Here is a 251919-nt window from a genome sequence, read left to right as displayed (position 1 = left end):
TTAGGCTGGGGGAACTATTCAGGGGCCTGTACAAAGTTGCATACTTACTTAGTTACAGAGTTAGGTGTGGGGAACTACGCGGGGGCCTGTATCAAGTTATGTACTTACTAACTTACAGAGTTAGGCTCTGGGAACTACGCGGGGGCCTGTATCAAGTTGCCTACTTACTTAGTTACAGAGTTAGGCAGAGAGAACTACTCGGGGGCCTGTATCAAGTTGTGTACATACTTAGTTACAGAGTTAGGCTGAAACGGCTGGGGGAACTATGCAGGGACCTGTATCAAGTTGCGTACTTAATAAGTTACAGAGTTGGGCTGGGGAAACTGTGCGGGGCCATGTATCAAGTCGCGTACTTTCTTAGTTACAGAGTTAGGCTGGGGAGATACGCGGGGGCCTCTATAAAGTTGCGTACTTACTTAGTTACAGTGTTAGGCAGAGAGAACTATGCGGGGGGCTGTATGAAGTTGCATACTTACTTAGTTATAGAGTTAGGTTGGGGGAACTACGCGGGGCCTGTATCATGTTGCGTACTTACTTAGTTACAGAGTTAGGCAGGGGGAACTACGCGGGGCCTGTATCATGTTGCGTACTTACTTAGTTACAGAGTTAGGCTGGGGGAACTACGCGGGGGCCTGTATCAAGTTGCATACTCACATAGTTACAGAGTTGGCCTGGAGGAACTACACGGGGGCCTGTATCAAGTTGCGTACTTACTTAGTTACAGAGTTAGGCAGGGGGAACTACGCGGGGGCCTGTATCAAGTTGCGTACTTACTTAGTTACAGAGTTAGGCTGAGGGAACTATGCAGGGGCCTGTACAAAGTTGCATACTTACTTAGTTACAGAGTTAGGTTGGGGGAACTACGCAGGGGCCTGTATCAAGTTATGTACTTACTAAGTTACAGAGTGAGGCTCTGGGAACTACGCGGGGGCCTGTATCAAGTTGCGTACTTACTTAGTTACAGAGTTAGGCAGAGAGAACTACGCAAGGGGGCCTGTATCAAGTTGTGTACATACCTAGTTACAGAGTTAGGCTGGGGGAACTATGCAGGGGCCTGTACAAGGTTCTGTACTTACTTAGTTACAGAGTTAGGTTGGGGGAACTACGCGTGGGCCTGTATCAAGTTTTCTCTTTAATCAGTTACAGAGTTAGGTTGGGGGAACTACGCGGGGGCCTGTATCAAGTTGCCTACTTACTTAGTTACAGAGTTAGGCAGAGAGAACTACTCGGGGGCCTGTATCAAGTTGTGTACATACTTAGTTACAGAGTTAGGCTGAAACGGCTGGGGGAACTATGCAGGGGCCTGTATCAAGTTGCGTACTTAATAAGTTACAGAGTTGGGCTGGGGAAACTATGCGGGGCCATGTATCAAGTCGCGTACTTTCTTAGTTACAGAGTTAGGCTGGGGAGATACGCGGGGGCCTGTATAAAGTTGCGTACTTACTTAGTTACAGTGTTAGGCAGAGAGAACTATGCGGGGGGCTGTATGAAGTTGCATACTTACTTAGTTATAGAGTTAGGTTGGGGGAACTACGCGGGGCCTGTATCATGTTGCGTACTTACTTAGTTACAGAGTTAGGCAGGGGGAACTACGCGGGGCCTGTATCATGTTGCGTACTTACTTAGTAACAGAGTTAGGCTGGGGGAACTACGCGGGGACCTGTATCAAGTTGCAAACTCACATAGTTACAGAGTTGGCCTGGAGGAACTACACGGGGCCTGTATCAAGTTGCGTACTTACTTAGTTACAGAGTTAGGCAGGGGGAACTACGCGGGGGCCTGTATCAAGTTGCGTACTTACTTAGTTACAGAGTTAGGCTGAGGGAACTATGCAGGGGCCTGTACAAAGTTGCATACTTACTTAGTTACAGAGTTAGGTTGGGGGAACTACGCGGGGGCCTGTATCAAGTTATGTACTTACTAAGTTACAGAGTGAGGCTCTGGGAACTACGCGGGGGCCTGTATCAAGTTGCGTACTTACTTAGTTACAGAGTTAGGCAGAGAGAACTACGCAAGGGGGCCTGTATCAAGTTGTGTACATACCTAGTTACAGAGTTAGGCTGGGGGAACTATGCAGGGGCCTGTACAAGGTTCCGTACTTACTTAGTTACAGAGTTAGGTTGGGGGAACTACGCGTGGGCCTGTATCAAGTTTTCTCTTTAATCAGTTACAGAGTTAGGTTGGGGGAACTACGCGGGGGCCTGTATCAAGTTGCGTACTTACTTAGTTGCAGAGTTAGGCTGGAGACGGCTTTTGGAACTGCACAGGGGCCTGTATCAAGTTGCGTGCTTACTTAGTTACAGAGTTAGGCAGAGAGAACTATGCGGGGGGGGGGGGGGGCTGTACGAAGTTGCATACTTACTTAGTTATAGAGTTAGGTTGGGGGAACTACGCGGGGCTGTATCAAGTTGCGTACCTACTTAGTTACAGAGTTTGGCAGGGGGAACTACGCAGGGGCCTGTATCAAGTTGCATACTTACTTAGTTACAGAGTTAGGCTGGGGGAACTATGCAGGGGCCTGTACAAAGTTGTGTACTTACTTAGTTACAGAGTTAGGCAGGGGGAACTACGCGGGGGCCTGTATCAAGTTGCGTACTTACTTAGTTACAGAGTTAGGCATGGGGAACTACGCGGGGGCCTGTATCAAGTTGCGTACTTACTTAGTTACAGAGTTAGGCTGGGGGAACTATTCAGGGGCCTGTACAAAGTTGCATACTTACTTAGTTACATAGTTAGGCTCTGGGAACTACGCGGGGGCCTGTATCAAGTTGCCTACTTACTTAGTTACAGAGTTGGGCTTGGGAAACTACGCGGGGCCATGTATCAAGTTGCGTACTTACTTAGTTACAGAGTTAGGCTGGGGGAACTATGCGGGGGGCTGTACTAAGTTGCATACTTAGTGATAGAGTTAGGCAGGGGGAACTACGCGGGGACCTGTATCAAGTTGCGTACTCACATAGTTACAGAGTTGGCCTGGCGGAACTACGCAGGGGCCTGTATCAAGTTGCGTACTTACTTAGTTACAGAGTTAGGCTGAGGGAACTATGCAGGGGCCTGTACAAAGTTGCATACTTACTTAGTTACAGAGTTAGGTTGGGGGAACTACGCGGGGGCCTGTATCAAGTTATGTACTTACTAAGTTACAGAGTGAGGCTCTGGGAACTACGCGGGGGCCTGTATCAAGTTGCGTACTTACTTAGTTACAGAGTTAGGCAGAGAGAACTACGCAAGGGGGCCTGTATCAAGTTGCATACTTACTTAGTTATAGAGTTAGGCAGGGGTAACTACGCGGGGACCTGTATCAAGTTGTGTACTCACATAGTTACAGAGTTGGCCTGGCAGAACTACGCGGGGGCCTGTATCAAGTCTCGTACTTACTTAGTTACAGAGTTAGGCTGGTTGAACTATGCAGGGGCCGGTACAAAGTTGCATACTTACTTAGTTACAGAGTTAGGTTGGGGGAACTACGCGGGGGCCTGTATGAAGTTATGTGCTTACTAAGTTACAGAATGAGGCTCTTGGAACTACGCGGGGGCCTGTATCAAGTTGCGTACTTACTTAGTTAGTTACAGAGTTAGGCAGAGAGAACTACGCAAGGGGGCCTGCATCAAGTTGTGTACATACCTAGTTACAGAGTTAGGCTGGGGGAACTATGCAGGGGCCTGTACAAGGTTCCGTACTTACTTAGTTACAGAGTTAGGTTGGGGGAACTACGCGGGGGCCTGTATCAAGTTGCGTACTTACTTAGTTACAGAGTTAGGCTGCAGACAGCTTTTGGAACTGCACAGGGGCATGTATCAAGTTCCGTACTTACTTAGTTACAGAGTTAGGCAGAGAGAACTATGCGGGGGGGGGGGGGGCTGTACGAAGTTGCGTACTTACTTAGTTACAGAGTTAGGTTGGGGGAACTACGCGGGGGCCTGTATCAAGTTCCGTACTTACTTAGTTACAGAATTAGGCAGAGAGAACTATACGGGGGGGGGGGGCTGTACAAAGTTGCATACTTAATTAGTTTTAGAGTTAGGTTGGGGGAACTACGCGGGGCCTGTAACAAGTTGCGTACCTACTTAGTTACAGAGTTTTGCAGGGGGAACTACGCAGGGGCTTGTATCAAGTTGCATACTTACTTAGTTACAGAGTTAGGCTGGGGGAACTATGCAGGGGCCTGTAAAAAGTTCTGTACTTACTTAGTTACAGAGTGAGGGAGGGGGAACTACGCGGGGGCCTGTATCAAGTTGCGTACTTACTTAGTTACAGAGTTAGGCATGGGGAACTACGCGGGGGCCTGAATCAAGTTGCGTACTTACTTAGTTACAGAGTTAGGCAGAGAGAACTATGCCGGGGGCTGTACGAAGTTGCATACTTACTTAGTTATAGAGTTAGGCAGGGGAACTACGGGGGGACCTGTATCAAGTTGCGTACTCACATAGTTACAGAGTTGGCCTGGCGGAACTACGCGGGGGCCTGTATCAAGTTGCGTACTTACTTAGTTACAGAGTTAGGCTGGGGGGAACTATGCAGGGGCCTGTACAAAGTTGCATACTTACTTAGTTACAGAGTTAGGTTGGGGGAACTACGCGGGGGCCTGTATCAAGTTATGTACTTACTAAGTTACAGAGTTAGGCTCTGGGAACTACGCGGGGGCCTGTATCAAGTTGCGTACTTACTTAGTTACAGAGTTAGGCAGAGAGAACTACGCGGGGGCCTGTATCAAATTGTGTACATACTTAGTTACAGAGTTAGGCTGGTGACGGCTGGGGGAACTATGTAGGGGCATGTTTGAAGTTGTGTTACTCACATAGTTACAGAGTTGGCCTGGCGGAACTACATGGGGGCCTGTATCAAGTTGCGTACTTACTTAGTTACAGAGTTAGGCAGGGGGAACTATGCAGGGTCCTATAAAAAGTTGCATACTTACTTAGTTAGGTCGGGGAAACTACACGGGGGCCTGTATCAAGTTATGTACTTACTAAGTTACAGAGTTAGGCTCTGGGAACTACGCGGGGGCCTGTATCAAGTTGCGTACTTACTAAGTTAGAGAGTTAGGCAGGGGGAACTACGCGGGGACCTGTATCAAGTTGCGTACTCACATAGTTACAGAGTTGGCCTGCCAGAACTACGCGGGGGCCTGTATCAAGTTGCGTACTTACTTAGTTACAGAATTAGGCTGGTTGAACTATGCAGGGGCCTGTACAAAGTTGCATACTTACTTAGTTACAGAGTTAGGTTGGGGGAACTACGCGGGGGCCTGTATGAAGTTATGTGCTTACTAAGTTACAGAATGAGGCTCTGGGAATTACGCGGGGACCTGTATCAAGTTGCGTACTTACTTAGTTAGTTACAGAGTTAGGCAGAGAGAACTACGCAAGGGGGCCTGCATCAAGTTGTGTACATACCTAGTTACAGAGTTAGGCTGGGGGAACTATGCAGGGGCCTGTACAAGGTTCCGTACTTACTTAGTTACAGAGTTAGGTTGGGGGAACTACGTGGGGGCCTGTATCAAGTTTTTTACTTAATTAGTTACAGAGTTAGGTTGGGGGAACTACGCGGGGGCCTGTATCAAGTTGCGTACTTACTTAGTTACAGAGTTAGGCTGGAGACAGCTTTTGGAACTGCACAGGGGCATGTATCAAGTTGCGTACTTACTTAGTTACAGAGTTAGGCAGAGAGAACTATGGGGGGGGGGCTGTACGAAGTTGCATACTTACTTAGTTACAGAGTCAGGTTGGGGGAACTAAGCGGGGGTCTGTATCAAGTTCCGTACTTACTTAGTTACAGAATAAGGCAGAGAGAACTATGCGGGGGGGGGGGGGGGGGGCTGTACAAAGTTGCATACTTAATTAGTTTTAGAGTTAGGTTGGGGGAACTACGCGGGGCCTGTAACAAGTTGCGTACCTACTTAGTTACAGAGTTTGGCAGGGGGAACTACGCAGGGGCTTGTATCAAGTTGCATAGTTACTTAGTTACAGAGTTAGGCTGGGGGAACTATGCAGGGGCCTGTAAAAAGTTCTGTACTTACTTAGTTACAGAGTGAGGGAGGGGGAACTACGCGGGGGCCTGTATCAAGTTGCGTACTTACTTAGTTACAGAGTTAGGCATGGGGAACTACGCGGGGGCCTGTATCAAGTTGCGTACTTACTTAGTTACAGAGTTAGGCAGAGAGAACTATGCCGGGGGCTGTACGAAGTTGCATACTTACTTAGTTATAGAGTTAGGCAGGGGAACTACGGGGGGACCTGTATCAAGTTGCGTACTCACATAGTTACAGAGTTGGCCTGGCGGAACTACGCGGGGGCCTGTATCAAGTTGCGTACTTACTTAGTTACAGAGTTAGGCTGGGGGAACTATGCAGGGGCCTGTACAAAGTTGCATACTTACTTAGTTACAGAGTTAGGTTGGGGGAACTACGCGGGGGCCTGTATCAAGTTATGTACTTACTAAGTTACAGAGTTAGGCTCTGGGAACTACGCGGGGGCCTGTATCAAGTTGCGTACTTACTTAGTTACAGAGTTAGGCAGAGAGAACTACGCGGGGGCCTGTATCAAATTGTGTACATACTTAGTTACAGAGTTAGGCTGGTGACGGCTGGGGGAACTATGTAGGGGCATGTTTGAAGTTGTGTTACTCACATAGTTACAGAGTTGGCCTGGCGGAACTACACGGGGGCCTGTATCAAGTTGCGTACTTATTTAGTTACAGAGTTAGGCAGGGGGAACTATGCAGGGTCCTGTACAAAGTTGCATACTTACTTAGTTACAGAGTTAGGTCGGGGAAACTACACGGGGGCCTGTATCAAGTTATGTACTTACTAAGTTACAGAGTTAGGCTCTGGGAACTACGCGGGGGCCTGTATCAAGTTGCGTACTTACTTAGTTAGAGAGTTAGGCAGGGGGAACTACGCGGGGACCTGTATCAAGTTGCGTACGCACATAGTTACAGAGTTGGCCTGCCGGAACTACGCGGGGGCCTGTATCAAGTTGCGTACTTACTTAGTTACAGAATTAGGCTGGGGGAACTATGCAGGGGCCTGTACAAAGTTGCATACTTACTTAGTTACAGAGTTAGGTTGGGGAAACTACGCGGGGGCCTGTATCAAGTTATGTACTTACTAAGTTACAGAGTTAGGCTCCGGCAACTACGCGGGGGCCTGTATCAAGTTGCGTACTTACTTAGTAACAGAGTTAGGCAGAGAGAACTACGCGGGGGCCTGTATCAAGTTGTGTACATACTTAGTTACAGAGTTAGGCTGGAGACGGCTGAGGGAACTATGTAGGGGCATATTTCGAGTTGCGTACTTACTTAGTTACAGAGTTTGCCTGGGGGAACTATGCAGGGGCCTGTATCAAGTTTTGTACTTAATTAGTTACAGAGTTAGGCTGGGGAAAGTACGCGGGGCCATGTATCAAGTTGCGTACTTACTTAGTTACAGAGTTAGGCTGGGGGAACTACGCGGGGGCCTGTATAAAGTTGAGTACTTACTTAGTTACAGAGTTAGGCAGAGAGAACTATGCAGGGGGCTGTAAGAAGTTGCATAGTTACTTAGTTATAGAGTTAGGTTGGGGGAACTACGCGGGGCCTGTATCATGTTGCGTACTTACTTAGTTACAGATTTAGGCAGGGGGAACTACGCGGGGACCTGTATCAAGTTGCATACTCACATAGTTACAGAGTTGGCCTGGAGGAACTACACGGGGGCCTGTATCAAGTTGCGTACTTACACAGTTACAGAGTTGGCCTGGAGGAACTACACGGGGGCCCTTATCAAGTTGCGTACTTACTTAGTTACAGAGTTAGGCGTGGGGAACTACGCGGGGGCCTGTATCAATTTGTGTACTTACTTAGTTACAGAGTTAGGCAGGGGGAACTATGCGAGGACCTGTATGAAGTTATGTGCTTACTAAGTTACAGAATGAGGCTCTTGGAACTACGCGGGGGCCTGTATCAAGTTGCGTACTTACTTAGTTAGTTACAGAGTTAGGCAGAGAGAACTACGCAAGGGGGCCTGCATCAAGTTGTGTACATACCTAGTTACAGAGTTAGGCTGGGGGAACTATGCAGGGGCCTGTACAAGGTTCCGTACTTACTTAGTTACAGAGTTAGGTTGGGGGAACTACGCGGGGGCCTGTATCAAGTTGCGTACTTACTTAGTTACAGAGTTAGGTTGGGGGAACTACGCGGGGGCCTGTATGAAGTTATGTGCTTACTAAGTTACAGAATGAGGCTCTTGGAACTACGCGGGGGCCTGTATCAAGTTGCGTACTTACTTAGTTAGTTACAGAGTTAGGCAGAGAGAACTACGCAAGGGGGCCTGCATCAAGTTGTGTACATACCTAGTTACAGAGTTAGGCTGGGGGAACTATGCAGGGGCCTGTACAAGGTTCCGTACTTACTTAGTTACAGAGTTAGGTTGGGGGAACTACGCGGGGGCCTGTATCAAGTTGCGTACTTACTTAGTTACAGAGTTAGGCTGCAGACAGCTTTTGGAACTGCACAGGGGCATGTATCAAGTTCCGTACTTACTTAGTTACAGAATTAGGCAGAGAGAACTATGCGGGGGGGGGGGGGGGGCTGTACAAAGTTGCATACTTAATTAGTTTAGAGTTAGGTTGGTGGAACTTCGCGGGGCCTGTAACAAGTTGCGTACCTACTTAGTTACAGAGTTTTGCAGGGGGAACTACGCAGGGGCTTGTATCAAGTTGCATACTTACTTAGTTACAGAGTTAGGCTGGGGGAACTATGCAGGGGCCTGTAAAAAGTTCTGTACTTACTTAGTTACAGAGTGAGGGAGGGGGAACTACGCGGGGGCCTGTATCAAGTTGCGTACTTACTTAGTTACAGAGTTAGGCATGGGGAACTACGCGGGGGCCTGAATCAAGTTGCGTACTTACTTAGTTACAGAGTTAGGCTGGTGACGGCTGGGGGAACTATGTAGGGGCATGTTTGAAGTTGTGTTACTCACATAGTTACAGAGTTGGCCTGGCGGAACTACATGGGGGCCTGTATCAAGTTGCGTACTTACTTAGTTACAGAGTTAGGCAGGGGGAACTATGCAGGGTCCTATAAAAAGTTGCATACTTACTTAGTTAGGTCGGGGAAACTACACGGGGGCCTGTATCAATTTATGTACTTACTAAGTTACAGAGTTAGGCTCTGGGAACTACGCGGGGGCCTGTATCAAGTTGCGTACTTACTAAGTTAGAGAGTTAGGCAGGGGGAACTACGCGGGGACCTGTATCAAGTTGCGTACTCACATAGTTACAGAGTTGGCCTGCCGGAACTACGCGGGGGCCTGTATCAAGTTGCGTACTTACTTAGTTACAGAATTAGGCTGGTTGAACTATGCAGGGGCCTGTACAAAGTTGCATACTTACTTAGTTACAGAGTTAGGTTGGGGGAACTACGCGGGGGCCTGTATGAAGTTATGTGCTTACTAAGTTACAGAATGAGGCTCTGGGAACTACGCGGGGGCCTGTATCAAGTTGCGTACTTACTTAGTTAGTTACAGAGTTAGGCTAGAGAGAACTACGCAAGGGGGCCTGCATCAAGTTGCGTACTTACTTAGTTACAGAGTTAGGCTGGGGGAACTATGCGGGGGCCTGTATCAAGTTCCGTACTTACTTAGTTACAGAGTTAGGTTGGGGGAACTACGTGGGGGCCTGTATCAAGTTTTGTACTTAATTAGTTACAGAGTTAGGCTGGGGGAACTATGCGGGGGCCTGTACAAAGTTGCATACTTACTCAGTAACAGAGTTAGGTTGGGGGAACTACGCGGGGGCCTGTATCAAGTTATGTACTTACTAAGTTACAGAGTTAGGCTCTGGGAACTACGCGGGGGCCTGTATCAAGTTGCGTACTTACTTAGTTACAGAGTTAGGCAGAGAGAACTACGCGGGGGCCTGTATCAAGTTGTGTACATACTTAGTTACAGAGTTAGGCTGGAGACGGCTGGGGGAACTATGTAGGGGCATGTATCAAGTTGCGTACTTACTTAGTTACAGAGTTAGGCTGGGGGAACTGTGCAGGGGCCTGTACAAAGTTGCATACTTACTTAGTTACAGAGTTAGGCTGGGGGAACTATGAAGGGGCCTGTATCAAGTTTTGTACTTAATTAGTCACAGAGTTAGGCTGGGGAAACTACGCGGGGCCATGTATCAAGTTGCGTACTTACTTAGTTACAGAGTTAGGCAGAGAGAACTACGCGGGGGCCTGTATCAAGTTGTGTACATACTTAGTTACAGAATTAGGCTGGAGACGGCTGGGGGAACTATGTAGGGGCATGTATCAAGTTGCGTACTTACTTAGTTACAGAGTTAGGCTGGGGGAACTGTGCAGGGGCCTGTACAAAGTTGCATACTTATTTAGTTACAGAGTTAGGCTGGGGGAACTATGCAGGGGCCTGTATCAAGTTTTGTACTTAATTAGTCACAGAGTTAGGCTGGGGAAACTACGCGGGGCCATGTATCAAGTTGCGTACTTACTTAGTTACAGAGTTAGGCAGAGAGAACTACGCGGGGGCCTGTATCAAGTTGTGTACATACTTAGTTACAGAATTAGGCTGGAGACGGCTGGGGGAACTATGTAGGGGCATGTATCAAGTTGCGTACTTACTTAGTTACAGAGTTAGGCTGGGGGAACTATGCAGGGGCCTGTACAAAGTTGCGTACTTACTTACGTACTTATATATATATGCATATATATATATATATATATATATATATATATATATATATATATATATATATATATATCCCCTTTTGATCAATATTATTTTGCATAAGCGTTTGTAATTTAAAAAATATTGTCAAGTACTGGTCAAGTCAATTCAAATATATATATATATATATATATATATATATATATATATATATATATATATATATATATATATATATATGTATGTATGTATGTATGTATGTATGTATGTATTTGAATTGACTTGACCAGTACTGGACAAAATATATTGATCAAAAGGGGGGAGATTTTACTGCGCATTTATAGACTTTGAAAAGGCCTTCTACAGAATGCACAGAACTGCTATGTTCTACAAATTGGGTAAAGCGGGTCTTAGAGGTAAAATGTTTAGGGCTTTGATGGCATTTTATGGTCAAGTAAAATCTTGTGTGCTCGTCAATGACAGTTAAACTGATTTCTTAAATAGTCCGTAAAGAGTTAGACAGGGATGTATACTGTCACCTTTTTGTTTTCCTTTTACATTGGTGACTTGTATGAAGAGTTTAAGAAAGATGCATGGGTAGGTGAGTGTTCTTTGGGTTTAATTGAAATTTTCTATATCCCCTTTGCTGATGATTTGGTTGTAATAGCAGAAAGTGCCATCAAACTGCAGAGACTTCTAAAGCAACTTGAGTTGTATTGTAGAAAATATAAGACGAAAGTCAAACTGGACAAAACAAGTATAGTGGTCTTCAGAAACGGTGGACAGCTACGTAATTACGAAAAGTGGTTCTATAGGGGAAAACGGACGTCAGTTGTTCGTATCATATTTTAAATATCTAGGCGTTGTGTTTTCTTGCAGTGGTTTATGGAGTAAAGCCCAAGAGAGCTTGACAGATCAAGCCTCGAAAGCTATTTTCTTGCTCTGTATTAACATCAATTACTTTAGGTTGTGAAATTTGGGGACACATTTAAGGTCGAAATATTGAAACTGTTCATGTAAAATTTTGTAAGAGATTAATTAGACAAGGAAGACATGTCATAGATGCAGCTGCTTGAGGAGAACTTGGGAGATCAGCAGTCACATCGATAAGACTGTCCAGAATAGTCAAATATTGGCTGAGGTTTTTAACAGAGTATTCTGATAGGCATATTTACCACGCATATAATGTCCAATACGTAATCGCAGAACATGGTAAAACCTGCTGGACGACAAGTCTTAAAGAGATTCTTTTCACGGATGCTTATGCCGAGTGTCGGTTCAATCAGGGAGTACTTAAGCATTTTTTTACTTGAGCCAATTCCTAATTTGTATATTTGATGAACTTTCCTAATTAGGGATATATACGTGGCTTAACTTGATCAACAATATTGCACGTCATTTAGTATTTCACTTCAGGCAATCACTAATTTGCATATTTAATGAACTTCCTTATTAGGGATATATGTCTGGATTGACTTGACCAAAGTTGACAAAACTTGCAATGAACATTAAAGGTACTAAATTAAAAGATTATTGAAAGTCATTTAGCATTTTTTACTTCAGGTAATTACTAATTTACATATTTACAAACTTTCCTAATTAGGGAAATATATCTGGATTGACTTGATCAAAATTGTTGGAACTTGTTCTATACATTAAAAGAAATTATTATGACCAAAAGTCGGTTTAGATATTTTAGAACACCTAATTACTGTATGCATATTCCAACGGACTTTCCTAATTAGAGATAAATATCTGGATTGGCTTAACAAAAGTTGACACAACGTGCTCTGTCCTCGCTGTTTGCTAGCCACATGCTTTTTCACAATAGCAAAACCTCCACTCTCTATCTGCCCACTCTACTTTGTTCGAGTTACCGTCCACTGATGATAAAAAATACCTGCCTTGTATGTTGATCCGGGAAAAGAAATAACCCCCACCCGCGCGGTGAAGATCGAATGTTGTTACTTTCTTAGAAGACATCTTATTGGCTGCCCTTCCTTTGGTATGATATTAGATAGAAATATTGGAACACATTGTGAAGACTTGTTGATCACATTTCTCAAATCATTAGAGCAATGGTTATTCGGTGATAGTGACAGTCACTCGTGACGCAGACACTGTCACTGAAATCACGTACTAGCCTACTTTAATGCTTCAAAATATCCTGGCAATAACCCAATGCCCTGACAGATGCTTTAGATTTGAGGAAAGCAGATTGAAGTTCTTTTCTTATTAAGGTAGAACGCGCCTCGGGGACAGATATTCGGACTCTGAAACTTTTCCAATTCTTTTCCGCTCTACCACTTTTCGGGACTCATTTTAAAGCTCTTGGTGTGAGAAAACTTTTCACCATCTTAGGTTTTCGAAAATCGGAAATTTTATTTTTTCCCATAGAGTTAGCAGGGATGACGAACATTTTGAATTTCAAATATCGGGAAATCTCAGGTAATTTGTCTCTCTTGTACCAAATATTACAGGCGACCCCTGTTTTTATTTTTGATTTGGTGTGAGAATGGTCGAAAGCTTCATTGAGGAAAGTTTGAGTAAAAGTTTAAGTCTTTCACTTTCGAGGTGCATACTACCTTAACAGAGATTTCACCGACATGTTCCATACAGACAACATCTGCCTTGCTGTTCACGCATAGTCACCATACTCAATAACACATTAAAGAGATACACATTCATTAAATTATTTTTGATTTGCTTTTTAATAACACTTTTGACAACTGAAATTCATACATCATAAAATCGGATTACTTATCAGGGAATTTTTTAACATTTAAAAGCAATCATTTATGGCTGGTTTCTGAACAAATGAACATGAATAGCTACAAGTTTATTTTAAGTGAACACAAACGGACATTACATTGAAGTGTCTAATTGGCTGTAACTGATGATGCATTTCCATGATTTTGCTTCTCTTTGCAAAATACAATTTTCTGCTATACTCTCTAAATAACGTTAAAATGCCTAGAGTCCAACTCGTCTATCCCCTAGGCGCATTCTACCTTAAAATTGATCAACAGTTACAGTCATTATCCCTTTTAAGTGATACAGTTTGTTCATGTTCATATCCAAGAGGTAATTAACAACTGTGCAAGATTGTTTTTAAACATTGCAATATGGCGCAGAATGCCTACAAAGATTGAATTATGAGATACAGCAGTGCGATAATAGCACACTGCAGTTTTAAATGAAATAACGCAGTCCTGGAATGTCCCAGCGGGTTCTACCATCATTGTGATATACAGTAAAACCTGTCTAAAACCAAACTCAAAAGGGACTGAGAAAACTGTTTGGTTTACAGAGGTGTCTGGTTGAGAGGTTCCTCAAACGTGGTATTCTATGTGAAAGGGACTGAAGAAGGTGTTCAGTATAGACAGGTTTCCAGATTAGACAGTATTCAGTTTAGACAGGTTTCACTATATTGACATAACGAGATACGAGTTTACCGTTTTGCAACTCAATGATGAATTAATACAATGCAATGCAATGCAATGCAATGCAATGCAAAAGCTCATTCTACGCCATATTATGTTTTGATATAGTTTGCTATTTCTGTGCAATTGTATATTTTTCGTAGAAGCTCCAATATTATATATGTGGACGGAATATATCATCAGACCACTAATCTCAACACTGACACTCAGTAGCTGCATTCTATTGCTTTAGATTCGCATGTGAAACATAAAGTATTATCATGTCACAAAGAATATAAAATTGGTTCAAACAATTTTTCTGTACAGTTGTATAAGAAAACGTCATGATTAACATTTCACATTAAAATAGAATGTAATTGATAAAACTGAGACGCTACATACTTCGACATCACTCAAATCATATCTGCGTAAACAAAATACACAATTACTTTACAACGTCCAAAGCTAGGGATGCGTTGAACTTTGATGCCGGAACTCTTAAACAGGTAAATATTTAACTTAGAAAAGGTTTGTATCACCATACTTTGGAAATATTTTCAGGTTAATTGACGCAATAATTCACTTTGCGAAATGTAGCAGTTTTTGTATGTATGTTGAACAGTCTTTCTTTACTAGTGTAACTATCATAGAAGTTCCAAAAATAATATACTTTATTTGTGGACGGATTAAGTTATTAGAATACTAATATTAAACTGAATACATACAGCACTTAAAATGAACACATCGTATCTCCGCTATAAAAGAGAGTATAGGCCTAGAGTAATTTCTTGTCACGAAGATTTTAACATAAGTTCAAAATATTTGTCCTCACAGTCTTGTCTTAAAAGCTAATGTTCAAAAGTATAAATTTGTATAAAAGGTGATCATCAGCATTTCATTTAAAATAAACTGTAAGCGACAAAAAACATTTAATTTTACATCACCCAAATCACATCTATTGTGCAAAACAATTTTTTTCATACTTTACAATGTACAAAGTCAGTTGGTATTTCTTTGTACAGTAATTTTAGTTTGATGCCAGCGCTCAGTATTTCAAAAACAAATATTCAATTGAAAAAAATGTCTTGGATAATCATCTGTTGAAAATACATGGAAGTTCGTTGACACTAACTCACTGTCTGTAATTTATGTCCCACCTTTATATTATATCTCTAACACTTTTAATATATGTTCTACCTATTGCACCACAAGTCTAACTACTGTAGAAGTTTCTATAAATATATTTGTGGACGGATTATGCTATCAGAATACTAATATGAAACTGAAAACATACAGATGTAGATAACATTGCAATAAGAGAAAGTGAAAACCGTATCTGCGTGCTATTGCTTTAGATCGGTATGGTAAACAGTGTAAAAAGCGTTTTCATGTCACAGAGAATTTCACATTGCATCAAAATATAATTCTCTGTACGGTCTCATCTTTAAAAGCTGATGTATACGTGTACAAAGGTGTAAAGTTGTATGAGAAGAGATTGTATAATCAATTCAATGTATCATTTAAAATAGACTGTAAGAGCCAAAAGAAGCCACATGTTTTTACGTCACTCCAATCATATTATGGTAAGCAAAACTATCTCCAGGACTTTACGATGTAAAAAGTCATTATTTCTTTGTACAGTAATATTAGTTTGATTTCAGGGCTATTTCAAAACAAACATTCAATTGAAATAATGTCTTGAATAAGCAGCTGTTGGAAATGCATGAAAGTTCATTGACACACTAACTCATTGTCCGAAATTTATGCCCCACCTTTATGTTATATCTCTAACACTTTTAATAAATGTTCTGCATATTACATAACCAGTCTAACTACCATAGAAGTTTCTATAGTTTCTATGAATATATTTGTGGGCGGAGCATTTAGTAGCAGTTTTGATGTTAGTCAGAGTGTGTTGCAAAAGGTCCAAAAGAGCCTTGTAGAGAGTGTGCTTACTCTTAACATTACACTGTGGTATGGTGTGTCAGCAATGGAAATAAACTCACACGTGTCGTAAACATGGCAGGAATAATAATTGGCAAGAAACAAAATCAACTCTGTGATCTGTATAAAATCGCCATTCGAAGAAAACTCAATGCAATTGTAAGTGATACTTGTCACCCTTTAAGTTTACATTTCCAGAAGATGCCATCTGGACGGCGATGCATAGTACCAGTAATTCGAAATAACCTTTTTAAAAAATTGTTTGTTCCAAGTGCAATAACTATACTCAATAAAGACCTTTGTCCGTGGGAGAGAGATCTCATTGCTCTTAAGAAACTTTGTATATTTTTATATTTTAACACTGAATGTTGTGATGTGTAATGTGTTTTTGGTGAAGCAAAAAGGTAATTTTCCAGTAATGGACAATAAAGTTATTCTCGTCTATTCTATTGTTTTATCAGCATAATGTAAAACTGAAAACACAAAGATGTAGATGACATTACAATCAGAGAAAGCGACACACCGTATCTGCGTGCTATTGCTTTAGATCCGTATGGTAAACAGTGTAAAGAGCGTTTTCATGTCACAAAGAATTTAACATTGGAACAAAATATTTGTCTGTACGGTCTCGTCTCTAAAAGCTGGTTTATACATGTACAAAGGTGTAAAGTTGTATAAGAAGACTGTATAATCAATATATCATTTAAAATAGATTGTAAGCGACAAAAGCAACAACAACATACTTTTACATCACTCTAATCATATGTTGGTAAGCAAAACTACACAATTCTTCGGTACTTCACAATGAAAAAAATTAGTCACATTGACATTTTACATCAATGTTTGATACCAGAACAATACTGGACGATGAAGCGTCAGAAATATATGGAAGTTCATTGCTACTATTACTCAATGTACGAAATTTATGCCTCATTCATTGAGAGTATCTCTAACACTGTTTTACATTAATTCTTTGCTTTGATCACTACCGTAGAAGATCGTATAATATATTGTGGACGGATTTCTTATCCTAGTTATAAAATGATACTAAATATTTAAAGACGTACATAAAAATGCAATCAGTGAAATGAACATACCATATCGGCATGTTATTGTCTTATATTAGATTTTAATACAAGGTACACTGAGCATTTACATGTCACACAGAATTAAACATCAGTTCGAATAATATTTCTACACAGTCTCGCCTTTAAGATTTAGTGGACAAAGGTGTAAAGTCGTTAAAGAAGACTCTGTCATAATGTATATTACACATTCAATCACGCTTTATATACAATGTCAGAGTCAAGACAATCTACGTACTTCTACATGACTCCAATCATATCGTGGGTTTACAGTAGTTATGGCCGTGGTATAGTCCACAAGTCTTGCGAGATTTTGTACTCTCGCATTTTGCGAGACTTGCGGAATATACTACAGTCATAACTGCGTACTTTACAACATACAATTTATTTACTTATTTTTTCTTTTGCACGGGGATAAGTGTGATGACTATAGTCTATCAAAAAGAAGGTTATTTTTGTTGAAGAAAATGCGTTACATAATCAACTGATGAAAATAGATGCAATTCCAAAGATATGTAAATAACTCTGTATGTATGCCTATTATTGTTGTATATTCCTATCACTACTGTTATAGATGTTCTGCACTATTTATTTACTTGTTTAACTACGATAGAAATTCCCGTAATCTGTTTGTGGACGGATATCATCGGAATGCTAATGTAAAACTGAATACATGCAGATGATCATAAAAATGCGGTAAGAGAAATTGTTACAAGCATCATCATGCTATTGCTTTGCATGTGAAACAGTGGACAGAGTATTTTCATGTCACACATAATCTTACATTAATTCAAACAATTTTTCATTACAGCCTCGTCTTTAGGAGCTGATGTGGACTAGTATAGTTGTAGTAGAATATTTCATCATGAACAATATTCAGAATTTATGCATGAATGCAAGCTACACGCTTCAACATCACTGCAATGATATCTTGTTCAACAAACCACACAGAATTATTGGGTACTTAAAATGAACCTGCTAAATGACAAAGTTTGGATAACAAGGCAAATATATACTTCTAGTGAAGCGAGATAAAATATTCGTAGACAAGGCAGTCATATACTTCTAGTCACCATATGAAAAGACATCAAAAATATGAAGTGATCATAAAACGATCATTCAAGTATTCACACTGCCCAGTGCTGTTTGCAGATACTGCTCTAATATTAGTGACACATCTTTTAATGATGAGCAGAAAGCAAATCACGTTTTATCCAATAGAATATTTAGGATTTGAAGCAAAATTGCAATCAGAGATTGGCATGACTTAAATGTTACCTAAAATGTTACCTAAAATTGAATGTTAATATCCCATGCTGCTCTGAAAATGATATCGGCGATGTAGAATCGATGATGTTCTGCACAGATATTGCCTACAAGGTGCATTCAAAATCTTCAGTTTCCTAAAACTGCAGTGTCGTATCATTGACTTCAAACGTTTCTCAACACGCACCAAATGTTGCACAATTTGTCTAAGCAAGAGCAACGTCGCCTAGTTTTACCCAATATTTAAATAATTGAAGTTCAATAAGGCCCTTAAGGAAATAATGTCAGATTTTTACTCATACCAGGATGAAAACATTTCTGTGTTCCCCCTGAGTACATCCCTCGAGATCAAATATGTTACACAAAGTAGATCAATGATGACTAATGTTGCCCTGCATATATCGAATCAACAATATTTCATGACGTTGTCCAAGAACCGTCGAACCGGCGACGCCGTCTCTAGCCCAATATAAAAATTGAAACAATGATGTATGTTATTGCTAATAATGCACAATCAACGATGTTACATGTTGCCAACAAACAGGAGAAATGACATCTGGTTTTGCTTCAACCTTGTGTAATCACTTGTATTAGCTTTTCCGGACAGGTGTAACTGATGCCCCATAATAACCAATTACCGTATCTAGACTATACACTAAATGGACGGGTTAGTCAGCATGTAAGTTTTGCCTCATTTTCAAAGCCTGATTGTGATATTGAACTCCTTTCTGGCCTTCGCCCAGTGCTTCATAAACACCTCCGATGCTATCAAGTGTGTCGGCAATTTTTGCATGATCATCACCATAATATTCCTGTTTCATCTGAAGCCCTTTTTCATAATAAGATAGTGACTCTCCGTAATTTCCGAGTGCTCTAAAGATGGCTCCCAAGTTTGTCAGTCTACAGGCAATGTCTAGCCTGACAGCATTCTTACCGTGAATATTAAAGAGCATATTTAAACTTTCTGTGAAATACTTCTTAGCTTTCTTCAATTCCCCCATTGCATGGTAAGCACAACCGAGACTGTTTAAGGAGGCAGCGATGTCAGAGTGTGGCTTGTCTTCGCCGTGTAACTGTCTTCTCATTTGTAAGGATTTCTCATGTTGTTCAACAGCCATCTTGTATTCGCCAAGTGAAGAATATCGATGACCGATATTATCCAGTAGTGCTGCAATATCCACATTGATGGCGTTCTCTCCATGTACTTTCTGAAGGAGTTCTAACGACTCCAACTGGTACTTAAATGCCAGTTCATGGTTCTTGACATCACTGCAACAATTTGCAAGATTATTCAAAACATTTGCAATATCATCGTGTGCAGTATTTTGGCCATGGGCTGTTTTGTACATGTTCAACGCTTTTCTGTAATAGTCCATTGCCTTTGAGTATTCTCGCATGCTGTGATACACCTTCGCCATGTTGAACAAACATTGAGCAGTATCTTGAGAAGGACTATCACGACCATGAAACATTTCATATAGATTGAGAGCTTGTTGGTGAAATTCTATGGCTTTTTGGTAATGTCCAGTTTGGTTGTACAGGCTACCGATGCGAGAAAGTGTATTGGTGACTTCGGCATTTGCCAACTCTGCCTGGTGCACGTCCTTTAACATTGTTAATACTTCTTCATATACTATAATCGCCTGTTTGCGATCTTTCAATGCTAAATAGATTCTTCCCAGTCCCCGAAGTGACGATATTGTATTTGGATGGCTCTTACCACCGTACACCTCCTTTCTCATTCTGACAGACTTGTCGTAATATTCCAAGGCTTCTTTGTACCTCTTTAACTTTTCAAGTGCATGGGCCATGTTAAACAAGGAAAATGCCAGGGTGCTGTTAACTGAATCTTCACCATGTATTTTCTTTCGCATCTCATATGCATCAGTAAAGAACTTGAGGGACTCCTGGTATTGTTCTAAAGAAAAATGTGCCAGGCCAATCATGTTCAGGAGACTTGCAATATGTTCGGAAGGTTGGTCAGCTCCCTCTGTCTCCATTTGCAGTGCCTCAGATAACGTTTCGATAGCTTGAGAAAACCGTTTCATCCTATAATGAATGTTACCAAGATTGTAAAGGGTTGTGCTTCTGTTAAGACCATCGTTTTCATTGTTTCTGGTGATCTTAAGTGCTTCCTGGTAATACTTGACTGCATTGTCATGGTCTGACAGTGATTCATATGCATTACCAAGGTTATGAAGAGTTACGGCAATGTCAACATGACCATGGGCCATGTCCATGAGTTTCAACGCTTCATGGTGAACTTCTATGGCTTTCTGATGATATCCTGTTTGATTATATAGGCTACCGATGAGAGAAAGTGTTTTGATGACTTCAGGATGTGCTGACTCCGCCTGGTGCACGTCCTTTAACATTGTTAATACTTCTTCATATACTATAATCGCCTGTTTGCGATCTTTCAATACCAAATAGATTCTTCCCAGTCCCCGAAGTGACGATATTGTATTTGGATGGCTCTTACCACCATACAACTCCTTTCTCATTCTGACAGACTTGTCGTAATATTCCAAGGCTTCTTTGTATTTCTTTAACTCTTCAAATGCATGGGCCATGTTATGCAAGAAAAATGCCAGGGTGTTGTTGACTGAATCTTCACCATGTACATTTTTTTGCATCTCATATGCATCAGTAAAGAACTTGAGGGACTCCTGGTATTGTTCTAGAGAAAAATGTGCCAGGCCAATCATGTTCAGGAGACTTGCAATATGTTCAGAAGGTTGGTCAGCTCCCTCTGTCTCCATTTGCAGTGCCTCAGATAACGTTTCGATAGCTTGAGAAAACCGTTTCATCTGATAGTGAATGTTACCGAGATTGTAAAGGGTTGTGCATCTGTTAAAGCCATCGTTTTCATTGTTTCTAGTGATCTTAAGTGCTTCCTGGTAATACTTAACTGCATTTTCATGGTCTGACAGTGATTCATATGCATTACCAAGGTTATGAAGAGTTAAGGCAATGTCTTCATGACCATGAACCATGTTCTTCAGTTTCAAAGCTTCGTGGTGAAATTGTATGGCTTTCTGGTGATGTCCGATTTCGCTGTATAGATTACCGATGAGAGAAAGTGCTTTGACGACTTCGGCATGTGCCAACTCTGCCTGTTGCACGTCCTTTAACATTGTTAATACTTCTTCATATACTATAATCGCCTGTTTGCGATCTTTCAATGCCAAATAGATTCTTCCCAGTCCCCGAAGTGACGATATTGTATTTGGATGGCTCTTACCACCATACAACTCCTTTCTCATTCTGACAGACTTTTCGTAATATTCAGTGGCTTCTTTGTACCTCTTTAACTTTTCAAGTGCATGGGCCATGTTATACAAGCAGGATGCTAGGGTCGTGTTGACTGAATCTTCACCATGTACATTCTTTTGCATCTCATATGCATCAGTAAAGAACTTGAGGGACTCCTGGTATTGTTCTAGAGAAAAATGTGCCAGGCCAATCATGTTCAGGAGACCTGCAATATGTTCGGAAGGTTGGTCGGCTCCCCTTTTCTCCATTTGCAGTGCCTCAGATAACGTTTCAATAGCTTGAGAAAACCGTTTCATCTCATAGTGAATGTTACCGAGATTGTAAAGGGTTGTGCTTCTGTTAAGACCATCGTTTTCTTTGTGTCTAGTGATCTTCAGTGCTTCCTGGTAATACTTAACTGCATTGTCATGGTCTGACAGTGATTCATACGCGTTGCCAAGATTGTGAAGTGTTATTACAATGCCTTCGTCGGTAGAATCGTGATCGAGATTATTTCTTTCTATGTCTAGTGACTCCAGATAATACTTAATCGCATTTTCATAGTCTGTCTTCTTTGTATACTCAACTCCTAAGTTGTTCAACACAGTTGCCGTATTCAACTTTCTGTCACGAGAATTTGACAATTTACCCTCAACTTTGACTGCCTCTTTAAAGTTTTTGATAGCTCCATCGTGGTCTTCCATGGACCTATAGGAATTTGCAATTTTTGTAAGCAGTGCTGCCTTTTCAATGTTCTTCTTCTGTCTTCCACAGTGGATCTGACTATGGACTGATAAAGCTTGCTCGTAATATCTAGATGCCAGACTGTAATCTCCTTGTACAGACTGCAAATCACCAAAATCTTCAAGTGACTGAATTATGTCTGGATGTACTTGATCGAAGGCCTTTCTTCTGATGGCAAGTGCCTCTGAGTAGCATTCTTCTGCCTTTTTATAGGCACCAACGGCTTTATGAGCTTTTCCTAACTTTACGAGAGTATTTGCAATTTTAGGGTGAGCAGAGTTTAAGTTGAACACAATTTTTTCGATTTTCAAAGCTTCTTCATGGTTCATTATAGCTTCATTGTACTTCTCCATCGCATAGTAACGACAACCTAGGTTGTTATAAGAAACTGCGGTTGATGCATGAGCAACGCCCTTTCCATAGACTTTATTTTTAATTTCTAATGCCTGTTTGAGGCAAGTGACAGCTTTGTCATTATCACCGTTACTACTATAAGCTAGTGCAAGATTATTGAAAGCGGAAGCAAGGTAAGGGTTAGGTTTATCGCCATAGATATGTTTTCTCATCTCAAGGCACTCTTTGTTGTAGTCAATGGCTAATCTACCATTACCTTGTAATTCGTAAGCTCTACCAAGGTTGTGTAGTGATTGTGCGATATCAGGATGGTGCTCACGGTCGGCGTGAACATGTTTCCTGATCTCCAAGGCTTTCAAATGATGGCTTACAGCTTCATCGTGCTTACCAATGGCTGCAAACGTCAGCCCAAGTTTTTCGTAGGACTCTGCAAGATCCAAATGCAGAGTTTTGCCCCGGTAGATTTCTTGCCTCATTTCAAAGGCCTTTTGGTGGAAGCGTAAGGCTGTTTGAAACTTATCAAGAGAATGGTAAGCAGTGCCAATTTTATCTAAAGTGGTAGCAATGTCAGGATGGACAGCATCTTCACCATGGATAGCTATCAAATCTCTGAGGGATTTCTTGTGAAATTTGAGTGATGTTTTTAAATGTTCAACATTCTGCCCTACCGTTTCTGGTTCTGGTTCAGACTCGATTGCCGTGTTTTGTTTTTCATGCTCCTGCAAATCATTTCCAAGTTCCATCTGCTGACACATGCTTGTAAGTGCCACTTGGCCATCATTATTACGAAGTAAATTGCATTCGTTAGAGTGTTCTTGATGTATGATGGTTGATGGAACATTGCTATCATTACTTACTGAAGCGCCATCATTGGCGTTTTCTTGATTTTGTGTTTCTCCACTTGAAACCTTTACCTTAGATAGTTAATGAAAAAAAAATGTTTGAGGAATTTGTCAACCAATGTGGAAGATGGATCTGAAACCTTAGCAAAAATGCTCTTGTTGCTGCAGAATACTTTGAAGGTAGATCTTAGTGCTTCTAAGTGAACGCTGAATGAGTCGTACTTTGTTATATTAAGCTTATGGAAAGAAAAGAAATAAACGAAACTGAACAACTGACTTCGTTACTTGTCAGCAGTACTCTATAACATATCATATATACAATCTGCATTACAGCCTTCTACATCACACTATGAACATTGTGCACGAACTGCTTGAACATCCCACACCAAAATATGCATACCTGTGTCGTTGTGTACGAAGCATTGGTAACTACAATGGTGTTACTTCTACTACACGATACGCCCATTATTGATCCTATGACAAACAAACAAATAAAACGAGAACGAATGACAAGAAACCCAAGTAGAACTGAAAAGAACACAGAAAATCATTCGTTACCCACTGTATTAACTGTAAATGATATTTCAACGACAAAATTAATGGATGACAGAATGACGTGTATGTTACTTATTGAATAGAGCCTCCGGAACGATCATAGTATTCTTGACACATAACGGCGCAATTGAAGAGTGTTTCGAGACAAAAAAAACCCCCAGATGTTCAACTTGTGTATTCGTAAATTTTTGCTTCTGATACTAAATAAATCAAATTCATGGATAAATGGGAATGAACAAGGGAACGATTTTACAGGAGACACGAAAATGAAAGAAGGTTCAATGTGCGGTAACAACAATTTTATGGAATTTAACCGCTATGATATTTTTGTACACTTTTCATGGGTTACAAGTCAGGGTTTAAGGTCACGTGTGATGCACTTTTCACGATTGCGCATTGAAACACTCGAGTCACGGGTACTCAGTTCAACCTAAAAATGGTTAACATAGGGCAGTGTTTGAAATGAAAGACGAAAAGCAATGCAACCTGCATAACCAGGCACTTCTTGCTCTTAATAGCCGCATTAAAAAGCTTCTGAAAGTCAAATGGTGACCCCAAAACAAAAATACAGGTATAGAGATAAACAAATTGAATTTAAATCAGGAAAGGCTATACTTTTTCTATGAACAAGTAAAACGCAAGCGAAAGTGTAGCTCTCATTTGTACAGCTAAGGGACTTGACAGAAATTAGAGGGAGGTGGGGCTGTTGTTTTTTGGAGTGGTTCACTATTTTTTGTGCAAGCAATTTTAACGGTCATGAAATTTCACGCATGCCTTTAGATTAGGGTCACCAATTGTTTTGCAACTATCATAACTATAAGAAGGCAAGATGTGCCCACTACAGTGCTTCACCAAAACTTATCAAATCATAATACATTGGAATCTATAGGGCAAACTATTGACAATTTTCTCTGACAAAACAAGCTATAACAGTATATTTATTTATGTTTGATAATTTATGTAAATGTACTTTGCCCTATTCCCTGAATAACTAGAATATTTAATGTCTGCATTGGTAAATTTATTGGTAAATTTATTTTCGTAAAATTTCTTTCCATTTCGATGTTTCATAGGTAAATTAGTTATCGCAACAATGCATCGGATGTGAAATATCTTTAGGAAAATCATTTGATGTTATACTTCAAGCTTACACTTATTAACTACTGTCGTATGGAACAATTAACAAGTAATAATACATTTTAAATTATTGTAACAAACATTCATGCGGCTCGATAAGTCTTTAAGAAGTGCAGAGCTGTAGTAAAAGTTATATAATTCGCGACAGCATGGACTGGTTTTTCAAGATGATTCCTTACCTTGTAATGACGCAGATTCTTGATATGCTTTTAATGAAACTTAAATCCTACACATGCGGCTTCTTTGTTAAATAGTGTTTCATTACTTATCTAATTTATGGATAAATGACACCGAACAAGGGAAACAGTTTCACGGGACACCAAAATGACCCAAGGTTCAATGAGTCACAACACCAATATTATGAAATTTACCGCAATGATATTTTAGTACACTTTTTACGGTTTACAAGTCAGGCTATTCAGGTTGCGTGTGATGAACTTTTCACGACTGTGTATTTAAACACTCGAGTCACGGGTACTAAGTTCAACCTGAAATGGTTAACATAGGTCAGTGTTTGAGATCAAAGACGAAAATCAGTGCAAAATGCATAACTAGGCACTTCCAAATCATAATAGCCCTATAAAATGCGTGAGAATGACACATATTGACCTCAAAACAATAAAAGACAGGTATAGAGATAAACAAATTGAATTGAAATCACTAAAGGCACTACTTTTCTACAAACAGGTTAAAACGAAAGTGAAAGAACAGCTCGAATTTGTACACCTAAATACCTAGAATAATTTATGTCTGCATTGCTAGCATCACTTTTGTAAGATTTATTTTCATTTCGATGTTTCATAGATAAATTAGTTATTGCAACAATGAATCGAATTTAAAATATCTTTAGGAAAATCATTTGATATTATACTTCAAGGTTACACAGCATGGACTTGTTTTTGAAGATGATTCCTTATCTGGCTATGACACAAATCCCTGATATCCTTTCAATAAAACGTCAATCCTACACATGCGACTTTTTTGTTAAAATAGTGTTTCATAAATATGTAAGGTTTGAAATTCATTAATATAACCACCTGATGATATCTTTGTCGATGCTCATTCTCCATAGCAAACGACATTGTATGGTAGAACATGAACAGACTGTTGTGTTAATGTTTGATTTTGTGAATGCTTTTTTCAGTAATGATATGTCTTACCTATATCACGACACGTTATCATGATGAATGTCTGGATTAATGAAGTATGTGAACTAGTATGGACTCACATGTCTCTCAATGTAAATTGATAGAACTTACAAAAACATAAAAAACTGGATATACTTACTTTTTGCAGTGTAAGAGGAAGTCAAACAATGGGAACATTAATGGCGATATTGATCTGAAAACTGGTCAAATATTAACATACCTATGCAAAGACGCCCTCAGGCACCTGATTATGTTTGTGCATGCATGTCACTGAATGCTTTCAGCTGATACGAGGGAGTGGACTGGAGGAAACTGAATTACGCCTGTCATTTAAAACATTAATCTCCCATAAATTTTATGCATATTCCACAATCTGATTCTTTTTTTCAAAGCTTTCGACAATTGAAAATTTAAGACATTGAAAGTGGGTTCACACAGCGATCGTAATGTTCGGATATGAATTACTGGACATATATTCAACTATTCAATGCCTAATTTTGAACATTTGTAATATAAAATGTTGGAAGTTAACACTGATAAATTAAATTCAACTATACCATTGCCATTTAAAAATTACACACGCTCAAAAGTGCTAAAACAGTCATTCACAGCTTCGCGCAGATGATCACATGGTAGATGTATATGAATAAGAATACCCAACTGTCTGTTTATATTTTATTATATGTTCTTTGAATTTTCAGTGATTTAAAAGTAAGATTAAAGTGATCTCCGTTGTATAGTGAATGTAAACAGTCACTCAATGCATGCATTCAATATAACGAGTAAACCTACTACTTGGCAAAGTGACCCGCATACATGGCGTGAAATACTTTCTGCAATGTCAAATTCAGTATCACCAACACTATGAATGCACTCTGGTTGCACTCTTACATTCACTAATAACCTGCCTGTATGACTTTCTTTCGTTAGAGTATATTGTGCCAGCTTCTGAAGTGCCTCTGCCCTCTGTTATACAGTAAATTCCTATGTGTACGGATTACAATTATGGGGAAGCTTGAATGGTAGGAAATGCATGTTTCAATCTAGTACAGACTGCCTTTTTTGTTAGAGTAATTGTTAAAAGGCCCAATTAGACACTGAGCGAAATTTATATCCCTCCTCTATAGTAATGTATCCCGTATACTGTTTTCCAGATATCATTCACAATCTCTTTAACTATACAGTATCTGCCGTTTCTACAATCTGTTTGTGGATGGAATATGTCGTCTCTGCGCTACTATGAGACAGATTGCACACAGTTGTAAATACATGAAGTCTTGTCCGAGAAATTTTCACTCAGTCCGCATGCCAATGTATGGATGTAATTTGACATATGAAAGCATTTCAACTCACCGTTACAAAAGTTTCAATTATTTTTTTAGCAAAATGAAATTCGGGTATATTATAATAACACATGTACACTGATCAAATTTCTTATATGTACTTCGTAAAAGCACAAGTTTAGTACAAAAAAACTTTTGTACTGCTTGTACAAGTGAGCGGTATAGATTTAGTGTCACTATATGATAAGACATCACGAATATGGACAATCTATTTCTAGGCTATCAAAGAACAAAACATCTAAGTATGTCTCACTTTCTAAGACTCTTTTGCACAGACTGCTCAAACATCTTTGACGCTCACATGTACCTTTTAAGAAGCTGAAAATAAGCCCAGTTTCCATGCAATAGAATTCGTAGGATTCGAGGCGACAGCAAAATAATGCTGCTTATTTTTCAGAGAACGATTTGACTTAAGCGATTTCTTATTATTTATGTTCTGGTATTGCAGTCATTTCAAACAATTAAGTTCTAACATCTCTAGAAAAGTAAAAGTGAATTTCTATTAAAATATTCTAGGTATGAATTTCCATATTTATGGATCAAGAAGTTTGAGAATTTCACCTCATTTTTTCATGTTTTCTGACAATACCCTTTTGTTTAGCAATTGTACAATGCAATTCTTTGTATGTTGCTTAAAAATGCTCTGAAAACTTCAAATGAGAGGTCTTTTTGTCACATCTACATAAATATATGTACAGCTTTGCAGCTTTAAGTAGAAAGTTTAATAATGCAGTCATCATGGGTCTCCCAAAATAATTAAACGTTAATTGAAGCTTAATGTTGATATTCCATGCCGCCCATCAAATGGAATCGATGATGACCGTTATTGTCCAGAAGAAGCGCAATCGGTGATGCCCACAGAGCGTATTCAGTATTGTTCAAAGTGTCCTAAAACTGCAGAGTCGAATCAATAGGCCAAACACGGAATTCGAATCGACCACGGTACAAACAAAGCCATGTACGCAAACGCGTAGACGTACGTGTATTTCCATACGCTTTAGTACACATGTGGGTTTGTCTGTACCGGCATCACGTGATTATTTGGGCGTACTGAGTCTGTAGAACGCATCGCGTCCTTTTTATTCCGGAGTAGAACCATTACGTCAAGTGTTTCTGACTATACATAAAGTCAGTTTTATACCATGTTGGATTCCAGGTAAGAACAATACTTTGTATTGGGATCAGTATCGGTCATTATTGCCCCATTGTCATTCGGCCCAATGATGTCAATCAACGATGACCCGTGTTTTCTCAAGTAAAACCAGATATGAATTGAAAATGCTAACGTGTTTCAGTATATATTGCTGTTGTCTGTGAGCTTAAACTTTTCCCACATATTTGTAAATTCATTGAAAGTGTTATGATCAACATCATGAACAATATTCATCACAGATTAATTCCATAGGTCATTAAGTATAGAAATATGTAATTAGTTGAAATAGAAATTCTAATTTTCTTTTACTGCTGTCATTGTATCAGCGTTTTGTATAGCAAGTGTTATAGCCTTTATTCATGTCCTTCAACCTATATATGACAAACTGTGAAACCTCGTAACATGTACAAATGGTAAATTAGCTGTAAAGAAAATGCAAAATATCTTTCACTTATACAACATAGTTGTCTCATCAATACACACAGTAAGTTTCATAAACTATTTTAGAGTCCTACCAATCTTATATCCCTAATTGGGAAAGTCAATTAAATATGCAAATTAGTAACTTGTTAATGTAAAAATGCCAAACAGCTTACATTAATGTTTTAAATATTTTATCATATTTCTTCAATGTTACATAGCAGGTTTTATAGGGTTTGATGAAGTCAATCACGATATATCCCTCATTAGAAATATTCGTTAAATATACAAATCAGTAATAAGATGTTTTATATAATCTAAACTGACTTTTGGTAATATTATGTCATAGTATATACACAGCAAGTTTCGTCAACTTTTGTCAAGTCAACCCAGATACACAACCCTAATTAGGAAAGCTCATTAAATACGCAAATTAGTAATTAGCTAAAATAAAACATGTTAAATGACTTCAATAATGTTATGTCATAGTATCTTCAAGGTACAGAGCACGTTGTGTCAACTTTCGTTAAGCCAATCCAGATATTTATCTCTAATTAGGAAAGTCCATTGGAATATGCATACAGTAATTAGATGTTCTAAAATATCTAAACCTACTTTTGGTCATAATAATTTCTTCAATGTATAGAGCAATTTCCAACAATTTTGATCAAGTCAATCCAGATATATTTCCCTAATTAGGAAAGTTTGTAAATATGCGAATTAGAATTACCTGAAGTAAAAACGCTAAGCGACTTTCAGTAATCTTTTAATTTAGTATCTTTAATGTTGATTGCAAGTTTTGTCAACTTCGGTCAAGTCAATCCAGATATATATCCCTAATAAAGAAAGTTTATTAAATATACAAATTAGTGATTGCCTGAAGTGAAATACTAAATGACTTTTAATATTGTTGTCTGATCAAGTTAATCCACTTATATATCCCTAATTAGGAAAGTTAATAAAATATGCAAATTAGGAATTGGCTCAAGTAAAAAAATGCTTAAGTACTCCCTGGTTGAACCAACACTCAGCAAAAGCATACGAGAAAAGAATATCTTTAAAGGTAGGGGACTCGATCCCAGGGATCGAGTTTGTTCTAGTCTGTAAGAGGATTATGAAGGTGTCATAGCCTTTTGTTTTCCATTGAAATTGTAATCTACAAAGTAAATTTCCTGGCAAGACAGTCTCACGCCTGACCCATGCCTTTAAGACTTGTCGCCCAGCAGGTTTTACCATGTTCTGCCATTACGTATTGTACATTATATGCGTGGTAAATATACCTATCAGAATTCTCTTTTAAAAACCTCAGCCAATATTTGACCATTCTGGGCAGTCTTATCGATCTGAGTGTTGATCTTCCAAGTTTTCCTCTAGCAGCTGCATCTATGATATGTCTTCTTTGTCTAACAAAATTTTACATGAACAGTTTCAATAATCCTACCATCAATGTGTCCCCAACTTTCACAACAATAACTCAAAATAGGGAGAATCTTTGTGTCAAAAAGTTTAAAACATTTATCAATAGCTTCGTCTCTAAAGTAATTGATGTTAGTACAGAGCAAGAAAAGACCTTTCGAGGTTTGATCGATCTGTCAAGACCTCTTGTGCTTTACTCCATAAACCACAGCAAGAAAACACAACACCTAGATATTTAAAATATGATACGTACAACTGACGTCCGTTTTCCCCTATAGAACCACTTTTCGTAATTACGTAGCGGTCCACCATTTCTGAAAACCACATACTGGTTTTGCCCAGCTTGACTTTTTCTACAATACAATTCAAGTTGGTTAAGAAGTCTCTGCAGTTTGATGGCACTTTCTGCTAGTAAAACCAAATCATCAGCAAAGAGGATATAGAAAATTTCAATTAACTCAACGAACACTCACCTACCCATGCATCTTTCTTAAACTCTTCATACAAGTCACCAATGTAAAAGGAAAGCAAAAAGGTGACAGTATACATCAATGTCTAACTCTTTACAGACAATTTAAGAAATCTGTTAAACTATCATTGACGAGCACACAAGATTTTACTTGAACATAAATTGCCATCAAAACCCTAAACATTTTACCTCTAATACCTGCTTTACCCACTTTGTAGAACACAGCAGTTCTGTACACTCTGTCGAAGGCCTTTTCAAAGTCTATAAATGCGCAGTAAAATCTCCCCTTTTTGACCAATATAGTTTTTGTAAAAGCCTTTGTAATATAAAAATATTGTCCACATCTGGTCAAGTCAATTCAAACATACATATTCCTAATCAAGAAAGTTTATTAAATATGCAAATTTGGAGTTGGCTAAAGTGAAAATGCTTAATGACTGTCAGTAATGTTAAAGGGATACAGTCCTTGGAACTGCGCTAAAAAGTCGTATGGGACCCATACGACCAATGAAACACTGTATCCAAGGCACGATGGTGATTGATGAAAGTTAAAACATGTCTGTCATAATATACATCTTGTAATTTAAATATTGCAGCTATGATGATGAGGTGCATCTAGATATCGTGCACAGAATACGTTGTTTGTAAACAAGAAACTCGCACTGGCGATTTCCCTTTAAATCATAATATCTTAAATCTACATACCAAGTTTCGTCAATTTTGATCGTGTCAAATCAGATAGATCCCAATAAGGAAAATTCATCAAATATGTAGATTATAGTAGTTAACTTTTTTGTTACCCTTTATGTCTTGCGTGGCGAATAAGACCCTGTGTGATCGCAAATCTCATCCAATTCTGTGCAGCCGTTCTCAATGTATGTCTGAGTTTTTTTTCTAAAATCACTAATTATGCAAATTAGCACAAAATATGCAAGCCAAACCAACCAAAATCTAATCAGTTCTTGCCGTTCTCAAACAAAATCTATGGACAAGATTTGATTCTGATCAAATAAGCCCTATACTTGAGATATCAGGCCAACAGGCGGACAGGCATCGCTGCGATATTAGCTCACGTGTGTGAACACGTGAGCTAATCAACGATGCCTGGTGTTGAATCACAACTATAAGGTGTTTTTGATAGGTTTAATTGATGCCCGACAATAACAAATTATAGTATGCAGCCCATATACCAAATGGACGGGTTAATCAGCATGTAGGTTTTGTCTCATTTTCAAAGCCTGATTGTGATATTGAACTCCTTTCTGGCCTTCGCCCAGTGCTTCATAAACACCTCCGATGCTATCCAGTGTGTCGGCAATTTCTGCATGATCATCACTATAATATTCCTGTTTCATCTGAAGCCCTTTTTCATAATAAGACAGTGCTTCTCCATAATTTCCGAGTGCTTTAAAGCTGGCTCCCAAGTTTGTCAGTCTACAGGCAATGTCTAGCCTCACGGCATTCTTACCGTGTATATCAAACAGCATATTTAAACTTTCTGAGAAATACTTCTTAGCTTTCTTGAATTCCCCCATTGCATGGTAAGCACAACCGAGACTGTCTAAGGAGGCAGCGATGTCAGAGTGTGATTTGTCTTCGCCGTGTAACTGTCTTCTCATTTGTAAGGATTTATCATGTTGTTCAACAGCCATCTTGTATTCGCCAAGTGAAGAGTATCGATGACCGATATTATCCAGTAGTGATGCAATGTCCCCATTGGTGGCGTTCTCTCCATGTACTTTCTGGAGCAGTTCTAATGACTCCAACTGGTATTTAAGAGCCAGTTCATGATTCTTGACATCACCGCAACAATTTGCAAGATTATTCAAAACAACTGCAATGTCACCGTATGCAGTATTTTGGCCATTGACTGTTTTGTACATGACCAACGCTCTTCTGTAATAATCCATTGCCTTTAAATACCCACGCATACAATGATAAACCTTCGCTATATTGAACAGACATTGCGCAGTGCCTTGAGAAGGGCTATCACGGCCATGAACATTTTCATTCAGTTTCAGAGCTTCTTGGTGAAATTCTATGGCTTTCTGGTGATGTCCAGTTTGGTTGTACAAGTTACCGATGAGAGAAAGTTTTGTGATGACTTCAGGATGTGTTAAGTCCTGGTGAATACTTCTCAGCATTGTTAATATTTCTTCGTTAACTGTAATTGCTTGTTTATGATCATTCAAAGCCATATGGATTCTTCCTAATCCCTTCAGAGGTATGATTATATTTGGATAGCTTTTCTCACCATACAGTTCCTTTCTCATTCTAACAGACTTGCCGTAATATTCAGCAGCATCTTTGTATCGCCTCAACTCTTCAAATGCATGGGCCAGGTTATTCAATGAAGTTGCCAAATCTGAGTTGACCGCATCTTCACCGTATATTTTCTTTTGCATCTCATATTCATCAGTAAAGAACTTTAGGGATTCCTGATATTGTTCTAAATAAAAATGTGCCCGACCAATCTTATTAAGGATACTTGCAATATTATCAGAAGGTGAGCTAGTTTGTTTCTCGGCCACTTTCAATGCGTCGGACAGAATGTCAATCGCTTGAGAAAACCTTTCCATCTGGTAATGTATGTTACCAAGGTTAAAAAGGGTAACACCTTTGTCAAAAGCATTGTTATTAGCGTCTCTGCATAACTTCAGTACCTCTTGGTAATACTTTACTGCATTGTCGTAATCCGATAGTGATTCATACGCGTTGCCAAGATTGTGAAGTGTTATGACGATGCTTTCGTCGGTGGAATCGTGACCCCGACTATTTCTTTCAACGTCCAGTGACTCCAGATAAAACTTAATCGCATTTTTATAGTCTGTCTTCTTTGTATACTCAATTCCTAAGTTGTTCAACAAAGTTGCCGTGTTCAATTTTCTGTCACCAGAATCTGACAATTTCCTGTCTACTGTGAGTGCTTCTTCAAAGTTTTTGATAGCCCTATCGTGGTCTTCCATGGACCTATACGCATTGGCAATTTTTGTGAGCAGCGCCACCTTTTCAGCATTGTCACTGTCTGTGATATTATAGATCTTACCATGAACTGACAAAGCTTGCTCGTAATATCCAACAGCTAACTTGTGATCACCTTGTATAGAGAGCAAATCACCAAAACCACTCAGTGATGACATTATCTCTGGGTGCGTTTTATCATAAGCCTTCCTTCTGATAGTAAGAGCCATTAAGAGATATTCCTCTGCCTTTTTATAGTCACCAAGATGTCTGTGAGCCATCCCTAAGTTGACTAAAGTAGTTGCAATGGTAGGGTGAGTGGAATTAAGGCGAAACACTATCTTTTCGATTTTTAAAGCTTCTTCATGGTTCACTATAGCTTCTTTGTACTTCTCCAACGCATGGTAACTACAGCCAAGGTTGCTATAGGAAACGGCGGTTGATGCGTGAGCGACGCTCTTTCCGTAGACTTTCTTTCGTATCTCTATGGCCTGTCTGTGGCATTCGACAGCGTTGTCATGGTCACCGTTACAGTCGTAAGCCAGTCCAAGATTATTAAAAGAGGAAGCAATATATGGATTTGGCTTATCTCCATAGATACGTTTTCTCATCTCAAGACACTGTTTGTTGTAGTCAATGGCTAGTCTACCATTACCTTGTAATTCGTAAGCTCTGCCAAGATGGTGAAGTGAGACTGCGATATCGGGGTGGCGCTCGCGGTCGGCGTGAACATGTTTCCTAATCTCCAGGGCTTTCAAATGGTGGCTTACAGCTTCATCGTGCTTACCAATGGCGACAAACGTCAGCCCAAGATTTTCATAGGACTCTGCAAGATCTAGATGCGATGCTCTCTCTCCGTAGATTTCTTGTCGCATCTTAAAAGCCTTTTGATGAAAGCGCAAAGCAATTTGAAACTTACCAAGGGAATGATAAGAACTTCCAAGGTTATCCAGAGTGGTAGCGATATCAGAGTGCACAGCATCTTCACCATGCTTGGCTTTCAGATCTATCAGGGATTTCTCGTGAAATTGAATCGATATTTCCACATCTTCAACACTTTGTGCTTCTGTTTCTGGCTCGAAAGTGAGGCATGTTCCTCCCTCTTCACATCCCTGCACATAATCGCCATGTTTCATTTGCTGGTGAAGACTGGTGGATGCCACTTTGCTTTCATTAAGTTTTGAATAACTAAAATTGGAGTTTTCTTGATTTTGCGTTTCTCCGCGGGAAACCTTCGCCTGAGATGATTGAAAAGGAGAAGATTTAATAGAGATAGTCAAAGAAAAAAAACGTATGATATAAATATGACATCTCATCACTAACCGATGTGCTGGTTTTGCCGAATATTTCAGTTTATCTGTATGAATACAACTGACAGCCGAATATTTTGTGTCATTTTTTTGGTCAAAATCAAAAGAAATGCAAATAAATAATTAGTTACAGACTTTGCTATACCCTCCGTCATCACATCGTAGATAATAGTATGAACACACGCAATATTATATATATATATATATATATATATATATATATATATATATATATATATATATATATATATATATATATATATATATATATATATATATATGAGATCAGTGGTTTGGTGTCAATTCAGGCAATGTACAGTGCTCGATGCGTTTCCGCAGGGCATAGGCATGTCTAGACGTGGAACTTGTCCTATACAATATATATATATATTATATATATATATATATATACAATATTGAACACACGCAATAAATATATGAATATATTATTATTATCATTATTATTATTATCATACTTTATTATACTTTATTTCAAGAAGATAGTCTGAGTTACAAAAAATAATTGTAATTTACATCAGAGCCCTCACACAGACCATTATACAAATAGAGAACAAACTATTATAATGCAAGAGAATAAATATAATCACTGAAAAAACAGTGAGTACTTATTGATACAATCCCGAAACATATTTTCAAATAACGCATATGACAATGGAAACACTAATTAATCCAGAGAAGAACCTTCATTCATATATTTGTCGTGGAGAAAATTACATAACTGAGCTTTAAACTGTGGCAAACCCTCAATGTTTCTTATAGAAAGAGGAATATCATATTCCAAATGGTAGTTGCACGATAGATAAAAGATCTTTGTTCAGTACCTGTCTTGAATGAACCAATCACAGATTTTCAGCGGGTGGCCGCTAATCAAAACAGCGCCCTCACATGGGCATTTTGAATACCAATGAACGCCCCTTTGACCATATTGGACATATTTAGATTACAGGTGACTGTATACCTTTAAGGACTTTGAAAGTTTGTGCAGCCATAAAATAATCAATACAAAGGTCAATCGGTAGCCATTTAAGACGTGAAAAATAACTTTTTGTTGACACTGTGATATCAACTCCAAGTATGACCCTACCGGCCCTTTTTTGAAGTTTATAAATTCTTTGCAGATTCATCTTTGTAGTATTGCCCCATACAATGCAGCAATAATCAATTACAGACAGAAAAATAGCATTATAGACTATTAAATGGACTTTTACAGGTGTTAAAGGACGCAGCTTACGCAAAATACCTACTCCTATGGACAGTTTCTTGCATAGATTATCGTTATGAGAATCGCAACTTAAAACACTGTCAATCTCAATGCCCAAAAGACTGTGATTAAAAACATTTACAATGAAAACAACACACACACACACACACACACACATACACACACACACACACACACACACACACACACACACACACACACATATATATATAATATATATATATATATATATATATATATATATATATATATATATACATATATATATATACTCTGTTCCCAAGTTCAGAGGTTGCCATTATATATATATATATATATATATATATATATATATATATATATATATATATATATATATATATAATATATATATGTATGTATGTATGTATGTATGTATGTATGTATGTATGTATGTACAAAATCTACATCACAGTCTACTGTATCACACTACTACCACAACCCACGCTAACGCACACATACTGCCAGAAAGTTATTTATCCAACTGTGCATACCTGTGTTGCTCTGTGAGACGTGTCGGCAACGACAACGGTGACACTCTTACTGCACGATACGCCCATTTTTCATCCTATCGAAAAGAAACAGATCAAGAACAACAATTTAAATGTTTGACCAACAAATATTTAAAATACTCTTTTCTGGCTGTATTAAGGGACCGTTCAGATTTTACGGCCGGGGGGGGGGGCGGCAAAATCTTGTCGCCGGTGTTCAAAAAATATAGACCCCCTGCGTTTTTCGTGAAAAAAGATGACCCCCCCTTTGTAAGACAAACAAAATTGATGACCCCCCCTCGGCTGAAAAATAACCAAAACCCATATGTCAAATTAACCCGCACGGTTTGGATTTGAACTCCGGTACGTGGCTCACTTTATTCATGTAGCAGAGATACCAGTGCACAAACTTCTCAGCCACATCCATGCAAACGTCTGTTAATTAGGACGACTGTAAGGCAATTTTTAACTTTATTTCCATAGACAACTTATGTCCATGGACATTGTATGAAGTAAACTTTATTTGGAGTGGTTCACTAAAGGCAGCCATCCGGTTAAGAGGGTCATGGGCCATTACATAAAGTCAACTTTATTGTAGTGGGCCGAAGGTGGCCCGCCGGTAAAGAGGGTCGATCATGGCCGTTGCACGAAATAAACCTAATTTGAGTGGGCCGCCAAAGGCGTCTGCCCGTTAAGAGGGTCATGAGTAATACATAAAGTCAATTTATTGTTGTGGCATAAAGTGAACTTTATTGTAGGTATTATGTTTTTTGAGAATGTGGTGACCCCCCCTTTCCTACCAGTGAAAAAGGGATGACCCCCTTCGCGGATTCCAAAATTACGATGAACCCCCCCCCCTTGATTTTGCCCCCCCCCCGGCTGTAAAAACTGAACGGTCCCTAAGCATGAAAAATTCCACACTTCTGGACTGGAAATGTTTTGTTACTTTCTACAGTGAACATTTTTTGAGATTTAAACGGTTTCCAAAATATGTAAAACCAGTTACAATAGCTAACAAAGGTGTACGTAACCTTCAGATTATAAAACTTGTGACGCTCGGAAAATTTGTACCTGTAATTACATTTTTACTCGTCGTGGTCAATAATCTTGCAGATGCCAAAAAACACCTTGTATTAAATGTTTTTTCGAAAAAATTAAAAAGGGCATAATTTCTTTCTTGCTCATGTAGCAAGAGTTTCCTCGAGTTATCAACAGGTATAATGAAAGGCTTTTAATACTGAGGTACTTCCCGGCTGAAACGTAAAACAAAACAAACACGAAAAAGATAGAAAAGCGGGAAACAGACGATTAAGTAAAATGTTTAAAGTCTAAACGTCTGGTGAATTGTCAAATGGATATAACAGCCATGATCTTTCTATATGTTAATATTTAGAAATTAGACAAAGTAGCTCTATTCGTCACTTCCTCTCTTTACAGGCTACTCAAACGTTGGCCTCCGCACTTGTTCTGTCTCGTTTAGATTATTGCAATTGTCTCCTTTCTGGTTGCCCTAAACAGCTTATAGACAAGTTGCAAAGAGTGGAAAATGCTGCCGCTCGTCTCGTCCCCTGCATTATGGAACAAACTTTCTTATGACCTTCGCCACTCCAGCTCCACCCTTTCTTTCCGCCGTTCCCTCAAGACTTTTCTCTTTAAACAGTAGTTCAACCTTTTTCGTTTGCTAGTCTCCAGTCCCGGTGATTCAACATTTCCTCTGATATTGTATTTTATCATTAATGCGCCTAGAGCTCTGTTCAGAGATTAGGTGCATTACAAATGTACTTTGTTGTTATTATTATTATTATTAGTAGTAGTAGTATTATTAATATGAGTAACAAATAATTTCTGTAATTAGGTGGCGCGGTTGCGAGGTGAAGCAGTGTTCACGACTGCTATTGAGGATCCTGGACTTGTAATGGGCTTGGCAATATATACGTAGCTAGGCGTTTGAACTCAAACACTGTAATTATTTATATCTTCAGTGGCAGACACGTCCTGGTCACGATATCTTAGACAAAAGCGCCCTTGAGAAATCAACTGGTGATCTAAAAATAAAACATGTGCGTGCAAACAATATTAAGATGATCGGACCGTCGGCAACCGAGATCAACAATTTACATCCGGGATCAACCGGGTTTTTCTACTAGATGCGGAAAGAGGAGAATAAAATAAAAATACCCAAATTTCATTTCGGGGCAATTAATTTGCATATAATTTGACTATTTTACTGCAATGAAAGACATAATTCAAGAGCTAGCATGTGTGCTTTATGTCTTGGCTAGCGAAGTAGAAAAAGGTCGTTCTGCTTCGTTGAATGAAATCGAAATATGGTGATTTAACGACAGGAAATTGTCTAAATTTGTTGAATGTCAGGTTCACGCTTTAGTCAACAGGTTCTCCATTTGTGCAAATATTTTATTCCATGAGTAAGCTGAAGCAAAATTAATGACGACAGAAAAATCGGCAAAATGATCGGTCAGTAAATAGAGTACACCCCGCAACAATGTGTGCATGTTATCTAACAGAATAGTTCCTGGTCTGTTTCTGACACAAAAACTTTGATCAGGTCTTCCATTCATGCCATCATGCGAAAGTTGCTGTGGAATGCCTTTGAGCAGTTTTAGGTAAAAGATTATTGTTTTAACAATCCGAAATTAGGTATGTTTGTTGGCGTCTACTCTCCATAGCAACCGGCATGTATTATGGGATAGTAACAAATCGTTTCCTGTTGACTTGTACGACCAAATGCAACTTCAAGGGTGGTACGTGTAAATATGTAATATCTCGATCAGTTTCTGGGTGCATGTAATATTGCAATAAGCGAATGAATACTTACTTGTATGCACACACATCTTTTACACGCGCGTTGATAAAATTGCAAGAAAAGGGAAAATGGAAGACCAATACTTACTATTACGTGGTAGCTTCAGCGAATCAGATAACAATGATTTATTAACTTTAAATCAAGTTGTCCATTCAGGTTAAAGGTCGACAGACGTTGAGACACCCTCTACGTTACTGTTTTTGTGTTCTCTTGTTAGTTTATTGTACACATGGTAACAACTGCTTCAGGCATGGGAATCTTTCAGCTGCTATCTGTGCTATGCAAGGAGTTGAAGAGACGAAACAGTCTCACTCATCAAACGTAACTTACCGCCCCCGATCCCATTTTCTATTTTAATCCCATTCCATAATACGTTCCCATTCAAATTCTATTCATTGTTCATTAGCTTCGTTGCCACCAAACAAAAGTTTTGTGACATAATTGTGTCTTTGATGTAAATCGATTACAAATCTTTAGCTTGGATTACTTGACCGATATTTAAATACCTGTAATGCCAGATATTTAAATCAAACTTTAATAAACATCATGGATAAATTAAATTGACCTCAAAAAATATGGCTTGATTTCTATGGTGCATGCTCAAGATTTTCGTGAACAGCGCAGCCAGCGGTATAAATGGGGCAGGGGACCAGACTACAGTCATGTGCATTCTGAAATTATCTTAGACAAAACAAAACGTAGCGAACAGCCGAAGAAGCCCTAAAGAAGCCTAAAAATGCCTGTCTTTATTTCAAAGTTGTGGGCATCTGAAATTTTTACGAAGGCTGTTATACATTCCATTAAACACGATTGGAACTAATTTGGGATAATTGGATCTTCAAATTTTTCGAATTTCTCAAAAGTGTTAGGTGCCCTATAGCTGAATGTTGCGACATTACAAATTACTCATAAAACAAGTTTGTAACTCAAAAAGAAAAGAAGATGAGGTTATATTTGCAGATTAAATCGACATTACCTTACCATCCAATTATCCCGAATTAGTTCCAATCGTGTTATTAGAATATGGTGCGATTATTTTCTCCAAAGACAGCTTTTAAAGTGTCTGTTTTTTTCCAACATGACAATTTTTATTATCTTAATTTTTATTATCTCTCGATCATTTTATTTCTATTCTATTCCACAAAATATTCAGCAAGATGAGTAATATAAATCATTTTTTTCAGTTTTTAAGCTTATACCTCCACGAGAATATGTATATTTCTTATTTTGATTCTGATTCGATACGTTGAAGAACCAGGTAACTGGTATATCATCAATGGAGGAATTATTTTCATATTCTGACTTACGAAAATACTGGTAATGAAAATGTGCATCATAACCTCTCAGTGGTACTTCTTGAAACTTTCAGAGTGGAGAGAAAATTGAAGAGAATAAAGTAGCGCCATCTTGAGTCTACTTCTGGCAAGCAAAAAGGCGGTATCAGTTCAAAGTTCACTCAAACACACACAACACATGTCACATACACACACTCAGAAGATCGATTGTAGTAACGTGTCATAGCAAAGAAGGGTTCCTCATTGTATACAGACGGACCCTGCAGCGCCTATGATTCACACATATCATGGATCAAGGTAAGGTGGATAGCGATAGTTAATTTTTTTTCCAAAAAAACGTGAAAAGGCAGTACAAGATCATCACAAGTTTTGTCCTTTCGTCTTTTAAATGGTTTCTTTGATCTTCAAACCATGGAGCTGAACGAACTTCTACGTTTCAGTGGAGCAAGGACTGTGATAGTGTACATCCTGTTTTGCTAAAGCCTGTGCTGCGTCAACAGTCGCTATAGTGCACATGCAGTGGTTCGATACACGACGAAGGCCTCTGCATACAGCGCGCCAGCGCGGCGGCCTTGGTCATGTATCGAACCCCAACAAGCGACTGTGCCGAGGACTATGCCTACGTCAGCAATGACAATGTGTCAGATGAGGCAGTGCCAGCGGTGCCAGCACCCGTCGAAAACTTATTTATGTCAGCTCACAACAATCAACAGTCGCTATCTACGCCGGAAATGTGGAGACGGACATAAAAAAGCGACAGTGAAGTATCCACTGACAGTCACCGATGCTATCGCAGAAATACAGTCCAAAATGATATTGAAGATGACCAAAAAAGTTGGAACTGATAGTGGGCAACTCATACGAGTAAACGAAATAAAGAACCCTTAATATAGCATGACATCCAAGTGACATCCCACTTGTAAGTTGTCACCACTCAGCCCTGTAATCAGTGCTTATCGACATTGACATGCAATACAGTGTTCAACTACAGTATAGATAAGAAGAACCTGACCAAGTTATGTAGAACAACTTTTAATCATCAACAGTAGCTCTATCAATGGTTTATGGAGTTGCCTATTTGGTCATTTTCCTGAGCCTATTTTTGGTGGGGGTACCTGTTTAGAGAAATGGTAGGTTTGTGTGGCCACATGAACAAACCAATTCCCCCCCCCCCCACCTCAATTTGGACCTAAAAGCTTGTCATGTTAGGGGCCGTGGATTGGGTTCCCAGACACTTCGCACCAAAACCACTTCGCACCATACCATCTCGTCCCATACCATTTCGCACCAAAACCACTTCGCACCAAATCAACCTCGTGCCAAAACCACTTCGCCCCAAAAGTCACGTCGCCCAAAACCATTTCGCCACAAAACAATGCCACTTTGCCCCAAACTTACCGCCAACCGGTAAAGCTGAAAATAACCAACTATATACTGCCATCGAAGTTTTCATTACCTTTTCCTATCATCCCAGGACTGAAATCTTGAAATTGTACACAATTCGAGAAAATGACATTGTGCAATTCTGCGCAAGGCACCTAAGTTGTAGCATTGAGTAGTTTGCATGTTCCTTTTTTCTAATTCTACCGTTTATAGTTTCATGCAATAATAAATGGGTAGTGGTGGCCAAAATGTCCTGACACATTAATGCTTCCAAGTTGCAGGTAAAACAATGTTAGGATACGTCGTCGCATCATTATTTTAGGACGATTTGATGGTAGTATACTTTTGGCGAAGAGGTTTTAGTAAGAGGTGGTACTTTGGGCAAAGTGGCATTGGACGAGGTAGTACTTGGGACGAGGTGGTTTTGGTATGAAATGGTTTTGGGACAAAGTTGTGCGGGGCGAACTGGTTTTTGTGCAAAGTGTCCGGACCCCGTGGATAATTATGGTGTGTAAAATGGTCTATCCAAAATGATTGTTACGTTATTTTACTCGTGCACTGACTCACATGTATGTCAAAAGAATGCTGGTGTTGTAGCGCTGGTGCTGTACTGGCCTGGTACATGCCAAACTATGTAGCCATACTTTGTGATACAGACAAATGTGTAGCAAGATGTTGCAATAGGAAAACATGTCGTGTGATTTTTGCACACTGTAATCGAAATGCAGCCAAACCACCTCCCCCCCCCCCAACACAGAAGTTGTGTTTACCGTATGCATATTTTAATTATCCACGGCCCCTTAAGACCCTATGTTAGACGTCCATGAGGCTTGACCGAGGTCAAAGGTCATATCGTTGAAATATGCAAATAGTTCTTGAGCAAAAAGTGAGCACTTGCTGGGCTTTGGCGAAAACAAAGCCAACTGCAAGTCCATTGCTGCTGGCCAAAACATGATTTGTTGAAAACGTTTATGGAAAAAGCAAAATTTTGGTGAAAGAACATATATTTGACTTCAACTTAATGTAGCTGGATTAAATCATACCCCATTTCAGACCCTGGTTACAGTGAAATTTATATCCCCCATTTTAGACCACATTGTTGATAAACGTGTCTCAGAGCTGGAGAGCAAAGGGCGGCATGTATGTACATACTGGCAAAGATGCAGTTGTGTGGCAGATGTTTATTGTTGAACATTTTAATTGAACCACGTGGCAGAAAAGACCACCAAATAACATATACAGGGATGTGGTGCAGTAGAACCATTAGGGGCTATCCCGAAACCAAGTCTGCAAAGCAGAGATTTGAAAATTTTGTGGAAATACAAAATAAAGATTATCAAGAAATATATTCAGTGAAATTCAGACATTTTCATATGACTCTCAATGATACCATGTTCAATGTTAACCTGATATTTTGCTTGGCGCTGTCACATCATATCATTATTTGCATATTTATTTTCTTACAAATATTTAATCCAGCAACATCTGTTCCAGTCATTAGTCTAGATAAAATCATCAGCCGAATACAGATATGCTGTCAGATTCTGTGCATAACAGATAAATTGGAGAAAAATTTGGTTTTACTATGTTATAGATAAATTTGTTTTTTCCCGTTGCAGACAAGATAAATGAGCTTATTCGGGTCAGCCAGGAAGCTAAAGAGAAGGCATATTGTCCGTACAGTAAATTTAGAGTTGGTTGTGCCTTGATAACAGAGGATGGATCTGTGTTCACAGGTGAGATGACGATAAGCTCAATAATTTATTTTGTTCATGAAAATTATTAAATTATGAAATATGAAAAACATTTCTTGTTTCATAAATTGTCAGAAGGACAAAGTCTCTATCTCATCAAATTACAATGTTTATTTTTGTTTCAAATTAGAAATTATATTGTTATGCTCACTGAAATATGTTCAATGGTCGGTCATTAAAAAGTTCTACATGCACCTTGCAAAGTTACATACTCACATATTAATATGCTGTTGACATAATTTCTGGTTTGTACTGTAAATTATGTCATCAAATTTTATCCTTATATTTACAATCAAGGAGGAAGTAGAAATCTTATGATTTATTAGGTTTTAAACGTAGCATGTTGCAATGTGAAGAACAACATGAACAGTTTTCATGGAAAAAACAAAAATATCCAAAATAATTTTAAAAGATACTGATATCAACTTTGTTTTGCCAAATGTCCATTTACTACAGTTAATGAATGACTCCTGACCTTGTAAAGCAAAAATTTATTTGACAAGAGTTCTAAGTACATTGAATTTTCTGAGCATTGAAAGTAACCATTTTATTGTGAAGATTTAAAAGAGTGAATAATTTGTCAAAGCACCCACAGCAAGTCTGATCCAAAGATGACAATCTTATGAATATCACATGATTAGAATGTCACATGATTTATCACAAGACATCTGACATTTTTGATAACAGGGCTCTTACTGTGTATCTGTGAAGCAGTATATTATGAATACCAATTGCACAGTTTACAGTTCTCATGTTTTCCTAACTCTTATGTATGAAGCAAAAAAATGAAATCACCTGGTCTACAATTCAATTGTACTTGCTCTTGCTACTTGCATTATCTTAGGATGTAACGTAGAAAATGTTTCCTATGGCTTGTCTATTTGTGCTGAAAGGACTGCCATCGTCAAGGCGATATCAGAAGGCCATCACAATATCAAGGCACTTGCCATTTCCAGGTAATCATTTTAGTTTGCATGTTTGTTTGTTTGTTGTTTCTAAATGAACTCTGAACTGCACTGAAAGCTGTGTCAAAGTTGTAAGTGAAGGGCTTGGACTTTGCAATTTGTGAGACCATGATGTAACTTGTGTCCCTTTGTAAGTTTATTAGTCAAAATGGTCCTCTCATGATTGGCTGATGATTACATGGGTGTTGCTCATTAATATTCATTTGCCCAATTATAGCACAAGTTAATTCTCAGGCTTGTTTTTTTGTCACTGTAATTTCGGCGATCATGAGACGACCATTTTGACTGATTTACTTTCAAAGGGACACCAGTGACGTCATGATTTCTGCAGGAGGCCATTCTCATTGAAATGACCAGTTTTGCACACTGTAGCTTTAAAGGTCTGGTGAAACACCCATGTTGCAAAATCACAAAATACCGTTGATGGTCTATAGAACAGTTATATCTTTCATTGTTTAGCGCGCAATTATTAAATATGGCAAAAGAAAAAATGCAATGTTGGCGTGTCCCCAAACCTTCTCCAGTCAACTTTTTTTGACTTTCCAAGTTTGCCCGACGTCGTACCTTATAACATTGATAACGGGAAGTAAGTATTTCATAGCTTCGTAAGCTGCCCATAGGGAGTAAGCCTAACTTCTAGGGTTTCGACTTGCCTAATTAGTATCATACTCTGTTCACGCTAACGCTCGCAACACTTGCAAAATGGGATGAATGAATAATTGAATGCGGTGAAAATTCTATCAAAATGATTCTCCATGCTTGCAAATATATATTTTGTCATGAAGTTTGATTTTGATAGCCAAAGCTACAAGTTTTGCTAATTGATCGAAGCGGCTAGCCGTCAGGCGGCAGAAAATCGCTGCCTAAAAGCAGGATGATCGCCGGGTGAAATATGGACAGATCACTTCTCGTACCCTCTTTCATAGACAATAAGGCAATAATCTTTTCTAAAATTGAAAGGAAAACATGACAAACGCGATGAATGGTGCAAATAGGTAACATACTCTATTCTCGCTAAGTTACTTCCTGGTTTATTGCTTAAGGTGAAGCACTACGAATTACGTCAAAATTAAGTTGTGGTGTCATTTTCTTGAAACTTTGCACAAATATTCTTTGAAGTTATGCAAGTGCAAAAATGAAATAAAAAACGGGGGTCACCATGCTCGTTTCCATGGAAACGGACGTTAAAATGGCGTCGTTAGAAATAAATAAAAATGATATAGTTCACTTAAACGAAAAAAAGCAATTATAAAACGCTTAACAAATGAGTTAATTTTAATAAATACCAAGGATTAAGATCCATATCTATCGAATGTATAGTTTTCATGATGTATGTAAAGAAATTTTAACATAAGTTTAGATTACAAAATGACGATATCGAAATTATATCACTACATAATTTTCGAACTTTCTTCCTGTCGCTTTGAATGGTGTCATTTTGACCAAACTTGGCGAATAAAATCCTGACATAATACCATTTAGTTTACACTTTTAATAAAAGGGTGTCACCACGCTACTTTTTACAATATCTCCAGGTGAATGGGTAATATGCGCCGTGTAAATGGGAGAGAAATGTTAATTTTGCGCTCATATTGTATAAAAACCAGCTTCTTAGGGGGTCAAAATATGACAAGGTGGAAGGTCACATGTATTTCTTAGAGACTGGGTCAAAAAATCAGGTAAAAGCGCAATTTCAACAATGACAGGTGATGTTAAATACATGCGCTATAAAATAATCAATTTGCGGCAGGCTGGAGTTAAATCTGCGCAGAAACGTTCTAAAGCGTGTGCGCGTCCGAATTCGTCGCCCTTTACCTTAACTTCTGGCTCAATCGAGGTCTCATTCTTGTCGTCTGTATATCCAATCATGAGATGTACAATCTATGTATTGTATTCTGTGATTTGTTCATTCACATCCCTGACATGTATCAGCTGCTCTGATTCGCTAAAATTTTGAACGCTGTCAATTGCCATAGCCTTTCACAAAGGTGTCGTGAAATTCATACCGTCGTCGATCTGGATTTTACAAAGAATAATTACCAGCACTAAATAAGTTTTTTGGTTGGAAAAAGCAATCGAATCACAGAGAAGTACGTTTGGTTGTTTTATCTCATTTCTAGTCGTGAACTTGCACCTAAACGTAGTCTGTCTAGGAGAGCAGACAAGTCGATACTGATTGCCAATGCTATTCTTATGCATGTGTGCATCATATACATTGCCAAAGTCATTACTGATACTGGTTTATGTGAAGGAGCAAAACCGACCTTCATTGCCCCCACAAGTTGTAGACCCAAAATGTACTGAAAAAGTTCGACAGTGCAAATATCTGTCCCCAAAGCCCATTTTACCTTACAGCAGTAACGTCAGCAAGAATTTTAACTCTCTAATTTTGAATGATGTCTTTTTCCATTTTGTTTCACTTTCAGTGACATGAAAAATCAATTTATCACACCATGTGGCATGTGTAGACAGTTCATATTTGAGGTGAGTGCCATTTCTCATTTTCTGTCCGTGATGTGTCCAGACCATTTGTTCAGTCTCATCACACTGCAAATGTGACTACCAGTTATATGTACTTTGTGGCATTTTTTCTATTTTGTGCCCAATGGTGCAGTATCTGTGGTATCAAAGTGTTTGTGTCTCTGGCAATATTCTATCTTGATGCTATGTCAAAAGTACTCAAACCAAGTTTGATATGTTACACCGCCAATTCTGACTTAGATCTGTGAATTTGCAATTTTTTTTCTTACATTAAGAGCTTTTAAATGAGCCCCCGTAAGTGGTAGATCAGAAAAGAATTGTAGAACTTTAAAATTATTTTGATATGGTATCCTCAAGGTGCATTCTGTTTCAATGATGGTGTCTCCTTGATTACTATATTTTACCAATTTTGTGAACTTTTCTGTAAGTTTTTTCATTATTTTGGACCAGATTGATATCAAATTTCACTGCTACAGTTTTTTACCAAAATTTTGGCAAAAATCAGAAAAAAATTTACTGTGGTATATTTTATAAAGGTGACAAAAATAGACTTTGGCGCTTAACAAGAGTTATCTCTTTGTCTCAAGATTTTACATGCAAGATACAGCTGACTGAAGGGTAATTCAAAAGCCATTGATCCAATAAGTCTGGAAATCTCCCATAGATGCACAGTTGTAGAGCAAATACAGTCAGCATTTATTTGCTCACCCATGTGTATCAGCCCGTACCATACAGAGCCAGTACCTTCAGCATTTGATGATATTTTGCAATATCATGAAATGCCTTCTACTTAGCTTGTCAATACAGCAGCTGTATATGTAAAGTCCCCCATTATTAAATTCTACTCTTGGACTAGCGGTCACTTGCCAACAATAACAATGCAGTCTGCACATGTACAGGTTGAGTTGACAAGCTGAATATTAAGTATCACAACATGCTTTGGGGAGTAGAACTTACATGAAAACTCTGGTTGAATTTGAGGAAAAAAAAGCAAAAAATATTGTCAAAAGTTACAGCTTTAGGCCCTGTAAAATCCATTGACATGTTGTGTACTGTAAACTACCAGTACTTTAAACCAGTTTTAACATTTGTGTGTATCACAAATCAAGTGAATCATGGATATTTTGTATCTTGTGAATGGAATTTTTGCCCTCCTTTTAAAAGGTATCAATACTCATCTGTGTCTTGTAGTGTCTTATATTTATTGATTTAGTTCTAGAGCAACATTTTACCAAATTTTATGAATTTTTCAGCAATTTTTTGGATAATTTTGGACCAAATGGACATTGCATGTCATTGCCTAGTTTTCAATGAAACTTTGGCAAATATCTGGGAAAAAAAATTGACTGGGTTATATTTTACAAAGGCGACAAAAATTGACTTTTTTGCAATCAAATGGTTAATGATGCAATGGTGAAGTCTTTGGAGCTCACAATCTACAATTGTTTGCAAGTATATATTAATTTGAAAACAATGTGTCTTTTCTATTTCAATAGTTTGGTAAACATATCAGTATATATCAGACAAAACCCGATATGTCGTATGAAATGGAAACATCAAGTCAGCTCCTTTGGAAAGGATTTGGACCCTCTGATCTTGCTTCAGAAAGAATATCGCAAAATGGGTCATGAGTTTATTTTGATTTTGTCTTGATGGAACAAGGAAGAATGTGGAGAGACCACTAGGCTATTGAAGAGGGTGAGAAAATGGAAATTGATTAAAGGAATTCTGTTACCCCCATTTCTAACAGTAATCAGATTTTCACTGAGATGGACTTGCATAAGCAAGTGCGCCACTGATCCTGTATAGAACTAGCGGTGCTGATGTTTTGAGAGCAAACACAACTGACATGCCTGTTTTACCATATATGGATTTTATGCAAATTTGATTGAGTTTTACCATATATGGATTTATGCAAATTTGCATGAGTTTTACTGTATATGGTTTTATGCAAATTTGCTTAAGTTTTTAGCAGCGATGTCTGTCTGTCTGTCTGTCTGTCTGTCTGTCTGTCCGTCTGTCCGTCTGTCTGTCTGTGTACTCAATATCTCAAAAACGGCTCATCAGATCAGAATCAAATCTGATACATAGATTCAGTTTGCAAATGGCAAGAACTGAATAGTTTTTGGTGGATGTGGCTTGCTTACTTTTTGCTCATTTGCATAATTAATGATTTTAGAAAAAACTGATATATATTGACAACGACTGCACACAATTTGATGAGATTCGCTACAAATGTTGATCACACAAAGATATATCAGCTTTGAAAGATATTAAGGGGTGACGTGAAAGATAATTACTAATTTGCATGTTTAATGAAATTTCCTAATTAGGAGTATATATCTGAATTTATTCGATCAAACTTGACGAAACTTGGTATGCATATTGAAGATACTATGATTTAACCTTATTGAAAGTCATTAAGCATTTTTACTTCATCCAAATCCTAATTTGCATATTTAATGAATTTTTGAAATTAAGGATATAGATATATATTTGAAGTTACATGACCAAAATGATGAAACTTGCTATGTACATTAAAGATACTGTGATAGAACATTATTAAATGTCATTCAGCAATTTTACATCAGGCAATTCCTAATTTGCATATTTTATGAACTTTTCTAATTAGGGGTATTTATCTGAATTGACGAGACCAAAGTTGATGAAACTGGCTATGTACATTAAAGATACTATGATAGAACATTATTGAAAGTCACTAAGCATTTGAACTTTAGCCAATTCCTTATTTGCATATTCAATGAACTTTCATAATCAGGGATATTTATCTGTATTGACCGGACCAAAGTTGACAAAACTTGCTATGTACATTGAAGATGCTACGATACGACATTATTGAAAGTCATTAAGCATTTTTACTTCATCTATCTCCTAATTTGCATATTTAATTAATTTTTTGAATTAGGGATATATATTTGAATTCACATGACCAAAATTGATGAAACTTGCTATGTACATTAAAGATACTATTATGTAGGCTAACATTATTGACAGGCATTAAGCATTTTTGCTTCAGCCAATTCCTAATGTGTGCATTTAAGTAACTTTCCTAATTAGGGATATATATTTGGATTTATTTGATCAAAGTTGGCATAACATGCTATGTACATTGATGATTATACCAGGTTATACCAATATTGAAAGTCATTTCGCACTTAAGTTTTCATGTCAGCTAATTTATAGTTTGCATATCTAATGAGCTTTCACAGTTTAGAATATATAGTTTGAAGGACTTGACCAAAGGCAATTACACTTGCTATATAAAGTGGTGATGCAATGAATTTTTATTTCAGCTAATTACATATTTTAATACTTAATGACCTATAGAGTTAATCTGTGGTGATATTGTTTATTATGTTGATCATAATACTTTCCAATGAAGTTGTAAACATGTGGCAAAGGTTCAAATTTACACATAACTGCAATATATAATGAAACACGTGAGCATTTACAGTTCATATCTGGTATCATATATGGTTTTATGCAAATTTGCATGAGTTTATGGACTTATTGAAGTTTGCAGTAATTTAGTAGCTTTCAAAATAAAGTTGAAAAGAAAGTGAACGAGTTAGATTTTCGAGAAAATTTACATCCATGCTCTGTCTGCTTTCTGAAAACAAAAGCTGTAGAGGTTAAAATATATTCTTACATGTTGTCATTTTTATCACCACTTCATTGCGTAGTCCACAATGGTAGGGTATGTCATACTTAATGATTATTAACCAAATTCCTACACATCGGAACATTATCTGAAATTCTTGCATGATCATAGACTTTTTTGAAAATTTTAGGAGTTTTGGCAGAAGTGTCAATAAATCACTAATCAGTGACCATGTAATTCCACAAGATGAAAAGGTGCTTTTTGAAACAAAGTTTAAGCATTATTTTGAATTAATTCAATTTATATCAGAAAATATTTATCTAACACGGGAAATAAAGTATTGTAAACTGCTGTTGTTTTTTTCTCAGGGCATTCTACCTCGGGTATGCTTTTTATTCGGTTTGGCACAAAAAATTTCCCAATTTGAACAACAAACCAATTCGTCATTTGGGCATTCTCGGAATATATGATAAAATGGCCACTTTTGATGGACAGAATTGTCCCTGAGGCTGTCATTCACCCATTTCAAGTGATGTATTCATTGATTTGATAATGTTGTGGATATGTGATTGTGGATGTACAAGTATGACTGCTTCATGAACTCTGCAGCGTGTGGAGGGGTCACAGTTAGAAAAATTGTAACAACTTAGCTTGCTTATCAAACCACTCGTTTTTAGCTCCCATAGCCATATGTATATATGGCAATGGAAGCTATTCTTATAGGCTAGGGAAATGTCTGTATGTATGTATGTCTGTATGTCTATATGTCTGTATGTCTGTGTGTCTGTATGTCTGTATGTCTGTATGTCTGTCCGTCAACATCAAAAACTCCAAAACCGCTGCACATTTCATCTTGATATTTGATGTGTACATGGATGATGGGCTGTAGATGAGATTTTTGTCAATTGAAGTTGTCATTGCCAAAAATATGCAAATTAGTGCCAAAAAAGGCGTTTTTGGTAAAAAATCTTCTTCTTCATAACCCCTGGTCAGACAGCTTTAATATTTGGTATACAGATCCCTAGGGATAACCCAACTTGGATTTGTTCAAATTGTGATGAAATATGCAAATCTGTATTTTTCAGGAATTTTTTGTCATTTTTGGTCAAAAATTTATTTCATCAAAACCGCTCGTCTGACAGCTTTGATATTTGGTATACAGGTTCCTACAGATAAACTTAATGTGATATATAGAATATATGATGAAATCTGCAATTTTGTATTTTTGGTGCAATTTTTGCCGTTTTTGGTCAAAAAATGTGTTACTCAAAAACTACTTGTCTGATGCCTTTGATATTTGGTATACAGGTTCCTAGGGGTTCTCTTAGTGTGATATAGTGAAATTTGATGAAATCTTCAATTTTTGTATTTTTGAGTCAATTTTTGCCATTTTTGGTCAAAATATTTGTTTCTCAAAAGTTAGTCATGTGATAGCTTTGATATTTGGTATACATTTTTATACATAATTATGATGAAATCATCAATTTTGTATTTTTGCAGCTAATTTTGCCATTTTAGGCCAGGCCATCCTGCAATGAGCTATCAAAGATCTCAACCTTCATCATCAATACATGTCACGAAAGGTTGCTCTCTACATAACGCAGCAGAGCTCTGTCGACTATTGGGTCGCTTGCTTTTTTCAAAACCGCTGGTCAGACAGCTTTAATATTTGGCTAACAGGTCCCTAGGATGACCTTAGTGAGATGATTTCATACAGTCAGGAAATACTTAATTTTGTATCCATGTCTATAGTAGCTTCAGGGACATTGGCCCTATGTTCAAGATAATGCGGTGATTCAGTAAGCATTTGAAATGGTAAACTGTATTTGGTGTTGAAATGCGGTAAAAAATAATGAGAAAACATAGCTTAGGTGATTTCAGCAGGTTTGGTTTCCAACAAATATATTCAAGTTTTTTTCAATGTTAAAGAGTGATGGAGGGGGGGGGGAATCCTGGCAGATTTTGAAAAAAATCCAAACAAATGTCAATAAAAAAATCAGCCACAGAAGGTTTGTCAAAAAGAAAAGGTGGGATAGTGGGAAAAAAGAATGTACAATGTATCGGATAAAAAAGATAATGTTCCTCATCAATCTTCCAGACAACCCCCTTTTATCAAATGGTACACCCCTGATGTATATTTGTGTGCAATTAACCATGCAGTGTATTTTAGTTTAAGATGTCAATCAAGTTAGGTAAGGATTTGAAAGGAATAGTCAAGTTCACCACAGTTAAATTTCTTAACTTTATCTCTTGTGTCATCATCCTTGTGTAATTGGTTAAGTTTGTATGTTGCTCCAGATGTGGATGTACCAGCTGTTCTGGAAGAAAACAATGTTTACTTTTCCCTGTAGGGTTTCTGAGTTGATGATTATATGTTGAAATCTCTCCATGTATCTGGTGTATGGGCAAAGTGTAAAACTGGTTGCATGTATGTATTTCAGTCTATGTCAAATATTGTAAATGAAAAATCATGAACAGTTTGCTGTGTGCTTGTAAAAGATAACATGTTTGTCAATACATATTAAAACTGCCTTGCAGTTTGATTGTCTTAAAAACTATCACAGAAGTAGAAAACGAAAAGAAACTAATCAAATTGCTGTAACATATTCACCCTCAGTGTCTGTAGGCCTATACTTAACTATTTTATCATTACATTCAGCTTTTTGTTATATCTTTATCACTCTTCATGGGCCAAGGCACACTTGGGGTCAATGTCATCACTCTGTGCCAGTCTGTGAATGTCAGTCTGTATGTATGTGTATGTCCATGTTTCATACAATTGTTGGTTTGTTTTGATAACTGTATGGGAGCGAACAGTGATTATTGTCACTATTTTTTGAGATTGGGGATTTGGCCGAGTGGTTCTGTCTGTGGCTTCTCTGCTAGGTGACTGGCTGCCGTATGTTGTGAGTTCAAACCTGATTGAAAACTTACCGTATTGTATACGCGTCACTTTACAGTATATATACATATCAGAATAATGCCTCTGCATGTTTTCATTGAAGGTCTCATGCTCAAATCTTATAATATAGGAGAGTAATAAATACTTTTCTTAATGTTTTTACTGGAGGCGTTGACAAATTAATGCATGTGTGCTTTGTTATGCAAAACCTTTGCATTATTTTGAATTACACGTACATGTACATGTAAATGATATGTTGACTTGACACAGTACTCAGAACTTTGCGTGTTATCCACACTCTAAATCCCAGCACTTCCAAATACTCTGTGTGCCGGTATTTTCCAATACTCTGTGTACCAGCACAGAATGTTACAAGTAATAAATTGAAAACTGCTATGCACAATATAAATTAATGAAAACACAGAATCATTATTGTAATTGTTTAAATAAACAAAATTTATCTTGTTTGTCAACTGAATACTTTTTCGATAAGCTCTTGGCTGGTTTAAGAATAGTATCATCCACAGAGTAAGGGAAGAGGGGGAGATCAAAGGTAGATAATGCTAGAAAGCAGTGTGACACATCAGAAGCCACCAGTCTAAGTTTCACAACATTGCAAAAGTGACTTATCAACAGGAACTGATCAACTTTGCTTTCTCAAACATATTTTTGTCCACAAGAATTATCATTTGTCTCTACCATGGGCTTTCCATGGTATTATGCTATGAAACACAGTCATGTTTCTTCATTGTGTAAATGTTTTTTCCGTGGTCATTCTATACCTGGGCATGTGGTAGTATGGTCGTTTTTTCACCACACTTCCTATTATTGTTCTTTTGAGTTATTCTGCCACGTGTTTTCATCAAGACCCAAAGTTCAAACTTGACAAAATGAAAGCATTAACACAGTCACTCTATCAACATGATGGCACCATATTTTTTTAATAGTATTTATAAAGGAAATGGCTGTCACTTTGAATTCAAAAGACCATTTTGCAGCATATTAGCCACTGATGTGTAGTCATTGTATAGATATTTTCCTTGTTAAGATTTATGAATTTTAATTTAACATTGTAACATACGCATGTGGTTAATACATTTGTGTGGTTTATAGCAATTTTATTGATATTTTAGTTGCTAATTTTGAATATCAACTTTAATTTTTGGAGATTGCAAGATATGGTTGGTTTTGTTCCGCCCATTTTGATGCCATTGTGATACACTGCAATGATAAAATCTCTGAACATGCAAAACAAAAGTACGGTATATGACTTTAAACACAGGTTCTCTCTCATGAATAAGTACACTATTTTGTACTTCTAATGTGTAAATTCAAGGTTCACATCAGTTCAAAGTGCAAGTATAGTTGAAGGTTCAAGTCAGTTGAAAGTTCAGGTCAGTTCAAAGTTCAAGGCAGTTTAAAGTTCAAGGCAGTTGAAAGGTCAAGTCAGTTCAAACTGCTAGTCAGTTCAAAGTTCAACAGTCCGGGTCAGCTCCAAAATTTGAGACTCATTATGATAATGTATTCCGGCATTCAGCCAATCATCGACCAGATTACATCATTAATAAAGTACAGGTCACGCTGGGTTACAAATTACCCACCAAGTGTGATCGGCAGTTTTGGGCCGCTTATTAAGCCCCTGTCTTGTGAATTTCGACGAATTTCGACAGTCAACATAATCCACGTGTTCTGCAGAAGGTCATGTCCAACAAGGAGTCCGATTAGTGAACAAATATTCGAAATATTGACGATTCATTTCTACCCCCAGTTTATCGATTTCGCTCAAGTACCGAGAATCATTTTGTGGATGTTCGTCATCTCTATTAGAAATACTGTTATAAAGGTTATTTGTGTAGGTACGCGTATAACATTTGCAAGAAAGAAGAGCAATGTCAGAGCTTTAAACGATACCTGTTTTGTAGTTGTCAAACGCAGATTAAAAATGGTACGCGATTTTGAAAATGTGTTGACAGAGTGGCCACACAACTGTTCCCCATACGGTAGAATTTGTATCGCTGCCATCTCCGATACAAATGGGGTATTCTGAACGATCTGTGTAGGTACACGATTTATATTTCGCAGGACTTCAAGCCAGAGTCTAGGAATCACAGCGATATATGGGGTTTGGTTGTCTTAGCCAGAATAAAACTGGTACGCGATTTTGAAATTGTGTTTTGACAGAGTGGCCACACAACTGTTCGACATTATGATAGAATACGGCGCGGGAGTTCGACACAGTATGGCGTACGTAACGAAGGACGCATGTGGAGGTTGCCAGGAAATACAATTTTTACTGATGGCGCGCTGGCCGCTGATTGGCTAATGAGAGGGGGGAAATATTATGGTATAGCGTCTCCAATTTTGGAGCTGACCCGGACTGTTCAAGTCAGCATTTCTTGAACCAAAGCCCACTTTTGACAAAGTCCAACATGTAAGGCCAGGGTAATTAAATTCGTTGCTTTTTGCAGTCAATTAAAATTTTGAAAGGTGAATGGGTAGGTGAAGTGGTTCAAAAACATACACAGAAAATTTTACAAATGCAAGTTTCTTATTTCAGTGATTGTTTCCGTGTAAAATGAATGCCCATTCAAGAATTAACGCAAGAACTCTTTGATTACACTACTGTGTGACAAGCATGCAGGTGTTTTAAGTACATTTTACAAATTTGTAAGCAAAGAATTTCAGGCAGAAAAGATCCAGGGTATTTTTTTAATGAAAACCTCCGAAGACCTACTTAAGTGGGGAAGCAAAATGCATTATTGAATTATTAAGTATTCGGCAGTACAAAGTTCTGCTATGTTTATGGACCATGGAATGTTTATTAAAGTCCTATTATTAGTAAAAAAAACCTGTAAATATTTTCCTTTAAAGTGAAAAATGTAAATTATCCTCAAAATCAAGCATTACATAATAATGTTTTTTCCTAAACAGTTGAAAGAATGGGGCATTGGAAATGTTTAAACTCATGTTGAGGGAGCTGATAAGGCCAATAAACTAACTGTTTCTTGTCCTTGATTTGTTGCAAATGTGGTAAAATTTTTCCCCTGTTTGTCTTTGTACTTTAGTGTGATATAACTGCAATACTTATTTTACAGACTGCACCTTCACCTTCTCTTGAATCTTAGTATTCTTTGAGTGTAAAAAGACAGCTTTTCACATGACGTGGTCTGTGTGTTTGTATTTCTTATGATTACAAGGAGACCACTATATATAGTCAAATTAAGTCTTATTATTGTATTTGAGTCTATCGGTATTTGTGTAGGTAGGAAAACTACGGTTGGGATTTTTTGAACACACCAAATAAGGAAAACAAAACATGACACAAAGGTTTCAAGGAGATGTATTCTAATTATCTTCCTAAAACACCTAACACATATCCTTCTTTTGCAGAATGTACCTGTAACTTTTGTTGGATATGTTTCTACTTTCTCAATTATCTGGTGTTTTTCTTTGTAAATATACAAATAGTACTGTGATTGTAAGAAGTATTATTAGTGTGATTGATGCAGTCATTTATGTACATGTACCAAGTACTCAAGTGTGCCTTTATCAGATAATTTTAAAGAGTAAAAACTTTTCACTGTTGACTGTTCAGTCAAACAGTGAGAGGGCATTACCTTCAACATATCGAGAAGTATGTGGATCTAAAAACTTTAAAGTTGATCTTATCTTCTTTTCAATGTTTTTTTTTTCTTTGGGAGAAGATGTACAGGATTCCAACTATTTGTCCATTTTGTTTTGAACTGATTGTGAAATATGAATAACTTTTTATTTACGGGCCAGCAACTGTAACTTTTGATGAATTTTAGCTCACATTTGGTTTCTACGATTTTTGTTTCGTTTTCAATTTCAAGTTCTTGTTCTACCCCCAAAAATATGTGGAAACACTGTTAGCTTGTCAACTCAACATGTGTATACATGTGAAATACACTGTTATTGTTGACATTTGTATTTTAGTTTTGACAAATATTCACTTGTCAATAATAACAATGCAGTCGAGCTGTACAGGCTGAGTTGACAAAATGAATACTTTGCATCTCAACTTACTTTGGGGAGTAGAACAAGATATAATGATCAATATTACAAACAAAAGTAGTGCAGTGAAAAAATCAAAAAGTTACATTTAATGTCCCTTTATTGGATGTTTTACTCAAATCAGATGCAGAGATTGGTCTGTCTTTGTCACTGTTTTTCTGCAGTCCTCATCTGTACATCAGATTTTAATCAGATTGTGTCTTACCAATTGTGCTATAATCTTTATTACTGAAATGGAATGGAGTGTTGCAGGCAAACATGTTATTTTTCAAAACAATGAAGTACTTTCTTAAAATCAACCATGACTGCCAACAATGTCTGTGTGTTATTATCAAAATAAAATTTTGCTTTACTGTGGAAAGAAATTTTCATTTCATCAAAGGTGCTGTAAGTTCATCAACATGTTTGTAGTGACTCCAACAAAGTATATTTTGTTAATTTTTTTGGAGGTGTACATGTTTCAATATACTGAACAACTGTAATATATTACCTAAGAAATATAAAAGAGAGGTTCTTTGTCCCAAATCTTAAGTTGATGAGTGTGTTTCATATAAATGGCATTATTATAAGTTTTAAGAAACGGTTTACAAGAGTCTAAATAAAGATATTTTGGGTGTAACTCAGTGTTTGTATATCAATGGACATTAATGGAGTGGTAACTGTGTGTGTCCACACTGATTGATTTCACCAATCAACATTATCCTAGGGGTTCTGGTTGCTTAACAAATCCATTAAAGGGCCCCCAAGAATACCTTGTTTTTGTCAGGAAAATTGGCCGTGAGGTCTTCAGTGCATCAAAACCTATATTTGTGAGATCTCGATGCTGCTACCACAATGGAAGCTGTGATGGCACTCTGACAAAGCTTACACTGGTGTCAGTTACCCAGACTGCTTTGCTTGGGTCTCATCCTACCACCCCTACACACTCTGAGAAAATTCCATTCACAAATCTCTGAGCAAGATGGAGTGATATGGACAAGAGTGATGCATCCTGGGAGCAACTGATCTATGATGCAATTATTATGTTTTGAGACAAAGTCATTGAATGTATGGCGTCAAGGTTATGTAAAAGTCAAAATCCCTCCTTAGGAATGACTAAGAAGTACAACTTTTATGTCCCAGAGCAGTTTATGGACAAGTACAATAAACTGATCCAGGATATAAAAGTCATAGTTTACACTCATTACTGAGGAATGGATTTGAAAGCCACTGCAACACAACCTTGAACATGTTGAAACTATATTTTCCGTGACTGACTTCATCAGCTGTTCCAGGATGCATTGCTCCTGTCTCTATTGCACCATCTTCAGAAATTTTTGACTGGGATTTCCTCAGGCCATATGAGAGCCCCGCAGAGCAGTCTTGGTAACCAAGACTAAGCTTACTCCACTATTGTTGTTCTAATCTGGTTCCCTGACCCATTTCTACTGCTGGCCGCGCTGCTACTGAAAATAGGGTCAGGTATGGGCCAATACATCAGTCAGAATTTTGACAGCGTATTAGTGAGTACAGTCACCTGACAGGATGATATGATCAGCACATCTGTACAGTGGCAATTAAGCTTGGAAATTAGATGACGAAACAGCGAACCTTGAAGTTATTTGCACGGCTTCACTTGAAAATCTCTGACTCTATTCTCTATGATGGTATTTAGTGGTGAAATGATCAGTGGTTATAGTCTATGATTTTTTTTCAGACTCGACCCGGTGACCATGGTGACCTTTGGCATGTATGGCAATGACTCAAAAATAAATGATTTTTAGCTCACATTTGGTGTACCAATGTGAGGTTATCGTATTAGCTGAATCAGTCATTTGCATCTGATTTGCATGTCTGTATGTCTGTATATTTGTGGGTATGTGCGGATGTATGTCCGTCACACACAAAGGCTCCCATACCGCCAAAGCTACCATCTCAGTATTTGGTGTACAGGTAGATGCAGGGGTTGAGATGTGAATTTGTTCAAATGAACACATCAGTGTCAAAAATGTGCAAATGAGGTAAGAAAAAGTGAAATCCTGCAAATGTGCAGGAGGCAAGGCAGTGAGAAACAGGCAAACTCCGCTGATCTTGACTTATTTCCTGTCATTGTTTGAGAACTGTTACATATTAACAGACCAGCTGAAACCATAGACAGTAGATGGGGGAAGACCATTTATACTAAACTAAGAGGGGCTTGTTTCTGCTATGCATGTTGCTAAAGTTGACCTCCAGTACCTAAAGTTAGACCTTAATTACTTTTGTCATTCTTGTTTTTCTGGTTTAAAATAAATATTTCTTGTTGTTTTTCTGGTTGTACTGTGCAGAAATCATTGCCATAACATCAACGTAGAATTTTCCTCCACTGAACAGATAGAAACAACATTTATTGTTGATCATTGGTAACCCATACTGGTATATACCAATTCTGATCAAATTTGAGCGACACCCTATAATTGCGGTATTTTTGAGTTTTTCATTCAATATTGACAGGATGCTTGGTTTGGAAAACTGTGGAGGTAAAAATTACTCCACATGCATACAAAATCTAAATTTGAAGGTAGCTCCAAGTTGGAAATAAATTCAACACAATCACTGCACTCATACTATCGACCAATGATAGCCATGCTTATAGGCCATACCTGACCCTATTGACCAATGATAGCCATGCTTATAGGCCATACCTGACCCTATTGACCAATGATAGCCATGCTTATAGGCCATACCTGACCCTATTTTTGTTAGCAGTGCAGCCAGCATTAAAAATGGGTCAGGGAACGGGACTAATGGTGTTCTAACAGTCTGGTTCCCTGACCCATTTTTACCGCTGGCCGCGCTGGTAACGAAAATAGTGTCAGGTATGGGCTAATGTTTCAGTCAAAATTTTGCCTGCATATTAATGAGCACAGTCACCTGACAGGATGATATGATCAGCACATCTGGACAGTGGCAAGCGTAGATGACGAAACATTGAACATTGAAGTTATTTGCACAGCTTCACTTTTAAGTCTCCAACTCTGTTCTATGATGGTATTTAGTGGTGAAATGACAGTTATCATCTGGGATTTTTTTCTCAGACGTGACCATGGTGACATTTGGCATGTATGGCAAGGACTCAAAAATAAATGATTTAAGCTTATCGTTTTTCATTCAATTTCAATATTTGCATAGGATGCTTGGTTTGCGAAACTGAGGTAAAATTACTCCATGGGCATACAAAATCTAAATTCGAAGATAGCTCCAAGTTGGAAATAAATCATGCAAACACTGCACTCGTACTATTGACCAATGATAGCCATGCTTACAATAGCCCGTACCTGACCCTATTTTCGTTAGCAGTGCAGCCAGCAGTAGAAGTGGGTCAGGGACTAGTTCAAACAAGCCTTACACCACTGGTGGCGCTCTAACAAGGCTTGCACCACTGCTGACACCACTGCCATAACTTGCAAACCATATCTCAGCGAAAAAGACATATAAGGATGTGATAATTCAACCAATTGTGCTTGTATCCCAAATCAAAGAAAAATGCAACAGAACATTTTCAGGTGTGTGTGTGTGTGTGTGTGTGTGTATATATATATATATATATATATATATATATATATATATACCAGTATATATGTGTGTGTGTATGTATGTGTGTATATATGTATATATATATATATATATATATATATATATATATATATATATATACACACACACACACAAAAATAGTTAAACAGTTTAAATGCACTGGATGGAAATAAATACAGCAATGATGTAAAGTAACGTCATGCAAGTGCAAGCAATAGATCATTATGGGTTCTCTATGATTGTGTCATATGAATGATGAAGATATGACATCAGCAGGATTAGTTAATAACAATTAATATACAGCAAAGAAATAACATCATCAAAATATCCTAGGTGTTCATCAGTTATTTACCAAGGCGACTGTTTCAGGGATTGGAAAACAATACAGTCAACTGCCTTGGCTCCCCAAGCAGTACTGATCAGGTACCACCACACCCTAAGTTACCCGGAGTCTGATGTTATATATGTCTTTTGGTGTTACATTGAATTTTTCAAAAAGTTGAGGATGTCTTGACATAGCTTTATGAAACTGTCTGATGATTTTATGTTGTTGTCCTCCTTGAGACAACATCCTGTTGTACAGGCTGGCAACTTTTGGAAGAAAATCTTCTATTAGAAGTGTTGCGCGAGCAATGCGAAGATATTCTGACAATACAGTGCCATAAAAAATATACAAAGGGATGTTACTTTCGCGATCTGGCATTCGCACTATAGAAAACTTGAAATCATCGTGCTCGTCAAAGAGTTTATAGACGAATATTCCATCTACTATAGATATGTCAAATTTGAGAAATGTAGCATGTTGTCCATTATGCTCACACTTCAACGTGAGCTCTCTCTCTCTCTCTCTCTCTCTCTCTCTCTCTCTCTATATATATATATATATACATATGTATATATATACAATTTGGTTAAAATTGTGGACCTATGTTTTCTGAGATAAAAGCATCTCATCATGATATGTAGCTGAAATATTCTTGCACCATGGTGGTAGTTTTAGGGTCTGTGAGACTGACAACATAAAGTTAGATTCCAGACCTGACTATCAGAATTGTCTGAGTAATTGGTGGAATAGCAATGCCATTTCTGAACCAAGGTATCTATCAGTCATCAGAACATAAATACTAAAGGGACAAAGGGTTAAGAAATGGGACCCTCACATATTGATGATTAAGGTTATATCATGAAAGAGTGAGTTGTCTGATATATCTGTGATCTCAGAGATTCTGCCTATGAATAGATCAACAGACCATTGAAAACTATTGACCTTATGCTATATACTATATACTATATGCAGTATGTTACAACCCAAGATCAGTGCAGCAAAATTTGTTATTAACAGATCAGAGTAGCCTGTGATAGTACCGTAATACATGTATACATTAATTCGCTGGCACGGCAGATTTCTTTGTTTTTTACAGGTCTTTCTATGTATGCCCTGAGATATGTTATTAACTGGTTCAGCACTGTGGCCAGCTTTGCTTGTAAGGGTCTATTGAATTCATAGCGGTATAAAGTATTCATATGTATCTTCCACCATCCAGGCCCATTCTGAAAACAACTTGAAAACATGTCTAAATAAGGAAGTCATCTCAGTATATGCAAAACAATATTGCAAATAACTTAGGAATCCTCCTGTCATTCTCCAGATAAGTAGTAATTGTCTAACATTTCTGGTGTTGTTCCACACTGTCTATACTGTTGCAATGTTTACAGACATTCCTGATTGTAATTCTCCGCAGGAACATCAATCATGAAGGCTACTTTCAACCCTGAAATGAAGCACTGCCAAATATGGAAGTCATCTTATATCAGAATTTAATCAAAATGTTGCAAAATGCTTTAGCAACTCCTCTCATTATTCTCCATATGAAGAAGTGCTGATATGTTCAATGTTGTTACACATTGTCTGAATTGTTGCACTGCCTGTAGCTGGTTCTAATTGTTCTGGCTCTCTGCAGGAACATCATGAGTGTTACTTTCAAGCCTGCAACAAGATCTGCCAAATATGGAAGTTGTCTTACATCAGAATATAAAAACATTGTTGCAAAATAATGCAGCAATCCTCTTGTCATTTGCCATATAAGGAAGTACCCACAAAGCACAGCCAAATATGGCCGTCATTTCATATCAGAAAATAAGAACATTGTTGCAAAATGATATAGCAATCCTCTTGTTATTCTCCAAATAGGGAAGTGTCTAATATTTTCAGTGTTGTTACACATTGTCTAAATTGTTGCAATGTCCATGGTTGATTCTGGTTGTAGCTTTCTGCAGGGACATGACTGCTACTTCCAATGCTGAAACAAAAAACAAAGTAAGCTATATCTCTAAAATTTATTTCTCAATAGGAAACAAATATTAGACAAAGGTAAAACTGATGAAATTCAACTTTGTACGTCAGGTTTCACGAATATCACATATACAGTACATTCAGCTTGCCTTGAACTTCCATTTTGCTGTCTCCCCATCATTTCATTTAACTCAGAAGATTTTGCAACTAATGCTGAATATGTGATACCACTACTTGCTAGTATGTGGTTTTGTAGTTCAAGATAACGCTGGTGTGGTTTTGTAGTTCAAGATAACGCTGGTGTGGTTTTGTAGTTCAAGATAACGCTGGTGTGGTTTTGTAGTTCAAGATAACGCTGGTGTTGCTTTCTAACATACTTAGTAATTCAATGTGCTATCTCACATCATTAGTAGTTATTGGTATTTTTCAAGTCTTGCTAAATTCTAACATTGCTCACAGAGTCATGTCTACACTACGGTACATATTAGTTCTAGCAGGAGTATGTGACCTTTACTGACCTGATTGACACCGGGTCATTGAGCGTGAGTAGAATATCCGTTTCATATTCTGGTAGCCTGTACAATGCTACATAGATGTTGATGGTGTTTTGTGCCTGCAACAGTCAAACATATTGGTAAATATTCACAAATATTATGAAAACAGTACAAAATGTTTGTATGGGAAAAAGAGAAAGAACGTAACCCATTACTTTTAGGTAGCACAGAGAAAATTATAAGTACTGAAGAACATTGAATTTTACCTGTTCATTGAATTTTGCAACTAGTTGCTTTCCACTAAGAAACCAGGCACTTTTACATCTGTAAGTAAATAAAAATAAGTTTAAACTTGAAAAAAGTTTATTTGAAGTTTTAAATTCCAGAAAAAAATTTACCTTACACTATCCATAAAATGACTGTTTCCTTCCTTTGAATTCAATAATTGACATAAGTTTTTCTGATTGAAACAATATTTGTATCGCTTCATTATCTAACAAACTGTCTACAATCTCAAATAATTAATGCTCACCTGTTCTTAACTATGCAATCTTTTGGAACTGCTGCTCAATGTATTGAAAAACTGTCTTAATCTGTAGCTGTTGATTATACGACTAAAAGTTCCATGATTAAACAAGAACGGAGCATCTTTATCCACAGGATGATGATTTTAAGATAAATTTTTCAAATTATCATACAAAGTGATTATGAGACTGGCCACAGGAATAGTTGCAGACTTCTCTAGCTTATTGATTGTTTACACATCTTCAAATGGCTGAAACTCAGTAAATATGGCTTCACTGATGCATGGCCATACCGTAATATCGAATACTTACTGCTTCATCGCAATCTGTTCTTTTGGAATCTGTTCAGAGACTTCCACTTGTGATGAAGTTGAGTTGTTACTTTCAGAAATGTCTTCAAAATGATAGCTTGTGGATGGAGAAAATAAGACCTACAGTAAGTACTTGAATGTGATCATGATTTTGTGGTCGAAATTCTGCTACGAGATAGACTTGGTTCAAGTCTATGATTTTTGAATGTGTGAGTGGGGTGAATGCGATGATTTGTGTTCTGTTTTCATATGAAACGTGTGAGTACGGTGACACGCAATACAACTAACTCATTTCTGCGCAGACTCAAAGGTAATTTGTTTGATCGCTAGGAAAACCTGACTGTGGCTGCCAAAATTCAAATAGGCTTGTATGAAGTAGAAGAGACACAAGAGAAACTGTTGCAAAATAATCGCAATCATACCAATCCATAATCCAATAACACTAGGTCAAAATTTGTAAGACAATAGTTGTAAACATAGACACAAAACAGCACAGAACAGACAGTAAATAGACGGTACACAAACAAAGTCATATTCATGAAAGAAAGATATATGGACCTCTGGCCAGAAGACCAAGAAGTGATGTCAGGTGTTTCGAAAATAGTAAGCGCATCCTGCCCCACATGTGGCACCCGCCATATATCAATCTGTAAGTCAGATAGGTAGTGGTCACTAACTAAGGCCCATGTCACCGATGCCATCAGTGATCATTTGTCGAAGAGAGATATTGTATTTATCAACCAGCTTGCGATACCTGCCAAAAAAGCGTTTGAATGTAGAGACAAGTCTTGCTCTGGTGTAACCTTGATTTAACAGTTTGAAAGAGAGATGGCCATGTCTCTCTACAAAATCACCATATGAACTGCATGCTCTTGCATATCGAATAAGCTGGGAAATGTATACCCCATAAGCAGGTGAGAGTGGAATATTACTGATGAGGTGTGGAAAATTAATTATACTAAAGTTGAAATCATCTCTCTTGTCATATAGCCTAGTAGAAAGGTGACCATTAGAGTCAAATTCAAGTAAAATGTCCAGATATGAAGCAGAAGAGGCCGTTTCTGTAGTCTCTTTAATCTCCAATTCTGGAGGATAAATCATAGCGAGATATTTACTGAATTCAGAGTTATTCAATGAAATAACATCGCCTATGTATCCAAATGTAAGGTTGAAAGTACGAGCTACAGAGACCTTTTTCTGCTTGATAAGGTTCTGGATAAATTCTGCCTCGTATGAGAACAGAAATAAGTCGGCAAGTAAGGGAGCACAGTTAGTGCCCATGGGAATTCCTATACACTGTTGGAAAATGTGTCCTCCAAATTCAACAAATATGTTGTCAATGAGGAAATCAAGCATACTGATAATGTCTTTCTCGGTATAAAACAAGTTACTTATTTTCTAAAAATTCACTGACTTGACCCAAGTCTAGCTATGAGTTATATTTGCAAAGTTGCCTGTTATATATCAGGTGCACTTTCAGTCAAATGATGACTATGCGGCCCGCAACATTATCATCAAGTTACCATTGAAAGCATGACTTTTGATACACAAAGCATGGAATTAAACATTTTGTGATAGCCACAGCAAGTTATTACAACTAGTATATTCTTATCACCAGCAATTCACCATGATCGCTCTTTCCACACAAGTATAAAAATCAACCTTTCACATTTTTCTTGGTTTGTGGTAGTCTTTTGATTTTTGATTTTGAAAGACGGACATCATCGGGGATGGTAAATTCTTATTCAGAGTACTTACAGCCAGAATGAAGAAAATATTGATAATGCCATATGACCAAAGCCTTTGAACTCCTGGAATGTTTCATAGGGCATAGGAGTCAATGACTATCCATAAAAAGTAATCTTGAGTTGTTCTCTCCTATATACACAAGTCAGATACTATAATGTACGACAACAGTGCACTTGGTCTTCAGCCTATAGCCACAGGGATTTACAATTAATAATAAAAAGAGTGTGTTACCTTGGTGCATTTTGGTCTTCAATATCCTGATATTCCATGATTTCAATGATAATACTCTGATCCGTTGATGGATGTGTAAAAACTTCCTGATTGTCTGGAATCTCCCTCACTGAACTGAAATGATATACCATGACGTCAAACGGTAAAATGTGGTTTTGTAAGGAGCAAACTATTTCTTGTTTTGTGGTGTGATTGGCATTACTGATGACATTCGATTATGTTCAGGCACGAACTACCTTAAAATAGATTTTGTAAGTTTTGTAAGTCTTCAGAGGAGGTTGACTTTCACGATTTTATGAAACATCCTAAACACTGTAATGATAGAAAAGTTAGAACTTCTCTCATCAATGAAGTTGCATTTAACATTTCATAGTTTAAGTGAAAGTTTTTGTACATTGTAAGGTAAGATGCCAAATTGTCCCTCATGAAATATATTATAAGCACTATGTCTCCCTAGCAGTAGCAGTCCAAGACACTGACGACAATGTTTTATGCAATGTTTTGTTCTTGCTCTCCCTGACAGGGCTGTATGTTACTGGCTAAACCTCCGAACACATACTGCCAAGATTATTTAGTAAGTGTCAGTGTTAGAAACGTGTTGTGTATGGCCTACCTAACGTCATTTGCTCCTTGTGGAAGGGCGATCGTCATTGCTCCCCCGAATAAGGGAAAATCTGCCAATGCCATTATTTTCTTTGATCAGCGTTCGTTGAATCGTCAAAGACTTTTCAAATCTCACGACCACGTTGACAGCAACCCCGACCATAGACTCTTGAGACCAAACGTTGCAGACGACTTTTGACAGTGTATTTTCACAGTCATGCCGGCTTCTCAGAGACGGGATATATTCGCATTTGTGGTGTTTCATGCAATGGAGTCGCCCAGCTTCGGCTGTTTATATAACTGCAAGAGTTGCAAACGTCTGCAAAACGTTAAAAAGGGAAAATCAGGTAAAATCTGGTTACATCCAGTATTTGGTCACTGTCGAGCTCGATCAGCAGAAGCAATGCTGTTGCGGACATCATGTCAAAGGTCGTAGCCTCATTTTGGGGATGAAGAAGGAGACTTTGTCATTCTTAGGTAGGGGTTAGTAGACTTGCTTTGAGGGATTTGTCGAAAATGCTCAAGGAAATTTTACATCTGAAATTGTTTACATTATATCACGAATTATGAGAGTATATCCGAATCTACAACATAACGTACGATAAAGTATTGCTATGCCTCTGTGGCAACAAAAAATTTAAAAAAGCTAGAGAAATGGACTTCGATTAAAGAATGGTAGAGTCCTGGAAACCCTGCAGGATTTCTGAAGTATATTTCAGTGGTGTGTAAACAATTACCAAGTTACTGGCTTTTCTGGCTTTGTGGTGAGATTTAAGACTTAAAATGCCGAAGAAGAAAAAGAAGTCTAAATCCAAGAGATCAACTGCGTCTGATACGCCACGGGGACCGACTGATCCAATCCCAGCGTTGCCGCCTGGCCCGCCAAGACCAACTCACCATGAGTCGGTAGGTTGAACCAAGCGTGAATTTCAAGTTATTTGCAATCATGGTTACGTAGCCAACCGTTTTATACATTTAGTCGAGACCAAACCGGAACGCTTGTACTTTCAAGTATAGATTTTCTAGTAAACTATTTTGACAATGTTTATGTCTAAACTTGCTACAAGTTACTACAAAGGTGACATTTTGTAACTATGTAAGAAATGTTTACTTTGTAAACGGAACTGAATTCCACGCAGTGTATTACTATCACATTTCCCTACAAATCACCAGAAACAAACAGAACCGCATTCCAGTAACAGCGTAGAATTGTTTGGTTCATCGGAGTCTGTACTGAGCTGAGTAACATGATAGAGATATGTATTAGGTGTAACCCAAGTCAAACATACTGTTACACACCTGTGTAGCCAATTAAATATTCATTTAATGTACATTGTCAATATTGGGCCATGAAATTGCAACAATGTAGCAGTTTTCTGGAAGTTAGTTTGTTTAGCAACCTTCTATTGTAAAAATCACACCAGTAGTGCATGCTGATCAATAGCACTCCTTGTTAATGGCATCTGTTTGTAAATGTTTACATTTGAAAAAGGGAAAAAATATATGTACGTATGTTGCAGCATGGACATACCACAGTCTATGATCAAAGTGACTTCTGAATGACTGTAAGTGATAAATAATATCGACTGTCTTTTCAAATTAATTGTCTGTTATGGGAGTATTTTGTAATAAAAAGGTGGCGTTGAATTTCCTTGATTTCATCATGATTTCACTTATATGGCTTCATGAGTTAATTTTACATGAATGTCTAGTGAAAGGCTGTCTAAATTTGAGCAGTTTTGCACAATACAAAAGTTGAAGTGGATGAAAAGGACTACGTTTGGATGAAGATATCAGTCATTTGAAAGAGTCTTGACATATACTTCGAGCAAAATATAACTGTATATTCCACACTGAAAACAATAATTCTGTACTTCCAACTTATCAGATTTATATATTTGTGGCGTTGTTGACTGCATATTGTAGATCCGTGCAATTTTGCACAATACAAAAGTGGAAGTGAATGAAAAAGACTACCTAGGGATGAAGATATCAAGCAAAGTACTGGATCAATTAACGCCTCAAGAAATACGAGATTTAAAAGCAGTGTATGATGCATTCAGCAATAGGAAAGGGTAAGAACACAATGGACCATTTTCTTGATTATGTGAAACTTTTGTCAAATCTTGTGTTCATATGGCACAGTCAGATATTTTCTCACTGGACAAACAGCACAACATTTACAATATTGCAGATTGCAAAACTCTATTACTCTATAGGAATTTTACTTCCATTATACAATTTGCTGATGTTACAAAAGCTAGCCCTTTTCAAATTGCCAGCAACTGACTGGTCCAATGCAAATTTAAGCCTTGTATGGTTTTGTTATGAGTGGAAAACAGCCAATTATGATTTGTAGAGCTGCTGAAAAAATGTTGAATTTGTTGATATTGAGTAAATTAAAAACATAATGCATATGATTTGATTTTGTCTTGATTCAATTCAACCATTCCATAGTATAATTATTATTTGACGAACATGTACAGGGATATGTACTCGCATGAAAAGTGTGGTGTAATACAATAAAAATTCCAAAACAAAGCAGTAAGCCTGCTTCAGTTTTTATACCTACGTAATAAATCCAATTGGCTAAATTTTGGCAAATTTGTTCAATCTTACCCTATTATCTCCAAATTTTTGCACAACTTTGTTGTCTGACTTTTTTAAAGGTACGGCTTAGAGGGGCATATTTCTATTGTTCTTTGTGTGTACCTATTAGTTCATACCTTGCAAGCCTTACTGCCACCTTATTTTAACTGTCATTGGTCACTTTATTAAAGGGACAAAGTCACCCATTTTTCATGCATTTTGTTTGATACGAGATACTACTCATATTGTTTGACATGTTGAAAGATAACGAATGAATGGGTGACCATGCATATATTCGACCCCAGTTTTAGACATGATACACGAAACAGTAGTGAAAATGAATTAATGGTCATGACCTTTCATTTTCGTGATTATTTCATTTAATTTGTCCAAAACTGGGGTCAAATATATGCATGGTCACCCATTCATTCAGTATCTTTAAACCTGTCGAATAATATGAGTAGTATCTCGTATTAAACAAATTCATGAAAAATGGGTGACTTTATCCCTTTAATATCCTGCAGGGAAGCAATGAGGCTTTGTTTTAATCGAATTTTAAATTAGGTGAAATTGTAGCCTAGAATCCTATTCCGTCCGCTTGCCTCCGTACGGAGGTATGGAGGCAAGCGGACGGAATAGGTTTCTAGGCTAGTGAAATTGTTGCTCCTCAAGGAAGTTCCTCAAGGAAGATTTAATCCCCTCAAGGAAGTTCCTTTTTGAAAAAGATCCAGATTGTGAATTTCACTGTAGAAGGAGGTTGAGGAGTCACTGTGTATGGAAAATGGCAATTTCTTTTATGTGCCATTGTTTGATGGTAATTTCATGGTCAATTTAATAATGACAGCTTTCAGTTAATCACCCTTTTATAGCAATGTAGATTTATGAGCTAGTGAAAAGAAATAACATCTCAAATATATTACTGAATTTTCTTGATTGGCGCTGTGAAGAATACTTAGAGAATATGTATACTTTTCCAACGATCCCTTTTGAGGAACATAGTATACTAATTTATCAAAAAATTGTTGAAAATGAGTAGATTTGCAAAATTGCAACATGAGTCAAGAAAATACAATAAAAGCAAGAAACATCTGTTGTAAATTAGTGTTACCATGGTTTCTAATCCACATGAAAATACAAGAATGTACCAGCTGTATACATTGATTCTATCTGACATTTTGCATGTTTTAAACACATGAAATTGAACTATTTTGCCCCAATGGTCCCTAATACTATCATATTATTTCCAGTTTTCAACATTGAAATTTTACACAGTTTTCATCAATTTACATCGTGATAAATGTCTGTATCCAATTTTCTGTTGTATTTTCTGTAGTTTGTGAAAAATTAACTGCCAGCAAATTGCTGTTTGCTATTATTAATTCAAGTGAAATGAATGTTATACACAGAAATGTTATAACATGGTTTTAATTTAATAGGAAATGTTTTGTATCTTCTAAAAGAATATACAAGGTGTTACACTTGCAGATCATTCATATATTTAATTGATAGCATTTTTAAACCTTAGTCAAAAATATGTATCGAACTAATATTTTCCAACCCAAATAATTAGTTTTCTACACATTTGTACTAAAAAATCATCCTGGCTTATCAATGTAAAAAAAATTGATACTCTACATATTGAGCTTATTTGGTATTAAACCCTATGAGTGCCAAAGTCAATTTTGTTGCCTTTATAAAATATATCCAAGTCAATTTTTTTTAGACAAAATTTTGATAAAAAACTTCAGCAAATGATGTGATATCGTTTTGGTCCAAAATTGTCAAAATATTACAGAAAAATTCATAAAAATTGGTAAAATGTTGAACTAAAATTTTGGAGGGAAAAAATTACAGCACTCAAAGGGTTAAACTGCTATAACAAAAAATAACACATTGCAAAAAGGAAAAAAAAACACAGCTTGTCTGTATTACACAAAGTCAATGATAAGTTTATGTTATCAAGTGACCATATAGAGTTTATATCATCCTGGCCAATTTTCCTCAAATGAGAACCAACTTGTTATCCTTTAAAAGCTTTGAAAATATATATCCCAAAATAATTCCACCAAGTATCTCTTTATAGCTAAACATTATTTGATGAATATAATCACTGTTACTTTTTTTATTCTTCAGCAAAATTGATGTGGACTCACTGAGACGAGCGATGAGAGCATTAGGTTTTAAAATTACAAAGCAGGAAGCTAGAGAAATGATCCATGACGTAGATTTAGAAAGATCTGGGTGAGTATTCAAATTTCATCACGATTATTTCAGGAATATTTTATTTATTATTATTTTCAATAACCTATGCTCAATACCTGTGAAATGTTCACAAATATTATATGTTCACGGACAAATGTGTTTAAAGAATGTATTTGGCATGTTGCATTCAAAGAAAAATGTGTTTAAAAAATAAATTTTGCATGTTGGAATAAATGATAAGTGTGTCTAAAGAATATATTTGGCATGTTGTAATTTGAGATAATTGTGAAATTGGGCCAGGACTGCCTCACTGTACACTCTGAGTGCCAGTAATGGAAAGATAATTGAATAGTTACAAGATATCCTATTGCTGTGACAAGTGAAACTGGTATAGGTATCAGATTTATTTCTCAGTGCGTTTTGATGACTAGTTATTACAAATTCACATTAACCATTCATATTAACTTATCTACAAATTGTCGTAATTTAATTGTTTGTCTTTTGCAACAGATATGTAGACTTCAATGAATTTTTAGAATTTGTGATACAAAGGCAAGGCTCAGCAAGGGACATCCATGATGAAATAAGACAAGGTTTCCATATGTTTGATTATGGTAAGTATGTTGTAAAGATTCTGATAGCTGTTATGTGAGGTTTCTCTCTTGAAGTCACAGGAAATTACAATTGAAGTGGCACTGGTTTGTTACTGAGTATAGGATGGCACCCAAGCCAGAAAACAAATTCTGACTGATTACGTCTCTGCAGCATGTGTTTGACATTCCTTGACCTGTAATTTTTTTAGTTTCATTTGTAGAATTGATGCTATCTACATTGGTACCAATAATTTTGCTTCGTCATTTGTCACAAATTTCCATATGATGTTTGTTTTTCCATTTTCATCATTGAAATGTGATGTCATTAGAATCAGCTCTTTACTGAAATTGTTGTGTGATACTGCAGGATAAATATCATGGTATTATCCCGTTGTTATGGACTCTAACCTCTCCTCCCAGGGACTAATGATAGAATTTGGTTTTCACAAAAATAGATCGACATCTTTGCTGAACAATCAGGAAAAGTCTTAAATTCTCAATAATCATTTTGTGAAACTTTAGACTGTTAAATGAGTTATTTGATGTACAAAAACTGTACTCTTTAATCTATTCGCGGTAATTCTTGTAACTCAGAGCTATTTTTGCATTCGGTAGAATATTTCGGCTGAATCACTCAGCCTTCATCAGCTGTTGTGTCATTGTGAATAGTACGATGACGTAACCGGTCTGCTGACCGCAGGAGGGCATTGTAAACTGCTGGAATTTCCATCCGAATGCAAAAATAGCTCTGAGTTACAAGAATTACCGCGAATAGAATATGATTCCAGAGCAAGGAAACAATATTTTTAGTTGTACTCTTTAATGTTATAAGTAAGATTCTATGATTTGACCTTCAGGTTAGAATGTTGTGTGAATCAGTGAATCACTTCAGAATTAATATCCCGGTATCTATATTTGGAATATTGTTACAATATATGATCCATGTATCATCTATAGTTTCTTGGTCTACTCTCAAAAGCATGCTGAAATACCCAGTATTTTGCTTGACAGCCCATATTTGTGTGATGGATTTTGTTATGTTGAAAAATAAATTCAGTAATTCAGTGAAGAACAGAAACACGCTGGTTGCATATCACTCAGGCTATATGAGCCAAATAATGGGTATTTCAGCTTGCGTTCAGAAGACCAAGAAACTGGAGCTGATGCTTGGAGAAAAAGACTGTAACATGTTTCAAAATTTGCCATGTCCTTTAGCTCATAAATTGTCTGAAGAAGTAATACAGGGTTCTTGCATAGGCTGCGGTATGGTCTTTTGGTATGACTTGGAAAGTATTACTAGTACCTGGTCAGGTAATGAACTTGAAATAGAAAGTATCAAACTTTTGCTCAAACGTTCTCTAGGAAACTTTCAACCATTCTCTTTTGTAATCAAGAATGAAAATCAGGGTCATCGTGCACTTTTTTGGATTAGAGAAACAAATCACCTTAAATTTAACAATATTTGAAAGTCAAAATGGCCGCCATATGTTGATTTTCACAACAATTTTACAGTACAGGCTTCAAAATCAGTGCATGTAAGTAGCAGATCAGACACACATCATAAAACTTGGAGGGTGCATTTGGGTGTACCGTTCTCGCCAGGAGAGAGAACATCCGACGAGGACGAGCTGTTCTTGTTCTTGATGATCAAACGACATAGCCTTGGTTTGGCAGAACTTGGTACAAATGTGATTATAGTCACAGCGACAGGCAGCTGTCATGAAGGAGACCCTGTTTCTCTAGTGGTAGCGCTATATTTCAATCATCGTTCATACATAAGCTTTACCTGAATATTACGTTGAAGACGTTCGTTGTATTTGTACAACTGTTTACTCTCAAAAATTTTCGACAACACTCCAAAAACGAAAAAGATCACATGTGTGGAAAGATCAAACTTGTAATAATAATTCACCTATCCCGACTTATATCCTGAGACGTTTTTTGTACAATATCAACATAGCACTAACATTTTCATTTTCGCGTGACTGGTTTCCGCCACCTTGTTCTCATCTGCTTCCGGATCAGACCAGGGTTGTGTTCTCTGTTCTTGGAACGAAGATCTTCTATTTCCAGAAATGTAGCGAAGAGCATCCAGCATGCTAGGCATTTCCGAGCACCATTCTTGTGTTCAGAACAGTGCGCCCAAACGCACACCCGGAGAGTCTAAAAACTGTCGCCAGGGCACCTTCTACCTCAAAGTACACAACGCAATGGTTGATTTGTTGACTTATGTTGTTTTTGTTTCCTCGTAGACAACACAGGAGGTATCACACTGGAAAATTTAAAACTTGCTTGCAAGGAAGCTGGAGTGAAGTTATCAGAACAAGAACTGAAAGGAATGATTGAAGAAGCAGATGTGGACGGTGATAACATTGTCAGTGAAGAAGAATTTATCAATATTATGCTGAAAACAAATCTCTTTTAGTGATATTGTATTTTTTAGGTTTTATCACCGAACACTACAACAAATTACAAATTTTGATGCAAACAGTCTATATTTTACGATTCACCTGTATTCAGATCTTGTGAAAACTATATAAAACCAACAGTGCTTTTTTGAGACGTTGACATTTTTAGTAGCCACTGAATTTCAAGTTCTAAAGATGGACTGTTTGTGAGTGGTCGCCTTTTTATCTGAGCTGGGAATACAGATGAGTTCTAAACACAGTGAGTATACTGCCAGGGACAGTGTTGTAGTGAGCGCCTTGCTTCTGAGAGCTCCCCAGGGTGGTGTCACTGTGACAACCACCTTTTGAACGTGTCTGGTCAAAATTGTGAATGGTCATGATTTGAAAACTAATTTTGCGTGATCTGCTGGTAATTTTAGTGTCAAATATTGACTGTTAGCATCAAAATGTGTGATAATGTTGCAAACAGATGACACGACTGAACATCAGATTTTGGTGGTAAAGAAAACTTTCATTCAAAAACTCATCTTTCGTATTGTTTTCAATTAGACAGGCCAACAGACTTGAGAATATTCATAAAAATTAATTTTGTACTTTGTACAGATTTGTAAATATTTTCAAAAGATATTTTTGAACGTTTTCAAGTACATGTATATAAAATATTTTGAAGTGTTTTTATAGTCTGAAGAATAAAAACATTCAAAGAAGTACATTTTTGTCTCATGATTTTTCCAACCCTCCAAATTATCATTTTCATAATAAAAAATTATATTACAGTGTACACATTTGATATTATCTATGAGATTTATTAACTTCTAGTGATGAATATTTGTAATTTGATGAAGAATGCAAATTATACTATTGTTTGCTTAATTTTTGTTTCATTTGGAGGATATGTGAAACGCACAAAATGTTACACTAAAATGTTCAGATACAGAACTATTTGTGATATTGAATAACATGGCATGCCCCCTTTTCATTGTGGTATCTATGTGTTTTATTTGTTGTACACAGCCTAGGAAAAGATCCATAGAACTAGGCTGTAATCTGTATTTGAATAATTGCTATGGAACCACCAGATGGTGCTGGCAGTTCTGTGGGAAGCAGTCCAGTGATTGCCCACCAACATCATTCATGCAAAACTGCCTAAATATGCAAATACTGCAGATCAATTTGTTCAATACGGGATCCTTTTGGGTGGTCTTGGGTCTGCTGTTTAAGCCTTTGATTTCTGACTTGCTGATGACCCATGACACTGTGCACAGATGACATCTACAGAGAGTTCTACATGTCAAGCTTTGAAACACTCTCTTGGTACTAGCTTTATAGCTATGCAATGGCAGGAAGTTTTACATTAAGACATTTTCAATATTTTGTTTATGTTGAGGTAATTTTTTTTAAAACTATTATTTATTAGCTACAATAGTGGAAATTATTACTTCCTCCAAATTGACATCTGATGGCTACCTGATGATTTCAATGTGAAATGTACAATGATATTTGTAATTGACATCTCAGGACTCCCAAAAAGTTACTCACAATTACTCACAATTGTGAGTAGTAATGTACCGTTTTTGAAAATTACTGGCACCTTTGTATTATGTCATCATTCATGTATTGGAGAGTAGACAAATGAGTGAAATATTTTTGGGAGTTAAAAAAATTGTAATCAGTGAATGTTACATATTGCTTTATTTACAGCGATACTACAGACAAAATATGATCGGACGATCACACACAGGTACAGATGGTTGGACCATTAGAATAATGAAACTTTTTTATTAAAATATTGACAAGTTGGTATAGAAAGCAAGTTTTTTCCCTAAAATTCCACTTTTTTCTGTTGCTAGCCGTGTGAACATTTTTGCCAATCATGAAGGATAGGAAATTTTTCAGCAACTTTTACACAGAGGAATAATCTATTTTTGACCAAGAACTTGCAAGACATTGTGGTTGATCCCTCAATGAAAGTCTCAATGTACAGAGGTAGAATTACCAGGCACGGACATCATGAAATTCACCAAAAAATACAATATCACAAATAAATTCATGAACCAGCAGTTTTTTTATTCCAAGGTAATAAATCTTCCATATGAGAAAGTCAACCAATAATTACAACAATAATCATCAAAACCTCCAAATAATCTTATAAAATATTATTTTAGAATTGTACTTTCATTGAAATTTCCCATCATGCAGCATTCACAACAATTTCATCTTGATTTTGAGAATACCCTCATAGCAAATCAACATGGCAAAAGACATTCTTGTGTATACTGTTAGAGACCATAAAAAATTAACAGATTGTATGGCAAAATGATTAATTAATCATTGATTGCATAACAATAGAGATTTAGAAAGCCCAAGCCTTATTAAACCTTTCTGTTCAAGAATTGTACCATACACCATCTGAATAAAGTTTGCATTGAACATGCACATATTACAATTCTAGCTATTCTCTAAAAGGACATGCTATTTCTGAAGGAAAGACTACTACATTTTTTCTGGGAAGAAGTGATTTCTAGCGGCAAGACTGCACGGCTAAACATTTAACATGCATACAACATTTATTGAATCAAAATATGGAATGATTAATAAACTAACAGAGACACCTGACTGATGCTGTCCATTGCATAGACAAACTACATAGTTCAAAGGTCATACCATTTCAACGTCTTTTTAAGGATATCAAAAAATCGCATGCAGGAATTGAAAATTATTGACATTTTTATTTTTTACAATATTTGGATAGCCCATGCAAAATTTTGCAGTCACTATGACAACCCAGTAAATATAGTAAAGATAAGTTTGCAGTTTAAAGGTCAACATCTGCGGCCAAAACTATTAAATTATTACTGATTTGATTATTTACATGTGGATATTTGAAGATACTGCACTTCCATTACTATGGAACATGAGTGTACGTATCATTTACTACCATATGTTATGTTTCTATACCGGTATTAACCCTATGCACCCTGCCCCCCTGGTACCCTATGACATCATGCGGACATTTATGTCCGAGCCGGGTTCACAGGGTTAACACTCAAAATGACACTAGCACAATTACAATCTGAAAGAATCTCTTCATAGAGAAATACAATAAAATTCTGTTGAAATCGGCAACTGTTCGAAATGATGTATGTATGAAAAGTTCTGAGTTGTTTTCTTGACCGTCAAAACAGAAATTAAGTTGCCAATTGGTAACTTCCTTCTATTTATCTGGAAATACATAAATCCTTAACTTATCTTTTAAAATGATTTGTGAGAAGGTACTTGCAGTTTGTGATGGATACCAACTCAATAAATACAACTAGTCAGCTTTTGAATTGTAAAATCTTGGTAGCTGTACAGTAATACCTGATCACGTGGAATTACTCATGAATGATTAAGTCTTTTCAAAATATTTCTGTAAAATAAAGTTTTCTTTGAAAATGTTTTCCATGTTTTAAACTTGCACTTTAGAAGGCTTGCACAATTGAAGCCTACACAAATATGTTGACGACTTTTTATAACGTTCATCTTTGAATTATGTATAAGCATGTGAAGTATATCAGTGGAGCAAAGAAATATATACAAACAGTTCAATGTCACCATAGAGACAGATGCTATCTGTCATCATTCTGATATGTATCCAAAGCAAGATACATGTTGTCATAGTGCTGAACAAGACACAACATAACTGGGTACAGCTGTGATTAATATCTCTGGCACTAAAGCAATATTTACATTTTGAATTCATGAACTTCATTACTTTACCTTTTGAGGTAAAAGTTAAAACGTGGAATGTTAGGCAAGCAGAGTCCTTTTCAGTCTGGTTCCCTGACCCATTTCCCCGGTAGAGGGCGTGGGGGAAATATAGGGTCAGGTACCGGGTAGCCATCTTGAACAGAATTTTGTTCAAGATGGGGGAGGTTAGTCACCTGACAGAACATGCTACAACAAATATGGCTGCTACCATGAAAATTCGACTAGATCAGAATTATGTTCGAACACTGGTATCCGAACCAAAAACATTGGCACACGAGACGGGAAACATAAACTGAAAGGATTAATCCAGAAGTAGGGGGAAATAGAGGTGATTGAAGGCTGGCTGTGATATCGCAGCAGTACTTGTTGCGTGTATCGAACACGCTAGGGTCATTGAGGTCATCGCTGACTGTGGCGTGACACTGTGGCTGACCCTATGACCCGAGCACGTTCGATACACGCCACAAGTACTGCTGCGATATCACAGCTAATTGAAAGCAAACTTTGTTGGAACTGTGAACGACGATTGATTTCGATGGATAGAATGGTGTCCGAATTTCGTGAAAAATGCCAGGCATCATGTTGACGTTCTAAAAGTATCAAGAGGTGTGCTAAATCACAGTGGCTAAATCATGGAGGTAAAAAGTCTTTCTTTCTACCTCCACGGCTTTGTGGTACAAACAAGAAGTTGGTGTCAAGTGAGCCTGAAAGTGCGAAACCCAAGAAACATGAGAAAAAGTTACAAGTGTTACTTTCATCCAATCACAGCTTGTTTTATTTTAACCTAATAGCGTCCATGTTTACATTAGCCGGTACCTGACCCTATATTTCCCCACGCCCTCTACCGGGGAAATGGGTCAGGGAACCAGACTAAGTCCTTTTAAATTGATCACTATGGAAACAGAACATAAGCTTTTCCTTCAATGGTTCAATGTGGTATTTTTATGACATACAGCAACCCTACAACTGTTAGGGAAGTCATTGGGCAAACAATTATCTGCCTAAATTTAGCTTGTGTTTTTACAAACTTGATATGTCTCTATGTCTTGGCACATATCAATTGAGAATAGGGCTTATTTGTCATGACATCATAATTCCACCATAATATGCAAACATAAACATTTTGTTAGAAATTCTTCTGGAAATCGCTCTTGTGGGAATGGGAGAATTGGTGCTTTGTCACTATGTTGCCATCAGCATTATGATTCAATGATACAACTTTGTTACTTTGTAACAATCAGTGTTATAATTCAAATGATACAAAACTTTGTTACAACCAGTGTTATGATTCAAATGATCAACTTTGTTACTTTGTTACAATCAGTGTTATGATTCAAATGATAAAATTTTGTTACTTTGTTACAATCAGTGTTATGATTCAAATGATAAAACTTTGTTACTTTTTTACCAGCAGTGTTATGATTAAAATGATACAAGTCACATCAAAAGCCTAACTACAAGTTGAAGTTACTGTAGCAAACAGAGTACACATACCCAAAATTTGTCCCATTCTGTTGACAACAGCAAATGTTGCATGCACAATGCTATATAAGTAACAAACTTACTATTGAAATCAACAACAATGACAGGACAATGTATCTTAATTCTTTCAGCACAATGGTTTGACCCAAACCATTTGTTATCAGAGGTGACTGTGGATCTGTAGGATGTTGGGGTGAATTTGGTATATTTATAATAAAAAAAAGGCCAGTTTATACTGAGACTATAACCTAAAATTCATTTGTCTTCAAACCAGAGTGCAAAATGAACATTCAAACCTTCTTGAAAGTTACTATAATCCATCAAAAATATTAAAAACTTTTTGGAAAGGCAGGATTGCTTTTTATGTAAGATTAATGATCACATGTTTTCACAATACTTTCTCAACACAATGAATTAGTGTAGTTACAATCAACACACAAAATCAACAGGCAGATGGTGCCATGCAAATGGTTTGTTCCGAAATAATGACTGTCAGAAAATTGCCCCTGAGATATAACAGTGTATCAGTATCTGTTGTTTTCAAAGTAACCGCCACACAGTACATTAATCAAACACCTTGGCTACATACAAGCATCACAAAAAATTATTTTTAAAAGTACTCTTCCACTTAGAATTCAACTTAAGAATTGGTATTAATTCACAAGAAATGATTCGTTAATTTTGTTTGGAAGTTTCAAACATACTGTACTCTCAGACAATATGTATCTGACATTTTACAACTTTGACAAATGATTAAAACTATCTGTTCATAAATGAAATAAATCGGAAGGTGAAAACCTGCTCTAAATGCTTTGCCATTCTTTCAGGAGGTATAAAAAATACATTGTATGAATGTATTTTATGTTAAATGCATTCATACGCAAATGATGCATCTTTGTACTGACCTTTGACCTCAAAGGGTCATGCAACAATATATCTCATGTTCAAAGATAAAGTAGGTTAATGTGTAATTCTGTCACATTTTGCTTAATGCGTGTCAGGTCTGAGACTCAAACTGTGCACAGTCAATATTCATAACTTACAGCTATATTCAAAACTAACATTCATATTTCACATGGGGAAATGTTGAAATAAAAATACTGATTGAACAAAACTTCTGAAAATGGGCCATAGACATCAATTAAAAGTCAACCTCTGTACAGTTGATTATGGAAGCTTGATAGCAAAAGCCATGGTTACACAGAAATCACTGAGATGAAACAGTTGGTCATCAAGATGTGTACATCACCACGGTGACAACTAGCTAACCTGGTGCCGAACTATCAGCCATGTTGACCATCAGCCACCATGTGCTAGCTATCAGCCATGTTAAGCCAGTTACCATGGTGCCAGCAACCAAACATGTTAATTGCCACTTACCATGGTGATGACAGGCAACCAACCATGTTGACCATTAGCCAACATGGTGCTAGCCATCAGCAATGTTGACAGCCAGTCACCATGGTGCTAGCAACCAACCATGTTGACAGCCACTCACCGTAGTGCTAGCAACCAACCATGTTGACAGCCAGCCACCATGGTGCTAGCAACCAACCATGTTGACAGCCAGCCACCATGGTGCTGGCAACCAACCATGTTGACAGCCAGCCACCATGGTGCTGGCAACCATGTTGATGGTCAGCAACCATGTTGATGGTCAGCAACCATGATGTTAGCTACTGACAATGAAGACATCAGCGACCATGGTATATTATGAAATCAAATGTACAAATAAAATAGCTTGTAAGAATTACAAAACTTAATATTCTACATTGGTAAAAGATGGTCATCTCTTTCATCTTCTTCGTCCATATCTGCAAGCTGATCATCACCAATGCCTTTGTATGTTTTTGGCTGACCCTTTGGTGTGTTCCTAAACACAAAATCGGTACCATCCTGTGGTGGAGTGAATAGAACACCAATGATTACTGCCAAAAGGATTGTGATAAAGTTTAGTAACTCATTTTTTTCATCAATCTTTACACTACTCAATTGAAGGTAGTCCTTTGCAAACTTATATCAAAACAGACTGATTAATTTGATAATACTTTTTAAGAAAAATCAACAACGAACATCTTGTACATAGTAAATGTCAAAAGACCTAATGAAAGAAAAAGTTTTCACAAACTGTGACTTATAATGTAACATAATTCAATTGATGGAATTTGACCTCTGATCTTGTGATTGAAGAAAATTGACATCCTTCTTTGATTTTTAATAATCCTATTGGTAGAATTAGACCTCCGATCTTGTAATTGAAGGATAGCAACGTTTTACGTTTGATTTTCAATAGAAAAAGGGCGCCCCAAACCTTTTGCAAGCTAAAATGGTGATTGCAATAAAGTAATGACAATGGACTTCACAATGCCATCTACCTAGATAGAAGTGAGATATACTTACAGCGACTAAATTACCAAATTCTCTCCAGAAAGTAATGTTTGGAAATTGTTCCATTCCCTTGGCTCCTAAGACACACCGCTGGTAAAGAACACCACCTAATATATATACAGCAACTAGGACGAAAAATCTGTAAAAACAAAACAAATCAATTATATGAATCATTTGGGCTGAACCACAATAAGGAATGTGTTCATGTGCCATTTAACCCTCTGAGTGTCAAAGTCAATTTTGGTCACCTTTATAAAACATACCCTTGTCAAATTTTTCAAGTTTTTGCCAAAATTTTATTAAAATACTGTAGCCAATAAAATGTGATGTTCATTTGGTCCATAATTATCAAATAAATTTCACAAAAGTTCATAAAAATTGGCAAAATTTGCATTTAAATTTTGGTGGGAAAAATTACAGTACTCAAAGGGTTGAGGGGGATAACAGCACAACCTGGAGGCAGTCCACTAGACAAATTTGGAAAAAGAAAATTAATTTATTTGAATAGGATACAAGGCTTAGTAAATCCTTTGTCTTCATCACATACATTAGTTTGATGATTTATCAGTCAAATTTGAACACCTGGTAAAGTACCATTTTGAATTGAACTAATTTAGAGGCACTCATGGCAAATGAAAGATACAGAGGTGTGGCATATAACACCATTAATTTCGTCTGACTGTCAGGTAAGTTTGCAGACTTGTCATTTCAGCTAAGCTACAGCTTGAAGGCAATCTCCTGGTACAAAGATCAAGGCATGGTGGCAGCCCCTAGGTTCAAAGGTCAAGGTGTCACGACATCATTGTCCCTGGACAATTTACATACTGGTAATACCAGTATACACAAATGGAAATTATAACTTTGCATTTTTCATTTTGCAAAGCAGAAAATGTTGTTTCAAATAGTTTTTCACCACTACTATTTTACAGAATTTATATAGAAATCCAGAAATATTTACCAGCACTTTATATAACAGCATGTTGTAGAAAGACTGAAATAATTTTTTGCAAAAATAAGGTTACAGAATTACAGAATACATACAGTGCTTGAGACCACTTATTCTTAGAAACAAGATTTGCCAAAAAGTCAATTGGAAAGTGATGATTTCAAAGTTTTGACAATTTAAAAAAGAGAAATGAATGATACTTACATAATGCAGATTACTGATCCTACACTGAGACCGGAACTAGAAGTCTCACAGACTACTGAACTTCCAACTTCAAATAAATAATAACATTCAGATGTCTTGTTGTTATTTTCTGCTATTATAGTTGCACTTCCCTGAAATGAGAAAATTCATGTCAGTAACTACCAGTACATGCTATCAGACCTTGACATGTCTATAGTGTTTGTTGAGGTATCATGACAGCTAACCCTTGACATCTTAAACACAGGTATTTTCCACCTGCCAGTTGGAGCTAGGTTACAAAATAGGGCTAGCATAAGTGCACAGAGGGTGTACAAGTGTGTCAAGGGGTGACTATTGTACAACCAGATTTTGAATGTCATCAGATGTTTCTTGTGTCATACACATGTTATCTGTGAAATGCATGTGTAGTTTATTCTATTATATTCCCAGCATTCCTACTAGTCCACAGCATCCACTGTATTGCTGAAATCAAGAGATTAAAGTTTTGTTTCATGTTGATTTTCATAGTATTGGAGAGTGGAGTGAGCAGCTACTAGATATTATTTTGTAGTTCATACACACCGGTAGTCCCAATACACATTTCCAAGATAACACCAATAATGCCAACAGTGGTGTGCTGTGTGTGCTCTGATTTGGCGTAACCCACTGTGGTTGTAATGCAACTTAATCCAGTGGTACTGCAATATTGTCTTGTGGTATTGCAATATTACCTGGTGGTACTGAAACACTATCTAGTGGTATTACAACATTATCTGATGGTATTGCAACATTGTATAGTGGTAGTGCAACACTGTCTAGAGGTATCACAACATTACCTAGTGGTACTGAAGCATTTCTATTGGTATTGGAACATTGTCTAGTGGTACTGCAACATAGAGATAACACAGGGATGGTGGCCATTTTGAATTTCAAATAAATATTGAGTATAAAATTGTTTCTCTAGTACATAACTTTGCATGGTGACCAAAGAGTTTTATTTTTGATTTTATTTTATTTTGATTTTGAAAGAGAATGGTTTAAAGTTTGCTGGAGGAAAGTTTGTACAAAAGTTGAAGTCTTTCATTTTCAAACACAAACTACATGTACCTCAACATTATTTGTATTTGTTTACCAGAACAAATACCTGAATGTTGAAAATAGAATCAAAACTTATAGATATTGTCTTAAATGCTTTTGTGAATTGACTTCTGCCATTTAATACGTCTAAAAAGATATTATCTGGTGTTTACAACAAATTTACATTAATAGCCACCTTGTTTATCACAGCATAAAACACTGTCATATCTACAGTGACATTTAAGTTCGGATAAACTGAAGGACATTTGGAAATCTGAGCAGACCTATTGACAATATCTATCATGAAAATGACTTTGCATTTGCCATGACAATAGATGATACTTACACTTTAACTGTTTAGATCACACTTTGGAAATGCCATGACTACAGATGATACTTACAATTTAACTGTTTAGATCACACTTTGGAAATGCCATGACTACAGATGATACTTACAATTAAATTCTTTGGATCACAGACTAACATTATGACTGCTTTCCTCTTTTCCTTGTTACAGTGACTGGCATATTCCTTGCCGTCCCGATATGTCAGTAGAAGCCAATCAGCTGAAACACAGATGAGACATTCATTTCCTTTGAGAGAGTGACTTCCTTTCATTTTACATTCCTGTATTTCCTGTATAAGACTGAAATCTAATAGCGTATTCAAAATCTGACACAAATAGGGCTGTTTGTGGTTGCTGGTTTGTTACTGAATATAGCTACATGTGCCTGACATTGGACACTGCTGCTAGAAATTCAGACAAATTTTGTCAATGTCGCATGTATGGCTGTTGTTGTAGCTTGTAGTCTGAGCAGATAATATTCTTTTCAAGTGTTCAGGTTAATATTGGCAGTTGCTATAAAATTACTTTCATCATTCTTACACATGTAATGTCCAAAAACGAAATCTAAATTTGTGGATAAAGATTTATTTTTGCATATTAACAAGAGAACAATGATGTCATTTGCAAACAGCCATATTGTGATTAACTCTTTGAGTGCTGTATTTTTTCCCATCAAAATTTTAGTGCAACATTTTACCAATTTTTATGAACTTTTCTGTAATTTTTTTGATAATTTTGGAGCAAATGAACTCAACATTTCATTGGCTACAGTTTTTATCAAAATTTTGGCAAAAATCTGACAAAAATTGATTGAGTTATATTTTCTAAGGGCGACAAAAATTGACTTTGGTGCTCAAAGGGTTAATTAAAGTCTGTTTGAACACGTTGTGAGTGATGGTAACAAAACACACTATATTAGTAAATGACTTTTAACTTTATAACACTCTTAAGTGACAATGGATTATAACTGTGACAATTTCAGTTCCCTTCTTTTACCACCATGGATTAGACCTAACTTCTTATTGTTAACGGTGAGTGTAGTTGACCTGTTCACAGGGAATCAAGAATGGACAGGCTAAGTCAGGCTTTGATCACTTCACCACCTTTCACTTCAGTGCACTTTTTATCAAAAACCTCAGAGATGCTGAGATGGTTTATTTCTATATACCGGTATCATCACAGTATATTGAAGCTCTGGCGTGAAGCGTGAAATAGGAATTTTTCTCCAGCCATAGTGTGTTCACTGCCTGAATTGTCACTTAACCTGTATAAAATATACTACACCATATAACCTTTCAATTCCCAAGCAAAGTAATAATACACTTCAGCAATAAACCATACCTAGCGACATTATACCACGAGATTTTGACAAGTTCATGACATATATGCATGAGTGATAGTGAGTATGGCATGAACTGGTCAAAACCTAGCAGTATGCCCATTGCTGAGATGGTTTATTTCTATATACCGGTATCATCACAGTATATTGAAGCTCTGGCATGAAGCGTGAAATAGGAATTTTTCTCCAGCTGAGACCTTGTGCCTGTTCTGTGCTATAGCGTAAACATGGCAGTTATTTTCACGTCTCAACCAATCAGATCACTTTATTTGCACCATCGATATACTGGTTTGATATAAGTAGGGATCTTACTGGGTAATTACAGATAATAATTTTTGTATAAAGAATGCCAATGCATCAATTGTATGAACAAAGTGTAACCAAGCTGTTCAGGAGATTGGTATAGATGGAGAAACATAGTTTTGTAAATTGAAAAACTGAGTACCTTCATTTTGATCGGAGTGCAATTGTTGTGGCAAACCAATCTTACATACAAATTGCTGTATTTTAAGTCCGCAATGATGACCAGCAAAGCTCACAGTGTCTGTGGACCTTGTTGCTCTGCACACTATGGCGAGTGCACTAACCCTTTGAGTGCCAAATCCATTTTTGTCGTCTTTATGTTACTTACTCCTGTTAATTTTTTTCTCAGATTTTTCCAAAAATTTTGTAAATAAATTGTAGCAAATGAAATAAGATGTCAATATGGTCCAAAATTATCAAAAAATTGCAGAAAAATTCATAAAAATAGTGTCAATGACACTGTCCTCCCATTTTACAGAGATACTAAGTACTAGTACACACATGACATTGCATTCTTACAGGTTGACTAAGAAAATTCCATTGCAAGTCCCAATTAATCTTATACCCCGGCAATATGAAATGCTCCATCTCATAATGACTTTTACACATCTGACAGAAAACAACCCTAGGATCAAGACTATCATGTTTTACAGCAATCCAACAAATACTTTGGGAGAAAATGATTTTTTGACAAAAAATGGGAAAAATTACCCCAAAAATACAAATATGAAAATTTCACCACAATTTGAACAAATCTGACAAAGGCCAACCCTAGGATCATACATACAAGTTTTCGAGGCAATTGGATTAGCGCTTTCAGAAAAGAAGATTTTTTGACAAAAAACAGGAAAATCGCCCGAAAAATACAACTTTGGAAAATTTCACCACAATTAGAAGAAATGTAACTTAAGTCACTATAAAGAGCCTGCATACCAAGTTCCAACCAAATCTGACCAGTGGTTACAGGGTTTTAGCAATTTGCAGGATTTTTCCTTTTTTCCCCTTCATTTGTATATTTTGGACTTTGACATGTTTATTTCAACAAATTCACATTTCCACCCTGGGTGAACCTGTCCACAAATACTAAGATGGTAGCTGCTGCGATTTAGGAGTTTTAATGTGGATGGACATACATCCGCACATGCTAACTAACATACATACATACATACATACATACATACAGACATACAGACAGACATGCATACATTTATTTTTACAGCTTTCAACCTCCAACAGCCGACCAACTTGTCAATATCAGCTTGTTCAACTTGATACTGCTGCTTATAACAATATAAACAAGATTAATTACATTCTAAAACAAGACTTGCTTATCAAGATTTATGTCATAAAAAACAGCATATCTGTCAGGTTATAAAGAATCTTCAGCTGGTTATCTTCATCAGTATTTTCATCCTATTAACCAAGCACATTTTAACTTTCAAATTAACATTGCAAGTAAGTTCTGTTGAATAAGTTGGGCCTGTAGGTACTCAGAGAAAGCACACAGAAGAGACAAATGTTTGCAACTTAAAAAGTTCAAGGTCATCAAAAGCATTATAAGGAATCATGTAACACTTTCATTGCATTATTTACACAGATTGTATAACTGCTATAAATAGCACATGAGGAATCTTACAGCCCGGCTTTACCATAAAAACCCTATCACTTTACCACTCTTTTAATTGACCACTCTATTTTCTCCCTCAAAAAGAAATTTTTTTTATCCTTACCAAGTCAACCATAAATGGAAATTGGAACTTTCTCTATCTCTATTTATTTGACCAACCTATCATGACAAACTATTATGAGCAATTTCTTTTAGATAACATACAGAACACAATATATGACGGTTCAGAATATGTCAAAGTTGGGATTCAGGAAAGTTGCCTTTACATGTTTTAATCCTCCAAGATGGTAAGCATTTCACTATGAATTGTCAAAATAGTTGAACTTTCTAATAATAATTCACTAAAATTATTTTGGCTTTGTTGATTTCCTAATTAATTTAATTATTTAAAATCATATTATTTATTTTTTTCTGGTGTGAATTGATAGGGTTTATACAGTACAAGAGTTACATACAATGTATAGTCAAATTCAGTTAAAACATCAATTACCATCTAACATTGCATCATTCATATAAATAGCACCTCAGCCTGGAACAGCACAATCATAATCTGCTCATTCACACAGGCAGTACTTGACTTTGAATGAATGACCTACTACATTTCACCTGTGTACCAAATTTGAAAGCATGACAAAAAGTACCACAAAATTTGCAAATTTCAGCTTGAGTTCACAGAGTCATCTTCAGGTCACTCCTAGGAACCTGCACACCCAATTAGAAAGTAATGGCATACAGTTTCAAAGAAGATTTTTTAACCAAAAATGGCAAAAATTGCCAAAAATACAAATATGCAAATTTGCCATATTTTGATGCATTCTATTTTGAGTTATCACAAATCACCTGCACGCCAAATTTTTAAACAATCCAACCATTGGTTTAAGAGAAAAACATTTTTTACTAAAATGGCAAAAAAAGAAAGAAAAATATTCATTAAAAATAGAAAGCATCAAATATTGACATCAAATCTATATGTTTAAATGAGTTGGGCCTAAGGTACCTAAAACCCAAATATGACAATGATCAGATGAGTAGTTCCTGAGTTATTGATTTTTGACCATTTTCGCTATTTTTTCTACCTCATTTGCATATCTATGAGACTAAAAAGTTCATTTTAACAACGGCACATCTACACCATATATGGCATCACTACACCAAAAATCAGCTTAATACGTGCAGCAGTTTCGGAGTTTTTGCGTTGGACGGACAGACATCCATACATACATACATACATACATATACATACATACATACATACATACATACATACAGACAGACATCTCACATACAGACTTTTTCCAACCATATAACCTCCCAATTGCCATATATGTATGGCAAATGGGAGGTAAAAATTGGTAAAATGTTGCACATAAAATTTTGGTGGGAAAAATTACAGCTCTCAAAGGGTTAACTGTATGCAAGTCTGAGTTTAGAAACTGTACAGCCAACAGAAACTGCTTGTCTATGAGTGTCAATAGGGGAATATTTTGGTAATTGTTAGATATCAGCAAACCATGAAATAAAACAGTAATCTAACAACTATGATGATGACAATGACTATGATGATGATAATGATGACAATGTATATTATTATAGCTACAACTAATATCATTACTATGCCACTGCACACAAGCAACCACAATACTGTAACAATAATTTGAACTTGATCTTGGTTTTAGTTTGTTTCACCTCTGTATGAACCAATCTTACTTACTCCCTTCCTGTATATGTGTGCTGGTGATCAGTCCCACGTTGACAAGTGACGGTGATGAACTTTTAAGGTCTGACTGCATCACTCCAACATCATCAGTGTCTCCGACACCTGTACAGATTCCGATGTCATATTTGTAGGAATAATCTTTCCCAGAATCTGATACTGATATTCTGTTGAGAGTTTTCAAATGGTAAGAAAATTATTCTGGTTACACTATAGTCTTCCAATAATGGTTTCCTAATTCAATGTATTTTCTTACACGTGGTGTGATATTTAGCATCTTTTAAATATGCAAATCAAATGAGAATGGCTCTTCATTTCGGAGGGTTGACTCTTCAAAGAAGGTTAAATCATTCAGCAGATATCAAATCATCTGATAAGGGTCAAATCATTGTACAAGGGTCAAAAATCATTGCACGGCGGTCAAATTTTATGGGGGTCAAATCATTGTTATCAGAACAGTCATGTCATCTGAGAAGGGTCCATCATCTGAATAGAGTCAAATCACTGCATGAACGTCAAATCATTGCAGAAGGGTCAAATCATTGCAGAACAGTCTCATCATGTGAGACGAGTCAATCATGTGAGTAAGGTCAAATAACCACCATAGGACTTAAAATAACCTTAATATGGTCAAATACCATTGTAAGAACAAGCCATCTAAGAATGATTGCTGTGAAAAAAATTTTGGTAACAATTATTATACTAAAAATAAATTTGAATATTTTCATGGAAATGGCCAGTAACAGCATATAGATTCAAGAAATCTATTATTGAGTTAGTATACGGTAGGTTACTTTGTTGACTGTCCATGCAATGATTTCTGTCAGAAATAGTGTTGATTGCGATTTCAGGTTTGTTACTAAACATAGCTACACATGTGCGACATTGGACAACGCTGCATAAAATTCCAACAAATTTTTTTATTGTATGTGCAGCTATTGTTGCAACTTGTACTCTGAGCCATAAATTCATATGAATAAGTGTGACTTTTAGTGGCCATTGTAACACTAGCAGGTTTTATTTTCGTCGTTTATGCGGAAAATGCAGACAAATATTTATTTATACATATTAATGAGAGTAAGAATGACGTCATTTGCAATCAGTGCTATTAACACGTTCTTTCTATAGAAAGTGAGTCAACTGCAACTGCTATCTGTAAAATAGGAATTCATTCAATGTAAACCATGTATGAACTTTGTTTACAACCACCTTTGTAAACAAATGTTTGTGATTTTGGAACTTAGACACAACCCTGAGCATGCTCTGTGAAAGCAAAGGTCAAGATATGATCATTTTTTCCCTTTTGTGTGATTTCGTTGCTATTGTTGAGTAAAAGTTGTATAGTGTCAGTACAGATAAGACTAAGGCAATTATTAATATTCAGAATGTTGCATTAAAGTTGCAAAGAGCATTTTGTAACAAGGGAAACAGTAATAACAAAATGATGAAAATCTTCTTGTTATATTAAGTATGTAAACGGCAGTAGTGTTGACACTTATTACATTAGACACCCTCATACTGGTTGGAGATGTCCACATTCTGTAAGCCATAATAATAATGAGTTGAGGTGTGGGCAGATATCATGTGATTGTGAAGTTGTTTATACCAGGCATGGCATTGGAAATGGAACATAACTGCTGGAGACTAGCAATGGAACACATTAAACATTCTGTCAGTCTGTTTTCAAAACGCAGCTAAATTTTGAGCCCACTGCAGCATGTCATTGTCAGGCCATTCATACTCCATTCAAAGGATTAACTTATTGACCTGAGTCACAAGTAAGTGTGTTGTACATCATGGAGTGCTTCTGCTTGCATGATAGTACTGAGGAAGCTGTGATATTGCAGCGGTGCTGTAGCGTGCTTGTATCGATTGCACTCGGGTCAAGGAACTTCCCAGAGAACTGCTGCGAGCCACCCCATAAACGTTTTTGGTAGTTTACTACAACACCGATCGGCATCTCTGATTTCGCTTGCAAAATAATGAAATAGGTTAATCTTTGAATTAATCAACCTGTACCTCATTTATCATTGACTAAGACTCGTCTCCTACTTCTGCTAAATATCTTGAGTGTGACAACATGTATTTTTGACTGTTTTTCTGTGAGACGTTGACGGTTCTGCTCAAATTTGAACTTTTGACCACCGACGTATTCACTATACATTTTACACAAGAGGACAACAGTTGCAGAGTCCATCGATGGCCCAGGTCAACAGCTCACAGGAAAGTGGTTGAAAACATATTCTTATTGTCGAGGTAGCTAGCAGGAGTAGAGAATGGGTCATAAATAGATAAAGTGGATACAAGTTGATTTATTCAAAGACTAATACATTTCATTATTTTTCCAGCTATTAAAATCAGCGACACTGATTGGTGTCATAGTAAACTACCGAAATAGTCTATGGGGTGCTCACAGCGGTTCTGTGGTGATGACCCTTGACCCAAGTGCAATCGATACACGCATGCCACAGCACCGCTGCGATATCACACCCAGCACAGAGTGTGTGTGAAGAATGTTTGGCTGCTGGTGATGCTGCCTCTCTACTCGATGAGTGAGGTGGCGTAACCACGGCCAAACACTCATGACATACGTGTAGGAATACCTGTATGGGATCTGGGTACATGATTGTATAGACGCTTTGTACCCCTGGAAGTTTATTTGTCTTGGCAAATATTCCATCGTTACACATTTGAAAATGGAGGTAGCAGAAACCTCCAGGTTTGACATACACAACCAGTTTCTGTCAAATCAGACAATTACTTAGTATACAGTGTTTGCAGAGGGTCTTCGCCTTGGGTGATAAAAAAGACCCCTGTACTACAGTAAGAACAGGACTATCTGTACCACTCAGACTGGCCCCTCCCCTAAAAAGCCGGTGTATATACACGTGGGCCAATGGACTGCATTTACACGACACAGGAAGAGATGCATGCCAACTGACAGCGTTTCTAATTTCCGTTATTGACGGGAAAATCAAGACCTATGTAAACACTGGAAGAAATAAGCCAGTTACTGAAGCAACTTAAAAGTATACATAGCATCAATAATTCGTAAAAATGCGTATATACCACCAGGTACTACACCACAAATCGTATATGTACATCAATTCCATGTACGGGGCCCAGACACTTCGCACCAAAACCACTTCGCCCCACGCCACCTCGTACCAAAACCACTTCGCACCAAAACCACCTCGTCCCAAGCACCACTTCGTCCCATGACACTTCGCCCCAAAGACCACCTCGTCCCAAAACCACTTCGTCCCAAATACCACCTCGTCCCAAAACCACTTCGTCCCAAATACCACCTCGTCCCAAAACCACTTCGCCCCAAATACCGATTCCCGGCGTTATACGGCCTCTAACGCCGGGAACACACCAGACCTGTACGTAGGGCTACACTTCGCCCCAATTTACCACCCGTTCCCAAACACTTCTCCCAAGTATAGGTTAGCCGTGGTGCTGATCAGTCAGTTACGTCTATAGCTTTGTGTTAAATACCAGTCAAGATTCATTTTCGCAGAGTTCTTTCGTGCGTGCGTAACCTTCTGACATCCGTAGACACAGACAGAGCACAACTTATACTGGCTTTGTATTTGTATGAGAAGGTAACTTGGGCAATAAAACATGTATCAAGGATCAGAAAGCCTCTTCTAGTATCTATATAATTTTGAATTGTATGACTTTATAGCCTATACCTTTTCATTGTCATTCTTCGCATTTCCGTTACGTACTATTCACGCGCATGAACTGACTCTGAAAATGTTTATGCTTAATTTATATGACATTAGAACGAACGAGACAAGATAAAGATCAGAAATAAGCTTAATCCGACATCGTAGAATGTGATCATGGCAGCGTGTTTTATCTGGGGCATCTGACTCTGAACAGACGAACAAACAAACATCGTCCGCCAGCACGGCTCATTAGCAGTAGTCTCCCACTTCCTGATTTCAGGAAGCATCCGGCTGCCTGAACAGCACGACTTGGCAAGCGAAGGTGACAAACAAATGACACAACTAAAATGATATTCTGCATACTATACCGGGTCATGAAATTTGTGACATGGGTCTATGACAGACTTAAAATATATTTTTCCAAAGAAATGTCGGATGAACAATAATATAACAGAATAAATGTAATATGAAGAAGTCGGATGGCATCTTCTCTGAATCAACTGATATCAGGAAACCAAGCAGTTATAGTATGCATGCTCATAAAAACGTAATTAGTCGACATCTGGCTTATTGAAAATATAATATTTATGGGGTAATGGCAGATAAAAAATTAAATGTTCATGCTTGAGGAAAATATGCCGGAATCGACGATAGTTAGATCGGGAGAACGAACTCAGAAACTAGCACAGTCCTTCCACAACTAGTTTCGATTATTCAGAGGTTATATTTCTGTCTTTGTGTAATATCAAAGCTGAAAAACATGCCCGCAATTTGTCGAGGTCAGAAGACGATAATTTCGAACTGGAAAAATATCGGCTACTCAGAATACAAAAAGAAATGTATACGTAGACATCGTCGATGTTAATCGGTAGAGATTGCAAGCTTATTATCTTTCTACACCACGAAAAGGCTTCCAGGAATCTGAATATCCGACGTTATAAACTTTCGCATCTTATGCACTTATGAGCTTTCATCAACCCTCGCTTTCTCTAATTTTTTCAATCTCTTATTTTGTATCTACTGTTCATATTTGATACGCTCGTTACTGTTTGTCATGGACAATAACATTTAACTAGCTGTAAAAGACTGAAAGAGTCGCTTCTTCTTTCATCATGCCGATAATGATTTCATTTGTTCTCGTGGCAAGCTTCTATGTAAGATCATGGAGGTAGTAGAGTCTCTACTACCTCCATGGTAAGATGTAATGAATAATGGAGATAAAACAGTAATGAAAACTAAGGCTTATCCTCGGAATGCAACAAGAATTAACAATTTTTGTTGCTGACACCCTAAAGAGACGATTCTTTGATGTACAGTTATAGTGTCCCGTTTCTTCTAAAGGATTCGAGTTCTCTTCCGGGTCCTATCTTAAATGTCCCCGTGTTTTTATTTTGTTCGTCGTGATATTTCTCCAACATACGATTAATCAAAATGACCCAATCGATTTTGTAGTTGAATTGGTATATCTCTTGGGAGAGGCGAAAGTGCACCTACCGACCCGATGGCGGTGATTAAAAGACGGGCTGCCGAGTGGACTCACGAGTAACACTATTAATGAGACCCCAGTCCTATGTGAATAAGCTATTGGTTGTACTTGTCAAACCCGGTATTCTTATGAGAGAAACCACAATTAACCACAATTAATCAATAGAAAAAAGTAGCCATGAACAAACCGATAATGTGACATCATTAACACCTATAGTATTTACTGGTAACACAGACGCATGTCACTGATCTATCTATTCTAAGTTTTCTGAAGCATAGAGGTAGAAACCAATAACTGGCTCCTCACAGTAAACATGGATGTACAAAAAGAACCTCGGCATGAAGCACGACCGTATATGCACACAATCCTACGGAAACAAATTATCGACTTCCCGCAAATAGAGCCCAACTTGAAATTACGATAATATAAATGGCGAGGCCATCAGCACTTAGGGCAAATATTTTTTTAGAGTTCACACCTTTAACCTCCTAATAAAGAAAAAAAATCAGACTCCGTGGCCAGATACTTTGTAAGTGAGAGTTTTTTTAGAACCAGGGGACTATGTACGAATCGCTTCAAAAGAATAGTCATAATTTGATCGGATATGCCTCGATTTCCTTTTGTTCTGTCAGGGGCATTCAACACAAGTAATTTCACAAAGTTGAAAGTTTATATATGAATTTTGCTACTATTTCGATGTACACAAAATTGTGAGTGTTAAAGGTGTTTCCTGATCGCAGCAACCGTGCTACAACTGGAAAGTCCAGCGTATGTAGACGAAAAGAACAATGCATGTGTGAAAGGGCTAATCGAGCTGTCCTGTATCCTTTTCCTTTTTACATCAATGCTCGATAAACGAAGTAATTAGTTTGTCACCTTTGTATCATAGATAGATTTTTCCATGTTTTCCCATCAATGATTTTGAAACTCGTTTATGCTAGTTTCGACGGCCTTTGGAGTTGAAGAGGAAAACGACAAATATATTGTAAATATGCAAATAGTGGAGGAAAACGAATGTTTTACTAGATTTTCATTCCACGTAGAAAGAATATGTATTGTGTACAGGTATGTGTGAATTTGTGTTACGTGAATAACTTAAATAAAGGGACAGTCCTCAATCCCTGGTTCTCTTAAGCTGATTAGTCATTGTTGACATTTGTAGTTTCCATGAATGATATTCTATCAATATCGTCAATAGACTTGTAGATGAAGCTGATAAAATGAGCGGCCGTTTTGTATAAAATCATTATTTCCTCTGTTTGAGAGTTTACATTCACATGACCTGGCGATAAATTAGAAGAGGTCATTCACAGAGAGCTCGGTAGTGCTTGGTTTACGCACAGTCCCGCGGTGGGGGAACTGTGGCTTAAGAGGACGTAGAGAACGTATCCGTAATCCTATATTTATTGATAGTTCATAAAGGCCAGAAACTGCAATAAGTTGCATGAGGATCTGAGACACATACAACGCCATATGCAAAGAAACTTTGACGAAAGTATACAGCTCAGTCACCTGGGCAAAAATACTTAAATTGTTTTATTTCGTGCAAAACAACATTTCGTACGAAGTATTTTGTTTTGCATAAGGTGATTAGTCCAGAAAATTACAACTGACTGTGTAATTTTAGTCATGAGTACCCCATAACGGAAACCGTTCATTGAATTGATCAATACTTTAGTAGGCTGTAACATGGTTTGAAAATTGAGAGATTGTGTTCCGCTCCACTATCGATGTTTGGTCTTCAACTTCACTTTCATATTCAACACTGTTCTTTGTTTTACTTATTTATGTCTCTAACTTCGACAACTGTTAACAAAAGACAACAGCGCAAGCATCATCCAAATGGAAATATATGGCAAAACTGCCGATAAAAAGTGATGGTTTAAAGGTACCGAATGACAATGTATCATGCATGATTGATGTATAAAGGTCGGGTACAATAATCTCAATGATCATCATCTTCCGTACGGACGGGTCGTTAGTTCGATCACACTCCCACAGACTGATTTCGGGGAGCATCAAGCTGCATGGACAAGAGATCTTGGCAAGCGAAGATGAATGATAAAGGGAAATAAAGCCATCTGCGTCGCCGCCTGTGACAACAAGCGTGGGTTTCGCTTCTTTTGCGGCACACCCCTCTCCCCATCCCACCAAACCCAGTGCTGGAACGAGAAAATGCAATCTCCCGGAGACACGACCATAGAAAAGACGACCTTTCAGTGTAATGGATCTAACTTGCTTTTGTTTGCACCTCTTTTTAATACTGTTTGCGTCGCCATTCCCTGACAACTTGGATTGCAATATTCTTCAAAAGATGAAGTCATGTTTTATTAACGAAACAGTTCAGTGTATATACATAAATAGTGTATGCCTTGTATGTTCAATAAGCCATTATGCATCAATTACCAGCGATTAGCGATGTGTTGATGCACTTATCATGCGTTCATCACCAACAATGGGTTACGTGTTGATGCGCTTATCAAACATACTGTAAATTACACCTTACGTGGGGCTAATCGTCATAATCAATGACACTTTCTCGCACAAACATAATCTACTTGGCTGTGTACATACTACTACGATTTGCGTTGCCATTAACAGACAATCTGGCTTAAAATATTCTTCAAGACGATCATATGTTCAGTTCATGAAACAGTTCAGTGCAATACTGTTTTAACCGTGCGTTCGGTAAGCCAGTGTGCATCCATCACCAATAAAGCGATGTGTTGATGGACTTATCATGCAATCATCGCCAACAATGGGTTACGTGTTGATGCGCTTATCAAACATACTGTAAATTACACCTTACGTGGGGGCTAATCGTCATAATCAATGACACTTTCTCGCAAATACATAATGATTATGACATCAAGTGATTTCGCGCCTACAACTGCTCATCGTACACTGTTATGCTATGCTGTTTAAGTGTGCCGTTTTTTACCATGTATTATAGCGTATGAAATTCACCAAAAGTTTCCTCTTCACCGCCCATGATGTTTAATGAGGTTATGGATCCTTTACCCCCGATGTATTTTAGGAGGTCCATGATTCGGGGTATCTATAATGTAAAAGCGCTTCTAAGTTTTCAACTTCAACAAACTTTACCAGAACCGTGGAACCAAAATACTTCTTACATGTTTTCGTTTGAACTTGTAAGTTTTTTTGCAAGTAATACAGAATAAAGTAAGCTTACGACTCTTCCTGCTGAAAAAAAGTTAAGCATCAAGGGAGTTAGTGATGTTACCTAAACCACAATTGAAACTAATTTTGGGACAATCGGATTCTGAAGTAACGTCTGTTTTATCTGCAAACTAAGCTCACCTGCTTTTCATTTTAAGTTGAACACTTGTTTTGTGCGTAATATGTAATATTGTTACATGCGGCCGTTGGCCACCTAACATATTTGTGAAATTTTAAAAATATGAAGATCCAATTACCCCAAATTAGTTCCAATCGTGTTCTGAGTAACTAACTTCTATGCACACGATTCGTTGTAATAAAATAAAGCGCACCTCTCGTCTTTACGTTACACTATTTTATGTACATTTATTTTACAAACTTTACCAAATGACGAAATTGGTATCGTAAATTCACGGAATTGCTTCGTACCAAGTCCATTAATAGATGCTAGTAGATGTTTTGCAGGTTTCTTGCATCTTTGATTTTAATTGAATGATAGCGAAAGCGAATGACATTGATTGGTCCTTCTTCATGATGACGCTTGACAAAATTGATCGACACTTGCCCAAAAGATCTTTGATCGCTGATTCGTCGGTCTCTGGCCTTATGCATGGGAGTATCACGTGAGTAGCCCTATAAGTTTCACTGAAAAAACTTTGAAAGTACCACTGTGAATGACTTGTCGACGACTTCACACTACGAGTATCTCTACAATGAATACGAGAAATAAGCAGTACAGAAGAGTGGTAACTCCACAGTTTCCTTGTGGAAAATGCCATCAAGACGTCACACCAAGACAGCAGGCCATAGAATGTGACGTATGCAAACGATGGCAACATCTTAGGTGCACTAAAGGTTAGTAAACCTATTTCCGAGTGAATTTTTCCGCATTGTCACCAAGTACCTTTTCTTGTCAGCATTATCGACACACAATAATCTAACCTAATCTTTTCCCGTAGGAATCACATCGGCACTTTACAAACAGGCTGTTCGACAAGGAGGAAAGTTTGAATTCGTTTGTACACCTTGCGTACCGATTGTTGTGACTGGAGCGACTACCAGAAGAAATTCAGCATTGGAGACGACAGCTTTCTGCCCGGAGGCAGTGCCTTCCGTACCAGAGGTGAGTGTCTCTAAGGCATCCATAGCTTACTTCGTAAGACGTCACTATGATATTGCATTGGGATTTCAGTACAACCATATTTCTCACGAATAGTTTTTGATTTGTGCGGCCGGCCTTGACTATGCCGTGAGAAATTTCGGATTAAAAATTCGGCGTGTTTTTTCAAAAAGTCCACATCGCATTCAAGGAATATCGGATATCAACGTGAAAACAAGTTACATTTGCATCGGCTCGATGCAAACCAATGTGGTATTTCTAGTATGCGCACTCAGTAGCAGTCTCAATCACCGGATAAAGAGAAGAGACTTTGAGCAAAAAGTGATTAAGGGATTAAGTCACGTTGAAACAAAGGGTTTAATTTGCGTGGATTTACACGTAATGTGATCATAGATAGTTTTTGTTACCGTTGTTTACCATCAGTCAGATTCGCAATCATTTGGTCCGAAAATGAGTATCTTTTTTGAGTGGATTGAAAAATGCAGAGGAACCCAATATCGATATGCTTTTAAAGGCCAAAAAAAAATATATGTGCTGTTCCGATTACCCGACCTAAATCAATTTTATCCCCCCGACCCTTGACTTTTTAGAGTTTTGTAAACCCGGAAGTAAAAATAATGATATGAAAAAACGTGAAACGCATGAAACCAATTTTAGTTCGATTTTGATACTTTTTGAACTACTTCAATAAAATACTGTTGAAACGATACCACGCGCAAATTTCCGTACGCTGATTTTACATATGAAAGCCTATCAGCCAGTTGAGTTACGTTCACAAAAGTTCATTGCCCCAGCTAGCCCGATAAGGTTTGTGTCACATCGTCTCTGTCCGATTGAGAAAAGGAGACAAACTGAAGGTTTTGTGCATCATATGAATGTCCATAACACTTTGAAAATAATTCTGATAGCAAAATTGACACGAAAAATTGGACTTTACTGTCACAGAAACCGGTTAAGTGCAGACTGCACAAGCATTGAAGCAAGCTGTGCAGTGCAGTGGGGTCATTCAATGGGCCCGGTTTTTGAATTCAGTGTATAGACACCGACTCATTTTTCGGAGCAAATACACCCTAAAATTAACTGTCGGTAACAACCAACCTTTCTGTTTGTTATTTTCCCCATTCTAAAATGACTGAAAAAAATCAACTGGTGCAAATCTGACATCGAGAAATACTCGACTCTGCATTCAATTCAAAACAAGGGATCTGACCCTCTAAGTTGTTTATTTTAGCTCTAATGAGTCTGCGCACAAAACTACAAGACCAGCTAGGTCACTAGAAAAATACAGCTCACTGGTTTGCAAAGGATGTTGATCCAAACTTACAGTAGTGAGGGATGATATACGCACAGTAAAATCGTGACAAACAAGCATATTATTTTTTCAGAAGCTACAAAACATTCTTTTAAACTACAATAGATTTTTTTCTTGGTTTGTGTAGTGCAGACAGTTCAGTAAAAATAAAAAAATCCCTTGAAGGTACAGTGGGAATGGCTGGCTGTTAATTTTAATGTTTGAATGTACATTAAGCCCTATGAAAGCAAACTTACAGAATACGTGCAAACAAACATACAGAATATTTAAGCATTAGGGAATATGCTACAATTTTAGGGATATTAAAGCTTATGAATATTAATGAGCCATCCGCCACTCTTGGAAGCCCTATACATTCACAACAGTGATACCCAAATTTGTTGACTTTTGAAAAAATCTTACAGAGGATGGTGTTTGGAGCCAGCACCTTGGATTGTGTAAGCAAGTGATTTATGGCTTGAAGTGTGTATATCACAAGTGACATCACTGCAACATTAAAACTTACATATAAGATGTCATTGAATGTTTCAGTTAAATCACCCCCAAAATTTTAAAATCCCCCTCAACAATTCCAGGAGAGGGGACCAATCCCCCCTGGTATTGTATCCTAGATGAAACACTGCATTGATGACTGTAAATATCGTGTTGTGTCAGTTCTTACAAGTCAGACTTACCTGTGGGTAAACAGTTCTCTTTCCTGTCAAAGAATTGTAATTCAGCCATATCAATTTCTGTGGCAGTCTAATAAACCACACACTTCAATTCTACTGATGAATATTTTATTTTAATAAATTGGTATTCAATTTGAGTGCATTTTATGAGGAAATTGTTCACTGGTAGTTTGTTTGAACGCGTACAAAATGCACATTGAGAAATATAAAAAATGAAAAAAAGAAAATTACCTACCTACCTACCCTATTTTTGAAAACCATGTAATCGGAACAGCACAATTTTTTTTTGGCCTTACCAGCAGATCTTTTAAAACTATTTTGCTGTGGTTTTCAAATTACTTTGTGTCATCATGGCGTCATATTCATTTATTCCGGTACGTACGGACTACTCAGTACAACAATGAAGACATGCTAGGGGAAAGACTTTAAATCATGGACGTACGAGATAGTTTTTGAAAAGCAGTATCGTGAAATAATACAGATAGCATTTGATACAAATTACTGCCTTTAGGCTGCGTTCAAAAATAACGGTTGGGGAGGGGGTGGAGGTATCGCGATTGAAGTCTTTTTTTCACACCCTTTCAAGATACCTGAAACAATTTTCAAGCCCCTCCGTCAATATAGTCAAAATTTTCAACCCCCCCCCCCAATTGTCATGTAGCCGCATGTTTATTAGGGATGCACGCAGAGAGAAAAATAAACATGTATTGGGGCAGTTCTGCTCGCAGATGTCCAACACTACCTGTTATTAGCAGTTTGTAGAGCCATATTCATGGGCAAGTTGGTCAATTGATTCACTTTTAAACACATCAGTGGACTCTTTTATTTATCAGCCAAAGCCAACTTGAGTTAATCCTTGCAACTTGATCAGGCCAGGCTAATTGCAACTGCTGAAGAGCACACAAAATGACGATCATGACAGAGTATGCAAATTGTGAATTTCTGGCCACGGTAGATGTTTTACAAAATTTTACAAAGTTTTTCAAATTCGGCACTACTGGAAGATTCAAATTTTCAATCACACTAATTTGGTAAAATTAAAATAATTCCATTTATAATGATAATATGCCGGCGTTTGTCAACAAACTGAAAAGTGTGTGTTCCAGCATACTGTTGAGAGACAGCAAGAAGCTGTATTTGATATACTGCATAGAAAATTGAAAAAATTATCAACAGTTGCAGTTTCGTTGAAATGTTTAATTTGCCCAATAGACCGACACTAAGAGACTGGGGATGGAAATAACAAGATGATTATTGCTGTTATAACAAGTAATTCACAAGAAATATTGTGCATGTCCTGTAGGACATAGCTCCATCTCCTATTGCTGAAAGTTCTCAAGAGTTGACAAAATACTGACAAAATATGCAAGTATGTGTGTTTGCTATAGCTGTGGTCTGATGTGCATAGTACTTTGAAGGTGTTCTTACCTGAACTAATAATATCATGTTAACGTTGGCAAAATGAAGGTTTAGTATTTGGTGTGAAAAAATACATGGTTTTTTGAAAGTAGGCTATGGTTCTATGAGTGCTAGTCCAATAGTTAAATTTTGTAGGTTTTCTACTTAGAAATGAACAGTATTGCAAAATATACCTTTACAACCTGCAAGAACAGTCTTGGACACATAAAAACATACAATTTGACACAAAATTAACTTAAATTGATAATGAATTTTTTCATTTTACGCCTTAAAATATATGCATTTACTTATAGAAGACGTATTGGAAAAGGGCCACCGAACAACTGTCATATTGGATGAATAAATTCACAAAATATGTCTTTTAAACCTGCCAGAACAGTCTCAGGCTTATTTTTATTATACGACACATACGACACATATTTGACACAAATATACATGTACATATATTTTATTTTCAAGCAAACATGACAAAAATATGATGAACCGAGACTAAGTCTAGATAAATACATGCAAGGATGACACAGAAAACCTGTTCTTTTCTTTTTAGGTCCAGTTACAGAAATTGTTTTCATAATGATAACCAGAATCAGCCATCCTCTGAACCATCAAATGATGTATCATAGCATAATATCACTGTAATAGGACATTACATTTGTGAACTAAACAAGGCCATATTCATCATTTTCAGGAGGGGTTTCCAATTGGTGATCCAATTGCCGAGTCTTCTCATTTGTCAAATCAGCCATCCTCTGAACCATCAAATGATGTATCCATGGCATCAGTAGAGAGCAGAGCTGAGATATCTTCACAGGTTCACATGTCACAAGATGTCAGCAGAGACTGCAGTATTGAACAGGTTGAAGAGGTCCAGGAGGACTCTTTACAAGATGCAACTGTCACCTCAACAGGCTCGGATTCCAGTTCCACCAGTTCCACCAGCAGCGACATTCAGTACAAGATTATCGAAGGTTCAACCGTAAGGCGTAGGATGAAGTTAGTAGATTCAAGAGGGTACACCTACACTGTAAAGAGAAACACAAGGAAAGGCACCCAGTGGCAGTAAGTAAATAATATCTTCCTGTGATGATGGTTAAAATAGTGGTACAGCATGGCAAACCTTTTGTGTATACATTGGGTAACTTGGGGTAGGATATTTTCAATTAGAAACTATGAGAAGATAATATGTAAAGTCTTTCAAATTTTTCTTCACCACCTGACTTGCTACAGTTGAGGCCATTATTCTTGGGTGTGGCAAGTTGGTAATTACCTACCAATTTAGCTAGCCATATTGCAATATACCAAGGGAACTAACTAAGTCAAACTCTGTTTTCCTATCTGGAGCGGCAAGATGAGATATAAACAAACACAGCGGGTAACAAATTCTACAGCCAACAATGGTCATCTGATACCGGGATGAACCATAATGTACTGCACTGTCAGCTTTATGTTTCAGTAATTTAGCGGTAGAGTTGACTTTTCAGATCCTCAGATTCAGATCCTCAGATCTCAGACCTCAGATCCTCAGATCTCAGACCTCAGATCCTATAACTTCAGACGCAGATTTGGAATTAAAATTTCACAATTTTAAAAGTTTGATGTAATATACTGATAAATAAAATATAATTTAGATTTGAAAAGGCTTTAGAAATTATTTTATTTCTATATTGAATCTTGAACTTAAAAACTTCGATCTCAGAATCAGAACGTCATCAGTCGAAGACAGGGTGCGCAATGATTCCACTTGTTATGTCATCACGTGAACGTTCCCTCATAGAGATAAACCCCGGAGATAAACACACCCGCGATCGAACGATCAAGACCGCGATGATCATGTAATGCTGGCTATCGACAGTCCGTATTTTACCATCGTTCGTAATATTGATGGCGAGGGAATATAACTAATCCATGTTGGAGGCCAGTTACCCCGGGCTAAATCAGAATTCAGGGGTCGGAAGAAGCAAATTAGCTAATCTGTAATTGTAGACCCATGTTCGTTGAAACTTGTTGAGCGAAAACGTTTACGTAGACTTGTTTTTTTTTCATAACTGCCTTGTACATGTCATATTCAAATTATTAAATTTAATATTGCAATCATACTGTTAATACGGGTATTGTAAAAGGCTTGTAAATTCGAATCTGCATCTGAAGTTATAGGATCTGAAATCTGAGATCTGAGGATCTGAATCTGAGGATCTGAATCTGAGGATCTGAAAAGTCAACTCTACCGTAATTTAGCTGGTGTTAAGAAGATTATGAGGTTCTCTCTGGCAGACATCACCATTTCGCACTGTTGAACTCTCATTTGGGAGGAATAAATTCCGTTTCTTGAACTTAAGCGACATAGTGAATTGAGAGGACAAATCTGAATTCTCTCTACATTTTTGAATGTCTGAAAAGGCCTACCTTTATTTTTGTTTACAGCTGTCCAAAACGGAACAAGCAGGTTACTGCCTTGCCAGTGTTTTTCAGAGTGGGGATTCATACAAACGTGGTGTACATGATCATTTGCACCCCCCTGAACCAGGTCAAGATTTGGTGGCAACTATTGTATCACGCATTAAGGATAAGGCAGTCAACAACCTGTTCGATCCTGCAGGAGAAATTGTTGAAGACATTCTGCAGAATCAAATAAGTGTTGATCAACCTGCACCAACTCTCCCAAGCATTGATGCACTCACTCGTTGTGCAAACAGAGCACGGCAGAAAATGGTGCCAGATGAACCAAGAGATCTACTAGACTTTGAACTTGATGAAAGTTTTCTTCCAGAAGGTAAATTTGCTGTTCTTTCTTTACTGTCAATATTACATCAATAAATATTTGATCATAGATCTGAAGATTCACAGCTGATGTTTCTCTGAGAGCATGTTCATTTGCATAGAACCCCCTGTCTACTTGATTTGTCTTGATCTTTCTAGCCAGCCATATTTTATTACTTAGAGTGACTTGAACAATAGCAAATATATATTAGTTACAACTTGAGGTACTACTTGCTTTTATTTTTATTTCTCTCGACAGGATTTCTGTACAAAGAAGTAATGAGGCGGCGAGCTGGCAAAAAACATTTCATTTTTGCCACAAGTGAACAACTGCAGTATCTTGCTAAAGGGAAACGGTGGTACATAGATGGTACATTTAAACTTGTTCGGGCACCGTTTACTCAACTGCTAAGTATCCACTGTTTTCTGAAGAAGGATGGTGTCACTAAACAGGTAAGCTAAGTCTACATTAAAAAGGATAATATTTAATTAATATTGAATTTTTCAATCAGTGCAAATCATACCAATGAATAACACAGAACAGGGAAGAAATATAATCTTTCATAAGTTTTCTTAGGTTATCAAATGAAAGTGCTACGTTTCATTTACATTTTGTGCTTGCTATATTCTAGTAAAGTACATCCATATCAGTTCTAACGACACATAAAATGCAAAGATTTTTTTAAAGATCCAAAAATGCACAAATGTTAGGAGTTTTAAGGGGGAGAGATGATGAAATATTTTCTCTTCAGCCACTCTACTCCTACTGCGATTGGTACTGGAAATTGGACAATTGATCAGCAAATAACCCAGCTCAGGGGTACCTAGAAAGTGTAGCTTTTGAATGAAAACAATAGCTTTGACACCGTGCAGCATAGCTTGGGTAGGGAAACGATAGTTGGTGGAATGGAATGCGTAAGTTTGGTCATCTAAAACGATAGCTTTGAACATATTTTGATGTTAAGGGCATAAAACAAGATGGCTCACAGCAAAAGCAGTGGTAGCGGTAGTAAATATTTTACCCGTTTTCGACAAAAAGTCAGCAAGTTGAGTTGTGTAAGATCCTGCGTTCAGTGAGTTTCAGGTTCGATTACACTTTTGTAAAGTTTCTGCCCCCATTTTACAAAACTTGCAGAGAAATCTCCATTCCCGTTTGCGAACTGAACAGGCTATTAGGACGTCTTATTCTAGTACATGTAAATGGATTGTGTATGTGATAGTGTATAAAAAATTGCTCGTGCAGACATTGAAGGTAGAGAAGATAACTATTCATCTTATCTGAAGCTAACTTTGAAATCTTGGTAAGTCTTAACTCTGGAAAACAGGCACTGCCAACACTAACGACTACGTCTTTACACTATCATATACATTATCTTCCCTGTACATGTATTAGAATAGGACGTCCTGATAGCCTGTTCACTTCGAAAACGGGAATGGTGATTTCTCTGCAAGTTTTGTAAAATGGGCGCAGAAACTTTACAGAAGTGTAATCGAACCTGAACCTCACTGAACGCGGCATCTTACACAACAGAATTTGGTGTTTTGTTGAGAAAACGGGTAAAATACTTACCGCCGCTGCCACTGCTTTTGCTGTCAGCCATCTTGTTTTACACCTTCAACATCAAAATATGTTCAAAGCTATCGTTTTAGATGACCAAACTTACCGATTCCATTCCAGCAACTATCGTTTCCCTAGCCAAGCTATCCGGCACGGTGTCAAAATAATCGCAATCATACCAATCCATAATCCAATAACACTAGGTCAGAATTTGTAAGACAATAGTTGTAAACATAGACACAAAACAGCACAGAACAGACAGTAAATAGACGGTACACAAAGTCAAATTCATGAAAGAAAGATATATGGACCTGGCCAAAAGACCGAGAAGTGCTGGTTTTTGTGTCCAATTTCCAGTCAGCAGTGCTGTAATCATGCTTTTCCCCTAAAGCTCCAAATGAGCCCCTACAAGTGGTAGGCTGAAGAGATACTGTAAAAAGTGTTCCTGAGATGCTTTGTACTTTCAATATACATACATACATTGATCGTCATTTGTTAACTGACCTTAAGACAAATATTGTAGTCATCAATAACTCATAACATATTTGTATCCTTTGACTTGTAACAGGTTCCTCTTTGCTTTGCTATTATGTCTGGCAAAAGCAAGGCAGACTACAGGGCGGTTTTCAGAGCTGTGTTGTCTCTCCTCCCTCCAAACATAGAGATGGTGGAGTCCCTGGTCGACTTCGAGGCAGCAATATGGATAGCACTCAAGGAAGTTTTCCCAAGAGTGATCGTCAAAGGCTGTGCTTTCCACTGGAAGCAGGCTGTGTGGAGACACATCCAACATGCAGGCCTGCAAAGGAGTTACATGGAGAAGGATGAAGTTTTCAAACTTCTCAGGAGGCTGATGGCCCTACCGTGTCTTCCAAAGGAGTGCATTGCGGAAACGTTCATGAAATTAAAGCAGAAAGCAGATACAGATAAACTCAAGGAGGTATGTATATCAACAACTATTGTGTACTTATACTGAATGTGCTGAAGAATCATTATTCTGAGATGACTTCTTTCCCATATGCCTTTAGAGCCCCAATAGCTGCTAATTTTATGCATTATTTTCATGATTTTACTTTAAAACTAAAGTTGGTTCGTGTAAATGTGCTTACTGAAGGACATGTGTAGAAGTATCACTGCTCATTGATTTGGACCATGCCTACACATTTTAATAAGATGTTGAATAAAGGGTTGCTGCACTCATGAATGGTGCCCAACCCCAAATTTTAATTTCTCTGTCATATGATTAGTTTTTGAAAATGGTGGAAACTCTAAAATGATGTTAAAACGCATGAATGTGTTTGCTACTTTCAACACTTCTGGCAGTTTAACCATGACTGCTGTAATTTTTCCCACCAAGATATTAGTGAACACTTTATTGATTTTGACAGATTTTTCTGCAGTTCTTACAAATTTTGGACTGAATGGACAGCATTTTTCACAAGTTTTTAGTCAACATCTTAGGAAAAGTCTGACAAATGTTTGGATCTGAAAAAAAAATTTCTTGGTTGTATTTTATAAAGATGACTGTGGCACTCAAAAGGCTAATTAAATGGAGTATATTAAATTTCACAGGGGAGTAAAGAATAAATTCTTACCGTTAATATTGAGTCAATATCATAGTGTGCTTTCTCACAATGACATAAATTCAAAAGATATGTTGTTCTGGTATGTATATTGTGAAGTGGTTCAGGGAATTTTTCCTGGAGTAGCCAGAGTGGTATGGTTTTCAATTGACAAATGGTTCTAATCATTCTTCTTCAACAGGTGTTCAACTACGTCCAGAACCAATGGATAGATTCTACAATAATGCCGCCCTCTACATGGTCATGCTACCAGCAATCCATTCGTACCAACAATGATGTAGAGGGTTGGCATTCACGACTTAACAAACGTGGCAGAAAAGGAAACCTTGGCCTCTACGTGTTAGTCAACCTTCTTCACCGTGAAGCCATGTTTGTCCGGCTGCAAACCCGCTTGGTTTCCGAGAGGAAATTGCGAAAACACCAGAAGACGCTGTACAAGAATGTTCATGGCCGCCTCTTTACCTTGTGGGAGCAATTTCAAAGCAAGGAGATAAGTGCCGACAGACTCCTGAGGGCATCGGCTACATTGTATGGCAATGCACCACAGATTCTTCAAGAGTAACTGCGAAATGAACCTGACAATCTCAAAAAGTGTAACAAATCAAGAACTCAGGAACTACTTCTCTGATCATATTTGGTTTTTTAGGTATTTTAGGCCAAATTCATTTAACCGTATTGTTTTGATGTCAATATTATAAATGAAACTTTTCTCAATTGCTCTGTTGTTTTAGTAGAAAATCTTTGTCTTTGAAACCAATGGTCGGATTGCTTTAAAATTTGATATGTGGCTTTGTTGTGATTCCCAAATAGGATTCATTGAAATAACAGTTAAATTTGTGCAATTTGTGCCATTTTTGGTCAAACAAATCTTCTTTGCAACTGTGTATGCCTTTAATTTCAAATTGGGTTCGTAGAGTGACCTGAAATCACTTGAAGAATGAAATTTGCATATGCTTTAGTACTTTTTGCCATGCAAAGTGAAATGTAGTAGGTAAAGTGAAAGTGAAATGTAGTAGGTCATTCATCCGACTCAAGTACTGTCTATTTGAAATGAATCTTTTCTCAATTGCTCTGTTGTTATAGTAAAGAAATCTTAGTCTTTGAAACCAATGGTATGACTGCTTTAAAATTTGATATGTGGCTTTGTTGTGATTCATAAAATAGCATTCATTGAAATAACAGTGAAATTTAGATATTTGTATTTTTTGGACAATTTTGAGGTCAAAAAATCTTCTTCAAAATTGTATGCCCATACTTTCAAATTGGATTCCTTGAGTGACCTTAAGTGTCTTGGTGAATGAAATTTGCATATGCTTTGGTACTCTTTGCCATGCTTTCAATACACACGTTTAAAATATAGTAGGTTATCCATCAAAATTCAAGTACTGCCTGTGTGAATGGTTTTGTTATGAGACATGTATGACAGTGCTGTTCCAGGCTGAGTTGTTATATATAGGAATGATGCAATTCTAGAAATGATATTTTAACCGAATTTGACTTACATTGTACATTGTATGGGAGCAGTGTGTCATTGACACTATTTTCAACAATAAAAAGTTTTTACCTAACATGTGCTTTATGAGTTTTTTGCATGGGTGAACATGATTTTCCGAACATTTTGGATGACTTGATGACATGAATTTGATTTTAAAACTGTCTACTGTGAACGTTTCAAGGTGTTGTTTGGGACTCACCCCTTTAAAGGGACAAAGTCGCCCATTTGTTCATGAATTTTGTTTGATACGAGATACATGAAACCATGGCGAAAATGAATTAATGGTCATGACAATTAATTCATTTTCGCCATTGTTTCATTTAACTTGTCTAAAATCAGGGTCAAATATATGCATCAAATATCAGTATCTTTCAACATGTGAGACAATGAGTAGTATCTCGTATCAAACAAAATTCATGAAAAATAGGCGACTTTGTCCCTCTAAGTTAAAGCGGGAAGTTACAGGATCATGGGCACACAGTAGGCAAATACTGATGACACATATCAGAGTTTTTGAATTCTGGTAGCATCACTTTAACCACAAGATAAATTTGAACAATCACTTTCCTGAAAGATGAACAGAGATGTCAAATGGTACAGGGAATGGTACAGTATCTATATTTTCAACAGCCTTCAAATGTACAGTATTATGTTAAAATACCACATATGGAATGTGTTGTGTTTCATTAATTTTAACCATCTTGACCTGATTGTGAAATATGGACTTCGACAAGTCCCCAGCTTTTAGTTTCCGGTCAGCCAGATGCAACAACTTATGAAGAATCTGAAGATTTACAATTTTGCCAAATGAATGAGGGAAATATGGGAATAAAAAGGGCGATTGGACATTAAATGTAGAGATGTTTGTGACAAGTAGCTTATGAAATTTGCTGAAACTAACATTGACATCTATTAAATCAACTGCAACTTTATTTTGTTACTGAGACAAAATACCATTTAGTGTTCTCCCAAGAGGGTTTAAGAGTACCAAGCCATACATCCTTTAATTTTAGTTGATATCTTATCAACCAACCCAATAACCTATCCGTTATCTTATGAAACTCTACCACCATTTGGTACGCAAGCTATAGAGTTTTGAGCAAACGGATTATATGTTATCTCATTATTTAAAGCAAGACGTTACCAGTATTGCAAATTTTCAACACAATCTTGTCATTGTGTCACTCAGTTTTGTCACAATCACATCACCATTGTGCCAGCATGCTCTTGCCAGGCAGAAACAGAAATTTTTGCTTATTTTTCACATTTTACATTGATACAAATGCATGATGGGACAAAATACCCCGGGAGGAAAGTTTCACAAGAATGTTGTTGGGGCATGTCATAGACACTTGAATCAAGAATCTAAGAGTTGTCATAGTACTCACCAACTTACATTTTTAACAAAGTGAGAAGGAAGTATCGGAAATTATCAATAAGCCACCGCAATTTCCTGTAAACAAGGAATGAATTGAGAATTCTTAATTTGAATTAAGTTACCGGTAATGAAATTGCTGAAAACAGTGAAAAGATAGCAATGAAGATTGACAAAATCATAAAGTACACATAATAGACATTTTCCCAGTTACCATAAATTGCATTGTTTCTGCTGTACAGCAGATTGTTATACATGAATGACACAAATTTGCAATACCAGCCACCAAACCATTGACAAAGATAAGAGGTATGGTATACCTTACCAGTGCTTACAGGCAAGCCTTGCCACTTCGATGCCTGGTATGCATGTTTTTTTACACACACTAAACATTTTCATATCATTAACAGGAAGGAACCTAATGACTGGATTGTTTGTAATAGTGTGCCTGACTTTAATTTGGATGTGTGTGAGTCAATAGGCATCTGGTCGTAAAGACATTAATTTGCACCCAAGACTGGTGATAGTAATCTGTCTCAAGGCTTACATGTCAGATATATTTCCCTGTCAGTTTTCTGTTGTTTATCCTGTACAAACAATCTAGTCATTAGGTTCCTTCCTGTTAATGATATGAAAACGTTTGGTGTGTGTAAAAAAACATGCATACCAGGCATCGAAGTGGCAAGGCTTGCCTGTAAGCGCTGTAACAACAAAACTTGTCTATACAATGACCTTCAGTTGAGACACATATTAAAACAAACCTAATTAAGAAAAACCGGAAAATTATAACCTTTAGACTCTATACTTCGCATTTGGCCTTTGTCCACACTTAATCCAATTGCATCCATTTCGTTTTGTATGAAAAGCACTCCCTTCGCCTTGTGTTAAAAGGTCACAAATTGTGAAATGTTTGTACATGTTCAAAATGTCACTTATTTGTAAGATTTATTGTACCTATGTATTGAGAATGGTATCTTACTGCACTTCCCCATAGTACGACCCTAGTAAAATGAGTGTGATTCCTCACAGAACATTTTTTTTTACAAACCAGCCGTGGAAGACATTGATAGGGAAAACGGTGGAAGAAAATATGTTTGACTTTCACTAAATTTAGGTGAATAAAATAATAGACACATCTCAGAGGCTAATGACGCTAAAATTCGCTCGACTCACCCTCTGAGGGCGGTATTATTGTCAGAGGTGAAGCAGGCTAGGGCTGTGAGAGTGTATGTCTCGCCGTGCCTAATCGACTCTATAATACATGATACACACAAGACAGTGAAACAGAAAATACAGACTACTATACATTAAACGCAAAACAACCAATATATGAACGATGTCTGGAGTTGCTTTACCTTTATTTACTAGCTGTGGATGTATACTGTACATACCTAAATCAGATGTGATGCTGGGTTTACGATGCAATATTGACTTCGGGTAGTGGGCTGGACCACGGTCCCTCCGTGGCTGGACATCGGCTGAACGCGCGCTCGAACTTAGCATATGCCCGAGATCATAAGACGGCAGATATGGTAAGAAAGTAATGCCTGAGAAGTAGCTGTGTGTCCTCTCGGTGTGTGTTCGCTAAACCACGGTCCCTCCTTTTGTGCATGTGGAGGGACCGTGGCTAAACCCAGATATCAACGCAACACAACGCGTCGGTTTCTCAAATATGGCCGCCACTCGATTTAATAGGGGAAAATATTCGTGAGCATTAGTTGGCTATATTTATGCAGCTCTACAGGTTGGTGCCCAGCGGTAGAGTAAGGAAAGCAGTGAATCGTAATTTGGATGAAATGGTATAAGGGACGAAGTGATTTTTTTGGGGCGAAGTGACTCTTGGGACGAGGTGGTTTTGGGGCGAAGTGACTCTTGGGACGAGGTGGTTTTGGGGCGAAGTGACTCTTGGGACGAAATGGTTTTGGTACGAGGTGGTTTTGGTGCGAAGTGGTTTTGGTGCGAAGTGGTATGGGACGAGGTGGAGAGGTGCGAACTGGTTTTGGTGCGAAGTGCTAGCAGGAGTAGAGAATGGGTCATAAATAGATAAAGTGGATACAAGTTGATTTATTCAAAGACTAATACATTTCATTATTTTTCCAGCTATTAAAATCAGCGACACTGATTGGTGTCATAGTAAACTACCGAAATAGTCTATGGGGTGCTCACAGCGGTTCTGTGGTGATGACCCTTGACCCAAGTGCAATCGATACACGCATGCCACAGCACCGCTGCGATATCACACCCAGCACAGAGTGTGTGTGAAGAATGTTTGGCTGCTGGTGATGCTGCCTCTCTACTCGATGAGTGAGGTGGCGTAACCCATGGCCAAACACTTATGACATACGTGTAGGAATACCTGTATGGGATCTGGGTACATGATTGTATAGACGCTTTGTACCCCTGGAAGTTTATTTGTCTTGGCAAATATTCCATCGTTACACATTTGAAAATGGAGGTAGCAGAAACCTCCATGGTTTGACATACACAACCAGTTTCTGTCAAATCAGACAATTACTTATTATACAGTGTTTGCAGAGGGTCTTCGCCTTGGGTGATAAAAAAGACCCCTGTACTACAGTAAGAACAGGACTATCTGTACCACTCAGACTGGCCCCTCCCCTAAAAAGCCGGTGTATATACACGTGGGCCAATGGACTGCATTTACACGACACAGGAAGAGAATGCATGCCAACTGACAGCGTTTCTAATTTCCGTTATTGACGGGAAAATCAAGACCTATGTAAACACTGGAAGAATAAGCCAGTTACTGAAGCAACTTAAAAGTATACATAGCATCAATAATTCGTAAAATGCGTTTATACCACCAGGTACATACACCACAAATCGTATGTACATCAATTCCATGTACTCACTTTTTCCCTTTGATGGGGTCCAGTATCGAAAGATATTTTAGTTCGGAATCTCCAACCTTACAATCAGCCTCCACTGAACAAAATAAACAGAAAACACAAAACAAAAGTAGAAGTGTTATGTCTGTGTTCATCTTCGATAAGATTTACAACGCAGAACTTCTTTCAATGAAGGTACCGATCGATGTACTTTGTGGCAGAGGAGCACCAGCGTCAACATGCGAACAGGAAGTGACATAAGGAACTTGTGAAGAGCACGTGACTGGAGTGTTCCATTGCGCAATAGGGCAAGTTGACCTACCGTTGCGCGCTGGAAGCGCTATATTCGTGACTGCGAAAGTAAAAACGTGCTGAGACGAGGAAACAAGTAGCTCTGATTGAGGGCGCTGTTCAAATTTGCAGAACTCTTTTTTTTTTCCCGATCGAATTTTAGTAAATATTACTAACATTATTATTCTCCGAACAGCTGCAGGTAAAGACGTGTTTTATGCAATGTTTAGTTCTGTTCTTGCTATACTGCACTTTCCGAAGTGTGTTGTTATGCAATAAAGTGATAAAAGTGATAAAGTAAAAAGGTCGCAAGAATCTGGGAGGGAGATAAAAAGACATCAGTAAATTGTAAAAATATTAGCCCTGCGTACGATGCTGTGTGTTCCGCTACAGCTAATAGCCCCGCTCACCTGTGTTCCGCTACAGCTAATACCCCGCTCACCACTGGTGAGCGGGGCTATTAGCTGTATAGCGGAACACACAGCATCGTACGCAGGGCTATAAAAATATCAGCTTTTGCTTAGCAAGCAGCATCACTTAACTGGCTTCCAAGCAATTCAAAATAACGTCAAAAAAGAATATTGTTACATGTAAAAAGTCTCGAGATGTTCACCTGACCATTGTCTGTATAGCTATGGACCGTCTTTGCCATCTTGGCTGGACACACTGAGTAGGCGATTCAGTTGCCGTTTGCCCAAAGATATAACCACAAAATATATCGTTTCAAACACAGACATTAATATGTAATGAACAACACGAACAAGGCCACCGAATAAAGTTTACACAAAGTTATTCGTAGCTTTGATGTTTCGCAGCATTTCAAAAGAAAAAGTCTACGTGTATTCTTTAAATACTTTCTACCCCTAAAGGTGGATGCTATGTGTTAATATCTGTTTACTTTCACAAATCTGAAACTTAACCATAATAGCAGTTTTCTTTTTGAAAAAAAAACGTGTGAATTTATAACGGTGTAAAATAGTTACAGCTCATTTTTCATCTCTGTTAAGCATATTCGATTTGCATTTATTTACTGGTTGCGGAAAGAACAGATATACAGCATGAAGATTGCCAATATGTAGAGGTAGTAGACAGCCCTGCGTACCGTGCTGTGTGTTCCCGGCGTTATACGGCCTCCACCACAGAGGCCATATAACACCGGGAACACACAGCACGGTACGCAGGGCTAGGGTAGCAGCAGATTGCACTCAGCCGTTCGAGCCCTCAGCTTGAATCATGTTGAAGTGCGCCATCTAGTGGCAAAAAATAATGTTTTTAAAATGAAGGGGAGTAATGGCGGATATTATCAATCACAGCATGGGAGAGTCTCCTAACAAAGATTCGCTTTCCTCAGGTAGGACTGTTTTTTTCACTCTTTCCTTGACACTGTTTATTTATGATCGAAACAGCTCACTCATCACTGTTTTAGATTTTAACAAAGTCCATCCGTTCGGAAATTCTGTCGATAAACTCGTCAACGTCTGTGATCGCAAGAACGTTATTCAAGCTCAGTACCTGGTAATCCGATTCAACGCTTTACGGGGACTCCGAGTATTGCACGTACAGCGTATTCTATTCACTGTGTGTACAGTCGTATGTGCGCTGTGTCTAGACGTTACAGAGTTGCTCTTGTCTGTGCGAGGCGCAAACAAGTTGTCTACTCGAAGACCACCCCGATGATGTTTTTGGCCTTTTCCCCTATAACAGTACAATTACAAATTTGTTCAGAATTCCACCCCATACAGTCGGTTGTCGCCTTTGGGAAGCAGGCACGACGACAAAAAGCCCATAATCTATTATTTTTTGCGTTTTCTTATTGTCACTTTATTTACTCTTGGCTGACAAGTAACATTAATCCCTGTGGCTTCATCACAACGTTCCTGCCTGTATGTCCCGAAGGGATAGGTGTCAATGCGACCCCCGCCTTCCGATTTGTACAACGGGATTTTAACCCAAGCCCATGGGGACATCGTCGACGAGTGATGTGTGACTCCTTCTGGTCAATTATTTACCCCGGCGCTCCCAACGGATAACTACAAAAAGGCACACATAGATAATGATTAAGGGCATGTAAACTAAAGAAAAGGAGAATATATAGAATAGGACTGTGACGGGCTCTCAATACTGGTTTCACTTAAAGGTGCCCTATGTTTACTTTATGTGGGAACAAAAATCACTTTTCAGTACCACGTCCGTTCGAGTTGATATGAACCACCGTGTATGGACGTATATTAGGGCGCGGGGCGGAAACTATCGCGTCGTATTTTGAGACGTTGCGTACATGTACATGTAACTACCAAATGCAAAGCGGATCTTTGGTTCAATGCATTTTTCACCGGATAAATTAGGGCGATTTTGAAGACGTTGAAAAATAATTTCACTGCCGTATTTCATCTACGTATGTTATGGATTCGGAAATTTAAAAAAAGCTACCGGTAAAGATGAATACTACCGACAAATTTCTTAGGTGTCGTCTGGTGACTCATGGCGATCCAAAGCTGTATAGAGTGTACACTTTCAGTGACAGGACGGTGAATATTTCCTACTTAACTGTGATAGTATTTGTACAATAAATAACTTCCCATGATTGCATAATCAGTTCCATTTTTTCTGTCTTCTCACATGTCACCTTGATATTCTGTTTATGTTTTTGTTGTTTTCTTATCATGATAGTATTAGAGTGTATGGGTGATAGCAATGAATGTATATATTCCAACTTGTCAAAGGAATGTACTCCCGTGAGATATGAACACAGGAGATGAACCTTTCTCTATGCATCATAATGATGCGTGCGCCGTCATCGCATCATGTACTGCATATCAATTTATGCTAGCATCTGCAGCTACTAGGATGGACAGTAACATGTACTTAAAATAAAAACCTAAACATGTTTTGAAAAAGAAATTCACATCAGCAGCTACTGTAAAGCAATGAAGAATTAATTTGGAGTGATAAACTCATTTGTACAATATTCAGAGAACTGAACATGTTTGACGAATCACATCAGTAGCTGCTGTGAAGAAATAAAAACATGGTTTGATGTTTAACGGTTAACCTCGGCACGTGTTCACAGTGTGCACACCATATCACAGTTAGCCTTGTGTAACCTCTTGGGAGATGTATTGACATAAGATGCATATCTATAGCCTAGAGTAACACTCTCACAACCAATATGACGTCAGGAATATTTCTTAGTGGAAATGACGTCATTTTGGTGGAGTGATAGTTCTATAAATAGCAATGTAAAGTATCTATGAGTCATTTATTCTGTCTAGAAGATGTATGAAGTATTTTGCATGATGTAGTACACTGGATGATGTCATGGGTCACTTCACTTAAAAAGTGAATAATTTTTTTTCTGCAATAAGGCAGCGCCATGATATTTTAACTTACAGGATTCTAAAATATTTGGTACTGCTGAACAAATTTACATGTAATTTATTGTAAAGATATGTTCACTGTGGTTGTGTATACAATTGGATTCTTAAATGTAAGCAGCTGGCTACATTTAAATATGCATTTTGAGTTGTAATGGTAAAATTCAAGATTTTTTTGAAGATCTTTATTTTAGTCATGCTCAGTTTTACTCAACACATTAAGCTCTTCTGTATATTGTAGATTTCAAAGCAGAGATTTCAGGTCTTCCATTGTGACACTGATAAAGTACAGTGAAACCTGTCTATTAAGGACACCTTTGGGAATGGAAAAAGTGTCCTTAATATAGAGGTGTCCTTAATAGACAGGTGAAATTCTATTCAAAGTGTGAATTTTAGTTTGATAAATCTGTCCTTAATGAAGAGGCAGCTGATTAGAGAGGCGTTCTTAAGTACAGGTTACACTGTAGACTTGCAGAGATCATGAGACGGCATGGTAACATCTGAGTCTTGGCTGGTTTCTGTCGTTGAGATTGTCTTAAAAAGAATTTCTGTGTTTTAATTATGGGGACAATACTGTCTGGATGAGGAATTCAAATATTCACTAGATCCTGTAAACATGACCTTTATATGAGATCTGTGTCATTTCACAACTGTTATCATGGAGAGTGCCCATTGAACCCTGTCACCCCCATTTCCTGTACATGGATCCACCCAGGCTGTCTAAAACAAAGAAATCATACCATGGTCTGGTAGTGAAAGGTTTAAAGGTGTTCACCCCCAATTCCCTGTAAACAGGTCCACACTCACCATTGATAACAATGGGATTGGGCTAAACATGGTGTTGAAAGGTTTAAAGGTGTAATGTGGAGTCCAAATACCGTGTTAAAAAATGTCTGAGACTAGCACAGCAAGTAACATACATGGAAGTCAGGCAGAAAGAGAAAACCTCTGATTTAGCAGTGAAAGTCTGTATCTTTTACTTTAATACAAGAAAAATATTTATATGGTATATTTGAACTTGAATGATCGGCTGTGGAAAAGTAAGAATATCAGATACTAGCCAAGTCATTTTCTATCTAATGCTCAGTTCCCTAAATAACTGTATTCATTTATGCAGAGTGTATAAATGAGCTTGTTTCAGTACGCAAATTAATCTATAATAAGTCACTATCAATGGAGAATTTTCATTGGCTTAAAATTGAGCATTGTGTAGATAAGTGTATTTTTTGTCAACAGTATTATGAATATGACGTTGCTGTGTTTGTGCGTTTTACTAAATAAATAAACACATTTTTCATTGTTTTGTTGCAATATATAAAGTTGAAGTGCAGTCAATGAAACACAGGTTAATAATTAGGAATTTAGATGATCATATTAAAACTAATGTATATCTTTACACTTGAAATATCACCAGTTTACATTCTTGTCAAAATGTAGTCTAACAGGACATGATGCTACTGTTCAAATAAACAGTCAACAAATGAACATTTACTGTTCTGTTTCTTGCATAATATTGCTACAGTCAACAAACGAACATTTCCTTTTTTCTGGCACAATATCACAACATTTTGTTTCATCAATGGCCAGACTTCGTCTTTGTTTGATCCAAGTTGTTACAGAAATTGATGATGTCAGTCTTCTGCGTGGTGTTTTTATATCACGCAAATTGATGATGTCACTGATGCACACACAAGCACCAGACATTTGGGACCTCCATGCAAGATAACAAGCAAGCCCTGAAGCAAATCACAAATAGCAAGTTACTGGATAATTGAGAGAGCAGGGTGAATAAGAAACGTCGTTGTGCTGTGTTTTTCCTTCTCTGCAGCAATTAACACAGACGACATAACAGTGACTACTGGAATTTATGTGATTGCATCATAGGAAACAAATTCAGTATCCACGGATATAGTCTTGTATAACCAGACTCTGCACCTCAGTAAATGTACAATGTACCTAGCTTGAAGTCAAAATAGTTTAGAATCCTTCCTTCATATCTCTACAAAAAACAAAACAACTAAACACAAATATTCTGAAATTTTGACACCATTATATGTACAATCTTGCATCTGAAAACTCAAATGATCTCTTTTTTTTAATAACAAGAAAATTTGTCCAAAGATTCAAATTTTTCCAGTGAGCTATCTTTAATAAGTCTTCTCTGTAACTGTTACAGGTTTTGCATGCCCAAAGCAAATTGTTAACTGATGAGAACAAGGTATTTAACCCTCAGGTCAATTGTACTGTATTTTCCAGAACTGTGAAAGGAAGGGTACCAGTAACTATGGAAAACTCTGTTTGTAATGGAACAGGGATGGCTTGAGTAATAACCACCCAGTGGTTTATTATGAAATCAATTGTCAGGCCATGATAAAGAATTCATATGTTAATAGAAGCCCAACTGACCCCATATTTTATACTCTTGACTGTAAACACTTTTTGCTTTAATTTTTTATTCTTTATGTGAATTTTTTACGTGAATTCACATTTTGATTAAAATTAATAAAAAATTATAAGATTTATAGTATGGATATATGTTGGAGAAAACATTTTTTTATGCTGGCCACAAGGAGCAAATGACATGAAATAAAAGTCAAGATATGTAAACGGAGGTCATTATAGCAGATATTAAGAAAATCTTAGTAGGGTACACTGATAGTGTAATTCCTTCATATAAAGTTTCACTGCCATACCAATCAATAGTTACAAGCACTAACATTGGTTCCATAGCTTTGGAAGGTATATACTATGAAATGAGTTTGATTTTGTAATTTATTAATTATATGATCATTTGATTGTCCCGTTAGTGTTGAATGAAATCAATTATTTGTATGCAATACCATCCTAGTGGCTGCCAAGAGTATTATCATTCTATTGTCCAGTTAGTGTTGAAGTGTTGAATGAAAGCAATTATTTGTATGCAATACCATCCTAGTGGCTGCCAAGAGTATTATCATTCTATTGTCCAGTTAGTGTTGAAGTGTTGAATGAAATTATATATTTGTACATAATATGGTCACATGACTATCAAGGTTTACTCAATGATTCTACCTGAATAAAATGTAATTTGTAAATTTATATTTTTCCACACTAATGTATTCCGTTCTCAATAGATGTTCTGATTCTAGTCAATTGTTTAATGCAAACATGCAACGCCATATTTACTAGCAGAAATATTATATGTAGGTACTTTGCAGTTGTAAGATAGCAAAGCAGAAATACAAGGAACTAGGCAGCTGTAAGGTTGCAAAGCAGATATACTGGGTACTAGGCAGTTGTAAGATAGCTGTGTACCAGTCAGTTGTAGGATTGAAATGCAGAAATACTGGGTCCTAGTCAGTTGTAAAATGGCAATGCAGAAATACAGTACTGTGTACTTGGTAGTTCAAAGTTGTAAAGATAGCAACATTGGAATACTAGGTACCAGTCAGTTGTAAGTAAGATAGCAATGCAGAAATACTGGGTCCTAGTCAGTTGTAAAATGGCAATGCAGAAATACAGTACTGTGTACTTGGTAGTTCAAAGTTGTAAAGATAGCAACATTGGAATACTAGGTACTAAGAAATTGTAAGTAAGATAGCAGTGCAGAAATACTGAGTACTAGGCAGTTATAAGATACATGTCATGCTGCTATGGAATGGTAACTTAACTTTCTGAGTTTCTGCTGTGTTTACGGTATGTTCACCTTTTGGATGGACCATTCGATATTGTAAGAAGGGGTTTCCTTGAGAGTTTTGAAGCAAGAGGATTCCTAAGTAGTGGAGATCAATGAAAAAACCTTTGGGCTTGACAAAAAAAAAAGATTCCATAATTCACTGAGTTAAAAAAATGTCCAGTAGAAAAAAATGCCACCCCACCAGTCTACCTGATCACCCCCAAGATATCAAGTGGTCCATTCCTTTCTAATTTTAGATCTGAAAACCTATCAGGATAGTGTGGCTAGATAAGCTAAGCTGTGAGAATCCTCACAATGACTTGATCCAGGAAATTAAAGCAACCCTTTCCATCTCTAATCATGGACTGCTGGAAAATTGTGCGGAAATTGACTGAGTTTTGTAGGTCACTTTTGTCGTAGATAAATTTAATCCAATGCCAATATACCACACAAACGATGTCGTTCCCCAATGAAATTACAGTAGACTGTCTTCTTTGATTTTGAACTTGACATACCAATGACTAAAAATAGATAGTTCTCTTCATTTATTAAGAGACACTGTGATTTGAAGAAACCAAATTACTGCAGTGTACAACAGGCATATAGTCAGTAGAAGGAAAAATTTAATTTTCCTTTTCATGAAATTGAAACAAAGGTAGATGTGATGAACTTTGTCCAGTGCTGGTAATTGTGACAATTTTGTTAAGGATTGGAGCCAGATAAATGCAGTGTACGTGTAATTTTATGATACAGAAATGGTGCTCTTTGTTTGACTACACATTGCATCCTGAGTTTGATGTTGGGAGTGTGCCATCTTGGATGTACAAAGGTCATATCATAATTATATGGGTTAAGATGACATCCTGGAAATGCATTGACATTACCACAGGCATGCCATGTTGACTGGTCAGATTGTCGTCTGCAAGTTGACAGTGACCTTTGACCTAATTTGCAGACAGCAGGCCTGACAACAGAATCATGGTCATTCGGGTATTAAATTGACTTCGCCAAATTTTGGATCGAGCAGTACCTCCAAATTATGATGCACAGCCTATGTTGATAAATTCTGCAATGCACAATATTTCCTGACATTCTTTGGTGAACTTTGTGTCAAGAATTTGACTTAAAATAAAGTTGATCATCAAATAGATATGTTTTAAAACAATGCGTAATTATATTATTCTGAAAATTTGGTGTAGCTGTTTGATTTGGCCATTGAACAAAAAATCCATGATAGTTGAGATTGTACCGCTGAGATTTCTCTTAAGTTCTATATAGAAAAGTAGGCTTTAGTAAAGAGTAAATATGTGATTTTGAATTCTATGGTTTTCACAGATTTTGCGACGAATATTAAAAAAAGATATTACATGAAGAAAACTGAGCAATCAGAAGCTAATCTCTATATTGTGTTTTTATAAAATTGGTACAAATGACATTTATTATTACAGTTATGAGTGTCAGTTAGCATATATTGATATACAATAATACATACAATATTTTATTACCCAGAAAAGTTACATACAATTTCAAAGACAGCAACAAGTTTGAATAAGTATATATTGATATCGTGCTGAGTTCAAAAATATGAACTTTCTTGAGGTCAGATAAACATTGTCTATCCGGTATGTTACAATTGTATCAGGGAGAACCATATCATTTACATAAAACAATGCCCTAGTTTACAGTTCAAGCCAAGGAGGAAACATGTGTCCGGTTACTCCGGTGACTCACGTAACCTGACCCAGCCTACATCATACCCCTGACCCTAAACTTTCTTTGTAGATTTTCATACATGGCAAGCAAATTTGTTACGTTTTCTGATAGTCACTTTAAGTATTGAATATAAGAGAGATTTCCCAACTAGCAAACACTGTTGAAATCCATCTTATGAGAAAAATAAATTCTTTCATATCAGCTTTGCCGTTAGTGTGTTGAATTTTTATCTGTTACTTTTAAAATTGAGGAAATGGATCTAGTTTTTTTTCCACAAAATATTCAGAGAATGTAAAACTTGTGAATATGTGAGAAGTGCAAAGTCCAAATGTTAGTCGCGCCAGCGTCTTACTGACTACGCATGCGCTTATTCATAATATACTATGCGAGTAACCGGAAGTGTACCCTTCTTTCTCATGATGGGCGCCGCCATGTTTTTTTTTTTTGAGTACTCGTAAATAAACAAATACGAAACAAATTACCATGATATAACATGCCTTTTATAAAATATACCTCTTTTATTAGCCAGTAAATGTTATTATACACCTTGTCGCTGATACAAAGTATCGTTGATATAGATAAACGGAGAAAACTGTCGTGCATATGAACGGGGGCATATGCAAAGAATGCTGGGATTGAATTATAGAAGAGCGCCCCCTGTGTCAATAATTAGATTCAAAATTGCAAGTTTTTAGACGGAACGCTATAGTTTTCAGCTTGCAAGTGGAAGGTGGGTAGTGCGGTTACCATTGCAATGATAATTATTGCATAATACGTCCCTTGTTTAACGCCATAGGCTGTTATCATTGTGAAAATTGCCAATTTTGTCCAAAATTTTTACACGCTACAGAAAATCTATACCTGCCCTGCTGCAGGGTTTGACGTCGTGTAAGTACGTGAACTGCTTTCATCAGAGGGAAACTGGGCATAGTTGTCATATAAACGTTTATGAAGTAACAATTACAGTTTATCATGAATCAATACAAATAACATTGCCAATCTTAACCCCTGGCACGACACCAAGGGCTGAGCCCTATATAATGTTAGAAATGTTATGTCTCCATTTACCAAAAAACAGAACGATATGAAACTCAGATTAATTGCAGAGATTGACTCTTTTATAAAGTATTTACACCAAATACATTGAACAGACACTGTTTGGCGTATAACAAGATTTGTTTATAACAAGATGTATTATTTCAATAATTTTACAATTAGGCCAGGAAGAAAAAATAAATTGTTCATCGGAATCGCCGCTTCTACTTTGGCATATTTGGAAATTTTTTTTTTGATCGCGGCAAATTCTTACTTCCGCATTACAAATATGTTTAGTACTGCCGCTGGTGGCGCCCTACACTTTGTCGGGTTTTCGCGGGCACAGGATTTTTAATGAGACTTCCTACGTGTTTGTACGGACTTAGTTGACCGCCAACACGTTGTTGTGATGTCTGAATTTGGCGAATCACGACGCAAAGTGGGTCGATTTGGTTAGGTTAGTACATGTCACATCATGAGTATTAATTTGATCGCCAACATTCGACGTGATGGCCAACAGTTAGTTCTAAAGACGCTATTCAGTGTTTGTCCTGATATTACGTTCGGCGATTTGTTCAACAAGATCGTGACAGCAGATGGACGGTGCATCCGATTGAATGAAAATTGCATCGAAAGTATAAAAAATTACGGCAATGACAAAACACATGGTTGCGTCGATGTTAAAGTACGATCTGAATGATGACTATATAACTTCACTCCGATCACAGTACAGTGTTGTTAGACCATTGTGTAAACTGTGTAGAGACAGTGCAGACAGTGGTAAAGAGGTCAAAACATGGGGCCAAAGTAAAATGAAAAAACTCAGATGCTAGGTCCCACCAGGACAATATTAAAGGACAATACTGAATTGTTGGATTTCAGTGATTTGCTGTACATTTCAGTTTTATTCTGAGAGAATGTTGAAATATTCAGAATATGTTGTGCAAACACTAACTGTGAATGTAATGGCCTATGTTATTGTTGGGAAATATAGTCTTGAATTCAGTTACCAGTATCAGTGTTTCTTGTCTGAGATATTTCTGGTAAAAAGGGAAACAATTATCTTGCCTTGTCTGCATCTGTGCAAAAATGCCAGAGAACCGCGTTTACCTTCGGCCTAAAAAAAAAAATTTCGCTCGCCGCTCCTGGAACTTGGTCCAAAAAATCCGATGAACAAGATTTTTTTTTTCTCTGGCCTTATATAAATTTACAAATATACATTAGTTGTAAATTACAAATAAATAAATAAATAAATAAATAAATAAATAAATAAATGAATGAATAACTAGTAAGTGAAGTCATGTCCCTAACACAAGATGGATGGGAATAACTTTGTAGAATTTATATCTACCTATACACAAGTGTGGGTAAATAACACTGTTGTTTTGTGTTTATTTACATTAGGCACATCAAAGGGGTAAAGTTAGCCATAGCAGTAGTGCATATACAAATGTAACATTCACAGAGTTAGAAATGTGGGAAGTAGAAGACAAGAATTTACGTTGTCTGACTTTATGTTGACCTAAAATAAAAGGGCAGAGTTTGAAATGAGTTCTGTATAATGGCTGCCGTGCAATGGTTTGTGGTGCCCTGCCACAAGGCACAAAGGTGGAACCAATGTATTACTGTAACTTTTGAGTTTGTCAGAGGTGTTAACTTTTTACTTCTTGTTTTTGATATTTACGTAACACTATCAACCATGTTTTGATAATTTTATGTTCCACTTCAAAGGAAATCCTGCAGTGAATTTAAATATCTTGGTCAGTGTTCAGTTATAAAGGAATAAAAAAATTGCATAAAGTCTTCGATGTGTGTCTCATAATTAAACTGAAAAATTAAATAATTTTCTTGACTGAAACATTCTGAATAATACTCCAAAATGGTTAAGCTCTTTTGATATTACTGATTGTAACCAATTTGAGCTGATGACTGTAGATGACCTTGGCAGTGAAAATGACTTGATATTGGATGTATAATATGTATTACAAGTAAACTGTATTATCTTTTTCTCAAAACCAATCTAAATACTACATGTGTGTTAAAATCTCTTGACTGAAACACCCAGAAATAAAAGTCACTCTGTTTTTATACCTCAAAGCCATTCTCCTCAATGAAAGTTTAGAAGTACAATGATCCGATGGTGAAATCATTATTCGTATATCCTCCTTTAACAAAAATTTAATGATAAATTGATGAGATAGTTTATGGAACTTTAAACAGCAAACTGATTTTTAATTTCAATGCAAAATCTTAACAATGATTTAGCATCATCCCTATGTATGATGCCTGTTGTGTAAGAGTAGCATGTATAGGAATATAATATATTATAGTTAACCCGCGCCCCTCTTAAGGTAATGTACATGTACATGTACATCTTGAAAGTGAAGACTGAAAATTTTGCTCAAACTTTCCTCAAGAAAACTCTCAAATGTTCGTTTTCAACATCAAGAATAAAAACAATGTCACCATGCAAATTTTGATACAGGAGAAACAAATTATCTTTAATTTACCAATTTTTGAAATTAAAAATGGCTTCATCCTATGTCAACTCTATTTCAAAAATCAAATTTTCAATTTTCAGAAAAATAAGAAGGTTAAAGTGATAGTTACTCCAAGAGCTTTCCAATGAGCCCCCACAAGTGGTAGAGCGGAAAAGAATTGTAAAAATTTGAGAGTCCAAATATCTGTCCCCGAGGCGTATTTTACCTCGATGCAATAGGTTTAGGTTGGTTTGTGCACTCATTATAATCCATGGGCTGTAGCATACAGTTTCTTTCTCATTTTTCTAACCTGAAGGAGCGTGACAGAGGGGGCAATATATCTCCATAGGACTGTTGTTATGCCAACTAGAAGCGTGAAAGTGGCTACTTAAATGGTCAATATTTTACCATTGCACAATGACCAGACTTAACCTATTATTGTACCTTATCTTGTCCAGCAGAATTAAAATCTCAAAGTGACTTTAAGAGGCAGCCACTTACGACCTACCAAGCCATAAAATCTTGGAATAAACATTGTATAAATCTTGTACCAGAAACCCATCACAGTGTCAGGCCTGTTTGTTATTGACCATTGGCACAGTAACTATTGCTGTAAGAATTTTTTGCAAATGTTTTTCAACTAGATTTTTGCCAGTCTAGTGTTCACCGCTTTGTAGAAGTTCTCTGATTTGTATTCTGATTGTTTTTCTGTTTTGTTCTGACATGTTAGGTACAGTTGAACTTTTCTACCACAGGACCGCACCAGTCTGATAAATTTTGGACCATTTCACACATGAGTTCACTTTGCGTAATTCTTCCCAGGAGCAAGACAGACCTGCTCTTTTACAGTCTCCCATTTATCAATGTGTATCAATGTGTATCGCCACTAATGTTTTATGCCTTCACAGAGCCGTGGCAATTCAATACCTCAGCTGAGGAGTTTTGTAACATTGACCTTTGACCTCAACAGCATAAATCAAGGGATGCATTGATATTTCAGCTCTTATGGGCAGATCTTGACTGTTTCATGACTTTTTAAGTGTACCACTGCAAAGATTTTTCTTTGAGAACTGATACTGTAACATGGTCTTCAAATATTTTCATGTATTTTTACAAAATCAACATCTTGGAGGTGATGTTTGTGTGGCATGGGGCCATGGCATCAGAATTCCACTCACAATAGTACTTGCAGGGTTTCAAGTGCCCTTAACTGGAGAACCATTGGTGGTATTTCAGTCAGAGTATTTCAAAACTCTCATTCTTTTGATGTAAAAGTGCATTTCAATACAATACAGTGTAATTGATTTCATGTCTTGGTTTTTAAGCTGCACCAACTTTTTTTTTATCACAAACACAAAATCACCAGATATTAATCATCTTTATTACACTAGCATTTCAACCTCAACATATTAAACAGTAACTTAAAGTGCTCAAATGATGAACTTTTATCAAATTTATTTTGGAAGTTGAAGTCTCTGACTTTTAATTCATAGTTGACCTTCGATCCAAATGAGATAATTGACTTAGATGAACTCAAAATAATACAAGGAAAAATTCACAATTCATATTTGCCCTTAAACTAGTTCCCTTAAAGATAGAATATTTGGTATACGGCATGTGCTCAGTGAGTTTAAGTGAGTCGGGAGGTCAAAATGATTAGATATTGCACAAATAGTGACAAGCTTTAAAAGATTACAGGATGGTTGCCATGACATTTACACACACATGTCACTACATGTGTCCATGGAAAGTGTATACATTGCATAAATCCAAGTAATATTGACTTCCGGGCCAACATGAAATTGATACTGACCCTCCCTAATACAGGTATTATCGGCATATATGACCTTCTGTGCAAGCCAGATGTGTACTTATTGACCTCAACATATCCTGTGATTGGCACTTTACTTCAGTACATAACACTTAGCCAGCATGCTGATAATATATCGTGTATTGTATGTTATATTGGCTTATATAGTGCATATGTACCTGTATATAAATGGTTTTTAGAATATGTCAGTTCTGTGCATTGTGGGAATATAGTACCCCGGAACATGCATAACATGTTGACAAAGGGGTTATTAGAGTAAAAGTTGTTGAACTGTCTGGAAATGAACAAGGTGTATAGTCTGTTTGCTTAGTAAAAGAGCCTATCAAACAGGAACTGAAAAGGTCATCCGAGGACACGCCACCACCCTACATTTATACCATTGTCATTGATTAACCAAAGTGACAGGAAGAGTCTAGTTAGTCACAATTCAGGACGATAATTACAACTCAAGTTTACACAATCTCTCTGTTGGATTATGGTGTTGTTCTTTAGAAATTGAGCGACATCATGAACAGTTCGAGCGTCGCCGGAACGTTTAGCAGGTGTGGTGTTGAAGGTAAGCCGTTGTACAAATGTTGGAATGGAGGTTTTTTCATGTCTACATGCTCTGGTATGCGTCCATACTGTTGATGTGTGTGTATGTGTGTGTGAAGCTTAAAAGCATGAGATACCAGTGAGTACCTATCCAGTACAATGTACGGCCATTGCAGATATCATTCATGAATTAATTCTAGTACCTTGCCAGTATATACATGTGTTGCTGTTGCTAAAAATTGTTTCACACTTAGCTTTTTATTTGACTACCGGAACAAGTAAATCAATAGTTCATTACACCTTCATGTAAAAAGTGCTTTTAAGATGACCTTTGACCTCGAGCTTGCCGTCCGAAAAAAACGTGCAAACCGGAGTGCCATACATAGACACCTGTTTCCTGTTCATGTGCAGAGGCATGGATGCATGAATCTTGAACATTTTAAAGTTGAACTTTACACAGTGATGTTTTGGGTCAACTTAACTCATAGCCTAGGATACTGATCTTTCCAAACCATGCAAATGGTGCCCAAAGCTACTTGGCCAGATGATCCTCACTTTTTAATAAAGTTAGTTTAATAACCAAGGCAAATTGTTATCATTTTGAGCATGACCCCTTACACAAGACATTTGCTCTGCTCAATATACTAAAACAGAATGTGGCTTGCACATAACTTACACACAAATACCTCAAGTATGTTGAGAGCAATGTTCACGTAAGGATATATCCCTGCATGTGTCAAGACTTTGTGGGCATTTGCGAACTACATGACACAGGGAAATTACATTGACATGTATGTATAAATTTTCATATTTTCATATGAATTTTGTTTCTAGAGATAGCTTTTATTTGCTCCTGTAATACAAAACAACACATGAGCCATGAATTTACCAGTAGTAGCTGAATGATGTTTATTGCTCGTAATAAATAATTATCATCATGCCAATTGGCAGTTAACGACTTTGATTGGGCATATATTAGTTAACATCAGCAGATATTGGTAGTTACTGACTTCATTTGCAGATATTGGTAGTTATTGGCTTTCATTGGCAAATATTATTTAACCCTTTGGGTGCTGTAATTTTCCCCACCAAAATTTGAGTGCAACATTTTACCAATTTTTATGAATTTTTCTGTTATTTCTTTGATCATTTTGAACCAAATGGTCATTACATTTTATTGGCTACAGTTTCTTATCAAAATTTTGGCAAAAATCTTTAAAAAATTGACTGGGATGTAATTTTTAGCCCTTTTCCTGCCAAGTCCATATTTCACCACCAGGTCAAGATGGTTAAAATTAATGAAACACAGCGTATTCCTATTTTAACATAATACTGTACATTTGATGGCTGTTAAAAACATAATACTGTAAAGTTGATTTTTTTTGGACCAAAGATGCTATAACATACCAAGCCAAGTGGGTGAAAATACGTCATGTTTTGGTTCAGTACTGCTTTTTACTGACTTGGCTGATGGGGAAGTGATACAGTTATTACTGTCTTGCAGGAAAAGGGTTACAGTAAAAGGCAACAAAAATTTACTTTGGCGCTCAAAGGGTTAACATTGGCAGATATTGGTAGTTTTTGACTTCATTGGCAGATATTGGTAGTTATTGACTTTATTGGCAGATATTGGTAGTTATTGACTTCATTAGCAGATATTGGTAGTTATTGACTTCATTGGCAGATATTGGTAGTTATTGACTTCATTGGAATGATATTGGTTGTTATTGACTTCCATCAATAGTTATTGACTTTCATTGGTAGTAATTTGCTTTCTATGGCATATATTGGCCTGCATTGGTAGTTATGGGCAAACCTTTCCTGTGAATATTGGTAAATCTTTCTAAACAGAGAAGGGCAACGAAATTTGATTCTGTATAGATTGATCATGAAAATCAAAAAGTTAAGCAGAGAATGGAAAAAAGAGCAGTTGACAGAAGGTGAAATGATATTGTTGAATAAGTCAAGAGATCTATCTTTGTGAGATTGTAGCATGAATTCAAATGACATCAGGTAGACTGTAAGACCAGTCTCACTGACTGTGCATTGATACTGGTCAGCAGGAAGTGAATTCACCCATTCTTAGGGACTGTCTCAGATTGTCGCATAAATTCAAAAAGCGAAATTCATTCATTTAGGGGGTAGGGGGTTTGACCTCCATTCAATTAGTGTACAACATGTTCGCACTTTTATTTTGTGATCATGAGTTCTTTGTGTATAAACATAAAAAACTGCACACTCGCGCCAGCAAATTATTCATAAAAATTCTTTAATGAAAAATGGACCTAAGATGATAGATAAAATGGTAATATTGCAAAGCCCGCATTGGATGTGAATTACTTCAAATTTAGATGATAATTCTTTGACTCCGGAAGGGTTATAGCTCACAACTGCTAGGTCAGATCTAGTCAAGCGTATACGCAATATTTAATCAACTGGCATTCTGAACTACCTACAGAACACATCAAGCTGTATTTAACCCTTTGAGTGCCAAAGTCAATTTTTGTTGCATTTATACTATACAACGCCAACAATGTCTTTCAGATCTTGACAATTTTTTTCTCAGATTCTTCCCAAAATTTTTGTCAAAAAGTGTAGCCCATAAAAATTTATGTCCATTTGGTCCAAAATCATGGAAAAATTACAGAAAAATTCATAAAAATTGATGAAATGTTGCCCTGATATTTTTTTGGGAAAATTACAGTGCTCAAAGGGTGGATATGATGTGTCACCCATTCAGTATTAGCAATGATATTTTTTAAATGTCAAAAGTTACCAGTACTAGGTTTTGTTACAAAGAACCTGATTTTCGTGCATGTTTTGGGCTTTCATGGACAGATGCAAAACACATGTAACAAAATTCAACTTTGTAAAATGTTGGGGCTTTTTCTGCAGTTACTCATGATGAGGTTGTCTCTGTTTTGACTTGTTGATCAAATGAACTTGAAACTCCACCATCCAGAATAGTAAGTGTTGACATATTTTTGTGTACACAGTTCTTATGGTTGAAAAGTATTTCAGATCTATCCATGCATGCATAATCAGTCAAGGATAGTCAAGAAGTTTCATCCTTGTGAAAATCAGTAAGTCAGTCAATGAAGTCTGGCAGACATCCAGCTGTTAGGAGCATGGCCCATTAATTGATAGCTGATACAGACAGTTGAAATAGCATCGGGTATTCATTTCATAGTGTATTCAGTTACTTTTAAATGCCACCGCACATAGTAATTTATCACAGAATCTATGAAACAGCATAAAGATTTGTTTACAATTTTGCGCCTGGAGTGTGCTACCCCTATGTTACTTTGAATGTAGAATTTTCATTTTATGAAGCCATATACAAGTACGATATGTTAGAAAATGTAAACACGTAGACCTTGAAAATTGTGTTTTGATGAATTCAAATTGTAGCTGCCTGTGTATGGCTGTTGCACTGTGTACACGTTAGATTCCAGTTCTTTCAAGCGTAACACAACATCATCTGGATTTGATTTTTGGAATCAGCTTCTGTCGGATCTGCTGTCCTGAATGGGTCAAGCTCGGTCAAAAGATAACACACAAGTGACATTCGTTTTGAGATGCAATCCAATATGGTGGCCATCAGGTTGCTGTGTAGGTGTGTTATAAGGATCTTTTCTATGGGCAAAGCAGGCTAGTTCTAAGTCCAAGAAATGCTTACCAATGTCATTGAAGTTTGAGACAGGGATGAGACACATTATTTGGATTCATTTGGACATCAATCATATATATTCAACCATGGGTATGGTCACAAGTATGTCACATTTAACATCCATACCCAATACTTACATGTATGTTGAGAAAATTTGCCAACACAACAACATGGGATGAATGGTAGGGTAATATGACTTTGTACCTACAATATTCTATGACTTATGATATTATGAAGGGTGATATAATTCAATATGGCTGCTAGACGGTCACTTACCGGTACATGTAAGCCACTTTTCAGACATCCCTTGACTCAGAATTGTTAGATTCAGAAAGAGCCAACGAAGGTTACTTTTCGTTGCTCAGTAATTTTCCTCATTGACATTGTGATTAGTAGGGGATAGCAATCGATCATTGACTACAAGTTTTCTAGTGACTGATGGGTGATTAATTATGGCAGGATATTGATTTGCTTAAATGGAGGAGGTGGGGGGGAGGGGGGGGAGTCGATGGATTAACACTCCAAGGGTGTATGGGATTCACACAACCAATGTAAACACTGTATCTAAGGTATTGTGGTGATTGATGATACTTATGTTTGTCACAATGTACATCGTAAAATTGATATGTTGCAGCTATATTGATGTGGTGCTTCTGGATATCGTGCATAAAATACATAGTTTGTTAACAAGAAAGGAGGGGAAGGCACAGTTTCGAAGGAGGGGAAGGCACAGTTTCGAAGACCCCCTCCTTTTAAACTGATTTCAGGCTTTCAACAAGGACATGCAGAAAACACAGACTACCTTAGCCTGATATTGTCATGAAATTGAACTGCTTAAAAGAAATTCAAAAGTTCATCTTGTTTGAAAACCTCAATAACTGCGTTAATCCAAGTGATTCAAAATGAGCTACTGTATGATTTGTCATTGAAAATTACTAATCCGCACCATGTTGGTGGCTTTGTACGGATGTTTCGTTGTGGTGATAATGTATATCCACGTGTCTGTTTACATTCAAATTTCAGTATTTCAGTTCAACTCTGTAAGTGAACTGTAATTTTCTTTGAATTTGACATTGATCTGTCTGATTTGAAATCCTTCTATGTGTAATTATACCCTGAGTTCCTTAATAACTGCAGTGCCTCAGAGAGCCATCTGACCCTTGTTTAATTAACCATGAAGGTCATGTGTGCTTTGTGAGGTCAAATTTTGATAGTTCGCTTACAAATGTCCTTCAGGTTTACCTCGCTTCAAAGGCACACCTGGAGTCGTCCATTCACAAAGTGTTTGTAGATCACAAGTGTTTGGATGTCTCTCAATCAGGGTGTTTCACGTTCAAGGGTGACTTTTAGCAGAAAATTGCAGTATCAATGATTTCTGAATGCAAAAAGTCTTGCCCCTCTATTCAAGGGGATCTGTAAACTTGAAATTCTATTGAACACTGATTCCTCAATGCCTCCAGTGTTGTCTTTAACCCTTTTCCTGCCGAGCGCCCCTGTCCGTTATCCTGCCAAGTCGGTCAAAACCGGCCCCCTTTTCCGTGTCTACAGAAGATAGGCTCTCCTGCACGCTTTCCTGCCAGGCATTTGGCGGGAAAATACCGCATTTTCGGGGTACGATTACCGACCATATACGTGTTAGACTTCAAAAATTTTTGCATGCCCGTATAGAGGGGCAACCGCTGATGAGGTTGTGTCCAGAAAATGACGAGGTCACGGGCGTTGTTTGCCCCGGGGGACGTGCACTTTTATGCCCTTTTCTAGCTTACTTTCGCGGAAGTAAAGCTCGTTCGCCGGCACGCACGGCCACACCGGGGAAACGTCACCTCTCTCGTGGGTTAGTAGAAGACCCAGGGGTTAGTGCTATGGGTGCGGGAGCACCCTCAAACCTGTCCTGTTTCCCCTGGGTTGTGTCACTTGGCCACGTACTTTGAACGACTTGGAAGAGTCGCACATTGCAGTCTGCTTTGACGTAGTGTCAACGACATAGTTCCGCCATTGAAGGAAGGCGTGTACGTAGTTTGGCCAGTTCAGTGAACACTTAGCTCGTTAGTGTTACCGTTTCCTAACACGTTAGTTGTGCAGTTGTTACTAAGGTGCAGTTTTGTACCACCTTAGCTCTGGACAGTGCAACTGCTCTATGCACTAACCCCAACGACAGATGGTTGGTACAACGTCTACGTCGCACGAGCACAGCCTCCGTTGGGCTGTGCCCCTCCCACGTGATACAACGCACGTTCATCCATTACTATAGCGTCCTTACGGATCTGCCAAAAACGAAAGTGGGGGTAAAACACAAACAAACGAAAATATGCGATCCATAGATAGTATTTTATTCGGGAATAATTTACATTATGCCGAACAATAAATCTCGGAGTCTGTCTCGACGTCCGAGTGCATGGTCCGTGTTTCAAAAATTACAATCGGGGTGGCAGATCCGTGTTTCAAAAATTATAATAAGGGGAATTGTACAAAAAATCCGTCTAAACAAACAAAACAAACGAAAATATGCGATCCATAGATAGTATTTTATTCGGGAATAATTTACATTATGCCGAATAATAAATCTCAGAGTCTGTCTCGACGTCCGAGTGCATGGTCCGTGTTACAAAGATTACAATCGGGGGATTGTACAAAATAATCCGTGTTTCAATTTACAATCAGCGGGATCGTAAAGCACAAACAAACGGCACAACCGTGCTCAAAATGTGATCATGGTCCGTGTTCAGAATACAGTCAAGCCACTGTTAGGCGAAGCTGTCCCCTGTCCGTTATTTACGTCGGGTTCTCTTGCTGATGGGTGTCGTCGGGCTGTGTGAGTAGAGGTCTGCACGCCAATGCTCCTCTTACCTCGTAGCATCATGCGATGATGAAAAGCCGCAAAACACTCGCCCTCGTGAAGATGAACCCCGCACAGACTACATCCTTTGGACGTCTCAGACAGTCGTCCGCTCGCAGTGGTCTTACCCTCTCTGCTACATACTTTACAGCATTTCTGCCGCCCCTCCAAACGGCTGACAACGTGCATCGGCTGATTTTGTGGATTGATGTACGAGGCAAGAGAAACAGTGGCCTCGACCTCTCTCACACTGGGCTGCGATCGCCCACAATAACCGCCAATGAGTTGTTTCCCGACACGCAGATGAAACATCTTATGGGTCAGCTTACTATCAGGGTGTACATGCTTGAAGCATATATATGCATTTACCAGGGCAACATCAATCAGGTAACATGCCAGATATGTCCACCATCTGTGGTTCTTGCGCCCAGTGTGAAAGTACTTGCGCTTCTGGTTGGCTCGGTCGACGCCTCCCATGTACCGGCGATAATTATACAGCGACAGAGGCACTTGTCGCCGCTCGTCTCCCTCCCCCACTGGCACGCACTCCAAGGGTGGATAGACCGTATTCAAGATCAGCACCTGAGCGTTACTATCCTGATAAGCAGTGATGTTAAGACGAGAGTCCGTTCTGGTCGTGGCTTTCATATCCCCAACAGACAGAGGAAGGCGCTTCCTCTTACCCGGCGGAATTAATTGAGGGGGCATGGTGCGACGATTACGGCGGGTGAAACACCCGACCATGTAGATCCCGGTCTCCATCAGCTCTAGCAGTAAACGACCGTGCTAAACAGGCTATCACAGAATAGGCTGTGATTATATCCACAGAATGGCTGGACCAGCTCCATCGTAATTCTTTTCACCACACCTCGCTCCTGCCGTCTCCCATCAGTCCGATCCCGATATTTCACACCTAGGTACGGTGCAAAGTTAGCTATGTATGCAGTGGTGGAGTCGCACAGCTGCCATATCTTGAAACCGTCTCGATCAGGCTTATGCGGTAATCTCTGCTTAAATTTAGAACGGCCCTTAAATCGCACCATGCCCTCGTCGATGGAGATCTCTCTACCCATCTTATAATTATTTACGCACCGGTCAACTATGGGCTCCATCCATGGATTGATTTTATACAGGGGATCCTCCTGACACCGACGTCAGCGGCGTGCCTCATCAGGATCACGACGTGGATCGTTCTCTGGGTCTGCCAGATGAAAGTATCGCATAAGCTGCTGAAAGCGACTGCGGGTATCACAGTAGAAATACCCTGGTTTCTCAGAAAGGATCGCTAGACCAATAATCCTCTACTGATGATTTACGGTCGATACCCATACAGACTAAGACGCCAATGAACGCCTGCACCTCTCGGTAGTCAGCGTTACGCCAGTATTTATCTATTTTCCTAGCGATATGTCGCTGGTGGAATTTGGCGTATTTATTAGTCTCGTCCTTGGCCAATCTGATCAGTGTAGCTGGAATAAACTTAAAAAAGTAATCGAGCTCACGGGCGTGGCTGGGCAAGGTGAAAGTCGGTCCTCTCTCATGGTCAAAATCGGTCTCCTCTAATATATTAGCATCGGTAGTCTCCGACATACGCCAGACAGGAGGTGTGTCGTCCTCCGCCAACACAGCAGCAACGTCATCATCGTCGTCAGAGCTTGCCTCACCTACGTACTGCCTGTCATAAAAGTCATCGTCCTCTGCCGCATCCTCGTCAACCTCCGAGTCGGACTCAGCGGTGATATCACCGTCGTCTGGGCGTCTGGCCTGAACTCGCCCGTAGCGGCATCAAGGATCATATCTGGCTCAAAATCAGGTGGGCTATCCTGATAACGAACCCTCCGCACTATCTTTTTCGGCGGGGACATCGCAGCACACGAAACTATGGCAGGAGCGGGCTCGGCAGCCTCTGCTGATGACGAGGACTCAAGCTCTTTCGCACTGGGCACAGGAACCTCTCCTGACGCAGGATGAGGGCTCATAGTAGCAACAGGTGGTGTCTCTCCCGGAGCAGCCGGGGGAGAACCAATGGCATCAGCCGTCTCATTACTCACTGTCTCACTAGCAGCAGCAGACGTAGTCTGTGCAGGTGAAGTATCTCCCACAAGAGCAGATGTAGTCTCTGCAGGTGAAGTAGTCTCTCCCGGAGCAGCCGGGTGAGAACCACTGGCAACCGGTGACCCGTCATCATCCTCATCGGCAGAACGATCGGTCTTACGTTTACGCTTACCACTGGGTTTTTCAGCCGGAGATGGCTTCGCCTTACGGGAGCGTTTCTTGCCCGACTTCTTAGAACGTTTACTAGGGACATCACAACGATCGCTACCACTACCGCCCGGAGACTCTGCATCTTTGAGCTTCAGTCGTCTGCTCGCCTTCAGAAAACTTTTGCGGTCCGTCAAGCTCATGTCTGGAACAGTGTCGACAGACTAGCAGGTCCCTCCCTTTTAAAGCCACAGGGAAACAAAGCCCTGGACATGATTGGACGCAGGGGTGTTAATATATGCATCCACCTGTTATTATAATGGACCTACGGCAATCAGTCCACCAACCGGCGCTGACATTCCTACCCGTCATGTAAATTGCCTGTCCGCACCATTTGATATGCTAATAATACTCATTTGCGATGCAAATCAATCGAGCACTTAGCATAACATAGTCAATGTCATTAGCATCTCAACTTGACATTCCGTCCAGCTGGGTACGTGGCATGCGCACCTGCCACCCAAGGACGTTGCCCAAGCCCATGTTTAGTACGGGTGGGAAACCCGTATCTTTAACCTCATGTCCCTTCTAAGTACGCCTGCGCAGGGCGTATTGTCATCCAAGTCGGTGACAAGCCAACCCGACAGATTGCCCATTAAGCAGTAATGGACTGGCCGTCTCGTTCTTGTACGGCAACGAACAGTGCTTCAGCGGCTTGTTTAGGTCATAACCGTCGCCTGCCGAGCGGCTTACCCAACTAAGGCGGTCAAAGATGAAGGATGCCAAATTGTCAACGGCTGTCTCGGCCTCGTCCGTTGGGCAAACATGGCTCCTTCAAATAACGTGGCCAGCACGTCTACGTCATCAGCGGTGATGACGACCCGTCATTGACGCCGAGTGCGTAAAACTCGGAATATACCGACAGGTACCTCTACCTGAGTCGGTCATACTACGGTATAAACCAACACAGGTCTGCCAACTCCCGTTAGACTCGGCCGTTAGCCGAACTTCACAGGGACAACATAGGCGTAACAAGTCGGTGAACAACGGTTCACGCACCTAACCGCAGCCGCCAAGTCGGTGAACAATGGTATCAAATTTTGAGGCCATGTTCCTGAATGGCAAGGCTGAGGCGGTGTGTTTCGTTGCACGGCTTGAACGTCTAGAGCCAAGTGCAGCCGACAACGTCCGACATCTGAGTGGGTAGTCTTTTCGAGAAGGTAACAAGTCGGTTAAAAGCGGTGGTTACCCTTCACAAATGTCGCTCAAGTCCGTTCGGATCAGTTCCATGTCAGGGACTAATCAAGCCGAGTCCGTCAAATCCGTCCGCACTTCCCGTCAATCAGGACCAAGTCCGTGATTTTCGTCTCGCACCATTGGCAAAAAATTGCACCGCCAGCTGAGGCGGTCTTAGGCGGTTGCCTTCGAGAAAGCCGAGTCCGTCAAATCCGTCCGCACTTCCCGTCAATCAGGACCAAGTCCGTGATTTTCGTCTCGCACCATTGGCAAAAAATTGCACCGCCAGCTGAGGCGGTCTTAGGCGGTTGCCTTACAGATTAGCGTTGCCGAGACGGTCAATTTCGGCCGCAATCTATGTAGTGCCTCAGAGCCAAGTTACCCCAAACTCCGCTAGAATACGTCAACGTGCTAACCTGCCAAGTACGCTACTCGTCCCCAAAAAAAAATCAGTCCCCCACCGGGGTGGGGGACTGGCTGGGTAGCTTCCGCACCTTTCCCTGTCCTTGGACTCTCTGTGAACCCATTTCGAGAGCAAACGCCGTTCCTTGCCCAAAACCTGTCCTCGAACGACCCCTAGCGCGAGCAAGGGTTTGCTACACGTAGTTCCGTCGACTAGGCAGGAAAGGGGGTACCAAAAAGTAGCCCGATTTCCACCGCCTTGGCAGGATAACGGCCGTGGCTGCTCAGATTCTAGCTACACCGAATTTCAAGCGGATTTTCACCGACTTGGCAGGAAAAGGGTTAAGCAAGGGGGTCTCTAACTTAAATTGAGGTAGATGTGATCCCTCGATACCTGTGAATTGCCATTCTTTAAAATGGTCTGTGAACTAAGAATTGTGGTGTCAGCAAGCCCACAATACTCACAGCATTGATCCCACAGAGTAAATGCAAATATACTGGCATATATACATGTACTAATCTCAGTGGCTGAGCAGATATACACGTATTGAATGGATGCTTGTCCTGGACTTTTGACCTACCTTACTCCCAGTTTTCCTGGGTTTCCTGTAGTCTCAGTGTGCCAGTTTGCTATATATTCTGTACAAGGGCATGACAACGCACTCGTACACTGAACTCAATGGCACATTCACTTATCCTCATAAATACTTCTAATGTTCCTGCACTTTTGACCTGTGGTTGGCTGTGTGTATCAAAAAGTCCATCTGTTGAAAGATACATCCAAAACATTTGTGTTTCATATTGTATGATACTAATAAGCAACATCCCGTCATAAAGAATTGTAAACTTTCTTGCTTTAAGAAAATGATAATGGTGGAAAACATCATGGTAATGACAATGAATACAAATTCTGTTCTGGCCATCCTTGTTTCAGTCAAATTTAAGGAATATTGTAATAAATGGAACAATATGTAAATTGTAGAAGTATCGTACAAAAATTAACTGTGGATTTGACTGCTGAGCTTTGTTGCCATATTTGTGAATTGTTTTGTGAGTCGTTTTCATCAGAACGTTGATACTGTGGCAGAAGACAATGTTCTTCAGATCATATGGAGAGTTTTGATATCTTGTGATAATGAATGCAAAATTGAATTTCAACCAGAATGTTCATTTAAGCTGATAAAGTTTGCCTTTTTTTGATATCCTGTCTGACATCATGACTCAATTATTTTAACTTTATTTTCCCTTACTCTTATTATTAATGTGAACTTCGTAAGAACACATTTTGTATTGCAATTACTTGATTTTTATTTCGTTACATTTTGTCTTTTTATTTAAGTATCACATATCGTAGAAATACCTTGTTGATCACATTTGCTATTTTGCCCTCTTAATGCTTTCCATTTAATTGAATGGCCCATTATTATCCAAGAATCTGTCTAATTTATTCATCTATGTTGGCAAGAAAAGGGATTTTAATAAGTCCTCAAAAGGTAGTTGGTAATAATTATCATCCACTTAGCCAGCCCTCCACCCATAATTGCCAGCTTAGATGGCCCTAATTGAAGCAAATCTTGTCACCTGATCACAGTGTATCCATGAAAAATATGATGTGGTTTGTTACAAGTCAGGATTATACAGCATTTCATGTGATTGTGGATACATCATTAGCAGAAATGCTACACTGATGTGATACTGTGTTGCAATTATGGCTACAGTGTAACAATGTAGATATGACCTTTGATATAGGACCATGTGAATGAGCCTTGTAACGTCTTTGTGATGGTTTTCAAATCATTGCAATGGAGCAGTTAGTATCGGAAGGTAAGCTCTACATATCATCAAGAAATCTCACTATGTGTTCACAATGGCAAAATATTGACTTCAAAGCATGCAACTTCACCTTTGAACTGACTGCTGATCCTCTATATGAAACGTACGTGTGAAGCTCTAAATACTGTATTCAATACAGGTAATTTGTATGAGTGTTTGATATATCCACGGCAAGAATTCAGATTTATTAATTTTTAAAAATGATGTCCCAAACATATTGAAATTTCGAACGAGGTATAAGATGAGCTTTACTGTATCAGTGACTTTGTAACCTAAATATAAACACAGTGTAGGTACATGTACATTGTAGCATTCAGTGAATAAACCTGTTATTGTCACACCAATGAAAAAAGAGCTTATGAAAAGAGACAGTGTAGTTCAAATTTATCGAACAGTATAGTTCTAATTTGTATGTAAGATATATTGTGTTTGCAATATAAGCCTAGCATGATGTAACAATACTAACATGATATCTGGACAAAGAAATATTGATTTGCTAGGATGGAGGTGTATTACTGTGTTTCTAAAGAATGGCTGACCTTCAAAATCTAGCTGTGGTCTGAACACATATTCTAATCATTACCATTCCCATTCATTGTGGCTATAATAAGTTTGGTTCAGTCTCTGCAATGAAGAGAAACTATGGCTTGGTAGACACAATGCAAGCATTGTCAACAAGCTTTATGAGATACCTGGTATACCGTATAGTCGCTAAAGTTTCAAATTGGACATGAATTAAATCAATGGATATATCAGTACTGCTTAACCCTTTGAGTGCTGTAATTTTCCCATCAAAATTTTAGTGCAACATTTTACCAATTATTATGAATTTTTCTGTAATTGTTTTGATAATATTGGAGCTAATGGACATCATGCTTTGTTGGCTACAGTTTTTATCAAAATTTTGGCACAAATCTGAAAAAAATTGATGGGAGTATATTTTATAAAGTTGACAAAAATTGACTTTGGCGCTCAAAGGCTTAATTATAGTGTCTGACTCAAAATATATGACAGTTTGGAATAAACGTATCAAGTCATAGAATTTCAGGAATCTAACATGTCCATGTAGTATAAAAAATCGTAATATTTAGACGTTCACTTATAATTGCACAATTCAACTCCACTACACTCGTGTACATGTGTGTTACATGCACATGTTGTGGATTACGGCAGGTTCTCTTCTGATTGAGACTCACTTCTGTCATATATTTGATACAAGACTATAAATATTCTAATGGCTGTCTTTCCTTCTCAAATCCTGAAATTTTCCATCCTGGTTACAATTCTATGTTCTGTCAATAGTGTCATTGGATAATATGATAAATCAAGTATGTATATTCATTCAGTTTAATATCTTCATGATGTATAAAGATACACATGGTATTAATCTTAGAAAACAAATATTTCTCTGCGCAGTAGTCATTTTGGAGAAGACAGACATCATGTTCTCTCCCTTCTCCTGGTCTAACCCTGTGAGTGCCAAAGTCAATTTTGTCACCTTTGTTGTTTGTAAAGTAAAAAGCCAAACATCCAAACAAGTTTCTGCGTATTTTTTTGAAAATTACGATAAAAAACTGAAGCCAATAAGAAATCATCATTCAGTCCAAAAATTTTTTAAAAATTACAGCAAAAATGCATAAAAATTTGCAAAATGTTTCACTAAATCTTTGGAGGGAAAAAATGTAGCACTCAAAGGATTAATTATTTCATACTCAGACCAACAAGAAATGTGCTGGGTCTGAATTTAATATTCCTGTCAATTTAGAACATACAAGGCCTTGTTTTGTTACACCACAACCTGTCAAATTATTTCAATACAGTGCTATGATAATCACAATATTTGTGCTGTCAGAATTTTCTCACAACTTGCATTGTTTTGTTATCACCTATCGTTTATTATGCTATCATTTATTGAGCACAGAAACTACTATCAATTTGATAAGCATAATCATATTATATTCCTTCTCTGTGAAGGATTTTCATCTCTGTAAGTTGGTGACCTACTTGGTCAATTCATCGAGATACATAATACAATCTATTCTGTTTGAACTCCTTGTAGATTGTTTTCTATTCTTAAAGAATAAATAGATCACATGCATAAATAATTCATTATGTAAATGTAGATGTTAAGAATTGAACTCGTTAGTTTTATTCAGAAAACATTGAATTAGAAATTGATCTGAAATTATGAAGTCAATAAGTAGTTACATTTTTCCTTAAATCAAATGGTATGATTTTAGTCCATCATTTATCATCAAACCACCAGTTTCAGTATGTACTAATAACAACCCTTTGATCATTAATGTGAAATTTCAACAATTCATGCTTGGAAATTGATTGTGTATAGGATAGCATAACATTTGCTTTTAATATTTCATTCATGGTTCACCAAGTACTGTACTATTTGACTCAAACCTAGATCACGTTTTGTAGTTGTTTTTTGTAGTTGTTTTAAATGATGAAATAAAGACATACATTTTGTACAGTACCTTCATAGCAAATTTGTCTAATGATGTGTAGATGATCAAATGATGAAAGGCCTTCACATTGAATAATCCAATGAAAGATTCATTGATATCCAAATAGTCAACTGAAGATATACCTTGATATTCAAATGGTCAAATGAAATGTCAATGACTGTGACATTTTTACTGTTGTGTGAAGATAAGAATGGACAGTGAAATTGATCTAAATGTTATCACACTTGTGTAATTGGTTTGTGAAGTTGTTTCAAAACTTTCCTTAGAAGTTGCACTGACTTGTTATAATTGCGGTGAAAATCACAGAACTTTTATGGACCCCTAATAAACACACACCATGGGAGTACACTTTGCGGTGCACTTCACATATGCAGAATCATATTACATTCCTTACCGCCACCCTGAGTGTCACAGCCAAGTCAGTGTCTAGTTGTCATTAGACTCTTGTTGTCTTCGCACTGTACGAAGTTCTTTGTGCAAAAGAAATCATGATCCACGGGAAAAGAGGTGTACATACGCCAGAAGCAGTACGTGAGAAAGTTCTCGAAATGTACGTGGATGGAAAGTCATTTCGACAGATATCAGCGGTGACCGGCATTGGCAAGTCATCAGCGTAAGACATGCTGTGTAAGTCATCCTCAGAAATGAAGACGGGCACTATCCGTGTTTGGGAATAGTACAAGAACTCGACTTTGAACATATACTCGGCCATGGCCACTACTGAAATACAAGTGTGTGTACACTTGTAGGAAACATTTATCCCACACATAGACACTAATCAGTTCCTACAGGCGACAGGTTTTATTGCTTTACTTCAGCAATTACAGCTGAAGCCTGCTGTGAAACAACACTATCATCCGTCTGTTCTTTGCCTCAAGTTAATTACAAGTATTGATACTGCAGCAAGTTTTGGAGAAACTTTACAAACCAATTACACAAGTGTGATAACATTTGGATCAATTTCACTGTCCATTCTTATCTTCACACGACCATAATGATCAAATGTCAACAAACCTTGATATTCAAATGGTCAAATGAAATCTCATGGCATGTGACGTTTTAAATGATTCAATGACAACAAACACTGATATTCAAATGGTCAAATGAAATCTCATGGCATGTGACGTTTTAAATGATCCAATGACAACAAACCTTGATATTCAAGTGTTGGAATGAAATCATTTTAAATGTGACTTATTAAATGATCCAATGACAACCAAACTTGATGTCCAAGTGATCCAAGGAGCTGTTTATTGATATTCAAATGAAGCAGCTGAGATATTTATCGATATTCAAATAAGGTTTCCTTAAAACTCTGAAGTCATTCAGTATGTGTGATACCTATTTTACTCATTGAAATATTAGATGTAGAATTACAAATGGATTTTTGTAACTTGGCATTCTAAATTATACATTCATCATAATGGTAATTGTGCATTATCCTTCATTTTATAAAGCTGTGTCATTTAGTTGTATTGAATATCATAATAAAATGATTTAGATTAATGCAATAATACAGCAATTGATTCATTTATGATTTAATAATTCAGCTACATGGTAAATGTTCCATCTAAACTAAAATTACACAGTATTTTACCTTTGTTGTTTAGGCAAAACTCATGCAAATTATGCAAATTACATCAGATGTAAATGATCTCGTCACATGCTTCAGCAGGACCAGAGTCTACCAATATGGAAAAAGACAGCCGTTATTTGCATTTATTTATTGCCTTTATTATTGCATTTATTAATTGCTGGTACCCTCAGTGTTATTTATAGTAAATGCCTTTTATCATTTTCATGGTAAATTTGAAGGACTATGATTACAGGGGTGGATGCACTGTGATTTCATTTGTAAATCATTATTTTAAATTGTTATATCAGAATTCAGTCCCAAGAATTGGCAACAAATTCAGATTATTGTTTTCGAGATACGTGTATTATTGTGTCACAGAGTAAATTTGATATGCAGGAGTTGGTTACAACCTTAGAAATTTTGAACATCATAGATGTAGATTTGATGAAGGAATGCTGTAACCTGTATTAATTATTGTTTTCAGAGACAGAGAAATACTCTTTTATATGAATACATTATTTATTTTATGAAATACAAATTAAAGCTTGCAAAAATTAATAAGAAATGAAATCTTATTATTTCAAGTTCAGGTTTTGATGTAGCACATGACATATGTATGAATATGATGTCACATGTGTTAGAGTACTTGCCATGGAGTCATTCGCCATATTGACTTTTTTTGTCAGGTTGGCCTAATTGACATATTCTGACATTTATTTATAACATCACTGGCATTGATGTACCTGCTGTTTTGAGATAACCTGAATAAACAGTCATTTCCATCGCAGTGTTCACTGAGATGTACCCGTATCTCTGTAATGTAGGTCACAGAGATCTACTGGACACAGTGACATTGGGAAAAATTTGATGGCATCATTAGATGACATGGCTTCTTAGGACAGGATTTTTTAGGACAGAGACTCTGGAGGATTCTTAAGATCTTGATTTCAATCGTCATCAAAATAGAAAAAATGTCTGCGTAAAACTTGTCTATCAGTTTTCATTGTTAAGTTTTGGTGTTTCATCCTCATTGTACACAATGATTGTTTCAGATCACAGCTACTGGTATAGACTGTCATACAGTGAATATTTTGAAGTTGATCCACATTGTACATGGTTTTAGATCAAAGCTATAGACTGTTATGCAGTGAATATTTTGAAGTTGATCCACAATGTACATAGTTTCAGATCATAGCTATAGACTGTCATACAGTGAATATTTTGAAGTTGATCCACATTGTACATGGTTTAATTTAGATCAAAGCTATAGACTGTTATGCAGTGAAGTTTTGGAGTTTGGTCCACATAGTATGTAGTGATGGTTTCAGATAATACTGACAGCTATAAACTGTCATACAGTGGATATTTTGAAGTTGATCCACATTGTACGTAGTTTCAGATCATAGCTATAGCCTGCCATACAGTGAAGTTTTGGAGTTTGGTCCACAATATGTAGTGATGGTTTCAGATAACAGCTAAACTGTCATACCGGTACAGTGAATTTTTGGAGTTGGTCCACATAATACGAAGTGATGGTTTCAGATAACAGCTACATGTAGTCTGTCATACGGTATCTAGGTCATCAGTTCAGTTCTTTTACAAGTCAGCTGTTCTCAATATTACTCTTGGGTGATAGATAGGACTCACAACCTATCAACAAATATCAGTTAAGAGTTTCATTCTACATTCAGAGTTTGCGCTGTTTACATAAAGCTGTAGTTCCTTGTAAACCTGGCAAAAAGCAGTATTTATAAGTGTAGAAACCCACAATTTTAAACCACTACAGATTTAGCCACTTCCATTATATTAAAGAGTTACCCACAAAGTGTTTTCCCACCTGTTTTCATTCCCACATATTGTTATCATGGTAATGATATAGTTACTGAGGGCAGTGACAGATCTGACCCCTGACCCCTGAGGTTTGCCAATGACATGAACACATAATCTATGGTTTCATAAAGCATTTCGATAGGGTTGTGATCTTTCCTGTTCCATGGATATGATATTCTCAATGATCTGTTTTCTGAGAAAACTTACTTCATTTTGCCAGATAAATCTGAAATACTGTGCAGTTGACTGTATGTGATATTGTACCATTCTTCTACGGAAGGTTTTGTTCACTAATTCTTCTCCTTTCATTGTAAGATTAACGAAACTGTCTTTACCGTTTACAATGACTGAAAGGCAATTTGAAAATTTGCGAAATTTGAAATTTGAAAAATGGTCAGATTTGTATTGAGTTGGCAGCTTTGAAAAAGGGAAGGTCAGGTTACCGTAAAGATACTTTCTTTTTATTTGGATACACAATAGTGAATCTGAGACACTGAAGGGAATTATTTAGCATTTTGCTATTGTCTTTGTAAATGTTTATGGGACAAGTTCTGATACTAGTATTACCCAAAACAGTTGTATCTTACAGTGTACATGAATGTATGGTGTGCTTGCTGCAACCATAGGTGGATTCGGTAAAATGACAGAAAATAAGACTGTGCATCTAATCAAAAATATCTCGCATTTGCATCATTTGATAAATTTTACACGTTATTTTGATCAAATATAGGTTTCTACCAGAAATATTTGATTATTCCAACCACCTGTTATTTGTCACAAGCAACGGAAAAATTTCTCCTCAACTTTTTTAAAGTGGCACTCCCATTTGGTTACATTTTTAAAACACATTTTTTAAATGCCAACGGTCGATATTTGACGTGGCGACTGCGCGCGGATCGCGAGATATCGATAAAAACATGTCATTTCCCGAGCGTATTTTTCGCATCCCGAAGTTTTATGATCGTTTCTGATTATGACCCGAAGTCCCCCGAAGGTTTGTTGTTGTGCTGATTGACGATATTCTAGGGAGTCCATAATAAGTTCGAACGACGCAATTAATTTACCTCCCACTGCGAAGACTTTATATAAAGCATTATGCCTTTACCTCAGGTATGTTTTTTTAAAACTTCTTTTTAGTTTTTGTCGTTTTCATCATTCTCAATCAGTTTTTATTATATTTTTAACCAATACCACATAGATATGTTTTTACATGTAAAATATTAGCCGCCTCTGATGACTAAGCTTACATTTTGTCGTCTGCCACACAGTTACGTGTGGCCAGGTGTGGTTCGATACATAGCGGCTGCCGCGTGGTATGCATCTATGCATACCGCGCGGCGGCCGCTCAACCGCATGTAACTGTGCTAGTCACCTATGCGAATTCTGTTGGAAATAGCAAACTTTGTTTTCCGTTTATTCGCAAAGTCAGTAAGACTCTGCTTTCTCCCACGGGGCATGACCGATCACCCACGCGAGCAGTACTGTGGCGTACAACAGCGTCAGCGTAGACTCGTACTCCATAGCTTAGTTGACAGTGGCCCCAGTGCCGAAAGTTCGATGTTCGGAAGCTGAATTTAGGCGGGCCACCGGAATTCAAACTTTTACTTTTTTGAGGACATGTTTTTATCGATATCTCGCGATTCGCTCGCAGTCGCCACGTCAAATATCGACCATTGGCATTAAAAAATTGTGTTTTAAAGATGTTACCAAGTGGGAGTGCCTCTTTAAGGTACCTATTAAAATGATATATTGCATTAAATAGCAATACAATAGGATCTGATGCTTTAAAATTGAATTTTTTCTCTTCATAAAGTTTCACTTTTAATTTTGCATGCATTTTCCTCTGAAAATGTTTAAATTTAGTTCCAATAATGTGATAAATTTGATAGATATTTCAGTTACATTTTCCAGTATAAAGTGAGCGGGAATCCCCTTGGTCCCTAACCGTCATTACAACATGGTCCCTAGACAGTGTAGAATCCATTGTCACAGATCAGCTGATTATGTGAATCTAAACAGCTGCAATTGTCATTGTCCTTTGTTTACAAAAACAAAAAGCGTCATAAAAAATCTATTAATCCCACTTGAAATAAAGGACAATACAATAGTGGGACAGCCATTGCCAACAAAGTGTGTCTAATTTGACAATTGAAAAAAGGCCCAGACAGGGAGGTATTGTATTGTTTGGTACTGTGCTCAACATAGAATATCTAAGATGGGATTAATAAAGACATTTCAATGAGAGAGCTTCTCTTCCTGTTTTGCATTTCACAGTCAGCTTTCCAAGGAAATTCCCGATGAGTCAAAACATAAAAATGTTAATTCTGCATAGTAAAACTTACATCAGGCATTCAATATTGATTTGTTTTCAAATTTCTGGTACCTTACTCAATTTACCGATCAACATGAATTGTACTGTGTCTGTATGTTTACTGAAATGTAGAGCTCAAAGCAACTGTAATATACCGGTACTTTAGTTACCATAGCGAAAAGAAAATTGTTGGAAATAGGTGTTTATCACTACACTGTGTGTAACCTACTGGTATCTGTGTCATAGCTAGGTCCAGAATAGCAAAATGAGTGTCCTTATAACATGGCTTTAAAAGTTATGATAGTTTAATATGAGCCTTTTGAAACTTTTCTATTCTAGACTGTGCTTTCTGAGACCAAAAGAAACAGTGAAAAAACTGTAGGTTCACGTTTTGAAAATGCTGAAAAAATCTTGGGCTATTTGAAATGTATATTTGTTTACTTGTAATTACCCTGATAGACAGATGTACAAAAGACGATGTCATTTGTCAACATTATTATCATTTTATTCACATGATTTAAGAGCATGGGAACTTCACTTTCCAAGGCCATTCTGTTGTCAGGTTTTGAATTAGACACAGTTACGTCAGATATGCAAGTCAACAAGCCTTATTATTTCCATTCTTCCATGCATTCCATTGCTTTGTTGATGATAGTACCATACATGTACCAGGAATCTCAATAAGACCAAATTGCATATGTCCACATGGAGCTATGTAGCTGATAAAAAACATGTATGAAATTTAGCAAATGTAGATAACCGGTATATGGACAAACTGTATACATATATTCATTGTATACTTGTAGTGTTATAAGCACATGTACATGTATACTAAAGTACAGAAGATGAACATTTGTATTCATAATGGTATTTAATCATTATGAATATAATATGAACTGTAATCGTAAAAAAATACAGTAATACACATGTGGTATGTATGCCATCCTTCAAATTTCAGTTTAATATCTTACCAGGGATTGCATTAACCAGAAATAACAGTGTTTCACTTCCTGCTCTACCAATAGAGGGACCCAAACCTTTCACAAAGCATGTCTTTACTGTATCTGTCACATGAATACACAGTACCAATTTTGAATTTTCTCTCAGACATTCTATATCACCAGACAATATATGCTCAGTGTTAGAGTCTCCAGAGACCTTTTGCTGTTTTTTGCACTAATAGTAACAAAAATGTGAACCAGGTTGATCACAGCTTGTAGAGAAACATGCACATTATGAATCTTAAACAGTATTTGACCTGACACCAAAGTACATACAGTGTACAGTTCATAGATGTTGTGATCAATCAGGATAGAACTGTGGTTGCTGACAGTGTGCGCAGTATTGAAGGGGAAATATCGTATTTATCATATCATATCTATTATGTTTAATCATAGTCTTATAAGAATTCATCATTTCTTTACCCATGTGTGACTATCAACATTTTCTATCACAAATAAAGTTGTGGTCCTGCAAAATAAAACCTAGGGAGATTTTTGAAAATTTCTTTCATATAATTTAAATTTCTATTTGTGTAAGTTTTTAAGTAAATTAAGAGAATCATTTTGAGCTCTGCAATTTTTTTAATTTTAAAACAAAATAAATGTTTTGAGGAATAAACATTCACTGGTTGCGACCTTTAACCCCTTGGTTATGTCTAGTATTATGCATGCTGTGTATGTTACTCCGTACACATGCTAAGAATATTGATGCTGAGAATGTTGATCTAAAAGTTACTATAAGACAGTCATGGTATGTTGTACCTTTCAGTGAGAAAGCATAAAAAGAACGAAGTTCCCCGGTAATATTTCTTTATTGCAGCGTTTCAGATGGTAATGCTGGTATTGTACTGTCCAAATCATGAAACCTTTGTATGGTAATAAAATTTCCTTAGAACTGATGAAGTTGTCCAATTGAAAAAAAGCAAATGAAATATGACACCCGGTCGTTTTATTGTTTGGAAGTGTGCTGCAAAGATGTTGTCTTTTTTCACCCTGCGCAAAGGTCAAAAGTTGAACATGGAGAATATGGAGATAGATTACCTATGGCATAGTTTGGACATAGTTTCACATGCTTTAGATTATTTTTGTCGTTGTGAGACCAGAATGAAGAAATAGTCTCTTGGTATTTAGGTTATACCTATCAACACCATGGTTTGGCCCAAACCCAATGTTATCAAGGGTGATTTTGGACTATTCACAAGGAATTAGGGGTAATCAAGTTTTACATACCGTTTATTTCCTTATTCCTTTTGTATTATCGGAACATGTACCATTATTTACAATGAAACAATCATATGCAGCATGTTTTTTTATCCTTTTCCTCTGATTCTACTGATCAGCATTTTAGAATTAGATGTGTACATACAAATATCTGTTCCAAAATATTAAAAATGCTGAAAAAGCAAAAATTTGTAAATGTGTACAACAAAAATATCAGAGTCCTTTCCTTATATTAATTTGTTAACTATTTTCAATAAGAATTGTTTTTTGCTTCATAATCGTTTCCCCAAGAAGAGCTGTTTTTATTTTACAGTTACAATAAATTGTGAGTTTTCCATATCAGTAAAGTGCTGAACACTAATGATTGACATACCGGTATCATAATAACATATATACCGGTATATGTGTATGATGCTTAGATAATTTTCCTGATAATTTTCATCTTTTCTCGTTGGTGAAGTATTTGTTGTAGCGATTCAAATTATTTAATCCAACCTGAACTACTGGTATGTACGGTACAGTAATTTACTGATCAAAACTTTGTGAATATTATAAGTAGAACCAGGTCCTTGTGAAATTGACAATGAGTGCCTTAAATAATAAAAGTAGTACATTACTACTAATGTAGGTGCTCAGTTTCAGAATAATGCGTAGGCAGAACCACATGATGACCCGTGATTATGACGGTTAGTAAAGCTACTGTATGTGATAGCCAGTGGAACAATATAATGACTTGTAAAAACCTCATGACAGTTTCAAAACCATATGATGGTTTGTGACAACCATGTGATGGTTAGCAGAGCCACATGATAGCAGGAAAAAGACACGATAGATAGGAGAACCATGTGTTGGCTTGTGAAAACCATTTGTTGAAGAGATTTTTGAAGATAGGTAAATGGTTTGTTAGTTGACAGACATAACAAAATGGAACTACGGTGCAATTTCTCTTGTATTCTAAATTTATTGTTAGATTGATATACCGCAGAGAACCCCTGTCAAATTTACCTTTAACGCTGCCCTTTAATAAAACCACTTGCGCAATGATGGCTTGAAAAACCACATGATGAGTAACAGCCACTAGAAATCCTGGCATTGACCAGAAGAACCAAATGGTGGCTTTCAGCCAAATGTTGGGTTAAAAAATTATGTTATAGAACTACGATGACTGTATTTGCCAGTAATGTCTAGCTCAACCATTCTATGACCTGCAAAACTAATGATAATGTGTGTAGAATATGCAAATATCTACTTTCCCTGAAAAAATTAATTATTTCCCTTAAGTCTAAAAGTGAAGACTTTTCAGAAACATGTTAATAATAAAAAAAAAAAAAGAAAAAAAAGAAACATGTTAATTGATCAAGTCAAAAACTTATTTAAAGACAGAATGTTTTGTTATGTACAAGTGATTTTATTTAATATTAATGGGAAACTTTTATTATGTTTTATTAATTTATTTTTTAAATTTTATGATAATAATGTACTCCTCTTGGTCATTATTTAGGAAAACCAACTTTGCACGACATAATGTACGAGGCAAAGCTAAGTACAATATGGAATGCAAAGTTTGCATGAGTCCATTATGGGTTGGGAGGGGGTACATTATAACAATTATTTTATAGTTTTGGCAATGCCAGTGAATTTGTATATGTAGGAAACATCTTGGGCTGCAGTGCAATGCTTGATAATCACATATATTACGGTATCAGTAATGATCAGGGGGATGACGTCACAAAATTCACTGGTATTGACAAAGCTATAGTATAATTCTCAATAAGTTTATTGAAATGCAATGACCATCGTCAACACAGTGCAATGAGCAAAACATTCAGTTTTATTGACGAATAGATTCAAGTTCTGACTTAAATTCAGCTGTAAACTTGTAAACAATAACACCGGACATCACATCTACACAGGTTTTGTTGACAAGTTTTCCACCACTTTATTTTGATTTTGGAAGTGGAACAAGAAAATGAATTCTACAGACAGCACAAAAACACTGCTAAACATCATGAGGTACATGGGTAGAACCTATGGAGCTTTAACCCTTTGAGAGCTGTAATTTTTCCCACTAAAATTTCAGTGTAACATTTTACGAAGTGTTGTGAATTTTTCTGTAAGTTTTTGATAATTTTGGACCGAATGGACACCACCTTTCAATGGCTAAAATTTTTGACCAAAATTTTGGGAAAAATCTTAGAAAAATTGTCTAAATCTCAAAAAAGTTGCTGGCTGTGTTACATTCTATAAAGGTAACAAAAGTTGACTTTGGCATTCAAAGGGTTACTATAATGGACGAAGTTATTCAATTGCATGGTGACAAAAACAGATTATGCTTTGGGATATAAGGGTATGTAAGACAAAGTCTAGATAGAGATACATACGGTACATTGTACAATACGGTATATTGCAAGCAGCCATAACTGTAGTTGATACGTACTTATATACAAGAAGTTTTAATGGACAGTGACTTATCCTGAAGACGTGAAAGTTTAGCTGTGTCATATTAGAGTTCATTGCACTGTTAACATCATAATATCAATTTTAATAATTCATTGGGTGATGAGAAATCTTGTTAACAAAGTCTTTTTGTCAGCAGGAACAATAAATCCTATTCATGTACTGGTACTCTGTATACGATGCAAGTGTCATCACAGACTGCACTGTATTGTATTATCACTCATAAATCCTATTCATGTACTGGTACTCTGTGTACGATGCAAGTGTCATCACAGACTGGACTGTATTGTATTATCACTCATAAATCCTATTCATGTACTGGTACTCTGTATACGATGCAAGTGTCATCACAGACTGCACTGTATTGTATTATCACTCATAAATCAATCAATAATTATGTAGTTCATTGATTGGGTATTTTTGTTCCGTTTTGACAAAGGAACAAAAAATCCATGGCAAATGAAAAGAAGAACCAATATGGAAAACTTTGGCAGCAAGCCAAAGAGCTTTTAAATTGTGTTATTTATTTATCGATGTTGCCCTAGAGAAAAATATTTGAGTCCAACTAAATGTCATTTGGTCATGTCAAAGCTTACGGTGCAGTAGTTCAGTGTTTATTAGCTGGGAGTGGCACTGCCCGGTTCATCAATCCGCAGCTTTGTTATGAAATCTCTGATACATGTAACACTGTACAGTGTCTTCACAATTCCATATTAAGTATGTCCTGGTGTGTTTTCACTCTAAGCTAACCATTGTTGATCGATACGGTGTGAAATGTAATTGATAATAAAGTTTTAGATCAAGGCCTTTCCTTGTCAATGGGATGCGGGGATCTACGTATACTAGTGGGACAACGCTGAAATACTTGGATATTCCTGAAAGGATAATGCCGTCTTTTCCAGCCATGATGGTCTTACATCTTCAGTGTCAACAATTGTTTTACTGTAAATAGAATTCGCCTCACGGACAGATATTCACACTCAATTTTCTACAATTCTTTTCTGATCTGCCACTGGTGGAGGCTCACTTTAAAGCTCTTGGAGAAAGAAAAACTTTCGTCTTAGTTTTTCGAAATCCAAAATTTTATTTTTACCGTATAGATTTAACTCAGAATGGTAGCCATTTTGAATTTCAAATACCACAAAATGTTGAGTAATTTGCCTAGCTAGTTCCAAACTTTGCACGATGACCCCTGATTTTTGTAAGAGAATGGTTGAAAGTTTCATTTGGGAAAGTTTGGAGTTTGAGCAAAAGTCTAAGTCTTTCGCTTTCGAGGTGCATACTACCTTAAAAGACATTTTCTAGACAAGCTACCAGTATATTACTATGAATTCCTTAAAAAGACAATCCATAAAAGTGACTATTTTTATAATATATGTAATATTTTTTACACAGACAATAAATGGACTTTCGAGTTATAATCTTCTTTCAAAACTTTACAAAATTAAACTACGGTAAAAGGCGTGTGAGGTAACCCTATCATCGGGACTTCAATATTTCAGTATTTGGCAAAGAGTTATTTTGTTTGAAAAGGGCCGTTTCCTGTCTTGCACCCTTAAAACGTAGGAATGTTTTGAATTTTCCTGTCATGGACGTCACAAAACCAATAGTGTATAACACAAGCTTATATACAGTAAAGAATCACGTTCGACAAATTGCGGTGTGTGGCTGCAAGGAATTTCATTCAGCGTGCCAGACCTGTTGTCCTGGTGCACGTAAATTAGATGCATTTGTCAAATCTTAGAAATTTTTGCACAGTGTACATTACCAAGTCATTCAATTTGTGAAGTGCTGGTAAGAACTTTCACAGATTTGGAAGTTCAGTTCCACTATTCTGTTTCAGTGAATTGAAAAATGCTTACTTCATTTTTTGGGTCAGACTTTGATTTGTATGTGATGCATTCCGACAGTTTCAAATTCAACAGTGTTGTCAGATGGTCTTTCATGTGAATTGTCTGCTACCATGCCCCTGTTAAAGCCTTAGTATTGACACCTCAAGTAACTCAAATACCACAGAAATCTATCTGCTAGATTCCAGCTAGTTGATCTGTTTCTGCATTCACTTAAAAATGTCCCTTCTTTGACATTTTGACACTGGCTATTAATGCAGTATGTCTTGTACGGGGGGAAGGGTATATGAACCTTGCTATGGAGTTGCAAATGTTTTGGAACACTCGGTTGTAAAATTCCAAACATTCTACAAATACAATACTGATAATACGAAGCATGCCTTGTAAACACAGTGTGTTGATACTGGCTATTCTGTCGTTGAATCCAACCAAACCACATTGTTAGGGATCTGATATACGGTATTCTATTTTGCAGTTCTCTGTCAGAGATCTCCTTACTCGTTGCAGCTGCCTCTCACGACCACAGGCAACCTTTGACCCCAGGCTTTGACCACATCTAAGCTCAATGCGTCTAACGGACAGAATTTGTACAATTTCGCTGAGGGCGAATATTTTAATGATGATGGCAGATCAATGGGCATGAAAATTGCATGTTTACATTTTAGCGGTTGTTGATAAAGGTTATTTCAAGGTGAACTCTTGTAGTCTCCTGATAACAATATGCTGTTATGTCGAGTTAGAATACATGAATAATTGCTCAATTTGAGGGCATGTGTGTCTTGTCTTCATTGTGTTTGTGCAAGGACCCTGGAATAGACAATTAGGGTCTATAGTCTGTCTGATTACTTGCAAATTGTAGGTGATGTTTTTGTAACATAATATGCCATACAGTGCATGGGTTTGAAAATGGACGGTAGCTACAATGTTAACCCTTTGAGCGCCAAAGTCAATTTTTGTCATAGAAACATGATAATCCTGCTCTGAGCTGCATAAAATATAGCCCAGGCAATTTTTTTCAAATTTTTCCCAAAATCTTGATTAAAAAATGTAGCCAATGAAATGTGATATCATCCAAAATTATCTAAAAATTACAGAAAAATTAATAAAATTAGTAAAATGTTGCGCTTAAATTTGGTGGGAAAAATTTACAGCATTCAGAGAGTTAATACAGAATGATGTTATTTCTCCCAACCTTGTGTTTCTCATCCTCTTTTTATTCTGATTTTTCAGTTTTCATAGTGAAAATAGGTCTTACAGACAGTAGCTACCACCAGTATCCATGGTTTCAACACATCTTGTATCAGATTAGTTCCAACATGTATGTTGTGAGTACTGAGTAGTGTTTGTGTAGCAAAGCCAATAGCCAACCCTCCCAATATACAAACAGGGCTAGTATGGCAACTTTTTGTGTCTGTTAATATGTTCATGCTCCTTTTTGGATTCTACTCATGAAGAATTCACTTTTCATTCTATCAAATCATTTAAAAGTAGTCTGTGTGTCCTGTCAGTTAGCATTGAAGTGAGTTATGCACCTCAAAATTGAAAGACTTAAAACTTTTGCTCAGTCTTTCCTCAATGAAACTTTTAACCATTCTCTAACCAAATCAACAACAACAAACTTTGGTATCTGAGAAACAACTACTTAACATTTACTGATATAAAATTTAACCCTTTTCCTGCCAGACAGTAATAACTGTATCACTTCCCCATCAAGTCAGTAAAAAGCGTTATTGAGCAAAAACATGACGTATTTTCACCCACTTGGCTTGGTATGTTATAGCATCTTTTGTCCAAAAAAAATCAACTTTACAGTATTATGTTTTCAACAGCCTTCAAATGTACAGTATTACGTTAAAATACACCATATGGAATATGTTGTGTATCATTAATTTTAACCATCTTGACCTGGTGGTGAAATATGGACTTGGCAGGAAAAGGGCTAAATTCAACACATCCTCCATCTTTGTGTGAACTCTTAAGTGGAAAGATAAATTCTTTGATTTTCAAAAAACTAAGACGGTGAAAATTTTTAATCCAAGAGCTTTAAAATGGGAAAGAAATACACTTGCTGATTAAGAAAAACAGGGAAAAAAAATGACACTAATTATACATCTATAGTGCATGTACCTCACAGCATTCACCTATCGACACTTCAATTTAGACGTATACGCGTACATAGAATGAAAATCAGGGTAGATTGTGAAATTGCCCATACAAAATACATATATTTTTACTCATAGAGGGCATGATGAGGGATGTACACAGTACAATATGTTGTAATTTGCTCATCTTAGAAGGAAATATAAAAGAGGAAAAGAAAATAGAGAGAAACAAAAGCAAGGGAATGAGTCATCCAGGAATAATTTGAAAATAAACAAATCTCCAGTAGAAGTACCGGTGTTCTGTCTTATCGGTAGACCGACCTTCCGTTCATCGACAAAACAGAAATAATCTGACCTGAGAAACAGGTTTTGCTATATTTAGCCTGTAACTGTATATGCTAACAGAGCTTAGAGCGCTGTGAAAAGTTACAGAAGGTTGTGAAATATTATATGTAACAATCAAAATGTTCAACAGATGACTTCAGAGTCACATTTTGGTTCCATTGTTTTCTGTTTTTGAAGTGTTTTGACTTCAATTTCTGCATAAGTGGGCATTATTATTATTTTCCATGAAAATATTGACAGTTCCATTACTATTGATTGCAGCCTTGGAATTATTGTTTGTTTATTTTCATAGATTTATGTTTGATAAGGTGTCTTTACTTTGTCATATATATCTCTATGGAAAAATTTCAAGAAAACAATCATGACCAGATACTTGTTATCAAACTGTATAGCATATAAAAGTTTGCATGTACTGTTTATGTTGAATCTGAAGAATACAAAACACCAAATGGAATACTAACAGCTCAGAATGGTTTGATTTTATGAGAGTTCATAGAGAAAACCAAAGCAAAATGCATGTGTGTGGAGTATAGCATGTACTGCCATTTGAAGGCAAGGAGAATTGTAGAAAATAATCGTGATTTGAATAATAGACCTGCCAGCGTCTTTGCTGTCTTGCCCTTTACCCTTTCAAATTGTTGTTTTTCACATACCTACTTGCAAGGATGTCCGGCTGATTTGAAACCCTTGAACTTTCATTTGTTGTGTCTTCAAATGTAAACATGTTTTTCATAACAATTTCCAATTCCCATCCCAGAGAAGCAAAACAAGCTAAATTGTTCGCTGAATGTGATGTGAATTTTCTGTTGTAAGTGAAAACCACTTTGCCATAATACCCTATCATTAACATGTAAAATAGTCACCTTTGTGTCTCATATTACATTCTTTCTTCCATTGATGACCATTTCATGCGTACGATGTTATTAATCCTCCGAAAAATACCTGTACCAAATCAGGTAAAATGTTTACATCATTTTCGCAAATGTCCAGTTTCCTTTCTCCTGCCACAAATAATTATTCATAAATGATCATTTGCTGATTATTGATGTGCTTTTCAGAAGGCATGGTTGAAATTTTTCATTCTCGTTTCATGACAAATACCGTACAGTAATCAATGGCTCCATTCATAAAGGTCAAGCGTCTTTTGTACAGGTGACATGCATGTGTTGTGACCTTCAAGTTCAACACGTTCCTCTCAGAGTTGTGCCTGTAGAGGGCGCTGCTCACCCTCCACAACAGAGACTGGCACAGTTCTGGGTCGATAACAGTGTCTTGCAGCTGTAAATATTTTCCCCGTCAGTGAATGTTAGATATTTGTGTTACTCGTTCATATGTAAAGTTCATGTTTGTTACATTTCTCTGACTTTTGTACGGTCGTTGTGTCTCCTGCTCTAGCAAGCCACTGTATATGCATCATAAAAATGGTACACGAATTGATAAAAAGTTTAGACAATGACTCATTACACTACAGAAGTGTTATCAGTCTACTTTGTGTATCGTGAGTATCAGTTCTTTTGGAAGTACTTCATTGATGATAAACAGCTGGTTCACACACAAACAACTCCACAGTATCTTAGAAACAAAGCAAGCGTGGCTCTATATTGTTACACAGAAACAATCACAGTGATAAGTAAATGGTATAAAAATCTGTCTTTTTTGACTTCATAAAGATGAAATATGATTCTAGAAAACAGACACTCTCTAGTACTAGGCTTCACCAAAAAGAATAACAACAACCTCAGTCCTGCACCTGGGAGACTGGATGTGATTCTGTGTTTTGTAATAGCGCCCTCTATGGTGTATAATAAAAGAATTTCTAAAAGCAAACATAGCATACAAAATATACCTTTTTCCCCCATTTACATCGTCAGTGTTACTTGTAACTTACAACATTCATTGCAAAAGGTCTTTATCAGAACATGAAATCTTTAAAAATTTCATCCACCCAAAGAGAATTTTAGGAGATCAGTTTACAGCACTTGGCAGGTCTTTTCACTGTAGAGGGCTGTGGGACTAAATTTTGAACTCTCAAAATTTGACAAAGGCAGTCTTTTTTGTAATATACAAAGCAAAATAACCTTTCATGGTTTCATTTTATGAGAATCAAAAATATATGTTTCAGTTAAAGAAGAAGAGGAAAAGCATCTTGAAATTCAAACATCAATAAAGTTCAGAAGATTATTTTGAGGAATCTTTAAAAATTGGCACAACGATACTAAATACTGATTCTTATTTATGAAAGCAATACCTGACGGTTTCCTTGGACTCTGAGAAAAATTGTAAGACTTTTGGCATGAGGTATCCACTGCCTTAAATTTCAACCTTTACATCTAACGTTCCATTGAAACAGATTACAGCTTGCCACAAGTAAACTCTCCTCTGACCCTTTGCTGTATGAACTAGTTCCTACCTAGCTGTGATATCGCAGCGGTACTTGTGGCATTGGGGTCATCGCTACAGTTCCGCTGCGAGCCAACACATGGGCTTTTTTGGCAGTTTACTACAACACCTATCGGTGTTGTAGATTTAGCTTGCAAAATAATAAAATAAAGCTTGGAATAAATCAAATTGTACCTACTGTATCACTGACTATCTACGACTCATCTTCTACTCCTGCTAACAAACCCGACTGTGACGACATGTATTTTCAACCGTTTTTCGGCTAGCCGTTGATGGGTTCCCACTCGAATTTGAACTTTTGACCTTCAACGTATTCAGTGCGTTGTACGCACGATTGGGCAAACATCGCAGAAACTGACGACGGCTCACGGGAAAATGGTCGAAAATATGTGTTCTTATCATCAAGGTAGTAAGCGTGTGTACAGAATGAGTCTCAGATAGTCAATGATAAAGATGATACAAGTTTATTTACTCAAAGGCTGCTATAGTACATTATTTTGCGAGCTTAATCTACGACACAGGTCGGTGTCGTAGTAAACTTCCAAATAAGCCCATGCATTGGCTCGCAGCAGAACTGTGGCGATGACCCCAATGACCCAAGCGCGTTCGATATACGCCACAAGTACCGCTGCGATATCACAGCTAGTTCCTACCACCCAATTTCCACAAATGTCTTTTGCCCGGAAGAGTTGAACTGAGTTTACCTGTATAATAAGGTTAGTTAGATAAACCAGAAAAAACTTAGCCAGTGTACACTCGTTTGATCCTTAAAATGACCTTTCCTTTTACCGTATACATTACAATACATATACATTTATTATACATTTATTATACATTTAGTGTCTCATTTCATGAATTAAGACATTTTTGAATTTTTTTTAGTGTACAAGGATTCTTGAACTCATTTTTCCCAGACACCATAGACCTTAAAAGGTCTATGCAGACACATACTTTCTGTTGAGGGATTAAGAATGTGTCTCGTCAAAATATTGTATTAGGAATACAGTCAGCTTATATTGTCATTTTTTAGCTCACATTTGGTATACCAATGTGAGGTAATCGTATGAGCTGAATCAGTTCATTTGCATGCCATTTGCATGTCTGTATGTATGTATGTATGTCCGTCCGTCCACGTCAAAAACAGCTAAACCGCAGCACCTACTGTCTTAGTATTTGGTGTACAGGTGCACCTAGGGGTGGAGATGTGAATTTGTTCAAATGAACATGTCAGTGCCAAAAATATGCAAATGAGGGGGGAAAAGGAAAAACCCTGCAAATTGCTAAAACTCTGTAACCGTTGGTCAGATTGGGTTGAAACTTGGTGTGCAGGTTTCTTTAGGCATTCTAAAGTAGGTGTTTAAAATTTGGGATGAAATTTGCATGTTTCTATTTTTAGGGTAATTTTTTCAGTTTTTAGTCAAAAAATGTTTTTCTCTGAAACCACTCATCTGATTGCTTTGAAAGTTGGTATACATGTTCCTCAGGATGACCTCAGTCAAGTGTATACAAATTGAATTGAAATTTTAATATTTGTAATTTTGGGGCAATTTTCCAAATTTTTGGTCAAAACTTTTTTTATTGAAAAATTACTAATCTGATAGCTTTGATATTTGGTATACAGGTCTCTAAGGTTGATCAAAATCAGTTTAATGAATATCGTGAAGATATCTTGAATTTTGTATTTTTGCTGAATTTTTTGGTTACTTTTCTCATTTTAAGTAAAATTTCTTCTTCTCTGAAACCGCTAGCCCAATTGCTCTCAAATTTGGATTGGATGTTTGCAAAGGTGTTACCCTTCTAATTGTTGAAATTACGACAAAATTGGAAATATTACTGTTTTGGGGCAATTTTTGTCATTTTTGGTCAAAAAATCTTAAACAGTATTTTCTTTTTAAAGCCCCTGGACAGACAGCTTTTATATTTGGTGTACAGATGTCCAGAGATGACAATAGTTAGATATGTGGAAATTGTCCTGAAATATACAAATTTGTATTTTAAGACAATTTGTCATTTTGGTCAAGAAAACTTGTTCTCAAAATTACTTGTCTGACAGCTTTGTAATTTGGTACAAAAGTCCTGAGGGATGTTATGAGATAAATTTTCTGCTCTAAGTGTTGGGAAACCCCCAAATTTGTATATTTTAGGTAATTTTCTTTTGTGACCTTAAATGACCTACACCAACCCAGGATATGTTGTGAGAGTTTTGAAGGCTGTAAACATAATTTTGTCATATCTAATATCAATTTATAGTAAAATTTGATCCAGAAAACAAAGCTGAGGTGATTTTTTTCATTTTGGACCAATTTTTGCAACTTTTTTATGTAAGACATACAAGAACTGATGAGAAATTTGGATCCAGGATAATTCCAGATGTTGTAATCACCGCCCACAGTAGAGACATTTCACTATCTGTAACTAACTTAAGTGCTGTTTACATTAGAATGATAACACTCATGGCATTAATTAAAAAATCTCGAAGGTTGTAAATGTACTTCCTGTCATTTGGTCTTATGTAATACCAAGGGATGGAACATTTGATATCGGGAGGGGGTAGGGTCGAGAAGATTGATGATGTAGCATTACTTTTTTACCAGATCCCTTGTGCATTTTTGCCCACTCCCACTTTTTCTTTTAATCAAGCCTTCTCTGTTTTTTTGTTGTTGACATTTGCTTGTATATTTAGGATCGGCTTGTCCCATTGCTATAGAAGTTGATATGCATGTTCCTAAAGATGACCTCCAGTACATGTACCTAAGTTGGAGACCTTATTTGCTTTTGTCATTCTTGTTTTTCGTGGTTTAAATATTTCTCAAATGGACCAATTCAAACCGAATGTGAGCACATAGTGTCCTTGACGGTATTTTTGAAGTAACTCCTGTGTGTGATAATGCCACAATGATAAGATTTATCGATGTCTTTAATAATTTGGATATTACAAACTGCAAATGCAACTGAAAGCTTTAGCTATCACAATAATTTTGTAGTTTGTGATAATTACTATGTTTTTTGTGCACCATGTGAATTTTAATAACCCTTTCATGACCATACTATACTGTAGTACCAATTTTGTTGGAATATGTTTGTTACTCGGTGAACCAACTACCGGTAACAGCTAGCTAGCTGGGCATATGTGTAGGGGAAAGCAGGTAATGTTGTGGGATCGTCATGTACAAAATCACACTATTAGGATTATCATATGCAAAAATAGCAGTATTATGATTTGTATGTGCAAAATCATACCATGTGCTGTGTCAACATAATGCAAACTATGTTTATAAAGATATTCAATCACCATTCAGATTTTTTGTTGTGAAATTTTGTTGTTTAGGAATCTGTCAACTGTCAGCTGAAACATACAAAGAGTCTCTCTGTAAGAACTTTATTTTTACAGTTGTTACGTGCAGAGAAAACGAACAAAAGGGTGAACTCAGCAGTTTCCGTTTAAACAAAATTTATTACGAAAACAAAACTAATTGCTAAGTTAGGGACAGAGTACAAGCTTTAAAAGTGTACAGACTACTTATCTCAGCTGGGACGGCAAAGCTCCAGTCTCAGAGTTGTAACAGTCAGTTGGATGAATGAACAGTCCTTTGGCTTGCAGGCTTGAAGCTGCACAAAGACCACAGTATAAATCCAGCGTTGACAGTGAAGGTCTTGAAAAGTCTTGAGAATGACTACTGCTGGAGTTTAGTAACACACAAGAGACACGATCCCAAAAGTCTGACTGGAAGCTGTGCACGTCCCTTTTATAAAGGCATATAAGAACAATCTAGAACTTTTATTGACATGCTAATTACTGTTCTAAAATTATCTCCCTTACACAACTAATCAACTTTCAGAACATTCCAAACATGACTAATTGAATTCAAGGTTGTGAGGTCATCAAGGGCAGTGACCTTGAGAATGTTCTAGACTAATTGAACTCAGGTCATGATGAGTGTGGGGGAAATGACCTACATAACACACCCCCTCTTCAAAAAAAGAAAATTTTCAAAGAAAAATCTTTCTTTTACAAATGTAATCTTGAAAAAGATTTAAGTACTCAAATTTTTTTACTCTAAAGTAAAATTTCTTGAAAGTGAACAACAATAAACTCTAAATACGAGAGAGACAGTCTGCAATTAAATTGTCTCTGCCTTTGATATGTCTAATATCAAGATTAAACTCCTGTAACATTAAACTCCATCTTAGCAATCTCTGATTTTTGCCTTTAAATTTCTGCAGAAAAACAAGAGGGTTGTGATCAATATAAACCACTATTGGCTGATTTGAAGAAGTAACATAACTTCAAAATGCTGTAAAGCTAATATCAAAGATAAACACTCTTTTTCAATTGTAGAGTAGTTTCTCTGGGATTTGTTAAATTTGCGTGAAAAATAGCAAACAGGATGATCTACCCCATGACTATCCTCTTGCAATAAAACAGCACCAGCAGCCGTATCACTAGCATCCACAGCTAATTTGAATGGCAAAGTGAAATCTGGTGCAGACAACACTGGAGCACTTTGCAGTATGGCTTTAAGTGTATCAAATGCCTGTTGGCATTGCTCTGACCAAACAAACTTTACTTTCTTTTTAAGTAAGTTAGTCAAAGGCTCAGTAATTGTGGAGAAATTTGGACAGAATTTCTGTAGTAACCAGCCATACCGAGAAAGCGCATCAGTTGTCGTTTGCAGTTTGGTATGGGAAAACTTGAAATGGCACTGATTTTGGCATCAACAGGTTTTACCTCACCCTGTCCTACAGTATGTCCGAGGTAAGTCACCCTCGCCCAACCAAACTCAGATTTGCAAGGTTGACAGTCAACATTGCTTTACTCAGTCTCTCAAAGAACTTCCGCATGAGCTTGATGTGTTCCTCCCAGGTGTCACTATACAGGACGACGTCGTCAACGTAGGCTGCACACCCATCTAGCCCGGATATGACGTCGTTGATCATCCGTTGGAACGTTGCCGGAGAGTTCTTCATTCCGAATGGCATCACCTTGTACTGGAACAATCCGTCTGGTGTAACAAAGGCGGATATTTCACGAGCACGATCCGTCAGAGGGACTTGCCAAAATCCCTTCAGTAGGTCAAATTTTGTCACATACTTGGCTTTTCCCACTCGGTCGATGCAGTCATCAATCCTCGGGATTGGGAAAGTGTCTGTCTTTGTTAAAGTGTTGACCTTCCTAAAGTCCGTGCACATACGATAACTGTGGTCTGATTTGGGAACAAGTATACACGGCGAACTCCAGTTACTTTTACTGGGTTCAATAAAGTCATTGTCCAGCAGGTATTTGACTTCTTCTGGAGATATTTCGCTTTGTTGGATTCAGTCTGTATGGATGTTGTTTTACAGGCTTACTGTCCCCAACATCAACGTCGTGATAGATGACGTTTGTCCTCGTTGGAACATCTTGAAATAGGTGTTTATATTCGTGGAGCAGTTCTTTCACCTGTTGTTGTTGTTCTGGCTGGAGGTGTGCCAACTTTGTAGACTCCAGCTTCTCCAGGATTTCTGAGTTCTGAAGCTTGACCGAGCCCAGCTTTGAGTTTAGAGTATTTTCACTTAAGTCAGTTTCAGTATCACTATCTTCATAATGGTTTGAACTGACTGCACTGACAGGCTGAGTTATAGTAGGATTATCCCTATCCAAATATGGCTTAAGCATATTTATGTGACATAGCTGTTTTTGTTTTCGCCTGTCAGGTGTTATTATGATGTAATTTAAATCACTCAATTTCTTATCGATTAGATATGGCCCAAAGTAACGAGCATGGAGTGGTTTGCCAGGAATTGGAAGTAGAACAAGAACTTTTTGACCTGGTTCAAACTTCCGTTTTGAGGTGCTTTTATCATATCTGGTTTTCATTGACTGCTGAGATGACTCAAGATTTTCTCTGGCTAATTCACATGCTTTAGAGAGTTTTGTACGAAAATCTGACACATATTGCAAAATATTCAGACAATCATCGTCGTCAGACAGGAATTTCTCTTTAACGAGCTTAAGTGGGCCACGGACTGTATGTCCAAATACAAGCTCAAATGGGCTAAAACCAAGAGACTCTTGAATTGACTCTCTAACAGCAAAGAGCAGAAAATGAATTCCTTCATCCCACTGCTTCTCTGTGTCAAAACAGTAGGTCCTAATCATGTTTTTCAAAGTTTGATGAAATCGCTCAAGAGCACCCTGACTTTCTGGATGATAGGCGGATGACCTATACTGTTTAATGCCTAGCTGATCCATTACTTGTTGAAAAATACCAGACATAAAGTTGGAGCCTTGATCGGACTGGACACATTTAGGGAGGCCGAATAAAGTGAAAAATTTGACTAAAGCTCTCACTATAGTCTTTGTCTTTATATTTCTCAGTGGTATGGCTTCTGGGAACCGAGTTGATGTACACATTATTGTCAGCATGTACTCATTTCCTGATCTTGTTTTTGGTAGGGGCCCAACACAGTCTATTAGTATCCTACTAAATGGTTCTTGAAATGCAGGAATTGGCTGTAAAGGGGCCTTTGGAATGGTCTGATTTGGCTTTCCTACCATTTGACATGTGTGACAGGTTTTACAGAAATGTGCTACATCCTGCCTGAGATTAGGCCAATAAAAGTGACTGAGAATTTTGTGATAAGTTTCCTTACTCCCAATTGACCAGCCCAGGGCATTCATGGGCCAGGCGCAATATTTCAGCACGATAGGGCTTTGGAACAACAATTTGATGTTTTATAGCCCAATCGTCATCAACCAAAACGTCTGGAGGTCTCCATTTACGCATGAGAATACCAGATTTTGTATAATAGGAAACAGAGCTATCTGAAGTTTTACCTTCATCATCTACCCTGTCAAACAAAGACAAAATATCTGGGTCTTTGTGTTGTTCTGCAATGAGATTTGATCTAGAAAATGTCTGACTTTGGTCAGCAGAAGTTTTACTGGAAGTTTCAAATCCACGAGGGATAACGGAATGATCCGTGTCAAACACCTGACTGAGAAAGGTGTCATTTAAGTCAACATCTGTGACATTATTTTTGAGAGTATTTTGATTCTCAGAAGTTTTCTTTGACATGGCTCGAGTAATGGCACATGAAGGAAATAAATCGGGTATCTCTTGTTCAATTGGCTCTGGATCCTGATCTAAACTAGGATTATCAGTCACAAGTGGATTAGTAATGACCTTGTCCCCAGCAAGGTCGTTTCCAAGAAGAAGGTGAATCCCTTCAAAAGGCAAAAAAGGCCTAATACCTAAAGCCACAGGTCCAGAAACAAAGTCCGAAGACAAATAGACATTATGGAGAGGAACAGGAATGTAGTCATTACAATCTACCCCCTTAATAAGAACTTTAGAACCTGAAAATGACTTTTCAGAAAACGGCAGGGTATCTGCCAACAAAAGAGACTGGGAAGCCCCGGTATCTCTTAAAATTTTGACAGGGGTAGCGGAAGAGAAATCACTAGAAAGTGATATAAAACCATTATGAATAAATGGCTCGAAAATACCCATAATGCTATCTTGAGAAGAATTGACCTTGACCTCATTAATTGGGGATGAGAGGGGTTTAACCTCAGAAAATGTGTTGCACACATTATTAGACTCTAATTGAGTTGATGAAGAAATAAAGCCGGTTGGCTTAGATCCACTTTGACCACTTTGACCTTCACGTTTTCTTTTCAATTTGAAACACTCTGACATTAAATGGCCGTCTTTCTTGCAATAATTACAAGAAAGTGTACCGAACTGTTTGTCAGAAGGAGATTGAGACTTGGGATCTGATGATGTGGAAGTGTTACTTGAATTTTGTGAACTGTTGTCATTTGATTTCCTACTCTCCTTTGAAAAATTCTTGGATGAAAAGGAGGAGTTAAATTTACCTGCATTGTTTCTGTAGGAAAAGGACTGGGATGGTTTGCTGAGAAATGAAGATTTGTGGGTCAATGAATAATCATCGGCCAAACGTGCAGCAACCTCCAATGTATCTGCCTTTTGTTCATTGATAAACGTCTTGATGTCACTCCGAATGCACCTCTTAAATTCTTCAATCAAAACAAGCTGTCGTAATTTGTCATAATTCTGACTGACCTTTTCAGAAGAACACCAGCGATCAAACAGTTGTTCTTTTGTTCGAGCAAATTCAACATAAGTTTGATCCTTCACCTTCTCACAATCCCTAAATTTCTGACGGTAAGCTTCAGGCACCAACTCATAGCCCTTGAGAATTAATTCCTTCACAGAATCATAATCTGAAGCCTGCTCTACTGACAACTGAATGTAAATTTCTCTGGCTTTACCCACCAAAGCACTCTGCAAAAGCATAGACCAGGACTCCTTAGGCCAACTCAGACTCTGAGCAATTTTCTCAAAATGAAGGAAATATTTATCAACATCCTTTTCTTGGAAAGGGGGAACTAACCTGAAATGCTTAGTGATGTCAAACTTGTCTGAAGGGAAGAATTTTCCTGACTGTCAAGCTCCAAACGTTTCATTTCTAATCTTTCCTGCCTATCTTTCTCTCTCTGTCTTTCTTCCATTTCTAATTGCATTTGTATTTTTCTTTTTCTAATGCCTGTCTCTCTTTTTCCATTTGTAATTCTAGTTTCTTGATCTCCAAATTTGTCTGCATTTCTAATTCTAATTTTCTGAGTTCAGAGGTAGACTCGGGCTCATAATCTTTCAGGGTGGATTCCTCAAATTGGCCTAAATCAACTAGATGTTTGGCAATACGGTACTGTATTTCCCTCTTGCGCATAGATCTTTTGACTTCTACTTTAAGGAAATTGGCCAGTGCAATGAGGTCGTCTTTTCTGAGGGAATCAAATGTGTCCTGATCAAGGTCATCCATTTCCTCTGGTTTAAATTCCGCCATGATTAAATTTCGCTGAGTTCACAGAATACTGTAGTTTTTAAAAAGGCAGGCAAAATGTTGTCAAACGGCTCAAAATATTCGTATCCCGGACGAGCCCCCAATTTGTTACGTGCAGAGAAAACGAACAAAAGGGTGAACTCAGCAGTTTCGTTTAAACAAAATTTATTACGAAAACAAAACTAATTGCTAAGTTAGGGACAGAGTACAAGCTTTAAAAGTGTACAGACTACTTATCTCAGCTGGGACGGCAAAGCTCCAGTCTCAGAGTTGTAACAGTCAGTTGGATGAATGAACAGTCCTTTGGCTTGCAGGCTTGAAGCTGCACAAAGACCACAGTATAAATCCAGCGTTGACAGTGAAGGTCTTGAAAAGTCTTGAGAATGACTACTGCTGGAGTTTAGTAACACACAAGAGACACGATCCCAAAAGTCTGACTGGAAGCTGTGCACGTCCCTTTTATAAAGGCATAGAAGAACAATCTAGAACTTTTATTGACATGCTAATTACTGTTCTAAAATTATCTCCCTTACACAACTAATCAACTTTCCAGAACATTCCAAACATGACTAATTGAATTCAAGGTTGTGAGGTCATCAAGGGCAGTGACCTTGAGAATGTTCTAGACTAATTGAACTCAGGTCATGATGAGTGTGGGGGAAATGACCTACATAACACAGTCTGTACCGGTACATGTAGATAGAATGTCAGTGTTTGCCCTAAGACTATACCGTCTTGATGTCTGTTTTTATCCTGGTATTCCTGGAAGTAGTAGGCACCATATCTTGTCTGTAGGGTTGATGCTAGTGTAGCCCCAAGACCACAGTATACGGTATATGGTACACACCTCAGTGCAGTACCCACGTAGAACACATCATAGATGTGACATGATTCTTCAACTTTTGTCAGTTCTCAAGATGTTGTCATCCAATACCAGCTGAGCTCTATATCTGTTGTAATTATGTACTTTATCCTGGATAGTATTTGTACCGATAGAACTAACACTGTTTCAAAACTCACACCCTATGTAGTCTTTTTGCTCACAATATCAGCTGTCAAGAGCCCATGTGAGATTCAATCAGTGTCATGCCAAGTCACCAGGGAAGAGTACCTGTACTTTTTAACTCATTCTCAGCTCAGGTAGAATTTGCTCAGAGACATATATTGCGATTCTTTAACTTTTACAATTCTTTCCTGATCTACCACCTGGTGAACAGAAGCTACAGTAGTTCTGAAGCTACGACTTGTTTGGGCTCATTTTGAATCCCTTGGAGACTAAATAAAATTGTCATTCTCTTATATTTCTAAAAATCAAAAATTCTAATTTTTTCCCATTCAGTTAACAAAGGTACATGTATATCAGCCATTTGGAATGTAATATATTTCTCTGGTACCAAAATTTGCACACTGTCCCCTAATTTTTATTCTACATTTTTAAAGAGGATAGTTGAAAGTTGTCTTGAGGAAAGTCTGAGCTAAAGTTTGTTTTTCACTTTCAAGGCACACATGTCACCATACTACCCTGGTACCTTCAAGGTGAATAGCCTGTGAAACAAGTTCCTCAGTAGGAACAGAAATTGAGTCATTACTACGTGCATGTGTTTGCAGAGGAGACAGACAGTATGATTGTTGTCACATCTACAGTGTGTTCAGCTAGTAGTAGTACAGACAGTGCACTTGTCAGGGTACAGTCTTGTGGCAAGACTTGGCAATCACAGTCTGAAATCTGGACAGGAATCGGTAACACTGGTTCTAGGGAAAACAAATAGTGTCTTGGAACAGGGAATATGTGTCTTTTAATGTATCATACACACTCTATCCCCCTAAGTTGTAAGAATTTTCTTCTTATTCTACATGATGTGAGTGATTTTATCAAATTACACCATCAAAATACCGTACGGTAGTTACGTGCAATAAGATCTGTTAACATTTGGTAACCAACCAATATTTCTGTCTGCAGAATAACAAAATAACCTTTTACACAAAAAATTAGTCAACGTTAAATAATGGTGCTGTTGCTGCTTCAAAAGGGTTAATGAGTGACTACTTAGATATCTTATTTATTTGACCCAAACTACAGACATTGACACCTATCTTTTCCTCAGGATTAGTTAGTTCTGAGAATACTGAATCATTAATCCAACAACCTGAATCCATCTCAGTCTTGAGATCAGTTTCTGTCTCAGATGAAAAAAGAAAACTAGAGCACCTCTTTTAAGGTCAAAATTGTTACACCATAGGATGTTGGCTTTACATCATCCTTTTGTAACTTAAAACTAGTCCTGTCAAATTTCCAAATACGGTATGTACATTTATATTGGAATACAGGTCACTGTAAAGATTTTGCAAGTTTGTACCATCTATTGCACTGCAGTACTGGTGTATGTAAGCCTGCTTTTTAGTTTCATAATCGTGTCACTGTTAGCAGATAGTATTAAAGGAACTGAGAAAAGGAGGAAAAGTGATGTTTTTTTAGTGTGCTTGGGTTGAAAGAACCGAGAATAATAACGTGTCCAACTGCTCCATGTATGAACCCTGCATCATTACTCAATGCATGCTACAGTTGTACTTTTATAATGTTTGTTTGTAGAAGTGCTGTTGTGTTAAAAATGGGTTTGTAACTGCAAAATGCATGGTACTCTGCATTTGCATGTCAAAAGTGAGTGTTTGGTTTTCAACTCCACATGTGCCCAAAATTATCACCTTTTAAAGCATTGTTTGAATAAAGTAAACACAGATATTCAAATTTGAAATGAATCAGTAACTATATTGCGCAGTGGACATTGTGTGGTAGTGCAAGATGTCTGAGATAAATCTTGTAAATTAATTCTGTATTCTTTGAAAACCATCTTTATGAGTGTTCATGGTTTATCTGTCCAACTTAAATGTACATCAGGAAATTTTAAAGACATATTCTAAAAAGTGGAGGTCATCAGAAATGCCAGGTGAATTTATAAAGTCAGTGACATATATACCTTCAGAATATTTAAATCAGACACAACATAGATATAAGTATTTTCAATGATGCATATTTTCGAACCAGTATTGTTTCAGTCAAATAATTTAAAATTTATTTTAAAAGAGAAGTATTTCAAGGTGGAGAGTATAATTTATGATGATTTTAATCTTTTATTTCATGCAACCCTTTGAAAAATCAGATGTAGCTATAGAGTTTATCAAACCCATCAAATATGACCAATCTGACATCACTAGATTTACATGACATTGTGCCACCATAGCATAGGACTGATAGCCACACCAAGGCAATGATGTATACAGTGTGTCCATGTGTATGCATATTTTAGCTAAACAAAAGAGGATAGGCTGGCAGGGGCTATTTCAATACCATCATTGTAATATCCTAATCATAGTAACTACGGTACTCCGTACTCTCTGTGTATGCCATTTCATGTACACGCCCAGTTGTTCACATCTGTCAATACCCACACATGTACACAGAGCTAGCTACCATTTGAAATGAAGCCACAATGGTGAGTAGTCTCTGGCAGTGTTTTTGAAATCATTGCATGTAGATATTTCAAAGCTCAAAGTAGGTTTATAATGCACATTTACTGTTATGTGTTATGTAATGAATAGTTTCATTTATGGAAAAACACATACCAATCCAACAGATGGAATCGCGCCTCATGAAAATGATCCCTATGTTTATGAGTCATCGTCTGTCAACCTTTTCCCCACAGACTAAGGCTGTACGTGGACATACTGCCATACAGATGCTCATATTGACAGCTTCACCAGTTTGGTTGAAAACACCTGTGTGTATTGTGTACAACCACTGTTTTGACAATCTTTCCTAAACAGTACGGCACTCAAAACAAAATCATAACACAAACACAAACAACATTGCACTAACAAATTCATGCTGATTGTTGAACAGTAGTGCATTTACTCACACCAACAGAATTAAACAACACTGCATGGCCATGAAGGTTAAGTATTCATACAACGCAGACTGCCAGGCGGTTACAACTGCACAGAGATATTTTTGTATCATGTTAGAGTGTTTAATTGTGCAGCTGTTGCTCTTTAATAAAAAATGTTTGAGTGAAGGGTTTTGAAGTGATCATACAGGAATTTGGACAAGTCTGAGGAATTTTTCAAAGAAACAGTTGGAAGTACAGTAATGTGAAACCTTGATGTTTGAATTTTTATAAATACAATAAAGCATGCCGCCTCTATTTTATTACAATAGTGCCCACAGGAAAGGTTATTTTGTCATCAACTTACCATAAGTTATCTTGTAGTACTGGTGATAAAAGAATTCCACAATGTTCCCTGTGGTATAACAAAAAAGTTATTGAGGCTAAAAGTTTGCCACTCCAATGGTGGTCGTACCAGTTGTAAGGTACCAATACGTGTTTTGCTTAATGTGGCCTGGATCTACAAGCTGCAAATTAATCTAGTGTTGACAAGGTCATATGGTTTGAAAATGAAACAAATTATTACTTTTTATAATTTTACTTTGATTAATTTTTTATGTATATGAAGGTAACAGAACATGCCGCCTCTATTTTATTTGATAAGGTTGTTTTGCATTTATTAATCTCATTATTTTGTAGTACCAGTAAGTTATCATAATCAAAGACATTTTGTGCACGAATAAAGACATGCAATATCTATAATCTGTCACTAGATTATTGTCTTATGAAAATAAATTTACATGTTGATATTATCATTTAATAGCAACAGCAGTGAGCAGAGAATTGTGAAGTTTTGTCAACACTCTGCAAGCCATGCATTTGAAGATACTAGTTAGGGCTAACTGAAATTTTTGTAAACAAAATTATAAATGATTATATAACATATTGGAACTCTTTTGTCTTGTACAATAGATCAATCATCTTAGTAACTTTGACTGAGAAAAACGAATCAGTATAACCCTAAAAAACAATTACACAATGGTAGATATAATTTTGTATGACATCCATGTTCCTGCAAACTTGCTAGTCATACACATGTGGAATTGGTATCTGTGATTGTTATAGCGTTGATGGTGGATCAATAATTTTCCTTGTGTTAGATTTCTTTGCACTATCGGTATGTCCATGGACATGTTTGATTGTGTTGTGGTTTGGTATTTATTGTTTCAGTTGTTACATATGCGCCATAGCTGTCTGTGTTATATTGTTTTCTTATTTTGATTCTACAAATGCTTGGTTCCTGAATTTTGATCTTGAGTGTCTTTGACTATAGTGACATTGAAATCTAGTTGTGAGGTTCACAGAGTAGAACATCTAAGCCTGCTAAATATAGTCTTTGAAAGCCTTGATGAATTTAGTTAGACTATCAGAACCAATGCCACAATATTCTGTAAAGTCATTTAACATGTGAAAGATACATCCCCACCTCTGTGTGTCCTTTTGTGGGTGTCTTTTCATGTGAAAGTAGTCAATTTATAATTTGTATGATGATTGTAGATGTACTACAGGTGGAATTCCAAAAAATTTTATGTACCAGTTCTCTCCACAGTTTTATCATTTGTTTACCATCCCAATATAATGTTATGAAGGTTGTTTACTGAAATGTAACAATGTACAGTTGTTTATTGCGATGTAACAATGTAAGGTTGAAGTACCGTATAAGAAGTACTTATCACCAATAGTTTTTGAAACTTTCCAAAATAGATAAATTAATTCCAAATTATGGCTGCAAAACATTTTTTTATGAAAGTTCAAGGTGTTCAAATGGACACGTACCGGTATAGTAACAAGATGTGCTTTCTTTCTCCTTTTTTTACCACACAGCGATCCAGTCTCTGGACTCTCTTAATGATCAAATAGTTCAATATATTTTCACACCGAGATGTGCCACGATACCATGCGATGATTCAGATGATGACCAGCTACAACCACGTGATCGAGAATCATTGAAAACCAACTTGAGTTTAATGAGAAGACTGCTTGTTGATGCGCAGACTAAATTCAGGAAAATGGTTGAAGAAAACAAACAGTTAGCCAATAGGATAGATGGTTCTATACAGGTATGTAAGCAGATAGCCAATAGGATAGATGGTTCTATACAGGTATGGAAGCAATCAGCCAATGGAATTAAAGGTCCCATTCTACTACAAGTGTGTAAAAGTTAAGCCAATAGGATAGATGTTCTGTTCATGTATATTTATTACAGATCTTTTGGTATGTTTATAGTGACTTTGCTAATACAGGTAGCTTAGATTTTTCTGTACGTAGGGATACCAAAATACATGACTATGCTTTATTGCCACTATCATAAATGGTTGTATAGGCGTATTTGGATATTTACCTCTTAAACAAAGGCTCCACACAGATATAAAGCAGTGTTACCAGTAAGATAAATGATGATAGAGTGGTGTGAAATATTTGTTTTAATTAAACAATCATATTTTCAAATCAAAGAATCAAAGTAGAACCAACATATTAAAGTTTTCATAGGAGAATTACGGTAAGCGCATTTAAACAATGGGATATGCAGATGCAGAAATATTGAACCATTGGAAAACAGGGACACTGTTTAGTATTTGAGCTTAATACTGGATATATTGAACCAGTCAAATAAGTTTGTGGAAATATAGAATGTGGACAGTGATCATGGGTTACTTTAAGATTGGCATATACTAACTGGATCCAACTGTCAGGCTATTTGACCATCTAAACTACCATTCTATGATGTTTAGGAATGTGCAATCATATCCATTGGTTGCTCAAGATCTCAGTGCAAGTAGCCTAGTAGACCCTTCTCTTAAAAAGTCAAGTCAAAACAAAGTTTAAGAGAGAAAGAATTAAATCTTCCATGGAAATAGAGTAGGTGGACTCAATTTATGCAGTGTTATACCTGAAGATGAAAGCAGTTTTGTAGATAACAATTCATATAATACTAGCAGAAAGTAGTGTGATCTCTTTGACTTCTTAAACATTTTTCAATTGTTTGCAATTGATACAATGAAACACCCATAGCAGATACCTGCATAGTCTGTTTGAAAGTGAGTTGCCGTTCTCATGGTATATTGCAAATTGCAAATTGGGTGTGGTCTGTTGCAGAATGATATTTGTCAACCAACAGTCAGTGGTACCTTTGCGACCTTGATGATCTGGGACAACATATTTATCTTGTTTTAATATACTGGCTATCATTTGCTGTTGATATATAGCAATATTTGGTTACACCACAGTTGCCAACCCTTACATTGTATCATTTGAACTGTTCTGTAGCAATTTTACTGTTACACTTTAGCAAGTAATAGATATGTAAGTGATTGATTGTTACATTGTTGCATTTTATGGATATACCACAGAAATGAACTGTTACATAGTAACATTCTATTGATGTATCAGTGTTCAGTGCTGGATACATGGTATATCAATGTACAGGTACACAGTAATCGAATTAATTGCTACAGTTGAATAATTGATATACTGTACAATCCAATTTTCAGTAGTGTTCAATGTTTTGCTGCATGTTGAAGCATGACAAGAAGCATGTAGGGTCCAGACGGAAAGTTATTTGAATATCAGTAGTCAGTTCGTCATGATTTAACAATATCATGTGATTAAGAATATGAAATATAGTAATATGCACTTGCAGCAATTTCACCATTTTCAGAATGTATCTGACAGAGTGTACGGTATCTGCCAGACTTATCAGTGCAGTCCCCAACATCCTTGTAGAAATTGATGCACAGTTACAAAGTGCTTTTATTAATGTACCGGAGTACAAAACAAGCGTTCAACAGTTTGTTTCAACTAAGCTTAGGAAGTGAGCCAAAATACTTCTCCAATCTTCTGGATAAGTACGGTACACTCCCACAAAACACTTTCATTCTCAATCAGATATTCGTCTTGTAGGTGCATGGCTTACTGTCACAAAATCACTTTGTAAAAATTCTTTTTCTTATTCATTGGAACAACTTTGCAGATCCCTTCTAACTAGACTGTTTAATGCTGTACATTATTCACTTAAAAACATACTTGTATCTTTTTAGAGAGTAGGGCCCTGTTCTGTTGCACCGAGAGCCTCATATTGAGATAAGACCCATTATAATATCTCCTGTATTGTTGTTATTTATCATTTATCTTTGTTTGTTATTGTTATGTATTGTTTGTTTTGATTTTGATTGGTTTTGATTTGATTTCAGACTGCCAATCAGGATATGAGTGTACTAAGAGCAGAATTAGAAGATACAAATAAACGAATTAATGAAATCAGTGGAGAAAACGGGACAGATAGGGAAGGTAAGATGATTGAAATGTCATTGAATTATTTACTGTTACCGGTAATTCTTGTGATGTAACCTTTACAACAGCAAGTGTGTTCATAATTGACTTTTGTTGTATGATTTAAAAATCCACTGTTGTTAGATCACTGCTGTCTTGTCTCAATACATTGCAAAAATCTACCAAAGGATGTGAAATCTACCTTCTGTAGTCAATATTCCCATATCATGCTGCAAATACGTCACCTGACAAGATTTCTTCAGTAAGGCCAAATTAACTGAATGCTTTGTGTTTCCAATATCAACATTAAGTGTTCACTAAAGTTATAGAAAATATACAGAGTAGTACAGAATTTGTCCCCAGGTGCAAATTTTTGCCATAATGTGTGACAGACTTGATCATTTGAAGACCCATGAAGATATATGCAGACTTGTTGTTCTGTAATTTGTCTTGCTAAGACTAAAAGAAATATTACTTGCTTGACCCAATACTTATAATGTCATGAATTGTCAAAAGTTGCAATGACTAGACCTTAAAGGTTATTTTGAATGAATTAACCTGTAAGGGGTGAATATATAATATGATTTCAGAGGAGCAAAAGGCACAGCAACAGGAACTGATTAAACTTCGAGAGAAAACTGCCCAGCTAGAAAAGGACAAAAAAGTGTTACTTAAACAGTTAGATGAGTTTCGTTACTTGGATCAAGTTGAAATGGAAATACCCAGTGCCGCAGAGTTGAAGATACAGCTTACACAAACAGAGCATGAATTAGCTAGGGCAAAGGAAGCATTAACAGGTAAGGTTTTTACGTATTACAGATTTCAGACAAATCAGTCTAATTTATTTTGAACCAGTCCGTTTGTATGTGTTAAAAGTCACAAAGGATCAGTCAATTTACATAAAGTATAAGGTAGGCATCTGCTTGGTTACATTTTTAGCTCTCAGATGCTTTACCAAAAGGACTGAAATTCTAATGCAACATCAGGGTGTGTGTGTCTGTCTGTGTGTGTGTCTGTCTGTCTGTCTGTCTGTCTGTCTGTCTGCATGTGTGGTGCTGAATTAATGTAAAAAGTATACACCCCTTTCGTCATCAAAATTTTACACAGATTATGGTGAAGTTTTATGTAGAGCATTTTACTCTCAGATCATTGAATGAGCTCAACATTGATTATTACCATCATTGATAATCTTTTTTTTCAACAAAAGTAAGATGCAGTTATTGTTATTGTTATCATAATAGAAAAAAACTTGAAATAACAACTTTGAAATCTACCTTCTTTGCAGCAATGAAAAATGACAGGAAAAGGCTCAAAGGAGAGAAAGTTGAACTTTTACAGCAATTGAAACAGTTGTACAGTACACTAGAAGCAAAAGAGGAAGAAATCAGAGACTTTATCAGAAATTATGAACAAAATATCAAAGAAATTGAAAACAGCAAGCATGAACTTGTCACTGAGAAAGAGGAAGCAGAGAAAGAGAAATGGGAAATATTAAAACGTGCGCGTGATTCTGCAGAAACGACGGTTAATTTGAAGGAACAGTTGGAATTTAAGGACAAATATTTACTGAGGTTAGAAGATGAATTAAAACAGGTGAGAAATTTATGAGGAAGAAATTCTTGACTTTTTCTTCAGATTAATCCTTTCAGTGCCCAATTCAATTTTTGTTGCCTTTATAAAATGTACCTGAGTCAATTTTTTTCAGATTTTTGCCAAAATTTTGATAAAACACTGTAGCAATTGAAATGTGATTTACAGTGAAAATCACAAAAATTTGTAAAATGTTGTACTCAAAATTTGGCGGGAAAAATACAGCACTCAAAGGGTTAATACTTCAATGAAACTTTCTCTTTCATAATCAAGAATGAAAGTGATGGGTCACTCTGCAAAGATTTGGATTAAAGAAGCAAATGACCAATGCCTGAAATTTATATTTGTCTCTTTTGTGTTGGCGGCTCTGGAGGAAAAGATTGCATTTTTTATTTCCATGAAAGACAGATTGTGAAAACTGTTTGTAGTCCACAAGTTTCAAAATGAGTACATACTTGCTTTATACTTGATAAGAATTGTAAAAATAGCAGTGTCCACAAAACTCTCTGAGACTCACTGTATCTTAACTGTTTTGCCTGTTTATTATTGGTGTTATAACAACAAAGATTACCATGATAAGTAAAGAAGGAAACATAACCTATCTCAAACACTATTACCGTACAAATGTCATGCATTTAGCTAAAGGGATGTCTCAAGCAGGGAACTGGAAATTATATTCTTTCTCTTTTGTAGACTCTCAGTGACTCTGAAAAGTACATTTGCTAGTCATTTCTTGTTGCAAAGCAGACGTTTCTATGAAAGTATTTATGCCTCATCTTATTTTTATCCGTCCGTCCATTTGCCAAAGTTCATTGCACTACAGGTATCTTGCCGTACTAATTTTTATATTCAAATGAACCATACTTGGATCTCACATTGCTATTTTTTTTCAAGGAGACATGCTGCTTAATGACGTTAAAAACGTCCCCATAATTTCATTTATATAGGGCAGTTTTGTCCTCAAGCAGTGTTTGTGCTAAAATAGCTTACCAGTGCATAATTTACACGCTGTGTTATTGTGTACAGCTGCTATTGTGTTTCAATACAAACAAAATGAATCAATACTCTTCTCCATGCAAGGTTCAACCCTCTAAATTTTCCTTCTAAGAAAACCTTTACCAGTAATAATAACTATTCAGCCCTAGGAAAAATTGCAGGTTTTCATGTCATATGGCAGATTACTTTCTAAATTTAGACATTTATTTTAATGACCAATGTTGGTATTATTGGTCACATCAAAAGAAAGCCTTGCAAAAAATAGAAGTGTCAGCTTAAATGATAATTGTGTGAATATTTATCAACCCTTAGCTCCATCCCCTGTACAAAGGTCCAACCATCCTATTAAACACAATGGAGATGTTCCAAAGTGTGCATGCAAAAGGGTTAATACACATTCATGGTCTGTAATAAGTACATTTGCATCAATCGTTTTGGGAATATTTTCCCATGCAAATGGAAATAAAAATAGACTATAGGTCATGTTCAGCATAGCATAGACAATAGAAGACCTTACCCTGTCATATTGTACAGTGATATCTTCGACCATGAAATGCTACCTAATGTTTTAGATCAACAAACTGCATCATTGATGTATTTTATCAAAGTTGACCATTGACTATTCACATGGCACACCATGTGATGTTTACTCTTGTAACAAAGCAATGTTGACCACAAATTGCTTTATTTAGGACAATCTTACATTTCAGAATCACAATAGTTACTATGGAGACTAAAACTATCATAACATATCCATCAATAATATCTCAGTAATACAGTATGTTACAAACTGAGGGAGACTTTAGAAATGACGACTTTGTAAAACTTGATTTTTCAGGCCAAGCGACAGTTAGAGTTAGAACGGTCAGAGAGGTACAGTAGCACACCCAGAGATGCAATGGGTGTGATACCTGGTGGTGCACCTGCTGTCACAACACCTGGCGACATTTCATGTATCTCATCAGCAACTAGTCCTACCATAGATGCTCCAATCAGTGAGCTGCATTTCTCGGGGTTCACGAGTCCGATGATTGATGACCAGGCCTCAGCGCCGACTGGACATGTGCTTTCATTACCTCATTTACGCCGTAGTCATCAGTCAACATCAGGGATTTCAGGTACAGTAAAATGCTGTTGGTGGTTGCAGGTTTGCTACTAATTATAGCCAGGTATGTAAGAGGTCTGAAATCGGCAGTCTGCGCCCCTTAACTGCGCTAGCGCATTTAAATTTGCGCTATCAATCTGCGCTCCTATTCTGCGCTATCAAACTGCACTCCCATTCTGCGCTATCGATCTGCGCCCCATTCTGCGCTATCTATGGAATGTTGTAAGTTTAGTTTTGTAGCTGCGACATTTACGAAACTAACGCGATATAAATCCGTGGCACTTTGCCACAGATTGATAAAGCTGCCAGCCAGATCGTAGGACATATCAGTGTCGAAATATATTTGTATTTACTTGTAACTTTATAGCTGTCGGTTGCCTCCCACCATCATGCCATTGCCAACACTTTGCAACACTATTTTTCATAATATTAGAAAACTTTTCAGTATTTTCGTAATGTATTTTTAAAAACTTCGACGTATGTCAGGATTGTCAGGACGACTGGTTATGAGTAACGTAAGATCGAATTTATTTCCGGTACAATCACGACATACATTCTGTGGACAGTGGATCCGACACAAAAGATATGTGAAGTAGTAAAAATTAGATGATTTTCTTTCTCGTATAAGGAGGTCGGGAAGTGATCAAGGAGTTTAAAGCTCAAAGTCAAGTTCTGACTAACATTATGTTAGTATCCCCATGGTTAGACGTTGCTGCTAGCGACGGCGACTATTTCTCCGAGTCAAACAATGCACTGCAGAGTGAGCGGCAGGGCTGGCGAAGCAACCCTGCAACATGGAATGGCACAAGTGGATACAAAATTATGTTTACGTTAGCATCACGATTTTCAACTTCTTTTTTGACGATTTCTTTGTCGATACTGAGAATTTCTGTTCATGGTCACTGAAACGTTTGAACCCGACAGATCATACATGTTTGCGACTTCCGTGATGATTGACAAGTCTACGTCCATGACGTCAAGCCTGCCGACGCGGTGGGTGCTTGTAGATGACGTAAGACTGACGAGTTGTGAAGTAGGGTGTACGTACTCGGTTTCAAATCTTCAAAAGTATCACTTGAAGTTGATCTTTTGTGAAAGGAATCTTCTCATATTGTGTTCATTTTAATGTTTCGACATTTGGATATTCTTTGGATTCTACTCTCTACATGATATGTTGATAAACTAGTACACTGTTGTTTGTGTCGGAATGAGCAAGTGAATTGAACAGTTTTTTACATCGTCTTTGATTTCCTGAATTTTCTAAAACTAGCCATGTAAGGGAGAGAATAAAGCTTACAACCAGAACATCAAGGAAATCAACTATACGGGAATCTAGTGTTACTCATATCAGTAAATACATCATGTTTGTTTCTTGGAAGGTTATGACACATAGATGCACGTCCATGCAGCGGCAATTTTATGAGAGCGGCAACCGTTCATTATTTAATTGTTCAAACTTGTACACAGTTTAAATTTTGTGAGTAATAAAACTAATCCCTATGCATATATCAGTACATTTTACGTGAACTTATTTTTGTTAGAAAGTAAAATCGTGAAAAAATGCAAACAAATCACAGTTCACAAGGCTTTAGGAGACATTCAAAATCAAAAGACGGCCAACGCACTTCGATCAAAGCTCATGCAGTACAAGAGCAGCACGATCTCGTTCCATACAACAAGATATTGGAAAACATTGATATCTTTCACCTTGTTTGCGTTAACATACATGTAAACGAACTTCAAACGAAATTGCAATCATATCATTGTCGCTACACTGCACGGCGCGGTGACCATGCAGAAGTCGGACATTTCAACTCTCGGGGGACCGGATTTACAATAGGGATAAACTATTAGTTTTACCGCCGTAGAGGCACCTGTCTCATTACGATATCAATCAGCTATCTCTATAGGTCACTTTATTAAATAAAGATCCATCGTGTACGTGCTAAACAGTGTTACCTGAAATCTGGTAACAGTTGTGTAACAAGCCATCGAATATGTTCCCAGCGAAACTGATAGTGATTTTGTAGCTCATTCTTTACTATTTTTCATAGTTTTTGGTAGCCGCTAACAGACACTTTGTGTCGGCTACATGGACGATCTGCCCAGCGATAGCCTAAATTCGAGTGAACAACCGTTTTCAAAGTTTTTGGCAAGTGGGGCACAAGACGTTGGAATGGAAGATCACCGTGACGTTTTCATCAATAAAGTAATAGAAACATTAGAAACATAGTGGTAGCGCCAGTGGCCACCCCCGGCAGCCACATGCAACTCTGTAATCTCGCCACTTGCTAGCATTTTTGGGGGGGTTCACGGCACTCTGTGGAATATAGACTTTTGACTAGTAGTAATAAAGTTACCCACTACTTGACCCAAACACCGTGATCGTGATGCATGCATGTATTTATTTCTATACCGGAGACGGCAATTCAAAACCGCATCGCAACCACATCTTTGCTAAACCTGGTTTAAATCCAATTTTCGAACGTTTAACTAGTAGATTAACTGTATACAGTTGTCTCAACAGTTACAATCTGGTTACCAGAGTTCACAGTCAAGATGAAGATGTCAAAACTTGTGTAAAAAAACTTGTGTGAAAAATTATTGTCAAGTTCATATCAGCGCCGACATCTGTGCAAACGGCCCACCCCCGCGCTCCGATCTATATCCGTCAGCCAATTAAGCGTACGTGCAGGATCTACCGATGTACGGTCGACTTTAAGTTGGAATAAGTTAAATTTAGTTCGAACTTATTTAAATTCTCAGTCAGAACAGTAAGCTCATTCAAAAAGGCTTGGCTAGTAAAACATTTGAAGGAGATCGTGCGCTACGTCATTACCGAATAGATGACCGAATATGTTGACTAAAATACGCGTGTCATCTTCCTTGAGTACGGGACAGTTGATGAAGCCGTGTCGGTGCGAATAATGCATATTGCATGGAAAGTTTTCGTATTTTCATTGACCGGTCATCCTTTAACGGCTAGTTTTATGCACATATTTGCACTTCAACGAGTTTTAACATTGAAAACCACTAACCATGGGCCACAGTTCAGCATGACAACACGTACGTCCTAGCTGTTCAGTGCACTCACAATCACATCGATTGTGAACCTGTCAACTAGCTGCCGAGTGAAAGTACAACCTTACTGAACCTGTATGTACACACCTATTTGATTTACAGGGGACTGTCTACTGATTCTACAATATTTATATTTCATAAAATTGAATTTTATCCACAATGTATCACATCCGAGTCAATGAATGAGCCGGACGGGTCGAGGGTTATGTAGAGCGACAGTGCCAGTCCGAGGGACGTAAATGTCGGGACTGTTTCAAACCGCGGATACGTGGTTAAGTTAAGTGGTTGTGTCATTTCTATCACACTCATACATGTAGTTTACATGTTTGGAAAGTCAAAAAAGTACGTAGGTGTATGTGGAGAAGGCAGAATTTGAAAGGTCAACTCTATCTCCACGTAGGTCTGGCAGCCATCGATGATACAGGACTCGCTACGATGTCATATAAAAAAATCAAATGATGGAAATAGTAGGCCTAAAATCATAATCGACGTAGTACGTTCTTGTGCTAGTTGGGTCGTTTTCACAGCACATATGGTTTGGAGAAATAGAGAGCGCAAAACAGGGGCGCAGATCGATAGCGCAGAATGGGAGCGCAGTTTGATAGCGCAGAATGGGAGCGCAGATTGATAGCGCAAATTGAAATGCGCTAGCGCAGTTTGGGGGCGCAGACTGCCGATTTCAGACCTCTCACATTGCTCTTATAGCTGGATGTCATACACTGCTGCTAGAATGGATGACATTTTCAGTGTTGTATGCATGGTTGTTGTTGCAGCCTCTTGTCTGAGTCATCAGTACCTGTTCTAATGTGTATCATCGGCAGTTACTTATTATGTTGGAGTTTTTTTCATTCACGCATGTGTAATATCCAAATTTGTAATCTCAATTTGTGGACAAATATTTATTTTTGCATGTATAAGAAAACAATAACATCATTATCAAACAGCCATATTGTTGATGCTATTGGCTGGAATGAAGGCAACAATTGAGCAGAAATGGCAACTGTCATTCAATAGAAATACATGGTATCATTAGGTTGACATTATCGTTCTAGTGCAGACACCCCCTGGACATTTTTGAGTCCCACACTTACCCTATCATTATTGTTAACCAGCGCCAAGTGGGGCATGAAAATTTCAAAATGTTTATAATTCCAAAATATTTGAAAAAATTCATACTTTACACATTTGACAGTTTCTTAAGTTCATGATGCTGGCACAGTTTTATCACTGTCCAAAATTTTTAACTTTCAGAAATTACAACCTCAATGTGTTAATAGCTTAATGGTTCTGTGTTACCATGTACCACCAATATTGTAATGAAAACCATAAAAAGGGTGCCCTCATCAAGCAACAAGAAATGCTTTGTACATGAAACATAAATTGTGCCCAAATTTCCATTAGAAGTCGCTAATTAGAAGTAGCTAATTTTTCACAAGTGATGGTTTATTCAGCATCAAATTCACAATAAAGAAAAGCCTGTAGACACACCAGACTGAGAAATTGTTTATAATGATCTTGGGTATGCATGCCAAATATTGCAATAGTCAGTCTTGTAGTTCAGTAAATTGCAATGCTCAGTACAGACTCATTTTAACACATCAGAGCCCAATAAGTTGTGTCTGCTTATTGCATCTAGGTCTACATGGTTGACATTTTTGCATATGACCTCAGATGGAGACTTAAATGTGCAGGTCACATGTGTGTCTAAAATATTCACCATGCTGCACAGTTTAGGTTTTGTACAGGGTTGGACTCTAATACGGTATGTGAAATGTGTACCAGCATACCTAAGGTGTCATGAACTGACCTAGAATGGAGGGATGTACCTTGACTAAAATGTCAAATGTTTGATTACAACTATCCTAGGATAGAAATGAGTGCCATCACTTGGTAGGAAGTGAAAACATTAGACTGAGAATGATTGATATTTGGTGGTCAATCATTAGTGCTATCATGGAGCAGAATTTAGTGCTGGCTTTATAAGATGATGTCATTGGGTAGAAATCAGTGCTGATGATAGTGCTGTCACTGGGTAGGAATTAGTGTTGATTTAAGATAAAACTTCTTTCATTGGTTTGAAATGATTGTCAATGTTTTGGAGCATACAACTTACATGTATGTTCAAATAACTATTAAGTAATCGGGAGCTGTTGAGAATATAAGATAGGTATTCATCCTGTATTCAATAGTACCAGGAGAGATATTATACCGGTATGAGATGGAATTGTGTTTGCTTGATATGCGTATGCTGATTGTACTTATAATCATTTATTTTTCAGACATAACTGATGATGGTCAGTCTTCAGTTCACACAGCACGTGAAGAAGACACTTCCAAATCTACTGAAGACTTAGATGCAGTCGATGCTGGTTCATCGGCGGCAGGAGATAAGAAGAAGAAGAAGAAAAAGAAGAAGAGTGGAGCCTTTGATTCGCTGTCAAAAGTCTTTAGCAGAGGCAAGAATAAGAAAGTACTTGAAGCATTGGTGTATGAAGGTATGTCAGTGATAGTTGCTATAGTAACACCGTCATCACTCATAAACTTTTTTTTCTGATTTTTGCCAAAATTTGATGAAAAACTATAGCCAATGAAATGTGATGTCCGTTTGATCCAAAATTATCAAAAAAATTACAGAAAAATTCATAAAAGTTGGTAAAATGTTGCACTAAAATTTTGGTGGGAAAATTACAGCACTCAAATTTGAGTGCCAAAGTCAATTTTTGCCACCTGTATAAAATACATCCCTGTCAATTCTTTGAGATTTTTGCTAAAATTTTGATAAAAAAGTGAAGCCAATGAAATGTAATATACCGGGTACATTTGGTCAAAAATTCTCAAAAAAATTACAGAAAAATTCATAAAAGTTAGTAAAATGTTGCACTAAAATTTTGGTGGGAAAAATTGCAGCACTCAAAGGGCAATCATGACAGTTGTGAATGACAGTGTTATAATCATAGGAACACTGTCAGTACAACCAAATGACAGTGTTTGCACCCTATAGGAATACCAGTCCAAGTTATGAATGGCAAGATTACATACAATAGGAACACTGTCAGTACAACCAAATGACAGTGTTATAATGATAGGAACACTGTCAGTACAACCAAATGACAGTGTTTGCACCCTATAGGAATACCAGTCCAAGATATGAATGGCAAGATTACATACAATAGGAACACTGTCAGTACAACCAAATGACAGTGTTTGCACCCTATAGGAATACCAGTCCAAGATATGAATGGCAAGATTACATACAATAGGAACACTGTCAGTACAACCAAATGACAGTGTTTGCACCCTATAGGAATACCAGTCCAAGATATGAATGGCAAGATTACATACAATAGGAAAACTCATTACAAGCAAAGTACAGCAATTACAATGTTAAAGCATGCAGGAATACTGTCAGTTGAAATGAATTACAATTTCACATCCTGTATTAGGGGAATAATCAGTAGAAGTGACCGGCAATTTACATCCTGTATGAACACTGTGATCACAAGCATTGAATAATACCTGCCCGATAACATCCTGTCTGTAAAAGGTCATTACAAGTAAATGACAGTGTCGCATCCTGCAGGAACATTGTCAGTGTACCGTAATTGAGTTATAAGGCTGACATTTGTACATCCTGTATGTACATCCTCATTACATATGAATTACAACATGGACATCCGATATTAAAACGAAAACATTACATCTGCTCATGACACATTTCGTATACATGTGGTGTATGACAGACTCATTGTGCGTTATGTTCCATATCATAGACCCTTGTCAACCCCATTTTCCCTTGAACCGTTCATAGCGTACTGTGGACAATGAGACTTCATTCAACATTTGCCATCAGAGAATGTTGTCGATAACCTTGATGCAGGACTCCAGCTCTTTTCCTTCTAAGTTTGTGTTTCTTTCTTTTCCAGTCACTTAAAACCAAAGCAGGAATGTTACAGTGTCTATACACAAATACAAGTTTTATAATAGCCATTTGTTATTTTGCAAGTGAAAATATGAATATTGCATTGTCACCGGTTATAGATGATTAGCAGTTTCTTTTTCTCACTTTCATTTCCAAAAGATCCGCCTTCAGCCACGGAAGCAAGTCTGTTGGAGTTAAAACATGAGGAGAAGCTAGAGTTAGTTGAAGAATGCAAGCGTACTCCGATGGTAAACTGGAATGCCAGTATGGTTGTTGCATGGCTTGAGATTGCCATGTCTATGTCAAAGTACGTCAAGATGTGTGTGGACCATGTGAAAAATGGCAAGGTAAGATAAACTGTGAATGGAACTCAAAAATGAGTAGAAGACTCAAACATTGCATATGGGCAAAGCAGGCAGCCTTTATCTAACAAGTCAGCTGTTGAATACAGTGTGCATATGTAGCACAACCATGAACTATTTTGATAGTAATGGTTTAGAACATTTCTCTGGTTTTACAATGAACCATAATGTAAAGCTTGTGTAACTTAGATGAGAGAATTATTGTAGGTTGGAACATGATGTTCTCATAGAATTGTTTCAAGACACTTAGGACACTTCAAAACATTGAATAAAGAGTCACTGCTTTACTAGGTAGATAGAGTATGGACTACTTTAACCCTTTCACCCCAGTTCCCTGTGTACAGGTCCAACTTTACCATTGATAACAATGGGTTTGGACCAAACCATGGTGGTGAGAGGGTTAAGAGTTGAATGAAATCTTTCCTGACTTTGGTCTCTCAGAAAATTTATGTGAATGTGTCTATCTCGTTTTGCAGGTTTTACTCGGCCTGACAGATTCTGAATTAGAATCAGCCCTTGGAATTAATACAGTGTTACACCGCAAAAAGCTAAGGCTTGCCATTGAAGAACACAGGGAAGATGTAGAATGGTGAGTTATACTGCCCTCTGGTGGCAGGGAGATTTATTTGAGAAAGTGCAAACAGGCAACAGTGCAGTGGTCACATGGTGTATGTAAATGAGGGCAACAAGGACTTTTATGATAAAAATTTGTTACAAAAGTACATTTTTAAAGCTGCACATGCTTTGGGGGGTATTTAAAGGTACTAAGTTGCTGCAAAATTGTATATATCCTTATAAGGTAAATAAATGTCAGCCATGTTTGCTAATAAAATGTCATGAGCACACACAGTTTTTATGGCATGTCCTCTCCCAGTACAACCAATTGATTGGCTGCTGTGAATACAGGTGACTTCATTCCTTTAAGGTAGAATGCGCCTCAGGGATAAATATTTGGACTCTAAAATTTTTACAATTCTTTTCTGATCTACCACTTGTTGGGGCTCATTTTAAAGCTCTTGGAGTAAGAAAAATTTTCACTATCATAGTTTTTCGAAAATCAAATGTTTTAGTTTTCTTCATGGAGTTAAAACAGGGATGGCAGCCAGTTTGAATTGCAAATATTGATAAATGTTAGGTAATTTGTTTCTGTAGTACCAAACTTTGCACAGTAACCCCTGACTATTTGTGGTTGAAGGTTTCATTGAGAAAAGTTTGAACAAAAGTTTAAGTCTTTCACTTTTGAGGCACATTACCACCTTAATTTACAACATCTCGCCCAAAAGTTTGCAAATTTATTTTTGAGTAATAATACAATTTTGATGAATATAATTTTGTCTGTTTGTTTGTTTGTTTAAACAGCAAATATCCAAAAGCTGGTGAAATGGACCATGAATGGGTGGCCAGAACTTGGCTGAATGACCTTGGACTTGGTCAGCATTCAGTTGCATTTGAAACACAGCTTATCGATGGAAGAGTTCTCAACGTCCTCACAAAGAAAGACCTAGAAAAGCATCTGAATGTGAATCGAAAGTTCCAGCAAGCTAGTCTACTTCATGGCATTGATTTATTGAGAAGATTAAATTTTGACAAACAGGTAAGGCAGTGACTCTGGAGCTATTTTATGTTAATATTTTAGTGAATTTATGGTGTATTTGCTTTACAATTCAAAATTCATAGAGAATCTTGGAACTTGAGTTCTTGATATCTCATCAACTGGCTAAAATTTTTCATTTTAACCTGTTCCACCCCAATTCCTATACAGGTCCAAAATCATCATTGAGAACAATTAGTTTTGGCCAAACCATTGTGGTGAAAGGGTTAACCCATTTTACCAGCAGACGCTGGTACAGCCCTAATTGTTTTCAGTAGAATTTGTAGATGTGTGTACGGTGAAGCTGGGATTAGTGGTCAAGAGTTGAAGTGCCTTAGTGGACTAGTCCATTTGTTGTAACCATCCAAGACACTGACCAATTCTGTCTAAACTGAGACAGATTCCTTTAAATGACTTTATCGTTAAACTGGAATTCTCTGACAAATAATCACCTACAAAGTTTTTACCAACTGCCTGTAAATTTTATCCACAGATCCTCACTGACAGGAGAGCATCTTGTGAAGAAGTGGATTTAGATCCACTGGTATGGACCAATCACAGGGTTATTAAGTGGGCAAAGACTATTGATCTCAAGGTAAATTGTAACAAGGTTGCTGATTGGCCCATTCAAGTTCAAAAGTTTTACAATCTTTTGTTTGAACCAATGAAAACCATTGTAAAGTGTAGATTTTCTTCAATAGCTGTCATTTAAGAGTACCTGTAACCCTTTGCTTAAATAGATCTTATAATTGCTTTTATGGATTAAGTATCTGCAAGGTATTTAATCTGCCTACTATAGATTGATTTGTAGTGAAATATAACTTACACAGAATTTTTTCCATGAAACATTGATAGGATTATGCAGATAACTTGCTGGACAGTGGAGTCCATGGTGCATTACTGGTTTTAGAACCGTCTTTCAACTCTGATGCTATGGCAGCGGCATTGGGTATACCGTCAGCTAAAATCATCATCCGAAGACATCTTACAACTGAACTCAATGCTCTGATTACACCAGCAAGGTGAGATTCAATCTAACCAATCACATTTTATTCCATGTTTAATTTGCATACCTAAGATTGAATCTAACCAATCAGATTTTACTCCATGTTTAATTTGCATACCTGAGATCTAATCTAACCAATCAGATTCTACTGTTTAATTTGCATACCTAAGATTGAATCTAACCAATCAGATTTTACTGTTTAATTTGCATACCTAAGATTGAATCTAACCAATCAGGTTTTATTCCATACTTTATTTGCATACCTGAGAAAAATATGAATTGTTCACAATGAGGTTTTGTTTCCAATTACTGTGATTATCATATTTCAAACAATTTTGTTGCAGTGATGTACAATATGTCGTTGCATTTTTGACGAATGTGACTATTAGCCGTGGAAATGAAAAAATGTTGATTTTATGGATATTTTCTTGTTGGCAATATTGTTGCATTGTGTCATATTTGGTTCAACACAAGAAGTGATGAAAAATGAGACAAAACCATTGAAAACCATTGATGATTTATGACTGATCCGTATAGAAACTGTCTTCTTTTCATATCATGTTATTTCTCTCAATGAACTGAATATCGCACAAGTCAACACACAGTCAACGTTATTCTTTCTTTGTCCAGAAAATGTCTCCAGGTTGTTTGCTTTAGCAGACCAAACAATGACTTGAACAAACATTTTTACAAACTAATGTTTTTTATTTTTCCAGAGGAGTACTGGAGGCAACAGGGGTTTCGTTGCTAGGTAACAAGAAGAAAAATTCCGGAGGGTCAGTGGGTAAATCTTTTGTCAGGTCATACAGAGGTGGAAATTATGAAGAAGAGAAAAAGAAGAGATACAGTTTTAGGGTGAGTTGTTAGTTTGTCAAAGAATATGGCTTTTTGAAGCACAGATAAAATATCTGTTATGATATCGCTGGTAAGTTTGTCGTTACAGCCTCAAACTGTACAAGGATAAGATTTCTGTTTTTGGGAAATGTAATTGGCGAGTCTGCCTTTGTCACATTTTGCTAAACTAGAAAACGATTGTTTTGGCCAAGACTTTACTGATTTCTGTTGAGAAGACAAGACCACACTAAAGAGCAATTGCTCTTTAGTGTGGCCTCTTACAGCCAACAATTGTTTCCTTTTGAAATTAAGAAAAAAATAAGGGGTTCACCTCGAAAAATTTGGTACTGGAGAAATAAATTACTCAATATTTTTCAACACTTGAAATTCAAATTTTTTTTCTCCAACTCCATCCTTGTGTTAACTCTACGGGTTAAAATGAAATTTTGATTCTCACAAAAATAAACAGAGGAAAACTTTATTTACTCCATTAGTTTCAAAATGAACCCCCACAAGTGGTAGACCAAAAAGTATTGTAAAGGTTTTCGAGTCATAAGATCTGTGCCCAGGAGCATTGCTGATAGGGAATTGCCCTGGAAAATCTACCATTCCATAATACTTGGCAATGTACATTGAAAGGTGTACTGTGTAATCTTTAGTTGCTGTTGCAGTAATGCAATATCAATGGTCAATAAATGGCGCCTTGATACATTTCTATGTAACCTTTGACCTCGTATTAAACCTTTATTGTTAGGGAGAGCTGTGACACATCCATCTTTGCTAGCACTACCATTTGATGCACTGTGATGGAAATCAAACTGAAATAGTTATGCAATCTCACTCTCAGGGTTCACTTGGACGAGCACTGGGCAGGAGAGCAAGATATGAACTGGACAGAGGATCATTTGAAGCCACTCCAGAAGAAGGAAAAATGAAACGATCAAAGAGTCAAGAAATTGTGGAAAGCAGTGGCATGTAAATGTCAGCACGCCCCTCATATTGAGTGGTATAGCCCTCAAAAGCTTCTCTCTCAGTACCCTGTCATTGTAATGGTATCACACACGCAGGATGAGTGGTGTACATAATCATAACAAGTATTATTTTTCCCCCGATTTTCACGGTAACTTATTGAATTGTCATGCATTATATGTAATGGTGTTGTGCATTTGTTGAAAGTGTTTTACTTTGAAGATAGTGTCATGCAGAATAAAATGGTTGTCAAGCTCAGCTTCCTTGATTGTGATTGGTCAAAATGTCGATTGCTTGACTATGATTGGTCAACATGTGCAGATTGCTTGACTGTGATTGGTCAACATGTGCAGATTGCTTGACTGTGATTGGTCAAAATGTAGATTGCTTGACAACGATTGGTCAACATGTGGATTGGCTGGCTATGATTGGTCAAAATGGACTGCTGGACTATGATTGGCTGGAATCAAGTATAGATAAGTTCAAAGTGTGACCTGACATTGGTCAGGTTGAATGTCCTCTCAGTTACTTGCTGCACAGCATATTTGCACGAGCACGTTGATACTTGCTTCAAAACAGACATCTCATAGCCCATAATATGGTGCATTGGATCATTTCATTAACTTGAGAGGGTGAAAATTGATTACATGTAAATGACGAGATAAAATGTTTGATCAATCATGACAATAATATCTGAAGATGTAAATTTTATTTCATTATTAATGTTTGGACTGTACTATGTTTTCAGGGGGAGGAGAGGTGAAAGTATGCCATCATAAATGGAAGAATGTCATACTGCCACACAGTTAACTACTTTGTTACCTGTGAACCCTGTTTGTTGAAATGGACTGTTCCACTTCTCTGACAACTGCCATATTTGCATATGTATTCAGAACTATTCCAGAAAAGTATTAGAGATGCATTTAATTATTTCAAAATTGAGAATATTTGAAATATATTTAGAATTTTTCTGTACAGATGAGAGAGAATGGTGTAAAAAGATTGTGAGTTGAATTATTGTGAGTTGAGAAGATAAATATTTTACGAAGTGTGTATCAGGAGTGAGGTTTTCAAATAGAGAACCAGCTTTATCATTGTAACAACCCTCCATACGTCATAGTCTATAATCATCATTGCTGTGTGTAAATTATGAATCGAGACCAAAGATTTCCAATATATGTGTAAAGTACATTTAATATACGTTCTTGCATGATTGTGTCAGTAGCTATACCACAAGGTAATGTTATCTGAATGATTTTGTAGTAGGGTCAAAGTTCAAAAGGTCATAGAGTACGCTGTACCTCTGTCTAAGGTATGTAGGGTATTTTGTAGCCAGTAAGCAGTCAGTTGCAACAGCAGTGTTATGTCAGGATCATCATAATCTACTTAGATGGCCTGATGTTTATTTTATTTTCAAGTTTAAGTTTTGATGTCAGTTGTTGATAAGTCTAGATTCTCTGATGTAAAAATAGTTGTTTTAACAGTTTTAAATGTTTCTGGTCATGTTTTTTTTTCCATTTTACAAGCCAAGTTTTGTTAGTTATTCGCTGTTACACACTAGTTAGTTTGTCATTGGCGTTTGCTCCAACAGGGCTTCCATGTCACATGATCTTTCATTTTGAATATTGATGAGTAATGTCACAAGATAGAAATACTCCATTTAGATTGGTTGGTCAGTAGTGTCACATGATCTTTCATTTTGAATATTGATGAGTAATGTCACAAGATAGAAATACTCCATTTTGATTGGTTGGTCAGTAGTGTCACATGATTTACAACTTTGTGGCTATAGTTAATTTGGTATGAAGAATTCTATTTTCTAAGATCAACACCGGCCATTGTCAGAACAAGTATTGTACAACTGTTGTTGGTAATATCAATTGAAAAGTTGTGTATTTTAGTTTAGGCAGACAGACGACAAGACTGGAATATCTGTCACTGGAGGGTATTCTTTCTAATATTGAATGAAAGGGGCGCCCTCAAATGACATTTCTCCCATTCTAGTAGGTAAGTTGTACAAGCATGTTTTGACTCTGATGTCCAAAATATGTTTGATGGATGAGCTGTGCATAATGCCAGATTTTTGCTGTTCAGAGATGAAACAGGCCAATAAAAATATTGTGAATTATCTGTAACAGACAATGAAATCCGACCAATCAGAGGTAAGGATTCTGGTAGTGTTGTGATATTAAGCAGTTAAAATTGTATGATCCTCAACAACTTTGTGTTAAATCAGTAAGTCGAGTTCCTGTACATCCCAAGCTGTGCAATCCAGGTCATGTGACAGTCATGTGATTTGTGTTGCTTAATGTATTTACTATCTTAGCTGTTGTTACCCAACTGTCAATCATGTACACTGCAAACCATGTGACCTTGTTTGTCCAATCATGTTCTCTGAAAATCATGTGATATTATACAGTTGTTGACATTACATGTGTGGATTTATTCTTATAATGATATAATTACAGATTCTCTCATCCATATTTTACTTTTTCTCTTCTCGGGACTGGTGCCTGAGAATAGCTAAAATATATCATAATTAAAAGATGTAATTTTACATTTAATATTTCATAAAAATGAAAACCCAATCATCATTTATGTTTAGCAGTGCAAGTCAGAAATAACGTCATATGTTGGTGAAAATTTGTTGTTAAAATATGAATGTGTATTGGTAATCCATTATAATTTAGCTATGTGGATTTGCCAGTGTTTTAGAAAGACTTTTTCTGTTAGCTAACCAGCAAAACTTTAGTAATGCATCCTGAAAGTTTATGTGGAATTGTGGATGTCTAGTTATCAAGTCTATATGTTTGTGAAATGATCCCCATGAATTCTTGTTTTGTCATCCAATCAGTTTTGTCGACTTTGCACTGACAAAGTTTACCTTTCACCCCCATCTCCCATTTAAAAGATCTGACGTTGCCCCACAAAAAACAATAGGGTTATTCCAAAAACTGGTGGTGAAAGGGGGTTGCAACCCTGGAAACCAAATATCACTCACTACTGCACATTTGGTTACTTTTAACTCAGCCTGTCCAGTGTGAACTATAAAGTCTGTCAGATTTTCAATACAACTTTGATTGATTCATCAATTCCTACCTATTTATGGCCATGCTTTGGCCCAAACGTATCATTATCAATATTCATTGTGGACCTGTTTACTTGGAATTAGGGTTGAACAGGTTAAATAATGACAGAAAAGGAGTTGCAATGAATTTACCTACATACCTTCAGCTAGTATTACATCTCTATTGTTTTAATGCTGTGAATAGACTTGTATCAGACGGAAAGGATTCCATTGAGAGAACAACTTGTTTCAAGATGTGCTGACTACATTTATTTCATCTTTAACACTTTTCACCACCATGGTTTGGTCCAAAACCCATTGTTATCATTGGTGCTTGTGGACCTTTTCAAAGTGAATTGGGGTGACTGAACAGCATAATGACAGGCTACGATCTTTTCTTCCCTTTTATTGGGAGCAAATTACTTTTCATACTGAAACCGGCCATTTTTATTAATGTAATGACCACCTCAAATTGCTTATTTTCACTGCATGAATTATTATAGTCAGAAAATCTACCAATTAGTTGATTTAGCAATTATTTATCAGTTGTGATCAGATTGTGTACAAATTTAATGAAAGAAAGAAATTTGCGTTTATATTTTGATGATATTTTTTCATTGTTTTTAAATGCCAGTGTTTTACGCCCTGAAGCATCCTGTCAACTCAGACTGTACATGTGTAGACTGCACTGTTATTGTCAGTAAGTGAATTCTGGTCTGGATTAGAATTCAAATGTAAACAATAACAGTGCATTTTACACACTCAAACGCTGTGTTGACAAGCTAAATAGTGGATGACTTAACATTGTTTGGGGTAGAACAAGAACTTGCTATTGACAGAAAAAATCCAAAAGTAATGACAAAGGATCGTGACATATTATATAATGACACAACACCAAAGAGACAGCTATGATTTATAATGGCAGTATTTACGGAGACAAATGTTTCTGATGATGACATTTGAAAAAAATCCTGTCAATACAGAAAGTGAGCAAACTATTGTGCATCTTCTCTTTGTCATATTTCATTGTATTGCCTTCAGAGTGGTCTGTGAAATTGACTCTTTCAAAATTGTCAAAAATCACACCATGCATGTATATGCACTGTGTCACACAACATCAGCAATAGCTTTGTCAAGTAACATTGTCAACCAGACCAGTCGACTTTACGTGTCAATCAAATCCTGCATGCAACAAACTAAAGACAAGGAAAATGAATACTCAATCAAGCCCAGTTGTAAACCATGTGTGTTTATTGAAATCTGGAATTTTGAAACTAGTACAGACAAGATACACTCAGAGCAATGACACATAGCATTGTAATCATTTTCTTTGATGTGAAACAGAAATTGTGTGTGGTTACTATGGATACATTAATGTGAGTGTTTGATAATGTTGCTTGGCAACTCTGATAACTCAGCATATTGCCAGGCAACAGTGCATCGACTTCAACTGAATCTGTAAAATTAAATTTTTCACATTTATTGACGTCAAGGAAATTAAAGAGTTTAGGGGTGATGTCAAGCAAAATTCAGGAGATTGTTTTTTTCAATACTGCTTTTTTCAAATTGTTTTAGTCAAGCTCTGAGAGCATTACTAACCCGAGGCAATAAATGAGACAGTACCTAATGTTATTACAGTATTAGACTGCCCTCTAGTGAGCTAAAAATGAAAACGTTTGTTTTTACTATTTATTTGGCAGTAAACTGATGCCTAGATCTTGGCACACTAAATTTTAAAAAAAATGTAATACCCATGTCATGTTTTCCCACAATTTTCAGATTCATGGAGGTAATTGAAGAAAGATTATGTGGAAAGTGGAAAGATTTTTTAAATTATTTAATTTTTTTTGTAATGTGGAGCAGGTGGACATGTTCACAAGCGTTCAAAAGTGGAAGTATCACCTTATGCCACATTCATATCAGAGGTCAAAGGTCATGTTATGTACATAATAGAGTATTTAGCCAATGTGATTAATGTAGAATAATAATGTGTCACATTTGTCATGGTTTAATGTTTTTAGTTGCTTGTATGTACAATGCTGTATCTATAGAGAACTTATTGTGCTTTCATTTTTTTTGTGAAATAAACTCTATATAATGCATAACTGTGTTGATGACTGTTTGAAATGATTGAGTTATAACTTATATTGCTGTGCTGATTCAATGTACAGTTGAGGGACATGTTCACGTTTTCACAATCATCAAGTTAGTATGCGCCTAGAAAATGAAAGACTTGCTCAAACTTTTCTTAAGGAATCTTTCAACTGTTCTCTCTCATAATCAAGAATAAAAATCAGGGGTCACCATGCAAATTATGGTACTAGAGAAATAAATAACCCAAGACTTACCAATATATAGAATTCAAAATTGCCGTCATCCCTGTATTGACTTTATGGAGAAAATAAAATTTTCGAATTTCAAAAAACTAAACTGGTGAAAAGTTTTCTTACACCAAGAGCTTTAAAATGAATACCCACAAGGGGTATATCAGAAGAGATTGTAAAAGTTTGAGAGTCAGAATACTAATGGTTGTATCTATCCCTGAGTTGCGATCTACATTAAATCATGATTGATAGTTACTCCAATCATAACCATGAACATGCCGTTTTTGAACTATGTAACTATTTACACTAACTAAATGTGTTTTGACATTCTTTGTCCAGTTGCAAGCGAAATTTCCATTCTCTTATACTTGAATAATTAGTACTTTCAAGCTCCATAAGCTTTATCTTTTGTCTATTTTTTCAGAACTTTTGTTTTGTGGTTTCCCTACACTTTCTGCATCGAATCCCTAAACTGTAATTTAATGCCAAGTATTTAGCATATCAACACAACCTATATGAGTATAATCTCCATTGTTATTGTTGAAAACTGTATTCAAGTCCGGACTAGAATTCATTTGTAAACAATAAACAATGATCACTACACACATACAAGCTGTGTTGACAAAAAGAATACTCAAAATTTCAGCATGACAAATGGATTAGGGTCAGACACAGTAGTTGAGATACAGAAGCAGAATACTGAAAAAACTTGCCACAATTACATCTTATGTCCCTTTAAATAAAAATATGAGTGTTTTCTTAATTTTGTCTGCTCACTAGAATACAACCATAATTGTGCAAAATCGAAAGCGCCTCCACAGTGTTGCAATCCAAAAGAGATATGTCACATGACTCAGCTGCCTCTAACCTGAATTAAATCTCTGAGAGAGGGTGGTCATACAGATCGGGTATAAGAAAAGCGCCCTTCACCAGAAAATATATCTCTTGAGTAGACCCTCTACGACCACAAAGATCGGATAAGAAGAGCGCCCTCAGGCGATCTTTATCATAAATTTTTCAGGTATTACCAGTTGTTCTGTTGGAAAAAGTCTGTGTTAGAATTCAGTTTGCGGAAGGGTAGATTTGTTGGTACTTTTCATAGTGTGTCCTAAGGTTTATGAGAACATAACACTGATTGTTGTACTTCATGGAAAACGATACTTGATTACAGATTGACTTGCATTGTCTGTATTTGTATTCTATGTATTACAGCAACACTTCACTCAAAGAATTCGAAAACTTTTGTTAGACAAAAGTTGGCATGATCATACTTCACTTGCTTTCAGCTATTCAATGAAAAATTGGAATTAAAATGAAATCAATCGACAAAAATTGTCCATGAAATGCATTCTTTTATTGTATTCACAGAACTTGTGAAAGTTGTTCCACGGACATTGTAAAAACGGTTTAAAAGATTTCTACCAAATCACAGACACCCACCACATCTAGTCTGCAGTGCTTCAACACCCATAATGTATCTGTGATATTGTTGTTTGCCATGGGTTCAAACTCACACAGGTTATGGTTTTGTGGTGGCACCAGTTGTCACAATCATTGTATTAATACTATTTACAGTTCAATGTGACCATCATTATTGAAATGAAATTGGAATTTCTATCAATCCAGTTGCTATCACAACTGTCCAAACAGTGGAAATAAAGCCAATGCTAAATTTCTTACTTGGTAAACTGGAAATAATTCATACATTACACTATCGTAAATTCTATTTTACATAATTTACATAACCAGCTATTTGAAATGTGTGTATAGATACATATTAAGTCCACAATCTGGAGTATCAAAAATAAAGCATTTTTGCATTTGCATCTTACAAGACGAATTTATACAACATTAGTGACCAATTATTTGGGACTGCATACTCCGTCGTATGTCATTCTTTTCAAAATAATTGTACAACATACAAAAGTTTGCATGATAAGACACTGGCTTTTGTGTCTATCAGTGACTTTTAAAAGATGAATATTAATTGTGGAGTTTTGCAGGATTGAAGATCCAATGTTAGGCATAGAGACATTGCAAATTTTATGAGGAAATATGACAGAAAAACTGTTTTCTGTACATTACAAATACGCATTACTTAACAATGTTAGCTTTTTTTGCATTGTATTTAGAAATAAACCACGGCATTTAGTCAATGATCAGGGCGCTACAAGTCAGTACTTTGACAGCAATCGAAGACGTCATAGCTATATAAAATTATATTAAAAACTACCAGCATCATTTTTGTCTTCTGGACAGCCATGTGATACCAGGATAACTGGAATTCCCGGTATCAAGTAGTGTGATGTTACCATGGCAACCAGAATACAGGATTACTCTTATGTATATTTCTATCAAAATACAGACTAATATAGCAAGCATCCAAATGGCAAATTAATAAGCCCTTTCACAACAATGGTTTTCCCCAAACTCATTGTTATCTATGGTGATTGTGGACCTGTTTACAGGGAATTAGGGGTTTGCAGCTTGAAGAGAGAAAAGTCTTTGTATTGCAAGTATAGCACACCAGGAAATGTGTGTCAACATAGAAAATCTGGCCAAATTCAGATTAATGACATAACACGTAAAAAGAAAGTGAGCAAAACCAACATTTCTAGAGGGCGCCATGGGGGAACTAAATGTCAATTGGTCATTACGACAGTGGAACACAATTGATAAAAAAGCAGACAGGCTACAAGAAGGACATGTTCACAGAAATGAAATTTCTGACAAAGCACAAATTAAAAGGGCAGAATTCCAACAACTCAAGATAAGGTTAGGTCACAAAGCTAATGTTAAGATTTGCTGAAACGATCTGACAGAGCGGCTTTCCTGTCAGATGGACAAAACTTAGAATGCAATGACACAGCAGCAAACATCGATCATCATTTTGATCAAGTCAACAAAACAAAAACAGCACAAAACAACGATGATATATCTAAGAAAACAAATAAACTTTCAGTACTTGTCATAAATAAAGCAAGCTAAATCATAAAAACTTAATATTACACCACATTCAAATAAATAATGAAATAAATTCATTTTTTAATTTACATTGCTATATTACAGAGAAGGTGTCCATGGTATAATTTAAATATCAGTTACAGAGAATTTTGTTGGTTATAATGTAGTGAAGCTGACCCATATGTGATATCACTGTCTAATATATGAACAAGATACATTCTTGTTCATCATCAATCTGTGATATTTGAAACAGATCACCACTTCAATCTTCATATCTCTGCATTTTATGCAATACATATTCCATGCGATGTTCATGTGATGTTCATGAGATGTTCATGTGATACACATATGATGTCAGAATCATACAAATTTTTTCCAGAATGCTTATAACTGCCAAACTTTTTCAATCATAAATTTGGCACACACCTACCTGAATATTTTCAAATATTACAATGTTATAAGACACTGTACACATGTGAAGTAAAATTCATAATTTTCATTAAAAAAAACTTAATTTACATATTTTCTTATTATATTACATGTCAATTGTATAAACATAATTTCTGTTGCTGTGGCAACATAAGTGTCTGAGATCACATGACAACAATTTAGAATTTGACATAATTCTTTGTTTGAAAGCACACAAATTTGAAACTTACACGCAGAAGTCCGTGCAAGTGACATGCTTTTTTAAGTTTTGATCGAATACATGTATTCTCAAACCACGCAGACAGTATAGAAAGTTGAAGGATATCTGAAAAAAGAATCACTGTCAAAAGGAATTGGTTTAACCTTTTCACCGCTATGGTTTGACCTATATGCATTGTAAGCTATGGCAAAGTTGGACCTCTACACTGAGAATAGGGGTGAAAGGGTTTAAAACAGGCTAGTTTGGAGGGATTTTGTCTAAAAAGTAGAACACATGGAGGGATTTTATGTAAATTATAGGAAGCAGTCTAGTTCGCATTTTTTTAAAAATTCTAGTACAGAGGGAATGATGTCCACATCCTGAAAGCAAGTACCGGTATATTGTAAAGGAAAATTGTGAAATAGGTAGGAAAACGTAAATGCGAAAAAAACAATGGAGGGAAGTTTATAAGGCCAAGATAGAATTTAAATGGATGGAAGTCGTTTTAAAATGTATAATAGCTTTTCTAAGTCTAACAGTTGTAACAGCATGGAGGGAACTCGATTTTAAAGGAAGTTTTAGGTGAAGAAATTCTCAATTGTGTCTACGGACAGAACAACATGGAGGGAATTAGTAAATAGGAATGGATGGAATTAGTCAGAAAGTGAGCAAGGAGGGAATTGAGTCTAAAACAGAACATGGAGGGAACAAGTATAGTACAATAGCAAGAATGGATGGAATTAGTCAGAAAAAATGGAATTTTACATCAAAAAAGAGGGCAAGGTGTGGAGGGAATATAGTCAAAAATATAACATGGAGGGAATAGGTCAAACCCGGAATTCAAATGGACCACAGTACAAACCAACCCACGTGTATAAACGCACATAGACGAAGGTGTATTTCCACACGCGTTAGTGCACATGTGGGTTTGTTTGTACCGCGATCACTTGATCTCTTGGGCGTACTGAGTCTGTGTAGAATGCATCACATCCTTTTTATTCCGGAGTAGAACCATTAGTATAGTACAATTGCAAGAATGGATGGAATTAGTCAGAAAGAATGGAATTTTACATCAGAAAGTGGGCAAGGCATTGAGGGTATTACGTCCAAAAGCTAAAACAACATTGAGGGAATTCTGACAACACAGAAAGTTTGAATTTAGAAAAGTTTAAATAATAAATTTTCAAATGAGTCACTAATTTGACAGCTGAAACACAAGAAAGTTGGAAGGAGTTTCTTGTTATGTCTAAATGCATGCTTGAATAAAAATAAGTTTTGAAATTCAAAGAAATTTGATATGCATTGTTCTGGAATAAAAGACATTGACTTAGTGACTGCAATGGCTTGAAACCAAACTTCAAGTTTCTCTGTACCACTCTTTTGAACCTGAAAACTCGATCAAATGTGACTGTAGACTTAGCTTGTGTCTGTCATATTTCAAATCACAAAAACATCATTGTGACATAATACTCCCTGTTCAACCATTTTAAAATCTGTCAAGAATACTTCTATGTTTGACATGATACTTCTTGTCTGAGTATTCCACACTGAGCTTATGATCAAAAATTTTGAAACGTTCCATCAACAACTTAACCTTGGCTTCAGATTCAGATTGTCGTTTTGTTTCAAGCCACAGGAGTCACAAGCATCGTGTACACATCACTAGACACTGCACAGTTTGGTTGTTGCTGATTACTTTCCTCTTACGACTTTCAATGTGGGCTGTGATTTAATTCATGATTCTTGGTGAAACACTTTTGGTTATTTGACCTCATGCCATATTAGACCTCTGAGAGGGATATTTGACCTCTGGGAGGGAAACATGGTTTGTTATTTGACCTCTGAAAGGAAAACATGGTTTGCTGTTTGACCTCTGAGAGATCTTCTCCTGTGTTATCTGAATTCAAATGTTATCAGAGCTGAATATACAAAAACTTAAGTTTACTGGATTTTAATGGTTGGACAATAGCCTCACTCTTGTTATTATAAAAAAAACAAAAGCAACTGTGAATTTTTTGCCTGAGGGCAGCATTTTGCATCCTTGCAGAGAAGCCATCTTGTGACCTGCTATTGTAAAACTTTTCATCCACGGATGTGTTATCACCTTGTTTTCACTCAAATAAGGTTTGTCTTCAGTTCTGCTAAATGATCAATAGTTCGCTGCTGATGAAGGTGTACATCAAATGCTGTACTCTCAATTTCCATTTGCCGTATTATCGATAAAGACTGATGCACTCAGGGAGACTCGCACCTGTGACCTTTGGCCTCTAGGAGTCATCACCTGACTCCCTCACCATGGTAACCATTCACAGCGCTTTCACCAACTCAGAGAGCATGTGTGAGTAGTTCTGTTCCACACTAAGTGAAGGTAAAGTAATACTTTTATCACCTTCTTTGACAGAGACCATGGAGAGTTGATGTGTAGCCACAGTGCTGTGTTTGCAGTTTTCAAGTGATAACATGGGTAAGAGACCCTCAGCAATGTTGTCCAACATGTACGGATCATCTCCTTGGAGTGGGCCTTTGCTTTCAGTAACCTGCACCCTCTTAGGTCTGTGGAGGGAAAAGAGGAAGTTTTTTATTTTCTAATTCAGATATCAGATCAGAGAGTATTCCCACCAGTCATGACATCTGTGACATGTACTGGCGAATCCAGCAATGTGGAACTGGTGAATTTTGAACTACCATAAAAACCCCATCAATTTGACCAGAAAAAAAATAATTACAAAAATTAGTAAGATTTTAAATAATTTTAGTAGTCTAATTATTAGGAATTTAACTTTTTTGACAGTTCCTCAGTGATTATAATGCTTACCATTTTGGATGATTAAAAGATATAATGGGGACTTTCCTGAAGTCTCGACTAAGACATTCTATTCTGTACATTGTATTGTTCTGTGTATGTTATCAAATATAAAATGTTCAAAACAGCTTGTCACGATTGGTGGGTCGCATTATTAGAGATTAAGAAAGTCCCAATTTCCATCGGTGGTCAAACTGATAAGAGTTAAATATAATTTTGTTTTGAGAAAAAAAAAAAGTGGTTGAATTAATTTCTTGCACAACAGGTTTCACATTGCCATAGTGTTCTTACCTGCCCCTCTTTATAATTTTTTTCTTGTCATTTTCTATTCCATCAAAGAGAGTCACTAGTAAGTCAGTTTCTGCCGATGACGCTGTGATAATCCTTGCTGGAGGTCTAGGTTGTATTTGTGGTCGTTTCACTGGTTTACTATCTTTACTCTCTTTTTCTTTTTCCTTTTCTTTTTCCTTGTCTTTGTCTTTCTCTCTTTCTTTCTCTTTCTCTTTCTCTTTTTCTTTTTCCTTCTCTCTTTCTTTTTCCTTTTCATCTTTTTCTTCTTCTTTTCTTTCGTCAGGTGGGGTTACCGGTCTGACATCTGCAGACAAAAGAACCACAGATATTTGATTTCATAGTATATTGTCTTGTCATGGGAGTTCATTCCAAATCAACTGTCATATTATTCATTGATTCAACACTGTAGATGTCACAGTGATCTGGCACAGCTGATTATTCAATCAATGGATGCTTTCTTAGGGGGCCTCCCACAGCTTTTTAAAGCAGATAAACCACCTAGGATTGTATTAATTTGTAAATATAAGACTGTTCATTCTAAGGCCCAGTCTTTTTCAGTCTTGCCAGCATGTTTTGCATGAGAAACTAAACTAGTTTTTCATCAGCAATTATAGCTATCCCTGCATATGAAATGTTCAAATAGTTTTTCATCTTCTTTCCATGTTTCATGACATTTGAGTATTACATCTTCAATGTGTCTGTAATGAACTATTTCTTGGATCAGAGTTTACCATATGAATTGAAGTTTTAGAAAATTTATACTTTTAGTCTGTGTTTCTCATAACTTTCGGGAAACTATATTCTCCAGTGAAGGTACATATACTGGGGAATTCACACCCATCTCCTTGAAAGAGTTCACTTGTCAAAGGTAAAAAATCTAAACAACTCATCACTAGCTCAGTTCAGTTCCAAACTTGATGTTTTCCAGATTTTGGGGCCAATAATTATCCCAAACTGTAGACATCCAAAATGTTGGAAAAATGGCACATGTAACACGGGTAGTTGATGTTTTAACCCTAATTCATCACCATGATTTGACCATATCCTATTGCTTTCTATGGTATAGTTGGGCCTCTACACTGGGAAATAGGGGAGACAGGATTAACCAGCTATTGGTATGACAAACATTCTATCCTACCTAGAGCATATTGAGGACTCCAAAAGTTCAGTGACCTTACCTAGGACATCTTCACCAGCATCCTGTTTATACAATGGAGGTAGTACTGGATACATTGTAGCTGGTGATGCAGTGTTGATGGCGTTAGGTTGCTGCCAGAAAGACTGCGGTAATGCTCGTAACTTCATCGGTAGTGGATCTGTAGGAAATTAAAAGACAAACAAGTCAATAAGTGCAGTTGAAAAATGATACAGCAAAATTATGTTGTAATTTCATCAGCACTACAAACTGGTAATGGTTTTCCTTTTGAGAACAAAAGTAAATTTTTGTCACCTTTACAAAAATTACCCCGGTCAATTTTTTCCGATTTTTGCCAAAATTTTGATAAAAAACTGAAGCCAATGAATGAGATGTCCATTTTATTTGAAATTATCGAAAAAATTACAGCAAATTCATAATAAATGGTAAAATGTTGCACTTAAAATTGTGGTGGGAAAAATTACAGCACTCATTGGCTTAATAACACTGGGGGAAAGCTGAATCCTACAAAGTGTTATATTACAGGTGTGGTCAAATTCAGTGGTACAATGTCCAGCCATATAAGTTTCACTTGGACCTGCAGATTTGCAATGCTAAGAATCTGTCTGGTTAAAATCAGTCAAAACTTTTGCCATATGTCACAAGGACACATAAAAGACAATGGCTGTAATGTCACCGCATAGACACGGCATTTACCTTGACCAATGAATTTAGACCTAAATGTTGAATGGCTTTGCTGACATACATATGAATATCAATTTTTTGAACCCATGAAATGTGCATTAGAAATGGTTTTCTTATCCTTGGCTTTGAGCCAAGTTGAAGAATCAAACTCATATTAGGGATTTTACATGAAATTGATAGACAGCTACAATAATAATAAATTATATATCAAAAGAAAGCTCTCTTCAAGACCAATTGATTGCATTTTCTTTGATGAAAATCGGTTCAGTACATGCAGAGATATGTCCTGTTGAATTTGAAAAAAACTTTCTCCTATTTAGAAATTATGCCATGGTAGACACCTGTAGTTATCATAACCACCAGGTGACCCCATTTTGAACATTGTTTGAGGAAACTAGAATTGCAATTTCTTGTGCTTTTTGCAATAACTCAAGGATTTCTTATTGAAAATTGATGAAATTTTTTGTGGATATTGCTGACGAAATGCTCAATGGTTTTTAATTTTCATAAATGAAAAAGGTTATTTAGAATGCTGTTTACAAGGTAAACAAAAAACAATACCTGTAAAAAATCAAATGATACCTGTGACATTGATCGCTGTATGCATTATGTATTGTGAACATCTACAGAAATATGATAATCATATTCCATCATATTTACTTTGCATATATGAAAAAAGTTATTTAGATTTATATTTACAAGGTAAACAAATAAACAACAATACATGTAAACAATCAAATGATACCTGTGACATTTTAGAACTTGATTTAAATTTAACAAAATATTTTTTTAGATTTTTTTTAATTTGAACTTCGAATTTTTTTAAAAATTTTTTTGTGTGATTACAACTTTTATTAAATGATTATGAAATATGTCTGCTTAATGTCGATTTAAAGTTAAAACAAAGAACTTTTCCAAAAAGTCAAAAAAACTTCGTTCTCAACCCTTTGTCAATGCCGTAAAACAGCAACACGCATTTATAGAATGAACAACTGCATTAAACTGGATGCAAAGTTAAGCTGCCCCGGAAATAACATAGACCCTCGAACATGTCGAAGTCAGCGATCCGAAATACAAACCAGTATAAATACAACTTTTCAAAGTCCGGGACACCATCAATGAGGAAAGAACAAATTAATAATCTATGGCCTTGTTCTTCAGAGAGAACCAAAATAGTCCCCTTCTCGTGAACTAAAGATAGAAACTAAAATTTCAGTATAGTATCGGCAAAGTGTGGTGCTCGTGCGTATGCCTACACTGCAGTGCAGTGCTGGCTTGACAACTTCCCAGTGTCTATCGAAAAATATCACCCGGAAGTCAAACTACTTCGAACAAGATAACGTTTGAAAGGGTAAAGTATGTTTCTCTAGATCCTTGCGTTAGATAAGAAATCAGACAAATCTAGCTGCAAAATCATGAACGTCGGAACTCAGCTTTAAGGCCTCCTGACACAGAACATGCGGCGAAGCGCCGATTACTTGTATGTGATTCCTGGGAGTGCCCGGATGTAAAGTTGGGGTGAAACCATACTCGCTAAAAAGGGCCTTAAGCATCATTTTTCGCATCGTCAGACTCGTAATTATTGCAGAATTACAATTAATATTTATCATAAAATTAATTTTGGGGCCGAACGTTTAAGGAAATCAAGATTTTCTTTCAAAAAAACACAACCGAAACACAAAGTTTGATCACAGATTGAGTTTTTCTCGGCCGATTTTAACGTTTGCCCCCTCAAAATGAAGCCCATGATCTCTACTTTCGTACCAACCCCAAAAAATAGTGATGCGATCAGAATAAGTCATGCGGAGAGCCTATCAAAGAGGTATATGTTCGATCTCCTTCGCGGGACATTCGAGGTCACGGCACAATGCTCATAATGGACGCCAAAATCGCCGGGACGCGTGAGTTTGTAGTCGTGCTGCTTTGCCATTTATCGTAGTACAAAAGTGAAAATTTCCCAAAATGAAGTTAAATAATAATCTTCAACACTACAGTTTCATTTTCTCTGATTATTTGGTCTATTTAGAATTAACACGAAAGTTCGGACTAGACCTGCATCGAACGCGTACGTTCAACACAAATGTCACGTGACCTAAAATCCCTACTCATAGTAACAAGCAGATCTTGTGGAGATTAAATTTCACCATTAAATAATTTGAACAACAGACTGAAACGAACAGAATTGGAAATAAACATTGGAAGGGACAACCAGAAAATAGTGGCAGAGATATTTGAAAAGTTCCAGTTATATTTGTTAAAGGGTATTAAAGGACAGGATAATCCAGGCAGAGTACAATAAATACTGTAGAGTGACACAGGAACAATGCACTGTATACACTGAATTGACTTAGTCTTGTTCAGACCTGTCCCTATATCTCAAGGTAAACCACGCACACCCTGTACACAAGGACTCTCTGTAAACGTCTGTCACCACCATTGAGATCCGGTCACACCATACTATACTCAGTCTGACAATTTACACATAAAATCTGCATTTAAATGACCTGACACGGGATTTAATTCTCTGGTCATCATTTAAAAGTGAGTGCTTATACACATTATACCCAGGGTCACATTTTCATTCTTTCCACAAAAATATATTGATATCATCCTTCAAAAGAGGGAATAAAACAGGTCAAGGTGATGAACATTTAGAAACAGGGAATCAATTCATATTGTTGTATGAATTCAGAGTCTAATATCGCCTATCACAAACCCCAATCCGCTGATTTAATAAATGTTGTAAAACACATTCTTGCCATACATTGCTACCCTGGATTTCAGAATATCTGACCAGCTCAGAGCAGGATTATCATGTTTCTGTGACAACCAATAGAAGCTCAATGTGTGCCAGCTTTGTTTGGGGATGTTGCTATGGCAACACACAATGCACATTAAAGAGATTTCTTTTTTGAAATAAGAACATAACAGTTTTCAAAAGAATTCAATAAAAAGCAACGTATTTGAATGATAGCAAAAATATTGTATCAATGAAACACCAAAATGTATTCTCCAAATATCTTACGCAAGATTTACCGGGTCATTTCTATAAAATAAGCCTTGCCTTGCGGTACTGTACTCTCCATGAAATAACCAGTAATTCAGAATAAGTACAAAATAAGCCTATCATTATTTTCTAGTATCTTGCTCAATACATTTGAATATTTGGTTTTTCACTGCGGTTGGTGAATATCTGTGGAGGTAAATAGTCTGCCAAAGGACCCTGCTAATATCTCTCCCATGTGGGCCAATCTCATTGTTTGATTGAAGGAAAACTCATATCGGAAGTGATGCAGTAACCATGGTAACACTGCACACCCAATGCGCACTGTTTTGTCAGTGAGACTAACATGTGAATGAGACCTTCCAAAACATCATCACCATAACACATCATTGTTACATATACCATTGTAACACATCATCGTTACATATACCATTGTAACACATCATCGTTACATATGGTATATGTATAAATTGTGGCATATTCATACATAATACATCATTTTAATATTACACACTTTTATTTTTTCAGAAATATTTAAAAGCCAAAAGAACACAAATTTCTAATTATCATAATTTTCATCATTGTCATCATCATCATCATCATCAAACCAATAATCTATTTCTCATGGGATGTTCACATTTGTTTTCATCCACTGCTCTCTGCCATTTAACAAACTGCAAACATTAAATTTTTATGTCTTGTGTTTGTCTAGTGCAAATATTACTGGCATACTCAATCATCATCATGTTTTTGCATTGTTTAATTACTCAGCATTGGGAAATAAATGATAACTGTAAAATTGCCAAGCTTACGTCATATTGCGACCAATGACCTAGATATTCCTAACTACCAAAATGTGTAATGACGACGAACCAAACAGAGGATATACCTGATACTTGCCAACATGTATGAGATTATTGCTACATCTCTGTCCAGTGGCTACCATGGCAACCAAACAGTATGGAAATTGAACATATCACTTTGGGCAGAATTGACACACTGGCAATGTACAATAAGAAATTATGAATGATTTTGCTACTTTTTTATGCACCTTGCAAACAATCATTATCTATTGAGATTGACGTTCACATATTTTCCAGGGCAATAACTACATATGCATTTCACATTGGCCCTTTTTCTGAGACTACCTTTTCCATCTCACATGTCAACACTTTGTGATTTACACTATGTCAACACTTTGAGATATTAATATCTGTAGCATATTAATCTATCAGATGTGAAATGTGAAATTTTAAACCTCAAGGGGAGCATTAACAACAATGTTAAAAATTATTTTCTTGGTCAATTAATGATAGATTGTCCACAAAGCTGTCACAGGCAATGTTATGGTAGAGATTGGAACTTTCACTACAATTACAGAATTGATTTGCATGTTTGTGTTGTTTTATAATGGACGTAAATAACAAAATTATCGCAGAGCTGGGTGGCTCTATATTTGAAGTGTACAGGCAACTGACTTATGATTGACATTTGACAGAGAAATGTACACACAAAGTGACATGGTAATAGAGAGATCAGTATCTTATGAAATGTTAGTTGACGCTTCAAAGGAACTGATTTTCCACTCTATGACACAGCTGTTCTGGTTTTTGAAATATTGAATTGTATCATATAGTGCTGACTGGAACTCTTGTCTGCCAGAGTAACCATGGAAACATATTTACAGGACTGACTAATATTCACATTACCTGTAAACTCAACAAAGATTTATACAACATAGTGGATGCTGTATTTCACTTCAAATACAATTGTAAATGACAAATGTCATGTCCGATCTATTTTCTAACAGGAAAACTAATGTACATGAAAACACAATGAACAGCAAATACAAATGTGCAATGGATTATTAAATAAAATTTAATGTAAATAAAATATGGTTGTCAGTTTACATATTCATATATCATTTATTGACAGCATAACCCTGAAATGAAGCCCAAATTGTTTTTATTGTATCTTTGGCGCAAAAAATTTATTTTAAAAGCTAGTTTTATTCTGTGCATGATTTGTCATTTTCATTTTTTATCAACCGTTCAGCTATGGCTGGTGATGTAACACCACTACATGTACCTTCATATTTATAGAATTACCATTACAATTAACAAATTAATCAAAGCGTCATCAAATATCTATGGATATCTGGCTTCCTCTTCATCTTTGTAATTAATTATGCGTTAGATGATCATAAGTGATAATTTGAAGTTCATGACTGTGCCAAGACTTATTGTGACCAAGACAACCAATACTGTCACTAGTGTTTATAGATATGTCTGAATATAACACAGCATGAGCGATATCAGCTTGTTTGGGATTTGGACAAAATTGTCTGTTCATATCCTGCTTTGGCTTGCAGTTAATGCTCCTGGAGTGATTTTTACTTTTTCCATCACAGCATTTCTAGCAACTAAATACTTAATTTCTGTTTTCTATTGTATCAAATTTCAGAAAGTCTCAAAGAAAATGTGGGACAAATTAGCTTTATCATGCAATGATATACAACTATACAACTGGCAGGTTCAGTGATACCAATTGTACAGTACATATACAGTATATACATATGTACTTTATCTAAGCTGGCAGTCTCAATGATATCAACTATACAGTATAGCTGGCAGTCTCTGTGATAGCAACTGTATAGTATATACATGTACATGTATACTTTATGTAGCCAACAGTCTCAGTGATATTAAATGTACAGTATATGCAAAAAGTGCATATACTTTATGTAGTCTGCAGTCTCTGTGATATCAAATGTACAGTACATGTATATGCATACAGTGCATATACTTTATGTAGCCTGCAGTCTCAGTGATATCAAATGCTATTGTGACATCATTGCTCACAGACAATTTGTCAACACTGGTACAATTGACAACCCTGAAACTCAGTCAAACAGTCTCTTCACATTGTAGTAATTGCTTTATTTGTCCTTGGAAAGTGTTAGAGCCCTTGCACATATTGCCATGACAACCTGTACATTCAATGCACCTGAAAACTCTGAACATACTTCACTTTACAAGACATGTATGGACAGGATAATTGAGCTGAGAACTCTAAGTGGACTGTACTTCTGAAAGCAATGAAATGACAAATTGCTAAACCAGGGTATCCCAAGAGTTAGCTCCTCAGTACTACACTCTACCATCCTTCATTCTAAACCACAGTAATTCATAGAATTCATAGAATCAAAAGAGGTGTAATTATCCTATCTCATATCATCACTTGATACTAACAATATCATCCCATTTACATACTCTTATCTAAGCACCATCACTATACAAGGTCATATATTATAACATTGTGTAATCTCACTTCTAATTATGATATTAACGCCTACAGTAATTATACTGTTTTTTGAGATTCTTTAATAATGACAAAATAAGAATATTGATAATAATATTACTACTATTATTACAAATTATTATTACAAATTATTATTATTATTATTATTATTATTATTATTATCATCGCAATATAATTTAAATTTCCAATATGTGATAAAAAACAACTGGAGATATATTCTAAAATTAAAGTTAGAAGCAAGTAAAAAAGAACCCACATGTGTACCACATGTTCACATAATAATATAACAACATCCTTTGTTTCACAAGTCGCAGTCAAGATAAATTCCACTCGGTCCATGGATACCATGGATACCAAACAGAGGTTTCTGTAGTCAGTAAATTTATATGACTTATTGTTCTGACTGACCATCGAAGGCAAAATCTCAATTCATCCTTTCCTTGTCAGGAGTTCTTGTAAAAAGTTCTCCAAATCTTGATAAAACTGAATCAAGAGTTTAAAGCATGGCAAATACTGTGGAATGACAACTTTACAGGATGGAGTTACAACCTACAGGACTATGGGGATAGACTATGGGTAGACTACGGGGTAGACTATCTGCTATTGGGTTGGGTAAGGGTGGGGCACACGTATCGTAGTTATATGGTACTTATTGCTAGGTCCATGTGACAGTAATAGCTATCACTTCACAGAAAGAACAAGCTTTAGCTTGTGTCACAGGTTGAAATTCATCACAGAAACTTTCAACTTTGCGTGTTTTATTGAAGTCGTGCACAGATATAGGATGGGAGAATCCCTCTACATGTATGAATGATAGGACTCTGGTCTATAAACTTGTCATCCCTGTTTGCAAATGATAAAGCCCACAACACCATGAATAATACCTGCATCTTACCAAAATATTCTTATCAAAGGGTATATTGATATCCTAAAGGATGTTGGAATCATTTTTTCCGCCTGGAGATCAGAATCTTGCCAATAAATCATTGCTACTGTCATTTTCTGTAAGCCCTGTGACTGTAGATTGAAATACCCACAGGAAGAGAATTTACAGTCCACTCAATACACAGCATAAAACTTGAAATAATTTTGATCAATACCAGCTACAAATACAACACCTACTTTAGAAAGTCTTTGTGCAATTCATAAAATGTAAAAGCTATTTAACGGCAAGTCCACAGATTTAATAGTCTGCATAGGCTTTCCACATAAAATCTTGTCTTAAATAGTTGACTTAAATGTCTGGAGAAGGGAATTAATGAGTTGCAATATAACAGAAAACAAGTTTTATGTTTCATAAAAAGTTACGGTAACTCATTATAATGTAACGTTATGTAATTAATCAATGTGATATATTGATCGTTATATTGCAGGCAATTATTTTGTTGAACATGGATGAATGGAAGAGACCTTCACATCTTTCTAGAAATAAAAACTTTACCAAAGTTGACAACTTCTAATTTTCCATGTTGAACGTTTACAGGAGCTATGATGGAAGACATTATGTTCTAAAAATCTAAATATTTCATTTACACTATAATTGATCATTGTCTAAAAATCATTAATATTTTTATGACATGCCAACTTGTGTTGATACTTTCTGCCATTTAAAGGGACAAAGTCGGCCATTTTTTATGAATTTTGTTTGATGTAAGATACTTCTTATATTGTTTGACATGTTGAAAGATACTGAATGAATGGGTGACCATTCATATATTCAACCCCAATTTTAGACAATAAATAAAACCATCGCAAAAATGAATTGATGTTCATGACCATTAATTCATTTTCGCCATGGTTTCATGTATTGTGTCTAAAACCGGGGTCGAAAATATGCATGGTCACCCATTCATTCAGTATCTTTCAACATGTCAAATGATATAAGGGACCGTCTCAGATTGTCGCAAAAGTTCAAGAAACGAAATTTCTTCGTTTAGATCAAAACCCCCTCCCCCCTCCCCCTAAACGAAACTTCAAAAGTGCGAAATGTTCATGTCTGCCTGAGAGTACAATGTTGCATTTTGCTATAGCTACTAAAGACGTATTCCCCTTGCCACATTACAATTAAAGTAATCAATCAGATTTGAGTACTAACAGGCCATTTTACCACATAAAAGTTTCATTTTATTTTACTTTCCCTTTTTGCATCTCTTGTGCTGTTCTTTGTCTTTGCGAACACCACGCAATTTGTACTTGGTAGGGGCGGTAATGATACTTTTTGTCTTTGAATAATTTGATGAATGAAATGTTTAGGATATAATGTTCCTATCGGTAAATTGTGTTTGGGGCACAAACGAGATGGAAACAGTTACAAATTTTTTGGCACGAGTGTGCAGTTTTTCTTTAATTTAAAATAAACACACAAAAACTTGTGATCACAAAATAAAAGTGCAAAACTGAAGTTCACTAATTGAATGGAGGTCAAACCCCCTCCCCCCCCCTAAACGAATAAATTTCGCTTTTTGAACTTCTGCGACAATCTGAGACAGTCCCTAAGTACTCTCTAGTATCAAATAAAATTCATTTAAAATGGCCAACTTTGTCCCTTTAAGTCCAAGCATTAGCTTTTTCATCAGTCATTTGGTAGGATTGTGACTTCATCACATCTAATATCAATCAATTGGGACTAAAAAAAATACATATTAGCTTTCTTTCATCCTTTCACCCGATCACCCCTATTTCCAAGTGTACAAGTCCACACAATCCACGATAAACAATTGGTTGAAACCACTTTACCAAGCATCACCCAGGAGACTTTGTATTTTACTGGTTATCACTCTGTGAATAAATATTGGCATCCAGGACATTGACCTTTGACCTGTATTATTTTTCATGTCATAAAACAAAACACTCAATGTTTTAAGTCGAACAGTGTTTTATGTCAGTAACACTGACAGATTATAAGATTTTTAATTAAACTTTTTGAGAAGTTCTCCAAGTTGCTGATAATGAAAATTTATTTTAGGACAAAAATGATGATTTATCATACAGTAAAACAGAGAATGTTAGCAGAATATGACAAAAATCATCAACTTTAATGATATCTACATTAATTTTGAAATCCCTGCATTTAAATACAGAAAGAAATCATTGAAGAGTTTGCCTTTTTTAAGTTCATGCGTAAGTTTTCAGACAAACTGCATTTAAAATGAACAATCTTCGGAAGAAGAAGTGATGATCTATGGTGGTGATGGAAATAAAAAACCCTATTATGAAGTTTTTAAAGTAAAGTGTTAGATAATTCAGTGTGAATTAACTTTTTTAGCTGATATGAATATTCAGATGGTGACAAGTGACACCAAAGCTGTTTGTGTGCTTCAAATGTGTTAACACTCCATCAACATATGAAATGTTTTGTAAAATCAATAAGTCCAATTTTTGCTGATTTTACTTCATTGGAATGAAACGGGATACCATGCTGATAGGATAATATTAAAAACCAATCATTGAACATCTCAAATTCCACACACTGCCTGTATCATGCTTGCTCTTACGAAAGACAATTTTACTATTAATTACAACTCAGAATTAACTCTTTGGTAGACTTGAAGACTAAAAGGCAACAACATCTTTCTTGAAGAAATGTCTGATAACTAAATAGTAAATGGTAAATATCTAATATAAACATGACCAGGCGTTGGAACTGCACTCAAAGGTCTATGGGACCGATACGACCAATGTAAACAGTAACACTATCCAAGGAACTATTGTGAGTGATGAAATAGTATAATTTAAATGTTGCAGCTATGATAATTAGGTGATCTAGATATTGTGCATGAAATACATTGTTTGTACAAGAAACTCGCACAGGCACAGTTCCGATGACCGCTTCCCTTTAAAGAGACAAAGTCAGCCATTTTTCATGAATTTTGTTTGATATGAGATACTACTTACATTGTTTGACAAGTTGAAAGATACTGAATAAATGGGTGACCATGCATATATTTGACCCCAGTTTTAGACACAATACATGAAACCATCGCGAAAATGAATTAATGGTCATGACCATAAATTTATTTTCGTGATGGTTTCATTTAATTTATCTAAAACAGGGGTCGAATATATGCATGGTCACCCATTCATTCAGTATCTTTCAACATGTCAAATGATATAAGTACAGTAGTATCTTGCATCAAACAAAATTCATGAAAAATGGCTGCCTTTGTCCCTTTAAGATGTTGAATGTATTACAACTTATTAGCTATTCATTCACCTCTTCACAAACACAGACAAATGAACAAGCTTAAACGGCCAGTAGCTTTAATCTTTGAGAATTTTGTCATTATTTTTATTTTGCGTGTTAAAGCAAATTATTGTTCTACTACCAAAGCATGCTAAAGAACCTATTTTTTTAGTTTGTCAACACAGTGTCTAAACATGTACAATGTTTATTGTTTACATTTGAATTCTAGCCTGGACCAGAATTCACTTGTCAACAATAATAATGCAGTCTACACATGTACAGGTTGAGTTGACAAGCTGATTACTGTGTATCTATAAATAAAACTGCTTTTGGGAGTAGAACAAGAAACTGCAGTTGACATTTAAAGTGAAAATAGTGAACAGCTGTACTGGCCCTTTAAATCTTCACTGAATTTTTTCCGACTTGTATTATTAATATAACATTCCACGTAAACAGAAAATGTATCTGACTGCCCTTGAAGCTGAAAGTTACACTTTGTATTGGTGAGTTTGAAGTAGTCCCGAATGATAACTAATTGTTTTGTTAATTATCTCTCATTGTTTGTTCATGAGTTCAAAGTACCCATACATCAACCTCAGACATCTATTTTATGAGTGCAGCCATTAAAATGCAGTCACGACTGACCGATTGCTACTTTATCATCTTGTTTAAAGCAACAGACTATATCGGAACATGTGTTATCAGATCCTAGTACAGTTCCTAGTTACAAACAACTGTGTGTTGTTACGTCTGCCTAGTTACGGACACACAATAGACAGTTGAACTCCAGAAAGTTTACAAACTCTTATTTTGGTTTTAACTGACATTGCACAAAAACAAGAAGCATACACCATACTGATTCAATTTTTTTTAAATATTCTCTCCAAATTTCCATTTCCTATCTAAGCTTTGTTCAATCTTACCAAATTTACGAGAAATAGTTTTTGAAAATGTCGAGAATGCTACAAATGTGTTCATAACCTGCAGTATTAGCAAATGCACTCTACTTGAACTCTTGTTGCCATGGAACTTTACAATATACTTACTGGCATTAATTTCTTTCTGCCATAAATTTTTTCCCTTTTTAGAAGCTTTTTATATAGTATGTATTGTCTTAATGTTTGGTGTAACTACAGTGCTAGACAGATGTCAACTCTAAAAGTGGCTTATCATAATGCATTGCGAATAATTTTTGATCTTAAACGTGATGCGAGTATCAGTCACAATTTTGTATCAAGAAATATTTGGATTTTGCTTCATTGCAACGAAAGTTACTATTGAACTTTTGCAAAAGATTAACAGAAAGCAAGAATTCTGTAATATACAGTTGTGTTAATTCTGATTTTTACTTTAATTCAACTTTCTGGCAGCATTGTAGGAATGTATTGCATTAGTATTTTCAGTAGTTTTTTTATTCTTTTATAAAATTTATTTTTCGCTGTAATGCCTACATTTTAATGTTTTTCTTGGTATGGGCCGATGGCCTGAAATAAAGGTAATAATAATAATAATAATAATAAATGTATTTACTAGAAATTAGAGGGAAGGACAGCAATATATTATCATGCACTCTGAAGATCAATATATCTTGAACATTGATCAATATGTTGGCAGTTTTTCTAAAGGTACATATCTTTTGATTCAGCTCAAATTTCAATTATAAAGCTGCCAGTTGGTTAAAATACATGCAATATCTTTATCATCTGACTTTGTCTAGGTGCTTGCCTGTCTTTTTGTCTGTTTCTCAACTTGAACTTCACAACCCAGAAGACTATCAATTTAAAGGGGAAGTTAAAACAAATGTTTGGAATTCCTGTGTAAAGATTTGAATGTTTAGAATGTCTCTTCAACGTTGCCATAATTTTAGTATTGATCCAATGAGTGACCTATGACCCTTGGTGATACCACCATTGTTTATGTGTGTTGCCAACACAAAGGTCTGACGGTAGCTCAAAAAATTTTCTGACATCAAATTTGCAACACATCAAACATTTGCACACAGCATGAATAAATAATCGTATATCACATTTGTACAACAGATCATCTGATTTCAAAGTGACAAAATTCTGGGGTTTTATTTGTGTGTGTACTACCTTAAGTTTTGTTTGCATTTTTGGTATCTTGGTGTTCAGTTTTATCGAAGAATTACTTCAGTAACTGCATCACTGATATTTTTTAGAGTCTGCAGACAATACAGATATTAATAGGGTAGCAATGCAGTTTTTAGAACCATTACTATCAATATCGACTAAAGTTTTAATGTGACATATTCCTATAACATTAATTTCATTTCCAGTAGACACTTCTGTGGATTAGTGATCAGCTGGCCAGCATCTGACCCCCCCCCCCCCTTCCCAAATGTGATAACTTTGGTTAAGTCCATATGGATTTTTAACTACAGTAAGAACTGTATATTGGACTTTGGCTGTGTAGGTTTAAATTTTGACCACAAAAAATTGGCAGTCAATGCTTTATTATAAGTAAGTACTGATCCTTTGAAAATAAACTCAGGCAGTGATCTTAATATTCCTCACACTGCATGTTAAAGAACCAAAGGAGACAAAAATCACAAGAAACAAGATCAGTAAATGCACTGAGTAGGAAGACATTGTGAATGAAATCCAGACAGGAATACAGGCTGAAATTACACTATGGCATTTGGTTGTGTTGGTATATATACAAATAATACCTTTACAAAGTCTCTACAATCCATTTTTTAGGTTACAAAACTTTTAAAGAGAGGATGTTGATATCACACTACTGACATTTGGTTCAATTGTACCACAACTGTTTGTATATTTCTTTGTGAAGACAAGGATTAGCAGAGGATTATAGTACACGGGATCATTAAATTTTCCTTGAAGAAACAAAATGCGCCTGAAGTGCCTATGATAAAATAATACTTCTGCAATGCATTTTTGGCATTAATCTCAACATTTTAGCTGTTTTTATGTGACAAATATAATATCTGTACCTTTAAAATTAAGGCAGATGAAAGAAAGTTTGAGAAATTCCTATTACATATTCAGTTACTATTTAGGAATTTCTTGGAATTTCTTTGATTTGTCTAATACCCGTAAAATGTGACATGATGTTGAATCATAGAAAACACTTGCATGTCAGTAGCATTCCACATTCCCTTAGAAATTATTATCCATAAAAATTTAGCAAACCTCAAATTTCTGAGAATGTATTTATGTAATTATAACACTTTCTCTCTTCTAACCATGTTACTACTATTACAGAACTCATTCAAAGTGTTAAAAGTAAAATCAGCCATTAATTAGCAAATAAACACAGACCATTATGTAAATATCCTGGAGCAAAGTGTATTCATTTTATGATGCAAATATATTACTAATTCCATTTCTAAAAATATTTTCTGATGAAGTTTCAAAATTGACTCCTTTTTTCTGAGGCAGACATCACTTTTCATAGATGATTTTCAATTTCACCTTGGTTTTATTTCATATTTTCCTTTTACTAACCTCTGTGGGTGTTTTATTTTTTATTTTGTTGATGTACATTAGGGAACAATCAGTATTGCTGGAAGCAGTTGAAAATATGACCCCATTAAGGTATTGCCATGGCAACCACTGACAACAAGAATGCCTCTACGCAATAGTGAACATCCTGTTTTGTGATTGTCACTTTCCAGGGTATTAATCCACTACAAATGTAAACCCTAGACATCTTTGTAAGTCCTTCAGGGCGTTTCTCCCTACGGTCTGGCTATTAATAGATATGACAATGATATCATATAAGAGGTCACTGCTTTTTTGATAAATGTTCATTTTTCTCGCATTGATACAGCTGACCTTAGCAAAAAAAATGGATCAAAACAGTGGTTTGACATTTTCTATAAATGTAATTGATGATCAGTGTCTAATGGAAAGCATAGCGGGACAGTATGTTTTGTAAAACCCAGCAGAGGATTTATGATTTTTGTTTCTTTCCAGAATATTTAGTATTTGGGGAAGGTGACTATGGCAACTGTTTCACTCCCTTTACCACAGTAGTTTGGTCCAATCCTGTTGTTTCTATGATGACATTGGACCTCTATACCAGGAAATGGGGTGAAAGCAAACACACTGTACAGACAGTTTCTGAGCTTGGCTACTGTTTTCCATACACTCATCTACTGAGTCTGTATCACTTTTTCTCCACATAAAATGACCATTTCAAAAAATAAGGACACACTTTGTTGTATTTTTCTGTTAAATATTATAATTTTTAGGAAAAGACTTACAGAAAAGCTGTTTTTATAAACTATATATTCACCCCTGACTGCCTGTAAACAGGTCCACAATCACCTTTCATAACAATAGGTTTGGGTCGAACCATTCTGGTGGAGGGGTTCAGGGTATCTGCTTTCTACAAGTACAATTGTTCACTGTGTCACTATCAAGATGTAAAATTCACTGCACTGGTCAATAATCAATGTAATCAAGAAAACAGCTGTCGGTTACAGGCAGAAATGAGCTGTAAAATCCTTATAACAATCCAAGTATAGATATTAACCCTTTGAGTGCTAAATTCAATTTTTGTCACCTGTATGAAAAAAACCAGTCAAGTTTTTTCAGATTTTTGCCAAAATTTTGATAAAAGACTGTGGCCAATGAAATGCAATGAACATTTGGTCCAACATTATCAAAAAAATTACAGAAAAATTCATTAAAATTGGTAAAGTGTTACACTAAAATTTTAGTAGAAAAAAAATTACAGCACTCAAAGGGTGAACCAGTTGTCAGAAAGTCAAGAACATGAAAATATGATAAAGTCACTGGAATCACAGATACGACTGTCACAGAATGTAAATCTTAATTCATAAACTCAATATTGATTATCATTTGATACAAAACTACTAGCTATTATATTTGCCTTGTTAGGATAGAGTAATTCTCCAAAAATCCAAACCTTGGCTCTGGACAAACTCATTTCACAATTTCTGACTTCAATGTCACAAATCAAATCAATTTTGCAGCTAAGCGTACTCATCACCATGGCAACAAAGGACAGAATTATGGGAAACAGAAAAGCCACAGGTGATGCCTACAACAGTAAAATGAACAGAACTGTTTTATATTCTAAACCATGACTTTCATATTCTTTCTTGCATAGAATTTCTTTCTACCAAAAGTGATGTTTTTCTTTTCATTACGCTTTTGGTGAGTTATAGGAAACTGCTACTGTTTGCTATGCTATAATGATCATGTTCAATTAATTTTTTTGAAATCCTTAATTTTGATTGACATATTTAATTAGGAATTTGATATTAGTTTGCTTCATATATTACACTGGTTATAAAGTTTGTCTAAGAAACAGATTGATACCCTATGAGTTCAAGGCGTGTACGTTTAATGAAATACCAATGTCACATGGTAAGAAAAAATTGCACCGGGCAAATTCTAAAATAAAAAACCTCCAATAATTTTACAGGAATGAGGTCAGAAAATATCACTGACTGTAACTCTAGTCTCATTACCAATCACATTTACTCCAAGGAGATGAGCTGTACAGGTGTTGTACCTTGCTGTTGTCAATGTTCCAAATTCTTGACAGCAGCATTGTTATCTAGACTTTAATCAGATAACAATATCCTGTTGTAAAAAGTTTGAAATTCTCTGTAAATTTTGGCAAAGAGTAAGGATAAAGATGAAGGAAATAATTAAGCTTTACACTTTTATGGTGGAAAATACAGTGTATTGTAGGAGTAAAAATGACTGCAAAAAGTTTCAAAAATGTTTTATTTTCTTTCATGTCAGTGTGTACACTCAACAAAATAATGAAAAAGTAGGACAAAATTTCACTCAGACCTAATTAAAGTACTTTAAGAGTCAGTTGAGACATCTACCACCAGATGGAAATTGGAAAAAAATAAAATTTCTGTAACTTGGGAGACTGGAAACATTTACATTTTTATTTCAGTGCACAGTGTCACATGATGAGATTTAGCATTAGCTTCAAAGCAGTTGGAGATAGGGTAACATACAATTTCCTGGTTTATTTGGCAATGCAATACACCAGGAGTTGCTACTGTAAATTTGCAGGATGCTGACGAAGACATCCAGCTGTTTAATTTAACAGTAAAAAGATTAACTACAATGATTTTAATGTCTAGATTTCTTGCATAGCTTTGGAAATTACTGGTAAGTGAATACATTTTGACTTCTGTGATATTTTAATTTCCCTACGTGTGAGATCTGCATTATACTATTGTGAACAAAACAAATCTCTATTAAAGGACTCAAAACAACCTGCAACATGTACACGCTTAATCCCTTTATACAGGCACAATTATGTCACACTGTTATTCAGACAATCAGTAAAATGTCTAGCATGTCTCCTAATCTTCAAAAACTTTTGTTAGTCAAATCAAATTTCTGAATGAGAAACCACACACTCCTTACTGACACTCAGCAGAGATATAGGTTTTAATGTAAAATAAAAATAAATGCAGCCTAGTATAACAAGCTCTCTCACCGTAAGAACTGTTTCACTTATCTGTCAAGGTTTTTATGTGTACTGCAAAATTTTGTTTGTATAGTTGAAAGAATTGCAGCATAATGTTTTCATTTTATAAGATGTGAATTTTTTCCAAATCAAAAATGCTTGGAAATTAATTAGCATCTACATTGGTCAAATTTTGTTCTAACTCCACCTGGCACTGTCATTTACTCTCATTACTTTAATTTCCTTATGGCGCCGTATATAAAGTCTTCATGCATATTTCATATGCAATAACCACACCTAGATCACATGACATAGGTTTCAATGAGGAAAAGGGAACAAATTTAATGACATTGTTTGTAGCATTGACCAGGTTGGCAGAACTTTCTAACCACATCAATGAATATCATGGTTATAAGGCCAAAAAAAAGAAAAGAAATGTTTCTGGTCAGCGCGCGCGTCACTTGAACAACAGCGTGTCACCCTTTTTTTTTCTGTTTGTGGCCGGCGGCCGTGGCTGACACCAAACCAAAATGGCTGAAGAGAAAGAGAAAATTCTTTGGGGGGCATGATCAGTGACTGCATGAACAGTATATATGTGACTATATTGATAAAACTATAAAACTGACCCTCCTCCCTCCTTTGAGGGAAAAATAAAAAAAATAAAAAAAAATAAAATTCGCGTCGCCGCACCATTTTTTAAAGAAAGACCTGACCAGAAACATTTCTTTTTTTTTTTGGCCTAAGAACCAATATTTTTTTCCCTGAATAAATTATTCTAGTATATTGACAAAGAAACTAAAATTGTCCATTTGCTAGTGTATGCTGTTTTTTCTATTTATCCGAAGTATTCATTCAATTTATTATAAATTTTCTAAAATTATATGATTTAAAGATACCACAAGCTATACTGGGAGAAGCACACACCTAGATTCTGATTTTAAAGGTCAAAATTAAAAAGACCTCGTCATCAAGACCTTTAATTTCAATGGGATTTAAGTAATTACCTTTCCACAGGTGTTCTCCCTGTACTTTGAGTTGTTGCTTTTGTTTTCAAGACTGTAACCAGGTTTGTTGGGTGACTGTTCACTAGTTTTCTGCCCGAAGGCACCCTCTGTGAATTGTTTACGATAAAACTCATTCATTATCCTGGATGTTAATCGTAGCTGCCAGTTTCGGGGGGGGGGGGGGGTGGGTGGGGGATAAGGGGGGCACGCAACTTACCTTTTTTCGGTTTAGGTTTTGGCAGACCGCCCAATAGAACAAGGGGGTCCTTCTTTCTGGTGGAAACAAGGCAGTCTGTCGTAAAAGATTGTTTCTTTTTCTTATGTTTTGGTTGTTTAGTCCTTTGAAATGTAAAGGTGTGTCCATGGTGTTTGAATCCAGCAGTTCGCACGTACGTTGGTCCGCTCGATGTGCTACTGCATGGGGACGTAGGACACGCATCTGGACTAACTTCATCATGGTCCGAATTTTCTTCGTCAGAGCTCCCACTCAGTGCGAGCGTTGGTCCTCTTTTCCCACTCATATTGTAAATAATCTACAAAGAGATCTGCAGTCTTGGATTAGCTCATGTAAATTGTCCGAGGTTCAATTTCAAATCCTATTTTGGCGCGTAGTAACAACTACTGTCGCCACTGGCCACTGTTCCGGAAAACGAATTTGCCGGCTACCTCACTGCCGCTGAACAGCAGTACATAAAACGAAAAGAACCCGATCAGGACACACCTTAAACCGATATTCACCTGGCAACACCAATATTGGATGTGTACACCGTCCGTCGTCTGCCGCTACGAATCGGAGACACGATAACACACAAAAACAGACCGCCCTTTACGCGCTCTGTTGTCGTCTGAACTGAACAGTCAGACACGTAAACCGCTAAATGACGGATCGGGCCGGGTTGGACTCCCAGGTACCAGACTTTCACGGCGATCAAACACTTGAAACGACTATCAGAGGCCTGCAGACAGCAACTAAAGAGCCATTGCTACTGTGCTTGCCGGAAACCTTCAAAATCGACGTTTCGTGGCAGAAATGGCGACGATTCCGAGTTGTTTTGATATGGTTGCTCTATCAACACTTTCCTGTAACTAAGTTCAGGAGCTAATCAGCTGACCTGAATACTGTAATCTGATTGGATAACTGTGATGTCATCGATCGACCCCAAACTCACGGCGGTAAAGTCATGTCATGCCGAGTCGACAGAAAATCTTTCTCGGACGTGTACTTTTTCCGAAACAATGCGTTCTGCCACCGATATATTGCAGCCGTTACAGCTTGAGTGACTTAAGATACCACGTATTGTAAATTAGGCTCGTCAAATATTTGTGACAGTGGAAACATTCGAGTTCAAAATGGTTTTGGTATTGACAGGGCAAGGCGGGCTTTCAGTCGAGCAAGTGCTGTCATGTTCGAATCGGTGTTTGTTCAAGTTTATATAAGTGGAAGATCTCAAATGTATTTATTTCGGTCCACAAGTCGACTCATTTTTATTAAATAACGAATCAACGCATAAGTAACTTGTCTTAGGATGTCGGTGATAAAAGTTTAGTTAACTTTTAATGCTTTGGCGGTCAGTAGGGGTTACAGAAGAATCGATCACACTGGCTGGGCGGCGACACAATATGAATTTTAATTGCCTTTGTTTTCTCATTGTGTGATGGCTTTTGTTCGTTCTCTTGTCCACTTCCCTGCACGGCCTTGTTGTCAAATGGGCTCAGCGTTGGTGGCTTATATAGCGCCCCGCATTCAATTTAGCTCTTTAAAATCTAAAGACAAGCTTGTCAAAACATGTCAGGTTTTAAATTGCGTGATTTTCCATGGTGTTTTCTTACCATGTGTTGTAACACTTTTGATAGGTAGGCCTATAGGCCTACCTGTTAATTTTCAGACGGATTCGTTCCATCACACTTTTATTATGAAATTACACTCGTGACGTAGGCCTACTCCAAAACGAATTGATCGACCACTGAACAACAGATAAATGTTTTCATTGTTGTCAAGTCCACCGTTAGGAATGCGCTAAAGTTCAACATTGCCCGGGGACATCGAGGCTGACACGAGTTACTGATGACAGGAGTAATTTAAATGTCTGAAGTTTTTATTGCTTGTTGTCATGGTTGCAACTGACACACTTTAGCCCTGTTGTGCCACGCCGCTAAGGGGAAAGGAACTTTATGCCAAGTTGTATAGCTGTAATATAGAAAATAATGGTCTTCAACCAGTGTATCCGCTGTTCTTATCGCCACTTTTGCTCTCAAAATTTAATGTTCACTCCGTCCACGTTGCTTCCACAATTGAAGCGACTGTGTTTAATGCGTCAACAGTGTACCAATGACTTCGAAGCGACGTTCCGTCGATTAAATTTCGGTATCGTCCAATCGTTCTGCTTTCTGTAGCATGGCATGTATAATGCTAACTTTAACACATATCCGCCTCTTCGACATCGTATCTGAACAGGACGCAACGCACTGGTATGTTCTTAATGACGTAACCTCACCACGTGCAAACTGACGACCGACAAAATTTATTGTAACTTGCATGCAGTGCAGCGCGCCGCCAGGATCCTATCCTGTGACTTCATTTTCTAAAAATAGGAAGTACTGTCTGTCATGCTACGAGGGCAAGGCAGTAATGTCTAGGTATATTTTCCTCTGAGTTTTAGCATAGACGCCAGAAAAATACTTTTTCCCCAGGGACTATGGCTTTTGCAATAATGTAAAGCTACCGCTAGGGGACGAAAAAATTAGGTTGTTTTACGGAAAGTTTCAGACACCTGAAGATTAGGAGAAGTTAGTCCCCCGTCATAATAAAGGACAAAAAAATTAATTAAGCTTATCATTGACTTTATTTTCATCGTTCTGAACTTATATTAAATATACAGCCTTGGATGTTTTTGACAATTTAGAGGCTTTATCTAACCTTGCACGGTTATCACTGAAGGCAAGGAGTGAAACTTATACTCAGCTTTCGTATAACCTTGGAGCACGTCCCCCTCTGTCTGTGGTAAAAACAGTTGAAAAACCAAGGTCCCCGAGTGAAGCGACCTTTTGGAAACGTTTTGACCATGTCCCCGACTCCACCCATAGGTAATAGAATAATCAAGGCGTTTAATATTGTCATTTTGTTTTTTATGTCGTCATTGGTAGGAAAATTGAATAAGTATTTTATATTTGTTTATTCATTTGTACTTTTAACCTTAAAATTTACTCAAACTGTAAAAAGAAAATAATAATTATCGAGCTTCTAAGTTACCGATAAGATACAGTACAGTGCCGGTGTCCATTCTTTCCTGTGATCTTTGCATGAAAAGTGAAATGGTACGCAACTCACACGTTTGGAATTAATTTGGGATAATTGGATAGTAAAGTAATGTCGGTTTAATCTGCAGATAAGCTCATCTGATTTTCTTTTTAAGTTATACACTTTTTAATAAAAATGGTAGTAATTTGTAACATTGCAACATTCAGCTATAGGGCACCTATTACTTTTGGGAAATTTGAATAATATGAAAATCCAATTCTCCCAAATTAGTTCCAATCGCGTTCTCATAAAAACTTTGTATATCTTTAAAACTGTACGGCATGCACATGGAAATATCTTCATTCTTTTCATTTTATCTATCTCGTCTTCTTTCTTTCAGCAGTGTGTGTTATAGGGGTTTTGATGAAGAGCATAAACTTGTCATAATGACCTACCATAAACACGATTGGAACTAATTTGGGATAATTGGATCTTTATATTTTTCAAATATCTCAAAAGTGTTACGTGCCCTATAGCTGAATGTTGCGATATTACAAATTACTCATAAATACAAGTGTGTAACTTAAAAAGAAAAAGAATATAAGGTTCCATTTGCAGAATATATCGACATTACTTCATCATCCAATTATCCCAAATTAGTTCATCAAATCGTGTTCATATCTAAAGTTACTTCTAAAACTGAGAACTCGCGATTGTACCTGGAAGTACATGGTATAATTATTTTTTCCACAATTTTCAGAATATAAATGATGATTTGACTTTCACTTGAAATGGCTTTATTTTGAAAGAGGCCAATTTTACAAAGCATTAAAATGAATGACATACAGATGTGGTACAGACCAGTTTTTCTTTGTGTATGTTTTTTAAATCCCTTTAAGGCTTTATCAACACAACATAAGGAAACAACCGTAAAACCTACGTCTCAAAAACAAACCAATTTATTTTTCAGAAAAAGTTGCAGTATTTCATTTTGAATTACTGTTTTTATGATTTGAACTTGATAATGCAATACAAGTATTTTTTTTCTCATTTGATTCAATATTTAAAATAAATTTGACCGCAACAGATGCGAAACGTATACCTCCCCGTAGAGGGCGTCCTTACCAGGCCAGACCCGACGCGTGTCGTTCGCGTTCCATCAGGTCGTTCCATGCACAGTTACGTCACAAGGTATGGCTAGCAATATTCGTCTAGAATTTATGAATATGATCAATAAATGTCATGTATTATTTTTTTTCATTATACAAGCCTAACCTGTGTCTAGTGTGTGCCTATTATTTTACTCTAGCTATCTCTGTATAGAATTTCAAAGAAAACATTCCATATCAGTTAATTGCCCTCCCTAATTTAAAGGTGCGTGCAAAAAGCGAAACAAAACAAAAGCAAGATATGTTTTCAATACGGGACGACCGAGCACAATTAACGGCAGGGGGCCGAAGAGAAAGGGGGGGGCACGAAAAAAAATGAGTGTTCTTGGGATGGACCATGAAAAGTCCAGGGAAGGTAAGGGGTGGGCCACCAAAATTTTTTACACCATGACAGACAGAGAATATTTTTCAGCATTTTTGTTCCTTGTTGAAGCTGGAGTTCCTTGTTAAACTTCTTGTAGCATGATGAAATACCAAGTCTTAAACCTCACAATGCAGTTGTTATGTGTAAAATGAGCAATATTATTATTGAAAATTGACTTCATTTTCCAACAATGATAATGGTTGGTAATGATACAGAGGCTAGGTGAAACTGGTTATTATTGAAACTGGTTATAACAGCACTGAATGAACTTGTAGATTGTTTATAAGGTATTTGGTAATTTCATCATTCTTTGAGATTAAAATAGCACAACACAATACTGAAAAGTATCTGTAGGTGTTAAAAGTAGTAAAGCTTGAACATATGTTATTTTGTTTGTTTATATTTATATATTTATTTGTTTATTATTTATTTCAAGAATGCAAGAATGTTGTTTCACTAAAGCATATATTAAAAGTTATAAGAATTATACATATGTGTACAACTTTGTACCTATGTAATCTTTCTTTTTTGGGGAGGGGGGCCACAACAATTTTGTTGCCGGTGATGGGGGGGGGGGCCAACTAATTTTTTGCTGGTGTTAGGGGGGCCTGTAAAAAATATATGCACCACATATTTTCTCTTCCAGTCCCCCCCCCCCGCCGTTAATTGCGCTCGTACCCTAATCAAACATTGACAGATCAGTTAAAATATATTAAACGTATCGAAATTCAGCGTGTAAAATTACGGAAAAAAGTGCATCTTATACCAATCTGTAGTAACTGAAGTATATGACATAAATCACCGTTAGGTGTGAGAAATGTTGTGAGTGAACAAACGGTATTGTCATTGTAGTTTGCTGGCCACTGTCAGAAAGCAATCTCCACGACCTCGATTGACCCGTACGCAAATAACCTACTTTATGTAAATTTGTGTATGGCGGCATCATTACTAAAAATAGTAACACTAGCCGATTGCGTCATTATTTAGCCGTAGTTCGACGCTGTTGTCTGTCTTTAGAAATTGTCGTCCGTTTCCCCTCTTGTTTTTGTAAGTAGCGTGAATATTGGATGGAAAATATGAGCTAAATACGGCGTAGAGATGTCGGTCCGTGCTTTCGCTGGTAAACTTGCCAGCGTCGTCGGACAATTCGGATCCAGACATGGCTTCAAAAGAGTGAAGGAAGTCTTCCGTGGGACTGTCGCAGTCGAAAAACAACAACACTGTCCTGTGATCAAGAGAAAACAAACATCCTTCACATGCGCTCCGAGTGACCGCCATCCCCAGGCTATTAGACTAAGTCGTTTGGTCGGATATGTATTCAGAAGTCCTGCTTCAGACATCGGAAAACGGTTTCTCCGCCGTGGGCGCATACCTGCATTTGCGTTCGTCGGGGTGGCTATGGCATTCAACCCTGACAACGAAACCAAACCAGGCGTAAACGTGAATGAAGAAATTTGTGATTACATCAAGGTGAGTTAAGGTTCCAAGACAAGAAATCGACCTTTCAAAGCTAACGATTCTCTATTGGTTACATTAGCTGCAATAATTGTAGCCTTGGTTGTTGGTGGGGATTGGGCTTCTGTCGTACGGCTCGCGCCTTGCCCCAACCAAGCAAGAAGCTCAAGCTCAGAACCCCCGTAAATTATATATTTTCCGAAATCCTAGATATAGGGGAACATTTTTGTTGCCATAGTGTCACCATTGTTTACATAACTATCATGTGATAGGTAATTTGCATAACTGAAATTTGTTGAGTGCAAGCTGTTCCAGGGATCTTTAAAAGTGTGTCTCAGAATTTTTTTAAACCAACTTAAACAATTTAAATGCCAGAAAAACTTCCAGAGCAGCGAATTTAACCCTAGTTAATTTCTTTAAAATTGTGCTAAAATAAAACTTAGCAAGATATAAAAAATTCTGAGACATACTTTAGAAGAGCCTTGTGACAGCTTGTATTCAAGCAAGTTTGAGTCAGATATTTTAAAGCATTGAGACAAAACATAGGGAAAACCGATTCTTGAAAGGTTATGCAAATTACCTGTCATGTGATAGTTATGTAAACAATGGTGACACTGTGGTTACCAAATGTTCCCCTATATCTAGGCTTTCAGAAAATGTATAATTTACGGGGGTTCTGAGCTTATTAACCACCAGAGAATTGTTAGATTAAAAAGGTCAATTTCTTGTCTTGGAACCTTAAGCCACAGTTTATGTGTGGTTCGATACATAGCAGCCGCCACTTGGTATGCATAGAAAAAGAGGCGACGGCCGCTATGTATCGAACCACACGTAACTGTGAGTTAAGCTTACCAGGGGATGCATCAACATTTCCTTGCTGCGGATCACGCGTGAAATCACTTCAGTGCCAAGACAACTGAACCTCTGAGTGCGGGTGTGTGCATCTGTCTGTCCCCGTGAGGCTGTGTCTATGTGTGTGTCTGTGTATATGTCTACGGTGCATGTGTGTGCCAAATTGTTTGATTACAGAGATCCATATGAGGGGTATTTCTTGTTGTTCTGTGAGTTTTAATAAGATTGTTTTTTTAACTGTCGAGTTTCTGTTCTCACAGGTGGGAGAAAACAGCAACATACACGTTTCAGCAGGAGTGACAAATATTCCTGTAGTAAAATAAGCAAGTAGCAAAGTCCCTCAAACGAATGACTTGTTCAACGTGATTGTCCTTGTAAAATTCCTAACTTTTGACGCTCCCATATTTGCATAGGATATTTTTGGAGCAAGACACGATGACAAAAGTTCATTGAAAAGCTCCTCACAGACAACATGCAGTTTAGCAGACTTTGATTTTGGTAACATTCCACTTGGCATTGGTTGCAATGGAGCTGTGTTTCCTGCAAGATGGAAAACAGACGAGACTTCAAAAGTTTCAGACTATAACCTGGCTATCAAGGTATGAGTCAAAAATACAAATAATATATCCCCAATGCATCCTTGTTCAATTTTAAAAAATCGGAGAATGAAATATTTCAACATATTTACAAGTTTCTAAATTTTCTCCTGGGAAAGTTTGCATGGCAATCAGGACTCGTTCATGTGACCTTAAATGACCTCAGAAGTATTCGAAGAAGGTTATTGGGAATATTGTACACTAGTAAAGCCATCAGACTCAAATAATTTAATATCAGATCTGGGACAAAAAATGTTTTCTTTCCCCTAGATTTGACCATGTCTTGTCAATACTTCTTCCGGTGTGACAAATTTGGTATATAATGAGCAAAACAGATAGCCTGACATACCTCATAACATTTATACAAGAAACAGATGTTTATCAGATTATATTTTCAGATTATTCCCATATTTCAATACATTTATATATTTACACATTTTTATATATTCATATATGTCAAAAACTTGACAAATAATATGCTAATTGTTTTCATTCTGTGTATTTCTCTTCTGTAGTCCTAATTCTTTACTACATTCACCCTTGAGGGAATAACATCAATAAAGTTATTATTATTATTGTTGTGTTGTTCTATTAGATCAGTTGATCAGCTTGTCTTAATTATGTGTTGAAATTACATGTATATATATATTTTATTTTTGTGGGATTGTCATTTTGTGCCCCCAGATGATATACAACTTCAACACCCAATCTAATCACAGTGCTCTGGTAAGAGCCTATAAGAAAGAAATACTCCCACTGAGAAACAATGTTTTCAAAGAACAGAACTGTCAAATCAGGTAAGAATGAACCTACATGTAATATTCTGACATATTTATTCTCTGATTTTAGGTCGTCATCACTTATGTCTGTGGTGTCTGACATACATAATCCTTAATATTACTATACTTAAAAAAAAACATGAAAGAAATAGCTAGGATCCTTTGAAATTTAAGTTTTAAGGTCTCAATCAGAACGAAGTTGTTTCATAGCATAGATTATCCCACTGACAGATAAAGTCTTGTCAAAATCTTCAGACAAATATTTAGTTTTGAATTTTAATAATTGAACTCTGACATTATTAGAAACCCTATCAGCAGCTCATCTGTTGATCCTGCTGATATCGTTTGTTTGTTTGTGTTTGCAGAGAAAAGAGACAGTGTCTTCCTTCTCATCCAAACATTATTGAAATGCATCACTGTTTTACTGACAACAATGTGGAGTGTATACCAGATCTGATAAACCATTGTCCTGCTGCTTTGCCAAGGAGAGTGAATCCAAACGGATTTGGTCGCAATGCCGCCCTCTTCATAGTAATGAAAAGGTATGGTTTTGTGGTTTGGTGCTTCATTTCCTCCAAAATTTTCTCCAAGTCTTTATCTCACTCTACATTCAACTGCTAGCCAGTGACTAGTTTGCTGATGACAGAAAAAGTGTGAAAATATATGTAGTTTACATGCAGCCAAACTTTTGCTGAGTTATTATTCATTTTCGTTCACTGGCTACTTATGAAAGCAGAAATGAAACATTGAGTCAACAATTATCAAAGTATGGCAATATTAGCTTTGCAGAATTCAGGACAGCAGAAATTCTTATCTGTTGCTCTACCATCGCAAAATAATTTTAAATTTCGTTTTATCAGCACTGTTTTGTCTACACCTGTGCTAACATTGCTCATAGAATGTTGTCATGGTAACATTTTGCCAATCTGTTCTCTCACAGGTATGATATGTCTCTTAAGCAATATCTTGAACTGCATGATGGGTGTCCGACACAAAGAGTTGCCATGGTGATTCTTGCACAGCTACTTGAAGGTGTACATCACTTGACACAGCATAATATTGCACATCGTGACCTGAAATGTGACAACATCTTGGTGGAATTGCCAAGGTCACCAGGTAGGGTCAATTAAGGTCTTCTAGGGTCGTTCAAGGGTCATCTGCTCTGATTTGTCTGGGTGATGACTAGTCATGGAAAATTCTTCCGTGATATGGTTCTGATGTTTTTGCAGTTTAGAGTCAAAATATTTGCAAATGCTATGAAACAGTGCCAGATATACATGTATAATGCAAAATCTGGTGATTGACTTACAACCTCATGTGTTTTCAAATTTCACATTCACATAATGTAGACTGAATTACATAGTGATAAATTTTAAAGTATATCAAATACTTAGAGAGATATGTTTGATGATATCTACTGATATCTTCATGTGTTTGTTAATTTACTCATTTATTTATGTAATTATTTATGTTTACAGGACAGAGTCCCAAAGTTGCTATAACCGATTTTGGATGTTGTCTGGCAGACTCTCAGCTTGGTATCAAATTGCCATTTACATCTGAAGAAGTGGACAGAGGGGGCAACTCAGCATTGATGGCACCTGAGGTCAGTGAACTTGTCAGATTTATTAAGGACAATTTACACACTTCATAGAGTGTTTTTTGACCATCAAAGATTTACGTATAAATTTTACCAAGATTTCTCTCATGGTCATTTTACTAGACTGTCCCTTGGTTTAGCAAGGTAAAATTTAAGGACTGCAAAAATTTCACTGAAATTCCAAAGCTTGTAAATTCATGTTCCTGCATCTATTAAAATTGCTACTGAATGTCAATGCCAAGATATTTTCATTAACTTTTGTCTTGCTTATGGACTGGTTTAAGAATTGTATTTCAAAATATATTTATTTGAATAAACTCTCTTCTCAGACCATGTGATTTGTGAAAAGTTCAAACAGGCAGAGAATAAAAACAGCAGAAAAAAATTGAATGCAAATAGTGGAATGATCAACCACAGTGCAATATCACAACAACAGTCCTGTAAACATGGTCCTATATATTTACAGGTGAAAACAGCCAAGCCTGGGCCAAACACTGTCATAGATTACAGGAAATCAGATTTATGGGCTGTAGGAACTATTGCGTATGAACTTCTGGGATTGAAGAATCCTTTTGATGACCCCAATGTCCTAGACAGTATGACATATCGATTCAAAGATTTACCAGATTTACCAAGTGACACTGACAAGTCACTGGTGAATATTATCAAATCACTACTGAAGAGGAACCCAAATGAGGTAGGATTGTTCAACATATTGCAACTGACATTAATCTGTTTCAGTGAATTTGTTTTTCAATTTGGTCTGTGTCTCCATGCAAAGAAAGAATAGTACAATTCACTGTTCAAGAGTTTTACAGGAAACTTGTAGATTTTTCACAGATATATACGTCTTATAAGAAAGATTTTAGGTCATGTAGGGTCAAACAGTCAATAGTTGATTATCAGGAAAGGATTTGAGGTCATGTAGGGTCAAACAGTCCTTAGTTGATTACCAAGACAGATTTCAGGTCATGTAGGGTCAAACACTCATTACTTGATTACCAAGACAGGATTTCAGGTCATGTAGGGTCAAACACTCATTACTTGATTACCAAGACAGGATTTCAGGTCATGTAGGGTCAAACACTCATTACTTGATTACCAAGACAGATTTCAGGTCATGTAGGGTCAAAACACTCATTACTTGATTACCAAGACAGATTTCAGGTCATGTAGGGTCAAACAGTGCATACAGGAAAGATTTCAGGTCATGTAGGGTCAAACAGTCCTTAGTTGATTACCAAGACAGATTTCAGGTCATGTAGGGTCAAACACTCATTACTTGATTACCAAGACAGGATTTCAGGTCATGTAGGGTCAAACACTCATTACTTGATTACCAAGACAGGATTTCAGGTCATGTAGGGTCAAACACTCATTACTTGATTACCAAGACAGGATTTCAGGTCATGTAGGGTCAAACAGTGCATACAAGACAGGATTTCAGGTCATGTAGGGTCAAACAGCCATTAGTTGATTACCAAGACAGCAAGCGATGAGTTAATTTGTGTTTCTTTATGGCAGAAATTTCTTTTTTACACTAAAAGATGTATTTTTACCAATTTTCAGAGACCCACACCAGTAGTTGCAGCCACAATGCTTCATTTATTACTATGGAAACCAACCATCTGGCAGAATCAGAGTCAAAGTTCAATGATCCTTTGGTTGATGTGTATTGCCAGCAAGCGGGATGTCAAAGTCAAAAGACACCAGCAGAGATCCAAAGACGTACATGTTACAGACCAAACTGAAGATGAATTACTTTCTTTGTTTTTGAAGAGAGTGAACTACAATGACATATCTGAAGCTTTAACACTGTTGTGTGATGAAACTTGATCCAAAGCAGATACTTGCTAGAAAGTCGCTTTGTTAGTCCCTACGGACAAAGTCCCTGGGGGCTTAAAGATTTGGTCATGTCTTTAATTTGCATCCGTGCTTCTATTCACACAAATTTCTCAGAGATGCCTGAAGTGATTTCTTTCAAACTTTGTGTACGTTGATTTGTTTTGTGATACAATCCAATATGATGATCATTTCCATTGATGGGTTTTCAAATTCATTGACCAAGTGGGGACTATGTCATAGGCAATGACTTGTTTTTTGTTCATAACTTGACAGACAATAGTTTGATGAAAATGTTCAACTAGAACTTTATCATGAGCGTGTACAGGTTTGTGGCAGTGTTAGTTTTATTTTTCACCATCAACCTAGGGAAGGGTATATTTAGTTTGTTTCACTGTATGAAATTTAATGAAAATGTACACACTATAAGAAATGTACACATTTACCAACACAAAGCAGTGGATCTTGATCAAGCTAACTCATTCTGAACCCTGGTTTCTGACAATAACTCCCAATACAGGACATTTGAACCCTGGTTTCTGACAATAACTCCCACTACAGGACATTTACATTTCAATATTGAAAGGTTTTTCTTTGATTTCAGGACAAAGAACTGCTATTGTAGAATAAAACTCGGTTTGGCTTCTTCATTTTGTGATTTTTATGCAATGTATCGTATGTGATATGTAATCTGATCAGATACAGAACCAAAGGAATTGGGGTGAATAAGGTGATGACAATATTACTTGAATTGGATTTCCTTTGAGAGATAAGGAGAATACAGAATAATTACAATGACATACAAAGTGAAGTTCAAGTTCACATGGTCTGATCTGAAAATTATCATATCTTTTGCCAAACCATTTAGAAATTTGCGTTGGGTTTTGCTTTGTTTTCACACTCAACAGTACCAAAGATTGCCTTCTCGGAGTGTTTGTCGCAGTGACATGGGCAAGTATGCCACCTGGCCAAGTATGCACCAACTACAGTGTGTGATAAACGTCCTGGACTGTATGTGTGCCCCCTACATACAGCCAGTTAACGTAGACCAAATAGTAAATATGGTAATTGTGTTGTTCCCATTACATGCTTTATAGATAAAGTTTGATTTCTTAAATTTTGCGGTTCACAACAATATGTCAATGAATAGCTCTTTCAAGGATTGTATTGTTTTATCACTGCAAAAGACACCTATGTCTGAATGCCATCAAAAGTTTTTCAGCAAAATGAAAAGTTTATCATTTACACCTGTCCTGGTTGTAGTAGATGAAATGATGATTCACTTGTGAAATTATTGACTTCACCATTGTTGGTAGACCTTTAATCCTATAAAACATCAAGACGATTTCAATCTTGTAACAAATCATAAGAGTCCGTTGCAGAAATTTATTACATGGTAATAACCGGTGCAGCAATTTCCACTGAAATTCTCTCAATTTTGTTTCTTTTGTGCACGAAGAAAATTGGAAGAAAATTGATTCCATGAACTGTCACCTTTGTCAGGTACCAGAATCTTTAGAACACAAATACCTGGATTGTCAGATTGCTAAAAATCTCTGGAGGAGAATTACAGGGACTATTTGTAATTATTTGAATAGAAATGTAACTTTATCCAATACTGACATTATTTTTAATTGTAACACAAAAAAATTTGTTGGCAAAAAGTTTGATGGCGAAGTCATCAAAGTGTTGATTTTGCTTGGAAAATGGTCAATTCATAAATTTTGGCTCGGTGACAGGAGTGTACCTTTTAATGTACTGTTCCGACACGAGTGTGTTATGAGATGTAAAGTGGAGAAAGTTTCACGAAGAGATGATATCGTAGAAGCTTTTAAAAAAATAATAGATTTGATTTAATTTATTTGTATTTCTTGCAAGTGTAGGATTTGTTGTATAACATGACCGATGTGAAACTTCCTGACAATTTTAAATAAAAGATAAAAAAAAAAAAAAAAAGAGTCCGTTGCAGGGTATAAAAGACTGCCTATAAATTCATTAGAGATTCATAAGCAATTTGAGTGACAACTGGCAACTTGATCCTAAACCTTTTCATCCAAAAAAATTGACCTGACTGGCGTCACAATTTTAAAATAAGGTCAATTATATGCTTGAATATCAATAAAGTTTCCGATGACATCTTCACTATGGCTTAACATTTAAAGTTCACTCAGGATCAAGAGTTTTACGCATACAAAGCTTTGCTGTATTCGGTCACAATTAATTTGGAGAAAATATTGAGCTGATGCCTGATTGTTTGGTGGCTATAAATGTTATCAGGAAAGAATGTAACACTCCTGTAGTATTTTGATTGGATTAAAGTTTACCTGAGTTTCAATGCTTTTCATCCAAATATTGACCTGGTTGGCGTCTGTATTTTGAAATCCGTCAATAATATGCGTGAATATGAGCTTAATCTTCAAAGCAAGTTTGAATTGGCAGAGAAAAAAACTGGAAAATTCTGCCATTTAGGAAGTCTGTGTTCTGTGGCAGACTTTTTTTTGTTGTGGCGTGACCAACAGCGCCCTCACTCGGCCGAGTGCTCGACTCAGCCTCCTTTAAAGGGACATTTTCAGACACTGACTCCTTACCTCGATTTACATATCCGTAGAAGTATAAAACTGTTTTATTACGCATCTTTCAAATCTTTATCTCACGTTAAACAAGAATGTTTGCATGTCGGAAAAGTCAAACTCAGTTACTACCTTCCTTACTGACTATTTTCTTGGTTAACCAGAGTGAACTAACTTCAATAAAGTTTCCATGGACATTGAAAATCATATTTGGAAATAAAAACATCCACATTTCTAACGAATCTTTCACATCTGAAAATCAAGTTCAGCAAGCATTGCTCAGGTGAGAAAACTCAAACTAATGTACAGTGTACGGATTTCCTACACAGGCAATCAAATCAAAGCACTCCGCGTGTCAGTAAGCTAATCTCCATAGAGATTCCATCGATATTGGAAAGAGTTCGGGTTTATTTCGACAGAACTAATGTTTACCTATTTTCGAGGCTTTTCATATGGGCGTCTGTGATTTGAATCAGGTCAATTATATGCTTGAATATAAGGTTTTTCTTCAAAGCAAGTTTATTTATTTGAATTGACAGAGCAAAAAACGGGAAATTCGGCCAATTTGGGAAGTTTGTCAGCTCCGGTGGAATTTTTTTGTTGGGATGCCCAACAACGCCCTCACACGGCCAAGTACTCGACTCAGCTTACTTGAAAGGGGAATTTTCAGATGCTCTGTATCTTCATTTACACATCCGTAGGAATATTAAACTGTTTTATGACGAATCTTTCGAATTTTAATCTCTAGATAAACAAATATGTCTGCATGTCGGAAAACTCAAACTCAGTTACTACCTTATTTACCGACTATCTTCGTGAGTATTCAAATCACTCCAAATGACGGTCAACTAACTTCAATAAAGTTTCCATGGACATTGGAAATCATATTGGGAAATAAAACATTTCTAACGAATCTTTCACATCTGAAACTCATCAAGTTCAGCAAGCAATGCTCAGGTGAGAAAACTCAACCAGGTACGACTTTCTGTTCGGATATTAAACCAAAGCACTCCGTGTGACAGTGATCTAATCTCCATAAAGGTACAACCGATATTGGAAAGAGTTTAGACCGGGAACAAAAACAAAACACTGCACGTGGGATTGACATAGAGTCACTTAGGGTTATTGACCAGACAAGTTCACTGGCGTAAAGAGTTGATGTAACATTCTCAGATTTTAGATTGCATAAAGGTAGAATACGCATCGACGGCATTTATTCGTACTCTCAAATCTTTCCAATTCTTTTCTGATCTATCACTTGTGGGGTTAATTTTAAAGCTCGTGGTGTATAAAAACTTTTCACAGGCTTTGTTTTTTGAAAATCAAAAATTTCATTTTTTCTGCAAAGAGTGAATATAGAGTTGGCGGTCAATTTGAATTGCAAATATCGGTAAATAAATCTTGGGTAATTTGTAATTTCTCTAGTACAAAACTTGTCTTTCATTGAGGCGCATGCTACATTAAAGGTTACCTTTCTCTGGACGCTTTATACCTAAAAATTGTTGGGGCTTCTGGGCGGCTGTATGTAGAGAAAAAGTTAATAACATGCTTGAATTACAGTTTTACCTTCAAAGCCAGTCTATTTATTTGAATTCCAAGAGAAAAACGGGGAAATTCGGCCGATTTTGACAACTTTGGCCGCTCCGGCAGATCTTTTTTTTTTGATAAATTCAATGATGTTTTATTCTCTGAATAGCATACATGACAACAGGATAGCTCTCTCAGCAGAGTGAATAAATACAACTTTCATGAATGATAATGAAATTGTTTTACAATTTCAAGTACTATCTAAATTACTTCACAGTGAAGCTAAAGTTATTCAATTCATCTACCAGGCTAAGGTGCCAAAAACGGCCCCACACGGCCGCGTATGCGACTCTGCTTCCTTGAGGGAAAGCATTTTTGAAGCTATCTCCTCACCTGAATGAACAATAATGCGTTTCGAAGATTAGCATATAATTACTATTTATTCGTTACATAAGAGAATTCCTTTGATTGACGTTTGTGTCACCAGGTGTTGAATGCCTATATATTGGTGTGAAGCTCTTTTGTCTTCAGTCTCGGTCGAAACTCCACGATGTCAACACAAGCAAGCACTGCAGAGAACAGAGATACTGGCGAGCCGACTCCTATACCACCTGGTGTAGCATCGTTACTGACCAACATTACTGGTTCCATCTCCACAGTTGTGGAAAGCAAACTCGCACAATTCAAGCGGGAGCTCAGCTTGGACAATTCGGAGGCCAATGATAACGTCCACAACGACTGGATTTTCGGTAGTTGAGAACGGCGACACTAAACGATGTGAGTTGAAACGGATACTAGCAAACTATTAAAAGTGCATTTTATGTTGTAAAATACCAAAGTCACCATTTTTGGTCGAAAATGAAAAGAAATGCGCTGCGACACACGATAATTTCGAGTATTTAAGCCTCACAGTCCCTCAAACCACGGCCATAACATGCGGTCCTACTATTACTGCCCGTCACTGCCCGTCACTGCCCGTAAGGAAATTAGCCTTCCAGTTAGTGTAATCTGTCGATATATCAATACCAAAAACCACTTAAATAATATAAAGCTACAAAAAAGAGTCTGTTTTACTCCAAATGCCCGAGTCCTGTCTCAGAACTAACGTGAATATTGGAGCGCTAAGTTCTCTACTCGACGGGCAGTGATGATAGGCAGTGTTCGGACATCGATTACGATCAGCGTTGCCACTCGTTCGCAAATCAACGTTGTTGGAGTCTGGGACGACAATTTTGTTTGGTAAGTAATGTTTTTGATATGAGATATCAACTGATTACAGTCGTTGAAAGGTAAATTTCCCGACGGCAGTGACGGGCAGTGGTCGGACGTCCGACGGGCAGTATGTATGGTGATGCATGTACGATCACACGATTAGCGTTGTTACTCGTTCGAAAATCAACATTTTTCGGATCTTGGAATATTATTTCGTTCCTTTTTTACAAAGAGTAGTGGTCTTTGGTATTGAAATATCGACTGATTACAGTAATTGGAAGGCTAATTCCTGACGGGCAGTGACGGGCAGTAATTAGTAGGACCCCCCCCCCCCCATACATGAACGCGCTCGCTTATAAATGTCCGTAAGCTCCGAGTGCTACGCTCGCGATCGTGTCGATCGGTACGTCGGTATGACATGTATAATTGTTCCAGTTCAAGTTACTTGAATGACTACAAAACTTATGTTTTCTCCGTTGTTATGGACAAGGGTCCGGCATTCACAGACACAGAACATTTCGGCTAATGGGACATAACAATAAAACAAAAACTGACCAACTTCGCCTGTTTGTAAGCGCTAGCGTTCACGGGGACAAGGATTCGCTCAGCCCGTACCCGGGCCCGTACCTCGATCCCTGCTTTGTACTTAGCTGGCGGTTAACTGTTTTTATCTTTTATCTAATGTAAGCCTAGTATATCCATGTGAGATATATATGTGGTCCAATTTTGATATACTGTAGTCTAATTTTGATATGCTGACTTATTCACAGACAAACTGAAAAAATGCTCACATGCCGGCTAGCCCGTGTAACGCCGGGAACACACGGAGGCTGTACGCAACTCACGGCTAACATTGCCGGCCAACTTCAAGAATCATGTCTCATTTTTTTCCTTTCTCCTCCAATAAACCCGAGACAATTTTACTGACAGTATTACGCTATTAACTGCAGTACATATGTAATAATAATTGGTCTTGTTATGAGGAACTGTGTATACACTAAAGTTTTCGATTTCATAAACCAGAATTCAGATCTCTCTGTTCAAGTGACGAAGTTTCTCTTAAAACTCAACCAACAAGACTCAAATTATGATGATCGTTCTTTCTCATATGTCGCCGTAGCAGCAGCCATAGCTAGCTCTCGTACGTTGCGACGGAAAAACTTTTCTCCGTTGCATGACTCGGAGTTTCCCTCTGCAAACCATATTCGTCCGAGAAAAACGAGAGCTACGACTACACAGATGAATGCCGCTGCTTCCTTATGGAATAGACTTTCTAGTCATATTCCTTCAGCATCAAAGACCTGCTCCTTTGAGAAAGCATAGTCATGCAACACTGTGTAAAGCGCCAGTGAAAATTTTCTTTATGCTTTGTCTAGAAAACTTAGAAAATAGCGTTTAGGACCCGATGAACAATATGTTACACTTGGTGGGGGTGTTCGTGATAAGTGGAACGGCGTTTCTGTCCTATCACTCGCCATGCTTGGTTTAGGCGTCAAATTTAAAATTCACTGTTATCAGTCAGTACATATTATTGACACACACACACCTTCACTAACTCATTAAGCTGGCAAACGCTCTCGCAGAAATTTGTATGGCAAAAAGCTGTCATGAGTGTTTGTAATCAGTCCATACAAGTGTTCACAATTCAGAACTCCGGTATTTTTGCTGTTTCAAGAGATTATACTGTTGTCACATTTAAATGGAATACACCAACTGTGCATCCTCAGCATTTCTGATCTAAAAGTAGAAAAAAAAATATAAAAAAAATTATTAGATTTGTATGTGTTTTGTAAAATATATTCATAGTGTGTTTTGTAAAATATATTCATAGTATATCAAGAAGGCTAGGTATACATACACAGAAGAAAGCACATACTTGTACTCACATCCAGCTATGGACACTGCCTTCTGTACAAATGCTGAATTCTGTGCCACTACAAATCAAACTCTCAAATATTTGAATATGTTGTTTTGTCAAGGAATATTTGTGAAAACAAATAGCAGTGTGACAATAATTATATCCACTTGATGAAAAAAAAACATAAATAAATCATAAGAAGCAATTCTTTTTATTTAGAAAGATTTCAGTATTATTTTCATAGATTTACGTTTTGCTTCAGATATTTTGAGTACTCGTGGACACTGTATGCAAGAGTCTGAACTGCCTGTTTGACCTTTGACCTCTGACCTCTGACCACTCATCCTTTGAAATCCATGTCTAAAAAATTCACATACAAACATGCAACAATTTACATTTGTGTGTTGCCACTGAAATTACATCCACAAAAGAAAACAGACATCCTGATCAATACAATTTTAATCTCATGCTGTGTATAAAATTTGTGCAAAAATATTACTCAGTTCAAACCTTCTGTTCGGACGATCCAAATTGCTAAACTGTGCCCGTGGCCATACTTTGGGTAAGACGAACCTGGCTCCGGCCCGGCCCGGCCGTCAGTAATCCTTTGCACATGTCTTCATACAATCTGTACACTGGGGCACTTGTATCTGCTTCTACAAGTCCGAAGGGTCGCAAATTCCGCAAGTATCTGAACTAACACAAGCATTCTGAACAGTAAACAGTCACACAACAACCACGTTCTGTAGACTGCCCCCCTCAAAATTCGCATCTAATACTCATGAGTGTGTGTTATTTATTTGTTAATTACAGGAAGATATTGACACTATCTTTGAGATATTACAAGATCACGTGGTAAGTATTGATAATATCACTTAAGCAATAAACCACCTATTATATTATCCCAGTATTGAATACAAAAAGTCGCTTTTTTGTTTTCTTTTCCCCGGGTATAGAGACTTGAAAATTGTTTTTCGATTGTCCTAGTGCTTTGTGTAATCTATCGGGAGTTTCTGGTGGTCGATTCGAATAGGCCAAACCCGGAATTCGAATCGACCACGGTACAAACAAAGCCATGTGCGCAAACGCGTACAGACGTACGTGTATTTCCATACGCGTTCAGTACACATGTGGGTTTGTTTGTACCGGCATCACGTGATTATTTGGGCGTACTGAGTATGTAGAACGGAAAATGTAAGCTCCCTTTTCATCTTTTTGCTTTTCTCTCCTGTATACTGATTAACGAAACAGGGAGCCCTACTTTCTACAGAGCAGTCTAAGTGCGTCCATTCATTTTACGAATTTTACAACATAACGCAAAATTGACAGTGCAGAGATATTTTAGCTTCTTTACATAACACGCGTTCTCATGAAGGCGTATTTATCAACTCAAGAGTTCGTTATATAACGTGGACCAGTTTGTTATTGTTCATAGTGGGTAGGTTTGTGCATAATTATTTATAGTTTCTATGAATTTCTTTTATAATTATGTCGATTTGCCATGGCAACCTTTCTTAGAAGCTCTGATTATGTTTTGCCAAGCAAAGCGCCCTCTTAAGGAAATTGTAGGAAAATGCACTATTTTCTAATTTGTCCGAAAAATTTCATTTTTATAAAGATATACTGGCAATATTTATACTTTATAATACATACTTAATTACAGCCACGCTGTACAGTTTAATCATATTTTAATAACAAAAGGCATCAAATGACTAGAAATAGTGGAAAATATAGTTGGAATTGTAAAGTTACCATCAGTCCCTCGAACTCAAAACCGAATCCAAAACCGAATCTAAGTTCGGTGTTGAATAAAATCACTACTTCCTATGATTGTCTGCATCGCTTTTGGCAACTTAAACTTTGCACGAGTTCTTCCATCTGGCAACATGTACTTAGTTTAAGTGAGATTAAGGAAAGGGCCACAAACAAAATAAACGGAAAGGTATTAACACAAACCTTAATCATTTTACTGATTCTGTTTGCCATAATTCCTGTAACTCAGAGCGAATTGCTTTCGGTGGAATATTTCGACTGAATCACTCAGCCTTCATCAGCTGTTGTGTGATTGTGGACAGTGCGATGACTTAATTGATTCAGTCGAAATATTGTACCGAGAGCAATTCGCTCTGAGTTACAGGAATTACGGCCAATAGAATATGATTTAAGAGCAAGGAAACAATACTTTATTTTATTTTACTGATTGATACTTAAAGTAGTTACATTTCATTGTTTGCACTGTCGAGTGTGACTACTGTTGATATAAGCATTTGCTGCGAAGGTAGCCGTATACGATAACTGAATCAGAGCTTCCAAGAAAGGTTACCATGGCAATTTAACATTATGATAAAAGAAATACATCGAAACTATAAATAATTATGCAAGAACCTACCAACTATGAACAATAACAAACTGGTCCACGTTATATAACGAACTCTTTAGCTGATAAGTACGCCCCCATGAGAACGCGCGTTATAAAAAGAAGCTAAAATATCCCTGCAACTGTCAATTTTGCGTTTTGTTGTAAAATTCGTAAAATGAATGGACGCACTTAGACTACTCTGTAAAAAGTAGGGCTCCCTGTTTCGTTAATAAGTATACAGGAGAGTAAAGCAAAAACATGAAAAAGGAACTTACATGTACTTTTCACTTCTTCAACAAAAGCTGAAAAACAGTATATGATAGCGGTTTCCTTGTTTTCATTTCTTTGTATCCAAAAGGAATAACTGTTGGACGCGTTTTGCCACGGATTGAGAAGGTATCAACACAAACAACTTTTGCGATTTGCATTTGCCACGAAAGTGGCCAAAAGATTAGAACGGAAATAAAGAAGAAGCTAAAATATCTCTGCAACTGTCAATTTTACGGTGGCTTATTGAGGCCATAGCTATAACTTTTTATTTCATACCTGTAATAATTTTATATCATACCTGTAATTTTTATGTGATGCCTGTAAATTTTTTTCATGCTTGTTATTTATTTTTCATACCTGTAATTTTTCATGCCTGTAATTTTTTTCATGCCTGTAATTTTTTTCGGATATCGGTGGCACGGTTGACCTTTTGATGACCCGCATTGACGCATGCTACCCCGCCACAGATAACTGTGTTTCCACAGCTAAAGCTACTGGTACTGTTTGATGTCAGCCTTGGTCAAAAGCCTACTTTCGCCTCAAATATAGAATTGTTGAACCCAACAAATATCCCTATTTACATGCTCTACTCAGTTGCCCTCAGAATCGACGTTTTATTCACTTCACGCTGACAACGCTTGTTTTCTGTACCGTGCAACATAGTCGCTAGCTGCCACAAGACCTATATCATGAGCTGTCGTCATCACCCCTTTTTCAGCAACTTTTCCATTGCAGGCATGAAGTGAGTCAATTCCGAGTGTGTTTGAGTAGTGCATGTAGACAGAGATAATTGCTGGATTCTAGAGTGCTAAATTTTTGGCAAAATGACAGCTTTTGACCAAGGATAAACGAGGCAATCAGTGGGTTCAAAGATCACAAAACTAAAAAAATAAATTACAGGCAAGAAATAAAAATTACAGGTATGGAAAAAAGCTACAGGTATGAAAAAATTACAGGCATGAAAAAAAATTACAGGCATGAAATAAAAAATTACAGGTATCAAATAAAATTATTACAGGTATGAAATAAAAAAGACACCTGTGGCCGCATTAAGCCACCGTACAATGGTACGTTTTATTGTGAAATTCGTAAAATGAATGGACGTATTTAGACCACTCAACAGAAAGTAGGGCTCCCTATTTCGTTAATAGGTATACTGGAGAGAAAAGCAAAAACATGAAAAAGGAACTTACATGTATTTTTCACTTCTTTAACAAAAGCCGAACAACAGTATATGATAGCAGTTTTCTTGTTTTCATTTCTTTGTATCAAAAAGAAATATCTGTTTGACGCGTTTTGCCACGGATTGGAAAGGGGTACCCTTCTTTTGTTATAACCTTTTCGGAATGAGCAGCAATGTAACGAAAACGGGCTTAGAGACAAATTAGCTTTTGATCACGTAATAATGAAAAACAGGAAAATGATTCTTTATTCCTTTTTTCATAATTAGTGCGAGATAGGAGAAAAACCGTTGGACGCGTTTTGCCACGGATAGGAAGCCCTACAAAAAGCATTTTTTTTGTAAATTAAAGAGAAATTGAGTGATTTGAAGTTGGTTGAAAGTACTTGTCACTTAATCTATCTATCTTTTTATTCTCAGCAAATACAGACTCCTACATGTGATTATATGGTTGAAACGAACTTTGACAACGTGAGTAATTTGTGTTTCAATAAACTATAAAAGATTCGATTTTACAGAGCGTTTAGGAAGCCCTACAAAAAGCATTCGTTTTTTTTTCTTTCTTTTTGTAAATTAAAGAGAAATTGCGTGATTTGAAGTTGGTTGAACTACTTGTGGATAACTGCCATCCCTAGAAGACAAACAGACAAAAATTTCGTTAATCCACCTCTCTTTTAACAAATTAGGGCGCCCCACAATACACTATCAAGTATATTTTGCATATTTTAGAAAGGCATTTTTACGCGGTCGATTTATGTATCTTAATAAATGATATTTTCCCTTGAAAATGTGTATATGAATGTCACCAATTCACTATAAATACGACTGTCTCTAATATGTATATATACTGTTTGATTCGTTTCAGTTACAAGAAGTGCCACAAAGGTCACCAGCAGTGCGAGTGGTAAATGTTTATAGTTCAATAAAGATGTATAGACAGATGACAATTTACCTTGAATGACATTTATAGTAACTTTCTACACGGTTTGATACGCGATAATGACACAGAAATGTTCACTTTTAGAAATGAATAAGCATATGCCTTTCTAAGATAAGCAGATATAATTATCATTTATTCGATACATAAGAGAATTAATTCATTAGCATCTTAATAGCCTACTAGTAATAAGTGTTAGATTCATATATAGTTGGAAGTGAAGCCTATTGTTGGTCCGTCTCGGTCAAACTTTCAGGATGTTCAACACAAGCAATTGTTGAAAATTTTGTACATACTCATACACAAGCATTTTTTTTTCAATTTGTAATTTCTCCCTTGATCAATCATGCAATGAAATTTTGTAAGTGTTTTTTTTTCAAAGTTCAGTTGTCCTTTGACATTGTTATGTAAGGGGGAAAAGAAGTAATAAACTTGGTGAGTCTTTGAGAGTGTACCAGATTACGCTCTTTGGGTGTGACCACCACATACTGTATATTATAAGTTACGTTTCCGGTTTTTTTTTGTTATCTTTTTCTCCTCGATGTTCAGTTTGAATAACATGAGAGATAAATCCCCATTTCCAATGTTATAGGGCGCTAGACCAAAAAAAATCTCGCACAAATCACCTTCGGATACTAGAGGGCGATAGACTACAAAAAATCCTTTCAGAATATAGGCGGCATAAATCATATTCAGATGTCAGGGGTTGTTATACAACCATATTAATTTTCAGTAAATTTGAGCCATTTACAATGACTACCTGTGCAGTGGTTTATTTATTGATTGATCTATTTATTTACTTTTGCAGCAAGACAATGCCGATGACACAGTCAGCCAGAGCAAACCAGGATCACCGTCAGAGCCAGAATCACAGCTAGAATCTTCGGTGGGTAAAACTAACCGATGTTATGGCCTTTGACCACCACATTTTCCAGTCTAATAAAATTTTGATATAAGTTTTTAAAATTTTCTTTCGTTTTTTTTTTTGCTGAAAGTGTTTCCCATTTGGACACAAAATATATACCATGACACTGGTTTTAGCAATAGAATACCGTGGTGTTTAAACAATGGATGTACCATATACGTGGTTTTCAGGTATAGAGTACCAATTACATGCTTGAGTTACAGTTACGGAGAAAAACAAAACAAATCAAATCAATCAGCACACAAAGAATTATCTGCACTTGGAATTGACAATGGGTCACTTAGGGCCATTGACCCGACAAGTTCACAGTCTCGAGTGAAAGAGTTCAGCGCAGGCCATGCTTTGCTGTTTTTGGTCCCCATTCATGTTCATCGGGGAAAATACTGAACCAATGCCCGACAGTTTTGCAACTAAATGTCTTGTAGAAATCATTTGACACTCTGTTTATA

The 251919-nt window shown here is 36.9% G+C and overlaps 10 protein-coding genes and 2 long non-coding RNA genes across 18 annotated transcripts; 6 read left to right on the top strand and 6 right to left on the bottom strand.

Annotated features, from left to right (window-relative positions):
* Nucleotides 1-13352: 13352 nt before the first annotated feature.
* Nucleotides 13353-26609, bottom strand: LOC139137706 (uncharacterized). The gene is made up of 3 exons (XM_070705942.1): nucleotides 26546-26609; nucleotides 23967-24040; nucleotides 13353-23638 (listed from the first exon to the last, which is right to left on the bottom strand). Exons 2-3 carry the CDS (start codon nucleotides 24030-24032, stop codon nucleotides 19040-19042), a joined length of 4665 nt encoding a protein of 1554 aa, XP_070562043.1. The 5' UTR covers nucleotides 24033-24040; nucleotides 26546-26609; the 3' UTR covers nucleotides 13353-19039.
* A 2612-nt stretch (nucleotides 26610-29221) lies between these two features.
* Nucleotides 29222-40170, bottom strand: LOC139137707 (tetratricopeptide repeat protein 28-like). Its single transcript, XM_070705943.1, has 3 exons — nucleotides 40142-40170; nucleotides 37234-37307; nucleotides 29222-35406 (listed from the first exon to the last, which is right to left on the bottom strand). Exons 2-3 carry the CDS (start codon nucleotides 37297-37299, stop codon nucleotides 32410-32412), a joined length of 3063 nt encoding a protein of 1020 aa, XP_070562044.1. The 5' UTR covers nucleotides 37300-37307; nucleotides 40142-40170; the 3' UTR covers nucleotides 29222-32409.
* A 1335-nt stretch (nucleotides 40171-41505) lies between these two features.
* LOC139137709 (cytidine deaminase-like) lies at nucleotides 41506-53956 on the top strand. 2 transcript variants are annotated; one of them, XR_011553442.1, is made up of 6 exons: nucleotides 41506-41646; nucleotides 44352-44468; nucleotides 45331-45442; nucleotides 47878-47935; nucleotides 49429-49915; nucleotides 51408-53956. XR_011553442.1 is itself a non-coding variant. In XM_070705946.1 (5 exons), exons 1-5 carry the CDS (start codon nucleotides 41637-41639, stop codon nucleotides 49561-49563), a joined length of 432 nt encoding a protein of 143 aa, XP_070562047.1. In that variant the 5' UTR covers nucleotides 41506-41636; the 3' UTR covers nucleotides 49564-53956. The 2 variants fall into 2 exon arrangements, 1 of the variants encoding a protein (XP_070562047.1); XM_070705946.1 differs by having other exon boundaries at nucleotides 49429-53956.
* Nucleotides 53957-63841: 9885 nt separating this feature from the next.
* LOC139137680 (ran guanine nucleotide release factor-like) lies at nucleotides 63842-68668 on the bottom strand. Its single transcript, XM_070705896.1, has 6 exons — nucleotides 68262-68668; nucleotides 67649-67762; nucleotides 65670-65765; nucleotides 65100-65157; nucleotides 64858-64952; nucleotides 63842-64346 (listed from the first exon to the last, which is right to left on the bottom strand). Exons 1-6 carry the CDS (start codon nucleotides 68333-68335, stop codon nucleotides 64223-64225), a joined length of 561 nt encoding a protein of 186 aa, XP_070561997.1. The 5' UTR covers nucleotides 68336-68668; the 3' UTR covers nucleotides 63842-64222.
* A 265-nt stretch (nucleotides 68669-68933) lies between these two features.
* On the top strand, nucleotides 68934-76753 carry LOC139137679 (uncharacterized). The gene is made up of 5 exons (XM_070705895.1): nucleotides 68934-69157; nucleotides 70178-70326; nucleotides 72974-73081; nucleotides 73553-73656; nucleotides 75888-76753. Exons 1-5 carry the CDS (start codon nucleotides 69035-69037, stop codon nucleotides 76058-76060), a joined length of 657 nt encoding a protein of 218 aa, XP_070561996.1. The 5' UTR covers nucleotides 68934-69034; the 3' UTR covers nucleotides 76061-76753.
* Nucleotides 76754-78089: 1336 nt separating this feature from the next.
* Nucleotides 78090-115934, bottom strand: LOC139137677 (cation-dependent mannose-6-phosphate receptor-like). The gene is made up of 6 exons (XM_070705893.1): nucleotides 115702-115934; nucleotides 91196-91365; nucleotides 86326-86435; nucleotides 84814-84944; nucleotides 83676-83802; nucleotides 78090-83171 (listed from the first exon to the last, which is right to left on the bottom strand). The coding sequence occupies exons 1-6, from the start codon at nucleotides 115830-115832 to the stop codon at nucleotides 83043-83045; spliced, it is 798 nt and encodes a 265-aa protein (XP_070561994.1). The 5' UTR covers nucleotides 115833-115934; the 3' UTR covers nucleotides 78090-83042.
* Nucleotides 104496-114492, bottom strand: LOC139137681 (uncharacterized). 2 transcript variants are annotated; one of them, XR_011553441.1, is made up of 4 exons: nucleotides 114220-114492; nucleotides 112842-112906; nucleotides 110421-110533; nucleotides 104496-105085 (listed from the first exon to the last, which is right to left on the bottom strand). It is a non-coding gene; the product is annotated as an uncharacterized lncRNA (long non-coding RNA). The 2 variants fall into 2 exon arrangements; XR_011553440.1 differs by having other exon boundaries at nucleotides 112850-112906; nucleotides 114220-114491.
* LOC139137678 (uncharacterized) lies at nucleotides 106521-109401 on the top strand. Its single transcript, XM_070705894.1, has 3 exons — nucleotides 106521-106833; nucleotides 107080-107273; nucleotides 108947-109401. Exons 1-3 carry the CDS (start codon nucleotides 106770-106772, stop codon nucleotides 109349-109351), a joined length of 663 nt encoding a protein of 220 aa, XP_070561995.1. The 5' UTR covers nucleotides 106521-106769; the 3' UTR covers nucleotides 109352-109401.
* A 1303-nt stretch (nucleotides 115935-117237) lies between the features above and the next one.
* On the top strand, nucleotides 117238-200027 carry LOC139137676 (kazrin-like). 5 transcript variants are annotated; one of them, XM_070705887.1, is made up of 14 exons: nucleotides 117238-117319; nucleotides 176958-177193; nucleotides 179324-179420; nucleotides 179993-180199; nucleotides 180688-180995; nucleotides 182827-183106; nucleotides 188454-188669; nucleotides 190253-190440; nucleotides 190932-191044; nucleotides 191815-192049; nucleotides 192540-192641; nucleotides 192902-193068; nucleotides 193769-193907; nucleotides 194734-200027. In XM_070705887.1, exons 1-14 carry the CDS (start codon nucleotides 117259-117261, stop codon nucleotides 194863-194865), a joined length of 2481 nt encoding a protein of 826 aa, XP_070561988.1. In that variant the 5' UTR covers nucleotides 117238-117258; the 3' UTR covers nucleotides 194866-200027. The 5 variants fall into 5 exon arrangements, with proteins under 5 accessions (XP_070561988.1, XP_070561989.1, XP_070561991.1 ...); XM_070705888.1 differs by lacking the exon at nucleotides 117238-117319 and adding an exon at nucleotides 130475-130612; XM_070705890.1 differs by lacking the exon at nucleotides 117238-117319 and adding an exon at nucleotides 142502-142760.
* Nucleotides 200028-201578: 1551 nt separating this feature from the next.
* Nucleotides 201579-227830, bottom strand: LOC139137675 (E3 ubiquitin-protein ligase BRE1A-like). Its single transcript, XM_070705886.1, has 4 exons — nucleotides 226955-227830; nucleotides 208111-208248; nucleotides 206933-207236; nucleotides 201579-206391 (listed from the first exon to the last, which is right to left on the bottom strand). The coding sequence occupies exons 1-4, from the start codon at nucleotides 227256-227258 to the stop codon at nucleotides 206145-206147; spliced, it is 993 nt and encodes a 330-aa protein (XP_070561987.1). The 5' UTR covers nucleotides 227259-227830; the 3' UTR covers nucleotides 201579-206144.
* Nucleotides 227831-232449: 4619 nt separating this feature from the next.
* LOC139137674 (serine/threonine-protein kinase Pink1, mitochondrial-like) lies at nucleotides 232450-239282 on the top strand. The gene is made up of 8 exons (XM_070705885.1): nucleotides 232450-232978; nucleotides 234229-234414; nucleotides 235096-235208; nucleotides 235556-235732; nucleotides 236131-236306; nucleotides 236669-236796; nucleotides 237257-237487; nucleotides 238360-239282. Exons 1-8 carry the CDS (start codon nucleotides 232607-232609, stop codon nucleotides 238624-238626), a joined length of 1650 nt encoding a protein of 549 aa, XP_070561986.1. The 5' UTR covers nucleotides 232450-232606; the 3' UTR covers nucleotides 238627-239282.
* Nucleotides 239283-242821: 3539 nt separating this feature from the next.
* On the top strand, nucleotides 242822-251593 carry LOC139136257 (uncharacterized). Its single transcript, XR_011553176.1, has 5 exons — nucleotides 242822-243506; nucleotides 246613-246654; nucleotides 250029-250079; nucleotides 250474-250512; nucleotides 251354-251593. It is a non-coding gene; the product is annotated as an uncharacterized lncRNA (long non-coding RNA).
* The last annotated feature ends 326 nt before the right edge of the window (nucleotides 251594-251919 follow it).

The sequence above is a fragment of the Ptychodera flava genome, chromosome 7 (genome assembly GCF_041260155.1).
Source record: "Ptychodera flava strain L36383 chromosome 7, AS_Pfla_20210202, whole genome shotgun sequence".
Taxonomy (NCBI): domain Eukaryota; kingdom Metazoa; phylum Hemichordata; class Enteropneusta; family Ptychoderidae; genus Ptychodera; species Ptychodera flava.
The sequence above is the reverse complement of the archived record's forward strand: the minus strand, read 5'-3'. Positions and strand labels throughout refer to the sequence as shown.

Excerpts from the sequence above, each read along its gene's own strand:
- LOC139137709 (XM_070705946.1), top strand. Across the intron at positions 45,443-47,877 it reads AAGGCACTTGCCATTTCCAG|TGACATGAAAAATCAATTTA; the intron begins GTAATCATTTTA and ends TTTCACTTTCAG. Across the intron at positions 47,936-49,428 it reads GTAGACAGTTCATATTTGAG|TTTGGTAAACATATCAGTAT; the intron begins GTGAGTGCCATT and ends CTATTTCAATAG.
- LOC139137707 (XM_070705943.1), bottom strand. The coding sequence starts at position 37,299 with ATGGGCGTATCGTGCAGTAAGAGTGTCACCGTTGTCGTTGCCGACACG. Across the intron at positions 35,407-37,233 it reads CGTCTCACAGAGCAACACAG|GCGAAGGTTTCCCGCGGAGA; the intron begins GTATGCACAGTT and ends CAATCATCTCAG.
- LOC139137677 (XM_070705893.1), bottom strand. The coding sequence starts at position 115,832 with ATGAACACAGACATAACACTTCTACTTTTGTTTTGTGTTTTCTGTTTA. Across the intron at positions 83,803-84,813 it reads GGATCAGTAATCTGCATTAT|ATTTTTCGTCCTAGTTGCTG; the intron begins GTAAGTATCATT and ends TTGTTTTTACAG. Across the intron at positions 83,172-83,675 it reads AATTTGGTAATTTAGTCGCT|GATGGTACCGATTTTGTGTT; the intron begins GTAAGTATATCT and ends ACTCCACCACAG.
- LOC139137680 (XM_070705896.1), bottom strand. The coding sequence starts at position 68,335 with ATGGCATTGGCAGATTTTCCCTTATTCGGGGGAGCAATGACGATCGCC. Across the intron at positions 65,158-65,669 it reads GAACAGATTGCGATGAAGCA|ATGTAAAAGTGCCTGGTTTC; the intron begins GTAAGTATTCGA and ends ATTTACTTACAG. Across the intron at positions 64,347-64,857 it reads AATGACCCGGTGTCAATCAG|CATTGGAAGTAGCAGTCATG; the intron begins GTCAGTAAAGGT and ends TTTTTGTTTCAG.
- LOC139137678 (XM_070705894.1), top strand. The coding sequence starts at position 106,770 with ATGGTGCCAGATGAACCAAGAGATCTACTAGACTTTGAACTTGATGAA. Across the intron at positions 106,834-107,079 it reads TGAAAGTTTTCTTCCAGAAG|GATTTCTGTACAAAGAAGTA; the intron begins GTAAATTTGCTG and ends TTCTCTCGACAG. Across the intron at positions 107,274-108,946 it reads AGGATGGTGTCACTAAACAG|GTTCCTCTTTGCTTTGCTAT; the intron begins GTAAGCTAAGTC and ends GACTTGTAACAG.
- LOC139137679 (XM_070705895.1), top strand. The coding sequence starts at position 69,035 with ATGCCGAAGAAGAAAAAGAAGTCTAAATCCAAGAGATCAACTGCGTCT. Across the intron at positions 70,327-72,973 it reads GCATTCAGCAATAGGAAAGG|CAAAATTGATGTGGACTCAC; the intron begins GTAAGAACACAA and ends TTTATTCTTCAG. Across the intron at positions 73,657-75,887 it reads TTTCCATATGTTTGATTATG|ACAACACAGGAGGTATCACA; the intron begins GTAAGTATGTTG and ends GTTTCCTCGTAG.
- LOC139137676 (XM_070705887.1), top strand. The coding sequence starts at position 117,259 with ATGGCGGATATTATCAATCACAGCATGGGAGAGTCTCCTAACAAAGAT. Across the intron at positions 179,421-179,992 it reads AAACGGGACAGATAGGGAAG|AGGAGCAAAAGGCACAGCAA; the intron begins GTAAGATGATTG and ends ATATGATTTCAG. Across the intron at positions 192,642-192,901 it reads CAAAGACTATTGATCTCAAG|GATTATGCAGATAACTTGCT; the intron begins GTAAATTGTAAC and ends AAACATTGATAG.
- LOC139137674 (XM_070705885.1), top strand. The coding sequence starts at position 232,607 with ATGTCGGTCCGTGCTTTCGCTGGTAAACTTGCCAGCGTCGTCGGACAA. Across the intron at positions 236,797-237,256 it reads CAGCATTGATGGCACCTGAG|GTGAAAACAGCCAAGCCTGG; the intron begins GTCAGTGAACTT and ends ATATATTTACAG. Across the intron at positions 237,488-238,359 it reads TGAAGAGGAACCCAAATGAG|AGACCCACACCAGTAGTTGC; the intron begins GTAGGATTGTTC and ends ACCAATTTTCAG.
- LOC139137706 (XM_070705942.1), bottom strand. The coding sequence starts at position 24,032 with ATGGGCGTATCGTGTAGTAGAAGTAACACCATTGTAGTTACCAATGCT. Across the intron at positions 23,639-23,966 it reads CTTCGTACACAACGACACAG|GTAAAGGTTTCAAGTGGAGA; the intron begins GTATGCATATTT and ends TAACTATCTAAG.
- LOC139137675 (XM_070705886.1), bottom strand. The coding sequence starts at position 227,258 with ATGAGTGGGAAAAGAGGACCAACGCTCGCACTGAGTGGGAGCTCTGAC. Across the intron at positions 208,249-226,954 it reads AAAACCTAAACCGAAAAAAG|ATCCACTACCGATGAAGTTA; the intron begins GTAAGTTGCGTG and ends AATTTCCTACAG. Across the intron at positions 207,237-208,110 it reads TGCTGGTGAAGATGTCCTAG|ATGTCAGACCGGTAACCCCA; the intron begins GTAAGGTCACTG and ends TTTTGTCTGCAG.